Source organism: Sceloporus occidentalis, unplaced genomic scaffold (genome assembly GCF_023333645.1).
Source record: "Sceloporus occidentalis isolate IW3139 unplaced genomic scaffold, rSceOcc1.0.p SCAF_2, whole genome shotgun sequence".
Taxonomy (NCBI): Eukaryota; Metazoa; Chordata; class Lepidosauria; order Squamata; family Phrynosomatidae; genus Sceloporus; species Sceloporus occidentalis.
In genome coordinates, this window is record NW_028316982.1 from 108,023,632 (window position 1) to 108,311,989 (window position 288,358).

The window sequence follows — 288,358 nt, forward strand, 5'->3', positions numbered from 1 at the left end:
TTTGAGTGTTGGACTACCACTGTGGAGACCAGGGTCCCAGCTTGTCCATGAAACCCACTGGCTGACCTTGGTCAAGTCACACTCTCTCAGCCTCAGAGAAAGGCAGTGGCAAACCTCCTTTGAACAAAACTAACAAGAAAACCCTATGATAGGGTCACCGTAAGTCAGAAATGACTTGAAGGCATACAACACACACTATATGCACAACCTAAATGTCTTTACAGGTACATCGTTTCATGGGGTTAAAAGTGAACATTTGGTAAGATGTGGTATTATTTAAGATAATTATTATTATTTTAAAAATAAAATAAAAAAATAATTAAAAACAAACCAAAGCAAAACCCGGAACCTCTCCTTTCTCTTCCCACCAAGATACAAGTGGCACACTAGTTATTATTATTATTACTTTTATTTTTATTCCGCCTTTCTCCCAAAATGGGACCCAAGGCGGCTAACATACATAAAACATAACAATTAAAATTGTACAATTAAAATCATAAAAATATTAAAAAATGTGCAATTAGCTGTGCAAATGCTCAGGCGCAACTGGCGCATCCCACTTCTACCATCTCTTCAGCACTGGAAAGGGACTTATTTGAATTGTTTTTTAAAGTGTTGTTTTAATGTGTTTTATATACACTCGTCCCTCCACATTTGTGGCTATGACTTTTATGGATTTGATCATTCACGGATTGATTAATATGTTCTCTCTAGGAATTTCTAGGTCCTCCAGCACAACTCTGTGGCCAACTTTAACCAAACGTTGCACCGAAGAACCTAAAGATTCCTAGAGAGAATACTCCACTAGGCATTTGTAGCCCCTCCAGCGCAATTCTATGGTCAATGTCTGGCAGAAGTTGACCACAGAGTTGCACTGGAGGACCAAGACATTCCTAGAGAGGACACTCCACTAGCAATTTGTAGCTCATCCAGTGCAATTCTATGATCAGTGTCTGTTGGATGTTCACCACAGAGTTGCACTGGAGGACCTAGAGGTTTCTAGAGAGGTGTCCTCTCAGGTAAAAAACATGCTCTTTTTGTTATTTGTGGTTTTTCCATATTCACAGGGATCTTGGGACCCTAACCCTAGCGAATATGGAGGGACAAGTGTATTTTGTTTTTTAAAGTGTTGTTTTAATGTGTATATATATGTGTGTGTGTGTGTGTGTGTGTGTGCTCGCCTTGGGTCCCAACTTGGGAGAAAGGTGGGATTAAAAATAAATAAATAAATACAAATACTCCAAATAAACAAACAAATAAATAGAAATGAAATAAAGGCAGAGGTGTGGACAGCAGTGGTGTTCCCCCAGAGCAGTGGTTCTCAACCTTTGGACCTCCAGATGTTTTGGACTTCAATTCCCAGAAGTCCCAGTCAGTATGCTTATTATATGCCCAGAGGGACCTTGAAACAGTAGTACACGCTCTGGTAACCTCTCGCTTGGACTTCTGCAACGCGCTCTACATGGGGCAACCCTTGTACCATACCCGGAAGCTGCAACTAGTGCAGAATATGGCAGCTCGACTGGTCACTGGCACGTCCAGGGCCAGTCATATAACACCAGTGCTTAAAGACCTGCACTGGCTGCCCATGTGCTTCCGGTCGCAATACAAGGTGTTGGTTATTACCTATAAAGCCCTAAATGGCTTGGGTCCAGGGTACCTAGAGGACCGCCTCTCTCCATACAATCCGCCCCGCACACTCAGAACATCTGGGCAACAATTGCTAAGGGTTCCAGTGGTCAGATTAGCTTCCACCTCTAGGAGGGCCTTTACCACCTCGGCCCCCAACCTCTGGAACTCTCTGCCCGCTGAGCTCCGCTCGGCTACCTCCCTGGCCCAGTTTAAAATAGGGGTGAAGACCTTTTTGTTCAAGCAGGCATACCCCTAATGTGCGCCCCGAATACCAACCCCCCTCCTCTTCCCGTCAGCAAAGGCAAGCTGGCTGGAATTGTTTTATTGATGTTTTTAATTGAATGTATTTTTATTTTTATTGTATTATTGTATTGTATTGTTTAATATGTTGTACACCGCCCTGATTTTTTAGAAGGGCGGTATATAAATAAAGCTTTTATTATTTTTATTATTTATTTATTGTTCAGGAATTCTGGGAGTTGAAGTCTCCAAAAATCTAGAGGCCCAAAGGTTGAGAGCCACAGCCCTAGAGAGTCACCCAGCTGTGGTCCCCACTCCCTGCACCCTCCTCCTCTTGGCACTACTGCAGACTTCTCTCCTTCCCTCAGTCCATGTGTCTCTGCCTCCCTTCCCCTCCACATTGGCTACCCCTGTCCACTCAGCAGCAGCAGCAGCAGCAGCAGCAATGCCTGATGGGGGTTGTAGTTGGGAGGGAGGCTCTACGCCACGCAGTCCAGGGTTGGGGAGGGGGCTGCTTGGATGGGGAGAAGCTTGTGCAGCAGCAGCAGCAGCAGCCTCCAGGGCGCCTTGGTGGCGGAGGAGCCCTGCCTTGCCTTGCCTTGCCTTGCCTCCGCCTGCCCTTGCCATGCCTGGGGATGCCTCCTCCTCCTCCTCCTCCTCGCCTGTGCAGCCTTTGCTGAGAGGAGGGAGGCCAGGACCAGGCGCTGGCCAGCCTCGCTCCCCCTGAGCTGCCTCCCATGTTTTCTTGCTTCTGCTTCAGCCTCCAGAACCAGTCCTTCAGCAGCCCTCCTGCTTTGCCCGAGTAAGTGCCTCTCCATCACTGCATGGCCCTTGGCTGGCAGCCATTGGCTTGGCATGGCTTGGCCTGGGAGCGGAAGGGGGGGCAGGAGCAGGGGGAAAGGAGCAAGGCTGGATCCCCTCCTTCCTTCCCTTCTTTTCCTCCCCTCCCCTCCCCTCCCCTCCCCTTCCTTCCTTCCTTCCTTCCTTCCTTCCTTCCTTCCTTCCTTCCCTTGCCCTTCTGTCCTTCCATCCATCCATCCTTCCTTTTCTTTCCCTTCTCTCCTTCCTTCCTTCCTTCTTCCTCTCCCTCCCTCCCTTCTTTCTCCTCCCCTCCCCTCCCCTCTCCTTCCTTCTTTCCTTCCCTTGCCCTTCTGTCCTTCCATCCATCCATCCTTCCTTCCTTTTCCTTCCCTTCTCTCCTTCCTTCCTTCTTCCTCTCCCTCCCTCCCTTCTTTCTCTTCCCCTCCATTCCTTCCTTCCTCCCTCCCTCCCTCCCTCCTTTCCATTCCCTTTCCTTCCCTTCTTTCTCTTCCCCTCCCTCCCTCCCTCCTTTCCATTCCCTTTCCTTCCCTTCTTTCTCTTCCCCTCCCTCCCTCCCTCCTTTCCATTCCCTTTCCTTCCCTTCTTTCTCTTCCCCTCCCTCCCTCCCTCCCTCCCTCCCTGCCTAAGGGAGCCCATCATTGCATCCTCTTTTCCCTTTGAAAAAGAAAATGCCTCAGAAAGCATGCTTCCAGCCCCAACCTGCCTGGATGGTCGCCCCAGGAATGCCAGCAGCCCTCTGTTTCCAGTCCGATGCCTCCTCCTCATAGTTACTAACTAGTTTTTCTGGGTTTCTTTTCGTTTGCAGCCTTTTGCATCGGGGGCTTGAAGGAGAGAGGGAGGAAACCGGGGCCACCCCTTGGGAGAATTTGCTTAGGAGGGGGGGAAACAACACCAACTCACCAGACCTCCAGAGCATGCTTTAAAAACAAATCAAATCCAGCCTGGCTGGGCAATGCCTGCAGCCCATGTGCAATGAGGCTTTCAGATATCTTGGCCATTGTACTAGTAAATGGTGTACTCTGTCCTCTGCAAGGTGGTGCAGCTGCTTTTTCTCTCCAGGTGTTGTTTTTTCTCCTGAGGCTCTCAGTGGCCTCTGTGGCTCTTCACTGCATCTACCAGATAGGAAACCTCCATGCTCTATTTGGGCATCTTTTGCTTTTCCTTTTCTTTTCAGCCTCAGTTCTGTTTCCGGAGGTAGAAGATAACAAGGGTGGCCTTTTTTTTTTGTGGGTTTTTTGGGCTATGTGACTGTGTTATAGAAGAGTTGATTCCTGACGTTTCGCCAGCATCTGTGGCTGGTGTCTTCGGAGATCTCTGAAGATGCCAGCCACAGATGCTGGCGAAATGTCAGGAATCAACTCTTCTAGAACATGGCCACATAGCCTGAGAAACCCACAAAAAACGAGCTATTCCGGCCATGAAAGCCTTCGACTTTGGTTTGGCCAAGGTTGGCAGAAGGGAAAACCATGTATGGGGTTCATGTGGGAAGTCCATTTTCCATGGCCAGAATGGTGGGAGCCATCCTTCTCCTCCCAGAGGTTGTTCTGAGTGTGATATGTTTGTTAAAGGGCTGGGGGAGATGTAGTTTTAACTACCCATAGTAATACCGGGCATGGATTGCAGGCCACTCTTAGGAACTGGGGGAGCCACAAGTGCCACCATCGAGTGTGCCTTCTTGTGGCCCCGCCTGCCCACCTGTTCCAACCAATACATACTTATCCGCTCAATGGAGCCTCTACATCAGTGGTCCCCAAACTGTGCTGTTTAAGGGATTTTGGACTTCAGCTCCCAGAAGCCTCAGCCATGTTGGCCAATAGTTTGGGATTCTGGGATTTGAAGTCCAAAATTCCCTTAAAGAGCACAGTTTGGGAACCGCTGCTTGACGTCAAGGATGGAGAATTTATTTTATTTGTATCCCGCATTTCTCCCCAAAAGGGAACCAAGGCAATGCACAATATAAAACACATTAAAACAACACCTTCAGCTTTCCAGATGTGGATGAACTCTTGCATCCATCATCCCTCACCATTGGCTAGGCTGATAGGAACTGCATCCATTTGAATCCAGAACAGCGCTGTTCAGGGTGTCTTAAATCTCGTGTCTCTTTCCCTTGTAGATCCTTCCACTGACTACCAGTTTGGGCCAAGGCTCATGACAAGCTTTTAGTCTTGGCATTGAAGGTCCTGTGCTTTACCCACCCCCCAATATCTGGTAGTTCAGCTAGCATGGTATCTGTCGTCTAGGAATTTAAGATCGACAGGCAAAGGATTATTGGCAGTTTCATCAACATGTCCAGCTCTATCAAGACTGCAAGCCTTTTAGGATCTGGCTTTGCATTTGTGGAACAGTCTTCCTTTGTACATCTGGCTGGAGGAGGATCTTACCTGCTTTCATAAAAGCCCTGCTTTGAATTCAGAGGCATTTCACTGCTGACTGCCAGAAGTCTGGAAACAAAACTAGAGGAGAAAATGGTTGCCCTCTTATCTTACCTGCAGACTTTCTGGAGGCCTTTGGCTCAAAGCCAATTGATACACAATAGGGCAACCAGGCTCCCTTCTGTTTCTTATGGATGACTGAGTGAAGCCCAAGTTACAGTATATTGGGACCGCAGCATTAGGGCAAGGGGTAGTCCTTTCACTTGGTGCTATTTCACCAATTTGTTTATAATTGTGCCTCCAACCTCCACTCTTATAGCAGTTTGATCCCACTTTAACTGCCATGGCTCCATCCTATTGAATCTTGCCATTTGTAGTTTGGTGACGTCCTTTGAATTGACTGTGAAAGACCTCTGGTTCACTGTCCTGAACTACAGTTCCTAAGATACAGCATGAAGATTAAATCAGAGTTTTCTGGGGACTACAGTGCAAGGGGGGACTAGAACACTTTAGCAGAAGAGTATAAGCATCTCAGTAAACTGCAGATCCCTGCAGTCAAGGATGGCATCATGATAGTTAAAGTACTACAAAACTGCTGAAAATACATAGACTAGATCAGTGATGGTGAACGTTTTAGAGGCCGAGTGCCCAAACTACAACTCAAAACCCACTTATTTATCGCAAAGTGCCATGTCCCCCTGGCTTTCTAGTAACAAACTCTGGCGAACTCTGTGCTGGTGTGATGGTGTGTATGCCCAGAGAGAGGGCTCTGAATGCTACCTCTGGCACTTGTGCCATAGGTTCGCCACCACTGGACTAGATACATCACTGTATGTGCTTTCCCAAGAAGCTTGCTTGCTTTGGAGTATGTGTATATGTGGGGAATCACATTAGGAAAATGGTTTGTGAGGAAAGAGACTAACTTCCATTTTCCAGCACTGTGGTCCCAATATTTGCCCTCCTTCCTCCTGATGTGGTTGCTTTTAAATTTTTTCCACCCTCTGCTGCCATAGATGTTTGCTCCCTAAACCCACTTTCTCAGAGATCAAAATAATTGCATGCCCTGGTGCCTTCAGAAACAGGGCTGTCGCAATATATTTTAATGTCTGAGCCAAAGGACAAGATATCACCCCCACAAGATCTCTTAGAGAAGTTACTTGGTCTGGAGTTTGTGTCTGACTTCAACAGTGGCAACACGATGGTATCCTCCACCACATTTAGGACAACAGGACAATCCAGCATGGTCTATAAATTTCTGGGAGTTTCAGGATGTCCAGATTACAGGGTTTGCTTTTGCTGGCCTCTAGTCTCTGCCACTTGTTTCTGGTCTAATCTGCACTGTAGAAGTAAGGCAGTTTGACACTGCTTTATCTGCCATGGCTCCATGCTATGGAATCCTGGGATTGGTAGTTTGCTGTGGCACCTGTCAATCTGTGACAGGAAAGGCTAAATATGGCACTTAAAGTGGTATCGAATTGTATTAGTTTTGCAATGCAGATTAGACCTCTGCTTCATTTAGCCTAATGGTAGGACTGGCTCTGTGTAAGAAGCAATGCTGTGCTACATTAGATGGCATTTGAAAAGATGAGACAACTTCATGGAGGAGGTCAGTAGCCAGTTGCATTGAAGATCACAGGTTCACCCAAGCAGCAAGCTCCTTAACTTTGCTGCCATTCTGTGTCCCCCCCCCCCCGCCGCCGCCCCCCAGTAGTTGCTGGCACCTCCCATACTTGTGGGCAGTGAATCCACACTGAGTTTAGGCCAAACTTGAGAGTATCTATCCAAGGTGATGAGGTGCATTTGGGGATAGCGTTCCGCGCTTTGGCTAGCACTCTTTAAAGGTTGGACTGAAATCTAGAATGGATACACTGTCCCCTGACATGGGAGCTGGTACTGGAGGTATCAGTTGTCTCTTACCCTCAATCTTTTGAGGTTCATAAAAGACAAACAGTTTCAGGCATCATCAGTAAGCAAGTTTACGATACACGATGTCTACCAAAATTCTCTTAAAATCAGCTCAATATCCTCCTGCATTGAACCAGAGCCATCTCCCATACATTTGTGATGGCCTCAAAATATTTTATATTATAGTTCTGATCAGCCCTGGCCACTATGCTCAATGCTAAGGATGATGGGAGATGTACTCCAAAACATTTTTGCATGAACCAGGGTGGGGAAGGCAATAGTGTTGGTGGCAGTGAAGAATTTAACCTCCCTGTTCTACACTATTTTCCATGAGCCAGTATGGCATAGTGGTTTGAGTGCTGAACAATGACTGGAGACCAGGGTTTGATTCCCAGCTCAGCTATGAAAGCCACTGGGAGACCTTGGGCAAGTAACATGCTCTCAGCTTTGGGGGAAGGCAATGGCAAACCTCTTCTGAACAAACTTGCCAAGAAAACCCCATGATAGGTCTGCCTTAGGTTCTCCATAAATCAGAAACAACTTGAAGGCACACAAAAACAACACTATTTTCCTAGTCTCCTGAAGTTGCTTCACTATGGAAAATATTGACAAACACTACTTCTAAGTGGAAGAAATTTGAGTCAGGAAAACAATACATGAAAAAGAGGTAAAGCCCCCTCACAGTTACTGTTGCTTCAGCCAAAATGTTTTTAAGGCAAATCTCCATCATCTCATGTGATGTGGCCTTAAATAACAGGCACAAGTATTGAGCTTGAACAGGAGCATTCACCCAGTGATTTTTGCAGACTCTCTTATTTGTGCACTGCTTTGTGCTGTTTCACCCATAGTAGACATCTATGACTTTTTTATGTTTTGACATTTATGTCTGCTTTTTAAAATCAAAACAACAGATGCAAGGAAGGAGAAATCAGGAACATGTATAATAGGTTTAATCTTTTCTGTGACTGCTGCCATCCTAACATATGTCAGCATCTTCCCCAAACTGTTATTTGTACTAAGAAGAAAGTTCTCATTTGCAAGAATAGGAGATTTACTCACAGTACAGTGGAAGCCAAAATAACTAAATGAAGGCTCTTGTAGTTTGGACACTATGAGATGACAGGACTCAATGGAAAAGACAGTAGTGCTTGGAAAAGTGAAAATCAGTAGCGAGGAAGACCACATTATAGTTGGATAGACTTGGTCAAGAAATGGGTTATATGCCACATGGTGTGCTGTTTTGGAATTATGTTGAATGCAAAAATGAATATAGTTTAGTGTGCGGTTTGGCCTTCAGAGTAGTGGCACCTCAAAAATCAAGGAAATATAGTGGGCCAGCCATATTTATTGGGATTTCATTCTAGGATCCTGCACAGATATGAAGAAAACATGGGTGTTCAATTCCGATATTATTAAATGGCAGTGACATGAATATGGATGCTTCACGTTACTGTCATTTAATAATATGGGACAGTCAATCTGCAGCTGATGGAATTCATGGATCTGGAGCCCACTGATCTAGAAGTGCTCACTGTTAATCCAAAACATGTTGCACATGTGGCAATGAACATCTCTATATAGTTAATTTGTTTTCCCACAGAAGTACTGACTAACGTTTTAAGGTTGCAATTGACAGAATTTCTCTCCATGTCTAAGTATCATAGTACTGTGATCATTATGCTGTGTATTCTGTAGATCTCTGTGTGCACAGAGCCTATAATTGCTCTGTTTAAAGTGTTCAAAGCACTTCCTGATCCTTATCTCAGCCAGTATTGCAGTGCCCTTGTAAACTATGCCTATGCAAAAGATGGGGGAAGGGTTTGTGGTGAGGTGGTGGCTTGTCTTCTTTGTTCACAGCTTTGCTGATTTTTGTAATTCATATTCTCTGTGTGACCTCTTACTGTAGAAAAGAGATGAGCCCTTTTTCAGAAAAAGATATCTGTGTCTTTCTCTTGTTTGTCATCTTTACACTGTTTTCCTACTACTCAGAAGTCTCACTGACTTCAATGGATCTTACTCTTATGTAAGAATGCACTGGATTGCAGCCTACATGTATTACAAAATTTAGCAACCCACCCCCCCACCTGCGTATTACACTAGCCAAGTATGGGATGTTTTAACACTGAGTGTAAAGTTTTAAAGGCTGCAATCACATGCATCCTTATTAGGGCATAAAACAGGGCATGGGGGATGCAGTGGTCCCTTGGATACTGGGGGACTGCAGCACTCATGATCTCTCAACATGGGCTATGCTGATGAGGGCTGGTGGGATGTGTAGATCAACAATACTTGGGAGTTTCCTTATGTCTTAGACAATCTATCATTGCAGGAGGGCAAAAATGGAGCCATTTCCCTTCACTCTTCCCAGTTGCCTGTGGCTTGTGTACACAACATGTGCTGATCACTACACAGACTTCCAATGTTGTCTAGAGGTTTGGGGGGACCTTCAGGAAGATGATTCTAGGGATCCCCTCCTCCTCCTCCTTCCTCATTCAAGTCCTACTTACCATTAATGAAATTTTGGAAATGTTCAACCATGACTGGATCATACATACAATGTTGGTGAATATTTCATCAGCTTGCTTGTGTCAGACTGGTTCCATCATCATCATCATCATCATCATCATCATCATCATCATCATCATCATCATCCCTCCATTCTGCTCATTCTTATATGGCATAGAAAACATAATAACTTTTGAGAGAGGAGTTTTACAGTTATTTGTACCTTTGTGTTGTCTTTGGCAGTGTAGGGACACATCCTATTTAATTACTTATTCAGATAATTTCTGTTATGCCTGACTATCTCAGCTCAGTAACAGGTTCACATGCTTTCTCTTCTCTTCCCTCCAGTGTGGGTCCAAGGGGACAGTTCAGAAGTTATTTCCTTCATATTTTAATAAACTAAAGTTGTCTGCCCCTTAAAGTGGCTAGAGTTGTGTTTTTTTTTTAAACAAGTTAGTTTTGTAATTCACACAGAGCATCATTAAAAATAACAGTTTGGTAAACTCAGGTAACAGAAGAAACTGATTAATTTAAACTATAGTATATGCTTCTGAATTCATATAACCACAAGAAGAAAAGGAAGAAAGCGAAAACAGGTGGTTTGTTCCCCTCTTCCAGCCACAGAGAAATTATTTAAAAGACGTACGGCCTGTTACAGACTGCCAAAATAAAGCTGCTTCGGGTCTCTTTGGAGGTATGCTATTTAAATGATGCATGGGTCCTAAGAGTCCGGAGGTCGCACCAAAGCCACACTCCATTCCTAAGCACTGAAGTGCAGCTTTGGTGCAGTTTCTGGATTCTTAGGATGCATGCATCATTTAAATAGCATACCTCCAAAGAGACCCAAAGCAGCTTTATTTTGGCAGTCTGTAACAGGCCTTAGCAACCATCATGTGGTATGAAAAGAGCAGGGACAGGGATGGAGAAGGTCTGGCCCTCCAGATGTTGCTGCACTGCAGTTCCCTTCTGCCCTAGCTACCATAGCAAATGGTGAACGATTATAGGATCTACCGCGCAACAATATTTGGAGGGCCACAAGTTCCTAACCCTTCTGTAGAAAATGGTAGTGCCATGGTGATTTCCTCCTCCTCCTAGCTGTAATACAGTATATAGACTGTCTGATGACATACATGGCTGTGACCTTGCTGAGAGTTCTTTTGTGAGTCATCACCATATTCTTTGTGATGATATAATTCCATCTAGTAAGACTTTCAATATTTTAGGGTCAGGAAGGAGAATTTACCAGGTGTGATGCTGTTCACAGTGACATTATTAAGGACAAAACAATATGAGCACTGGGTCTTAATGAGGTTACAGGCTGACCCATTTTGCTTCCTTTAGTCCTGTTGCTAGAGCAAGTGGTCTCTGATTTGATGCAGACTCAAAACAGGTCCAAGAGATTTCATTGCCTGAAGTGAAGAAAAAGATGACAGCCTTCTTATTACATAGATGAAAGCCAGTGGGCCTACTCTAACTCCTCAGTCAGACTCTTGCCTTGGTGCTCTTTGGGTTCTTTAAGCCATCCAGGTGATCTGTCATTCCTCCCCTCAGTGCTCTTTTTCTTTCCCTTGGCTTTTTCTTTTCTCTTTCCAGGGCTCATCCAATCATTCTCTCTTCTTCTCTCTTTCTTAGGCCTTGTCTGCATGGGCCAGGATACCTGGAGTAACCTGATCCTGCAGTTGTCCTTACCTGCCCATTACTTCTGGCATCCTGCTGAGCCTCCTGGTGCATCAGCATAGGTCTCTCACTTCTGAGGTCACCCAGCAATGGATACATGCTGGGTGCCTTATTCAGACCTCAGAAGGAGTGACATGATGAGTGGTTCAGCAGGACATCTGTGCAGATAGCCTGTGTGGTGCAGAAATAGAGGGCTCTAAATCTTTCTGGAAGATCCGGAACAACTGGTAGGTTTTTAAAAACTATGTTTTAAGTGTGTTAGGATATGGTTCTAGTGCAGAATGTGCCAGATATCACTTGGACTGCCTGCACCAGAACTGAAGTTTGGGCTGTGCATCTTTTCAACAGGACAACTCCAGAACATAGGGGGAAACAGGTCTTTTGGCCCATTGCAGACAATGGTCTTTCTATCTAACCACTCGTTGCTCATTCAGTACTTCTCTCTACTCAGTTCCCCCCTTCCTTTATCAACTAGGAGAACATTTCCCCTTCTCTGTTTTTAAATAGTTTGGGGGTTCTATACATGAAATTAGAAGTTATTCTTGCCATATTTTTTCTATTGTATTTCTGATCTACATGGAGCTGCTGTGAAGCCCTCTGGAGAAAAGAATGTGCCAGAATTGACTCTTGCTTCTTCTTTGTTGGTAAAGGATGCCAGACACCTAATGACTCAACATGATTCTGCAGGATACAGATTTAAATTAACTCTAATTAATTAATTTGTTTAAAGGAATTAAATATCCCTTAAGTGTCCTTAGCATATAATACCACTTGCATCTCCCTAGAATATATACCATGTTTTAGGTGTCTGTGTTTCGTGGGCATGGATGTGTGGTGATACACACTCTTCGTTATTATTATAGATGATTTTTTTCTAATTCCCCAAGCTAGCAGTTGGAGACACATCTTGTGGCAGTGGATTCCATAAATTAAATCTGTGTTGTGTAAAGAAATACTTTCTTTTATCTATCCTGAATCTCCCACTGATTAATTTTCATGAGGCAACTGTGTGTTCTAGCATTATCAGGGGGCAAAAAACTTTTCCACACTATAATCCTTTGAACCTCTAAAACAACCCTCCCCTAGCGTCTGTTCCACCCTAAACTAGAAAGCTGCAGACACAGTAGCCTTTCTTTATAAGTCTGGGGAACTTTTAAAGATGGAATGTACTGTAGTTTGGAAATATAGTTTGGATAAATGGATGCTTGAGTAACAAATAAGTAACAAAGATTTTGAGACTGTCATTCTCTAAATGGTTAACTATGCAGGCCTTTTGAGAGAGGGAGACAAAAAGCATGGGAGATGCTGAGATATTTGCAACAAAAATAGCTATATAGCTTATAAAGGTTTATGATTTTCCTAAATAGGACAAAAGGGGGGGGGGGGGGAAGGATTGTAGCCAATAGCAAGTGGTGCAGGTAGGTTATTTTACACTTTGAACCTAATGATGTATTTGAGGATGCCTTTAGATCACAGATGGTCAACTTGTTGCCTGCCAAATGCTTTAAATGCTTGTTGTCTAGATCACCATTCTTATTGACCATCACTGTTGACTAGGGCTGAAGGGATTTGCACTTCCAAAACATCTGGGGAGATCAGAAGTTGCCCACCTTACTTCATATGGTGATACATATTTAAGGCAGGCAATCTGGTGCTCTCCATATATACCTGACAATTGGCCATGCTGTTTGGAGACAACAAGGCTGTAGTCCAAAATATCTAGAAACGATATTAGTGCCTATTACCTGACTTAAGTCAAAAGACCTTATTTGGAAGTGGGGAAGAGAGGCTCTTTTAATGGAAATATGTATTGCCTGACATGTAAACCAGCCCTGCTATCTTCTCCTGAGCAGGGTCCCAACCCTCTGCCCCAAAGTCTTGGCCTGATGGCACCATTCATGGCAAGAAGCAAGGAGTACTTTGAAATGTAAATGCAAGGGACAAGGTAAAGGTACAGGATTCTGTACAGTGTTGTCATAACAGTTAAAGTGGAATCGCAGTGCTACAGCTGTATGGTGTGAAAGCTCCTTAAATTACCAAGCATCTGAAAATGTGCAGAGTCTCATCAGCACTGAATAAGAAAACCAAATAAACCTTATATATTTGGGGTTGGAAAGGTGGATGGCCATTGCTTATCAGTTAGAGCTTGAAAAGCTTGTGTTATGGACTACAGCTTCAGCTAGGGCTCTTCATTAAAAAACTGATTCTGTAGTACTGTACCCTGTTGGGATTACCAGTAGAATTTAGACCAGAGTGTCTACCGGTCAGGCTTCAGATGTGATTCCTTTTAGAAATGTGTGGCTCACTCTATATGTTTCTACTAAGAAGGAAGCACTGTTGAGTTCAGTGGAACTCACTCCCATAACTGGAGCCTAAAAGTTTAAAATTAATTAAATACTTTTTTGATCTTGTGCTGGCTCTGTTCTATCCCTGTGGGTTTTGCAGTGCTTTGTGCTAGGTACCACTTTAAAATATTCAGCATCTAAAGGATGGCTTCACATGTTTACAGAAAACAAGTGGGGAAGGGAAGAGGGGAGTAAGTGTGAATGACTCATGCATTCTGTTTCTGTACTCTTTTCCTCTGTAAAGTTGAAAAGAGAAATACCACCAGGATGCCATTTGCAGAGGGCAAGTACTTTACTTCCATTCCTTGAGGCTGTGTGTGACAATTCCGGACGAACATATAAGTTTCTGGGCAATTCACCACATCTGAATTCTTGGTGGATATAGAGATGAACAGATAAATGAGTTTGTGTATATGATCCTCACATCAAAGATATACCTCCTTTTGCTTTAGAATACAAAGTATGGAGGTGAACAACTTGGTTGGCTAACTTTGCCTCAGTTGATACAGCCCAGGGTCAGGTGGACCATCAGTCCTCCAGATGTTAATAAACAGCTGCTGCCATCATCTCTCACTTCTGGCCAGGCTGGATAGTATGCCTGACTGTGTGGCCCTTTAGTCTGATTCAGTCCGGCTCTTCTTACAAAGATGGGGAATCTGTGGCCTCTAACTGTTGATGAGCTAGTCCTGTTGCTTCTTTGCACTGGCCAGGCTGGATACAGTGGATGTGATTTAGATTTCAACAACATCTGGAGAGCTGCAGATTCCCTAGCCCTGATACAATTTCTCATTGCTTCTTTTGTGACTGTAATGCCAAATATACTGGACAGCAAGCCATAGAAAGTTGCATTCTATCTCCCTTCCATCTTGGTTCTCAGTAGAAATTGGAATAGTATTCCTGAGTTATGCAGGGTGAAATAACATTACCTTCATGTGCATCTGGAAGTCCAGGTGAAGGAGTCATATACAACGTTTAACTCTGGGCCCATAACAGAGAGGAAGCATAAGTCACCCATGTTTCTTTTGCACTTGTCCAAATTTCCTCCCTCCCTTGTGGATTTCAGAAAGTCTTGTCTAAGTATGACTAAATTGAGATCCAATTAAATATGTCTTGAGTCTGTTTTTTACAGTGAAGATTACTAACTGTGAAGTCAGGTAGCAGCATACTCCCAGTATATGAAGCCAGTTTTTCAGTGACCATGAGAATGTTGCTCCTGGTTTCAGTGGGATTGAAATTCTAGTTATTTCCGAATGAAAAGAAATGCTTTAAAACTGGACCACTCTCATTTTCTAAAGAACTACAAAGTCCTAGAACTCCATCACGACATCTATGGGATATTTTTTTCAATGAGGATCTCTCACCCTATCAGGGCTCAGCACAGTTACCATACCAACTTTGTTGTTGTTGTTGTGTGCCTTCAAGTCATTTCCAACTTATGGTGAACCTAAGGCAAACCTATCATGGGGTTTTCTTGGCAAGTTTCTTCAGAGGCTGAGAGAGCATGACTTGCCCAAGGTCACCCAGTGGATTGCATGATTGAGCGAGGATTTGAACCCTGGTCTCCAGAGTCATAGTCTAATGCTCAAACCACTACACTATGCTGGCTCTTTTGCACTAACCACTAGGGTGATATTAGGCGATATCTACTCTTCCCATTGTAGTTTAGTTTTGTCTATGTGCATCTTAGGAAGGGGAAAGGAGCTGGTATGATCCCTTGTGTCTGTCCCTTGTCTCCTTAGGAAAAGAGAGTTTACTAGGGCACAACTTATTTCACAATACATGTGGGTTAATATTTCACAACGCTGAAGGAACCAGCCCCCCAGACATACCTTCAGAGAAACACAACATTGGGTGCTTTTCTTATAACATTTCTTTGGATAAAGTGTGCCAAGCCTTGGGAGGGATACCTCTGCTCCACCTTGGATTACATGAGGGAGAAATATTTATTTGAGACCTTATTCATTTACACAAGCTTTTAGAATATGTGAAAAGGAATATCTGTATTTATCAGATCATATTTTGGACAGTCCCCTCCGTATTTTGACTGAAAGGTATAGTAGCCCAGGCATCAGGAAATGAATAATTATTTCATATCCATTTTCAAGGTGTGCCGAAGATACAGAGTCAGTACATGAAGACCAAACAGCCAATTCCATTCAAAGGTATCTTGCTATTGTATTTTTATAAAATAATGTATTTAAAATGAAGCAAGCAGATGTTTTTTTTTCTTTTTTAGTGACCTTCATTTTTTAAAAAAAAATATAAAGAGATAAATGTTATGAAACTGGATTCGGATAATGTATTATGTTTCCTCCTTATAGTCCATCACTGCAACCTGAGTGTTGCAAAAAGTGAAACATGCTGTGCCTAGGAAAAAAATGTGAGGAATTTCAAGGAAGACTAAAACTTCCAGTACTTCTTGTGAATTTTCTCAAGCGAGTTGTGCATATCCCATGTAAAAAGAATAGTGGTGGTGGGGAACATCTGCAAATGAAGTGTCATCACCCTGAGAACAGTGGTGGCTGGTGACTATCATATCAGTGGCGTAGTAAATCCACGAGCTTCTTATTTGCACTTTACAGTTGCTTTTTAAGGTGCTGAATCATACCTCCAAAACATGTTAACCTCCATGGACAGCTCCTTTAAAGTCCATATCAAAACCCAGAGTGGACCTATTGCCCCTCTGACCCAGGAGTCACCACTGCCTGGGAGCAAATTAATACTGTGGGTCCTTGGTATCTGCTGGGATTTGGTTCCAGGACCCCATGGATAACCTAATCCACGGATGCTCAAGCCCCATTATGTACAATAGCATAGCAAAATGGTGCCCTTATATAAAATGGCAAAATCAAGGCTTGCTTTTAGAAATTTATGTATTTTAAAAATATTTTCAAGCTGTGGATGCTTCACTCCTCAGATAAAGAATCTGTGGATGCAATGAGATGACTGTCATATTGGGGTGAAGGATTTAAAATGCCCATTTTAAAGATTAAAAAAAATGAAGGACATCAGGTGCCATTATGTCAGCAGCATCTGGATAACATACTGAGTAGCCATATTGCTCATCATCTTCCCCTACTAAGGAAAAATGCACTGCTTTTCTATTTCAATTATAATAATTATTTCAAAATATGTACCTATCCAAATGGACCTATGCATATTTTGTATAAAATCATGTCCTCTTTTGTATCTCTTGTAGTGATGATTTTCTGCCTTTGTGTGTGTTTAATGTGTATATGAGTACCATATATATATATATATATATATATATATGTGTGTGTGTGCGTTGTTACTTTGGAAAGGGTGAGGCTATTTGTGACTGTGAAGGCAATTTATGTTTGCCAGGCTTACAAACAGTCGCAGGATCTTTCCCTGAAAGTATTCTCTAATTCCTTAGAAACAGGGATGTAAGTTTTTTTCTGGAAGGAAGCAGTGAGTAATTTTAGCAGTTTTCTTCTTGCTCTGAGCATGTATGAAAACCATGCATTTTTTGAAGCCTATTCACAATTCAAGACTTATTCTGTACAAAATTTGCACATAATTGCACATAATTAGAAAAATATATGGCAGGCCTACACAATTTGTGAACTGTATTTGTTATTTGCAAAAAACTGTTTTGGCCTGCTCTTGTGGTCATGGTTGGGTGACAAGACCAGAAGGATTATCAGGTACCTGGTGGGACTCCATCAATGAGCTGTGGGCATTGTTTGGCTTCCAGAGTCATAGGTTAGAGTGACCATAGCTCAGTGACGGAGTCCACATTTGGAATGCAGAAAGTCATACATCCAGACATCTCCAGCTGAAAGAATCAGGTGGCAATGATGGGAAAGGCCAATTGCTTCAGCCACTGAAGATTTGCTCCCAGGGCTAGAAAAGTTGTGTCTGGTGTGGGAAGACAAGACCTCCATGCTATCTCTGATCAGTTTGGTTGGATCCCCGCAGTAGTAGAGACAGTCTTTTTATATCATTGAAAGTGGAAACACTGGTCTTACCACCAAAAAACAGTGTTCAGCAATAACAATAGAATCTCCACTCCTACTGCTTTAGAAAGTCTGCCTCTAGCATTGGAGAACTTTCCTGTAATGCTGGGAAAGGAATTCCTGTGGTTATCCCTATCAGTGATAGAAGGCAAAAGTAGGGATTTCCAGTACTAATACTAGACAAAACTAGGCTAGTTGAACTAGTGGTATGATGTGGAATAAGGCAATTTCTGTGTTGTGTCAATATGATATATGTTCTGATTAAGAAACCACATTCTCAGCTTTGAGGTGATATTTTAGCAGCTTTAAAACTTTGCACTTGTTCATACTTTTATCCTAGAATGTTAATTTAACAGGAGGAAAGAATGAGCCTACTGTAAGTTTTGTATATTTCTTTTAAAAATCTAAAAATAAAGCATGAGCATGATGTTTTGAGCACCGCATTTTTGCTCACTCTTTTGGTGACTGAATTTCTTCCTAGTGCCTGTAAAATTTACTTTTATTTCTTCTAGAGATGAAAACAAGGAAAACTACCCAGACAGAGCTATAGTCTTAGAGGAAAACCAGGCAGTGTTCCAAGATACACAGACACCCTGTGATGGCACATTAAGGGTTGGAATGGGGAACTTAAAATCTCGAAAGCCCACATCTATTTCAAAAACAGAAAATGGGAAAAACCATGAAGAAAGTCAGGTAATAATAGTTCTTATCTTTGCACTGCAATTTTATAATGCAATTCAATAAGGGGAAAACCAAACATGATCATTGTTATGCATCATCAACTACATTCCATTGTAAACAAACCTTGGAAAAATTACGTTTTTGGACTGCAGTTTCCAAAATCCCACAGACAGCATTGCCCCTGGATATTGTGGCTGGAGGATTCTGGGAGTTGTAGTCCAAAATAGATAACTTTTGCACGCTTGAAAATCATGGGTCTTTAAGGAACTAGGTTGGAATTCCGTACCTTGTGCTACTATATATATGTGGAGTACAAAACAAAATGGCCCCCAGAAAACAAAAGAGTATCAGCAACACTTTGCCTTGCTTTACCCTTCCTTGCGGTCTCTTCCAACTCTACGATTCTATGATTCTGTGATAAGTCATTACCCTTTCCTGTCGCTCTATAGCATAATTTGTCTTATTAACAGGCTTTATCTGTGCAGTGAAGCACTAGATAAAATCTTAGATCTGCCCCAATTGTTTTGGCATTGCACACTGACACTGACCAGCTTCTGTTTTGGCATCCAGTCAGGAGCATCCTACTCCCTGAGATTTAATGATCAAAACTTGAGATTGGGGGACAATGCCAGGTGATGTGATAGAGGGTGGGACCTGGGGATGTCATTACATATGACACATTAAGCATCAACTTAATCAACTTTGTTTCTGATTGAAAGGGCCTTATAATAAACATTATAGCTAGTTGCTCAGAGCCTGCCATTCATGTAAAAAACCTCAAATCAAACAAATGAGACAAAGGAGGGATGAGAGAAGATGAGATCTCTGGAGATTCAATGGAAGCTATTCCAAAGCAGGTTGCAATGACATGGCCAGTGGCACACAGTTCCATGGTTTTCTTTGCCTCTTTAATTAAAGTCCTTGTCCAAACTAACTAATTGTGTGTGTGTGTGGGGGGGGGGGGGATGGCCTGGTCCCTCAGAAATACAGATTCACTAAGAGGTTTGATATCTCCATCCTTGTGTGTCGTACTATGCAGTCCTAGACACAGTTTTTAGGGAATAAAGTTATGACGCGGATTGAGTGGGGCATGCAACTACTTTCCTTGCCATTTAAAATCAGTGTCATGGAAGGTGATCTCAGTCTTTTCTACCCATCATCACCTTGCTACATGGCTTGAGGATCTGTCTGGAATGATGTTGTCTTTGGTCATATGGGGAAACCCTGATAGAAAGAAATGGATGTTCCTTCAAGGAAAACCCATAGTTAGTCATTGATAATTGTTTTGCTTTTAAATACTAAACAGAGCTCTTTGGAGACCTTAGGTGTCTTAAAGGCAGAGCTTGGGAAATTTACTTCTTTGAGTCAGCTCTCAGAATCCTTTGGCCACTATGGCCACTTCCCGTTCTGTCTAGGAGATTATGGGAGTTGTAGTCCAAAAGGTAACTGATAGGCTCTGGATGTTTATGATCATATTGCTTGGCTTTTTAGTACAGCATGCTTAACTAAATTGCAGTGCCTTAAAATTTTAACACTGAAGAATTGAAAAATACATTACTATGTATGTGTATTGACACGGAAATCCACTGTGTACAATGGAGTTTACTGCTAAGTAAACAGGCATAAGATTACTGTTACAGAGGTGTAACATACTGTTAGCGAGGTGTGTTCTTTGAGTTACATAGTATTTAAAATATTTCTCTACACTGAGCATTCTTTTAAAATCCTTATTTGGGTTCTTTTGTGCTTTCTGTGATCTTGATAGCATTCTTTTTCCTGCTTTCAAGATATGTATCTATTTTGTAATTAGAGGAATGTATGTTGAATTGACATTCATCTTGCATGACTAAAAAAGCTTCATGCTTCACAAAACCTCTTGTCGCAAATATTCCATAGTCTAATTTTTTTTAAAGATAAAGATATGGGATTTTCAGCATTTGCACAAGGAACGAAAGAAAGAACAAACATGCGGAGTTGACTAATGTAAGGAGAGTTGTATGTACCATTGGATAGTGGTTTTTTACAGCTGGGCTGTGATGGAGTGGAAAGTGGGATGAATATAATACAAACTATATGCTGGCTTTATGTGGAAGCTGGCATCTTGGAATCAGCACCAAAGATCATGATACAGGAAGAGTAGACACTGATTAAGGAAATTACATGTCTGATAGATAGCTGCAGCTACATGGCTAAGATGAGGGTTGAAGGAAATGAGGAACAAGAAGTGAAGTAAATCCTGAGAATATCAGTCTATAGGCCAAGAAGTGAAAGATTAAGGAAGACAATGAAGGAACACCACAGTGCACACTTAACTACCTGTCATTACCTCTGTTGCCCACTGTAAGCACATATTTTGTTCTACAAGTGTTGTTAAAAATCTCTTCTAAGACAATCTGGTCATTTATAATGTATTATGTTGTCTAGCCACTCTGTTTTAACATATTGTTTACTCTGTTAAAAAACAATACAAAACACAAAAAGCCATCCCATCAGGGACAACACCAGGCTTGGTAACATTGCCTTTCAGTGAGCTTCCTTGGTGGCAAAGAGTTTCCAAATAGGAAGACTTTCATGAACTGGTACAGTCTCACAAGAGATGTACACAATATGATATTTCTGCAAATGCAATTTAGCTTCAAGGATGGGGAATGTGTAGCCCTCCTGATGTTGAAATGTAACTCACATAATTCCTCACCATTAAGTATGTTGGCTAGGGCTGATGGGAATTGGAGTCCAACAACAATTGCAGTTCAACATAAAGGCTACACGCTTTCTGCCTTTGCTCTGTATCAAACTATACGAGACAAAGGGGCTGTACACACAGCCACGAAGGGGCAACCTCCTGCCGCCTCTTTGACAGCTGGATTGGGGCTGAGGCAACCACACACCACGGCCCCAATCTGGTCTTTCCAGGACACAAAAAGGAGCTGCAAAAAGCGGCTCCTTTTTGCACCCTGGAAAGGGTGCAATAGCTACGGTGCTGCGGCTTTACAGTGCTCCTTCAGCGCTACATCATCTGGACGCAGCACTGGAGGAGCACCATACGCTGCGCGTCATGCAGTGCAGCATGCGGCATCACACAACCCTGGGGCGGAGCCGGGGCATGTGCCGTGTAGACGTTACGCCCCGATTCTGACCCCAACCCAGCCTTTTAAGGCCAGTGTGCACAGGGCCATAGTTTACATCCACATTATGAAAGTATTAACTTAAAGGCATATTGGGAGATGAGTTTTTGGAAAGTAGTCTGAAATGTGTGGGATGCCAGGCACCATCTGTCTCATTCACAGCACACACTTATACATGTTCATTTGTTATCTTTGTGGAAATATACAAAGAAGGATATTTAAGTGTGCTTGTACATATGTTTTTAGAATTTAGGAGTCCAAAGGAAGATCACATTCCTTTGGAGTAAACTGTTGGAAATTGGTGGGAAATGGGAAGCATTAGAAAGAGTGATTTGTTCTCAGCTATTGAGATCCTCACATTTTTACATTGATGAAATAAATGTTGCAAATACAAATAGAAGTCAGAGAGAAAGCAAAGTTTGAGAAAGTTACCTTTTTACACTACAGTACTTACAAAAATCTCACCCTAAAGTTGGCTGGGGGATTCTGGGATTTGTATTTCAAAACATCACTTTGTTAAGTTCTTGGATGAATTTGTTTATAAAGTGCATGCACTGAAGAACAGAACAAATTACATGGATATCCTATATTTACAATGGTACAAGGGCACCTGATTTGTTGTTCAACTTCTTTGTGGAGCAGGAGCAGAACTGAAAACTCTGGAGTTCTCTATTATTTCAAGTCCCATAAATGTATTTTTGTAAAAGCAGTTCTGGCTATGTGTTTACTATGCATCTGTATAGTTCCACCCTGTGACTGTTGGTTCTTTCTGATCAAAATCAGTTTTGCTGCTCAAGGGCTTAGACTCTTTCCTTAAAAAACAATAATAACAACAAAAAACCAGGAGGTAGCAGACGAACAGTGTTTGGAAAGCTTATGTTTTCTAGAACACCTGAACTCTCAGCTGGAGTACTTGATAGTGAGAAAACAGGCTGATGTTCAGCTGGCTGCTTAAATGCACAATACTTGAAATATGAGAACATGGTGCCAAATTGTAAGATTTAAGCTATTTTGGCACAAATGAGATTTCCAGAAGGAAGGAAGGAAATGAGCCTTCCTGACCAATGTTGAGGACCTTTTGATGCCCTTCTACTCTTGGAGGAAATAATTGGAGAGCAAAATAGCAATTAACCACCTAGAATTGCTGGCGAAATGAGTAAAGTCAGCTTGGAGGAGCTTATGTGTGTATGTGATTTCAAGTTGCTTGTTGACATATGGTGACCCATCAGTTTCATAGTTTCTTAGGCAAGGAATACTCAGAGATGGTTTTGCCAATTAATTCCTTCAAAATATAGCTTACAGCACTTGGTATTTGTTGATGGTTTCCCAACCAAGTACTCACTAGGGTCAACCCTATTTAGCCACCAGGATCAGACAGGATCTGGTGCCTTTAGGGCATTTAGGCTCTTGGATGTGCCTATATCTTGTAGTAAATACTTGTCAAGTGTACTGTTGTAGATAAAAATGTTCACTGTCCTTTTGAAAATGAGGGATTTTCCCATTGCATTTGCCTCATGTGTTCAGCATTGAGCACAAATGTGCTGGAAACTAGTGTTCAGTCTCCTGTGGCTGACCATAGCCAACTTGAAAGTTCAGGTGACATAATTGCATCCATGGGCAACTACAGCAGTCTTGACCTTTAAAGAAAGTTTAAATATCTATGATATTTGTAACAATGACAATAACTTACCCATGTGAAGTTGCTGTCCACACCGTCCAGTAACACAGCTTTCAATTAATGGTAAGTTAGCTTCAGTGATGTGAAAGTGAAGAACATTTGACAAGTTATTTTTAAAAAATTGCAATGCTAACAGAAACTACAGTGGTGACTAGTGGCTTCCATGGCAATGGGATTGTGAATGCCCTCTGGCATTTATTCTAAACATGAAAGGCCATACCCAAAGGGCTGAACTCTAATCTCAAGATATATATGGCACCTTGGACAACTCTTTTAACGTGCTTTTTGTTGCTGTTGTTGTGGTGTGCCTTTGAGTAATTTCTGACTTATGGTGAGCCTAAGGAGATCCTATTATGGGCTTTTCTTGGCAAGTTTCTTTAAGAGGGGCCTTGCTAGTGCCATTCTTCGAGACTGGGAGAGGGTGACTTGCCCAAGGTCTTCCAGCCAGTTTCCATTGCCAACCGAGATTTATGTCCTGATCTCCAGAATCATAGTCCAACACTGAAACCACTACATCATGAAGACTCTCTTACTAAACCCAAAGTAGCTTTATAACCCTAGTGATGTGGGAGCTACCAGCTGCCACTAGGCAGCAAACTAGTCATGTGTAGGGGTGATAGTGGTGGCTTGGAGCTATATCTCTCATGAATTACTTATTTAAAGTAACTTTCCAAATGCAAAGTGTGTTTTCTTCCTTCACTCATGTTTCATATGCATAGCCATGAATATGGATTATGACATGATTCACTCTTGGAGCCTTAATTGGCACAGAGGTATACTTCTAAAAAGACATGAAGCTCCCTGGGTTAAAAACTAGAGCAGACAGAATATATTAATTTGGAGCTAATTGGCAGAATGGAGCACCAAGGATATAAGTGGGTGATGATGATACAGATACAAATCGGTGGAGGCAGAGATGCTGGGAATCTCCATTTAAAATTCTATAGTTTAGTTCATACTAAATGAGGACAACAATGAATTCCAAACCTTCAGTGACTCAGCATGAAGGATGCTTTAGCAAGGAAGAACATAAAGCTCATAGCAGAAAGGATACTAGCAATCTCACTATAACAAACATTTGAAAGTCTTAAAGACTTCTGTAGTAGTGTAGTAATATAAATATATTATTATTATTATTATCATCCTCTATTCTGGGTCATCCTCTAGTCATGATTGAGGCTCCATCTGCACTGCAGAAATAATGTACTTTGACACCACTTTAATTACTATGTCTCAATGCTATAGAAGTCTGGGATTTGTAGTTTTGTGAGGTATGTAGCCTTCTCTATTAAAGAGCTCTGATACCACAAGAAACTACAGATCCCATGATTCCATAGGACTGAGCCATGGCAGTTAAAGCAATGTCAAACTACATTATTTCTGCATTACAGGTGAGTCCTGAATGATCTTTTTTGGTATGGTAATATGAAATATTTCCCCCCATTTCCAATGGAAAAAGTCAACCGTGAGGGGAAATGCCTTTATAAGATCATCTAGAGACCAGGTTTATCAAATATACTAAATTTTATTCTTAGTCACATCCCAAGTGACCATATGATTATTTCTTTTTTTAACTGGATGAATACGGTGCTCCTTAAAGAGACTGAGGAAATCTTTGGTTTTGGGTGAATTGGTGCATTTGTACTTCCTTCAGCTAAGGAAACGATTGCCTGAATTTGCTTGCACTGGAAGAATTATGAGATGCACAAAGTCTATTAAAAAGAGATACTAGTTGTCTTCTACACACTGCTGGGGCTCATCATTGCTCTGCAGTTTCCACATTAACTAAATTATCGTATTGATTAATCCTATTGATTTACACTTCTGTCCAACAAATAAAAGATCAGTTATGAATGGAAGGGTGAAACCAATGCTGACCTCTTTGTTTCAAGGGCAAACTGTTTGGTTTCACATGTAGTATAGAGCCAAAAACCTTTAGTGGTCACCTTACCATGAATGAGAGCTAGAAATTAGCTCTGTTGCTTCTTTTGCACAATCATCCATTTTAAAAACCTATCTATGTAGAAAACTAGTTTTTCAGGAGAAGGTGCAGCTAAGATTTGTTTTAAATGATGGAGTATTCAGTTAGATGAGTTACAGTCCAGGCTTTCCACATGAATGAGAATTAGTGCTTAGGATCAAGCTAGAAATAATTGCCAGTGAATACTTGATTTGAACTGAAAGCAGGTATTTATACACAAGTTAATACAGTGAACATAAAGTATGCAACTCCTAAGATTTGAGATTTGGAGTTCAAACCAGGGGCCTGCAGCCTTGCCAGCCAAAGAGTTGTGATAGTTGTATTTTTCCAAACTCTGGTTGAAAGTTATGTGTGAATGCCTGTAATGTCTGTTAAGGATCTGTCCCATTGCTCTTTCACATTGTAACATCTGAGAAAATTACTGACACACATTTCTTACCATAAAATTGGTTTTCAAATGGGCAGAATATTTGGAAAAAAAATGAAGTCCAGATGTATCAGTGGGGTGAGGTCAAGGGCTACACAAGACACACACACCTTGACCATATGAAGTTTGCAGGCATCATGACTCCCACCCCTGCTCTAACACATTTGCAGTATGCTCAGATTTTGTAGCAGATGAATAATTGCAAAAAAATCTCCTTGAAGGTAGGAATTGGTTGGAAAACAATGCACCATTGCAAGACGGGGAAGTTCAGTATGTTGAAGGGAAGTAATTCCCTTGTTCTCCAAGACTTGTTTCAGGCCACATCCTCACTGCCATGGCATCTACTTTAGTAGAAAATTAGACATGCTGTTTTAAACCAAACCAAAATACACTTGTCCCTCCACATTTGCAGCTTTGAATTTTGTGGCTTTGATCATTCACAGATTTTATTAATATGTTCTCTCTAGGAATATCTAGGTCCTCCAGCACAACTCTGTGGTCAACTTTAACCAAAAGTCACACTGAAGGACCTAGAGATTCTTAGAGAGAACACTAGGCATTTATAGCTCCTCCAGCACAATTCTGTGGTCAGTGTTTGGCAGATGTTGACCACAGAGTTGCACTGGAGGACCTAGAGATTTCTAAAGAAATGTTCTCTCAGATAAAAAACACAGTGTTTTTGTTATTTGCAGTTTTTCCACATTCAGAGGGGTCCTGTGCCCCTATCCCCAGCAAATGTGGAGGGACAAGTGCATATGCTCTAAATGGGCTTTTGTGGCTTGCTCCCCAATTTCAGCTGCATCACAAGAGACAACCTCCTCAAGGAAAATAAAACAACAACACCTTAGCATCTGCTTCTTTCAAAAGGGAAATTCCCTTTTTGTTGCTGAAGTTCAGCAGTTTTAGGATGTCTGGGGAGGAATTGTGGGTTGCCCATCCCTTGTACTGTGATATCGATGGCCTGCATCAGAAATAGCAATAGCACTGAATTATATTGCAGAAATTAAATTGTTGGTTTTAAGGTGTGATGTGTTTAACAAAACTGGCATCAAAGAACAGCAGGAGCATAGATATTACACACAGATATTCATTGTGCCGTGTGTGCCCCCCCCCCCCCACTACAATTTTTACACCAAGTTGCTACCCTTGTGTTGAGGCAAAAATACAGTACAGAAGCTGTGCTTTCCCCTCTGGCACTCCTCCTCTTCCCTACTTTCTCTAGATCAGCTTTGATTACACACATACTCTTTTTTTTTTTCCAGTCCCTCCAAAAATAGACACTTGACATCCGTCTGGCCACTGTTTACTTGAGTATGTTGTATTTCTCTCTGTGTGTTTCTCCCTCTCTCTCTTCCTCAGGACATGGGAAATGCATTGCCTTGGCTCTCCGACTGTCAGAGGAAATCAGGCACGCCAGCTAATGATTACCCAGAGAATGTGGCATTCAGATACCAGGAAACAGTCATCAAGTTTCAACCCAGGTATTCTCTCCTTAGTAAAGAAATCTTGTCATTTCTGCTAAGATGCAGATCAAGGCTGACACTGGTGCTTCTTGACTTACAGCCTTTCATAAATTGATCCAGCCAGCCAAGTGCATATTTTGTACCTCTTTGGGTTCTTTGCCCTGATCTTTCTTATCTTTTCTTTATTTCTTCTAGCTGAACAAATTTTACAAAAACATTAGCTTTTGTAACACAGAGAGAGTTCCTGACAGGGGACCTTAGGTGACTGGTTGGTCATATGCTGTTCAGACTTCTTATGTCTCTTAGAGATAGCTGTGTAGATACTCCATGGGATCAAAAGAAAAAACAGGGGGGTGGCAGTGGGGAGAAGAAGGTAACCTGAGCTCTGAATGAAGAGAAGCTAAATTTTGTGACCTTCTCCAACCAGTGATTTTTATTTTAGTCTCATCAGAGAAGCCAGTGGAAATTGTTTACTTCTATGGCAAAAGCAGGCACAGACTGTGCGACTGATGGGCACTGGGCACGTTGCTAGGAAAAACATTATGAACCACTGACCTTTTTGTTTCTCTCTGTGACTATTAATAACAGCTGTTTTTGACCAAGTAGGAAAAGATCCCATGCTTATTTTCCTGACTACCCTCTGCTTCTACCACACTGTGTAAATTATTTTAAGTGTTTTCAGTGTGGCTCAGATTTCAGAATTTCAAGACTTACTGAGAGTGAAACCAGAAATGACACTATTTATACAATTAGCAATTACTTGGATTCTTTTTTTAAATGGGGAAAAAGCAGGGCTGGGATCTTGATGGAGGTTAGGAGGCTTTTAGCCCATTACGGTCTTGATCCAGATCAGCCCCTACCTGTTGCCTTATCTTCATTAGGAAGAAAATTCCTATTGGTGTCAACCAAAGCTTTTCTCTCAGTGTAAACAATAGGCACTGGAACCTTGTGATGTCAGCAGCTTATGCATACTGTTAGGAAAAAAAACATCAGTACAGTCGCCCATTTTCATGGGGCATGCGTTCTGCCCACCTCCCCCCCATGAAAATGGAAATCCGCAGATATTCAAGCCTTATTGGCTTGAATAGTGGTGCACCCCCATGGGCACTTGAGGGTGTGCTCTGTGGGCGCATGCCCCATTTTAAGTCCTTCCGTTTGTCCCTGCGAAGGACACAGATTCAAACTCTGTGAAAATGGAGGGACAACTGTATATTCAAGTCTTCTGTCAACACCAGTTTTTACTAGTATGATCCATACACAGCAAAACTCAACACATACTTTGAAATTATTGGAACCCAGGAGAGACCAAATCTTAATTTTACATTATTCCAGCAAGCATTTCCTACAATTCTTTTAGTGGAAGAATACCTTAGAAACTATAATTTGGACCAAGACCATAGTATCCTATGAAATGTGTTTAGAAACCCCAGTTTGACTGAACCCTGTATCTGCTATTTAATCCTAAAGAGTTATTCACCTAGTTGCTAAATGCATGATGGTACTTCTGGTTTGGCCCTTAGATATGTGCTGTGAAAAAAGGGAAAAGTAGAGGTGAATTCAGATGTAACATTTTTTACAGTGGATTCTTCAGTTGCAGTGTAGGTTCAGCTTTGTAATTTTCCCAATGTGTGTGCCAGTGTGTCCCAAACTCTCTCACACACATATATCAAAAGAATCCTTCTTCTCCATTTTAAATACAGCGGTCCCTCCATATTTGCTGGGGTTAGGGGCACAAGATCCCTGTGAATGTGGAAAAATGGCACATTAAAAAAAATTATTCTTTTTTTAGCTGAGAACACTTTTCTACGAATCTACAGGTCCTCCAGTTCAACTCTGGTCAACACATGCCAGATGTTGATCACAGTCTCATGCTGGAGGATCTACAAACGCCTAGAGAAGTGTTTTCTCTAGGAACCTCTTGGTTCTCTAGCACAACTCTATGGTCAATTTCTGGCAGAGTTGTGCTGGAGGACCTAGAGATTCTTAGAGAGAACATATTAATCAAAACTACAGATAAACAAATTTACAAAAATCAAAGCCGCAAATGTGGAGGGCCAATTGTACTTTTAACATAAGATGTGTATGTGTGTCTGTGCACATAAACATACACACACAAAGCCTTCCACAAACATTATAAAAATACTTGCAGAATTATATTGTTGCTAACATCAAGGTTTCTTCCATGTGCTGACAGAAATGTCTGGCTGTGTTTATTGTGTAGCCACTTTTCAGGTTCTACAGACACACTTAATCTGAGGATGCAGACCACGGTTTATAGCTGTTGTCTGCTGAATCAATGCCCATTTTCTTCAATAACAAATGCATTAAGGCACACATTTCCAACGGAATTTGCTTCCAATGAAGCAAATAGATATACCCTTATAGATCAAGACAGGGTATGTACTTCACTGATTTAATTCTCAAAGGAAGAAATAAATCATTTTATCGGTTTTGTTCTCGATATGAGAAAGTCTTTGAAAACTGCACAGTTTTTGAAGATAGTTTGCATTTTGGGACTTATTCCATGCAAAAATTGTACATGTGCATGTTTTTGTGCAGAAAACAGCATTTCCTGTTGAGAAAAGCACATTTGCTTTCTGTGCAGAAAATGCTTTAGTTGAGGATTTATTCTGTACACCCTCCGACTGATGCAGTGACTGAGGATGGCGTCTCTCCTCTCGTGGCCTGTCTGGAGTCAGTAATGGGCTGGATGAGGGAAAACCGACTCAAGCTGAATCCAGAGAAAACGGAGGTACTCGTGATAGGTTCCCCTGGTCCAGGAATGGCGGTGGTTCCACCTGTCCTGAACGGGGTCACGCTCTCTGTGAAGGACTCCGTGCGCAGTCTGGGGGTGCTTCTTGCCTCGTCCCTTCGCCTGACTACTCAGGTGAATGCGACGGTCAAGAGCACCTGTCATCAGCTTCGGCTTATTCGCCAGCTGCGCCCATACCTGGCCCAGAGGGACCTTGAAACTGTGGTACATGCTCTGGTAACCTCGAGACTGGACTTCTGCAACGCACTCTACATGGGGCAACCCTTATACCAAACCCGGAAGCTACAAATGGTGCAGAACATGGCAGCCAGGCTGGTCACTGGTACTTCCAGGGCCAGCCATATAACTCCGGTGCTAAAAGATCTCCATTGGCTGCCCATTCGCTTCCGGGCGCAATATAAGGTGTTGGTGATGACCTATAAAGCCCTAAATGGCTTGGGCCCAGGATACCTGAAGGACCGCCTCTCCCCATACATTCCGCCCCGCACCCTCAGAACATCTGGGCAGCAATTACTTAGGGTTCCCGGGGCGAGGTTTGTCTCCACTACTAGGAGGACATTTTCCATCGCCGCCCCGGCCCTTTGGAACACGCTGCCCATAGAGCTCCGCTCAGCCACCTCCCTGGCCCAATTTAGACGGGATTTAAAGACCTTCCTGTTTGGGATCGCATTCCCTGATTAAAGTCCTCTAGGCCTCCTTCCTCCGCACTGGCAAAGGGATCGGCTAATCCGGGGCTTTTCTGTCTTTGTTTTTATGGAATTATTGTATGGATTTATTGTTTTATTGTATTGTTTTTAATCTGTTGTAAACCGCCCTGATCTGTTGGAAGGGCGGTATATAAATAAAATTTTTATTTTATTTTATTTTATTTACACCGATTACATATAGTTTTCTTGAGTACAGGAAACAGCATTTTTGACACTGAAAATACTGTTTCAATGGTAGAATTTGATATTTTTTGCATTAAAGCAACCATGTCTGAATTTGAACTCTCCCTAGAAGCCAAGATGACTAAACTGAAGCTGATGTATTTTGGTCACATCATGAGAAGGAATGACTCATTAGAATAGACAATTATGCTTTGAAGTTAGAGAACAGTAGGAAGAGAAGAAGACCACATACCAGATAGATAGACTTAGGCGCAATCCAGACCACCCCAAAGGGCCAGGCTGGAGGTGCCCAGTTTCCCTCCGGAGGGACACTGCAGCAGCCAAACTGCGCGATGTCCCTCTGGACGAAAAAGAACCCAGAAAAACTGGATTCTTTTTGGTGTGCTGGGACAACGTCACCAGTGCACCATTGGCTCAATGTGACACATCCAAGATGCAAGTGTGGCACTCAGCAGTGCGGATGCGCCGTCCCACTTGTGTTACGCAGTGCACCACATATGGACGGCGCCACATAAAGATGGTGCTGTCCATATGTATTAGGGTTCCAGAGCATGCAGTTGCTGCGCGCTCTGGAACCCTAACTTTGGCACTGGCACAGCACTTTCAGCCCGTCTGTTTCAGGCCTTAATGAAGGAAGACACAGCTCTGCGTCTGCAGGACTGAACAGAGCTATTGAGGTGTTTTAGAGTTAAAGTCAGCTTGTAGGCAGTTAGCAACAAAAGTCTCAAACTGCAAAGATTGTTATCAATCCAGGATTATCTTGGTTAGGGTTTTCCAACACTTGAGAAACACAGTTTTTGAATGTTTTTGAATATTCTTTGTAATTCTAATCAGGAAGTCTCAATTAATGCTTCTTCTTTACAGTTCTGTGTAGTACCTTTAGACATTCACTAATTAGAATTCAAAAATATAGCTGTGTTAGTCTGTAGAATCAGTATGTGGAGAGATCTTGTTGTACCTTTGAGACTAAATGAAGGAATATATTAGTATAATTATTATAATAACTAACTAATATGTTAGTATAACTATTAATTAGTTGGTTTGGTTTAAGTGTTTATGATTTGTGGCATTTGGACTTGAGCAAATGCATTATCAGAATTTAAAGAGTAACGCGCGGGACAGACCCCGCAGACCAAAAAGAACCAGCGAAAAGCGGGTTCTTCTTGCGACGCCATTATGACCGCAGTGTGCCAATGGTGCACTCACAATGTCATAATGGCACTGCGACATGCAGACGCTATGCGTCTGGCACGTAATGATGGCGGCGCCCATCTGTACAGGGCGCTGCCACTTTGACGCCCTTGTTACATATGAGGGCGAGGGGCATCTAGAAGTGCCGCCCCTCGCACGTGACAAGGGTGTCCTTTCGTGTCCGTCTGGACCCGGCCTAAGATTACTTTTCTTCTAAATAACATTCTTACCCCATCCTGGCCTGAGTGAGTTTCATTCTCTCTGATCTATATTTTAAGGAGTTAAGTAGAATTCTGAAAAGGCTTCTTTTTCATAAATCCAGTGGGATGGGATTTTGTCACAGTTGCATCTGTGTGCTTGCTGAATTTGATACAATTTGGAAAGAGGTGTGATCTGCCCCCTGTCCATGTTTATTTTGTAGGACAGACCAGAGTGCATTCATTTCACCAAAAGATGCTACTGATCATATGCAGAACTTCTGTGAGGTAAGTGTATCAAAGAAATCTTTAAAATCTTTATCATTTTTGTTTAAGTAAGTTAGAAGAACAAAGGACTAGTTTATAGTTGCATATTTTTCAAGCATCAGACAATGGCCTACATGTTTGAATGTTCTGTCATAGAGAGCTGTTGGGAAAGACCATCTGCCTAAAGCCTTGGAGAATAACTGCCAGTTAGAGAAGGTAAAACTAGATGACCAATAGTGTGACTAATACACTGATTGTGGGCCACATGTGGCCTCTGCCAGGTTTTGAAGCCCCTGTTGACTTCATCACCTCAAAATTTCATTACTGCATGTTGGTAACTCTCATTCACCTCAAAGCAAGGATGTGTGGGTGTCTGTGTTTGTTTTCAAAATGGCTGTGCTTCATGGAGGCTGCAGCTCCTGTCTTAAAGTGGAAGGGATTTATTTTTAGAAGCTAGCGGAAATCAGGTGTGGTACCCAATGGGTTGTGCAAGATAGTGCCACTTCCACTGCAGAGGATGCCCACCCTCATTGCAGGTAGAACTTTTATAGCAGTTTAGGTTTGTTTCTCCCCAATGAAGTTCCTTCACACATTCACTGTAAGTTATTGAATGCTGAATAATAAGCAATTATAATTCAAAAGATATTTGCCTCAAATCACTAGCTCTGGTTTACCTGCAGGGGTTCTGCTTGAAGTTGAGCAGCCAGTGCTACATTATGGTTCAGTGCTCTATGTGCAGTTGTATTCAACAGTATTCTTGACACAAAGAAAATGGAGACAGCCATTAATAACCTTCATTTTCTTTATACATTCTGGGACATCCCAGGACTTTACATCAGGGTTTTATTTTAGGTTAGTGATAGGAATATTCAACAATTCTTTTGTTTGGGTTGTTTCAAAGTATGTTTCTAGAGACAAAAAAAACCTTATTGGTGGAGACATCAGGAAGGTGACACTTTGTCTTCCAACAGGAACAGTGACTGTTGGAAACCTCTACTTTTAGTAGTAAGTGCTACATCTAGTGGTGAGGACCCACTGTTGTTGCATTTTACATGCATGGTAGTTTAATCATTTCCATTAGAATGACTTCATTAGATGCTACAGAAGGCAAATCTTCTAACTCAATGGTCCCCAAACTGTGCCTTTTAAGAAGTTTTGAACTTCAGCTCCCAGAAGCCTCAAAATCTAACTTATTCTGTGCATATTGTGTTACGTGTTCATGGAGATTCATAGAAATGTATTGTGGAAATCGGTTTGGGTGTGAGTGTGTTTGAAAATGTGGTTGTCCATGTGGATGATCGCTTCTGTTGTTGACTCCTAGAAACACTAAAAATTCACAGGTTGTAGAATAATCAACAGCTTAGACGGCAAATCATTTGTAGGCTATTAATGTTTTGATAATAAAATGACAAAGATAGAGCAATACAGCAATATATTTCGACATATTTGTATACAGAAAACTGTTTTATCTGGTGCTTATTAAATTGCTCTAGAGAAAATGCGGTGTGACACTTACTGCTTTATCACACTAGAGGACAAACAGGATTTAAACAAGAGTTAAACTAGAGAAAACCAGGAAATACCTGATGTTTATCACACAACATTTCCTGGTTTTCTCTAGTTTGACTCTCGTTTAAATCCTGTTTGGCCCCTAGTGTGATAAAGCGGTTGGAGACTTTGCCCCTGCCCCAACTTAATATAGGGAACCTTTACATGTCTGAAGAATTTGACAGACTGCCAGATACTCATACCTGATGCAATAAAATGTATGTTCAGAAGGTCAAAGGCAGTTTCCAACTAGAGTAGACTAGAGAATGACTTCCTAGGCTGAGGAAGCACAATGAGTAAACAGAAAGATGGTTGCACTGTGGTTACTGGTTAGCATCCTGTTGAGGAGTTAGTTTCTTGTTAAAATATGTTGTTATTCCCTTACTTCACCATCCCTATGCTACTAGCTTTGAATGTAAATTGTGGTCCTGTCATTACTGGCCAGGATGCTCTTGGGGCAGCCTAAAGTATACTGATCCTGGAACTACCCTGATCCTTCCCTGTTATAAATGCTCTCCATTCTGAGGCTGGTCAGCTGTTTGCACACATGCCCTGCTTAGCCACCTGGCACGTCCATTGCTTTGGGTTGCTTTCCTCTGAGATCACAACAAGATACCCAGTGATGATCACATAGCTGGGTCTCTTGTTCTGACCCCAGAATGAGTGATTGGTGACAGTGGCAGCACCAGGCAGCTTAGTGGGATGCATTTTAAGAAGCCACCCAGCATTGGAATGGAGGGCTCTGAATCTTCCAGGGAGATCTGGAACAAACAGGGAGATATTTTAATATGTTTTTCTGATGCTGAACAAACTGGATGTCATCCAGTCTGTTCACACCAGAATTGGGGGTGGAACTGTGTGTCATCCTGTCTCCCTGCCAAGAAGACAAGGGAAGGCTGGTTTATTGGGCCTGTGCAGACAGGGCCAGTGTCACATAGTGCTGGGATGGCCTCATCTTAGTTTTTTGTTTTTTAATGATACATGATACATCACTACTTGTGTTTCCATTTTGTTTACTTTGTAAGCAAATTGCAAATCAGTGAACTATATTTTGTTCTATGCTTATAAAGAAAACAGTTTTGATGAAAAGTATTTTTAAGTGTAGAAGTGTCAGGAAAAGGTTTTTTTTGAACTTGAGAAAAGAATGTAAAGATGTTGTGTACAGGTAGAAGTAAAGTGCCAAAAAAATCCCTAAAGAGGTGAGATAGAAAAAAGAGCAGAGCAGCAGTAGCAAATAGCAAAACAATTGGTAGGATCAAAATCTGTGGTTGAAGAGTAAAACAGAAAAAACAACAACCCATGTTTATGATGGTTCTCTTTCTACTTGTAGTAGTTGTTCTTTGTTATTGTTATTGCTGTTGATAATGCCACAATGATTGTTATTATTGATAATAATACCACAAATCGTAATAGCAATAACAATCTGCCTCCTCCTCTTTATTTATATCTGCCTTTTTGCTAACCCCAACTTTTTCTAACTACAGTGTAATGTAATTAAAATGTACAAAAACCTGAACAACATTAGAATGGAATTAGATAGGAGAATTTACCTATTTGATCAGAGAGTGTGCAACTTTAGACCAAGTGCAAACAAATGCATGAATATTAAACACAAAAAATACCAAAGATCTTAACGAAAAATATGTTTGATTTGGTATAACGTTTAGTAGACTGCAATCCATTTCAACAAATGCATGGAGTGTTGTCTCACTAGTATCCCCATTTCCAAATCCTCTGCTTTAAAAGAACAGGGCCTGTGTGGCACTACAAATGATTTTCTTAAACTATGTGCTTGAGAAGAAAATTCAGGATGATGCACCATGATAACCTTCATTCCGTGCCAAGAAAAAACTAAGTAGTTCTGTATCTTGTATAAATAATGTAGATGGCACACATTTCTTGTTTTGTTGACCTCATGGGATGCGGATGGAGCTATTTGAGGGCACAGAAAGCTGGTTGATCATTGCTAGGTGCCTCAGTTCTTCCTTTTCTGTTTGAGATTTCTCTACCTCTAGGCCCTTGACTACAGTCTTAAAGGCTGAAAACTTAAATGAAAGATTAGATTCTGATACTGCTTATTTCTGCTATGAATATATTTTTTTATTTTGTTCTCACATGAAAGAATGAGTAATTTCACAAGTTTTCTCACCACTGGCCATGGTTATGAGAATTTTGTGCATTTTTTTTTTTTTTTTTACATTTGGTTAGGAGTTTTTTTGTGAAAAATTCATTTACACAGAATAATTGGTTTTGTACTCTCCCATATTTTCCACAAAAACTGGTGTATTTTGTGCAAAATGCATAGCCTCTTGTGTATAAGTTTGTTATTATTACATAAATGCATCCTTGCTTTTAGACAAAGTTCTCAAAAAAAAAATACAGCAGTTGACTATTTTCACAGTTAAGTGTCTTGATTTCTCAAATAACCATTCTCATTGTTGACATGGAAATTTGTACATATTCTTTACATTTCTAACTTCTGTTCCCAGTGTCTTCAGTTTTTGTACTTATGATGGGGAATACACCCAGCCCTGACAATGTCTGTTCTTACATAGCATTGCTGGGTAAGCATTTAATCAAAATGAGGAATCATGTATGAAATACTGTTCATGATTATGTCTTTGCAAACAATGAGATTCCTGCTGTAGGACTGCAATGCTAGTTCTGCTTATGTACAGTGGGCCCACATTATATATGGGCACGGCTTACATGGCTTCCAGCATATGCTGGAAGCCTGCGCCGAAAGAAGTCTTGGCGCAGCAAGAAGAATTAATGGGGCGCATGCCTGCTGTGTGCACCTCACGGTGTGCCGCGTGCATGAGCCCCATTACGTCTAATGGGGCTTGAGCATACACGGTTTTCCCTAATGCTGGGGGGGGGGGGGAGTCTGGAACAGATCGCCTGCGTAAAGGAAGGGTGCACTGTATAATATTCTGACATGCATTATGAGAATCTCATATTCCTTACTTTCAAGAACCTTACATTGCAATGAAGTCTTCCTTCAGGCTTTGCAGCTCTCTATAAACCTATTTCTAATCCTCACATTTGGTGGTAAGGCAGGATGAAGATTTCCCAAGAAACTATATATAACATATGATTACAAACTGTTGATTGTAATGGGAAGTATTTTAGGTTGCCTTGATTCAGAATGGGCAATCAAGACCATATCTTGGAAAATTTACATTTTTAGACAATAGCCAATGGCTATATTGGCTGGAGAATTCTAAGATCTGTCTTCCCCAAAGTACAGTATGTTTTCCATGCTCTGATTAACACCCCTTCATTTTACGGAAAAGATGTGCTTCTGGTGGAGATAAAAGCTGCTAGAACTGAATTGCTGATAGGGATTAACACAACTGTCTTCATTTTGGACTCTAGTTTGAGGTGTAGCTATGGTGATTATTATGATGAGGACCTGTATTTCAGAATATATTATACCAGCAGTTGTGATCATTTTCAAATTTGCCATATCCAATTTTGAGGAAGCCCTCTCCTCCCAAGTCTCTGTTTGGGCAAGACCTAAAATACGGCACCGTCATATTAACAAAAGAATCTAGTTTAAATCGAATTTCTTTCAGAGCTGAAATGAAATTTCTCAGTGGTAAGGAGGAAGTGTCTGTTGCTCCCAGATGTCTGGAAATTCCTAGTTCCTCTTGTATAGACTCTTCCTTCACCCATCATCACCCATCATCACCCTAACAGTTTTTTCTCTGATCGCCAATCAAAGGGATGTGACCTCTCCTGGGTGTGTGCCAGGATTTCTAGGAAAGGATGTGTGGTTTGAGAACGCATATTCCATGTTACACTTTTTAATTTGAAAAACTGATTTTTTTAAAGTCACATTATTTTAAATGCCAAAAATTTATTGGAGAGGCAGGTTTAAAGGAAGTTCTGTGTGTGTGCCCATGTTTATCATTTATCAAAAGAGGATATGGCTTTTTAAAAGTTTGAGAAACAATATCCTGTGAAAAAGATGTTCAGAAATATTTTCTGGACAGAAAATGCTGTTCCCTGTTCAGAAAATGTTGTCATTGTTGCTTTTGTTGTGTGTCTTCAAGTCATTATTGACTTATGGCAACCCTAAGGCAGATTTTTCTGGGCACAGTTTCTTCGGAGGGGGTTTGCCGATGCCATCCTCTGAGGCTGAGAAAGTGTGACTTGCCCAAGATCACCCTATTGGGTTTTCATGGCAGAGCAGGGATTCAAATCCTGCCCTCCAGTCATAGTCCAACACTCAAACTACTACACTATGCTTGCTCTCAAAACATGCTATATATGCAGACTTAGGGCCTTTACAGACCGGCCTGAAATGCTGGACTGGGGCAGAGTCGGGTCGTAGTGTCCTCACAATGCACCCCCTTCCAGGGCGCCCTGATGCTGTTCACCGCTCCACATCACATGCGGCATCATGGCATGCCTCCGGCGTTGCATCCATATGACATAGCACCAAAGGAGTGCCATATAGCCATGCTGCCGTGGCTATGACACCCTTCAAGGGCGCAAAAAGGAGCCTTTTTTGCAGCTCCTTTTTGCACCCTCAAAAGGCTGGATCAGGGCCTCAGCATGAGTTTGCTGCAGCCCCGATCCAGCTCATCCCACTGCCCCTTCGGGGTTGTCTGTCAAGACCCTAATTCTATGCCCCAAATGTGCATTTTTGTTGCCATACCCAGTATTTGTTGTGAAGGAATTGGCATATGCCATACCGAAAATAATATTTCTGCACAGAAGTATGATTTTTTGCACAAGAAGTGCTGTTTCCTGCAGAGAAAATATTGTTTTCTGGACTAAAAATACCCCTATATGAATTTTATGCAGAATAGCACCGAAGTATGGAGATTATAATCATTCCAGGATTTTCCTCGTCAGGGTTTTCTGACACATGAGAAGTACCTTTTCAAACCATTTAAATATGTTTTTGAATATTCTTTCCAATCTTATGAATAAGAAAAAAGTACTAATGCCCATCCTGTCATATTTTAAATAAAGAAATTGTTTACAACTGTTTCAGTAGTGGTTTGTAGCAAACAAAATGTGGAGTTGCTGGCGCTATGTCACTGTTGTGTTGTTCTACATGTGAATGAGATGGTTAACTGAAAATAAGTCAATTTTCCTTTTTTTAACTCCCTCCCATCTCAGCAGATGTTGAGAGTTTCCTTGTTTATCACATCCAGAAACCATAGCAATTTCTTTTCAAGATAAATAGAAGTAGGCGAGCATGTGTCCTCTTTGATCCTTTTCCTCCAGCAGCACTTAAATAGACTCTCAGTCCTTACCCCTTCTTTTGAATTGTTGCTTTCTTTGAAAGGATGGAGAAAATTTTAATGAAGCTTGTGTGACTAGTGCTAGAGACAGCTTTTTGGGTGAGACTTATTTCACTGTATCCTAGCTTTCCCAAAAACCATTTGATTAATACTTAATGTTGTAGGGTTCCTCAGGACCTTCAAAAGACTTCTGGACTGAATATCATTAGAGATATAAAAGTAACTAATATGTAAAATGGTATTATAGGTGAAGCTTGAACTGGAAGGTGGAACAGATCTTATAAATCAGCACACAGAATTGTGTGGTTTTGTTGTTTCATAAGTATTAACTGTTATCTCCACCACAACCATTGCCATGGTGTGCAAACAACATCAGAGTTTGGTGGGGTTCCACATGATCAGAAAAAACAGTAGTGGTGTGAAAGAAAACCCCACTAGTTAGCATGGCCAATAATAAAGAAAAATATTTTTTTCACACTTTAAGTTGAGCCACATCAGAAAACAGGCTCTCTCTTCCCCACCCCAGTTGGGACGAACATTTATGTCTTACAGTGTGCACAGTAGGGCCCGCTATTACATGAGTTTGTATTACATGGTTTCAGTTATACACAAAAATCTGCAGGTCCCGTCTGTCATTCTTTTTACAGTCCCGGTCAACTTCTGGCAGAAACATATCATAGAATTGTACTGGAGGACTTAGAAAATGCCTAGAAAGAACACTTCTCTAGGCACTTCTGGGATTTCCAGTGTGACTCAGTGATCAACTTCCAGTGGAAGTACATGATAAAATCATGCTGGGGGGCCTAGGAAATGCCTAGACATATTGTTCATTTCAAGTAAGAGAAATAGCGGTCCATATTATATGTGAAATTTGTTATATGTGAAGGTTCCCAGGACAGATCCCTCACATAATATGAGGTCCTACTGTAGTTTCAAATTGTATATTACAGTGCGCCTATGCCATATGCGAGTGTGCCATATGTTGCTTTCAGCTTATGCTGAAGCCACATCGCAGAAGAAACAATGGTGTGTGCCTGTGGTGCACTGTGCTGCATGCACATGCTCCATTGTTTTCAATGGGGCTTGAGCATACACATTTTTCCCTTACACGGTGTGTGTGTGTGTGTGTTCTGGAACTGATCCCCTGCATAAGGGAAGGGCACACTGTATTATACTGAATTCACTCATACTGTTTGATACCATCCTTGCTATAACGAAATGTACAAAAGAATTTTAGAAGAGAATCAGCCTGTGTTTCATAGATTACTGCAAAGCTTTTGATCATGTAGAATGATTATAAAAAATTATGAGGGTGTGCCACAACATTTTATTGTTGTGATGCATATTATGTACTCTGTGGACAACAGGCTATTGTTAGGATTCAATACAGAGAAACAGAATTGTTTCCTATTGACCAGGTGGTCAGCAAAGGCTGTATTTTGCCATCCTATCTGGTTAATTTATATGCAGAACATATCATACAGAAAGCAGCATTAGAAAAACAGACCATATGAAAACTGGGGGGCGAAAATCAAAATTTTAAGATAGGCAGATGACACCATAGTACTCGCAGAAGATAACAAAGATTAGGAATGGCTATTGATGAAAGTTAAAGAAGAAGGATCAAAAGCAGTGTTACATTTGAATTTTAAGAGGACAAAAACAATTACTACAGATTATTTACATAACTTTAAAGTTGGTAATGAAGACACAGAAATTGTTAAAGAGTCATAAATGAAAATGGAAACTGTAATAAAGAAATCAAAAGAAGAAGATTTGGAAGGGCAGCTATGACAGAAGTAGGTAAGTGTAACTGAAGAAGTATTATTAAACACCAAAGTCAGAATTATCTAGGCCATAGCATTTCCAGTGTCTATATATGGTTGTAAAAGCTGGACAGTGAAGAAAGCTGGCGGGAAGAAAATCAAGCCATCTGAAGTATGGAGGAGAGTTCTCTGGATACCATGGACTGCCAAAATCCTAATCAATCCTGAACTGTCCCTAGAGGCCAAGATGATTACATTAAGGCTATTGCACCTTAGACATGATGCAATGGCATGATTCATGGGGGTGGGGATGCTTGCTTGGTAAAGAGTAAGGCAGTGTATGGAGGAGAGGAAGACCACAACAAGTGGGTTGATTTAATGAGAGATACTACAACACTCAGTTTGCAGGACCTTAGCAGGAGTGTTTATGACTGGTCTCTTGGATATCTGTCATTCATAGAGTGACCATAAATATAAGCAAAAATCAATAACAAATTATCCATGCTACCTAGTGGCAGTAATGGGGAGTGTTGCCTGGAAAAGCAGGTGGTCCCTATATTTAAATATTTGTATAAAACTAATCCTGAAATAATGCTTAATGTAAAGAGCTGATTTGATGACAACTTTATTTTGACAGCTCCAATATAGTACCATCAAAACAGGTCATTATTACACATCTTCGTTTACTTACATTAGGATTATGGAGCATGGGGCCATCCTCATGATGTTGGATTGTACCGTTAGTCCCAGTCGTTTTTGAGAAACAGAGATGAAGTAACTGTTTACAAATAACTAGTTAATTGCAATGATTTTTTTCCATATGACTGCATTACATTATGACTGTAACTTAATGAAGGCTTATGGTTATGGCACCCTCTTGCACTTTAATTATAACTCCAGTGGAGAAGATATATCACAAACTTCAAGTACTAGCTCATGCTGCTGTCTTATTTGTTCTTTTATGGATATTAAGGCAATGACAAAATGAATGGGAGGAGAGGGTGGTTTTTACCATAGGCCAAGCGATGTGTAACATTCAGACATTAAAGAGGAGGAACTAACACATCTTCTTTGGTTATTTTTGTGAAAGAGGAAAAAAAGTAGTTTTAAAATTGTAACTATAATTGGAATTGGAAACTACATTCGGGGCCTTGGAACAATAATTCCCTTAACATAACTTTACAAGCTCTGAGGCATTATGAGAATTGTAGTCTTACAATAGTTGGAAGGTCACACATTCCCTGTCCCTGAATTATAGAGTCAGCTAAATGGAGGGGCCTGCAATACAGGTGAGCTCATTGGGCTTACTGGGAATTAGGCCAGCCTTTTTAATAATGTTGCAGATGTCTCTGAGCATTTCAGAAGCATCAGTGGGAGAGGTATCTGAAAGCTGAGGGGAAAGGAAGATTTGAAGATTTAACAGGGGATGTTAAGACATTAAAAGGTAACTGCCAGGCCAGGGGTTGTGATTTACTGGATTGAGTTATATATTTCACCCTACAAAAATTAATAATTTTGTTTGGGGGGAGCTTGGCATATCAAAATGGTTGAGGGACTGCAGAAAAGGGGAGTTGGGGTCACATGAGGACATGCATATTCTCCATTTTTGGCCTAAATCATAGATCAAGCCACTGGATGCAAGAAAAGGGAGATTTTTGGGTTGTATAATCTTCACATTCTAGCCACCCGTGGCCTTAACTCAGAGCTAATGCCATCATAAGATTCTCCATCCACTCGAGAATATTCCATCCTCTGTATTTTATCACTGTAAACTGTGATACAGCTTACATTTTTTTCAGAACAGATGAAGGTGGAAACTAAAACATCTTTCCATAATATTCAAATATTTTTGTTTTGTTACTCACTCATGTGTGTGTGTGCATGCATGTGCATGCACATGGTTTCTAAACTTTTCCATTTCTATAAATCAGCCATCCTCCTACCTGCAGCAGATGGGAGAAATATATTTAAAGCATATGGGTTTTTCAAAGGCATACATCTTACAGCATCAACATTGTTAGAAACAACAAAAATAACCACCCAGTATTCAGCACTTTCATCTGCTTGCGTGGTTCGGTACCACAGTTTGCAATCAGTGCTAGTAGTTAATTATGAAACCAACATATGGCTAGAATGGTTCTAAATTAAGAAGTTTATTTCCTCTTTCTAGAGGAGTTAATTGCATCTGTCTGGGCAGCAAGGAGGGAGACATTTCATCTGCATTCTTGCTTAGTCTCCTAATATTAACATACCACTAGTTTACCAATGGAGAGATTTGAACTTTCTCAGATGCTTTCTGGGGACTTCCAGTGAGAAGATCAGTAACAGGGGAGAAACAGTTATCAAAGTTTTTACAATCCAGGTCTACCATGACTGATTTTCCCTTGCCATCCTACAGCTGTAGGAATGTAGTCAGTGTAGTCTACAGTCTACTAGGAGGCTTAGTAAGCTTGGATCAAAACCTTGTGACACAGACACTTGGTTCACACAGGGGGTTCACATGATGTTTTTATAGATGGTCCACATTCCTCTACAATACTTAGAGATTATCAGCAGTTTAAGTAATAAACAAAAGGTTCCATCACTTCAGAAATTCTGAAAGCCACTGAGATGCAGAAATAAAGAATGCACTGTTAAATTTTTATCTTCATGGATATGAACTAGAGTTTCTCTGTGTTTTTTGTGGGTTTTTAGGGCTATGTGGCCATGTTCTAGAAGAGTTTATTTCTGACGTTTCGCCAGCATTTGTGGCTGGCATCTTCAGAGAATGCCAGAGAATGAATTCTCTGAAGATGTCAGCCACAGATGTTGGTGAAATGTCCGAAAAACCCACAAAAAACTATGGATGCTGGCCATGAAAGCCTTCAATTTCTCAGAAAGAGTACTTTCTGGCTTTCCACTGACTGCAGCCTGGGGATGGTACTACATCAGCCTTGTTTTTAACCATACAATAGGACAACTTGAAGTAATCAGTTTGTCATACCATTGTGTGAGGTAGAATAGGAGACAGAAAAATATGACTCTTTTTACAAAACCATAATACTGATGGCAAACATTAGCTTATATTTTTCTTTCACCAACATGGTAAACTGCCCTAAGGTGTAGAATGCTTTCCAGGTCTAGAACAACATATAATGCTATAATAAATATTTTATTTATTATTTTCAGTACAGAAATATAACTGAAAGACTAGCTATTGTATTTGAAATCTTCACCAGAGGCCCTCTTGTGAGTCCCACCACATCACAAGGGAAGGTGGGGAAATAAGATGAGGCAAGACTTTCTCTAAAGTGATACTTCGGTTATAGAATTCTTTCCTAAGAGAAGTTAGGCTGGCTGCATGCTTATTGTACATTTAGCTGATAGTCAAAACTGTCTTATTCCATATGGTGTTTGTTTTTGTTTCAATTGTAATCCTTATGCTACGGATTAGGGACGTGAAGAATATGTGAAAATATATCTCCCCCCCTCCCCCCCCCCCCCCAGATATATTTAAAAACTTGTTTCTCAAATGTTAGGAAGCCCTAATGGGGAGAATGGTGGAGAATCTTCACAATTCAGGCCTCATTCTGCATAAAATTCACAGAAAGTATAATTTTCTGCACAGGAAAACAGCCTTTTTCTTCAGAACAAAGCAAAAAGGTGCTGATTTCTGTACATTAAAAAAACCCCAAACATCTGAATTTTGGGCCAAACTATGGCCTGTTACAGACTGCCAAAATAAAGCTGCTTCGGGTCTCTTTGGAGGTATGCTATTTAAATGATGCGTGGGTCCTAAGAGTCCGGAGGTCGCGCCAAAGCCACACTCCATTCCTAAGCACTGGAGTGCAGCTTTGGTGCAGCTTCCGGATTCTTAGGATGCATGTATCATTTAAATAGCATACCTCCAAAGAGACCCGAAGCAGCTTTATTTTGGCAGTCTTTAACAGGCCATGAATAGTATTTGAAAACTGTGCAGTTTCTCAAAACGGGAAGAAATAGCTAAAATTACTTGGTTGCTTTCAGAGAGGATGCCTGCCACAGATACTAGCGAAACGTCAGAAACAAAGTCTTCTAGAACATGGCCACATAGCCTGAAAAACCCACCAAAAACTATGGATGCCAGACACGAAAGCCTTTGAAATCTATTGCATTTTGTCATTAGGGTACCTTTTTTTTTTGGTCTCATGCACTGTAATAGGACAAAAAAGCCCCATGACATTTTATGGATGAAACACAATGCAGTAAATCAAGTGAGAGTGTTCAGATAAGAAACAACCCATTCCTCCCTGCATAAAGGGGGGCAGCAACTGCTTTTTCACCCAATCTGTCCAAGAAAGACCAAGAGGGCATTTGGATGTGCAAAGAGGCAAGGATGGAGGACCCTGGTTCAAACATCCACAGCCAGACGTATCATTGCTGAACTCCCAAAGAAGAGTGAAAACAACAAAAAACTTGTAGAAACTTTTGAACTGCTTCTCATAGATGGCATTCTTTACCATATAATTTGTAATACAAATAGACATGGTATATATTCAGGGGATTGAATGAAGAGAACAGTACCAAAGTCAAAGCAAAAAAGACCATTGATGCTACTGCACTGGACATACATTGTCTTACTGGCAGGGTTGTATCACGGACAGTAAGATGCCTTGAAGGAACTGTGGCATCCCATGTCAGGGCACTTCAAATCAACAGTCAGCCTTAAAAGGTACTTGTGTAGTCAAAAGACACTTTTAGCAACAGGAAAAGAAGAATGATGTGTAGTGACACTGCTATTCTGATTGACCTTCAAGGCATATGGATTATTTTTTCTTGAGAAGCTTCAAATGTGATACACACCAGGGAAAGATGTAACCCTTAAAGAACAGCTGGTTGAGTTCAAAAGTAAATGCCCATTCTGGCAGTATATGCCAAGTAAAACAGGAACATATGGTATAAAAGTGTTGTGGTGCTGTGATGCTAACATTATTTCTATCCAAGGGCATCTGGGCAAGCAGCCTGATGCAGCTGGAAGCCTGGTACACTATGAGAAGCCCAGCCTGGTTACAGAATGATGACAATAGTTGAACCATGTTTCCATAATGAATGAACTGTGGTAAGAAACAGCTTTTCCCTGCCTCCATAGAACTGACAGAAGGTCAATGAAGAAGCTACAGGTTCATTTTTTCATACATGGTGGAGGTGTCACCAAGCAAAAAATGTATGGAAAAGAATACACAACCAAATGGAATCAATACAAGAGAGAATACCAGTCAGCCAAAAATTGCATTTGTTAAATATGACCAATGCAATAGACTGTTACTCTATATGATTACAGTTGCCAGAAATTCGACATGCAGAACTAGAAAAAAGAAGAAATCAACACTAGAAGAATGGCTAATTAAATTAAAAGAAATAGAAGAGTAAAAACCAATAAAAGATCTTTGGAATAAGAAACAGGCAAGCCTAGTGACTATTGATAGTTAAAAATCACAAAGAAAGAAGTGATAAAGTGAATTAATTTTTAAGAATGATGTAGCAAAGACAAGAGAATAGAGCTATAGAATATACAAAAAGGTAACAAACTAAATCCCATAAAGAGTATGATCAGAATAGAAGTTACAATAATATTGCATGAAGGGGAAATGTCAGATATGCAACAAATCAACACAGTCTAGAAGGAAATTGATTAAAATACAATTACAGTACGTATACATTTTTGGTAACACTAAGAGATTTATTTAATTGATAAGTAATGCAGAACAACTATATGATTATGACTATAATTACTGAATCACTGTTACGTTATTAAAAATGACAAATGGAACGGACATTATAATTTAATTAAAAAAGTAAAAAAAAAACTTGCAGAATGTCTATAACCAAACACCTAATGCACACTGGCACTAATTGACAGAATATGTCACAACTTGCTTCTGTCACGTCTGCAGTAGGACAGTGAATAAGAAAACGAGCAAAAGGCGCATTATGTGTGGGAAAATATGCTTGCAAGGAGGACTGTAGCATCTGAAGGGCACACTTTAGGGCACAAACAAACTCAGTAGTCACACAGTGCAGGTTTTTTAAAAAATCCATGATGATGAAGGATAAAGCTATTCTTTAAAATTGGTTTTTAGAATTGTTTTCATTGGTGTGTTTTTTTATAGAAGACTCCCCTATCTTTTCCAGAGAGGGCAATTACTGAACCTCAAGAGCCATTCTCCATTAACCTTCCTCTTGGACTATGTAGGGCTGCTTCTAAAGTAAGCTTGGGAAGTTCATTTAGTGCAGAACAAAGGCAGCTAGAATTTTAACTAAGGCTGAATTTTCAAAATATATCTCAAAAATTTTAAAACAGTTGCACTATCCACTTTCAGGGCTCAGATCAAAATCATGGTACATGCTTTGTAGTCCTAAACAACTGGAACCTAGTACCCTAAGGAACCCCTTGTCATGTTCATTGAAATTTTCTGCCAGTGCTCTTCTCTGCATGTCACTTGAAGTAAGGCAGGTGGTAGCCAGGGACAAGACGGGACATTTTTGAATGTGTCACTCAAGGTATAGAACTCTCTTTTCCCATATCCGACTCGTATATTCTTATCATTTAGGTGGTAGGCAAAACATTATGTTTGCTCAAGCATTTTAAGTCCTGATGTTTGTTATCTATCTGTACTTGATTGTTGCAGAAGTTATAATATTATAATATATGAAGTGTGCCAGGAAGCCATTACTTTGAGCAAACAGGCCCATCTCTACAGTAGATGTAAGTCAGATATTAGGAATGGGAATACACAAAAGCCTGTTGCAGAATACTTCAGTCCTCAAGGGCATCCCATCGCTGACCTCAGGACATCGGTCATTGAACAAAAAACTACATAGAAAGATTGGAAAGAGAAACAGCTAAATTACAATATATTTACAAACCCCAATCCACTAAGAGTGGGTTGAAGAAAGACAGCGGCTTCCTGGATGCTCTTAGCCAGTTTTACACATCTCCTTTCTGATTCTCAGCCTTCCCATACCATATACCAAAATATACATTTCTTCCTTCTTTCCCCCTCAACAACCATCAGTAAAGCTGAACTTGTCGCCTTATCACCATATCCGCATGTTTTGCATTTCCATAGGTATTCATACAATTTAATTATAAAAGTCTGTCCTGGGCATTATTTCACTCCATGCATCTGAGGAAGTAGACCAAGTCTATGAAAGGTTATGCTATGACCTTTTATATAGTCTCAAAGGTGCTACAAAATCCTCTTGCATAGAGGATGGGAGAATTGGATCATCTAAGGTCCAAAACACACTGCATAAATAATCCAGTTTGAGACTGCTTTAACTGCCCTGGCTCAGTGGTAGGGAATTCTGGGAACTGTAGTTTTGTGGGACATTTAGCTTTCTCTGTCAGAGAGCTCTGGGGCCACAACAAGCTACAATTTCCAGTATTCCCTAGCACTAAGCCAGGGCAGTTAAAGAGGTCTCAAACTGGATTATTTCTGCAGTGTGTTTTGGACCTAAGACTCTCAGGAGCCCTATCACAAATGAAGCTGCTTCTCTGCCAGAGTTATGACCTTATTCCAACAGGCTGCATGATTTTGGAAAAATTTAATTTCTACAAAGTTATCCATTCACTCATGATATAAATACCAAAGAATTATTTTCCTCACACATTCTCAGAACCGTGACTCACAAGGAAACATGGGGAGGTTCAAATCCTGAAAGGGCAAGTAGAGGGAAAACTGCAGAGGCTTCTCTACCTTTAACGGTTTTGTAGAAGAAGAAATCTGAGTAGGTGTTACTTGCTACCTTCTTGCATGACAAGCTACATCTGTTAAAATTCCTTCTGTTACATAACTATTACCGGTCCGTGAGCCTTCTCCAGTTTTCAATTGCAATCTTATTTGTACTCATGGATACTCTGAAAAGGGAGTGGGAAGCCAACAGAGCAGAAGCAGCATGCCAACCTTTCTTTGTGCTCCACTCCCCAGCCCTATTTGGACCTCACTGCTTTGCAGCTCATCAGCTGAGTAAGTAGAAGGGGAGAGATCATGAGAATCTTTCCCTAGGATCTTCTTCCTACTTGCTGCACAGCTGGTGAGCTTGGGTGCTGGGCTGCACCCAGTACAGATGGAATAGATGGCTTCACCTCTGTGCAGAGGAAGAGAAGTGCCTTTATCCACACACAAGTGGTAAAGGCTGTTAATGCAAGTAGAGAATGTTATCTTCCTGCATCACCAGCATACTCCACTTTCTCTGAAACATGCCTCTTCCTATATACATTTGCCCTTCCTTATCCACAGATTCTTTGTTCACAGGTTCAAGCATCCACGGCTTGAAAATATTCAAAAAATGTATAAATTCCAAATAGCAAACCTTGATTTTACATTTTATATAAGGGTCACCATTTTGCTATGCCATTGTATTCAATGTGACTTGAGCATCCATGGATTTTGTTATCCACAGGGGTCCTGGAACCAAACCCCAGTGGATAACAAGGACCCACTGTAATGAGATTTGAGCAGAGCTGGGAAAACTTACTTTTGGTGTATATAGTTCCCAGAATTCCCTATCCAGATTACCCTGTGAGCCTGATAGTCCTCAAAATAAGATTTCTGTGCTCTAGACTTGACCTATATAGTGAAATGATTGTATCTTTTTGGAAGAATGCTGCACACACAGACTGCAGCTTTTTTGCATCCTATCCTCCTTTTTAATTTGCTTATGTTATTTATTTAAGGTATTTATTTATTGCCTCCTCTATGAGTAGGGCCCATAGATGACGTGCAGCTGATAAAAACACTTTAAAAACACTGGCTGGAATTCACAATCTTAGTTACAAATGCATATCCTAGAGTTATACATTCATAACTCATTTGTATTCACATACACTACATATTCAATAGTATAGTGTAGGGAGTACATAGGGATTGTAAAATCGCCCCCAATCCTGCTTTACAAGGCCGCAATCAGTGCAGGCAAGTGGGTCTGTTTTTCTGTCACTTAGGATGATGAAGACTGATGTTTCCACCTCCTCCCATGAGCAACTTGGTGTGAGTACGAATTGTGGTAGGGATCCTGCTTATGACTGCCACACCAGAGATTGCTGTTGAGATGAGGAGGAAAAAGCAGTCTGCTGCATCCGAGCTGAGAGGAGAACAGGCCCGTTACTCACAGTGGCTGCTGCCTGGTAATTCCTGGTAGGGAGCCATGGTGGCACAGTTGTTAAATGCCGGCATTGCACAAGGTTGTGCGTTCGATCCTAGGACTCCAAGGTTGACTCAGCCTTCAATCCTTTCATAGGTCGGTAAAATGAGTGCCTAGCTTGTTGGGGGCAATTGGCTTACAGATTGTAAACCACTTAGAAAGTGCTGAGTTCACTGATAAGCAGTATAGAAATGTAAATACTGTTGCTATTGCTAATTCAGGACTGGGGATGGGGGTTCAGGCTTGGAGGCATAACTGTGTTATGCAACTAATTCGAGAGTCAAGCAGACTGGCAGCTTGCTCCGCCACCAGTCGCTCCCCATTCAGTGTGGGACCATGGTGAGCAGATGCTGTGGTCCTGAAGTCAGCCACTGCTGCGGTCCACAAGGTACAGTTGGCAAGGAGTGCTTTTTTTGTGCTCTTTTTGTGGCTGGGTTTGGGCTACCTTAGGTGGATGTGGCAGAGTTTCAGCCTGATCAGGGGGCATGCAGCATCTGAATGCCACACCCCTGGATTGGCCCAAAGGCAGCACTTTTGGCCTGTCTTTTTCAGGCTGTAATTACGTAACTAAGTAGTGTATGTTGAGTTCTGGCCATTGAATATATAAAAACCATTTCAAATTCTTTGTTAAACATAATGCTAAAACAAGGTAACCATTTTTAAAATAAAGAGAAAGAAGACTTCACTAATTTTTATAGCCAAAAGGTATGTAAAGCTGCACAGTCTTGTGTGTATGTGTGTGTGTGTATTCTACCTTCCCCCTACGAAAAAAAGGGGATCAAGGCAGCTGATATGTTAAAAACAATACAGATTAAATGCTATGCAAAAACATTAACAAAAAGTATGAATATAAAAGTTATTTAAAAGACAAGTCAACTATTTATGAAGTTAAAACCATTAAAATTAATTAAAAAGACTATATACAAACTTGCCTGCTAAAAGCTCAGAAGGGATGGAGTCAGGCTGACCTTTGCTGGAAGGGAGTTCCATAATCAAAGGACTGCCATAGAGAAAGCCCTGTCATTTGTACCCACTGGTCTAGCCTCATGGGGTGGTAGGCTATGTAACAGGACTCCACTGATGATCTTAAATTTGGTGCAGACTCATATATAATCTTAACGTTGGAAGAGACCACAAAGGTCATCCAGTCTAACCCCCTGCCATGCAGGAATACACAATCAAAGCACTCTCAACAGATGGACATCCATTTTCTAATGGAGGAGGTGGTCTTTCTTTTTGTGGGGAGAGGAAAATTGAAAATACATGGATATGTTCGTCCTCCCTAATTCTGCTATCCCTCCCAGTTGGTTCAGCAGTGAATCATTAAGGTAGTTAGGAACACTTGCATCATGGACAGATGCTTGTGTCAGATTGTGGAGCTACAATATTGCATTTGGTATTCAGGACTGAAATGAGAAATGGATCAAGCATGAAACAGTAGCTGGAAGAGCAGCTAAGAAATAAACAGCCTTATCCTCATTGATTTTTTTTTCCCCCACATGGGGTGACAAAGATCTTTTAATATTGCTCTGGTATTTGGAGGGAAATGAAAAGAGGGCACTGCCTGGCAGAACTGGCAGCAGCCTTGCAAAATGTTATGTCTCTTTATCCAAAGTCAAACCAAAAAGAAAGAAAGAAAGAAGCCTTTAAAAAAAGAAAAATGAGTCAGCCTAAATATATAACACCTTGTTTCCAGCAATTTTTTTTTTTTTTTGCAACATGCTACATCTCCTCTGCCTTTTTATGAATGGTGGATTGGGAGTGCCATTGTGCCATAAGGTCCATCCGTCAGCACAAGGAACCAATGAAACCCTCCCGTCAGATTTTGCTCTGAGACTGAGAGTGAAACAGCTGCCTTCTCAGATTGGCTTTCTTGAACAAATCTTTTGCTGATGAAATTAGTCTTCCCATGTGTCATAAGTAATCCTGATCAGTTAAAATAAATGGAGGATGTGAAGAGGCATAATGAGAGTATGGTGTGTCTGGACAGTTAAGGCACTTGTCCTGGGCTGAGTGAGCAAAAACAATACTTTCCTGCAGACAAGGCTTGAGCAAGTGACAATTGGATCGCTGCCGTTTTCTTACTCGCTGCCTAGCCTAATGTTCTGTTTTTGCCTGCAGAATTCTTTGCTGAAGCTGCAAGCTCTTGAAACTGATCTTTGCTCTGCATTTTTGCCAAACCAGGAAGAAAGTCCTCAGCTGCCAGCTTTGAAGGATCCCATCCCTTCCTCAGTCCCAACCAGCGTGCAAGCCGATGGGGACAGTTGTGGAGGTAAGAGGGGTTCTTCATTAATGGCGTGTCCTTGTTTTCTCCTTGAAAAGGCAGCTTGGTAGCTTTCGGCTTCTTGACTGAATTCACCGGCAGCTGTCTTTGAAAGGCTGCAAAGGAAATGGGGCTAAGGCATAATTGGGAGCCAAAAGGACAGTGAAAACGTGAGGTATAAGAGAGATTTTATTTTGGGGGAGGTTTCATATCACTATTGATTACTTTGGGGTTGGGTTAGCAGTTTATTTGAAATTTTTCCTTAATTTCCCCGCACATACAGTCAATTTTGTAGGGTTTCAACCATTTTGCTTAAATTACTCTTTTTATTTAAAAAAACTATTAGAATTATGCTCATGTGGAACATGTTTTTTCAGTTTCTGGCTATCTGTTTCTCTCCCTCCTCACTACAGACTTCTGCCTGGCCAGAATTGTTTCCTCTGTCCTGTTATTGGTTGTCAATTGACTGCCTTTGCAGAGAAAGTTAAACTCTGAAAAGGCACATGTTATTTTTCATTACTAATGACTGTATTCTTCATCAAGCATATTATTTGCTCCCCCCTTCCCCCCGCCATCTCCACACTCACTAGAAATCAATTGTTGCAAATAAATGGACTGAGGGCTTGGGATTTATTTCTGATGTTCCAGTGCTCATAACCACACAGATGGCATGAGCTGAATTCCTGGGTTCAGGCATAAGGCAAAATCACTGTGTATGAAAAATAGGTCATAGTTAACAAGACTAATATAGCAAGCGGATGAGCTGTAGGCAAGCTTAAAATTTGTAGACTGTGTGTGGTTTCCATTAAGGCAAATGGGTCAGTATTCCATGGCCTAATCCTTCAGTAATGTTTGTAGATAAAATGACTGTTACAGACTAGCTTATTACAAAAGCTTTGTGTGTGTGTGTGTGGTCATTTTGCAAAGGCTAATCTGTCTCTCTTTCTAAGAATCTCTCAGATTAATTTGGCAGTCCTGCCATTTCACATCTTGAAAGCAAATGCTGCAAAAACTCCATTGTGTTTCTGTGCATCCATTAGAGAGGTCAGCATTAGATTGCCCCACTTAAGGCAAAGAAAGCAGAAGCATTCAGTTTTTTTCAGTTAGTATATTCCGTTTTATCTCAAAGGTTCAGGATTGGTATGTTTTAATTTAAAACTAGTATAAAATGCTCTGCTTTTGAAATTTCTGAATCCCTAATGTGGGATCACATGAAGAGGAAACAGAAAAGATGAGCCTAATATACTTGGACCTCTGAATTTTGGCCATTACACATAAAATATAGCAGCTGTTAAACAGACGCTAGAAGATATTCAGCCTTCTTCATATATTATTAGAGCAGAATAATAATTGAAAAAATGATTAAAATGGCTGTTTCCTACGTCAGTTGTTTGAGGTCCCCAATGTTTTAGGAGACCTTTTTGTGTTGGTACAGAGGTATAACTGTTACAAGGGACATTGCCTGCCCTATAAGTATTCTGCCCCCTATTAAATTTTCCTTCAATCTTTGAATTTCTACTGTTGCAGTACTTAAAACATCAAACTAAGCTGTTAGAAATCTAGTTTAGGCATCCAAAGAAAAAAAGCAAACAATTTACCAAGGAAATGAAAAGACACTAAAGATTAGAGTTCTAGGTGTTAATAATTTTCAGTGTCTCACTCTCTGCATTGCTAGAACTTTGGAGACTGTGAAGGAAAATCTGCATAGCTATACTGCTGTGGTGGGGATATCATTTGAACTAGTCATGGAATTGCCTCCTCATCTTGGCCTGTCATTGGATTAACAAATTCCCCACACAGTTTAATTCAGCCTACCAGCCAGGTGCAGGGGCTTCCCATCTTTCCCCCTTTTTGCAGGTCCAGGCAGGTAGAATAACCACGAGACTCACTTAGCCTCTGGTGAACCACCATACATGGTTGGTAGCTGAATGAACAGGAAGAATTAAAAGCTGCATAGCTCTTTGTTAAAGCAACATTATAAAGGATGGCTATGGTTAGTTTTTACATTGTAGTCTGACACCCCCCCCCCTCTCCATATCTGCGGGATTGGTTTGATTTCACTTGCATCTGAGGGGAAAAGATCTCTCTAGACATTTGGAGGTCTTCCAGTGTGACTCTGTGTTCATCTTCTGCTGGAAAATAACATTTGCTGTTAACTGCAGTTTCTGCTTATCTGTGGGGACCATGGGAATAGATCTTCCATGGATGCTGAGGTCAGACTGTAACTATTATGCTTACATCTTCCCATTTTCTTATGCTGTGGGGAATTGCTTCATGCCCCTACAAGCATTAAAAGTAAGGGACAAGTATGTGTGCCCAAATATCAGAAATATTCCAGGGGCCATTTGATTAGAGCCCTAAAATATACATTGTGGGCCTCATTTGGGAATCTTGGTTTAAGCAGGATTGTTTCCAATACCTTCTAGTCCACTTAATGAAACACAGTCTACTAATCCACTTATGACAGTCAATTGAAAGCTTTCATAACACTCTCCTCAATGCTATCTTGAGATCTCTAGGAATTCTTACAATTGTAATCCAAAAGAGTAACTTCCCAAACTCTAAAGTTTTAACTGCCTAATTTGGATAATTGACATGGCTTGTGACTAGGTGCAAATCACACTCTCATCAGGACGTAAAAAACATGTAAGTAGAGCTTGACCATAAAATCCACAATATAGTCCAGCAAGGACAAGAAACATACTTCCGTATGCAAACCCCTGTTTTGGATAGAGATTTGCATAATGACAAGGTTATGCTAGGAAAAAAAATTATGCACCCACTTGCGCTCAGAGCAGTCAGTCTGGCTCCTTGCTGAACTTGGTCTACATAACCACACTCTGAAATGATGGTCAATAGAACAAGTTGGTAATAATTAGTTAAAAATTAATTTGTTACACCTAATTCATTAACAGTTTCAATAACAATTTTGCAATTGCTTATTTTGCAGGAACAATTTCTCATTATTTTAATGTGACAGACTTAAGGTTTCATAACTTTGGGGATTCATCCAAAATCCACAAAACTGTGAGACCTTTATTGGCCAACCAAAATGCACAAAATATATGTTGGAAGCTTTCAAAGCTCCACTGGCTTCTTTATCAAGTAAAGATATTAAAGATCATACAGGAGGGGGTAAAAATGATGATGTTAGTCCCAAGCCTGCATTATGTCAAGGTGTTGCTGTTCTCAGTTCAGGTGCTGTTGGAGGCACATTCATGCTGTTGGAGGCAGAAGGAGCTCATCTCCTTCTGGCCATATAGGTACTCCAGGAAGATTTTTTAAATTCCATTAGCAGGAAAAGAAGAGATGCTTCTCTTGTGATCCAAGTTGCCTCAGTCCTTTGTGAAGCTGCAAGCTCCTTTTTTTAGTCATCGTGAACCCCCAAATCTACCTCTTAAGCCAGACAGTCCTCCCACTGAAAGGTTTCAAAGGCACTACAGCTCTGGGTGCTAGGAAATGATGACTGCAGCACTGTCCTGGTTATATGGCTTGTTGAGATGAGAAGTTGCAGCAGGTCCTGGGGAGGAGGGCGATTCTTTCCAACTACCTGCATCAATATGCCCCACAACCAGGAGAGTGTTGCAGTCATCATTTCCCAGCACCCCAATCTGAAGCACCTTGGAAATTTTTTGGTTGAGGCACTGCATAAGAGGTAGGTTTTGGGGGAGTAGCATTGTAAGAAGTAGCTACAGTGATGGGAGCTCCGATGTCATAGCTACATCAGCCCGTGCAGGATCTTGGCTTCTTGTCTTTAAAAACTTACAAATATTTTTAAATGTTATAACACTAATGAATTAACTTTCATTTATGATTTAATGATAACGTATTAGCATTAACACTAACATTGTAAAAGTCTGGCACAGCAATGTCAGGGCAGAGTGTCTCCTTTTGATGTATGGTGACCCCATTAATTTCATTGGCTTTTCCTAGACAAGGAACATCATCATCATCGTTATTAATTTTCATTTTTATCCCACCTTTCTCCCAATATCGGGGTTCAAGGCAGCTGACAACATATTTAAACAGTATAAATTAAAACTGTACAAAAGTATTAATACAAGTAAAAATATAAGATTAAAAAAACAGTTAAACCATATGCAAAATTAAAAACATAAAACATTAAAAACATTTAAAATGCATTCAAAGACTGTATAACAACTTTAAAACAGAACTGCACAGCATTAAAAATCCTACCCTAATTTATAAAAGCCTGACGGCACAGGAACATTTTTTCCTGGCATCAGAAAGAGAGCAAAGATGGGACCATCCTGGCCTCTCTAAAGGGGAGTTCTAAATTCCAGGAGCAGCTCCGAGAAGGGACTCTCCCTTTGTCCCCACCAAAGGAGCCTGAGAGGATGATGGGACAGAGAGAAGGGCCTTTCCAGATTATCTTAGAGCTCTACTGGGCTCATAAAGGAATATGTTGCTGCTGTTGTGTGCCTTGAAGTTGTTTCTGACTTATGGCGACCCTAAGGCAACACTATCATGTGGTTTTCTTGGCAAGTTTCTTCAGAGGGGGTTTGCCATTGCCATTCTCTGAGGATGAGAGAGTGTGACTTGCTCAAGGTCACCTGGTGGGTTTACATGGCCAAGCTGGGATTCGAACCCTGGTCTCTAGTGTCCTAGTTCAGCATTCAAACCACTACACCACAATGGTGCCAAAGGGAGATAGTCCTTCAAATAAACTGGATCCCAGGTGTTTAAGGTTTTTAGGTCAAAACCTGCACTTTGAATCGTGCCCAAAATTGGACCAGCAGCCAGTGGAATGCAGAGGTGGTTTTGGTAATAGAAGCTGATCCTCAATATCCTCTTTTCTTTAAAGTAGGGGTGGGCTATCCAGATATTCTTGGGCTTCAAGCCAGCATAACCATTGGTGAGGGATGTTGTGAGTTGTAATCCAAACAAGAATGTCACAGTTTTAGGACCCTATCCCAGCCATAAAGAAAGATTAAAGCTGACAGTGTATAACATCTGTTGGGGGAAGACAGGCTCTCATGTACAAATAATCTCTTGATTATTTGGTCTTTTTTAAATGTATATTTGCTATCATCTATAACAGCAGAATAATTGCCCTGTTTATGTTTTTACAGGGCACGGTGTGCTCTTGTAATAGTTAACTGATGTATACAGTTGTGGCTTCCCAAGAAAATGCTTATACATCCAAAATGGGATGTTTTTCTCTTGGCATTTAAAGACCAGCTGGAATGCTGGAATAATAATTGAAAATGATTATTTGAAATAGAGCTATTTGATCCTCCACTTAATCTGAAATAACTGATCAGGAATTAATTGTGTCAGGGATTATTGATTCAGGATCATAAATGATAGAAGCAGTCAATCAGTACCATTTAAAAACCAGCAGAGGAATATTAGGTCAGAAGCTTGTCACGTTGACTGCCAGAATGTAGCATGATCAGTTTTGTTTTCCCTTCAGAGAGATTTATTAGTAGTCCTTTTTCTTAAATAATGTTTATTGAACGTACTACTTATTTAGCTTAATATAATAATAATAATAAGTTTTATTTGTTTTCCCGCCTCTCCCAATGGATCAAAGCGGGATTACAGTCAGATTATACAGTTTGACAACAATAATTCTAATAACAGTATTAAAATCACGATGTAAAAGCCATGCATTATCTAAAAACAGTTAATACAATATAAAATCTCAAATAACATCCCAAAGTATACTCCTATTTGAGTAGAAGTCCTGCTCCAGAAGGCTGATGGATTTTCTCGAGAAGATTTGTGGGACATGTTGGAAGATGCAGTGACAAGGAGAGCAAAAGAAATTCCTATTGTGTGAGAGGAGGTTGGCTTACATAATATATAGATTTGTTTTTTAAAAATCCACCAAAATACTCACTCTTAAAAAAGATTAATTCATTTCTGAGTTAATTCTGCAAAATTTGTGACTATCTACTTTGTCTCAGCCCCAGAACTTTGCATGTGATCCAGTATGCACAATATGGTCTGGCAGCCCTTTGACACTACAAAGTTATAGCACTGTGTTTCTACTATAACTGCTCATAACATCCTATGGAATCCTGGGTTTTGCATTTTAGGGAGAGGATTTTAGAAGGCTCAGCCAGAGACCTCCTCTAGCACCTCATCAAACTACAAATCTCAGGATTCTGTATGATGCATTTGTGGCAGTTAAAGTGGAATCATTGCAGTGTGAAAGAGACTTTAATCAACTGGCAAAATAGTTGTCTAGTGTATGTATCAGACAGCTTGATTTTAGCATAGGTATTCCAATGTATGTCTTTGTTCCATGTTAGGATGCTTAATGTGGCAACCTTAATAAAACTGTTTCTTAAGCAACTCCTAATCCACCTACTTTCTTTTGCTGACCAAAGTCTCTTTTATAATATGTGCTGCTTAATGAGATTGCCCAACTAAATGCTTGTTGAATTCATCTTGTCATTGCAGAGCCTGGACAGGTCAACAGAGAGGGCCAGGCAGCTGCAGACAATGGACATGAAGATCATCAGTCCTTAGGGACTAGCAGACTGCTATATCACATTACTGATGGAGATAATCCGCTGCTGTCTCCTCGCTGCTCTATCTTTAGCCAGAGTCAGAGATTTAATTTGGACCCTGAATCAGCTCCTTCCCCACCAAGTGCTCAACTGTTCATGATGTAAGATTACTCATGTTGTATTTTTCACAACCTCTGTAATTATTAATGGTTCCTTCATATAATTTATACTACTCTCCTACTTCTTTCTATATAGTAAGTATCCTATAAAATCCTATATATTGCCATGGGATGGCTATCATAGTGGTGGTTGTGCCCGAATAGCACTTAATTCTTCTTTAAAGAAACAACAACAACAACAACAACAACAATAATACCAGTGACACCACACACACACACTTTCTCTGAGCTAATCTAAGAATAGCATTGCAGTATACCCAAATATTTCATTTAAAATGTTTTCATAGAAATATGAATCTGGGAAGTACTGCATTACATGTAGTGAGTCTACCTGTAACATATTACCTTCTAATGCAATAAGGGCATAAGAAAAGCCGTTTTTCCAAATGAGATCATGATTGCTAACATTATTGTGCCTTCCTGTGCAACATGTAACATATACCTGTTTTTTACTTGTCTGCATGGGCCAAAAATCCTGTTCTTGTTCTGGCATCATCCTGTTTAGAGAACATACACCCCAAACATTGGTTCTGGTGTGAGCAGTTTGGATGATGTCCAGCATGTTCCATACCAGAATCTGGGTATAACACCCATAAAATGGTTTCTAAAAACTTACCTGTTACTCTGGATCTTTTGAGAAGATCTAGAGATCTTCTTTGTTCTTGCACTATTGCAACTGTTTTCATGGGCGTTCCACTGGGTCACCCAGTGCTTCTACCAGCACTGTGGGTCACTCAGCCAGGGGTCAAAATCGGGCACCAGCCAAGAGTATTTAGCTGCAACAGCACAGGAATGGAGGACCAGGTAACAGGGGAGGCTGGGACAGCTCTGGGGCCAGGATAATACAGGTCTGCCCCAGAGTATCCTGGCCCTTGCAGACAGGGCCTAAGTACTTTTTTTTTTTTTGGGGGGGGGGGCACACTTAAAAATAGGCCATTTGCTTACCTTTTCAGATTTTTCTTCCCAAATAAAGAAAACAAGATAATAAATTATCAAGGGATTCTTGCAACATCCTTGTTAATTATGTTTGGGGATGCTGCAATGAATTATATACCAAATTTAGTTAAAAAATAAATTAATTAATAAGCTTTTTGGAAATCCTAGGATGCTAAAGTAGGGGTGGGCTGTCCAGAAGTTCTTGGGCTACAACTCTCATCAAGCCAGAATAACCATAGGTGAGGGATGTTGTAAATTGTAATCCAAACAAGAGTGTCACAGTTTTAGGACCCTATCCTTGCCATAAGAAAGATTAAAGTTGGGTGAGTCATGTTCTTAAACTATGCTACCATTGTTTTACAAACAAAACTTTCACCCACTTGGGGCAGACCTATTACTATAACCCCATGAAACGCCAGTGCTAGAAGTTGATTTTGAGGCTATATCCCATGGATCCCATTTGTCTTTCAGCAAAAGCAGGCAGATTATTAGTTCTGCTAATAATCACATTCTTGAATAGCATGTTAATGAGATGGGGGTTATTTGGCAGAACGTCCAGAAGATAATGCAGAACTCTCCAAGTTGTACCTGTGGCTGCCATCATCTCCACTGGCTACTGTAGCTGTATCTTATAACCAGCTGCTTGATGTGTAGCTATATAATAATATTTATAAACCCATGCTAGAGTTTGGGAGAGCTGTATGTTTGGAGTGGGTGGAATCCCTTGGCCATAGCCAGAGTCACTTAGCCCCTAATCCATGCTGTAAAAAGTTTCATTTGCTGCTCTCTTGCATTGCTTTCATAGGAACAAGATCAGAACAGGTTGTTACCTTTTTGCTGTCCTGTTGCCTCTTTTTCCCCCCTTGTCACTCTTTTTAATTTTTCATTCCTCTCCTTTCTGCTTTTTCATGGCTTCTAACTTTGCAGGCCAAGAAGTTCTTCTAGAGGTAGCTGTGATGACTGCAAAGAGCCGCAGACAGTAGCACAACTCACAAAGCACCTTCAAAGTCTTAAGAGGAAGATCAGGAAATATGAAGAAAAGTTTGAGCAAGAAAAGAATTATCGGGTAAGGAACCAAAGTGCAAAGGAAAATGTACTGAAAGAAAATGCCACGTGTTTCTACCATATGTGAGGAGAGGAGATGAAGGCTGCGAGAGGCTATGTTGAGTGGATCCCAGGTTGCGTAGGCCTGTCTTAAAGGATCTTTCTTGATGTTTTCAAGGACCAAAGCAGGTGAAAATCTGCATTCCTGGAATATATTTTGGGCAAGAAATACTCAGTACTGCTGTTGGGCAAAACAAAACAAAAACCTCACTAGTGACCTCATATTATATGTGAACTCATAGAGCCCTAGACTAGCTAAGCAATGATGTCACAGATCCCCAAATCTTGGTTGTCAGCTCCACTTGTCACACTAAGAAATGCAGTGAGTAGGCACAAGGTTAGGAAGCAGCAATATGCCATCTTATTATGAAGACTGGTGAAAAGTGAGGTGATTAGTTTTCAGCCTTTATAGAGGGAGAGGGAAAGAAAAAGAGATTACAGTTGACCTTCCTAATTCATGAGGTATGCATTACAGATCCCCCCATCAGGAAAAAAGGTGATATTCAAGTCGCCATTGATTTCAATGGCGTGCTCCTGTGTGTGCTGTTGTGCATGTACCTTGGGCACATGCACCATTTTGTCCTTCCCCACTTGTTGTCCACAAATGGGTGCGACCGCAGACTCCAAGTCTGCGAATCAGGAGGGGCGACTGTGTGTTATATTGACATCAACGGCAGATGAAATGGAAAGTTTCCACTGCTGCTTGAGAACAAGTGAAAAAGTGGGAACTTCAAAAAAGCATGGTGGGTAGAGTGTTCTTAGCTCTTATTTCTTTCAATACATTATATGCATAACCTCATTCATTCTTGTGAACAGGATCATGTATATAGTATTTATTTTCTTTCATTGACAGTCACCGTTGGATAAAATTTATATGCAAGAAATAACATTCTGTCTTTGGCTCTTATAAAGAGGTGCAATGTTATGAATATCGGCCCTGGTTGATTTTGCCTAATCTTGTGTGCTCACAGCTCCCCTATAGATAATATCTTAAAGCTCTGGAGCCCATCCTTTCTACATTTGACTTTTTTTTTTTTTTTTAAATGCCATTGGCCCCATACAGACAGGCCAAAATAAAGCTGCTTCGGGTCACTTTGGAGGTATGCTGTTTAAATGATGTATGCATCCTAAGAGTCTGGAAGCTGCGCAAAAGCTGTGCTCCAGTCCTTATGACTGGAGTGTGGCTTTGGCGTGGCTTCCGACCTCTTAGGACACATGCATCATTTAAACAGCATACCTCCAAAGTGACCCGAAGCAGCTTTATTTTGGCCTGTCTGTATGGGGCCATAGTTTCAGTCAAAAGGGTTGGATCCCTCATCTCTGTTTTTTTCTTCTCTCTCCTGCCCCATCTTTCTTTTTCACATACCCACACCCCAATCCGCACGCGCACACACACACACACACACACACACACTTTCTTCCTTACTGAGAGTGGGTGAGATATGCAGTGGGAAAACAAAATAGTTGAGCTGCTGCGAATGTTCAGTTGCTTGTGTATGAGTTTGAACTGCAGATTTTATTTGACACTGGAAGATAATTTCCTTCTGCAAATGATCAGTTCAGGGTTCTGCCAAGTGTGATCTGTTTGTTTTACAGCAGCCTGTTACATGGCAAGGTGGACAGAGGGAGGAGGGAGAGATTTTGGTGGCAGAAAGAGAAAGAGAAAAACATTGTTGTGTACTTTTGGATCTCACTACCACATCCACCTCTGCCAGATTATCTCTGAGAGAATGTGTTATACAACAGCAAAAGAAAAGGTTCCCCACAGCTTTCTCTAGACCATTAACCTGTGGGGTTTCACAAGGCTCAATACTGTCCCTTATGCTTTTTAAAATCTACATGAAAAGGTTGGGGGAAAGTATTTGGAGTATTTGGGTTGGGTATCATCAGTATGCTGATGATACTCAGCTCTCCCTCTCTTTTGCAACTGATACCAAGGAAGTTGTCGAAATCTTGAATTGCTGCCTGGATGCAGTGAAGGTCTAGATGCAGATAAATAAACTGAAGATAGAAGTGCTGTTGCGCAGCAGGAAAGCTTATCTGGGGTTAGGATAAAAGCTTGTTCTGGTCAGAGTTGTTTTCTCTCCAAAAGATCAGGTTCATAGCTTGGGTGGTGCTCTTGGACCCAGGGCTTCCTTTGGAAGGATAAGTTACTACAATGTATAGGAGGGTTTTCGCCCTCCTTCACTTGGTCTGCCTGCGTGCCCTTTCCTGGGTAGTGCAGATCTAGCCACAGTGGTTCATAGTTACCTCCTGATTATACTACTGTAATGCACTCTATTTGGGGCTGCCCTTGAAAAGTGTTTGAAAGCTGCAGCTAGTGCAAAATGCATAGCCAGACTGGAGTCGAGTGTGCCTTTCAGATATCACATAACATTGGTCCTACAAGAACTAGTGTGAGTTCCAGTTTGCTTCTGAGTTCAATTATAGTTTTGACCTATAAAGATTTAAATGACTTGGGTGACTTGGGGTCAGGATATCTGAAAACCGCTTCCTCTCATATGACCCTGCCTGAAATATGAGACCTTCAGTAGAGGCCCTGTTGCATGGCTCAACACCTCAAGGGTTTCACTCAGCAGCCACATGTGACAACTTTATCTGTAGCACAACCTTGGTTGTGGAACTCCCTGCCAAGGGAAGGTTAGGCTGGCTCCATCTATGCTGAGCTTCTGGAGGGCAGCTAAACAGCTAAAATTGTGATGTTCCATATGGCCTTTGGATTTTAGATTTTTTGTTTGTTTTACATTTATTTTTAAAAACTATTTTTAGATTGTTTTAAAAAGTCCTCAAAGAGTATTTCAATTTGTTTTTAAAAGTTTCGTCTCTGTGTGGTTTTAAATGCTTTCATCTGTTGTATATAGCTCCAGGGGCCCAGGTGAACTGGGAGGTGATACATGAAGACAGTACTTTAAATAATAGGCCAGAGAAAGAGAATTTTGCCCCTGCAGAGGATGTCAGACTGCAGCTCCTACAATCTCTTGCTATTGACTATGGTGATTGGCATTGCAGTTCAACAGCATCTGGAGGACCAGGGGTATCCATTCCTGTCCTAGACCCAGGGATGGTGTCAATGATTTTGTTAGGGTGCAAGCAGTTCTAGCAAACAATTCAACTTCTGAGCCATAATCTTTAGATCAAAACTGAGAGGTCACCTGGCAAATTCATCAAAATATTCTGAGTTAAAACCCACCTTTTGCAGAGCTTTATGGGCAACAATTAAAGCCACAGTCTAACCATCTTTATTTTTTCCTATTCTTTCCACTCCAGCCTTCCCATGCTGACAAAATAGCAAATCCAGAAGTAATGAAATGGATGAATGACTTGGCCAAAAGTCGTAAACAACTTAAAGGTACACTCAGCCATCAAATGCAACCTTTAAACAAAATAGAACAGAACAAATAATAAAAAACCATAGGATTTTTCTTTTTCATGAATGTGTGGCACTAGATTTAAGGAGAAAGGAATGTTGCTTGCGGCACTATAGGGTGGCACTCCCCACTAACATGGAAAGTTAAGCCAAGTTCCAACCTATCAGGAAATCTTGCAAAAGCAGGTTAAGCCTTTAATACACATGTGCCCTTAAGCAGGGAGGCAGAAACTTTGGCCTTTTGACAGTGTATGATTTTTGCTGACCAGTCAGAAATACATGATCAATTACATCCTGCCTCACTTTCTTTCTGAATGCTGAGGACAAATGAGGTGGGGAGGAAATAGTTTTTTAAATAATAATAAATAAAATAAAACTTTTATTTCTATCCTGCTTTTTGTCGAGACAATCAAAGCAGCATACAAATATTAAAATACCTCAATATATCCATAATCCCCCCTTAAAAGGATTAAACAGTATAAGAATAAAATTCAACAATTAAAAACCAACACTATAACCAATACCAATAACTGATAACCATGGGCCGAGTCATCACAAGTGTGGGGGAGTCTTGTGTGGATGAGTATTTTATTTCGGGAAGGCCTGCCGGAAGAGATCCAAAAAATAAAACTTTTGTTGTCATTGTTGTTTTAAACCTTTTCTATGCAAAGAGTGGCCCAGAACTACATTCCTTTTTCTGCCTGGAGAAACTGGAAGTGGCTTTTGGAGAAGAGATGGGTGGTGTAAGAGGAGGAAGATGGGGTATGGAAAGGCAAACCTCTGTCTTCTGATGTCATTTAGAGCACCACACAGGTACTCCAGAGAGAGGAGCAATTTAAGAATGCAAGCTATCAAGAACTGTTCCCGAGAAAGTGAATATTGTGTGCAAGCCTTACTGAAATGAATGAGGCCTGCATGGGAAAGGATCTTGCTGGGTTCTGCCCCTTTCCCCTATAATTTTTAACAGCAGCATCAGCAATCATCTTCCGTACAGTACAGTGTTCAATGAAAGGAGTTAATGTAGAGTTAATAGCATCATTACACCGGTACCTTTCAGAGGCTAAGAGTAAAATGATATGTTTGATCCCATGTCACCAAGCTGATGTTAAAGGCTTATTATTTTCCCATTCTATATATTACGGGTATCAAATTTTCACCTGAGTGTGCGTTTCATAGGTTTCAGTTATAATCTGCACCACACCCAAAAGGATATATTTTATCTCTTTTTCTTGAAGGAACAATGCAGGCTGTGTCAGAAGATCAAGATGGGCGAGGGTTTACAAAACCTTCAAGGAAATAAAAAATGGGCAATAATGTCATTACTACTCGCACTTTTCAACAAAGATATTTGTAAGAGTGATAGCATTAAATAGTGGAGAAAGTAAAATGCTGTGCAACGTCATGCATGAAGTCAGAGTGTTTTAAATCAGTTTTAGACTATTTATACTGATGTGTTCTTGGAAGAAAATATGCTTGATATGCTGCCTCTAGAAGATTTTTATGTTTGGAAAGGGATTGGGACCAAAGACCCAATGGGTGTAGAGCTTCGACAGCTTACTTTTCTGTATAAGTCCAACAATCCCACAGCCAGCAGGACCACTGACTGGTGCCATACTGGATGAGGAATTCTGGGTGTTGTAGTTCAAAAAAGTCATTTTTCCTAGCACTGTTATTGGGAATATATGTGAGGTAGGGGGAGAGATACTAGTATGATCAGAACTGGAGAGAATAGACTTGCTCCTTCTCTCTGTGCAGTTTTTCTGATCTGAATTTCATGTCCAGAGCTGCTATTTAGTTATTGGAGGAAAACAAGCAGTATGTTTCCCCTTGTAGCTTTTTTACATTTGGAAAGGGTGGGGACAGAAGATCCAATTGGAGAAATTCTAACACTATAACATTCTAACAAAGATATTTGACTATATCTAGGGGCTTGTCTACACTGGGAGAAAATGCCAAACTCACCCCAAAACCAGTGCTGGCAATCCTCATGATTCCCTGGCTGATTCCAGGGAAATACTATGGGTTTTGGCCCTTAACCCAACTTTGCTCTGAACTAAGCAAGGTTGGGAAAATGTGTGTGTCTCCCAGAAACCCCAGAGTGGCCTTGGGTTCTTTTAGCATACGGACAGCTGGATCAGATCTGATTTGGTCTGAACCCAGGGGCTGCATGTTGTCCACATCTGCTGTATATGATACAGTAGCAGAATAAGCTTGCTCTTGTTTTTGTTGGCCGGCATTCTGTATTGTAGTCACAGATTCCTAACACAGAGTTCCAGATCCATAACTACTCCCTATTGACAAATCCTACATAGTCACAGCCTCCCTTAACAGCCAGCAGCCCCCAGGCCACTTTGAGAGCCAGCCACCAGATTGGGCGAAGGAGGTCTATTGTATGGCAATCAGGCACAAAGGAGGAAGGGAATGTTCCCCACTCCCACCACTGAACAAGGCTGTGACAGTTAGGACCTCTGTCACATCTCTTTGTTGCAGATTACTGACTGGTGGGGTGTGTGGAGCATAATCCTCCATGTGCCTGATCATCATTCGATGCTGCCTGGTAAAGCAAGTTTGGGGGTGGATTGATCCATTAGAGTTTATTTGCTGATACATGCATAACTAAGTAGATGATGTAGAATATGGGCCTTTATTTAACACCAGCATCGTGTATGGTGCTGTACAAAAATAGTACGACAAAACCCAACACTACTGCCAAAGGCATGCAGTCTTATAAATATTAAGATTATGTCTAACATTAAACTGAAAACATGCACACCTACATACACTATGCATTCACTGTTTAATTTTCCCCCCTTATAGTTGGGTGGGTATTTTCCTGGGTCTTTTATTGGGAAGTGGAGAGAGATCAGTTTGATATATTATCAGTGAGTAGTATGGGGCATTTTACTTTTTTCTTTCTTTCTTTTAAGCAACAACAGAAGTTTGACACAAGGGTGGAGGTAATGCTTCAGCCCTACTCTGAGTTACTTCTGAACAGATAAGGTCTGAGCAATTTCAAAAACATGAGAAAATAAGTTCCTTAGCAAAGCTTCTGGTTTTCTTTTCCACATTGGTCCTGCTTTTTTATGGAAATTGGCTCAAAGAAGTTAATCTGAGGGCTGACTTCACATATGTCTATCTATTCCTTGATGAGTACAGTGTCAGGTGATGATGTGTTCATGTGAATGCACTAATTTAGATAGAAGTGCCATATTTCCTCGCATCTCCTTAAAATGTCTTACCTTGCCATGAATTCAATTTAGATTTTCAACTGTCAGTTATCAAGAGTTGAGAAGGCTGAGCAATATTCATGCATGCCTGCACCAGACTTGTCTGTCAATTATATTCTTAGTGACAGCTCCCTGCTACTGTCTTTTCCAAATTACTGTTTGGGTAAATGCAGAGGGACAATGTTAATGCCTACTTTTATTTAGGTCAGCATTTTACGTGTGCAGATCTGCACAACTTGTAGCTGACCAAGCTGTATATACTAGCTACGTATTTTGGCCTGTCAAGTAGCTGAACCCTAGATGCCATCCCCTACACCCCCATCTTCCTTCCATGAAAGCAGCAAAGATTTGTGGAGCATTTGGTAGGCTTGCCATATATAGCTGGAAGATTGCATTTGACATTGTGGGTCAGAAATTGTGTTTATGGGCAGTCCAGCTCAATACATCGGTAATGGGAATGGTGGGTGAGCATTTTGTTTCAATTCAATTCATATTTGGTAGGTATTTTGAAAACTTTGAGAATTCCTTCATCCTTGGAATGGGATGGAATATATATATATATACAGTTGTCCCTCCATATTCGCTAGGGTTAGGGAAACAAGACCCCTGTGAATATGGAAAAACCGCAAATAACAAAAACACTGTTTTTATCTGAGAGGACACCTCTCTAGGAATCTCTAGGTCCTCCAGTGCAACTCTGTGGCCAATGTCCAACATACACTGACCATAGAATGGCACTGGAGTAGCTACAAATGGTCTTTCAGTGCAACTTTTAGTTAAAGTTGACCGCAGAGTTGCACTGGAGGACCTAGACAGCCCTAGAGAGAACAAATTAATGAAATCCGTGAATAATCAAATCCGCAAATATGGAGGAATGACTGTGTGTGTGTGTGTGTGTGTGTGAGAGAGAGAATGACTATGAAAGGTAATGAAACTGCCAGATTTCATTTGTTCAGGCTTGGCACTTCTTATGCTTGTAAGTCCCTTGGAAGTCTGGCTTTGAATAGCTGTTTCAGCCACTAGGGTTGCTGAACTAGTATTGCCATCTCTTGTATTCTGAGAGGATTCTCAGCTTTCACATATATGGGGCATTTATATCATGATCCTGTTCTTGTACCGAGTTTGGCTGATGCAGATGGGGACAATTTTGTTTCAGTTTGTTTTTTTAAGATTTTACCCAAATTTGCACAGTTCTTCATGTTTGCAATGAAAAGGCCATTCGGATTTAAAAAGAAATGGCTAAAATTCTGTTGGAGTGTTAGGAATGTGTTACTACAGATATATGTCTATGCAGTAACTCCTGGCCCAACCATCTCAATCCCCACTTACTTGGCAGCTCCCACTGTGATTGCTGGCAGTCCACTGCTATTGCTTAGGAAGCTGTTGACTGATGCGCCCAGACACTTCTAAGAGTGATTTCCATTGCAACAGGCAGAAGCAGGGCCCATCACAATTCCCCCTCACACCAGATTGCTTGTGCAAGATGGGGTGGGAGCATCAGTCAGCTGTTTCCTGAGCAATAGAGGAATGGACTCTTCTTGGTTGCAGTGGTTCCTGCCCAGTAATTGGGATTGGGGGACTTTCATATTTCATAAATGTCCCCTAAACTAGGGAATATGTAGGGATCGTGAAAGCCAAACAGCTACCCATTTGTAGCTCTTCAGTAGGACTCTAGCCTTTGTGTAATGTGTGAAACAAAACTCTACAGATTTCCCAACTATAGGTATTGTTGTTGTTTTGTATACGTGTGAAAGAGGGAATTTTTTCTTAGTGGCTTCTCATTTATATCCTGTGCATTTTCTTTACAGAGCTGAAGCTCAAGATGTCAGAAGAACAAAGCTGCTCCCTCAAACCACCTCACAGAAGTCTTCCTCAGGAGACTTCCAAAGAGACTGTGAAGCAGGACTCAGCAGGAGCTCCCCCGAGTCCATCAGTAGAAGAAACCAGGGATGCTGTGATGAAACGACTGACAGAGACACGACAGCAGCTCAGTATCCCTGAGAACATTAAGGTACATGTTTCTCCTATAGTATTTGTGTTTCCTCAGCCAGCCAAGATCAGATCTTAAACTGCCGAGTCTGTTTGTCATATGGGGAATCATCAAAATTAGTGTCTACTTCCATGTTTTGCTACCATGTCTCATCAGTGCGTTATACACTCTGTTTCCATGTTGCAGCAGGAAGGAGCTCCTGAAAAGAAAAGATTTTTTTTTAAGTAAAGCTTGCATAGGCAAGGAAGGGATATCTGTTTTCTAAAAGATTTGTAATTGTTGGTGGGTTTTTTAAACCATTCGTACAGAATCAAGAACTTACAATTGGCTCGCCCCTTCTGCCTGCTCGCCTTCCACAGACTTGAGCTCACATGGAAGGCAAGCCCCAATAGAAACAATGGGGCAGGCACCCATGGCATGCGCACTACAGTACACTGTGTGAGCGCACCCCATTGTCCTTAATCAGATTTGAGCATATGCTCAATTGCCCTTATGCTGGGGGTTCTGTTATACTGACCAATAAGTAGTGCAGTGTAGACAGCATCAGATAGGCTTGTGTACTGAGTTCTGTAGGTAAAGTAAAAGCAAAGGATTCCCCTCCCTGCATATAGCATTTAAAAGGTAAAAGCAGCACCCACCTAAGTAAAACTATTTCAGCTTACAACAGAACATGTGATGGCTTCGGTGGTCATTAAGTTACTTCAGAACAGAAAGGTCAATGCGTTATGCTACTTCCAAGATCTCATCAAGTGAGATTTCATTCAGGTGCAAAATGTTCAAATATGTATTTGAAAAAGTGCACAATAATGCAATTTTGAAAATTTGGACAAATGTATGCAAAATATACACTAGTCTTGTGCAGATTGAATTAAAGATAGAAATCTGATATGGAAATGGAATGGAACAAGTTTGGTAAGATGGTAAGAAAGTTCATGGTGTTCCTTTTCTTAAGAAATAAAGTTACTTTATTACAGTAATTACAGATGGTGGTATAACAGATAACAGCTTTAGTTTTTACTTAACTCATTTTGGGGGGCGGGGAGGGAGTGTTGTCATTGACATTACGAGATGGAGATTTCCCCCTTTACCTCCTACTTAAAACCAAAGGTTCTAAGATACTCAGAGAAACACAGGGCCTGTTACTATTTGCATTACACTTCCTCTGCAAATGCAGTATTTCAGAGTAGACTAGAATGATGTGACAGTTTAGCCCCTCTAGGGAATGTGGCCTGTGTTTACGGAATAGCTGCTGTCATAATTAAGGGAAGAAGGAGTGCGATGGAGCTGATCTTATTTGTATATCAAAAGCTTCATTACAAAGCAGCCAAACTGGTCTAGTGTTAAGTAATATGCATCTTGGGAGGGGGGCATAAAAACACACATGCATACATACAAAAACAGGTCTTCAGTGCAGAGACAGTTTGATATGTTTAAGTGCTATTGAAATTAACAGGGAAAGAATACTTCTATTTTTGCTGAATTGTCCTCAGTGCCTTCAATTGAGGTCTTATCTAAAAGAGACAGTAGCCATAAGACGATTCCCATAAAACTTTCCTGTTTAGACAATCAACCAAAAGTAGAATCTAGATCATTTGGAACAAGCATAGCATCTGGCACAAGAATGAAGAACCACATAATGCAAGCTGTGTGAACACCTATGCAGGAATGTGTCTTTCAGCAGTCTTCTCATCATTGTTGGCATCTTAAAATCATATTCAGACAGACATTTTGTTTCCTGCTTTATGTACAATGCCAAATCTATGAATCAAGAGGAAAAGGTGCATGGCAATCAGTTTAGGGAAGTGGTGGGAAACCTTCATCCCTCCAAATACTTTGGCATACAATTCTCATCTGCCCAACTCAGAATGGCCCATGGCAAGCAATTATGATGCTTGATTCCAACACATTTGGAGGGTCAAAATGTTTTCCCACCTCTGATTTGGGCTATGAGGCTTGCAGTCTAGAGGGCAATCTAAGATAGGTGATATGAAAGAGAGGAGAGCATTGGAGCACCAAGGGTGATCAGAATTACTTTTTAACACAATGTCATGTTTAAATACACAATCAACCCATAACACGTCTTCCTCTGGCTGTTAATTATTATTTTTTTGCCAACTTAATTTTCCATTTACTCAGTGCTATATCAAGATTCATGTGTGCTATGAGAAGCATCTACATGAACCTGTTTTATCCTTTCTTAATGCCTAGAATATATTACAAACTGCAATGTTTCAGCCAGTCACAATGGTTAGACATGTGGCATACATGAATCAAGAAGGTGGCTAGGAAGTGGGTGCTTTTACTTTTCACTCAAGCTGTCCTGCCACCTGAGGTAGGCTGAATCATAGAGTTGGAAGAGATCACAAGGGCTGTTTAGTCTGCTGCTGTCAACACCTGCCTTGACACCCCTCTCTCTGCCACCCACCATCTGTCATGCTCTGAAAATGAGGCAGAAGGTAAGCAGGTTCCATGTAGAACAGTGCCAGGCAAATACAGAAGGGCCACTTTCCATAGAGTTATCCATGCTGAAATGCCTAGCTCCAGGATGTTGTCCAGAAAAGTGGCAGCAGGGACACTCATGTGTGATTTACTGCTCATGGAGCTCCAAGGTGAGTGCTTCACTTTGCCTACTGGAAGGCTTGGCTCTTGAGTTCTGTGAACCATTACCTGCAGAGAGGCAACATCACGGGCAGGATCCTGTTATGATGTGCATGCATGTGTGGCTTGCACATGTCAGGGATTTGAAGGGTTAAAACACAGCACACAGGGAAATGCTTGATGTGTGTGTGTTTGGCCATGAGCATTCAGCAGAGTGGCAAGGCTGATCAGCACAGCTGAAGCTCATTGTGTCAAGGACTCTTCAGTGTCCAAGTGCACATAGCCATGGATGATGAAACATGTGTCTGGATTGCACAGGAGACACATGACATGGTTACACACCTGAACTCACTGGGTTTGGGAGACCACATGGTCTGGAGACTATATAAACCCAGGGGTTGCAAGGGATTGTTTGTGGGTTTGTAGAAGCAGTTGGATTGGTATGGTTTGGAGTTTTAGAGATCTAGTTTTGTATAATAGCACTGTGAATAAAGAGCACTTTGGGAGACTTAGTTTCTCTGGTGGTTCATCAGAAGAAGCTATAGCATCGGTTTGCTGTGTGTTCCCGGAGGTTCCTGCATTGCTGCAGTTCCTGGAAGACATCCAGTTGCTGTCATCCCAACTTGGACTTTGGAGCCACGCTTTGGCTTCTGGAAAATTGCCAGCTCTGCTCCAAGGGTCTAATTTAACCCCAGGACTCGTTTGAGTCGCTGACAGTGGTTGTTGGACCCCAGCAGTTGCGCTGACAGCACATGTGTATGTGTATGTCGATTCAGATGATGAAACTGTGGCTGGTCTGGGCTGCCAAAGGAAGGAAAAGGAAGGTTAATTCCATCTGTGAGTGCCTCCCCACTTCTCCTTCCCTCTGAGCTAAAGCCAGTTGCTTTTTTAACATCTGAATTGCTTCTCCCCTCCTGATAAGCAGCAGTAGCAACATTGGTATCTTCTGGCGCATGTCACCTTCTACAGCAAGAGTAAGATGTGGAACTGTAAAGGCATAAGATTAAGATCTGCCTGCTTCATGGAGGATGTTGGCACATGTCTCCAGAACTGGTGTGAGGGAAGGCATTGGGCTCAAATCCATAACTGAGCAGTCTGTGATGCACATACTCTATGGACCATTTTAGCAGGTATGGGAAAACTTACTGACTGATCATAACTACTTATAATGACCAAACATCCAGCTTTTCAAAATAAAACAAAATTCTTAGGGAAAAACTGCATTCTGTGACTTGTCAAATTATGTAATTCAACCAGTGTGCTTAAACTGAACCACTTATTCTATTGTCATTTGAAGAAATAGGTATATGGGCCATGGAAACCCTCTCTCTCGATTAATGGAAACCCTACTCTATGATTCACTCTAACTTTGACTATTTCACTCAGTGCTTTGAAGCCTTTCTTTCCTTCCATGAGGAATTAAAAGCTTAGACCACAGTCTCCTCATATAGTATTGCAATATAAAATACACTCATTCCTCCATATTTATGGCTTTGATATTTGCAGATTTGATTATTGACAGATTTGATTAATATGTTCTCTTTAGGAATATCTGGGTCCTCCAGTACAACTCTATGGTCAACTTTAACTTTAACTAAAAGTTGCACTGAAGACCTAGAGATTCCTAGAGAGAATACTCTACTAGGCATTTGTAGCGCATCCGGCGCTGTTCTGTGGTCAGTGTATGTCGGACATTGACCACAGAGTTGCACTGGAGGACCTAGAGATTCCTAGAGAGATGGCCTCTCAGGTAAAAACTTGGTGTTTTTGTTATTTGCAGTTTTTCCATATTGACGGTGGTCTTGTGCCCCTAACCCTAGGAAATATGGAGGGGCAAGTGTAAATTGTTTGTACACCGCTTTGATCTGCGGAAAAGCGGTATATAAATAATAATAATAATAATAATAATAATAATAATAATAATTATTATTATTATCTCAAATGGTACCCTTTGTTTGATAGCCAGCATCATGTAGTGGTTTGAATATTGGCACTGGGCACTGGGAAACCAGGATTCAAATCCCTGCTCAGCCGTGGAAACCTATTGGATGACACTGGGCAAGTCATACTCTCTCAGTCTCAGAAGAAGGCAAAGACAAACCCCATGATAAATTCACCTTAAGGCCACCGTAGGTCTGAAATTATCTGAAGGCACACAACAACAAAACAAATTTCTCTTTCTGGAGGATAATATCTTCCAATGAATAACATTTTTTTTTTGCTTTTCTTATACCATGTTAAACATATAGTACAAGTACAGTCTCATAAAATGACCAATTTAAAAAAGGAGGAGGAAATCTAAGACTTTTTGGGATATGGTATTCTGCAGAATATAAGACTCCTGCTGGGTCAGATCTGGCATATCTGGTGTTGCCTATGAGAACCCCACAAGCAGATGAACAGAATGGCACCCTTCTGTTCCTGTCACTTGCAACTGATACATAGAGGCATGCTGCCTCTACTAATGGATGGAGTAGCCACTTTCATAGCCACATGACTAATAGTCACTGATAGCCCCATCCTCTGTGAATTTGTCCCATCTTTCTTTGAAAATGGCCATATTGGGGGCTATTATTAGAATACTGTGGTGGTGAATTCCACAGTGTAACTGTATGTTGGGTGAATTTTTCTCTCAGTACTACATTTTTTGCTGGTACAGTCGGCCCTTCTTATACACGGATTTTTATACATGGATTCAAGCATACACGGTTTGAAAATGTTCCAAGAAAGTATAAATTTCAAATATCAAACCTTGATTTTCCATTTTTTATAAGGGACACCATTTTGCTATGTCATTATATTTAATGGGACTTGAGCATCCACGGATTTTGTTATCCATGGGGGATCTTGGAACCAAACCCCAGCGTATAACAAGGGTCCACTGTACAGAAAACAATGCTGGATATAACTAATAGGAAGGGATGGGGAATTTCCTTGGTCTGCACTCCTTGGTGGGTCTTTTAACTGGAGAAATCACTACGTATGCTATGGCAGGCTAAGCTCATAATGAAACTGTTAATAGCCTCCTTTTGCCATCTCAGTTATACACCTGAATCTGGATCCCTCCCTATTAGTTTACTTACCTTCCTTATCTACCCACTTTCTCAATGCAAGTAACATACGGTATATCTAATTTAAAACAAGAATCCAATGTAACCAACCCCAGCATAAAATGAAAAGTGCTATTAAAACAACAACTCATAATAGTTTTAAATGTATTTTTTTTAAAAAAGGGCATGGTTTCTCCCTGAACACGTCTTCAAACTGAACTGAATTCTTACTATTGCTGTGAAACCACCATAAGGCCCTATTTCTCACAGGCTTGCTGGGTCGATCTCAGAGTGAAGAGATACATGCACTAAAGCCTTCCTTCCTGATGGTGCAAAGGGGATTATTCTCTTTAATTAAGAAGGAGCAAAATCTCTTAGGGCTTTCAAATTTCAAACAAGATCCATGAATTAGGATTCAAAGCAGAGGGTAACCAGGGTCCAAAATACACTGCAGAAACAATCCAGTTTGAGGCCACTTTAACTGCCCTGCCTCAATGCTAGGGAATTCTGGGATCTGTAGTTCTGTGAGACATTTAGCCTTCTTTGTCAGAATAAACTACAATTCCCAGGATTCCTTAGCAATGAGCCAGGGCAGTTAAATCAGTTTCAAACTGGATTATTTCTGCAGTGTGTTTTGGACCCAAGACCTTCTAGAATGAAATAAGTGATACTTATTTTTTCTTATTTCATTCTCATATGGAAGATAAAATATTTTCCACACTTTTCTCCCCCTTGTGTGAGATTATGAGAGTTTTTAAACTTATCTTTCAATTACTTTTTGAACTTCAGAACTTTTGGGGAAAATTTGCTTTGTAACATTTTTGCCCGGGCTGGAGAGAGATTTTATTTATTTATTATATTCATTTATATCCCACCCTTCTCCCAGGCTGGGACTCAGGGCGGCTAGATGTATTTGTGACTGGTTCACAGTCACGATCCTTCCATATTCACTGGTTTAGGGAATGCACAGAGACCATGAAAGCCCTCTAATTCTGATCTATGGGTAGCAGCTAGTTTGTTGCCCTGTTGGTCAGGAAGCAGCTGACTAATGTTCCTGCCACAGTTCCACAAGTGATTTTTTAAGAGAGAGGAAATTGCAACGGGAACCCTGCACCTCACTGTTATACTGGAGGTTGTTCATGGAAAGGGGCGAGAATGTCAGTCAGTTGCTTCCTGATTGCCAAAGGAGCAGACCCCTGAAACTCACAGTGGCTCCTGTCCAGTAAATGGGGATGTGGGGAGATCGAGCTGAGAGACACTACTTAGCTGTGTAACTAAGGTGGTTATGTAGTAGAATCATGGCCAATGTCTTGTGCAAAATAAAACTTCTTGGTGCAATTTTTCTTTTACAAATAACATTTTTTCAACCCCCCCCCCCCCCCGGGCCCAAATGCCAAAAAATGTTGCCGTGATTGACTATTTTCAATGTAGTGAGATACCATTTCTCATAAAGAATGAGAAATTCTGTGAGTTTTCTTTACATCTTTGTAGGAGATTATTGTGTTGCTGCAGATAATCTCTTTTTATAATCATCTTGGCATATTCCATACAACTCGCATTTCCAAACCACGTACAGAATGTGAATGTCAGAAATGTGTGGTTTTCATTAATGCTATTTTCAGGACTTATCTCATTTGGAGAATCAGCTGAAAAATGGTCAAGATGCTTTCCTGACCATGCTCTCACTTGGGTATCAAGGAATAGTGGCCAATTGAGAAGAATCTCCAGGTTGTGAATTTACATGTTAGATAGAAGTTTGTTCCATCCAGACAGATAGAACTCTACTTCCTTCTCTTCAAGTTAAGATAATCCGCCATCATATCTGGATTAAGTTTCTGCAGTAGCCAGAGTCTCTGAAGGACATCTGCTAAACTGGTTTGATTGCCATGTCCATAATGAAGCATGTAGATTAGTAGTCCCAAGGGGATCAAACTGGGAGACAGGCATCTGGCCTTTAATGCCTTAACAACCTCTATTTATATAATAAGTAATCAGTAATTCAAATGCTAATTATAAAATTAATTGGCAGTCCAGCTGCCTTCTAGTCAAGGCATATCATCATATCAAGGCAAAGTAATATTGCTCAGTGATTAGAAGGATCAAGAAAAACATTCAGTAAGAACAAGTGGTGTTTGAGAAAACTCATGAACAAACCCTTCCATTTGTAGCAAACTCTGCTCTTTAAGTAATGTTTTGTTTTCTGGAGATTCCTGTTTCACATCTACATTAGAAATGTGTTGCCATTTCACCATCATCACCAGTTCCATTGTCCCTTCTTTGTGGCATCTGAAAATGTGGAAGATGCCTATACAAGTATTTACAAAGAAGCAAGTACACAGGTAATGTGTGTTCAATAGTAATACCAACTCACAGTTTCCAGTTCTGCTTCGAATCACTGCTGATGTTGAACAGAGAAAATACTAATTTATTTTTATCTTTCTGATTTTTTTTAAAAAAGGAGTTTCATCCCAAGCACATGATAAGTAACTTGTGTTCGAAAGATTTCTTGAGGCAAAACCAATAGTTCCACAGTAAAGTAATTTTACTTATACTTACATACTCACACACTTTAAAGCAGATGTGGGAAATTGATGGTCCTCCAAAGTTGTTGCTGGATTGTGACTTACATCCACTCTAGCCAATATAGTTGGTAAGGACGGAGTATGGAAACTACAAATTCTGAAAGATCATCCCTGATCTGAGAAGAAATTTACACATCTATTTTTGAAGTCGAAGAGGCATCACATGGATTCTTTCCTTTCAATATTTAAATGACAAAAAGATCTTGTGAAAATGCCCCAACATGTTAGGATCATACATAATTGTATAATAGAAAATACTTCTCAATTAAACATGTATTGAATTCTCTTTCCTTAAAAGCGTTTTTAAGTGGGTTCTTTGCTCCCTGTTCTGACTATAGTGAATGAAGCACCCTGTGGAAAGCCATTTCTATGAAATTGATTTGGGGGCAGGGAAGAATACTGATTGCATTTTTTTCAGATAGTACATACATCTTCATCTATGAGATGACAACCTGATTCTTAATTACTTTTATAAATAATTTTTTTTAACTAGGCTATGACAAAAAGGCAAATGGCTTTGGAAAAACTCAGTCTCCAGAAAAGCCTACTCTATTTTGAAAGTGTTCATGGAAGACCTGTAAGTATGCCTTGAAAAGATAGGTACATCTCAAGTTACTCATTACATGTAGCTTTCTTCAGCAAACAGTTCCTCAGATTACCCATCAAACCCATGAAAGTCAGTTAACTGTTGTATCAAAACCTCTTCAACCTGATGCCCCTCCGGTGTACAGAACTGTGGTGTCCAACATTCCTTGCCTCTTATGGTTATGTAGTCCAGCACATCTGGATGGTACCATGTTAAGCAAGTCTGTAATGAGTATTTCAAGCAGTCTTCTGCAATTCATAAGGACTGAGCATTCCAGAGAAAAAGGACAAATACAGTAACACTAGGGTTCTTTTGAGAAGTTCCTGACCCATCCAAACTATGCAGTTAAAGCACTATTATTCCAGTTTACCTGTCATGGCAACATCCCATGGAATCTTGGGATTTTCAGTGTAGGAAGGGACATTTAGAGCTGAAGCACTCTAGACACTATAGTGTGAATGGGCCACAAGTATTAGTTGCTCAGCTGACAGAGCTACGGATAGAAACAAAAACACTTCCTTCACCTTCATGTCACCTGTAGATTTACAGCAACCCCATGAATTTCATAGAATTTTCTTAGGCGATACTTTTCCCTGAAATATAGCTTACAGCACTGATATTCGCTGACGGTCTCCCATCCAAGTACTAACCAGGGCTGCTGAGCGTCTAAGAACAGATGGGTTCCGGTGCCTTTAAATCACTAAAAACTCCTAAATTTGTACCCAGATAGCCCAAGTGAAAGATCTGCCCTACAAGAAAGTAAACATTTGAATTAATTTATTATCTATATGCATTCAAGTAAAAATGTTAGGCTGTCACACTCAAATGTGACCAAACCCATAATCCAGAGCATGGTCTGGAGGCACAAGGTACAGCAATGCTGCTCAAAGCTAAGCAGTTCTTGGTCTGATCAGTGCCTTGATGATAGATATTGGTCTAAATGAAATTGCTAATTCCAACTAAAATAAAGCCATTGAATCTGCGGGATTTATTGTTGTGTGCACACACACGCCGACATTTTTGAAGCCTCTAAGGCTGAAGTTGACATCAGAGGAACGAACACAAGTAATTGAAATAAGACATAGTAGATCCCTCTCTTTTTTTCTTTCATTACCTCCTCCCCTATCAGTGTATTTTCTTCAAGACAGGGAGAGGTGGGATACACATAAATATTATTATTATTATTATTATTATTATTATTATTATTACTACTACTACTACTACTACTACAACTCAGTGGGAGAACACACACTTTGTAGAACCTCCCTGGTTCAACAATAACAACAAAGCAAGCAGATTTTTTCTAGTTTGATTTGACTTTCTAGCTGTGTGGATTCCAAACATCAGCCCCAGCTGGATGACAGTGATAGGTACAATCCATTACATCTGGAGGACAACAGATTTGGCCTAGATAAACCAATGGTGTGATTCAGTATAAGAGAATACTATGTTTATGTGTTCTTCTCTAAAAGATCTGCTTAGCTCTTCTGATTTTCTCTTTCTAATCTCTTCCTGTTGGTTGTTTTTCTGTTCCCCAAGAGAAAGCCTTTGATATTTCCTTTATCCCACAGCACAATTCTGACCCTTAGCCTTTGACCAAGCTTGGCCTCTCCATTGCATTGTCTCTACAATTTCTGCCTTGTATGTACTGTATAGATTTTAAATACTGTAAGGAGCATGGATAATAATAGTTGAGGCTTACCATTTGGGGTGGGGGGCAAACTAGTCTATTTCTAATCTGTGTCATTTCTGTACCTGTTCACTCATAAATTCATTTCATCCAGTTTTCACACTGAATTGTGATGATTTATTTTTTTAAAAAAATGTGAATGGATTTGAATCTCATGAACAACAACATTTATATATCTATATAAACACTTAGTTTCCATTGTATTTTCTCTCAAAATACACTTTAAATATAATTTTTAAAATGATTTAAATATGATATAAACAGATACATTTTGCATGTATTTTGATGAGCTTCTCCCTCTTTTTCGAGCTTAGAATTCTATTTGAACATTCAGCAAAGAATGAGATCTCTATAAACATGTTTCTTTTTTAAATCAGTGATCATTAATGTTGGAACTCACTCCAAACTATTTTAATAAAGTAACCTATTTTTTATTATTATTTCATTAATTGGTTGTATTATATTTGCTGTTTGCTGTTTTTTACTACTGTAAACTGCTTTAGTGTGTTCTTTTTAATATGAAATTTTAAAATATTTTCCCTCCTTTAATAATTTTGGATATGCATATTTGCCTGGAGGAGATGAATTCATCCAGCATCTAAACTTAGCATTTATAATTGAATCGACCTCAGCTGGATGACAGTGATAGGTATGATCCATCACATCTGAAGGACAAGAGATTGAGGAGAAGTGACTGGCCTAAATAGATACTTTGCTGTTTTTCTACATTTTCCAGATGTGGTGGCTATCAAAAGGGCCTTAGACCCTTAACCTATCCTTCCTGTTAGAATGCTCTTTCTAGGACTTCACAGCTGGTGCTTGAAGTCTAAGCATTATCCCTAGCCCTTCTGTGAAAATTATCTGGCAGCCTTGAGGAGACAACATTAGCTCAGTCTATTTAGCTATCAGGAACTGGAATCAATCTGTGACTCATCTCAGCCGCCAGTTCCACTCATGTGGTTTTAGTGCTGGCATAAGTCTCTTTTTCTTAATATGCTCAAGTAGTAATAAATCATGGTGTCAGATTCAAGTGTGTCCTAGGAGAGGAGAATGTGTCCCTGAAATATCTAAATTTTGATAATCTGGATAGCGGTTCATAGAATCACAGAGTTGGAAGAGACCACAAGGGCCATTCAGTCTAACCCCCTGCCATGCAGGAAATCTCAATCAAAGCATCCCCGACAGATGTCCATCCAGCCTCTGTTTAAAGACCTCCAAGGAAGGAGACTCCATTACACTCTGAGGGAGTGTGTTCCACTGTTGAACAGACCTTACTGTCAGGAAGTTCTTCCTAATGTTGAGGTGGAATCATTTTTCCTGAAGCTTGTATCCATTGTTCCGGGTCCTAGTCTCTGGAGCAGCAGAAAACAAGTTAGCTCCCTCCTCAATATGACATCCCTTCAATTATATCACCTCTTAACCTTCTTTTCTCCAGGCTAAACATCCCTAAGTTGTTCCTCATAGGGCATGGTTTCCAGACCCTTCACCATTTTAGTCATCCTCCTTTGGACATTCATAGTCATCACTGGGTAACTAACCCAAATGTTCACTGCTGCAGTTGAATCACTGGAGATGATAAGTCTTGCAGTGATTGTAGAGAAAGTGCTTAATGACAATAGGGCTCCATGCACATTGGCAGGAGCCCTGTCCCCATCTTCTCCAACTGCTAAGGAAGAGTAGGGTTCCTGTAAATCTGACTAATTGCAGGCCAACTTAATTGCTTTAAATCCAGATAGAAAAGCAACAGCATAAAGTGTAAAAGAAAATGTGAGTTACGTTTTGTACTTTCCACATGACTAATTCTTCTATGGAAAATTAAAGAAAAACACAGATTGGGACAAATTGCTCATCTTCATGGCATAGTATCATGCTCTGTAACAAAGGAGATTTGTCCTAATTTGTACATTCTTTCGAATTTCTTCATTAGAAGTGGTAGCCTGGAGAATATAAAATGTCACTTCCATTTTTTGTTTGGTGCTACATGTAGTTGTTTTTTTCCTACAGGAGTTTAAATGCCATCAACTACATTTCCTTGTTGTTGTCAGCTAATTTTAATGATGTGCCACTTTTGAATGCAGACTTGTATTACCGGTAGATGTCTAATTTCTCCAGAGTCAATGTTGTCTTACTGCTTCTTTTCAGATAAACAAGGAAGACAAGAGTTTGATGAGGCCTCTTTATGAAAGATATCGAATTATCAAGCAGCTTCTGTCCACACCGTCTTTGATTACAACCATTGTAAGTCTAAAAGTAGAACATGTAAATGAAGATGCCTGAACTTTTGCCACTCTGGCCTAGTCTAAGGCCCTTTCTCACAAAGAGCATGTCTACTGGGGATTTGTCCTATAAATGTATTGAAAGAATAGCATAATGAAGGAATCGTACTCCACTGTTCCTAAGAATGGAATAAAAGGAAATTTAGAAAGCTGTTTGCACAGTTGATTCAAGATTCACCTTGGCTTCTGGTACTGACACATTTTTTAAATCATGTTTTATGGTCTGAATTAACAGTGTAGATTGATAATACAAGTGGCACCATATTTGTATCCTGTTATCAGTACAGATGAAAGTAATAGTACATGTTAAGACTGTAGAAGAAGCACCATCAACTGTGGAATGTGTATAAGTTTATGTTTAAGCACCAGTAAATATCCCTGAGAAATTAATTTAGTATATGCACACATTTGTATGCTTGTACATTTAACCCATAACACCAGTTTTAACAATCCTGATTGGCAGTTTTGAACATGTCACCTAGAGTTATACACTTGGGGCTGGTTTGTATTCATGATCCCTACAAAGCCCCTAGTTTAGGGAGTACATTGTTGTTGTTTTTAACTGCCCTTGAGTTGGTCCTGACACATGGCGACCCTGTGAAAGAGACATTTCCCTATCCTCCACTGCTCAAGTCCTGTAAATTTGGGCCCATGACCTCCCTAATTCAGTCTAGCCATCTGGTATGCCATCTTCCTCTCTTTCTATTGCTCTCCACCTTTCCAAACATTCATAGCTTTTCAAGGGAGTCATGCCTTCTCATGATGTGGCCAATTACAATAGCTTCAGTTCATCATCTTGGCTTCTAATGAGAATTCAGGCTTGATCTGTTCATGGACCCATTTGTTGGCTTTTTTGGTTGTCCACTGTATCCTCAGCACTCTTCTCCAGCACCACCTCTCAAATGAGTTGACTTTTTTCCTATCCACTTTTCACTGTCCAGCTCTCACATCCATACATGGCGATAGAGAATACTATGGTTTGGACAATTCTGATTTTAGTACTTAATTGTATATCTTTACTCTTTAGGACCTTATCCTTTTATAGCTCTCTTATTATCCCTCGTGTAGGGGTACATGCATCCCTATGTACCTAGGGATACATGGGGACCTATGGGTGTATAGAGACTTTGGAAGTCCCCCAAATCTCACTCACCAGGCAGCAGCTGTCGCAATAGATGGCGGTCTGTTCCCCGTTGATTGGGAAGCAATTAGCTGACAGTCGCACCCCTCCTTTCATGAGCAATCTCCAGCATGACAGGAAATTGTAACAAGGCTCTTGCTTTGTCCTTCATCCCAGAGATCACTCACAGGAGTCTTTAGTTGCTTCTCAATTTCATAGAACAGACCTCTATTGATTGCAGCAGCTGCTACCTGGCAAGTAGATATGGAGTATATGCTTTATATCCTGTTATCAGTAAATATGTTTTGTGTTATAACTCCCATAGTTCCTTGACTATTTGTCATGCTGCTTGGACTGATGGGAATTTGAATATTGAAGGCCACAGGTTTCCCAGGTCATATGTACGGGCCAGCATTCTTTGGAAGAAAATTGCATTGGTCAATAGGACTCGTGTCAAAGGGCCGGTACAGACGGCCCTTTAAGATGCCCTCATCACGTGCTAGGGTTGCCTCAGGGCAGTGCTTCCAGATGCCCCTCAACCCTAGCACGTGGAGTGCGTCAAAATGGCGGTGCCCTGTACACATGGGTGCCGCCATTGTTACACAAGCACCATGTGGTATTTGCACGGTGCCGCACAGCACTTGCATAATGAGTGCGCCAGTGGTGATTTGTTATGCCGCAGTCGTGGCGTAAAAAGAACCCACATTTTGCGGGTTCTTTTTATTCCGTAGGGAAGCCGCATGGTTAGGTGGCTGTGGCTTCCCTGCGGTGAGAAAACAGGCACCAGCAAGGTGCCATTTTTAGGCGCTCTGTACCTTGCCAAAGTTAGCTCATTACAGTTGCTGCTGTGGCCAAAAGCATGCATTACATATAGCTTGCACTCAGATAAGTTACACTGATAATGGACTAATACACAGAAAGGAAACACTGGCCCGTTCCGCACGGGCAAAAAGGACGTGCCGCGCACATACTAGGGTTAGAAAGGGGCGTCCTTTCTGGACACCCCTCACCCTAGCACGCACTTGGTGCGTACAAAATGGCGGTGCCCGTTCTACACGGGTACCGCCATCTTGACGTCACAGACACCTAGCATCTGCACATCGCGTGGCGGAAATGACACCACCAGTGCGCATTGGCGCGCCATTTCCGTGGCGCAAAAAGAAGCCGCTAGGTTTGGAGGCTGAGGCTCTTCCGCGCAGCAAATGAGGGTGTAAAGCGCCATTGATTCAGAGCAGGACTTTCTGAAAGAAGGGGGAAGGCAATAATTGTGGCCACTTGTAGGTAAGAAGAGAAAGAAAATTCAGTTATTTGCAATGAAGTAAATATATGGATGTCAGTGTGTCTCTGCTGGTTTAGTTAATTGGCTGCTTTAATACGAAACATGAGAGATAGGCATTTGAACCTACTTCTCTGTGGTAGAGGTAAGCATTTCAACCTACCTCTTTATGTCTCTTGATCACGTTTGGATGCTGTTAATGACAGAAAGAGAACAGAATACGTTATCAGGAAGATACATGTTAGGAGTTATTTGCTACAATACTTACTGTACTGAATTCTAGTTTAAATCCTTAAGTGTGGACCTGCAGCTTAGGCCCTGAGAGTCCTATAACATGCATTCAAAAAAACAAAACCCAACAACAACAGACAGATACCTTAAGCTTCAGTTTTCTCATGTACTTCCTAGCCTCTGGAACTTTCTCAGTGCAGATCTAATTTGTTCTGTTCTCTTCTCCAATAATGTTCAAAGACATGCATGAAGGGAGCTAATCAAATCACCCTCGTTCCATGTTCCAAGCAGGAGGAGGAAGATTCTGATGATGATCACTCCCAGAGCAGCTACAAATTATCTTCTGCTATGTCCCTCAATCTGCCCACTGATGAACACCTATGCCATTCAGATGAGGAACACGAACCCTCCTTCGTTTCACCCTTGGATGAAAAGAAACAAGTCAAGCAGCCTGTTATCTCAATGTCCAACTTGCATGAGGCCACAATGTGAGTGCTAAACTTTGGTTTGTTGAAAATTTTTTTAAAATAGCATGTGCGTGGCTCCAGAGAGATTTAAAAGACTGATGTCAGACAAGGTGCAGCGTTGTGCAGAACAAGCAATAGAAATCAATTAATTTTTCTGTTGCATCAAGAGCTTGGAAAAATTCCTGGCTAGAAAATGCTGGCTGGGCAATTTGCGGAACTGTAGTAACTTTCCCAAGCTCTATATGTATTTGCATATCATTGCAATTTGAAGTGATCCTGACCTACCTGTAACCAGTACAAGTCTGTATATCAATTGTACTTACCATGCAACAATGAAGCTAAGCACTGCTATATGAGTGTATGAGTGTAAACGCCTATGTGCTGTGTTTTCTTCTGAGTTGGAGTGGAATTCGCAAAATATAATCATATGCATGTGAGAAAGCATCCTGACCAACCCTTACTTCAGCATGAGCCCCAGGAAATAATACTTGGTGACCTCCAGATTTTCCACCTGACTATCATTTTCATTAAGTATTTTTCAGACCAACAGTCTCTAGATACCTGTTCTAACTTTGCAGGCCTGTGTTGCTGGAACATCTCCGAGAAACAAGAGCTGACAAGAAAAGGCTAAGGAAAGTGTTACGGGAATTTGAAGAACAATTCTTTAAACAAACAGGAAGGTAAGACAATTGTATGCATGTATGCATGTATCTCGGTGCTTCTTTTATGTTGCTGCTGACTGGTGTCATCACAGGCTCCCTCCCTCCAAAATAGGTATCTTATTGCAGGATATTTATTTGGTGAGGCATGGCTTCTCAGTCCAGAAGTGCATCTACACTGTAGAAATAATGCAGTCTGACATCACTTTAACTGCCATGGCACCATCCTAAGAAGCCTCAGATTTGTAGTTTTGTGGCACACTAGTAGTCTTTGGCAGAGAAGGCTAAATACCTTGTAAAGTTACAAATCCCAGAATTCCATAGGATGGAGTTACAGCACTTGAAGTGGTGTTAACCCACATTATTTCTACAGTATATATACATCCTAAGTAGTTGTCAGCCTTATGATAACAGAGGTCTCCCCTCCCCACCCACACTGTTACAGTTATAGGCATAATTCACAGTTACATCCTAAAGAGATGTACTGCTGAAGCCTGTAAAGACTCGGGGGATCTGCCCACAGAGGAACCACTTACCCAAGAAGTAGACAAAATCTAGCCTCTGTGTTGCATGTAACTATCTTCCTCAGGGGTCACAGTGCTTGCTCCTATTTTTGGATATTAAAAAAAATTAAACACCTTGAACTTACCCTTCCCAGACCCTCTAGGAGCCATGGTGTGCAGTTTTGCCACATACAGGAAGCCTTCAGTCTGTCTTATGCTGAGTGAAGACCTGTGTCCCCAGGTGAAAATGATTTGGATTCACTTCCTGGTTGGCAAAAACGTCTGTCTTTGGCTCAGACCAGAAAGCTCTCAAAAGGAGGCAGAATTTTTCCTCCCTGCACAATTCTTAGGGGATGCTGACTGTATATGGAAGGAACTGTGACCCTCCCAGATTCAACTGATGGACATGCTTGGCCCCTGAATCTTTGGTAGTTGCCTACCGGCTATGTATCTGTGAATCCAGAGCAGTAAATAATGGTATGTGCCTGTGATGGACATCCTCCATGCCATGAGTGGGGTGGGGTGAGGAAGCTTTGGACTGCCAGACATCTCTAAGTCTTTCAGTTTTTCTCACATTACATTTGGATTTTACATCATGGGACTTAAAGTGTGCCATGATGACACATACTTTTGAGGTTCTAATTATTTTGTGTGCACATTTGAGTACCATTTGTACGTGAGGGTTGCTTTTATGATCTGTTCAAAAGCCTACAAACAGGAGCACACTGTTTATATAGGTATTCTGACCACAGAACAGATCAATACGGCTGTTAATGGGCAAGGTCACCAGTACCATATTTCATTTTTTCTTTTAAAGAAAAAACAAAAACAGAGAACTGACATGCATAGCCACAGCATGAGCTGCCACATCGTTTCTGCTCACTCGTGCCCTTACAGCCACCCACCCTTTTTCATCCCTCCAGAAGAAGAAATCAGCCTGGGAAAACAAAAAGCACTGCCAGATGGCAGAGGGCCACTCAGGCCTCCCCACCAGAAGTGAGGCCCTGGGTTGGGGGTGTGTAAAGTGAGAACACTGCGTACCCAAATAAATATGCCCCCACAGACAATTTTCCTTCAGTTCATCAATTTCTAGCAGTGCAGAGAATGAGACATTGAAAATCTTTCACACAAAAAACTCTTATATTTGCTTTCTTCACATTCCCTTGGTCATTTCTATGATTCTGCCTATCCCTTTTCTTTGGACACCTAAACATTGGGTGAAGTCTATACACTACCTTGCTACATAACCATGTTAGTTATGTAGCTACAGAATGAATCCTCGTCCTACCCCCTAGCAATTCCCACTTAATGGTCAGCAGCTGCTGTGATGGATATGGAGGTGTTCCCCTGTTGCTCAAGAAGTCATTGACTAGAATAATAGACTTATAGAGTTGCATGAGACCAAAAGGGATATCCAGTCCAACCTCCTGCTACGCAAGAATACACAGTTAATGACCTCCTAACAGATGGCCATCCAGCCTCTGTTTAAAAACCCCCAAAGAGGATTCCACCATTTTCCAAGACAGTATATTCCATTATTGAACAGCTTTTACTGTCAGGACGTTTCTCCTAATGTTCAGGTGAAGTCTCTTTATAGTTTGAACCCATTGCTCAGAGGCATAATCTCTGGAGCAGCAGAAAATAAGCTTGCTCCATCTTCAACATGACATCACTTCAAGTATTTAAACATGGCTATCATGTCATCCCTGAACCTTCTTTTCTCTAGGCTAAACATACCCAGCTCCCTGAGCCACTCCTTTATAAGGCATGCTTTTCAGACCCATCACCATTTTGGTTGCCCTCCTCTGGACACGCTCCAGCTTGCCCTCATCCTTCTTGAGAGGTCGCTTTGTCTAGCCCACATTTTTACAAGCTTTTTTTTGCAAGGATTAATATGGCATGATGTGTTTTTGAGAAATCCATGACTTTTAATAACCACAGCATTCATTTCTAATTGCTTACAAATTGTCTGTTTAATGATCTGCTCTAGAATTTTTCCTGGTATTGATGCCAGACTGACTGGGCAGTAATTGTTTGAGTCCTCTTTTCCCCCCACTTTTTAGCAGAGGGGGACAATATTTGCTCTCCTCCAGTTTGCTGGGACCTCTCCTGTTCCCCATAAATTCTCAAAGATTATTGATGGTGGTTCTGAGATTACTTTTACTAGTTCTTTTTAATACTCTTGGATGTAGTTCATCTGGCCCTGGAGACTTGAATTCATTTACAGCAGCTAGATATTCCTGTACTAGTTCATCTATTCTGTGCTGAATTTCCCCTACTGCATCATCTGCTCCATCTTCCCCAGAGAAGACCAAGGCAAAGAAGTTGTTGAGTAGTTCTGCCTTTTCTCTGTTTCATGTTAGCATTTTGCCATCTTCTCCATTCAGTAGCCCTACCATTTCCTTGTTTTTCCTTTTGTTACAGACATATCCAAAAAAGCCCTTTTTATTGTTTTTAATCTCTCTACCAAGTCTGAGCTCATTTTGTGATTTAGCTTTTCTGACTGGCTATTTACTTGAATTCCTCTTTGGTGAGCCCCCCTCCTTTCTTTCTTTCTTTTTGTACATGTCCCTTTGGAGTCTTAGCTCAGTTGAAAATTATTTAAACATCCATCCTGGTTTCTTTAGGCACCTCCCATTTTTCTTCCTCATTGGAACTATTTGAAATTGTGCCTTCAATATCTCAATTGTTGAGACATTGCATGAGTAATTCTCATTGTAACAGACTGAAATAGGGCCCCTGTTGCAATCCCCACTCACAGCAGAGATTGCTTGCATGAGGTGTGTGTGAGAGACAATATCAGTAAGCTGTTTCCTGAGCAATTGAAGAACATACTTCCATCAATTGTACCAGCTGCTGACCTGTAGGTGGGAATTACCAGACTTTCATAGCACCTATGTATCCCTGAGGTCTAGCTCCACTGCCATATTGTATTTTTGTTATCTCTGGGAATCTACAACTGTAGGAAGAAACAAAGAACGAACACAACAAAAATGGCATTTGTCCCAAAACAATTTTTTTTTTTTTTTGCAAATCCTTCCTATTTTGTCATTTAAGCACCAGTGTTCATTTTGCAGGAGTCCTCAAAAGGAAGATCGTATCCCTATGTCAGAAGAGTATTTGGAATACAAGCACATCAAAGCCAAGCTCCGGCTGCTGGAGGTTCTTATTAGCAAGCATGATGTCTCAAAAACCATCTAAAATGCCTGCGGCCTGCAATAGTCAAACTCCCTGGTGTGGAAGAAGATGAGAATTACACAGGGATGGTTCTTTCTGCACAATGGTTTGTCACCTTGAAATTATGATGCACTTTATTAATGTTGCGCTACTGCAGATGAGCGCATGCAACATGGGGTGGTGAGCAGGTGTAAAAATTCAGGAGGAAGGAGTGACTTAATAGGAAACTGGTTCTTCCTTGTGAATCATGTCCTATTTCTGGACCTGGCATTCATTTTGACAGGTTTCCCCAATTAGCCAAAAGAAGGTAGCTCCAGGCACATACAGCAAGTTGGGTTGGTGGAGGAAAGGTCATGTATTTCCCTGCAAAGCTCTGCTGGAATTTATTTTTAGGCAGATGATGTTACTTTGGCAACCATACTTAAAATATAGGGTGGACTGTATATTCCTCCTCCATTTCTATGACCAATGCTACCCAAGGGGAAACTAAAGGTGCGCACTAGTAGGAGATTTTGAAGGCCTAAATACTATTGTTAGTCATAACTAAAGTAGAGCCATTGAATCAGTTATATTTACCTATCTGTTGACTCACCATTTAACAATTGTTTCAGTGGGTATACTTTAGCTGATGCTAACGAACAGGATTCTGGCCAAAGTGTCTAAGATATCTTTAAGTCCTGAAGGTCAGTTTCCCAGATTAATAAGGAATCTTCTGGGTGATTGCCCTAAACTTACTCAGTTGACATTATGAAATGTCTTGCACTATCTTGTTTATGTATTTTTCTTTTTCTGAAGAAAAAAAACTTGTGATATTCCAGTGCTGTAGTCTGGAAGGTTTTCATGCCTCATAGAGAACACATTGGATTCCCCGGCAGCTCTAGAATGCAACTCAGTGGTGGGGATGATACACAGTCAGTGTTTCCTTTTGTCCATTTGGCCTGCTGGGCTGAGCACCACTCTGTGAAAGGTTATACCAGCAGTTCCCAACCTGTGCTCCGAGGAGCCTAGGGCTCCATGTGCATTTCCCAGGTGCTCTGCAGCCACTCCAGGAAAATGAAAGAAAAATTGAATGAAATTTAAAGAATAGGAAACAAAAAGTAACACTACTCCTAAACACCATTAACTTGTAAGACATAGGGTAGGCCTCTTAGGGGCTCCACGATAGAAATAGATTCTTAAAAAGGGCTCCATGAGTCAAAAAGGTTGGGAACCCCTGGGTTATACCAAAGCTGTATTGCTGTATTCTGGTTGGAAACAGGAACAACAAAAAACTCCTGCAGGGAAAAAAAAACTTGATCAGCAACCCTAAGGAACCTGAATAGCTGTCATGGGTAATTTATTAAGCACTGGAGGACTCTGTACGCAAACACAGCCCTCATTAATGTCAATGAGTTGATCTGATGATGCTCACTCACCTTTCTCCAAAGATGAAATGCATCTGTACCTGTGCGAGAGGCACACTGTCTTGAGAGCTTATAGTGCATCCAGGATGCACATGATTAATTCATCTTACACAGGGGAGGCCTTGATTCTCTGTTCATTAAGAAACAGAGAAACAATCTAAATTTTCTAGTCTGGTGAAGATTCATTCTCTCACTTGAGACATATGGCACACCTGCTAGGATATCAGAACCTGGGCAGAAGTTAGGAAATGAATATATTTATTTATTTATATACTCACCCCAGGACACATCAATTGGGAACCTTTAGACTGCCATACATTTTAGACTATAGCCTCCATACTCATACTTCACTGCCCTTGCTGGCTGGGGCTTCTGGGAAGTGAAGTCCAAAACATCTGAGGGAGAAAGTTCTCCCACCCACACCTTTCTTGCAATATAGATTCTTCCAGCAGCTCACATTTAACAATACAAAACAAATGACACAGTTAAACAATAATTAAAACATGTATTTTAAGCTGAAAGTCCTAGACACTAAGACATACATTATTGAAATGGTTGGAGTGAATTAAAAGATTTTCACCTGGTATTGAAAAGGATGCTGCTGCATGAAGCTCTCCTGCAAGGCTATCCCATGAGTGCATGCCACTACTGAAAAGGCCCTTCTCTTACCATACTTAGTTTAATTTATTTGGGTTGGATACTTGAAGCAGTATCAGTTGTCGGTATAGGAAGGCATTTTTTTCAAATTTGCCCTCTGGCTGGCTGGAGCAAAATAATTTTGAATCGATTCATTCATGAATGTGAACCACAAGTGGGTTATTTTGATGCCAGAAAATGCGATCAGGGCAAATGTAGTGGGAACCACACTCCAATGTTGAATCGATCCATTGATTCGGATCACACACCGATTAATCTGTAAGTGGGAATGAGGCCGAACTCCCCCCAACTCCCGGCAGTCCCCAAGTACATAGCAAGAATCCAAATGGGAGGTTACCACAACATGGGCATGAACAGCCAAGTTAGCTTCTTGAGAGTCAAGATTTCATCTTGGGGTAAGAAAGGATGGTTATAATTGAAGCAGCACCCTGGCCTGTGAGAAGTTACACAGGCTAGACAGTCTACAAGATATAGCCAGTTGCAACATGTTTCAGCTGTAGTTATGGTGGTCAGGAATACTGTTTTTCATTATGCAGGAAATGTGTTACTGGCAATAATATTTCAAAGGAAAACATGTCTAAGAACCTTAAATCCCCAAGTATACCTTCCACTTTGGTGGTCATGTGTTTCTCCCTTTCTGTCTCCCAAAGGTAGCTTAGGGAGCTATTCATATAGGAATGGCGATTTTATGGGTTTGAGGCAGATGGCTGTTTAATCTGAGTGATGGGCATCTGTAAACAGGTCCCATGCGTATGGCTGTGTGGAAAATTTCAAGAACCTAACAAGAGCTCTGTTGGAGCAAACCAAAGACTTGTCTAGTCCACCAGCTTGTTTTTTTTACAGTGAACAACCAGATAACCATGAGAAACTCACAAGGCGGCCACATGCCAGAAGATATTACTCATTGTCTGCCTGTAATCAGAGCTTTCTCTCTGTGTTTATTTGTGTGTGTGTGTGTGTGTGTGTGTGTGTGTGTGTGTGTTGTAAATCCATGTAAGAAACAACAGAAACCCCTGGCCCAACAACATGATGATGTTCAATACACAATTCAATTGCCTGAGAATTTCATCTCTTTCCCTCCCTCTTTTTTTTTTAAGGTGTGAGTCTGTTAGAAACTAAGGAAGCTCTTACAGATATGTTTGTGAAAGCATGTGGTCAATGCTCAGAAAATATCAGAAGGTAAATTTGTTGCTGAATAAGAATCACACTAATTGCTGAGTTGTGCTCAAGTATGTGAAATTCTGAATACATATTTAATTTTCATCATGTATCTAAATTGTAGAAATCAGGTTTTGTATAAATTGTAGAAATCCATAAATTGTAGAAATCCTGTTGCAGAATTATGGTTACCACGCTCCAAAACCTTTTTGATATAGAGGTCTACATTGTGCGGCCTGCTTCTCCTGTCCAACAGAGGCTATCAAACGTTAATAGCAATCAGTCCCTCTGTAGACCCAGAGCAGTGAGAGTTCAAAAGGCAGGCTTCTCCCTGCAGTGCAGGGACTGTATGATATTCAGATGCCTCTGGAGAGCCTTTCCTGCTGGAATTACTCTCCAAAGAAGAGGGAATTCTAAGTAAATCTGTATTTTTATTAGCAGGATGCCATCCAGATTTGTAAGAAAACTGTACAGATGAGAGCAACTGTTTTAGGATACTAATGTGCCATTTTGGAGTACAAACTGAAACACAGTGGGACTTGCTTTTGTTTATCAACTTGGATCTTTAGACCCGTGCCTTACGATCTGTTCCACAACTGGTGCATACAACTGCTGTGGTTTTTTAAAAAGAACTATATTAAGAACTATTTATAATAAATGACTGCAAAACAATTTAAAGTAATGGCATAAATTATAAAGTAATAGACCAAAAAGCCAAAATAACCCATTAGGCTATTTTAAAATAGTTTCAACTGTGCTTAGTAATTTTATATCTTCCAGAACCAAATGGCTGGTTAACAATGATCAGATTAGGTCTGATGGATAATTGTATTTTTGATGTAAAGACTGAAAAGATACCTGGATTTTAGGAAGTACAGAGAGAGGTACATTGTCCCATTGACAACCAACTGCTTTTTCTCCTTCTGCTTATAATACCTCATAGCAAAGGCACTGGCCAAACTATTATTCCAAACTCGTGTTCTGAGTGTTAAAAAGTGCCGTAGCAGGGAGTTCCCACATGAAGAATTTAAATCGCCATCCAAAGCAGGGCTGATTTCTGTGTTGCCCCTCCATCTAATTTTCTGAATTGTCATGAAAGCTCAGTCAAAACTACATTCCTCCATTCATAATTTGTGTTTAGCACTCACGAACATATGTTTTACGCTACTATTCTTTTCACTCCCATTGTCCTTCCCTTCTCGCTTTTGCTTCATTTGCCCACACTGCTATTTAATCCTATTGGCTGTCACCACCCACATGCTTTCCTTGGCGATGTCATAATGCTGCATCTGCTGTGATGGCATAATAGAATCACTTGAGCCACCACAGCCAACAAAATCAAATGGCAAGGGAGCAGTGGAGGAAAAAAGCACAGAGCCTGCCAGAAACAATAGACTACTTTCACAATAGAGGAACAAGAAGGTGAAGGTATAAGTTATTTGCTCAGCTTTCAAAGCAAATATTTTAATTATCTCTAATAGTATTTGGCATAGCCTTCTTTTTACGTTGATATTTCCTCCCCATACAAGTTTGTCTTACAAATAAAAACTGACCTTAAATGGATAGGCACTTCATATGCTCATAAGTGATGCCAGAATGGATTTAGGACACAGGTATGATGATCCATGTATTTTGTAAATAATCTTGTAAGTCCATTTTTCTTTTGTGGTTTTTTTTATAAAGTTGTACACCATTTTAGCAAAGTCACATTGTCTGGCAAATAGTATTTTGGTTCACAGTACTGCTGTGTGTGAATACCCCGCATAAGGGGTGGGCCTGCTGTATATATATGGAGAATATTATTGGGGACATCGGGATCACTCCGTGAAGCATTCCTAAAAGAGTTTCTGCCACAATTGCTCCAGCAGACATAACTGCAAGTTACATATATACTACTCTTGTAATTCATGCTTGACCAGCATACACAAGCTTGCTGTTTCCCTTCAGATGTGCCCCAAAATGCTCTTCTCAGACGCTGACACAAAAGAAGGTTTTTTTTAAAACAGGAGTGGGCAAAGTGCACTGCACAGTCTCCATGCTGCCTCCCGGGGTCCTTTTGGAGCCCCTAGGGCCCACACAAGGTAAAAAGAGAGAGAGAGAGAGAGGATTTTGTTTGCTTGCTTGTTTTTCCCTCAGATGCTCTCTGGGGGAACTTAGGAGCTATTTTAGGCCCAGGGGAGGTCTTTTTAAAAACTGGGAGTAAACTGTCACTTTATGTCCCCCCCCCCCAAAAAAAAAGGCGTACCCTGTCATTAAAGTGGTCCAGGGAGCTGAAAAGCACAGCAAAATCTCCCCACATCATCTAGAGAGCATTTGGGGACTTTAAAGATTTTTGCAGGGGTATATGGTGGGAGGAAGGCCCACCAAGGTCTCATCGGGGCCAATGCAGTCCTAATCTCCCACTGGTCTCCATCTCTGTTCTAAAAGAGAGTTTAAAACCCACAGATCTGCAGGGGGAGAGGAACTACATTTTCATGCCAGGATCTTGGGTGGGTTAGGTGTGCTAAACCTTCACATCTTTAGTACAGATGGCAATTGTGCCTCTCCTGTTTGGGTTATTTTTGGTCCAACTGGGCCAACACAACAAATAGGAGTGGTATGTCAGTGGTGACACCAACCACTGGCATGCTGACATCTCTTCCTAGTTAACTGTGAAATCTGATACTTGGATTCCCAGATTTCCTTGGATGGCACTGCCCAGAATCTCTAACTGATGGTCATGCTGGCTGAAATTCTCTGACAGTTCCCCGAGTTCAGGTCCAGTAAGTCTAGGAGTTGTCGTCGAAGAACATATTAGGGACTCAAGGACTGGAATTACTGTCTTAGTTATAATTCTCATTGCAATTCTGTGTTGACAGTCTGGAAACCTTCTGGCACAGATGGGTAAAAATTCTGTAGGATGTTTTAGAAGCCAGGAAAAGGGTATGCATGATTTGAGTCCTTAATTTCAAGAGCTAAGAAATCAGCTTAAGGGCAATATTGCAGCAAAAGCAAACTGGTTGAAAACATTATTCTGAAAAGGTGCATGTTTTCATGAAAAGAAGGAAAACATGGAACATGATATATAGGGATGGGGGAGGAAGTTAAGAAGGACAGAGTAGCTAATATGCCATGAGACAAGGGGAAGCTACACCATTCTCCTAAGCAGGAATTGCCTGGACTTAGTTAAAAGTAACCACAATAAAAGCAAAGCAAAGGGAATGGTGGCATATGTCAGGTTTCTTTTTAATTTATGTCACACTATTTGTTAGTCTAATGCTATAACATTTTGCTTTGTCTGACTACCAAAGCTCATTTGAAAGCATGCACTTTGTAGGGCCTTCATATTTCCTGAGTGATAGTTTATTAAAATAATGATGATAGTTTATTGTATTTATGATATTTTGGATAGCGTCATGTATGCAGAATATTTAACTTAAGTGTTATGATTGTGAACCGAGAAAGGCTAGGTTTTATAAACATGGGTGTTCCCCCCCCCCCCCCACCTATATGTTAAAGAGAACATACAGTACTTTCTGATGGAGAAAGCTTGTTCTTGAAATTTGCAATAGTTCACTTCAGTACAGAGCATGGTTTAGTGGGAGACTGTCAGTCACCAAGCTCACATTGCTGACTAGCAAATAGGGCCAGTGGCAGATAAATTCAAGGAGGAACTCCAGAAAGATATATATGATCTTTGGTGTTTTTGTTTTGTCATTTTGTATTAATGATCTGAAAACCAGGGGCATAATCTTTAGTCTTCCTGCTCTGGTGCATGTCTAAAGAGGGATATCCACAGGCAAAGAAGTGTGTGCCTGGGCCACAAGGCAATGGTATGGGAGGCCCTCATAGTATGTACTATATAATCACATAGTACATACCTGTACTATGAGGGTGAGGAGGAGGAGGAGGCTTCATTAGAAGTCTATATGAACCCCGCTGCTCCCCCCCTTAGCCCAGAGCTGGATTCAAAAAGAAAGGGATTGTACCTCAGCTCTTTTAGCGATAGTAATAAGAAGCAATTCATTTCCCAAAGTCTGTTACCCACCAACCCTGTTTGCATTTCTGCTGTATGTAAAGCTGAAGCATGATTTTTTAAAATGGAAGAAAGCCTTTCAAAGAGTTTGGGAGGGCATCACTACTAGCATACGGTTTTCCCCCTATGAAGTTTGATGTTTCAGTGTGAGTGGCTTGATCATTTATAACTGAATCAAAATGGTCTCCTTCATAAATCTGTTTTAATTAAAAGTCATGTTAAGAGCAACAGGAACAGATACACAAGTATTTGAAGTTTACAAACTACATCTTTGATAAGGGAAAATGGTTTCATGACATATGTATACAGTTGCTATTAAAATGTAATCTATATATTCTATATGATTGTATAATATTTTATACAACAGTACAAATAAAATATTTTTCTATTTATTAAGTTGAAACACAGGGTTTGTTTGTTTGTTAGCTAATATAAATAACATAACACTGTCAAACAACACATTGGAAGTGCTGACATTTTTCTAGGCTGTGAGAGTTAAATCATGCTGCAATTACACCCCTTCATGCTGTTTGGAGATATCCCAGTTAAGTTGTTCAGTAGATTAAAATGAATGCATATTTAAACACCATTTAGAAGCCAGTAGTTTTTATTTTGCTAAAGCTTGTTTATATAGATTTGTTACATTTGGCAATATGAAGATAGAGGGAGGAGGGAAAAATAAAATGTAACACCAATTGCAGCATCTAGATATATAAATGGTCGCTATAAAGAAAAACCCAAGATTTCTAACATTTGAAAGCACTGGTGGACCAGACCGGGAGAATGGGGAAGAAATACAAGGGGCAGAGCTACATGTTACACTGGATACAGAGCTGCCGCTTGTAACATCATGTGCTTACTAAGTTGTTCCTCTTCTGCTGCTTCTCCCACCCAGTAACATTTGGCATGCTTACCTGTTATGTAATGTTGTCAATTCATGTGTTCCCCACCAAAACCCATCAAGTGTGTTGGATAGGAACAGGGAACACATAAACATGAGAACATCACAACACCATGGATAAGTTGCCAACCCAAAGCATTATCAGGGAGAAGGCTAAAATGCCATGTTGGCAGGTATCAGCTCTGACATGTAGCTCTGCTCAAAGAATACTATTGAAGAATTTGATCACTGCTGTCTGCTTTTGGTAAGAAGAGCATTATGCATGCGTCTGATGAGAACAGCTGACAATGGGAATAGGCAACAGAGAAGGCTCCTAAGGAAAAAGAGAGGGATTGACATTAACGTCCAACACTGATGTTACATGTCTTGCAGCTGGGATCTTTCTTAGCATTGGCAGTCGACAAGCTCATTAGCTGATGACCAGTAATTTCTGCAACTGTGCCAAGGGAGAGATCCACAGGGTCAGTGTAAATCACTTCCAAGATTACATCCTGTGCATGGTGATAAACCATGACCCCATCTTCTTCAGTGCAGGTTAGAAATTTGTTATCCTGCAAGTTCAGCTGAGGGAGGCGCTGCTTACAGAATTCGTCTCCCGGCGATCCAATGGGTGCAAGGACGAGGATGACATAGTGATAGGCCGTGTACATGCAGTAGAAGTCCCCAAAGTACAAGTTGGTATTTGGGTTGAAAAGTTTTTCTGCTGCAATCTCAAACCTGTATCTTCCATATGGTGAATCTTGCGGTGGCTTTCCTGTGTTGAATTCAGTGTTGCAGCTAAAGAAGATGCCCTCCAGCTTTCCGCTGATTGGAGAGCCATGGCTCCCACTGTTATCCTTGACTGAAGGCTGCAGAACACTTCCATGCTGCTCTCTAGAAATGAAGGATGGGCAATGGTTTATTTCACAGTGACATCAGGAGAGCAAAACATTTGAAACGGAGGAACCACTATCCCAAATGGTGAGCTACAATGGATGAAAATATTTCATTTCGAAAGTGGAAGAAAAATATGAACAGCACAGTGGAAACAAACAGCCATGACGAACTCAACAATATGTACATCTTTTCCAAACAGGGTGACAAACAGGTAAATATTGTAGGCTGAGATACAAAATTAATGATTTTTTAAAATGGCATCAATGAAGTTTATGTTTTCACAGTGTACACAAATCCTTAATTTCAAGGAATGGCACTGGTGAAGAGGTAGCATTTGACATAGAGCAGGATTTCTTTGTCTCCAATTAGGATTGTTCTTTGCATCTTATGTTTTTCAGGTGTACTCTCAAAAGGTTTTTAAACTTAACACTGAAATTTAATGTGTAACAAAGACAAATACATCCACTACATGGGCACATTCAATTGAGTGAAAACATACAATCAGTGACAAACCCAAGCTTGCTGCTGTATGTGGAGCAGCCTCAGAATATCAAAAGATATAGCTGAAGAATTATGAAGGAAGATGTGGACACCAGTCAGAGCCCTAAAAACACAATTCAACAGCCTATTGGGAGAGATACGTTTCTGTGCTATTTACTACTAGGAGACAAAAGATGCTCTTGGACAGAGGAATCTTATTACTTCACAATTATTAAAAGGAAATTATAGCTAGTCCCATTTTTCCCCATAATGGACTATCTCTGATAAGAAAAAAGATGGAAGGAACAAAAGGAAAACATAAGAGGCTTTCAAATTGAAGATGATAAAAATCTAGATCTACAACAAACTTCAGTGAATGGGTGAGGATTCTGAAGTCACAGTTTAAAAGCAACTGAAGCACCTTTGCACTTAGCTATGAAACATTCAACTTACTCCCCAAATGAGAAAATGAGATTTTCTCTCCCTAGCCAAGTATGTTTATTTTTGTCCAGCATGAAACCACTGCTTACCTTTCCCCATCATTTCATGCCTCTTCTGGTTTTCTGCTATGGTACATTACAACCTGTCCCATTTAATGTAAGTATTCCTGCTTCCAAAAACACTCCTGTTACACACATTGCCACTGATACACGTTGCATGCAGACAAACAAATAGAACCAAACAGAGTACAGCCAAAATGAAGAGGCACATAGCGTCCAATCAGACAAAAGCTCAACATAGATTTAGAGAGGTAACATTTGCTGTTCATTTCCAGTGCACAATAAAAGGAACTGCCCAGCATACTGATGATGGAAGCAGCTTCATTACTAGCACTTTCAAGGTTTCCTGTAGCTGTTTATACACTGTACATTTTTCTTTTCTCGAAGTGATTTTTGCCACTGTACAGTGCAAGCTAAGCACACCAGTCCTGCTGCAGTACCTGAAGCTTAAGCACATCTGGCTTTACAAAATGGATGCCATTTACAGCACACAAGAATAACAACTCCCTCCCCTCCCTCCATTGCCATGGTGCAGATAGCTTTCAATTCAAAACCAGTTCATTAAATTTTTCAGAAGAAGCCCTATTAATTTACAGCTTGGCTTTCCCTTCCCCAATGCCTGGCATGCCCAGCCATAACATATAGGTCACTGGATTATGTTCATCTTGAGTAGGAACCAACTTTTTTTCTTGCACCAAGCCTCAACAATACAATGTGATGGTAAATGGAAGTTAAGTTAGCCAGATTTTACTGTTGATATTATACTGGTAGCTTTCAATCGTGTTTTATTCCTCTAGTGCTTAGTGTCAACATTTAGACTGAACAAGTAAAAGAAAAATAAATCCCTTCCTCTTCTTCCAGCATGATAATTATGCACTATCCTTCCTTCCTTCCTTTCTTTCTCCTCCTCTTCTTCTTCCTGTTATGAGCCTTCAGGTCGACTCTGACTTATGGTGACCCTATCCTAGAGTTTTCTGGGCATGATTTGTTCAGGGGAGATTTTCCATTGCTTTTCTCTAAGGGGATTATCACATGGGGAAAAGGTTGTCCTTTTCCTGTCCTCATCCCATCCTTATTGCGCGAAGATTTTCGGACAGCGTCACATCCCATTATTTCATCTGGCAAGTGGAATTGTTAACAGAAGTTTCCATTGTTGAAAAGTGACAGGACAATTCCATTTCACTGACAGGATAATGATAAGTGCGATGTGTGTGAGGTTGTGTAATAAGGACAGGAGCAATCTGTTTTGCTCCTGTCCTCACCTCCCCCCCTCCATCTGATAATTTCCTAAATCTGAGAGAGCATGACCTGCCCTTAGTGGCTTTCCATGGCTGGACAGAGATACAAAACCTAGTTTTTCAAAGTTCTAGTCCAACACTCAAGCAAGTTGCACCTCACTGACATTCTACTGTACTAATACTACTATTAATTGTATTAATACTATTAGTATTGGAAAGAAAGAACCATTCATTGTCTGGATAAGTCATATTGTTTCATATTGAAGAGCTATGTTAAAACATTCCTAGGGATGAGAGAGAAAGAGAGAGCAAAAGACAGAGTGTGTGCTGCCCATAGACATCAATTAAGAAATCAAAGATTTTCATGTACTTGATGGTTTACAAATGTATCCATCCTCACTTGATGTACTCAAGTGAAGCAAGAAAGAGGAGCAAAGGACAGGGAATAGAAGAGAGAAAGAGAATCTTGCCAGGCTAATGAGGACTGGGCATGGTCAGTGAGAAGAAAGTGCTGACAAGCTGCTGTCTGGTGGAGAAATGAGAATCTGGAAGAAGAAATGAGGTGCAGCAGCTAGTATCCAGAGCAGAAGCACATCTAGGATTTGCTGCACCTGCACAGAAGCGTATAGAGTGTATCACATCAATAGCCAGTACTTGTAAATGAAGCTATTTATTTGCATAAGGGCAAAGAGAGAGAGGACTTTATCTCCAGTGAGATTCCGTGACATTTCTAATTCTGTGCCTGCTTTCTACACTAGTGTTAAAAAGCACAAGGCAAAGTTAAGATGTTACTTATCCCTTCAAGATTTCCACCTGTTCTTATTTTTCAGAAACAAGACTGTGGAGAAATGGGCTTCAAACAGATTTAAGTGATTGCTTAGATTAGCTAAATATCAAACAGATAAACATCTGTAAAAAACAAAACAAACAAACAAACAAACAAAAAACGCCCAACCAACTTCACCATTCTCAAACATGAAAACAGTCAGGTAATGATTTTTAAATGGCAGCACAGTGACATCCAGTGGCCAGTTAAGCTAATTGTATATCAGTATTTCCCAGCAACGGCATTACCTTTCCATGGTAGTGGGACTGTGTGCTCCTCTAAGGCAAAAGGCTACACTGACTCCACCAGTGCTGATGGTAGGCTCTCCCATGTCAGAGAGGTTTTTGCTGAGGAGCCAGACTAAATGTGCCAGACAGATACTGGGCAGCAGCAGTACTGTGTGTGGGATGACACTGGCAGACAACCCTTCAGAGACAACGGCAGTGGCACCGTAGCTAACATGTGTTAGTATTGCACGGAAGGAGGTATGGTAAACCCCTTTTCAATGTCTTTTATCACAAAAATCCTAGGATGACACAATCCAAAATGTGCCAGAAGATGAAACTCCCAGGTTGGATGGCACTCAACAAGCTACTGGGTACAGCAGAATACAACTATGAGCAGCGCTGTGGTCCATGATGCAACTGGACTCAAGCTGAAAGGACATTCAGCTGTTGACATGTTCATAGGTGGAAGGAAAATCAGAAGATGAACAACACACATTTTAGGGACATGGAATGTGAGAAGCCTGAAATAAGAGAAGCTGGATATAAGAAAACAAGAAATGGAACATACAGTTGGGCTTCTGCATCAGCAGGCTAATCATCTATAGATTGGAGCATCTGCAGATTGCCCCACCCCATTACTGTCAATGGTGGTGCATGCACACAGCTGGGCTAATGTGGTTGTGCGCATGTTGTGCATCCATTGACAATAATGGGACTTGAAGTCCCATCCTTTTTTCCCATCGGTTAGGGGCTGGATGGAACCCAGTGGATATGGAGGGCCGACTGCATTATTATTGCAATACTTGGGGTGAGCAGGCTAATGTGGACAGGAATGGGACATTCTGAATTACACAGTTCCTGAATTATTTACTCAGGAAATAAAATGGGGTGGAATTAATTGTGAGGAGAGATGTAGCAAAAGAAGTCAAAGGATATAATGCAAAATTAGACGAAATAATATCAATAAAACTTAAGGGGAAGGCCATCAATATAACCGTAATCCAAGTTTATGCTCCAACTACAGAGGGAGAAGAAGGAGAAATTGAAAAATTCTGTGCTAAAGTAAATGGATCACATAGGAAAACTGGATTTCTTGTTAATAATAGGTGACTGAAATATAAAATTAGGAAATGTAGCAGAAGAGTGATGGAAATTTTTGCCTAAGATCAAGAAATGAAGTAAGAGCAAGTGATTGAATTTTCTGAGACCAACAATTTGTTCACCACAAACACATTCTTCTAGCTACTCAAGAGGTGGGTGTATCCATGGACATCATCTGATGGCCAATGTAGGGCATGTCTACATGGGCCATTTACACCAGCCGCCCTCATGTTGTCCTATCCACGCAGCGCAGGGCTAAAGCCCTGATTCAGGTGCAGACTGTCTTCATAAGGCCAGTTCCACATTGCATCCAGGCGATCCCTAATCACTCACCTCCATGCCAGCATTCTCTGAAGATGCCAGCCACAGATGCTGGCAAAACACCAGCAATAAACTCTTCCATAGCCCAAAAAACCCAGAAAAATAACAACCCCGAATCAGTTTTTTAAAAATGTACCTTTTCCTGGCAAACCCGGCACACTCTGCAGTTATGTCGGGCAACTTTTGCTTTACTCTAAATTTTGATATTAGAAATTCATGGTGTGCATCACTCCCTCTGAAGTCACAACGAGGAACCCAGCCATGTGACTGACACTGGATGCTTCGGTTTTTGCATGTGCAAGTAGAAATTGGCATGTGTGTGTAGACAGCTGCCTGGTATCACAAAGCAGTGCAGGGGCAACGAGGTAAATCTGGGGCACAGCCCCGAGTATTCTGGCCAGTGTAGACCTGTCCACAGAAATCAAATACTGTAAACTACATCATGGGAAGCAGAAGATAGAAAAGCTCCACTCTTATGTAAAAACAAAACAAAGAGCAGATTGTGGCACAGGCCATGAACTGTTAATATCACAATTTAGAATAAAGCTAAAGAACACAAAACTGTAATCATGCCAAAATACAACCTGAAGAACATCCCCACAGAATTAAAAACATAAAAATAGATTAGTTTGCAATAAACAGTTTGCAAGACTTGAGCAGGGCTACTGATGTCAGGGTGACTTGGAGAGCTCTTGTTCTAAAGGTCCCCATAAACTGAAAGTGACTTGACAGCAGTTAACAACAACATTTCTCACAGAGCAAGTGGCAACATCACACCTCCAATGGACTGATTTGAACACAACAGCACATGCTTAATATACACCAAAGCTCAGTAACCAGCAGTCCCTCTAATTCCTCCTAACAAGATCATGTTCGTAAACAGACACTTTCAATCCACTTGCTGGATTAAGGGCCACAAAAATAAATCAGATGGGCATCATGTGCTACATATTATTTTGAATGGGATGCACATTCTGTTGTCCTTTGTCACCCATTTCGTTATGCAACTAGTCCCATGTTAATATCTTACTTAAGTGCCATGAGAGCTGAATTACAATGGAGACACATGTATCGGCTTCTGATATGTTACAAAGTGCAGGTGTCTACCTTTTAATGAGTCATTTTTTTATGAGTTTGGTTCCAGTCTAGAAGGTGGAGAGTAGTGGAGAGGTCTGAGAGTTAATACCTGACCTACTGGACCCTACATGGGTTACACTAGACCCAGATTTTTTTGAGGGGGGAATAGGTATATCAAATAAAAACAGGAAGGACTTTCCAGTCACCTGGTTCATTTATAAGAACACAACTTTGCGGCTACAGACACACAACTGTTGCTTATGAAAGCCTCCAGGATATTTAGTTAAAATATTTTTGTTGGGGGAAGTGGCACTCTGAGGGGCCACTTCTTTCCATTCCCCAAACAGATTTTCAATGGCAGAGAGGGGGGAGAGGGGGGGGAGCAGAAGAAAGAAATGAAGAAATGTGGAATCAAGTCAGTCAAGCCACATACAACATCAGCTACAGTTAGGTTGCTACAGACACACAACTTTGTTGGCTTTGGGATAGCAGCTCATAGGGGAGCCAGAAATAAGGAATAGGCAGAAGTGGAAAATGGGGTAGAGCTTGGAAATAATTTGTTAAACATTTGATACCCCTGCAGTCCATTAAAATTTTCAACTTATAATTTTAAATTCATTATTTGCATCACTAATTGTGAACAACATTAGTTTTGTGGGTAATGATTAGCATAGCATTTTTTTAAAAAAAACACCAATATTATGGCTAATTCAGAGAGTGGCCATTTTTAGTATCAGTAAATGATTTCTAAATTTAAGTATTCAACAACTGTTAGCTAATAATGTTAACAGTTCTCTTAATGGCTTAATATTCATGAATAATTTCCTCTGACAATTCAGTGATAATTCATTAATATTAGAATTGCCAATCTCTGGAAGGAAGGAGGCAGGAAGGAGGATGGGAAGAGACATGGAAGACAAAAAAGCAAAGGAATGAAGGGGGGGAAAAGTCAACAGAGCAAGAGAGGAACCTGCTGGAAGACACACCACCACACATTGTGCTTCACATCCTTGTCTTAACTGAATCATGATTATGACAAATTGTAATTGTATGAGCCTTTTTAAAAAATATCCTTTCTAGCGTTTTATGGTCCTTGTTTTATAGATTATGTTACATGAAGCTGTTATGCACTCTCAAATTATCTTTGACAATACAAATCATAAATCTACACAAAACATGCCTTTTTATTTTAGTTTCACCAAACACAACAGCAATTGATAGTCAACAATAATTAAATGAAACACTGGAACATTTCAATGTGCATAGTTTTCCTGTCACCTGGAGAATGGAGAGACCCATGTTCTGATTTCCTCTAAGAGGAGATATTTGCCTTTGAATGGTACCAGTTCTCTTACCTGATGTAGTCAAAATATTCTTTATGTTGGTTCCGATAAAAGACTGAAAATTTAAGCATGCGTCCTGCAATCACTTCTGCTTTCTCCAAAAGCTGTGTTAGGTGAACCTTTGAATAATCTATGAAACAGAAAACATTCAGCTAGTGAGAAGCAAAACACTTATCACTTCGCCAGTTTACATGGTGAAGCTTTTCTTTGGGGTAAGATAAGAGTCACATTTTGGAAATCTTACAAAATAGAATGACACCCTTCTCTTTAGTACACAGACAGTAAGGGTTAGTTAGACCTAGTTAGAACAAGGCTGGGCAAAGTAGGGTCCTCCAGATGTTGGAGTGCAACTCCCATCATTTTCATCACTGGCTGTGTTGGACAGGGTGACAGAAAGTGCAACCTCTGGGGGCTTACTCTTTGTCCAGGCCTGAGTTATAAGAAACATATCCAGACACTTGATCTCCTACTTTATTATAACATTTGTGCAATAGCCATCAGAAATAGCTTCTCACATTATATAGCAACAAACCCTTGTTTTGCTTCTCAGTATATACTAAATAGGAAGTCAGAGTTCTTTTTACTCCCTGACAAATGCAGCTATATGACCCAAATATCTCATTTCTCATTCACATATTTGTATATGTACCCTAAGAGGAAAATATTTTCCCCAAACTGTATAACCTGAGTTACATCATCTAGTGGATCCAGAGTTGCCTTAGGGCCCAACAGAAATCACTGGGTTGGATTCAGATTTTGATGCATGCACATACTTCTAGTCTGCTACACAGAATGGTACCACCTGGGAGGTATATGTGTTCCAATTAAAATCAGGCAAAGTCACTTTTTATGATTGGAGGCCTTCTGGCTATTGAAGGCAGATTCTGGATCCAACCTGAAGTATGAAAAGTCATGATCTAAAAACCTGGTGGATCTAAATGAGAATGAAGTGTCAACTATCTTCATCTATATCTAATTCAATGTATTATGAGATCCTATTTAAAGCTCTCTACCATAACTACTTATACCCCATGAATACAATGAACATTAATTTCTTGATAGTCACTCAAACTGTTTTTGTATTTGGTGAACTGACCTAATGCACAGTGAACTGCATTGGTAAATTATTTCTATCAGCAGTAGCAATTAATTTCAGTAACATTACTGAACATTAATTTCAGTAACATTATAGTCAGCCCTCCACATTTGTGGCTTTGACTTTTGTGGATCTGATTATTCATGGATTTGATTAATATGTTCTCTCTAGGAATCTCTAGGTCCTCTAGCATGACGCTATGGTCAACATCCACAGAAGTCATGCTGGAAGACCTAGAGATTCCTAAAGAGAACACTTCTCTGGGCATTTGTAGAGATTCTGAGATAGAACACTTCTCTAGGCATTCTCTATCAGATGTTGATCACAGGCTTGCATTGGAGGATCTAGCAATTACTAGAGAGGTATTCTCTCGGGCAAAAAAAGGATATTTTGTGTGTGTGTGTGTTTTGTAGTTTTTCCACTCTCATAGGGATCCTGCTTTCCTAATCCCAGAGAATGTGGTGAGGCCACTGTACAGTGATTTTGCTATAATTCTGCCCAAAAATGGTCATGATGTTTAGGAAGGGAAAAGTTTAGGAAGTTGTGTACCTCTTTACTTTGAGTTTGGCTAAATCTATGATCATACACAGAACTGATGACAGAATCTAATGATGTCTCCTTCATGCATGATTAACAATAAATAAATATATTTTAAACTGAAGTGTTGTAAGACAGAAACTGTTTCAATATGTGTCTTTTTGTTTGTGAACTGAGAATCTTCATAGTGGAGAGCTCACCTGCTGTACAGAATTCTATGATTTCACTCCACTCCGAAACCATGTAATCGCCATCGACCTGCTTTGATGCAGTCTGTACCGCAACTGTGTACTCAGTTCTTGGGCTCAGGAACCAGTGTCCACGGACAGTCATAGGCAGGGGAACAGCTTTTGCCACTAGCTTCGTGGGCACATCCTAATTGGACAGGGGGAAAAATAGGGGGGGGGGGGGAACAGATCAGAAATATATATTGCTTCTACTGTTAATAAAACAGCCCCCACCTGCAACACCTGCATCACCACTACTACTAGAATCATGGAGTGGGGCGTTGCTCCATAGCCCACTGTGTCCAACCTCCTGCTCAAGAGAGGAACTCCAGGTTTTTTTTAATGTAATGAAGTGGGTTGCAGTCCACAAACATTTATGCCAAATAACACTTACTAGGCTTTAAGATGACCACCCCCATCAAACTTACAGTAAAAAAAATATTAAAAAATTACATGCCTGTATTATTATTAGTAGTAGTAGTAGATGTAGTAGTAGTAGAGTTGGCCCTCCATTTTCGCAGGGGATCTGTTCCGGATGCACACACCCCACGAAAATGGAGACTCACATGTATTCAAACCATGTAGGCTTGAATGGGGCATGCCCCCACGAGCGCACGCAGGGCACACCCCATGGAGGCACATTTCATTGAGGGTAATGGAGGTTGTCCCTCCGTGAATAATCAAGAATGCGGATCTCAAGTCCACGAGAAAGGAGGGGCAACTGTAGTAGTAGTAGTAGTAGTAGTAGTAGTAGTAGTATTTATATCCTGCCTTTCTCCCAGCATAGGGACTCAAGGCAGCTACCAACCGATTTAAAACAGTGTGTGTGTGTGTGTGTGTGTGTGTGTGTGTGTGTGTATAAATGTTTTACAATTAGGCACTATAAAATAATTTTAAAATTAACAAGGTCCTGCTTACCATCTTGCAATTAGGGAGGAATAAACTAATTTATTTAACTATAACATATTCTCCCTAAAAACACACATTTCCTAATGCATTTTATCACATATATACATTTTAATATGTTTCTGAGCTGTCAGCTGTATTGCAATACTGGGAGGGGCAAATGCTGACAGGTAACTACATTACATGCATACATGGGGAGGCATGGATTCAAACTAGTCATGAAGATCAAACTCCTCCAATATCTCTACTAATAATCATTCTAAACAAATGGATTTTTAAAATTTACTAATAATTCTTAGGGCGCCACGCAAAATTTATCTGTGTGTGTGTGTGTCTGTCTGTCTGTCTGTCTGTCTGTCTGTCTGTCTGCATATACTGGTATTTTGTTGTAACTGTGTGCCTGAATTATATGGTTTAAATTATATGGAACATTTAATTCTGAATTATATGGATTTTTTGGCAAGATTTATTCAGAGGGGGCGTGCCATAGTCTTCTTCTGAGGCTGAGAAAGTGTGACTTGCCTGATGTCATCCAGTGGGTTTCCATGACTGAGTGGGGATTCAAACCATGTTCTTTCCGTGTCCTAGCCCAACATGCAAAGCACTTTACCACCTGGGTACACACACACACACACACACACACACACACACACACTTTAAATGTTTATTTTCTCTGGTTTAAATCCTGCTTTTCTCACTTGTATTAATGAACATTAATAAAACAAAACATAATTAATAGAACAATCGATTTCAAACAAGGCAAAATGTTATTCTGAGATTCTCTTTAGTACTGTGAATCCTTTCTGTTAAAATCAGCATTGCATTAATGCAGAACAGCATCATTTTTATTATGCAAAAGCCCAGGGCATGGATCACAGAAAATATTTTGCATTTTAGAATGTATGCAGTTCTAAAGAAGAAAAACACCACAACCCACAGTACAAAATACAAAACACAAATCTGTGTAATAAGGCTCCACTCCTATTCCAAATCCTGCCATTAGGTTTTTGGCATCACTTCCCTGTAAGCATTTAAGAGCTTTAATTGTGAAATTAAAAATGTGGCCAATGGATACAGATCCATTATTTATGCAAGTGGGAAGGCATAATGAGTTTGTTGTGAAAGATAAAATATACCATTGCAAAAAACTAAAGAGATAAAAACAAATGGATAAAAAATTCCTGGAACAAACATATTTCCTCTGAAGGCAATAGGAACAATGTAAGATGCAGAACTGGGGCATCTTGGGACCACAGTCCATGACAAATAATTACCTTCCACATGACAAAAATCAAGGCCTAGCCTAAATGAACAGTATAATCTTTCCTGAAAGGTATATACTACAAAATCAAGAAGAAATGAAAAGATGCTGGATGCAATACACAGAAGAGCTATATATAAGAGATGAAAAAATGAATGACACATGGAGTGAAGAACCATACGAAGATGAACCCCAGATTCTAGAAAGCGAGGTGGAAGCCGCAATAAGAGAAACTGGGAAGGATAAATCACCAGGAACAGATGATATTCCAATTGAACTGATACAATGCACACAGGTAGAATCAACTCCAGTGCTAACAAAAATATGCCAACAAATATGGAAAACAAAATGGTGTCCAACAGACTGAAGATCAATCGATCTTGGATGATACAGATTGTCTGGACCCATTTCAAACCGGGTTCCGGGCAGGCTGCAGCGTTGAGACTGCCATGGTCGCCCTGGTCGATGATCTCCGTCTGGGCATGGACAGGGGTAGCGTGTCCCTGTTAGTGCTCTTGGACATCTCAGTGGCTTTCGATACCATTGACCACGGTATCCTTCTGGAACGACTGAGGGAGTTGAGAATAGGGGGCACTGCGCTCCAGTGGTTCCATTCCTACCTCTTGGGCAGATTCCAGATGGTGCAGCTGGGGGACGTGTGCTCCGACAAGAGGGCACTTACATCTGGTGTCCCTCAGGGAGCCATTCTGTCCCCCATGCTATTTAACATTTACATGAAACCGCTGGGAGAGATTATCCGGAGACATGGGGCGCGGTGTTATCAGTACGCTGATGACAACCAAATATATTTCTCTGTGTCTCCGACTGATGCAGTGACCAGGGATGGCATCTCTCCTCTTGATGCCTGCCTAGACTCGGTAATGGGCTGGATGAGGAAAAACAGACTCAGTTTGAATCCAGAGAAAATGGAAGTGCTTGTGATAGGTTCCCCCGGTCCGGGATTGGAGGTTTGTCCACCTGTCCTGAACGGGGTCACGCTTCCCTTGAAGGACTCTGTTCACAGCTTGGGGGTGCTCCTGGACTCGTCGCTCCACCTTACATCTCAGGTGGATGCGACGGTCCGGAGCACCTGTTATCAGCTTCGGCTGATACGCCAGCCGCGACCCTTCCTGGACCGGAGGGACCTTGAAACGGTGGTACATGCTCTGGTAACCTCTCGTTTGGATTTCTATAACGCGCTCTACATGGGGCAACCCTTGTACCGTACTCGGAAGCTACAGTTGGTTCAAAACATGGCAGCTAGGTTGGTCACTGGATCTTCCAGGGCCACCCACATAACACCAGTATTAAAAGATCTACATTGGCTGCCTATTCGCTTCCGAGTGCAATACAAGGTGTTGGTTATTACCTATAAAGCCCTAAATGGCTTGGGTCCAGGGTACTTGGAGAACCGCCTCTCCCCATATCATCCGCCCCGCACACTCAGATCAGCCGGGAAGCATCTGCTAAGAGTTCCAGACTCGAAATATGCCACAACATCGCGTAGGGCCTTTACCATCTCGGCCCCCCAGCTCTGGAACTCGCTTCCCGGTGAGCTCCGCTCGGCCACCTCCCTTGATCAGTTCAGGAAGGAATTAAAAACCTTCCTGTTCCAACAAGCCTTCCCCTAACTGTTCCCTGTTAGTCTCCCTCTTCCCCCTCACTGTTACTGTTGTTGTACATCCTAAGCTAGCTGGATATTGTTATGTTGTTGTTTGCATTGATTGTATTGGTGATTGCTATTTTAATGTATATTTACTGTGTTTTTATTGTACTTTTATCTTGTAATGGCACTTCTTGTAACCCGCCTTGATCTGAGGAATGGTGGGCTATAAATAAATAATTTATTATTTATTAATATGCATCCTCATCCACAAGGAAAGGAGACACAAAAGACTGCATCAACTATTGGACCACAACATTAATTTCCCATGCAAGCAAAATTATGCTCAATGTTCTGCAACATTGTTCTCCAATCATATATGTAGAAAAAAATCCCAGAAATGCAAGCTGGGTTCAGGAAAGGATGGGGCACCAGGGACCACACTGCAAATATACAATGGTTAATGAAGCAATCCAGGGCATTCAAAAAGAAAACCCGCATGTGTTTTATAGATTACAGCAAAGCCTTTGGCAGCATAAATTACAAAAGCTATGGATTGCTCTCAAAAATATGGGAGTGCCACTACATTTGACAGTCCTGATGAGAAATCTGTATTTAGAACAAGACACTACTGTAAGAACAAAATATGGAGAAAGAGAATGGTTCCCATTTGGCAAGGCTACATTTTATCACCCTATTGTTTAACTTGTACCTAGAAAATATCAAACAAAGAGCAGGTTTAGACTTAGAAGAAGGAGGAGTAAAGATAGAAGGAAGGAACATCAACCATCTAAAATATGCTGTTAACACTATACTACCAGTGGAAAGCATCATAGACTTAGAACTATTACAAAGGAAGGTCAAAGAACAAAGTGCAAAGGCAGGCTTGCTGATGAAAAAGAAAAGCAAACAAAAATAATGACCATGGAGAAACTTCATAAATTCAATCTAGACAATGAGGAAATTAAAATAGTTAAAAGATTCCCCAAACCTTGGCTCAAACACTGATTGGAACAGAGACTGCAGTCAAGAAATCAGAAGACTAGGAATGGGAAGGTCAGCGATGAAAGTACTAGACAAGATCCTAAAGAGTAAAGATATACAACTGAACACTAAAGTTAGAATCATCCAATCCACTGTATTCCCCATCACCATGAACTGATGTAAGAGCTGGGCAGTGAAGAAAACAGGTAAGATGAAAATCAACTCATTTGAGATGTGGTCCTGGAGAAGAGTGCTGAGGATACCACAGACAGCCAAAACGACAAACAAAAGGGTCTTTGAACACATCAAGACTGAACTCTCCCTGGAAGCCAAGATGATTAAATCTTGTACTGTTGCACTTTGGCCACATCATGAGAAGGCATGTGTCATTAGAAAAGGCAGTAATGCTGGGAAAGGTAGCAAAAAGAGAGAAAGGCCACACAGCAAATAGATAAACTCAGTCAGGGAGGTCACTGGCCTGAATCTACAAGACCTAAACAGAGCAATGGAGGATAGGGGCTCCTGCAGATGTCTCATACACAGGGCTGCCATGAGTTGAGATTGATTCGAGGGAATATAACAACAACAACAACAACAACAACAACAACAACATTATTTCAGACTGGATCAAGACTGAATTTGTTGTTGCTATGAGCCTTCAAGTTGACTCATAAGGTTTTCTTGGCAAGATTTATTCAGAGGGGATTTGCCATTGCCTTCTTCTAAGGCTGAGAGCATATGACTTGCCCTCCATAATCCAATGGGTTTCAATGGCTGAGAGTGATTTGAATGCTGGCCTCCTAGGGTCCTTGTCCAACGCTCAACACCACACTGGCTTTCATTCAACTCTCAATACTTCTCCACAAAAAACAATTCCTGTTCTCAGTAGGCAAGCAAAGACATTAATGGAAATACGTTTCCATATCACCATGCAGGCAAGCTTCAGTGATTCTCCAGCAATATAGCTCTTGCTTTTATGAAGATTTTGGGGATCCCACAAAATATATGTGGCAGATATTCTTTGTGTAAAACCTGCTCTGAATGAAAAACACCTGCACTGTGACTGTTGAAGAGCATAGGTACATCAATAATGTTACATTGGTCAGACAGAGGAATCTTCCAAGGAAACAATGCAGCAAATGGCATCGACCTTATTCTCACATGGAATCTGCCCAACTGAGGGCTTGAAAGGGGTGTGCATTGAAAAGGCAAACACCGACATTGCCCCAGTCTCCTTGGTCACCCAACTATGGCCCGTTATAAACGGGCACCCTTGGACGGGCTCAGTCCGTGCTAGGGTTAGAAAGGGGCATCTCTTCCAGACGCCCCTGACCCTACCACGGACTGAGTTTGTAACAAATGGCGGCGACCGTTCCACATGGCCGCCGCCATCTTGACGTAATGGATGCTCTGCGTCCACACGTCGCGCCCCAGAAGTGACGCCGTGAGTGCGCGACTAGCGCCTCGCGGCGTCTCTTCCGGGGCCCAGAAAGGAGCGCGATTTTCGTGCTCCTTCTGTGCAGCGTCCGGGAACTGTGTGGTTACATCTGATCCTCTGTACTAGAACTATTGGGAATTTTACAAATACAAATATTCCTGGTGCTCTGTACAGCATGTGGTTGATCAAATTCATTGCAAGCTGTGGCCACTAGCTAAGAAATGGCATTAACTATAACAAGATTAAACAAATGCAAGTGGATAAATCAAACAGCAGCTATGAACTCCGAAAGGAGTCTTCATGAACAAAAGTAAAACACCTCTGTATAAACTCTGGAGTGGTGGGGCCAGAGGATAGGCTATAACTTTTATGCCTGTTGATAGCTTCCTAAGAAGCTCTCGATAGCTAAGTGGGAAAAAGAATACTGGGGTGGACTAGGGATTCAAAAGTAATTCACTAAGGCGCATTACAGACTGCTGAGAAGCGGCAGTCTGCCGCCGCTGCCGGTTGCAGCGTCCGGGAACCGCAGCAGCCAAACCGCGTGGTTCCCAGATGCTGCACAGAAGGAGTGCAAAAATTCGCACTCCTTCCTGGGCCCCAGAAAAGACGCCGTGAGGCGCTAGTCGCGCACTCGCGGCATCACTTCCGGGGCGCGACGTGCTGATGCAGAGCATCTGTTCGTATGTGGAATGGCCGCCGCCATTTGTTACGGACTCAGTCCATGGTAGGGTCAGGGGCATCTGGAAGAGACGCCCCTTTCTAACCCTAGCACGGACCGAGTCCGTCCTAGGGTGCCCGTTTATAATGGGCCTAAGTTCAGACTTCTCAGTGAAAACATCAGTTTCACATCTCCAAGGCTCATTGTGAGATAAAGTGTAGCTTTGTGTTGGAAATCTGCACATTTGCAAGGATTGTGCTGCATTTTGGAGAAAGGTTAAAAATGCTTATACAGTGGACCCTTGTTATACGCTGGGGTTTGGTTCCAAGATCCCCTGTGTATAACAAAATCCGTGTATGCTCAAGTCCCATTACATATAATGACATAGCAAAATGGTGTCCCTTATAAAAAATGGATAATCAAGGTAAATTTATACTTTTTTGGAACATTTTCAAACCGTGTATGCTTAAATCCGTGTATAAAAAATCCGTGTATAAGAAGGGCTGACTGTATTTTAAAAATGCACATGCATTTTAGTCAATAGGAAAAACATTTCCATAGATGTTTATGTTTAAAATGTGTACTTTTAGTATGATAAAATTTGTCACAAATTACTTTGTGTTAATTAAAAAAGATGTTTCTTAACTTGATATTAACCAAGAAGGAGACAGAAATACCGGTGGGATTCAGAGAAACAAAGGGGCTGTAGTACCTGCCCCTAAACGGCTGGCATGGAAAGGGTGCCATAAGCACAGCTTTTTGGCGCTCCTTTGGCATTGTGTCTAGACACAGCACTAGAGGAGCATTGTGACGCTGCCTGCAGCGTGGGGTGTGGGGTCATGATGGTCTAGGGGCGGAGTCGGGGTGTGTGTCGTGTGGATGCCATGCCCCCACTCAGCCCCAGGCCGGCTTTAATGGCTAGTCTGTACATCCTCAAAGTAAGGCTGGGACATTTGCATATCTGTAGGCCAAACAAGCCTCAAGGTAATTCTTTCCCCCATTCTACTTTCTCCATAGAATATTTTTTTTAAGGAGAGTTTAAGAAAGCAGGCAACAGAAGAGAATAGAAAAAATTAGACAACAAGATCACTGAAGAAATAAACATACCAGTTATAGTCCTTTGTACATAATGGAAATGCCTGTAGAACAACTAGAGAAAAATAGCCTACAGAAAAGCTCGGAAGCTTCCTGGGCTATTTTGATAGTATTGAATATTTCTTCATAATAATGCCACAGTCTTCTTTGGATCAAGGTGCCCTCTATATATTTAAAAAAATAAATAGAACATCTATTGAAAAAAATATTTAAGTTACGTGGCATTTCCCGAGATGACTGTCAAACAGACGGAATTATATCAAGCACCAATTTGAGATCATGGCCCTGTTTGCAGTCAGGACAGCCCAGACTGTCTTGGTTCTGGACTTCCCCCAACCTCCCCTTGTTACCTGGCCCTGCATTCCTATGCTAGGGTGGCTGGTTACACAGGTGTACCACTGAGCCACCCCATGTGTCCATTGCCACTGCAGGTCATTCACTTCTGAGGTCAGAACAAGGTGCCCAACAATGATCAGATGGCTGGATGCCTTATTCTGACCTCAGCATGACTGCCTTGCAGAGATGGCAGATGTGCCAGGTGGCTTAATGGGATGCCCATGCAGACAGAGGGCTCTGGATATTCCTGGAAAATCTGGAGTAAGAGGTAGAATTTTTAAATCAGTGTAAAGCTGAACAGCCCAGACATCGTCCGGACTCTTCAGACCAAAGTGGGTTTTGAGCTTGCAGTTGGCAATGGTGAAATGGTGAGACTGTGTCTCAGATAATGGATCAGAAATACACCTGTGCAGACAAGGCCCAAGACACAAAAATGTAATTGTGTATGAATCTGTTGGATTTTTTAATACCGTATTTCAGAGTAAACATAAAAAGAGAATATAAAACATCTCTAGAACTAGTTTGTCCACTTGGAAGGTGAACTGGTATGTTTGACAAAGCTTGTGTTTAAAATTACAGGGAAGAAGCTAGGGAGGGCCTGTTCCATTTAAAAAACAACAACAGCTTGCAAGCAGCTTGTATAAAAACAAGTACCATTATCCTGACAAATCAACCTAGCACAAATCAACCCATCTCTCAGCTCCCATTTTACACATACTGATTTCTATCCAGAGGGAGGTATACAAACTATCACTTCAGAATGTGGTATTTTGACATTTGTTCCTTTGAAGGGAAAGCCTAAAGTCCCCAAAGCTAAGGCAAAACTGTGATATTTAGGCCAAACCAACAAATCACAGCTGGAGTAAGTGGGTGGGTTGGTGAGAAGGAGCTCGGAAATATTTTCTCTTGAAGGAAACCTTTAAACAACTGGACTGTGGGTTCAATGGGAGGGAAATTAGATGAAAGGAAAACTGATAAGACTTCACCACCACTATTTGGGATTCCACCTGAATTTGGTGTTGCCACATTTCGTCCCAGGAAGGCAAAAGAGAAAGCTGTACTTGCTGTCTGAAATTATTTTTTGAAAGGATGGCATCCTTCTTTGTGAAGGTCTGCTCTTTCCAGTACTTGGTCGTGACATCAGGGAATGCTAACAGCTGTTCTAGCTTTGGACAGCTCTTCATTTAGCTGATAGAGATCAGGGCTTTCTTGTCTAGCCTCCCATCCTGATCAGCTATAATAATCTCTATGAATTTACTTAATCCAAACCAGATTTTACATGGGCTCAATTACATGAAGCTGACTTGACTGCAAATAAAAATAGCTACAAATGTAACAGGGCCAGAAATCTAGGAGATTTGCTGGTGTTCTATGACATCAGTCCTGTTTTTTGCTATGATTATGCAAATGGGGGATGGGGGGAATCTTCAGCCAAAACAGAGCATCAGCTTGCATAGCAATTGCAATTCTTAATTATGCTTAATTTTCATAAAGAGGTTCAATCCCCTTGCACCATCACAAAAGATGTTTTATGTTGTTGTTGCTGTTGTGTGCCTTCAAGTCATTTCCAACGTATGGCGACTCTATCATAGGGTTTTCTTGGCAAGGTTTGTTCAGAGGATGTTTGACATTGCCTTTCCCTCCCTGAGGCTGAGAGAGTGTGACTTGCCCAAGGTCACCCAGTGGCTTTCATGAGTGAGCTGGGAATTGAACCTTGGCCTCCAGAGTCGTAGTCCAGCACTCAAACCACTATGCCATGCCGGCTCTCACAAGAGATGTACTGTATGGTATTGTACTGCATTGTATTATAGTATGTCAAAAATGAATTAGAAAGCCAGTGATTTGGATACTCTAGATCAGGGTTTGGATCCTTGCAGAGCCATGGAAACCCACTGTTGTGCCTCTCTTTTGGGATACAGCAGTACAAGATTTGTTTGGGGAGGGACTCAGCACATTTGTAACTCAGGTAGTGTTGCCCCATCCATCCTTATCAAACCATTAGCCTGTCGGATGCTGGAAGCAACATCCATTTCCTATTCTGTGGAAAAGTCTCCTTCTCTCTGGACCCTGGGAACTAGACCCTGACCACTGCTTTTCTATGCCCATCGTGGTTTTCCTGGTTACTGACTGATTCCTCAGCATCTTCACCCCATGATTACAAATTACCTGTGCAGCTTCTCCTCTCTCATGACACTCTCATTAATTATGACACCCACTCCATGATCTTGAGCAAGTGACACTCTCTCAACTTTAGAAGAAGACAATGGTAAACCTCCTTTGAATGAATCTTACTAAGGAAAGCTTGGGGTCAGGTCAGCATAGGTAAGTTGGGGTCAATGTGAAGGCACACAAAAACACCACCAACATCAACAAAAGTGAATTATATTATAGCCCACCATCATAATATTTCTATTCTGCAAAATCCAAATATGACTAGGTGTTAAACTGAAGGCAGGTATGCCCAGACAGAAACTAAGTGAGATTCAAGTTGGGAAGCCCCTTTCTTCACACCCATGCAATGGGCAGTTGTGTCAAGGCCAGAGTTCACTCACAGTTCTGCCAGCCCTCAACAAGCTTACCCAGTTATTCATGCTAGCTAGTAACTTTTGCAGCTATATTTACAGTGGCTAAATTTTTATAAAGTTTTCTTTAATGCCTTCCCCATTCATTGGTTTTTAAAATGGTGTGAAACAACCATTATAGCAATTCACGCAACCATGCACTAAACTGGGCAAAGACTTGGGTACTCTTGAAAATGAATAAAACGTGGGTTGAAATTCTTTCTCTCTCTCTTTCTGTCTCTGTGCTGTTATCCATCCTTCTTTCCTAAATGAGTGGCAGTATTTGTGGAGAGCAGCTCTTATTTTACAGCTGAGTAAGAGACATGTCCCCCTCTGAATGTGTGAATGTGTTTTTCAAGACCATAGCTCTGGATCTGAAAGACTTTACACACATTTGCTCTTCAGTTTCATCTGGTGTAAGCATGGAATAGCTATTTATTGGTCCACAGGTTTCAGGATGATTTCATCAGTAGCCATTACAGAACGGTCAAGGTCATGCTAGCAAAAGCTGATATCACACAGGAATTAGGAGTGCATGATGCAAGAGAAGTTGAAAGAATCTGGAACATTACACTGGGGGAGAAAAGGATGAGAGAGGGAAAATGATAACAGTGCACAGATAAGTCAAAGGGTGTGTGTGTGTATGACACAGTAGGAAAGGGATGGACAAACTATGACCCTTGGCTTACTCTGATGCTGTCCACAGCCTTAGGTTTTAAAACCCACCTGAAAACAACAAGATCAAACTTCTGGCATAAGCAGTCTGCCCCTCTTTAGAGAAGAAAAGGGAAAGAGAAAAAAGGGTGCCTGAAAGGGAGAATAGGAGACAGAGTCCATGTAGCTGTAGTCCAATCTACCACTGGATTTGGCTGCATTTATAGCCAGCCTGGAGCTCCTGAGAAATTCTCGCCAAGGGATTGCAGTCCTTGATAGAGAAAAGGTTCTCCACTTCCAAATGTTGGAAATGGGCAGATTTTTGGTGTAATATGGAGCTACAGAATATTGGCTCCTAATTTAGGTGCATAGCACTCCTAGGATGGGGGATAGGGGAGATGGGGGAAAATAAGTTTCAATGTCTAATTCAGCTGAAATAGTCAAAATTATGATTAAAATGCAGGCATATGTTTAGTTTTGTTCATCTGGAAATTTTAAATGCTCTAAAATAACAGGAATATTTTTATATGCATATGTCAGCCTAGTTTACTTGTAGCAGATACATCAATAAAAAGATTATGAGTTAGTTGATTGATCAAGTCAAAGAACCAATAAATGGAAAAAAATGGGAATATAACTCAAAGCAAAACAAAGGGGACTTGTCCAAAGGTTTGGGGCCGACTGTTGTAGAGGCATGAATCAATTACTACAGGCTGACTATAGACAAATTATATGGACAACTGGGAAAACGTTTTGAACCATCAGTTTATTTACCCACTACAACTTTATTGTGTCTTTCTTCTCACAAGTTCAGGTCAGTGCAAACAGCCCACACCCATAGTAACTTCACGTCCAAATTCTGTGGTCTATTTGGCTGGGAGACAGTGACAGCTCCAAGCCATTTAGGCTGCATCTGCACTGTAAAAACAATCCAGTTTGACCCCACTTTAACTGTCATGGCTCAATACTATGGAATTTTGGAAACTGTAGTTTGTTGTACCACCAGAGCTCTCTGACATTGAAGGTTAAATGTCTCACAAAAGTACAGTCCCCAGGATTCCATAACATGGAACAATGGCAGTTAAAGTGTCAAACTGGATTATTTCTGCAGTGTGGATGCAGCCCTAGTGAGGCTAATGGTTGAAGAAGGAGATGACTCTAGCTCTTCCTTGCCTAAATCCACAGTGGCTCAAAAGGGTTCTTAGGGCAAGAGATTCATTTATAAAGGGCATCTCCGTAAGAGTTAGTTCTGATGCTTCAGTTGTTGCCAGCTGGGATCAGGAAGCTTCCTCCAAATACTATGATGTTTTAATTTTCTTCTCTGCCCTCAGGGGTATTAGGAAGTGCCAGACTGGGTGCTGGGAGGTTATTCATTATATTACATCCAGCCTATAATAGAGGATTTGAAATCAGGAATGCAGAAGGGGATGCCGAGTATTAACTCCCCTGGCGAAGCATTTTATGGCATTGCCACTAGCAAGCCATTACTTGCTTTTGCTTCCAGGGCCCTAGTAAAGCTGGTTATTCCTCATGACAGAATTTAATTGAAAAGAAAGCTGCCTCCTGGATCTTGAGACTACAGATTAAGGCTCCCCAAAGGTTAAATGTTTCTAATTACATAATTGATGACTCATTGCTAGCTAGGCTCCAGTCAAAACAACTTTTGGATAATGGGAAAAGAAAAAGTATATATAAATGAGGCAACTTTAGAAGGATAATTTAAAAGCCTCCTGATCTAGGGCGAAGAAGCTTACTTGGAGTCACATCTTGGAAATGGCCTCATTTGCCCCCTGACCTGATTTTTCAGCACACCCAGGTTGGCCATCAAAGAATAACTAAGGCCACCACCTAGAAACATACACTCTCTCTGCTTTGAACTGCTGCCCTTCACTGCTGATGTTTAAATCTCACTTCCAGAGGAGTATACCTTCAATGGAAAGCTCCAGCTCAGAGATGGAGAATGCATAGACACATGTTGCTGGGACTGCAGTTGCCATGATCCCACAGGATGGGCCATTCTGGATGAGACTGATGGGAGTGCAGCCCAAGAACATCAGGAGGGCCACATGTTCCCTGTGCTTTAGGTTGTCCTATGCACCTTTCCCACTTGTTTGTGGTTATGTATCTTCAAGCCATCTATGATTTATGACGACCCTAACCAAGCCTATCACGGGGTTTTCATGGCAAGATTTCTTCACAGGGGCTTGTTCTTGTCTTCCTCTGAGGCTGAGAGAATGTGACATGCCCAAGGTCATTCTGTGGTTTTTCATAGCTGAGTGGGGATTCAAACCCAGTTCATCAGAATTGTAGTCCAACACTCAAACCAGTATACCATGCAGGCTCTCTTTCTTTTTTCTTGAATGTCCTTTAGTCTCCTTTTTCTTACATGCCCAGAATTCTGCTCAGATTCTTGCTGGTTTTCTAATCAGATCTCAAGGCATGACAGTTAACTTTTCCCCCCTTTCCCATTCCTTTTTTATTTTGATTAATATTCCCTGCAGGCAATACACTTCAAGAAGAGTGCATATCCTATTTTAACATTTATTAAAATCCTTCTGATGCATGGAAATGAAGGCTGATCTGTCCCCACATAATGGAAAGCTGATATGTGCCTGCAGGATCTGCAGTTTCCAGTTACTGAGAGCTGCACTTTCTGGATGACTGTGCAAGGTTTGCTTAATTGACCTCAGTTAGCCTGACCTCAAGACCAGTACAGTTGGCCCTCCATGTTTGTGGCTTTCACTTTTGCAGATTTGATTATTTCCAGTTTTGATCAACATGTTATCTCTAGGAATCTCTAGTGCGTCTGGTGCAATTCTGCCAGAGGCTGCCCATAGCTGTGCTGGATAATCTAGATGTTCCTAGAGAATACATTTCTCTAGGCATTTGTAAATCCTCCAGCATGATTCTATGATCAACTTCCGGCAGATGTTGACCACAGAGTTGCACTGAAGGACCTGGAGATTCCTAGAGAGGGGTTCTCTCAGGTAAAAAGAACGGTGATTTTTTATTTGCAGTTTTTCCACATTCACAGGGGTCTTTCACCCCTAACCCCAGCGAACGTGGAGGGGCCACTGTAGTTACCTGCAAGGAGGGCCATCTCTGTTAAGTCTTCAAAGGGGAAGCATTTTAGCTATATAGTATCTTTCATTCACATTTTGTTCTAGATGCTAAATAAATATTCTTATTAGAGTAAACTGTTATTTGACATCATTTTCCAGTTTAACCCTTGCTGTTGTCTAAGTTTGAACCATGCTGACTGGAAATAAGCACAAAGCTGGAAATGCATTGCCCATCATATGAATTCTGCCCCCCCCCCATGAATTTTTCCTTCAGCCCCCAAATTTCCAATATTGTCACTTAAAACCTCAACATTTAGAAATAGTTTAAGGACTCAAAAGGGGGAAAAAAGGAGACAATGTGATCAATGGAATGAGCACACAGCAAATGCAATAGTCCTAGAGGAGAACAATTATCAATATCTCATTCTCTGCAATGCTGGAAATTTGAGGGATAATGGATATATCCAGGAGGGCGATATGTATTGAGGGGCAATGCCTTCATTTTGCCCCTCTGTAGCTACACCCCTGATTGTGGCTTTCCAGACGACCATTTTCTATAACAAGATTCCAATGTGAAACAGCTGAATAAGAAGTCATCACGTGGAGCAACACTTACTGTATCTCCTGTGGCCTGAATAGGAACAAACACATTTTATTACACTACATAATGTTAAGCAGCTCAACAGTGTAAGAATGTATGTCTTATCGCCAGGTCCAGGTTAAGGCCTACTGATGCTCTAAACTATGTCAGATTTAATAGGCCTCTTAGCAAAAATGTATCATTGTGACTATTGTTAGAAACTGGAAATTTCCTAAAATAAATGAAATAAAAATACATATAAAAAATGGTGTTTTGAGGTCTCTCATAAACTGTGTCTTTGAAAAGTAGATTGCATAGCTTGGGTGTAAATACTGGACTGGTTGCAAACCAACTACTTTGTATTAATGGCCACTCTTAAAGTTATGATCTGTTTGCATTTTTGCATTTCATTTCCTTTTGATTTTCCTAATTATAGCATGGGACAGACTGCCCCGAAAGGGCAGCCTGCCGGCGGCCTTTTTCCCTGCAGAGGGACACTGTAGCCACCAGACCGCATGGCGTCCATCCAAAGTAAAAAAAAACCTGGAAAAAATGGGTTATTTTTGTGCCACCCAGTGGACATAACAAGTACGCCATTGGCGCACTCGTTACATAAATGATGCGCAGCAACATGTGGACACTGCACGTCACTTATGTCAAAATGGTGGTGCCCATGTAAATGGGGCACCACCATTAGTATGGCACCACACCATGCTAGAGTTAGGGACTGTGTGGTTGGTGTGTGGTCCCTAATCCTAAAATCCGTGCCTGCACAGAACATTTGGCTCGTCTGTTCCGGGCCAAAAATACCTTTTCACAGATTCTCCTAACCATATGCACAATGATCTGTCAACAGACATAGCACTCCATGTCTCTGATGAAGTGGACTGTGGGTCACAAAAACTTATGCCAAATAAAATTTGTTCATCTTGAATGTCCTTTTTTCAATAGCAGGTTGTTGCATGCTGCCCAGCTATTCAGAATGCAACAACCTGCTACACAGCTATTCAGACTTTCCTGGCCATAATATAATCTTTCTTATTTATTTATTTATTTATTTATTTATTTATTTATTTATTTATCATGATCTAAAACCTCCCTTGTTCATAGCTATACTCATGTAGGGACTAATAGTATCCAAAGTATATTATAATCTTTGTGGGGGTATTGTAGCTACAGATTATAAGGTCAAGGAAATAATGACTTGGTCAAAAAGCACCAACTGCTCCAATATAAACTAATACCAATTACTGATTTAAATAAGAGAATTAGCAGGTGGTTGTAGCATCTATGGATTTATAAAGTGTTTTACAGAGGGTCTGGTAGTAGTATTAGGCAAAATTAATCTGCATTCTAATCCTATTTGCTAGTGAACTGAGGGGCTGGAGTAATGAAAAGGCTGAAGTGTCTTTGTTAGACTCCCAGTTCCATTACACTTCATTAACTTAATGTGACTGTCCACCTCATAATGGAAATGAGGAAGTGAGAGTATTTTCAGCCATGTTAAAAACAAATGCACGAGCTGCCAGTTTGCATCTGGGTACAATTCATGACAATGCTTATCCATAAGCACTGGAACCTGTAGATCCCCAAGACCAACCCATAAGTGTCATTAAGGGTTTTCCTTTATGTCACTCTGCTCCCAATACCTACGTCTAACAAAATACGTACAACTGTAATTCCAATGCTATAGACATAAAAACACAGTGCCATGTGAGTTTGTTTCCATCTTTACACTTCAAAAATAATACACAAATTATGTCTGATTTTGAAGGACTCTGGATGATTATTTTATTATTATTTATTTGGATGATTATTTCTTTGTTATATTTACATTTGGTCTTTCCTCTAATGAGACCACAGATGCATATGTGACTTTCTCTCTCTCCACTTTATCCTTGCTACAACCTCAAACAACTAGGGAGAGAGTAAGGGAAAGTTTGACCCTAACTCACCTAGTGAGTTTCATTGCTCAGTAAGGCAAGAATACAAATCTCCCAAGACACTGTCCAACCACTGCAGCAGGCTGTCTCTCTAGGCTTTCTGCACCATGAATTTTAAATTATTTTGGGATTCACTGTTGCATTATGGACACTTTATTATATCTAGTATACACATTTATACTCTTCAGTATAATTTTTTCATGCTGTATGGATAGATTCCTCTTGGGATTTTTAGATGCTGCAGAAATCTTTGAGCTATGGACAACACTTGACTGGAAAAAATAATCTCAACCTAGAGCTTTGTAGGATCCCAATTTGCACATGGCATCCCATGTGAGCCTGGATTATCCAGATACACATCCGTGTTCAGGTCAAATCCTGCACTGTTGGAGCAGGACTAATTATTGGTAGAGCACATGCCTGCAATGCCGGACTAAATGAACAAGACTGTTTTAGAATAGCTATTGATTTGATCCACAAATGTTTATAGTTCCATACATAGATTTTTTTAAATTATTTTTTTAATTTTGTGTTTTGGTTTATTCAGATGTTGTTTTGTCCCTCTCTTCAAAATGCTTATTTTGCAGCAAGACTGAGTTGCAGGTTTCATCTCTTTGAAGTGCCTTGTAAGGTGAATTCTCCACACCTTCATTCTAACAGTTTTTCTTTTTAATTCATACCATTTTGAAGCCCAACACTTCAAAGGAAAAACCCATGTATAAAAGGTGCAAAATATGTACTCTTCAGCCAGAATCAATAAGCAAATTGATGTACTTGTCAATTTATATACATATAACTAGTCTGCGTTATTGTTTAGGTGCCTCTTTTGTGACAATGGGGGCATTTTGTATTGCCCTTTGTATTGTTTTTCTCAACAATGTATTGCAAAGTTGTTTAGCCAAAGGACATAGATACTAGTATGTTAAGAAGCACCAAGGATATTAGGTCTACCTATGGCTGTGCCACACTGCAAAATTCATACAGTTTGACACTGCTTTAACTTTCATGGTTCCATCCTATAAAATCTGGGATCTTAGGTTTCTTGTGGATATTGATTCTTGCTGAAGAGTACACCTGAGTTCTCTGACAGTGAAGACTAAATATCTGATGAAATTACAAATCCCAGAATTCCATATAGAGCCATGGCAGTTAAAGCTGTTTCAAACTGCATTAATTCCGCACTGCAGATGCAGCCTACGGTGGTTCATACATGTGTGTGCTGTATTTTCTCCCTTTCTTTATATAATCTCTCATCACATCTACAAAATGGTGCAGAGACAGATCAATGTGAAGTAGGTTTCTGTTTGAGAAGTGTACTGGGACATTCCGTTTTCCTTATAAAACTATGGATATTCACTAGAATTTAACAACTTTCAATTGACTACAGGAAGCTGACATTCTCAAGTGAATTATAGATATGCTGCCACCAATCCTCAAAGCAACATTATTTTCCTTTCCACTTGCAAGTGGCATAAAATTATTTACAAGCAGGCATCAGGCCAGGCATGAACATGAAATGAACTACAAAGACGAATACTGTAAACCAAGCACATACCATCTCCTAGAAAGGTACACCTCAGCTTACAGATTTACTCTCTTGCCTCTTGTCTACACCTACTCAAACACACTCATTCACCTTTTGGGATCCTGGGCAGGCAACCCAACTAAACCAAACCAAACCAAACGGTTTATGAAGACCCAGGTACATCATGTGCAGGGCCAGCTCGAGAGATGTTGCTTGTGAGGTGAAGGAAAATGCAGTGGCTCCTTTCCATTCCTTATAAAAGCCAAATGGGTTGACAGGAGAATCTTACATTAGTGCCAATCTAGCCTTCTACTAGCAAGAACACATCATAGACTTGGAACCATTACTAAGGAAGGCCAAGGAAGAAAGTGCAAAAGCAGGCTTGCTGCTGAACATAAAGAAAATAAAAACAATGACCATAGAGGATCTACATAAATTCACATTAGACAGTCAAGAAATTCAAATAAAGTGTTCCCATACGCTGGATCAAACATTGATCAGAACAGAGACTGCATTCCAGAAATCAGAAGACTAGGAATAGGAGGGGCAGCTATGAAAAAACTAGACAAGATCATAAACAGCAAAGATATGCAACTGAGCACTGAAGTCAGAATTGTCCAATCTGCTGTATTTCCCTTCAACATGTACAGATGTGAGAACTGGACAGTGTGTAAGATGAAAATCAATTCATTTGAGATGTGGTGCTTGAGAAGAATGCTAAGGATACCGTGGATGGCCAAATCCTCCCCAAACAAATGGGTCCTTGAACAGATCAATCCTGAACTATCGCTAGAAGCCAAAATGATGAAACTGAGGTTGTAGTACTTTGGCCACATCATGAGAAGACACAACCCATTTAGAAAAGACAATAATGTTATGAAAGATAGAGGGTAGTAGAAAGTGAAAGAGACTGCACACCAGATGGATAGACACAACCATGGACCGCAGGCCTGAACCTACAGTAGCTAACTAAAGTAGTGGAGAAAAAGGGGTTTGGAGATATCTCATCCACAGGTTGACTTGAAGGCAGTTAACAGCAACATGTGGGGTAATTTAAGTTTTCTAAGGCTTTAGCCTTTCAAAGAAAACAAAAATAAGCAAAAATCTTACAGTGACTGAGCAGCAAACAGAATTCAATGCTTTATCAAAGCTCATGCTGACTGAAACAGATACATACCTTGTGCTTAAATTTGTTGGAATTCTTGTTCTCTTTCTTATTTAGGTCAATGAAGTAGTGAGTGATACGCTCCTTGGATTTGGAATCCATGTCCCATGAAATCTTGAAAGAATCGCAGGTGATGTTGCTGATCTTGATGTTGTGTGGAACTGGAAGCTCCTCCATTTCTGCAATCCCACTGTCTTGCGATTTATTTCCTATCCAGAGAAAGGATTAAAAATAAATTAATAATGGTGTTCCTATTATCAAGAGGACTAATTAAGTGTGCTACCAAACATACATTCTCTGAAAAATGAAAAGGAATAGTTTTCAATAAACCATAAGATTAAGGTTGGCAATTTTAAGATTTTCAAGATTTGGATGAGTGCACAAAATAGAGAAAAGTAAGGCAGACAGGCTGAACTTGGAACTGTTGCTTTTTTGCTTTTTGGAACTACAGCTTCCAGAATCCCACAGCCAACATGGTTAATGGATATGGTGACAGGGGTGTTCTGAAAGCAGGAGTTGAATCAAGATTCTCCCAGATTCTGACTCACCATAAATCGGAGTTTTTATTTTACTGTCTGTTGCTTTTAATTACAGCCACTTACATAGTACAGTCGGCCCTTCTTATGCACAGATTTTTTGTACATGGATTCAAGCATCCACGGTTTGAAAATGTTAAAAAAAAGTATAAATTTCAAATATCAAACCTTGATTTTCCATTTTTATAAGGGACAGCATTTTGCTATGTCATTATATTTAATGGGACTTGAGCATCCATGGATTTTGTTATCCACGGGGGATCTTGGAACCAAACCCCAGTGTATAACAAGGGTCCACTGTATATCACGTCATCAAGAGCTCCTCCCCCCCCCCCCTTTCCCAGTGCATTTGGTGGTGGTAGAGGGAAAACACTTCATTCAGGTCCATTTTCAAAACCAGGAGCTTCCCAATCCAAATTTAGGCATTCTTGTTCTTTGATAAGTCAGGAAACCTGTTTGGTTGTTTTTCTGTTTGTTGCACTTATATCCTGCCTTTCTCCCAAAATGGGATCAATGGTGGCTAAACAAGTATGTGTTTATGTGTTATTTTTTAATCCCTCCTTTTAAAATCCCAGACCCACACTTCTTGCAAGTAAAAATAAAAATAACGTTTTAAGCTCAGCCTGCTCCTTGAATTGCCAGCTTACTACCTGAACACGTTTTTAACTTAAAAAACCCATACTAAACCAGGCAGTATCCACAAAACTCATTTCTGACTTGTAATCTGAAGTGGTACAGCCCTATTTATCAATTTGTTCTTTTGTATGAATAGCAAAATTCAAATGGCAACTGAAGAGAACACCATTTTGCTGCTTGAACCTGTAGTGTTTCATACAAGGGCCTAGAAAATGTACATCTTTATCTACAATACACGACTATTTGCATTCTCATAAGCAGTGCCTGCCAAAACCAATGGGATTATCCACATGACTAAATTTGTTCAGTCTTAGTTAAGACTTCACAGTCTGGTTCACAGTAAATCATAGAAAAAGTGGGGCTGAGCCAGTGTGCCTCTTTTTTGAAACAAAAATATCCTGAGAGACATAGGAAGTAATTAATGTCAGAGAGAACTGTTAGCGATGCAGAAATAATTGCTTTGCTAATTTAATAGCTAACCCCAGCCGCTATTAGTTAACTTGAAAAATATATGAATATGAAAGTTAATCTTAGAGGTGTATTTTGAGCATAGCATTATGAAAGCTTCAAATGTTTACAACAGGAATGTAAATGTTTGATAACAAACCTAGCAGCAATAATAGTAAAATGATAGTAACATCATTTTATTGTGCAACCCTACCAGAACTTTCGACCCTGCTCTCAGACCAATGGTTCAAGATAATTCAGGTATTTAGTTATTAAAGGACAGAATCCAGCCAAAGTGATCCATCTTTAGATCCAATTAGTTTTAATAGGTGAGGTTAAAAGTTTCTTATATCTTTCCCACTGAAATCAACAGAGTTTAAAATCTGCAGAGCTCAGAAAAGTAACTTTGGTCTACAGTCTTCTGAATATCCTATCCAGCATAGCCAGTGGCCAAGCTGACTGGAGGAGACCGGTAGTTTAGTTTGAGGCCATACATCAGGAAGCATGCCTCTCAATGTAACCCCACACCAAACCAACCTTTGCATCCCTCTCGGCTGAAGGGATTGAGGGCATTGCATGGTCGAAACAGACTTCCGACTTCCATAGTGATCAAAAACGTGTGTTGTTGTTGTTGTGTGCTTTCAAGTTGTTTCCAACTTATGGCCCTAAGACAAACCTATCATGGGTTTTTTTTGGGCAAGGTTTGTTGGAGGAGGCTTGACATTGCTGTCCCCTGAGGCTGAGAGCATGTGACTTGCCCAAGATCACCCATTGGGTTTCATGGCTGAGCCAAGAATCGAACCCTGGTTTCCAGAGTCACAGTCAGACTATGGTGGTGTAAGTTGGACTATCATAACACTAACAAGATGTCAGCTGTAGTTGAAAACTGACTTTCCTGAATTCTGAGAATGTTTCAACTTCTTAGAACATGGCTTAATTTTTTTTATGTTACCTTATTTTATTTTTATCTATTTTATTTATTTAGCAAAACATCTACTAGATGTGCTTCAGTTTTGGCCCTGAGTGCAATGTGCAGAATATGCAATAAATAGCATAAAAGAAATGGAAACAATTAAAATCCTACCATTAAATAAATAAATAAATAAATAATATTCCAACTTCAAAAGACTTTTCACCTTTTGACTGCAAAGAGTGACAAAGATGGCACTAGCCATGCCTATGTCAAAAGGGAATTTGGTACCAAGAGAAGTTCCCACCTCTTCTCGCCCCATTAAGTTTATTTATGTCTATCTTTCTGCAAGCATACTCAAGTCAGCTAACAGACCAAAAACATACAATGCAATTACAGGACAACAAAACCTATTCCGACAAGGATCAGAGGTCATACATCAGGTCCTTTCTTTCTTTATTTTTTGCTAATGTATTTTTAATTGACCTGCTTTTATGTTTTCAGTTAAAATTTTGTATTTCATTTATGTCTGCTGCTTTGCGAGCACTACTTCCAGTAAAGATGCAACCTATAAATAGAATAAATGAACGAATCTCCATGTCTGGCTCTTTTCTCACTTTTCATAATTTTTTTAAACTAGCAGCTATGGTGGCTATCAGATGGAAGAAGCTGTTAAGCAACAATAAGCATGCCATGTAACTTTTTTGTGTGATTTGGAAATTGCTATCTAACAATAATTCCCCTGGAAATAACTGTCAAGCTGCCACAATAGAAGTGGCGATTATTATTATTTATTTTTGATCTAGGATTTGCATGCAATCTGGGAAGGTCTTTCAGAGCCTCACTGGTGAGCAGGGCCAAAGCAAAAGGGTTGGAGCCAGGTGTAATTCATACCAATTTCTACATCAAGCACAGGTCAGGTTAAGAAGCATGTCTATCAAAAATAAGGAAGGTGTAACAGCTTTCAGATTCTAACCTAGGGATACAAACTGTGTGGCCCTCCAGAAGTTGTTGGTGGCAACTCCTCCCACTTCTCACTGTCCGCTGTGCAGGCTAGGCTGCTGGGAGTTGCAGTCCAACAGCATCTGGAAGGAGCATAATCCATACTAAAACTCATGCAGAAAGGAAAAATGAGGAAAAAAGGCAAGCAAGTTTTCCCTGAGAAGAAATGCGTCATTTGCTTTTGTGTTTTCCTACCATTGTTTTTGTAAAAATGTATACAGTCTGGTTGCCTGTACTAAGAAATAAGTCATACTTCTTCCGAATTTTGCCTCCACTATAACTACAGCCATCTGCCACACACCAAGAAAGCACATGTAGGTATAATTTTTATGTTGGCATCAACCCCTTCCCAAAATACAACATGCACAACCTATCCCACATTGAGCAAAACAAGAATGCACTAACAATGAATGGGATTTTCAACAGACTCTAGGGAACTGATTGCTTTACAAGGTAAAGGCTTTAATTGTGTGTTCTACCATTTTTATTTCTCGCCTTTCCAAAGGATGTGTTTTAAATTGCTTTTAATTCCACAGATCGGATATTTTTAACTACGTATAATATTTGATTTGCTTTTACCTACCTGTGTTTTCTTTCTGTTTTAATTGCCAAAAACTACCTTGAAACCCAATACTGGAGTTGAAGAAGGATAGAAAATAAATAAATAAATGTAAATGTTCGATTGTTCATAATCTTAGATCTCCTAAAGTTCTTCACCGATTGTTTTGAAATTTTGACACAACGTTCCATTCAAATACACACGTTTTTATATACATATAACTACTTTATATAGATGTCACACCTGTGACAGGTAAAAATATTACAGTATTTACAAAAACAGTGTCATCTGTTCGACGTAACAGCAACACATGCTATACTAAATATTCGATTGCTGTTTGCAATCACCATCAACAAAGGTCAGGGCCAATCTTTAGAATTGTGCGGTTTAGATCTAGACACGAATTGCTTCTCACATGGACAATTATATGTTGCGTGTTCCAGACAATCTCTATATCTACATAGACAACGGAACAACAAAAAATATTGTATACCCACAAGCATTGTGAAATTAAATATTTCAGAAACGTGCACTTTCTCTTTTCTTTCTTTTCCATTTAACCCGACTGAGCCACAGCAACACGTGGCCGGCTACAGCTAGTAAAGAAATAAATAAGATGATGCACTTACTCAATAGATTATTGTTGGTCAGGACCTCATGAAAATGAGTGTGTCTGGGACCCCACTATCTGCTAACTGAGATCCTTTTAAGGAGCCATGCCAAAGACTGGAAGTGGGAGCTTCTGTATGCAAAATGCATGCCCTAAACATGGAACTGAAATTTTTTAATAGGAGTTACTGTGACTCCTATTTGGATATAAATGACTATATCTGCCTTCAGCGAGTGGGTTCCCACCATGTGTTGGACTACAACTCTGATTATGCTCAACCATATGGCCACTGGCCCATACTGGCTAGGGTTGAAGGAGTGAACTGTAGTTAGAGATGGCTATATCACCGGATTACAAGGGACCTGAGAAAGGGCTCCAGTAGAGAAAGGTTGGCTTTTATAAGTGAAAGGACTGATTTGAAGCATCCTGTGAATATATCTGCACTAAAGAGTTATCACAGAATGACATCATTATACATAGTGGCCTTGGATATATCCTATGAAATGTTGGGATTTGTAGTTTACTGACAGACATCAGATTCTGTGCTAGAGAACTAACGTGCTCATCATCGTCATCCTTATCCTCCTCATCTTTATATCTTGCTTTCCCCCCAGAAAGGGGACTCAAAGTGGCCCACCATTTTTTAAAAAACTCAAAGACAAGTAAAAACATAAAAAAGAGAGCATTAAACTATTACCTACAGGAGAGAATCCTTAAATATCTCATCAAAGGAGAATGGAGGCAGGCATTTAAAGTGGTATCAAACGTCTATAACTGTACCATGTAGATATACCTTGACAATCTGATAGTTGATGAGGAAGGTAGATAATGACAGTTGGATGGAAGGGTTCTGAGACTGACTCTCTTCCTTTTAGAATCTCTAGTCCAGAACTGACCATCACTTGCCAAACATGGAATCATGTTCGATTTGATCTCTTTGGGGGGATTTTTTTTTTTTTACATACTGTGCCTTAGCACATATAATTTCAGCTTTGGATTTGCTTCTTGGCATTTATTTTGGCTCTGCTCCCTAGGACAGTTAAAACTATTGGATCAGCCAATTAGCATGCAAAGCACTATACTGTACAATCCATCTCTTGCTATTAAAGATCTTTGGGTTTTTTTCCCCTTGCTTGAGCTTGAGCCAAACTACATAAATGCCAGCACATACAACATGTCCCTTTATAATTGTATCAGATTTTATGAAGGTGGGTCTCAGAATTATTTCTTGTGCGGTAACTTTCAGTGACCAGTCCAGACATATCCAAGTTATACTGCAGTTTCTGAAAAGTGCTCCATCAAATTTCTGCAGCTTGCACAGAGAAGATGCACCAGTCAATCGTCCATTGACCCCTACAAGGAGCACTGCCAGTACTAAAATTAGACATTCTCCTGCATAGCAGCTTTTCCCTGCAGTACTGCCACCAGCCAGTGCTAACGTGGCAAGGATTATGTGATGTTTATCAGCTTCGTACTGCAAAAGAAGATAGGGAGATGCAAACAGACAACGCAGAGGAAAAAGAGGAAGAGACAGGAGGATGGGTCAAAAGGACAGAGCAGCATCAGGAATGCAGAAAGAGAAATGGAAAACCAAACAGGCTAAAGAGAAAGCCAAGCTAAAGCATTTTGTATTAACTGGGGAAATCATAATGACAGTGGCTCTCTGACAGTGTTTGGATTTATTATTATTATTTTTTTACTACACTTTCCACAACTTTACCACTGGCCATTTTGGCTGAGAGAATCTAGGACATGTAGTCCAAAACAGAATATTTTAAAACTGCTCTTAGGTTTCAGCCAAATAACAGTGCCACTCATCTCCCAAGATAAAAAGTATGTCTCCTAGAGGTTTCCCATGAAAAGCATTATGGGCAAGAATTCAGCAAATGAAGCTCTCACAAACATAGTGAGGTGTAGCTGCATATCTTAAATATCAGCATAAACAGCAAAAACAGCATCAAGCCGTTAAGAAGGGATATAAATGACCTCAAAGGCACCAAACGTCCAAACTATGCAACATTATGATGTTCTAACGAAAGTGTATTGATTGATCAAAATACTGACATTAATTTAATTTATTTGTAAACTGACTTTTTACCTTTATTTTGTAAATCAAGAAGTTGTCTAACTGCTACTCATTTCATTGTGACACAAAATTCCAGCAGAAAACACCTGTGGTTAAACATGTCAATTTTTTGTACTTAATGACCACAATGTTGAGTGGTTGAGTGCATTGGCCATTTGTCATCCAGGACTATGATGAGGGATTCTGGGCATTATAGTCCAAAATATGAACTTTTTCCAACTCTGGAAGAAAGTTGCCTGGAAGTCCCATAACAAATAGTTTCTATATTTGCAAGGTTTTTTTTTTTAATTTTCTCTACACTCCATTGCCAAGGATTAGGCCACATAAAGATTCAAATGATAAGGAGAGATGAAATGCAAAATATAATGCAGAAATAGACAGCATTGAACATCTCCGGATGTTCTCAAATTGCAGAGTTATCCTTTGAAGAAAGCAGGCAGTTGGAGGTCGTTTCATTGATACAGAAAAATCATGAGGGCTAGCAAACATTTTAAACAAGGAAAAAAGACTTTATGCTTAGAAATCTCATCGAGCGCTATGGTGCAGGTACCATAGCACCCTCTTGCACTATGGGAAGCTGTTGTTGTTGCGTGCCTTTAAGTGGTTTCCGACTTATGGCAACCCTAAGTTGAACCTTTTGGCAAGAATTACTTTGAGGGAGCTTGCTTTTGCCTTCTTTTGCCTTCCTCTATCTCTGCTGTATTCAAAGGAAGCCTAGTATTTGCCTTTTATTTTCAAGAGACATCTTATTTAGATTTCTTCTGAAATCTTCTAGCTTCTGTTTCAGACACTGAGCATCCTTCATTGCATTCTTTTTCATCTTCCTATTAACACCACCTTCCACACTCTCCTTTTATCTGCTTTTCCCTTCCTGGTCTATCTATCCACACTGCAGAAATAAAGCAATTTGACATCACTTAAACTGCCATGACTCTATCCTACAAAATCCTGGGATCTGTAGTTTTGTGAGGTACCTGACCTCTGACAGACCAGGCTGAATACCTTACCAAACTACAAATCCCAGGAATCGGGATTCTACAGGATGGTGCCGCGACTGTTAAAGTGGTGTCAAACTATTATTATTATTAACCTTTATTTATAAAGCGCTGTAAATTTACACAGCACTGTACATACAATCTTTTTAACTGGACGGTTATTTTTGCAGCGTGGATACAAACTCACATAATGTTTACCAGAGAGAAAACATGACCTTGGTGTATCACGTCACAAACACCATAGCCTTTTAGAAATGATGCTATATAAACAGATGAACTGGCTGACAAATGTATGTCCTGCACACTATGGCAGGTTTTGGCAAAGAACCATGCAACACCCAGCAATTTTTTTTTTTAGCTTTCTGATTAGAAAGAAGTCTTTCACAGCATAAAATGGTGGTGGTGGGGATTTGGTGAGACTGCTCCCTCCATACTCCAATGAGATGTGGGTATATTTCTACACATAATTAATTAATTAAAAGGGGGATAAGGGGGCAGTTTTGCAAAGTCTTGTGGGGTGCAGTGTGTTCCCCAGACTTCAGCAATGGCTCAACCTTCCTACAACAAAACTGTCAAACTCTTGTAGGTCGTTCATCAGTCTTCAATATTTTGTTAATAAGCCCCGTATCAGTGGCATCACTAGAGTTGGTGTCACCCAGTGCAGTAATTCCTGACTGACCTCCTCCCATACCACACCCTGCAGAATCCTTAGTAATCCCCCCTCACACCTCCTCCTCCACTGAGCTCCAGCATTTATTTTTTTAAAAAAACATTGGGCCCAAACAGACAGGCCAAAATAAAGCTGCTTCAGATCACTTTGAAGGTACTGTATGTACTCATGTATAAGTCTAGAAATTTTGGTCAAAAAATTGACCCAAAAAACCTGAGTCGACTTATCTATGGGTCAATGTAAGTAACTGTATCTTAACTTTTATTTTAAAAAAGGAACCATCCCCTAGTGAAAAAGTAAAATTTGACTTGGAAGCAATGGCCCCCTCTACTCTCTCATCCATCCAGCCTTAAGAGGCCGGGAGCTGTGCCAAAGCCACACTCCAGTCCTAAGGACTGGAGCACAGCTTTGGCAAAGCTTCTGGCCTCTTAAGTCGCATGTGTCATTTAAACAGCATACCTCCAAAGTGACCTGAAGAAGCTTTATTTTGGCCTGTCTGTTCGGGCTCTTTATTTGATTAAAAAAAACATATATACAAACATACACACACTGCTTGAAAATATACATTTTTAAATACTGTATTCCAAAAATAAAATCTTGATTTTGCCATTTTATACATAGGACACCATTTAACTATGCCATTGTATTTGATGGGACTTGAGTATCCACAGATTTTGGTATTCATGGGGATCCTGGAACTAAACCCCAGCAGATACCAAGGGCCAACTCTTCTAATTGTTTTTTCTGATAGGCTGCCAAACATGATCCACTGATAATATTACCATATTTTGATTCTCTTTCCATAATCAATTAATTTGTCGTTCCCCACTGACCTAATATTCAGAATTTAGGCTTAAGTTTAAGACTAAATTCTGAATCCATGTCAATATGCAGCCAAAAGTTGAAGGGCAGTGTGGTCAAATGTTCAGAAAAATGCTTTTGCCCATGTACGTTTTCTGTGTATTGAAAGCATCTCAAATTTCATGGTCTAGCACCTTTTTGATGTGTGTTCTCTTTTTCCTTGTGTAATGAACTATTAGTTTGCTCTGTTGACATAAAAATTCTGAATTAACTCATGCAAATGAGCATCACGGACAAATAAGAGAAAGCAAAATGCTTACTGTGGAACATAACCCTGTGAAGTAGTTATTTATAGCTTTTACGCTAGGATAGCTTGTATGCTATGCTAACTGAACATAACACAAATCACTTCACATTTAATACAGTATATATGATTTTCAAAGTGTATCTACTATTGATAATCTCAATACTTTAAAGAATAAAAATGAACAAGATAAAAATGTAAAAATTCTGTTTGTTGTCAATATAGTCAGCCCTTCCCCATATCCATAGATTCTGTAACCACAGATTCAACCATCCACAGTTTAAACACATACACACAAATCCAAACAGCAGATTTTGCCATTTTATATAAGGGACACCATTTTACTACACCATTGTATATAATGGGTTTTGGGCATCCAAGGATTTTGGTATCCTCAGGGGATCCTGGAACCAAGCCCCAGCAGATATTAAGGGTGCACCGTACTTGGCAAAATGCTTTTCAGTTCAAAGCTTAATTGGAAGTATGCTTTTCAAGCAACATAGCTACAGGAATTTGAAAGTTGGTTTAAAAACTGTGGGAAAGTGACCATACACTGACAAAGAGTTTGTTTATAGACCTTTTAGTTCCAACTTGAGTAAACCTGCCAAATCAATGGAAATTGCATATGTATTGACTTACAAAGTTCCTACTGTCTGAGTTGGTCCATTCTAGCTGGAACTGAATTGGATTTAGATTATGGTGTCAAGAAACAAGTCAAACCCATTTAATACAATCCTAGTTTTAATGGTTAATATGTCAAGTCCAGCTTGACATATGGACATACTCGTTATATGGGCTGAAATTACAAAATAAAATTCTTTATGAAAGTGCCTCGGTGACAGAGCACACCAGCTTCTTAGGCCAGTGTAGAAGCCTAAACAGCAAGTTTTACAGTATATGCATTGATGGCGACTCTAAGGCAACCCTATCATGGGGTTTTCTTGGCAAGTTTCTACAGAGGGGGCTTGCCATTGCCATCTTCCGAGGTTGTGAGTGTGTGACTTGCCCAAGGTCACCCAGTAGGTTACTGAGCACCCCTTAAACTAGCCTGCTCTGTGGTAGATTTGCTCACATTGCCAGAGATGAAGAAAAATACTATAACCAGTCCCAGTGGCTTTTGCACATGGATTGGAGGTGTGTGTGTCTCTGTGCCTGTGCTTTCATGTACTTTGCCTCAGCCAGCAAAATGGCTTGGCATTCAGGAATGCTGCAACCCAATTCTGTGAAGTTTGATATATGGGTGGTATGTCTAAATTCAGAAATGTAAATTTCTAGTAAAGTGTTTTAAGTTAAAAACAACAACACTCAGACACAGACACGGAAAAAGCTTTGAAGTGCTGTGCTAATTTTAAGCATATTATCAGAAACAACCACTTCAGTCACACATGTGTGTATGCTTGATGGAGAAAATGCTGCAAACCCCCCCAAAACCCACTGATCTGAATCTGGCAAATGAATGCCTGAGCCAACCTTAGTGATGAAAGCTGTGAACAATTGTTTCTCTATTCCTACAACCACAATTCTATCACATGTCTGATTCACAAATGGCTAATTGTGTAATTAAGTTATTATCCATATGAACAGACTAAAAGAATGTCACAGTTGTTGAGCACAGTGTTAGTTCATGTTGTACTAATGGACTCCCACTCTTCATCACTGCCTTCCTTCCAGAATAAACATCACAAGGTTTGCAAAATTATTCAGTTGTAAAAAGAACAATAATTTAAAGGGCACAAATTATACAGGCAATTTTCTGTTCATTTTCCTACTTTAAAAACAAATAATTTTTCATTTGTTCTCAGGCACCTAATGGAGTCTTTCACAATGGCACCTTCTTTGACCTCTCTTCATTTTTTATAGATTTATTAGCTCCTGGATAAAATTAAGAATATACAAAAAATATGGCACATCCATATGGAGGTTCTGAAATGGAGACAGATAATAAACAGCAGGGAATGAGAATACAGCCAGTAAGAACAAATCTTGCTAAAAATATTCATAATATTTGCTATCTAGTTCATCCACTTCCAGCAGTTACCAAACAAGTATTCTGAATTCTATGATGTTAATAAGAACTCCCTATTATGTTCCCCCAGCAAAGTGACAAGAAGATTGTTTTCCTGGGGCATAGGTATTCCATTTAGTTATCATGGGAAACATCTTTTAATAATTCTGTCCTTCACAAATCTGCCATCTAGTTTTAGTATTGTCTAAGCAGGCTTCAGTTAGATTCTGGTTATGTATCAGTATGAATTCAGGATCTAGTAGCAATGGGTACTGCATCAAAAACCATTTTTCTAGGCAGATTTCAAGAAGTTTGGGGATCACTGTCTGGAATCCTGTACAAGTGACATATGCTGATATAACCATTACATCAGTGTATTTACTTTTCTGGTCATAGTAAAAATCTCAGCTTGAGGTGCTTGAGGCATTCACTACGATCAAATCACTGGCAGGAGACCAAGAGAATGTGATGGCTCTTTCAGTCTTCCTGTCTTCAAAAGTGTAGCCAAATAGTGGCTAGGAATACCCCACTCCCTGGACATGGATTCACCTTGGGCATATGGCCTAGTCATAGTGCCGCTCAGGTTGGAAATGAAAGGGTAAGATTCATGCTCCATTCGAATGGAACAGGATGTTTGGCAACTATGTTTTTCAGAACTCTTTAGAGAGTCTTCTCCAGCTTTCTGCAAGTGACTATCAGTTTATAGAGATGAGTCACCAACACAATTACTTCAGGCCATTCTCTCTTCCTAGGAATTCATCCTGGCCGGGCATCCTTCTGTTTCATAGGGTAAGCTATGGGCTGTGTAACAGCTGGCATGTAATTGGAGTTGGGCCAAAATGTGAACACTTCAAAGTGATCATGGCAATCATAGCAGAAAATAAATCCTTTTCTCCATTACGATCACACTCACAAAGTGCAGTTCACATGGGCAACTTTGAGTGTAAGCAATTGTATTTTGATTGTCGTTCAAATCTTTTCACGCCCACTAATGGATCAGATACTAAACTGAAACAGACCCTAATTGAAGGGCAAGGAGCCTATGGCTTTTCATATGTACAAGCCCTATCATTTCTTACCCTGGTGACACTGTTTGGGCTAACCTACAGGAATACTTCTGTTATCAAAGCCTCTTAGAAAGAAGCCCCTGTTTACAAAAAAAATTTTTGAGGGGGGCTATCCAATTCATCTTTACTATTCGGAGAATGGTGAAAGAGAGCTAGAGAAACAGACTTTCAGTTGCTGAATTGCAATAGTATACCCACAGCAAACAGTTCAATAAGGCTTGAGCTGAGAAAGAATGGGATTCTTTTCAGTTGACCCTACTCTGGCTGTGTGTGCCTACAACAGGCAAGGTAAATAGCAATTGTCTTTGGAACCGCTTACTGATCATGCAGGAAAAGCAAAAGAGTGAAAGGGGGAAAGCAAATTCCCTTGGCTCACCAGTTACCCCACCAAGTTTAAAAATCATAGATCTGAACATATGGCCATCAAAATGAAAATCATAAGAAAAGCGGAAATTTGTGAAAGAAAAGAAAATATCCCTGGAAACATTTTGGAAGAAGCCCCCATGGGGTGTCTAGAAGGTTCAACATGTTTTTGCTTAGGTATGCAAGGCTCCCCTGACCATGTTGTTTCATTTCACTTGTGCATATTGTTATTTTGAAATTTGCCGACACATGTTGAATAGTTCTCCTTTTTTTGAGGTGTAGGATCACATTCCCATTATTTCCTGTTATTTCTGCCTCTGGTACCAAATTTTCTGTTGAAGAAATGATGTCCAGGAACACATCTGTTTTGTTAACTGAGGTATACCTGTACATCTGGTAGTGAGTTGCCCATCCCTCTCTTAATCCAAATGTTTCAGTATATATATATTTAATCACAACTATCTTGACCATTTATATAACAACCAGGGAAATTTTAATCCTCCAGAAATTTTTGCCCCACAACAGCCATCATCCCCAACCTGCATAGTTAATGTCAAGCGACTGTGGGAGTTGTAGTCAAAAACACATAAAGGCCAAGGTTTCCCTGGCCCTGTGTTAGGCAGTTCTTATTATTTGTACACTTACTCCTTACCATTCTGGGTTCTTACACCTAGGGTTGCCTTAAATTCATCTCTAATTGTAACAGTAATTTTGAGAACACATATGACCCAGCTGCTAAAAGTCTGCCAGAAGAAATACCCACTGTATCTTTACATTATTTGGTGAGTTTCTTGTTCTCTTGACAGCTGCTCTTCCTCAATGCCATTTTCCTTCTTCAACATCACAGTCCTCTTACACTGTGGGTAAGGCACTTATGATATCGTATCAGCTGTTGCATCATAATGCAATTGGAATCAACACTTTGGTTGCCAGAACATACAGAATTCAGTATTCTGTATTATAACTTACCACCTGATCTTTATTAGTAGAGATGTCAGAGATCAAATGTGGGCAGTCCACAGGCAAAGAAGGAGAACAGACCTTTCCTTGCATACCAACATAGTTAAAATGTACCAGGAAAGCAGGAGCCACTTTTTGATGTTTCTGGGTTTGGCTGAACCCTGATCAGAACAAGCCAAGGGTGAGTTGAGTTTCCCTTCTCTACAGTACAGTATAGTAAAAGAAGCATGAGCTGTAGTGGCTTCATGTAGTTTATTTCTCTTCTAGTTCACACAGCTAGCTGCTACTGGAATAAGAAAAATGACATTGATTGATTGATTATCTTGCCTTTCTCCTAGTACAAGACCCAAGGCAACATGATACTATGATGCCACATATTTCCATTACACTTTTCAACAGGACTCTGAAATTCTTGGCTCGGGTAATCCTTGTATTGTGTGATTCTTTTTCTAATTCAGATGTGAAATGAATGGCCCTCTAGACTGTTAGACTCCACCTCCTTTCAGTCTCAGTCAGCAGACAAGTGCAGGGGGATTCTTGGAACTGCAGTCCAACATCTGGAGGGCTACATTTTCCCATCCCCATTCTATCCATATCACATATTTTCTAACTTTTTAAATGATTTTTGTCTGGCAGGAAATATGTTAAAAAACAAAACAAAATCTCACCCTTTTGACATTTCTTACTTTGTGCACATTACACCAGTCCTTTAAACACAATTGATTATCTATCAACATATTTATTAAAGATGCATTTCCTCTGATGCTTCACTTAATGACAAAAAGATCCTGTCATGGGTGCTTACATAATCCCGTCAGTGCATGCGTCATGTAATTTGTTCTCTCTCAAGCAATCATTATTCCTCCCAGGTCTTTAGCAAGCTTTTTGCATACTGGAACATCAAATGGATTTGTGAGCTATATTCTGTAAGGTTCTTAAAAACGCATCCAATTTATTATTATTTTCACCATTCATAATGACCCATAAATACTTTGTTCCCTTGCACCCAAAATACTTGTCTGGAACTCTCTCCCAATTTTCAGTACTTGTGCTATTACATGAGTTATTTTGGTCCCCTGTTGTTGTTCTGCTTGACACTTGGATACATACAAATGTATCTGTACCACTGTAACTCCTATAAAGCAGAGATGGGAATCATCTTTAGCCTACAACTCCCATAAACCTTTGTCATCACAGCCATGGATTATGGAATTATTGGATTATGGGATTATGGAAAGTGCAGCCTGAAAACATCTGGACTCCTAAGGCTGCTTGCCTCTGCTGGAGGAAGTAGGAAACAGAGCCAAATTGGAAAGTTGAGAATCAAGTCCTTCTGGCAGGCCAACCTAAATGTAACTAGATCTCTTCAAGTGACAGTGGGGCAGAATCACAGAATATGGTTAACTTTGGAATATTGGGTCCAGGTTACAGAACTATGAATGGTCAGCAGACAAGTAAACACTCCTCACCCTTTCCTAGTAGCCAGATAACAAAAGAACAGTGCTGGAGGAAAAGATTTGCAGGTTTGGAGGGCCTATTCTGATCAGCAGGACAGGCCCTCCTAAGAATAAAATAGAAATAACCAAACAATGCAAATATCTCTGAGCATACCAGATGCTAGAGACAAGCAAGAGGAAAAGCAAATGCATGTCCATTCAACCTCTTGTCTAGTACTTGGAAATGAGAATTTCCTGCTCACATTCTCTATGATAACCACATAGAATACTGGTGATCTTTGGCAAACATTAAATGTTGCCCCAAAAATGCATCATGTTTCAAAAACACATTTAGGAATCCACTCTAAAGATGCATCTACACTGCAGAAATAATACAGTTCGTCAACACTTTAATGACCATGGCTCCATCCTACAGAATCCTGTGATATGTAATTTTGCAAGGTTTTTAGCTTCTTCTGCCAAAAATCTACCAAACATATCCTAGGATTCTGTAGGATGGCGCCATAGTTGTTAAAGTAGTGATAAAATGTACTGTTTCTACAGTGTGGATGCACCCTAAGTTAACATTGATCCCAGTATCTTGAGGTCATCAACTCCCTTGATGTAATACTTACTTTTTGGACTACAACTCGTAGAATCCCCCAGCCAGCATATCCATTAGCTATTGCCTAAGGGGATTCTGGGTAGTGTAAAAAAAAGTAACCTAAATTCTAGGCAGTGGATATGTTACATTTCTGGAGGCATGTTTATTTCCAGAAGACCTTGCTTGTTCAAGTAAAGACCCAAATAAATCATTTTTTATCTTTTCTATCAAAACTCAAATAATGTACACCATTTGCACATTTGAGTGTGAAGTCTTATCCTTAAAAATTCAGAACAAACACAACCTGCCAGGTCTGCTAAGATCAACATGACCACCAAAAGATTAATGTTTTATGCTCCTGTTCACAGGCTTATCTCTCTCTGCCACAGTCAGAGTTAAATTTCAAATTAAATTGTCTAATCAATTTTAAGGGAGCCATGATTGTCACAACTGCAGCTGAACCAAAATCTCAGCAAACAAAAGTGTGCTCCATGCATTTTATTATTCTCTTTATGGTTTGATTACCACCGATCCACAGTGAACAGGCAAGAGAATACAGTATATTTCTGACAAGTGTTCAAAGCTTTGCCCTGTCATTGTCAGAAACAAACAACATTACGTAGAAGAAAATAAAATCAAGCTAGAATGCAAATATCCCTGAAAGGACATTGCTTGTGCTTCGTTTCTTTCCTCTTTTGAAAAGAGAGGATGACTAGGAGAGTATCAAAACATTTTAGAGGAACTGGAAGATTTTATATTATAGTGCACAATTTGTTCAACATGAATCAGCACTATGAGATGACAGAAGTAACCGCCATTTTAACTTGCATTAACAGAAGCATTATATTAAAAAATCAGGAAGTAAAAGCTGAGACACAGGATCAGTGATTGAAACATTATGTTTGTGTGTTGCACCACTTTAGATAGTAAGTGGGGTATCCTGTAAAGCAGGGATGTGGTGCATACGGCCCTCTATATGTTGCTGGACTTCATCTTGCATAATCCCTCACTGCTGGGTATAATGTCTTATGTTGATGGGAGCTCCAGACCAATAACATCTGGAAGCCACATATTGTCCAACTTGTTGTAAATACACACTCTTCCTTGCATGTAGTAAGTTTAGTATTCTAGGCATTTCTCAAGCTACCTGGTATACCAGATTAGCAGCGGTTAAATGCTGGTACTGCAGTCTTTGCAAGTTCAATCCTAGAGGAGAACTCCAAGGCCCACTCAGCCTTCCAGCCTTTTGTAGGTTGATAAAATGAATACCCAGCTTATTGGGGGCAATTGGCTTACACATTGTTAGGGAGTGCTAGTTCACTGATAAGCAGTATAGAAATGTACTTGCTATTGCTGTTTGTGCCACATTGCTATTTGTGCCCTATTGTGCATGGGGTGGTGTGCGCAACATTGTTGTTCTCCCTGCGCCGCTTCCACGTAAGCTGGAAGCCACCTAAAATGTGCCCACGCATGGTGCGGGCACACTGTATTATAATATTTGCACAGGTTTTTTGGAAATGTGCCATGGACCAGCAGCCAATGGTACTGGTATTCAGACTACTACTATGAATAGTATTGATCTGTATTCCGTTCCTTAAATTACAGGTTTTAATATATAGAGAGAGCCTTGAGCTTAGGAGCAAAACAAGACTAGAAGAAATTTATACCTTATAAATATAAACCTTTTAAAACTTGTCTACTTATCACAATTTCCTCCAATTACTGGCGACTTCCAGTTCTGTAAGGCTGCTAGGATATGCTTTTTGCCAAACTACAGTGCTAATTCCTAACAGGCAGTTATGATAATTAAAACAAGCCTGAAACTGGTTTTAAAGCTGTAGTGTAAACATATCAATCAAGATAAATGTCTATGATTTTGAATGAAGGACAGGACGATGTCATACTGTCTTCTGCTCCACCGACCCAATTTCATAAAATATAAGACATGTCCTGTGGAAAACGTCAACAAGCATTGAGAGGTTCTGAATCAATAATGTGACCTTCACATTTCTGTTCCGATGTGACCATTCATCAGCCCAGAGAGCCTATACCCGAAAGGGATGATACGAATCACTTAACTCTGCCTAAGGGGTGGAAATTATTTTACCAGTCAATGTAGCTATTATTTCAACTCCTTGCAAAGAGCAGAATCTCTCAAGTGGTGTGTCGTTCTCTTTACACACACACACACACACACACACACACACACACACACACACCTCTAAAATAAAAACCACTGTCAATACAAAATGTTAACTGCCAAAATGTTCTCCTCTTCCAAAGAGTTTATATCCCAAGCAACAAACCCTTGCAAGGAAATATATAGCATTGCTTAGATAAAAAATACATCATAGCTAAAAAGGAAAGGAATTAATGTCATTCAAGATTAATATAGCAGTGGTAACAGTATGAAGCTTGAGATTAATGGTTCCAAACTTGGATTCTCAGAAACTGGTTGAGTCCAACTCCCAACATCCATGATCATTGGCCATGGTGGCTGAGGGACTCAGTTTAGAGATGGCTATGAATTATATCTCATTGCTCTTTTAAAAAGAAATAACATCACTGCCATGTTATGAATTCTCCCTTATGTTTGTATGATTTGCTCAAGCAAATGGTAGCTTTGTGAAGTCAAAGCTTTCATGGCTGGCATCCATAGTTTTTTGTTGGGTCTTCAGGCTATGTGACCATGTTCTAGAAGAGAATAAACTCTTCTAGAACATGGCCACATAGCCCAACCCCCCCCCCCCATGTTAGCTGAGTTTATAATCTATACACACCTTGAATTTTATAGTTTAATAGAAAACTGTTAACCATTTGCACAGGAAATAGGGCAGGGGTAGGGAATTTCTTGTCCTCCAGATGTTGATGAAAGGCCATTACTGCCATCCCTCATCACTGTCAAAACTGGTTGATGGAAACTGGAGTCCAACAACATTTGAAGGGCCACTGGTTCCCCTGCTCTGTAAAAGGGACTTCACATCCATGGTTTACTATGGCTTGAAGGAGTAGCTGGCCAGTGTGGGGTAGTGGTTTGAGTGATTGACTATGACTCTGGAGACCAAGATTCAATTCCTAGCTCAGCAATGAAATCTACTGGTACTGTACTTTGGGCAAGTCACATGCTGCCAGCTTCAGGGGAAGGCAATGGCAAACCTCCATCAAGCAAATCTTGCAGAAAACCCTGTGATAGTTTCACCTTAGGGTCACCATGAGTTAGAAACATCTTCAAGGCACACAACAACAAGAAGGGGTGGATCAAATGATAGAAATGCTAAACTTTTCCACATAAATGAAACAGGGAAGTGGAAGGGATCTGTGTCTGGTCTGCAATATTCCAAACTACATGGAAGCAATGAATATCCAAAAAGTGTCCACATATGAAGTACTCCTTACTACATGGACCTCCCAACTACATAGACTACTCTTAACGTGTGTGTGTGTGTGTGTGTGTGTGTGCCTGCCTTCAAGTCACCTGTTGACTTAGGAGACCTCATGAATTTCATAGGGTTTTCCTAGCAAGGAATGGAGAGATGGTTTTGCCAGTTCCTTCCTCTGAAATTTAGCCTATGGCACCAGAACATACTAGACAGAAAATTCAGGACTAGTGCATATTCACCCACACCAACATGTTTTTCTTTGCTCAATGAATTGGGGGGCAAGGATAGGTGATGAAGAAGAAAATTTTATCCAACACCTGACGTCTAAAATGGTAAAGCCCAAAAACTCATATGAGATTTCTGATCATGTCTTTTAAGTTTAAGTAGAAACCAGTGTTTGGATTGATTTTGCTGCTGCTTAAAGTTCCACCCAGATCAAAACTTCACACAGGGACACATTTTTAACAGATGATGACCTAGAATACAAACAACCACTAAAATATCTACCCGTAAGCAAGCACAGATCATTCTTCTTGCATAATAGTGGTATCTCACGGTTGGACAAGGTCATTCTCTAGATGGATTTCTGCTTGAAAGGGCATGAGTGACTAATGGACCTGCAGAGTTTTTAAATGCCAATACTGATCGTCTCTAGCTTCCCATTAGTTTCCCCAGCCATGAAATTCATAGCGCTTGGAAAGAATCACTAGGTGGGATCAGGCACGTGAACTGCAGGCAAAATTGATCAGGAGAAAGTTAATCTTTTCAGGGAGAATGCTAATAACTTTTTACCATTATCCAGAAAATTAACAATCAGCTACAACCAAAGCTGGCACTCAAATAGAAGAATGGTTTTCAAATGGTGTACCTTTGAGAACATTTCCCAAGTCTATTTGTTAAAAGTGACCCTCCTCTATTTGGCAAAGAATGTCTGCACATTCACAGATTCCCAATCCTAAATCTCCAGATGTTCTTGGACTAGAACTTACAGAAGGCCTGACTGCTGACCATATTTGCCTGGGACTTTTAGGAATTCAGTCAACATCTGGGGAATCTGGTTTGGGAGCCACTGTTGCAGCGGATGCTGGGTATGGTTTTCTGGAGTCCATTTGAGATTATGTGAACTGAGATCAATATACATATAATTAGCCTAAGGCTAAATTGTGTTTCATGTTTAGACAAAATGGTTAATATGGCAGAGGTCATATTGCAACATGAGGGAGAGGTGCTTTAAGTCCCTAATCACCCTGTTATGGTCCCTACTCTAATATAGCCATGTGCACAACCTACATGTAATAGGAAGGTTTTTTTAAAAAGATGTAAAGATGTGTTAGATATATAGAATCATAGAACTGGAAGAAATCAAAAGAGCCATCCAGTCCAACCCCCTGCCATGAAGAAATATACAGTCATACCTCCATATTTGCGGCTTTGATATTTGCGGATTTGATTATTCACGGATTTCATTAATATGTTCTCTTTAGGACTGTCTTGGTCCTCCAGTGCAACTCTGTGGTCAACTTTAACTAAAACTTGCACTGAAAGACCATTTGTAGCTACTCCAGTGCCATTCTATGGTCAGTGTATGTTGGATATTGACCACAGAGTTGCACTGGAGGACCTAGAGATTCCTAGAGAGGTGTCCTCTCAGGTAAAAACAGTGTTTTTGTTATTTGCGGTTTTTCCATATTCACGGGGGTTTTGTTCCCCTAACCCTAGCAAATATGGAGGGACAACTGTATAATCAAAGCACTCTGAATCCTGACAGATGTTCATCCAAACTCTCTTTAAAAACCACTGAAGAAGGAGACTTCACCACTCACTCCAAGGCACTGTCCATTTTTCCAGGTTCTATTCTCTGGAGCAGCAGAAAAAAAGCTTGCTCCGTCCTCAATATGAAATCCCTTCAAATATTTTAACAGGGCTATCATATCACCTCTTAACCTTCACTTCTTCAGGCTAAATATTCCCATCTCCCTAAGATCCTCTTGGGGCATGGTTTCCAGATCTTTCACAATTTTGGTCACCCTCTGGACACACAGCTTGTCACATGGACTGCATTACAGCCCCTTGGAAAACTCACAAGGAAGTGCAGGTTTCCTATATGAATTGTTCAAAAAAAATCAATGTGCTAGAAAAAGGAAAGAAAACTGTGGTGAGGCATTGAAGGCATATTCATTCCTTACAGTTAAAACCAGCTCGTTTTTCCCATCCTAAGGAAAATGTGGGAACTGCTGTTCTGTGAGAATGTTGTTGTCGTTGTCATCATCATCATCATCATCATCATCATCATCATCATCATCAATTTCTAAAGCGCTGTAAATGTACAGAGCGCTGTACATACAAATGATCAAATCAATAAAAATAAAACCTGCCAATGGCGTACAATCTAAAAAAAAATTCTGGAAGCAGGTGGTGGCAGTCTTGAAAAAAGCATTTTCCAAAACTAAATTATAGTTCCCACATTATTTTGGAGCCTACAGCCTATATGCCCTTGAGAAGCAACTTCCAAGTTTTACACAAGCCATCTGGCATTCCTTTTCCACAGGGCAGGAGAAAAATCTGTCTTACAATCTGACCAACATGGACAAATAAAAAATAATTTGAACATGTAAGCTGTAGAATCTAGAAAGCAATACAAATGGCTAATCACAATGAGAGGAAGCAACACAAAGAGTCAAAGTCTCTCTCTCTCTCGGTGTGTGTGTGTATTTGCCTTTAAGTCAGCCGTCGACTTATGGTAACTCTATGAATTTCATAGGGTTTCTTAGGCAAGGAATACTCTGAGGTGGCTCTGCCAGTTCCTTCCTCTGAAATATAGCCTATAGCACATGTTATCTGTTGGTGGTCTCCCATCCAAGTTCTAACCAGGGCTGACACTGCTTAGATTTGAAGATCAGAGGGGATTTGTTGCCTTTACGGTATTTAGGGTCAAAAGCTAGTGACATACTAATTACTGGCCTGTTACAGACTGCCAAAATAAAGCTGCTTCGGGTCTCTTTGGAGGCATGCTATTTAAATGTTGCATGGGTCCTAAGAGTCTGGAGGTCGCGCCAAAGCCACACTCCATTCCTAAGCACTGGAGTGCAGCTTTGGTGCAGCTTCCGGATTCTTAGGATGCATGCATCATTTAAACGGCATACTTCCAAAGAGACCCGAAGCAGCTTTATTTTGGCAGTCTGTAACAGGCCACAGTGTTGGACTGGGACATGGGAGATCCAGGTTTCAGTCCACACTTAACCTGAAATTCACTTTGTGAGTTTGAGGCAGTCTCTCATTTTCTCTCTCTACTTGACCTAACTTATAGTGATGATGTAAGAATAAAATAGGAAGGAAAAGGACCCTGTACACAATCTTATATTCACTGAAAGAAAATGGAATAGAAATGTAACTGATACATTAAAAATGTTAATAATCAAGGAGCCTTGGGCCTCCTTCTTGTACCATATTAGCAATGCTTTAGCTGTAAGCATATGTCTTTTGTCAGAAGGCAAACACATACACCTTACTATACAGTATTACCACACCTGCTTGCAAAATGTTCTGCAGAATAGATCTATGGAATATCTTAAGAGCGTAGGGTTGGAGAGGTTTTAAAATTCATAGGTATGAATGTTTAGTTTTCAAATGCCCAAGTGACTAGGCTATTTGGGATGTGTGGACACAGAGGGGGGAAAGGGAATATTGGAAACAGGAATAAAGAAAAAGAAGCTAAGAAATAAAAACAGCTAAGGGCAGGACACCTGCAATGTAAGTCACACAATATGAAGACTACCCCCCAAATCTGCAGTGCAGATATTCTCTACAACGCACACAGCATATTGTTGTCAGATGGCTCCAAGTTCTTCGTGCTGGAAAAGTCTTGCCACATAAATCATGTTTCTCAGCTCTTTTCAAAAGCAGCAAGTGTGCTCCATAAATAACGGATTGCTGCTCAGTTTACCGCAGGGACTCCCATCCCCAAAGATTTACAGGTCTGAGTCTGAGTTCTTCCCCTTGAAAGAACATTTTCTTTGCTTCACAAAAACACAAACTGGAATTGCCTTGAAGTACCCCAGCTATCTTCTCTCTCTCTCTTTTGTGGGATATAAAGACCCACTAGTGAAAACTTGATTGAAGAATAGCAGTACTAACCATATGCAGTCACAGTCACTCAAAGCAAATCCTATTGACTTCAAAATGACCTCACCTATAAATAAGGGCATACTTATACTGTATGCATAAACTGGGTTTCAACTGATTTAACTGTCATGACTTCCTTGACAGAATTCTGGAAACTTTTGTTTTGCGGCAAACATTTGCAAATGGGAGACCCTGTCCAGTTGGAGAGCTCCCCATCGCATGGTTCTTTGTGGAGAAGTCATGGGCATTAAACCAGTATGCCTGCACCATATGCATTCTTCAAGCGTGCTTATTGTTAGCAGCCTCAGTTGAGCTCTACACAGCACACATATAATGCAGACAAATGGAACCAAACAGGTAATACTTCTGATCATTGTATTGTACGTGGCCATTAAAAAAAAAGCTTCCCTGTATTTACAAGTAGGTAGTAACTCCTGTAAGAACTGGGACTATAGAGAACATCCTTCCAGCTATAAAAATGAGAGTCAACTTTTCCTTCACAGCAGGAATCAGGGAAGAAATAGATCACTGCTGCACAAGGCAGGAAATAATTATTCCCTCTGCAGAAACATGGTTAGATTTTGTGCTTTGAGAATGCGGGAAAGTGAAAAGCAAATAAGAGAATGAGAAAGGGGCTTTGGAGACTGAAGGTGGTGGTAGGATGTAATGGGAGGTTTAAGTAGGTGACAGACAATCATGATTTGGACACGCTTCTGCAGCAACCCTGATTTCCACCGGTAGGAGTTTCTGGGACACTCCTTGGAGTCACATTGACAACTGTTCATGGAAACCAGTTTGGAGTGGGGTTTGAAATGGGGTGAGGGCACTTCCATGGCATAATTCAGTCATATAAGCATCTTTTTCTTTAAATCTCCAGGAGCTGAAGCTTGTATCAGTCTTGAAACAGCAGGGTTCATTCAGAGAAAGTACAGTGGCCCATGGAATTAGCTGGGGTTTGGTTCCAGAACGACCCATGGATACAAAAATCAGTGGATGGTCAAGTCCCATTAAATATAATGTCATAGTGAAATGGTGTCCCTTATAAAAAATGGAAAATCAAGGTTTGATATTTGAAATATATACTTTTTTTTTAACATTTTCAAACTGTGGATACTTGAATCCGTGTATAAAAAAATCCGTATATAAGAAGGGGCGACTGTATAACACTTTTCTTTCATATATATATATATATATATATATATATATATATATAAGATTAGGAGGAAAAAGTGTAAGAGCTATCTGCTGACATTTATATGATGAAAAATGACTTCAATTTTAGAAAAATGAAGACTGGGGAAAGATAAGTGAAGTGAAACTGATATTAAAGGATGAATACTAGGTGACCTTATATCAAGTAACACCTCCCCCCACACTCTCTCTCTCTCTCTCTATATATATATATATATATATCCATACTATACCTAGTCTCCTTGTCATGACTGAATCAGGAATGCATACTGGCAGTCCTTGGCAGTACAGGTTGAGTCTCCTTTATCCAAAATGTTTGGGACCAGAAGTGTTTTGGATTTCAGAATTTTTTTGGATTCTGAAATATTTGCATATAGATAATGAGATATCTTGGAGATGGGACCCAAGTTAAAACATGGAATTCATATTCGCTTCATAAATACCTTATATAAACATATCCTGAAAGTATTTTATTATATAATATTTTAAAATATTTTGTCTACACTGAAACATCACAAAGCAAACTACAGACCCAAATAGACAGGCCAAAATAAAGCTGCTTCAGGTCACTTTGGAGGTACACTGTTTAAATGACACAGGCAACCTAAGAAGGCAGAAGCTGCGCCAAAGCTGCACTCCAGTCCTTGGGACTGAAGCATGCCTTTGGTGCAGTTTCCGGCCTCTTAGGATGCATGCATCATTTAAACAGCATACCTCCAAAGTGACCCGAAGCAGCTTTATTTTGGCCTGTCTGTTCAGGCCCTACCCCACCCATCCATGTGGACAATCTTGGAGTACGTATTTCAATTTTCAGAATTCTTGATAAGGGATACTCAACCTGTAGTATGAAATTTAAAAGCAGGCTGACTGTGCACTTCTACATGTGTAAGAAAATGAAGATAAATGGGTTTATCTTCTCTTCCATTCTGCCTTTAACCTGGAGCTTGGGATAAATAGAGACAGAAAGAGGCCATCTTGGTCAGGCAAATTCTACAAACATGAATCTGATAGGTTTCCATTATGCTGTATATCCATTCTATTCATAAGCAGAACTAGCCTACTCTTCCATAGCTTGGCACTGACTAGCTCACAAGAACTGATAACAGCAGCTAGATACTATGAATGATATATTCACAACATCTAGATGCAATGAAACAAGGAATTCTTAGGTGTAATCTCTAAATCAGAAGCAACAAGAACCAATTCTTGCAATTTCTGGAGACAAAAATTTTCCATGACACTGAAGAGATCCCCACAATGAACACAAGCCTTCTCTAAGAAATCATGTCAGCTCTACTGCTGAAAACATATGATTTTGTCTACAAAACTACTAATTAGCAAATATTCTACTCAATATTTGAAGGTAGTAATGGTTACTAAAGTGAGTATTCATAGATTGTAGCTGTGCTGGACTGTCACTGAGGCCAATGCCATGGAATTTCCTTACCAAATTACCCATTAAATTGGCTCTGCCAATTTAATGTGGACACCCAATGTAGACAATGAGTAATGCAATTTTAACTCCCTATTTGAAAGAAGAAATGTTTTATTAACAAATAGGACATATTTCCTGTGTCCACCATTTCCTTTGGCCAGGCTGAGTGGGGATGATATTACACATGTGGGAGGACACCAGACTTAAGAAGGCTAGGCTAGTTTATAAAAGGTTTCCTCCATCCCAAATACTTTATTGTGGCACATAAACATTTAATATAAGAAATAATGTCCTGGTAGATCAAATGAGTGACACATCTGATACAGCATCCTATTCCAAGCAATGACCAAGCAGGTGTTTATTGGCATTCCTAAAATGCTTCACCTTGTTAGGCATTGTTCCTTTATGCTATTGTACATGCAGACACAGAGGTATAATTCTAATTTATATATATAAAACACACCTTGAAAGAGAGCTAGGAGAGCTGTAGTCCAAAAAAGTACTTTTTCTAAGCACTCCCACAGAATATACTCACAGGGGCACCAGGGCTTGAGGCAGGGTAACCTTTGCTTATCTGGAGAAGAATGAGTGTTCCACCAACCGTTTTTTTCAGTTATTATTCTGCCACAGAATGGTAGGCAGACATGCAAGTAAGGATTTTTTTGCAGGTCAGTAGCTTTTGTGGGCTTGCTTATAAGATTACCTTAAAGGATGATGTATGTGCAAAAGCCTTCCCTGAGTATTTGTAGCAAAAGAAAAGACCAATAGGTTCAAGGTGAAAACCAGACTATTGCAAAGCCACATACTTAACACTCTTTGAAAGGAACAGCTACAGTGAAAGACAATGACATCTATAAAAAGCTTAGTGCGATGTTATTTTGGGTTCTGTATTCTCATCCATGGCTCAGTATGTTTGTGCAATCTTGGAGGAATGCTACAGCAGGACTACATTCTCTCTCTGCAGCACGGGTTGCAGTGACTAGATCGATGTTTGGGGTTTAAAGCTATTTTTTATTTAAATGGAATGTGTCTTCTTGAAAAATGACACTGCAAAGTTTAAAAGGTGGATGTGCTAATCAGGCTTTTGGAAATCTACCCTGATTTCATTGTCACTGCTGTATAGAAATAAACTAAATTCACTCTTACATAAAAAGAGAAATAGGATTGCAGCCAGTGACCAACAATATTCAGATGTTTAGGCTGTTTTAAGAGAATAGGAAAGTTCACTAATCTGAGGAATGTGCATATACTGCAATCCTAAGTGTATACACGGAAATAAAGGTGCAGGTGGTGATATTTGGTACAGAATTCAGCTTTTGAAGGACTTAAGAACCAAACTTGACATGACAGTAGAGAGCAGGGAGCCCATCTCCATCTCAGCATCATGAATTATTTCCTCACCCAAAGTGGCACATATAGCTACCTGGCACCCATTTTGTAACTACAGAATAAAAGGAGAAGGAATAAGGGGAGCTGAAATGAAATGATGGATTTACACTTGCATCAGAATGAAGTGAAAATGTAGACTTCTCACTTCTAAAATTAGCTGTACTAATTCAAACTGTAGATGGGAGATTATGTTTGAGTGGTTTTGGTTGAATATGTGTCTGAAAGGAGAGGCTGAGCTAGAACTGAGTCCCCTAGCCTTGTCATGCTTTACACATGATTGAAAGCACATTAGTATTTGATTTTTATTTAATTTTTTAAAAAAACAATCATAACTCATCATTCAATACAACAAATGCCTCCAGGCTAGCTTACAAAATAGGCAATTAAATCTAACACCCAATAACCAAATAAAACAGCTGCATATAACAGGTACTGGACATCATAACCCCTCCAATCAAAGTAGCTTTCTGATGAATCTCCCCAGGGGACAAACCATAAATAGATTGTCACAGCTGAGAAAGCCCTCCCTGCAGTTTCATCCACGTGACTGAAGGTTGATGCATCCAGTCTTGTGGAATAATGCAGAACCTTCAGCTTCCCTTATTTTGATGAACAACTACTCTCCTCATACCTCACCACTGGCCAGAGTGGCTATGGCTGATGGGGACTCAAGTTCAACAATAGCTAGAGAGCTGGCCAACTGTTCAGATGTCCTTGGCTATGCCTTGTATCTGCTTGTGGATTCTGCTGTCCTTTTCCTTTCTCCATAGTATCTTCTTGATGTCCTTGTGGATTATTATACAAAAAACTTCTGTCATAGCAGAAGATTATGAGAACGAAAGAAAGTAAGAACCTACAACTCACAGAATTACTGTGCTCCCTTTGGTGGTAATTCCCTTTAGTTGAATTCATTTGTTCTAGAACCTGGCACCTCAAACAAATCCCATTGAACTCCTTTGCCTGTTCCCTTTTACTTTGTCTCAACCTTTATTCATCCTACCCTTTGGCCCCTGATCTAGCTATAGATTGGCTTGCCATCTGTCTGTCTTATGGCCTAACAATAGAGCAGCTCTCTATAGTTTTAAAAATCATACTGTAAATAGTCCTTCCTCCTGTATAAATTTTAGAAGAGGAACAGTCTAGTAATCTATCAATCAACAGCAAAAGGTTAGAAGATAGTCTTCAGATTAGACAAACCCTTTGAATAAATGACAGAATCATCAAGTAGTTAAAAACAAGTCATTCCAGAGTATTCTAGCAAATGACATTCCTCCCAAGCCTAGCTAAATTTAGGGTACGATTGCCAAGGTTTATTGAAGCCTTCAATTCATTCCCCCCTGCCCCCAAAAAGTCCAATTATTGTTTTTCAAAACCATCTATGCAAAATGGTGCCTGCATCTGAGCGTGAACAAAGACAAGAACATTTTGTGATAATAATAAAACTAAAATTGATTAATGATTCAGCTACAAATACCACAGTCGAAATTGATTCAGCTACCAACACTACCAGGCAGTGTAACATGTCAGGCAGAAAAAAATCAAGGTCAGACAAGGGATCGGATAAAGCACTCTGCATCAAATCTTTTGAGGCAAACTTTGGAGTGAGGCGCTCTCTTTTCTTTTTCCCAGCTGAAAACATTACACATAGTTTTATATGGATTACATTTGCCCATTCTAAAAACATACAATGGAAAGAATGTCTCTGCCAAGGACTCGGTGCTTGCATACTTAATGAAATACAGTAATGTTTTAATAGTTTTGACTGTTCAATGATGTTTCATTCTTTGTATTATATACTGTTTTAGCTATTTTGTTTTAACTTACTTTGTAAACTGCTGTGAGCCCATGTTGAGAGAAAAGATATATAAATAAAATAAATAAAATAATATATGATGATGGTGGTGGAATGTGTTTTGGAGAAAATATAAATCTAGCTCTATGAATCATAATTTGAGCAGGTGTAATACAGCAACAAAGTGCTGAAAGGTTCAGAGATCAAACCTTACATCTGGCATGAATTTGTGAGATAGTCACTGGGAACTTAATATTGCTCACTTTCAACCTCACCCCATCCATCTTTCCCTCAATATGAGCAGTAGTTTGATGTTAATAATGGGCTAGATGTAGGCTAACAGACTTAATTCAGACAAGACAAAATGGCTAGGTGAAGAATAAAGCCTTCTTGGGATGGGGTTGTATCTTGTGTGAAGAATCTAGTTTGCTGCTTAGGAGTGCTCCTGCATCCAGCTCTTTTGGATGTTGAAGTGGCAAGTTTGGACAGGCGTGCTTTAGCCTATATTGGGCTGGTGTTCCAGATGAACCAAAACATTTGCCATAGTTACATTAAGATGGAATTACTCTAACATACTCTAAGCGAAAATGAAAACAACACTTGGGAGGAGCTGACTAAAGCATGGTCTCCTCCCACATTCTCCATGCCTATGCTCCACGTTCCACCACCATCATAAGTGTGGCGTCAGAAATAGAGTCTTCTCTGTCATGACCCCAAGGCTACTGAACTCCTTGTCCTGAGAACACCATCTGGGCAAGTGATGATCCAAAGGCATTTTGGCCCCATACAGACAGGCCAAAATACAGCTGCTTCAGGTCACTTTGGAGGTATGCTGTTTAAATTATCCATGCGTCCTAAGAGGACAGAAGCCACACCAAAGCCACGCTACAGTCCTAAGGATATCAGTTTATCAGTGACTAGCCCAAGGAACCTGCAGGATTCTTCAGACACCCAGGACTCCTTGACCCCAAAGCAACACACATTGTTCTGGTTGACATTTAACAACAGTATCTTCTAATTTAACCAGAAATTTGTTATGGCTATTTGGGCCAGGATCCGAAGCAGCAAATTCTCAGTGTGGGCAGAAACTGCATGTGGAACTGGATCTCTTCTTACTGAGCAACTTCTCTCGTTGGCAGCTGTGCGTGGGATTCAGATTTTGGCTCCACTCATTTTAAACCACCACCTCCAGCCACTGCTGTTTCTACTTCTCCTTAAATAGATGCCCTGGTTCATCTCCCAAATGAAGATAGGGACAGACAAGTGGGTATGACACATCCCCTCTAAAACATGTTTCTAAGGAAGCTGCACACGGGCATTAATGGCAAGAGAGGAAGCAGAAAAATTAAAATGAACAGGCAAAGGGGAAGAGAAATTACTTTGGATATGAAAAGTGAAGGAGAATTAATGAGGTGGGGGGGGGGAGACCATGAGCTGTGAGATTGTTTAAAGCAACAGAGGATACACAGCAAGGAGAGCCAGAAACCAAATAGGATTGGGGACAGGTAAAAGTGTCAAGGTCAGAGAGGTAGGCTACTATGTTTGACCAATGGAAAAGTTAAAACCAAAGGTGAGTGTTTCACACTGAATCTCTCTTAGGAATAGCATTACTTCAAAGTAGCTCCCCTTTGGCAGACCTTTGTTTATCTCTGTGTGATATATACTTAGAAGCAGCAGGGCTAACCCAAGATATTTTCTTGCCAGAGGAAAAAGGAAAGACGAGCTACCTATCCATTCTCATTCTCTGTACAGAAGCTAATCAGATTAGTACCTGCATCTCACTATCTTTTCTAAGACTACCTGCCATAGAGGAGGAGCAGTGCTTGAGTGCATGCATTGCCTACTAGAGTACATGTCTTGCTGTAATTGCCTTTCTTTACCTGCTTGCTTTCCCACTGGGAGTGTGAACTGGTAGGTGAAGACTGGTGCAAGGCAACCAGGCATACCAGGCCAGGAATAAGAAAGCATTGCAGCTCCCACCATGGTAACAGCTACAGAGAGTTCAGGAGGACAATGTCACCTTTCAGCAAATAGTGTCTCAGCCAGCCACCTCTTTCTGCCTAATAGTACAGCCAGCCTTGCTGATGCAGCAGTACAATGCTCAGGCTGGAGCCAAGAGATTTAAGGTGCCAAAAGGATAAAGATGGAAGAGCTATAAAGATGACAAAATAAATGCATGACACAAATTCAATCAGGACTAGAAACAAGGAAAAGATGACATACCAATCAGTCAAGATACTGGCTATCAGAAACTATTGGTTGCGTACAATGAGAACTGAACTTCTCATTAATTGGATTTGCCAAAGGTTTAATGACAAGACAAGAAAAACATAGTACAATCCTCCCACTGATAAAAGTGTTGAAAATTTTCCAAACTTTTTTTTCCTTCAAAGATTCATATTTTTAAAGATCTGGATGCCTACCATTCATTTAAACCTCTGACTGACCCAATAAAGAGACTATCATTTCAGCTGACCATCAATGCAATAATGTATGACCATTGTGATCATTGGGTTATTAGAAAGAGAACGGAGCCACCACATCAAGTTAAAAGAATGGTCCATCTCACATAGTTCTGTGTTTCCAACAATGATTAAACAGAGGTCAGAAAGAGAATGTGCTAAAGTTATCCATCCGATTTTTAATTCCAAATTCTGATAATCAGCGCCTCTGTACTTAGTAAATTTATTCCTAGTTTCCATTTGTAATGGCTATAGAAGGATTCACTATCTATTAAACTTTTTTTAAAGTCACTCATGACTGAAGCAGAAATACTATGATTTCTGGGATGGAAACAATATTTGCAATTACTGTATTTATTTCTAGTTTGAAAAATGGGTTTCCTGGCATTTGGGAAACCCTGCTGAGAATAATAATAGAGCATTCAGACTTTTGCATGGTTTTCTTCTGGTATTCACATGTCCTGAAATGCTGAAGAGGAATTTTGCAGGGAAAAACACATTTGGGTGTTTGTGTGTGTGCAAAACCATGATTTCTGTGAAGAAAATACTGTCTTACGTGCAGAACACATTTTCTGCAGCAAAAATAATCCAACACTGCCTCCCTCCAAAACCTCACATGTTTTCCTCCACACAATAATTCCTCTGAAACAAAATTCAGGATATTCAAGTACAGGGAGAACAGCATGGTGAAACAGTTGTTATTTCTCACATTGGGGATAAAGCTATAGCAATTATTCATCCTTGCATATAAGTCAAATATTTACATCAGTATCATCCTCCTGCAAAGAAATCCATAGTTCAATCATATCCCGTGTTCATTCTGTTATCCTGATCAGTTTCAATAGCTATCCATGACTTTAAATTTTCAGCTAATGAGACAATCACATGAGAGTCCTTGTTATATTTATATACTATAGGGATTTGCTGAAAGACATGCATTGTGCAAGCATGCAAACCATCTAATAAATGACCCATTCACTGTGTATTGTATAGTTTCTCTAGCACCTGATAACCCCCTCATTTTTGGTGGATACAGAAATATATCAAAAAGAGGTTTGTTAGCCCCACTTTGAGTGATTTATCATATTTGGATGGTGGACTTTATCTGTTTGATAGATCACATATTGTTTAGGCCAGAGTTGGACATACATGTGAAGATTTTGAAGTCGAAAGACACAACCTCAACAAATATTGGTCTCCCAGAAAAAATGCCAGATTATGAACTGACATTGAAATCTATCAGGGAGTAGAGGGCTGGAAAAAACCATGAACAGACATTCTCTTTTATGCCACAAAGCCTCACTTGATGGAAACAATGACACATGAAACTGAACATAATCTCTGAGAGGACTGAACAAAGTACTGTGGCAAATGGCAGAGATTCAAATGAAGTCAGGTGTTCAGCGAGGTACCACAGATGTTGACCACAGCTCAAAAAACAATTAAAAGCCTGATTAATGATTCAAAAGAAAGAAAACACACAAAGATGAATTTACCAAGGATATTAAATTTGAACAGGCAGCAGCAATGTGCAAGTATGTCAACTGAACAATAACCTAGACAAAAAGCATACGGAATTAAGGAAAATCACATAAAAGGACATGATAAGATATAGACTGAAAGAATTCACTGTACATTCAAAAGCAAACCTGGAAGATGAGGATCACAATGGCACACCCTTTCATAACAACATGCTGCTGAAATGAATGGTACTAGGCTGAGGAATTACTTGGGAGAACTACATAAAAATATTTGTATTTGCAATGCTTCTTGAGAGAATTGAAATGATTTTGAAGTCCAGATAGGAGATCATCATGATGACATATTTCCAGCCTGCTTGCCAGTCAGCCAAGGCCTATGAAACATATTATAGCATAGCATATATGACAAAGAAGAAAAAAAGCTTTGCCCATAAAAAGAAATGAGATAAACAGAAACACAAAGACCCATAAAACTATCAATGTGAATAATAAAAGACAGAGCAAAGATCCTTTTAAACACATATGTAGAAAAATGAAAGAAAGGAAACATATGGTCTGGGAAAACATATGGTCAATACTGTGCATCAAAAGATATGATGTGTAACTTAAGATGATGGAGCTACATTGTTGGCATGATACACAACCACGATAGTGATTAGTGATGATGCACAATGGGGCACTGCACAATATGTCCCATTGTGCAATGGGATACATTGTGACACACTGTGCATTGAGACATGATACTCAGTGAGACCATTAGGCAACCACCATGCTGCTGGCTCCACTTGCGCAATGGTCCTAATGGCATAGCTACATGTCTGCTCCCCTCCTGAGAACAGGAATGTTGCACAATAGTGCAGTTCAACTTTACATGACTGTAAGATGGCTTATGATGATGCAACTTCCCAAGAGGATGTATGATGTGATGATGGCCACCAGTTTAAGTAGAATCAAAATGAAACTGCTTGAATTTGTCTATCACCTGATTACATCACATTGCTAAATAGGATCTGCAGGTTGAGTAGTATTACAGCTCCGAATACCAGCTGGGGAGGATAATGAGAAAGTACTATTGTCATAGTCCCATTTTACTCATGGGTCTTCTGGGAAGTAATTGTCCAGGGACTTTGCAAAACAAGATGCTAGATCAGATGGAATTTTAGTCACACCTAGAAGAATTCTGCTAAGAAATCATTTTCAGAACATGCAAGATTGGAAAAGTATTCACACACAAAACACATTCCGAGTGGCAACCTTCAAAGAGTTCTTTCCAACCGTATTTTCTATATTCACTCATAAATGATGACACTGCACCAGTGAGGGCAAAGATCACATTTGGGAATTCATCTATACTGAATTTAAAGAAAAGAGCACAAGGGATATTTATGACTTGAGGATGAAAAAAGAGATTTAAAAGCTTCTATAGATTTGTGCCTTCAGGATATTGCAGAATTGCAATCTGGATCTTCTCCAGCTGAGTTGTAAGACTTAGTTTATCCTGTACTATTTAGTATTTTATTATTACTTGCAGGAGGAAAAATTTCCTTGCAATGTATAGTTTATAAATTAAAAGATTAATTATTCCCTCCATTTCTGTATTTTCTGAAAGATCCAGACACTGGAAGACAGAAACATGAGAGAGAGAGAGAGAGAGAGAGAGAGAGAAGGAATGTACATGATCCAGTGAATAAAAAGGACAATCAGGCAGAAAAATAAATGAACAAAACTCGGATATATTGGAATTTATTGCATAATTATAGTTTGCAAACATCTAGAAATTGTAGTGTAATTTTCAAACTCAAGGGCGTAAATCCAATTTAACACCAGCAATCTAAGAATTTCCATTAGCACAGTTCTACTGAATTTGTGCAAAGCACCAGTGGCACGTGCAACCAGTTGTGCAATGGGATGCACAACTGCTTATGCAATAAACCTGTACTGGATAGCACCCTTGTGCTAATCATGAAAATACAAAACTGTTGGGGCCTTGGGCTAGTGCAATGACATAAAGGAATATGGGTCAAGAGTTGCTCCACTTGCTAAACTGGACTCTACAGCTACTGAAAATTGAGAAAGTGGGAGATAAAATGGACTTGAAATATTTTAGATCATACTCAATAATATATCCAGGAATGTTACAAATAGTGCAACAGACTGCTGTTGTTTGCCTTAAAATAATTTCTAACTAAACACGACCCAATCACAGGGTTTTCTTGGCATGATTTATTCAGAAGGGTTTTGCCTCTGTCTTCCTCTGAGGCTGAGAGAGTGTAACTTGCCCAAGATCATCCAGAGGTTTACCATGGTCGATAAGGGATTGAAACCCTGTTATCCAGAGTCGTAGTTTGAGATTGCTTTAACTGCCTGGGCTCAATGCTAGGGAATAAACTACAATTCTCAGGATTCCCTAGCACTGAGCCCGGGCAGTTAAAGTGATCTCAAACTGGATTATTTCTGCAGTGTGTTTTGGACCCTTGGTGACAACTTGATTGAGGGTCTCTCTCCCTCTCCTCTTTTAATTTTTGACCTTTTGAGTGGGCATCTTGACCATAGAGGTCAGTTTGAGCCCATGCATATTCAGGCCTCACTGTAAAACTTTTCTTTTTTGTTTAGAAGATTTAAAGAGACTTTATAATTGCTGTAGGATCTTTGTTGTTGTTTGCTGCATTCAATTTTTAACACGGTTTTATCAATTTTAGGCAACTCACTACTATTAATTTTTATTTGATTGTACAGTATTAATATTGACTGTGAACCATTTTTGATGTTTTTGTTGAAAATCTGGAATAATCTTTAAGTTTATCTTTGGAAAAGCTCCGTTTCCTTTTGCTTGGAATGCGTTAATGTTCTGGCTTCTCCAGCAGCATTCAAGGAAGCAACAGTGCAGCAAAAGGAAATGGATGGAAAACAAATGCAATATAGATTATACCACTGAAATATTCTTATTCAGTGACAAATACCTAATTGATATGTTATTATTATTATTAACCTTTATTTATGAAGCGCTGTAAATTTACACAGCGCTGTACATACAATCTTTTTAATTAGACGGTTCCCTGCCTCGGGCTTACAATCTAAAAAGACATGACACAGAAGGAGAAGGGAGTGGTGGAGGGAAAGGGTAAGAGGTCCAGCAGTTCCTCTCAACCTCCGAGGCCTGGACCAAGGCAGATGGACTGGAGGGAGGGCTTGGCTTCATAATGGATGGTTAATCTTCTTCCTGGGAAAATACATACTCTCAAGTAGGATAATACATATACAGTACATAGCAATACAGGAAATGGTTCGATAAACAGGCACCAAAAGAACATCAGATAGTAAGCGACAATTATGCAATGCCAGTGGGAAGGCTTCTCTGAACAGGATGGTTTTCAACTCCGTTTTGAAGCTGGTTAAAGAAGTGATGGCTCTTGCTTGTGGGGGAAGAAGGTTCCAGGAGTGAGGGGCAGCAAGTGAAAAGGGGCGAATCCAAGATGGGGCAGAGGAAATCCTGGGCTGGGACAGCAGACCTTGACTACCAGAACGGAGGGCCCTGGTGGGAAGGTGAGGAGAAAGAAGGTCTGATAAGTAAGGAGGGGCCAGTCCATGGAGGGCTTTGAATGTCGACAGCAGGAGCTTATACTGAATGCGGAAAGGGAGAGGGAGCCAGTGAAGGGATGCCAACACAGGAGAGATGTGGTCAGAGCGGTGGGTGGAAGTGATAATGCGTGCAGCTGAATGCTGGACAGAGATTAAAGGACGGAGGTGAGAAAGAGGAAGCCCAGCCAGGAGGATGTTACAGTAATCCAGTCGTGAGATCACTAGGGCATGGACCAGGATCTTGGCAGTAGAGGCGGAGAGATATGGTTGGATTTTGGCAATATTATACAAAAAGACAGCAGGCCTTGACTACCAGAACGGAGGGCCCTGGTGGGAAGGTGAGGAGAAAGAAGGTCTGATAAGTAAGGAGGAGCCAGTCCATGGAGGGCTTTAAATGTCGACAGCAGGAGCTTATACTGAAAAAGAGGAAGCCCAGCCAGGAGGACGTTACAGTAATCAAGTCGTGAGATCAAATTTACTGATCTCAAATTTGTTATAAACAAAAGTGAATTGTTACAAATAAAGTGACTTCAAATCAAGGTTCTGCAAGTGATGTTGGAGAAATATTGCTGTAGTGTTGAACAGAATAAAAGAACTACAACTACCACAACACAGCAATAGATTAAAATATATGGGTTTTGTACACTGATTATAAGTGTGCACTGTTTGATGTATTGCTAAATTCTTCTCACATGTTTGCAACACTATCACCTGGCAATGTTAGTGGCTGCCTAAAAAGATTTACCTGAAGCAAGCTAAAAAAGAATCAAAATAATGAATTCGTATTCTAGGTTCTGAAAAAGCAAAACAAAATAGGACACTGTTCACTGCCTATCTGTGAGGCTACCAAATGTTAATGGGATGAATGACCATGAAATGAAATCATTTGTCAGTATGAAAGGTAAGGAGTAGAGGAGTTCAGTGATTTTAAAGAAATGAGAATTGAACAGCTTGGACGTCAGTCGCTCTTAGAAATAGCCATTCATTCCAGTGGCATTTCCCCAGAAACATGGACCACTGAAATGTTAATTGTACTGTCATACTACTTGACAGAGTATGGGTCACTATGATTTAAAAGAAACAACAGCCTCATATACAGAGTCACATCCGAATGGAGCTAATTTTATGGTGTCCTGCTACAAGGTTGGGCCCATTTCTGCCTTGTGTTTTTCCACACAAACATCTTAAGTGCCACCTGTTGGAAAGAAATTATGTTTCAAGCACTTTCGACGCCCAGTTCTGCACATTACTAGTAAATCTGTAACACACACAGCATCCACACATTTTCTTTCCTTGCATTTTTAGCTCTAACAGATGAAACAGTCACTCTATGTGAGTGTCCCCTATTAAAAAAAATACTGGAGTTAATGAACATTGTACTGGCGCTACTCTTTGAGGATTGGAGCCATAACAACTTAATCCTCAGCTATATTTGCTGGGGAATAAAATCAGGAGAGAAGGTTGGCATTTTGCTCCCATCCCCTTATGTTAGTCCTACCTAGAACACTTACATTGAAAACAGTAAAATGAGCTAGCTGTGGTTAACAAGTTTCATTAATTTCAATAGCTCAGTTCTAGGTAGGAATACCACTAGATGTAGCCCCATCTATTTGAACTAGCTTCTTGAAAACACCTGGGAAGGGGAGGGATTATTCCAAGAAGTGAATTTCTTTTGGATTTTGCATAATTGTGCTTCATTATACAGAACAATTAACCAGACTGGATTAATTAGCAGCCTGTCACAATTAACTTCACAAGCTTCACTATCCTTTTGCTTTAAATAAGGAGAGAGAGAGAGAGAGAGAGAGAGAGGGACTAAGTGAGAACTGCATAATATATTTTCCATATATCTCACCCCTTGTTTTTTGTATCAATGAACACAACATTGCATACAGTACATGCAGCTTCAATCTTTGACATGTTGAAGCCTTACAAATGAAACAAATTGAGGAAAAGATGCTACATTATGTTGCTGTCAGCATGTTTTTTTCCATAGGAAACAAGTGTTACTGTTTTCCTGATGCTCATCCCAATACAGTTAGGCCTCTCAGCAGAAACTATAATGCCGTTGTACTTGTAGCCCAAAATAAACAGCTTTGTTTTCCCCAATGAATATACACAAGAGCTAACATACATACATACATACATACATACATACACACACAAGTGTAAATTGAAATGCTTGGTTAAACTCACACTCCTGAACAGTATGACCAGCGAAACATGAAAACTCTACTTCTGAATGGCAAAGTCTGGTACTTAAATGCCCCCCATTCATAACAAGCTCACTGTGAAAAGCATTCATGGTTCCTACTGCACTACTTGGCCTGCAATCCTCATGTGACTATCACAGCCGGCTCCAGAAGGACTTGCTCGTGGATTGCTGGTGTGCTTTCCAAAATAATATGCATTTACAGAAACAGTAATGTAACACTAACCCACCAAATGCTATGAAAACCATGTGGTGGAGTCAAACAAGCCATATATTTAGCCTCGCACTTGAACTATGAGCTATGAATTAAAACTACCAAGTTATTTCAGTTAATAGATGTCGGACGAGACCAACGTAGGGGAGATACATTCACAGCAAATTAAACCATGTTCTCTATGAAAATGCTCAAAAGCCTGAGGACAAGTTCTTCTATGTTTTTTGCATAGTACTTCCCTGAAATGAGGCATAATTGTTGAGAATAAAGACGTATAATTGCTACCTTTCAGTCTCAGCGCATCACTATGTTGTGTCATGATTCTCCTTGCACCCTAATAAACGTCTGTCTTTCTGCAGCTGAGACAACTCTTGTTGGGGTTTTAAAATCATAATCTGCTCCGGGTTTTAAAACTGTGTGCTTTAGTATAATCAACATTAGCAAGCGGATACCATCCCTTTGCTCTTCAGGAATCTCTGCATCCACTCCCATTTTTTCCCCTTAGGTATCTGTATTTGTACAGAACAAAGGACTTAACAGCAGCGTAGAAAATCGACTGCCTCAAGTCCAATATTGGAGGGAAAAATATCAGACTTGAACAAAGCGAATTTCCAGCTCAGTGGAAGAAGCCAAGCGATGAAGAGAAGCCTAGAAGAGAAGCCACTGCTGTCCATGGTGCTGAAACAGACAACCCAGACTTCCCTTTTTCCCTTCCCAACAACCTGACCTCTCTTTTCCCTGCATCTATTTACCAACTCCCATCAGTCCATTGAATAGCTAGGTTCCCAGTAAGCAGAACTGGCAACAAGTCCTTGCATGAGCAACACAAAACCCCAGATACTCTCTGCAGCCATGCTTCTTTCTCTTCCCATGCTAGTAGGCAGAAATCTCCAACAACGACAATATTTAATAATATACCGTAATACTTATTTATTTCTATCCCGCTCTTCAGCCAAAAGGCTATCAGAGCGGCTTGCAAATTGTTAATCAGACATTTTAATAGACAAGTAGGCCAACTCTATCCTATCATCCACTATGCAAAGGGATCTTGTAGCACCTCTGAGAGTAAGTGAAAGAAAGAAGCTGGGAGTGTGGGGTTTTGTGGACCTTGTAGTATCTTTGAAACTGAATGGAAAAAGCTGGGAGCATGAGCTTTCCTAGATCTTGTAGCATCTTTGAGACTAAGCAAAAGGAAGAAGCTGGGAGCATGAGCTTTAGTAGACTTGAGCCTGCTTCCTCAGATGCATGTTTGGAGGGGAGAGTCCAGAGACACATACACAAAGGATTTGTAATTTGAATGGACATCCTCACGTAACAATCACACACACACACACACACACACACACACATATATATATCTTGGCCTGGCTTCCACTCCACCAAATGCATCTGAGGAAGTAGACCTGAAGTCTAGGAAAGCTCATGCTGCTAATTTCTTCCTTTCAGTTAGTCTCAAAGGGGATACAAGATCTTAGGCCTGTCTCTGGTCTCTCCCCGCCAAACATGCATCTGAGGAAGTAGGCTCAAGTCTACCAAAGCTCATGCTCCCAGCTTTTTCCCCCTTTCAGGTGCTACCAGACCACTAGGTCTTTGAATCCCATTCTCCTTCAGGATACTACCAAGGGGTTCCTCATCATGGCATCCCTGCCAGATGGCAGAGGGAGTGTGTCTGTCTCTGTGTCTGTGTACAGGGAAACCTGGACTTGCCCTCCTTGCACAAGGGACACCTATGTCTACTAGACTCAGGGATGTGGGAAGGCAGGCAGACGCCCCTCTTTCTTCCCGGAAAATAGGCAGACAAGGTTTTGTTCTTGGGAAGCTGGGTGCCCCTTCCTAAGGCGTGTGATCCCTTTCCCCTTTTCTCAACCCCCCCCCCCCGGCTTTTTCTTTTGTTCTCCAAGGAAGGATCAGGGTGGGTTTGGGGTGGAGGCATTCACGCCAAGTCACACGCTCTCAGCCTCAGGGGAAGGCAATGGCAAAGCTCCTCTGAAGCCATCTTGCCAAAATAATAATACAATAATAATAAAAATGATAGAACCTATCATATATATATATATGGAAGAATCTGGAAACATGAGCTTTGGTAGACTTGAGCCTACTTTCTCATACACACACACACACACACACACATATATATATATGAAAGGAAGAATCTGGGAGCATGGTGGACTTGAGCTGACTTCCTCAGATGCATGTGTGTGTGTGTGTGTATTATGTATATTATATATACTATACTACACTATATTATGCAGTACAATGTGTATAATATGAAAGGAAGAATCTAGGAGAATGATAGACTTGAGCCGGCTTCCTCAGATGCATATATATATATGTGTGTGTGTGTGTGTGTGTGTGTGGTGTATTATATAATATATAAACTATATCTATATCTATATATTTGAATGGAAGAATCAGGGAGTATGAGCTTTGGTAGAATTGAGCCTACTTCTTCAGATGTATATATATTTGTGTGTGTACTTCCAACTCTATGATTCTACGTACACTATATATCTGTCATTCATATATACATACATATACATATTATATGTACACATATATGTACATATACATATAATATGTATATGTATGTATGTATATATAATATGTATATGTATGTGTATATATCTATATACCTGTCATCATATTTACATACGTGTGTGTGTGTGTGTATATATACATATGAATGATAGAACCCCTTATGGCCATAAGTATTGAAACCCCAGCACACACACAACACACACACATTCCCACTGGAGGCTTGGCAACAAAGGGGGGGGGGATTAATTCCGCCTTTGCAACCTGGGTGAGGAGGAGAGGCAGAGTCAGCAGCAAGAGCCATATTCCACATCCAATCCCCCCTCCAGCCAGAGACACACAGTGAGATCCCCCTTTGCAATGCCCCCAATGCCATCCCTTTGGACTCACCCTCCCGGTCGCAGAGCTGGATGGCCTCCAAGCTGAGGTTCTTGATGACATCCTCGCAGGGGCTGCTAGGGCTGTTCATCGGGTGGTCCAAGCGAGGCACCTCCATTGTTGCAAATTATTATTATTATTATTACTATTTTGCAATTATTTTTTTAATGGTTGATCCCTTCCTGCTGCAAAAGCCTTGCTGGGGAGGGGGAAAGGGGGTGCGATAGCGGCTCCAGCTCTTTCTCTCAATGCTCCCTGGCGCGCGCAGGATGGCTGGCTGGCTGCAGCAGTAGCAGGCAGGCTGGCGCGCGCTCTCTCTGTCTGTTCCCGGGGAATGACAAGACCAGAGTGGCGCGCGCTGTGGGTGGAAGGCGGCGGGCGCGAGGCAGGCGAGGCGTCTCCCTCTCTTTCCCTCCCTGCAATGGAACGGCGCCTGCAAAAAGGGCGGGAAAAGAGGAGGAGCAGGAGGCAGTCATCATCAGAGAGACGATGCTGCTGCTGCTGCTGCTCTTGCAAGGAGAGGAGTAGGGGGAATTCTCTCTTTTGCTGCTAGAGCTGCCCTAATCTCAGAGGAGGAGCACCAGGCATCACAGAATGGAGGACGTTGCCATTTTTAATTCCAGTTTTTGGAGGGATTTTTTAAATTTTTATTTAATTATTTATTTTTAATTTAATTTAATTCCAATTTTAGTTTACTTTCCCGCCCTATGTTGAATTAATTTTAAAATTTTAAAATTTAATTTAATTCCAATTTTAGTGTACTTTCCCCCATGTTAAATTTATTTATTTTTAAATTTAATTTATTTCCCATTTTTAGTGCACTTCCCCATGTTAAATTTATTATTTTTATTTTTTAATTTAATTTAATTCCAATTTTAGTGTACTTTCCCCCAATGTTAAATCTGTTTATTCATTCATTTATTTATTTATTTCCAATTTTAGTGTACTTTCCCCCATGTTAAATTTATTTATTTTTAAATTTATTTCCCATTTTAGTGCACTTCCCCATGTTAAATTTATTATTTTTATTTTTTAATTTAATTTAATTCCAATTTTAGTGTACTTTCCCCCATGTTAAATTTATTTATTTTTAAATTTATTTCCCATTTTAGTGCACTTCCCCATGTTAAATTTATTATTTTTATTTTTTAATTTAATTTAATTCCAATTTTAATGTACTTTCCCCCATGTTAAATTTATTTATTTTTAAATTTATTTCCCATTTTAGTGCACTTCCCCATGTTAAATTTATTATTTTTATTTTTTTAATTTAATTTAATTCCAATTTTAGTGTACTTTCCCCCAATGTTAAATCTGTTTATTCATTTATTTATTTATTTATTTCCAATTTTAGTGTACTTTCCCCCATGTTAAATTTATTTATTTTTAAATTTATTTCCCATTTTAGTGCACTTCCCCATGTTAAATTTATTATTTTTATTTTTTAATTTAATTTAATTCCAATTTTAGTGTACTTTCCCCCATGTTAAATTTATTTATTTTTAAATTTATTTCCCATTTTAGTGCACTTCCCCATGTTAAATTTATTATTTTTATTTTTTAATTTAATTTAATTCCAATTTTAATGTACTTTCCCCCATGTTAAATTTATTTATTTTTAAATTTATTTCCCATTTTAGTGCACTTCCCCATGTTAAATTTATTATTTTTATTTTTTTAATTTAATTTAATTCCAATTTTAGTGTACTTTCCCCCAATGTTAAATCTGTTTATTCATTTATTTATTTATTTATTTCCAATTTTAGTGTACTTTCTCCCATGTTAAATTTATTTATTTTTTAATTTTTTAATTTAATTTATTTCCCATTTTTAGTGCACTTCCCCATGTTAATTTTATTATTTTTATTTTTTAATTTAATTTAATTCCAATTTTAGTGTACTTTCCCCCAATGTTAAATTTATTTATTTATTTATTTATTTATTTATTTATTTATTTATTTCCAATTTTAGTGTACTTTCCCCCATGTTAAATTTATTTATTTATTTATTTATTTAATTTATTTCCAAATTTTAGTGCACTTCCCCCCATGTTAAATTTATTATTTTTATTTTTAATTTAATTTAATTCCAATTTTAGTGTACTTCCCCCCATGTTAAATTCATTTATATTAATTTTTTAATTTTTTATTTAATTTAATTCCAATTTTTAGTGCACTCCCCCCCCCCCCCCCGCTTTTAATTGTACTGTTTTTTTTAATGTTGTTAACTCGAGTCCCAGTTCTGGGAAAAGAGCAGGATACAAATAAATATAATAATAATAATATTATTAAAAACAATAATACGCTCGTCCCTCTGTATTTGCGCCTTTGATACTTGTCTTCTTTAATTCCATTTTTTAAGCTGTTTTTTTAATTTATTTTTTATTTTATTTCATTCCAATTTTTAATGTACTTTTCCCCCGGCATGTTTTTAATTGTACTATTATTTTTTTTTAATGTTGTTACGAAGCTGCTCTCGAGTCCCAGTTCTGGGAAAAGAGCAGGATACAAATAGATATAATACACTTGTCCCTCCATATTTGCGGCTTTGATATTTGAGGCTTTGGTTATTCACGGATTCGATTAATGTGTTCTCTCTAGTAATATCTAGGTCCTCCAGTGTGCAACTCTGTGGTCAACTTTAACTAAAAGTTGTGCCGAAAGACGTAAGGATTCCTAGAGAGAATACTCTGCTAGGCCTTTGTAGCTCCTCCATCGCAGTTCTATGGTCAGTGTCTGTCGGACATTGACTGTGGAGTTGCACTGGAAGACTTAGAGGTTCCTAGAGAGCTCTCCTCTCAGATAAAAACATGGTGTACTTTTTTTATTTGGGGTTTTTTCATATTCATGGGGGTCTTGTGCCCCTAGCCCTAGCAAATATGGAGAGACAAGTGAATAATAATAATAATAATAATAATAATAATAGCTTCAAAAAACAAACAAACCCCAAAACACTCATATTTGGAGTAGGTTAAGTGTTGGACTACAGCTCAGGAGACCAGGATTCAATTCCCAGCTCAATGAAACCCACTTGGCAAGTCACACTCTCTCAGCCTCAGGGGAAGGCAATGGCAAACCTCCTCTGAACAAACCCGCCCTGTGATTAAGGTTGCCTTTATTAGTCGTTAAATGCCTGTACTGCAGCCACTCATAAGGTTATGGGTCCGATCCCAGCCAGGGGCTCAAGGCGGACTCAGCCTGGCATCCTTTCATAGGTGGGTAAAATGAGTACCCAGCTAATTTCGATGTTAAAGAGAGATTAAAGCACATTTAAAGCATCCCGCAAATAAAGAGAAAACGGCAAGTCACTGCGCGGATGATTATCACACACAACTGGAAAAATAAAGGGATATTGGAAATGCATTGTCACTGAAATCCTGAAAGTGAAAAGATGCGTGTTAATGCTTCTTTGTGATGTCGTGTGAAATCGTTTCGTGTAATTATGCAATTTTTCTAGGATACTCACAGGATAAACTCCCGGTGTCCTTCGTGTGATAAATCCCATTGTAAACCGCTTAGGAAGTGCTTAGGTGCACTTATAAGCGGGAAGGAAATGTACTTGCTCTTGTTAAACAGTGGCCCTATCTTGGTTCTTAGTCCCAGCAGATCCTTTATTTCCCCCCGAATCTCCTGGTCTCAGTTCAGACTCCCTCCGAAGTTAAATGAGACTCTTGGAGAACTTCGAATCATACTGCCACCTCCCAGTGAATTTATAGTAACCTTTCCTTAACCCACATCAAGGGAGATACTCCCACTCCAGACTCTCCACTGCAGAAGCTCCTCCAACTGAACTCAGAGGCCTTTTATATCCCTCTGTTGGAAGCTTCCAGAAGAAACCCTTGCTCCTGCTCACTACTGCCAAGTGGGCCTTCCGTCATCTGTGATGTCATTACTCATTTGCATGTACCTCCATCCCAGTTTAATGCTTTATTGCCAGACAGAAGTCTTCAAATGACTAGAGGCCCAGTCATTACAGATGGGAACGTGCAAACTGAGCGCTGCACCCTCCTCAGTTGTTTGTTGTAACAGAAAGAGCAGCCCATTATTTCACCATTTTTATCTCTTTCAACTCTCCTGGCAGAGACATGGAAATCTCAGCTCCATGTTTTGAATCATGGTCCCCGCAGTGCACTAAAACATATAAGAATAATTTATAAGAATCACTGAAATCTTATTACCTTGGTTCTTGAAATGAATTAAAAAGCAAATCAACTCAATGCTCACAATTCCTTATGGGATACTGTACTGAGATATTGGGGTAAATTTCACTGCATATGAATTGGTGTGGCTACTGAAGCCTTTCTTCCCAAGTTTTATATTTTGTTCAGAAACGTGCTAGATAATTACACAAACTAAAATCATACAGATTTTAAAAAATAAAACAGCTCTTGACATACAAATACTGGTCAGGCCCCACCTGGAATATTGTGTCCAGTTCTGGGCACCACAATTCAAAAAGGACATTGGACACTAGAGCGTGTCCAAAGGAGGGCGACCAAAATGGTGAAGGGTCTGGAAACCATGCCCTATGAGGAACGACTCAGGGAGTTGGGGATGTTTAGCCTGGAGAAAAGAAGGTTAATAGGTGATACAATAGCCCAGTTTAAATATTTGAAGGGATGTCATATTGAGGAGGGAGCAAGCTTGTTTTCTGCTGCTCCAGAGACCCGGAGCAATGGATGCAAGCTCCAGGAAAAGAGATTCCACCTCAACATTAGGAGGAACTTTCTAACAGTAACAGCTGTTCAACTGTGGAACACACTCCCCTGAAGAGTGGTGAAGTCTCCTTCCATGGAGGTCTTTAAACAGAGGCTGGATGGCCATCTGTCGGGGATGCTTTGATTGAGATTTCTTGCATGGCAGAATGGGATTGGACTGGATGGCCCATGACATCTCTTCCAACTTTATGATTCTATGATACGGGCATCTAGCACTTTCATTATTTTTCTGTTGATTCTTACTATCTGCCAATGGTATTTTTTAAATCCATGTTCATTTAAAAAAAGAATAATTTAGGCACAAATGGTTTCAAAATCCTTTAAAACAATACAACATAAACATATTTCTAGAGGACTAGTGCTCTTGCATATTTTAGACTTCCATTTATATTGATGAGTATGTCAAAGCAAATTGGGTAGGATGGTGTAAGCGTCTGTAAACTTGGATGTGGACTGTGCACATTTTTAGGTGATGTATGTTTTAATTTTAATTTTTTTTTTTAAAAAATGATCATCTTGAGAGGACTAAATTTTATGTTTGGAGGAGACATGATTCTACAGAAAGCTGGGCAGAGGTGAGAGAATAAGGCAGACTGACTATAGCAGGTCTTCGGGATGCTTAAAAACTGCTTGGACCATAACCTCTTTGCTAGTTAGAGCTGGTGGAAACTGGAGTTTAACACCATATCATAAATTTCCCAAATGTGGACTATGTGGTTCAATATTGGGTATGACAGTATTTGGGAGGCAAGAGAAAAGAGATGTTTATGGAGAGCAGAAGTTTAGGTTATGCAAGATTGCATAAGGGCAGGTAAGAAAAGTAAGTATAATTGAAATGCTGTTAAGGTTCCAGTTGGACTAGTCAGTATTTTGTTATTATGCAACATTATTTTATCCTGACATTCCCTATAAAATAGAAGCACTGAAGAGAATGCTGAAAACAATTTAAGCATTAAACGCTGTTAAAGCCATCACAACAATAAAATCAGTTTAAAAGATGAGATTGAGAAAGATCTCTCGTCTTCATCCCCTTCCTAAAAGCAGCAAGAGTGGGAAATGATCAGAATACTGAAGGAAATGCATTCTAGGACTAAGAGAAAAGAAAGCCCTTTCCTATTAAAAAATCAGTATACAATATCTCTAAAGAACAAAGGTGCACCATTCTTTTACTATCATTTGGTGACTAATATTAAGCAGTTATTTCCAAATATAAAATGGTCTTCAAATATCAAACAAATGACAGCGCTTTCTGATCACGTCAAGTCAAAATACAGTATTTCGTAATGGAAAACCCAGCTACCGGTCACCAGGAGCGAGTCTGATTATCTTATTCCCATCACAAGCAGGGAAGATTCATTTGCTCCCAGGAATGCAGCCAGATGATGAGAGTAATGCCTGCCAATGTATTCCAGGTAGCGAGCATACTCTCACAAACTGCTCTTGGGAAGGAGCAGCTGTGTTCAGAGCTGTTCCAGGTCAGATGTTACCAGCTTCATAAGGCTACAGTTCCAAGGTTGCTTGGAAAATGTGGAAGAAAGCATCAAACCTGCAAATTAGACTCAAGAAGGGTGTCAAGTGCATAGTAGGCATGTAATATGATTCTGTTCTGATATAATTTGAAAGAGGAAAAAAAGAAAAGAAAGAGCCAAGATATAATAAATCTAAGCCCATGAATGCAACTTTTGGGAGGACATATCCAAAAATGATAAATGGACACTATATATTAATATGCAAAGCGTATGAGCACGATTGTAATTTGCATATCCTAATACAGTGTACGGCTGAAATATACTATGTGAATGGAAGGCCAGGAAACACATTGTGAAGAGAGGCAGAAACAAATTTTGTGTTCTTTTATTGAAAATTCATGGTCATTTATTTATTTATTTTAAAAATCATGTATTATTCCTGCCACTGCTGCTGCCATTTGCTTTTGGAAGAAAACTGCATTAGAATTCTAGGAATAACAATCAAGATGGAAGAACAGAGATAGAGAGCTCCGGCTGAGACATCTGACAGACACACACAGGAGAGAGCTCCTGACAATATTTCTGCTCTCCCCGATTAAAAGCCAATAAATACAGATTAAAGATGACCAGTGCTATAGTGCTACATGGCTTAGTACGGTAACAAGAAGATATTTAGATTTTCATCTCTCGGTTGCTGGTTTAAATGCTGGTCAGGGCTCTACACTTACTCATGGAAGTGGCTACCAGCTGTCCAGTGGGTGCCTCTGAAATGAGTTGGTCTCGGTCCATTTCCCAGCAAATAGCAAATCACTTTCCAATAAACACATTTGGCACCTTTTGCCAGCAGCTTTTCCCTTAGGACCGCAACCAGACTGTGGTGAGTGCTTGCTGCTGCTACTGTTTTTAATGACGATTTCATTTTGCCTTTTTGTTGAAAACGACCACGTAGCTTTCAGATGAAAATATTGTTTCCCCATTCATGTCCCCTAGGGGTGCAAAGTTTCTGGAGCAGCCTTTCGGTGTCACTTTCCTTTTGAAGACACAATATGAGAGATTTACAGTAGTTTTGCTATATGTTTATTTTAAAATATTTGACGTGAAGCGGATAAAACCTCCAGAGATATTGCTTGACCTTAAAGGAATGTCATTTTCTAGAAAGCAAGAGTGCTTCTTGACAGATGATCTGCAAAACTCAGGTATGTTTCATTTCTTCCCTCAGTAGCTACATTACAATAACCAGAAAATTGTTTCCTTCCTTCCTAAGCAGGTAGGGAGTGCTCAACAATGAGTAGCCATCAGCCATTGAATGTCACCAAGGAAGGAATCAAGCTATTGAAAAGCATACAGACACAACCATTTCTAACCTTGGTAAAGCATAATTGTACTGCCATTACAATAGCAATATGTACTACAGTCGGCCCTCCACATCCACAGATTCTGTACCCACTGATTCAACCATCCATGACTTCACAATATGGTGTAGTACAATAGTGCCCCTTATATTAAATGGCAAAATCAAGGTTTGCTTTTGGGATACCAAAATCTGTGGATGCTCAAGACCCATTGTATACAGTGATGTAGTACAATGGTGTCCCTTATATAAAATGGCAAAATCAAGGTTTGCTTTTGGGATATATATAGCCCCAGCAGATACCAAGGGCCCACTGTATTAAACTGTACTGGCGTTTGGGGTTTTATTCGATGCCAGCAACTCAGCCCTTTGCTAAAGGTAACCTCCAAAAATATTTATATAGTGTTACCCAGCACTGCTACCACCACCACCTCCCAGTTAGTAAAGGAGTTGCAACACACCTAAACCAATGCGTAACTCTTGGTTCTGCAATACTTTTGTTAGGATCATTAAAATATCACATACATGGTTTGCTTTGGGCTTCTCCTGAATGCTTTTTGAGGTTGAATGGTTTTAAAAAATAAGGGGATGGGGGGGAAATTCAGTCAGATTTTGTGGTGATTGTTTTTGAAATCAGATATGCAAAGAGACACTTTAAAATGTCTTTGTTTCACTGAGACTCAGCATTTCCCATCTTGGAAGTCAAGCCAGTCTATAGTGACAATGACCACAACATCTGGCCAAATATCTGGACTCGTAAAGCCAAAGTAGTAAGTAGTAGGGTCAACTCTGCACACCACATTTCCATTTTCATGGTTGCTTCCAACCTCGGGATGGTAGAGAAGGGACTCCAACACCTTCCCTTTTATCTCTTGTCCTTTCTTTCTCTCCCATGATTTTGAATAATAAACCAAATTGGGGGAGAAAGGAAGAATAATAGTAATTGGAGGAAAAATTAAAAGAGGCAGTGAGGAAATGCAAGATGAGTCATGGACAAGATGCAGGTACGAGCTATGGCCTGAGAACACAGACAGTGACTCAATGGAGAATGTAGGGAAAGGTAATAAATGAGTGAAGCAATAGAAATAGAATATGTGTAGGCAAAAGTAGAAAGCAAAGGGACTGGGAGAGAATTTAATTTAAGCAGTGGCAGTGATTCATTATATTAGAAAGAGGAAAGGGGAAGGAAATTGGAAAGAACAAGTCAATATCCCACATTTAAACTGTCCTTACAGAGCAAGGATGGGGAACATGTGACCCTCTAGTCAGCATGTTCAAGTATAATGGGAGATGTAGTTTAATAACACCGGGAGACTACACTTCCTGCACTACTATTTCAGTGCAATTTCTCTGGATACTCAAGTTATGCTTTACTTTTTGAAGCATGTTACCTTTCCTTTCTCCCTTGCAAATATATTCGTGTTACATTTTACAAGACAACATCAGTTTTTTCCAACCATTATTATTATTATTGTTTATATAGTGCTGTAGATTTGCACAGCGCTGTACATACAAATAATAAAATCGATAAAAATGAAACCTGTCAACGGCGTACATGCTACAAAATACATATAAAACAATAGATAATAATACAGGATAGAACGAGATAAAATAAGCAGGTAACAATTAAAAACATCAAATCAAATATCAGATAGATAATCACATAGTGCCTGGGAACGCTTCCCTGAACAGGATAGTCTTCAACTCAGATTTAAAACTGGTCAAAGACGTGATGAGCCGTGTTCATGGGGGAGGAAGGTTCCAGGAGTGAGGGGCAGCAATTGAGAAGGGACGAATCCGGGACACGGCAGTGGAGATCCTAGGCTGGGACAGCAGACCTTGACTATCAGAACGGAGGGTACGAGTGGGAAGGTGAGGAGAAAGACGGTCTGATAAATAAGGAGGGGCCACCCCATGCAGGGCTTTAAAAGTAAACAACAGAAGCTTATACTGAATACGAAAGGGGAGCCAGTGAAGGGATGATAACAGAGGAGAAACATGGTCAAAGTGGCGAGTGGATGTAATAATTCGTGCAGCTAAATGCTGGACAGAAATTAAAGGACAGAGGTGAGAGAGAGGAAGCCTTGCCAGAAAGAGGTTACAATAATCTCATTGGGAGACCACCAGAGCGTTTTTGCAAACTTAGTATATAACTTTTTAAAAGTCCTGATAGTTATTTTTCGTAGTCAACAAAGGAAGTTTTGGGGAACCTTCTGCCCTGTAGATGCTTTAAACTACATTTCCCATAGCCCCTTATCATTAGCCATGATGGCTGGAGCTTCTGGGAGTTGCAGTTCAAGATAATCTGAAGTGCCAGTAGTTTGTTGTCCCTTATGGCATGGGGAGAGAACTGGCACTGTCTTAACATTACTTGATATGTCTATTTTGCAGGCAAAACAGTTTGATAACGTCACTCTGCTATCCCCAGGATTCTTTCATTGCAGCACTTAAGAGTGCTGATGACTGAGCTATTACAAATCTCAAATACATTTGAAAACTATACCAGATCTCATCAGATATGCCTCATGGTTCTCTGATTTTATGAACATTTTCTTTTGCTGCTTTCTCTTCATTACTTTAAATCATCTCTGACTCCAAGAGCTGTAGTAGCGAACGCTGAAGGATTCTAGTAGGAACATTAAAGCTATTAGCATTACACATTTATTTATAGATCTTAAGGCCATTATTCCAGTCAGCAGCTGTTCAGAGTAGCTTAACATACCAACCCAAATTCAAAGAGAAATCGTTGTACAACACAAAAATGAACAATGGAAATTACTCAGAAATGTCTAAACACTCCAGATGGGAAAATCTGTCAGTGTTTCTTTCAACCACATTCCATTTCTTTTTAAACTTCATATTAGCTGGCCTGGAATTCACGTGGATACTTACATCTTCATAAGTGGACTTATATCTGCAAGAAATAGAATTTAGCAGTTTTGCAACATCTGTATTCAGCAAGGGACTAATACGTTAGTAACTGCTATGTTATTACATAGGGAAGCCAAAAAAGTGAGCACTGTGCATTAGGACCAATGCACAACAGGACTAATGCACAAAAAAATGGGAAATGATGTACAATAGAGACTAATGTGTATTGCAACCAGTACACATTGACCTCTACCAGTGAACATAGGGACACTGACTAGGGAGTGCTGATGCATGTCAGGACACGCTTGATGGCGTCCCATTACACTTCTTTGCAATTCACTAACAGGGTTCCTTTGTGCCTCTGTTACATAGTATGCATAAAATTAAGCAACATAGGGCCCGTGCAGACAGGCCAAAATAAAGCTGCTTCAGGTCACTTTTGAGGTATGCTGTTTAAATGACACACACATCTTAAGAGGCCAGAAGCTGTGCCGAAGCTGCGCTCCAGTCCTTATGTCTGGAGTGTGGCTCTGGCGCACCTTCTGGCCTCTTAGGACACATGCATAATTTAAACAGCATACCTCCAAAGTGACCTGAACCAGCTTTATTTTGGCCTGTCTGTTCAGGTCCATAGACTGCAATAGAGAATTCTGGCCATTCTTCTATTTTTAGGAGGAACACATTTTCAAATTTTGGCAAGTTAATAAAAAAATGAAATAAAATTATTTTTTACCCACCCGCACTGGCCATATCCAATAGGCACAGCCATTCCCAACACCAAGAGAACAATTTGTCTCTGCCTGCCAAATAAAGATGAGGATCATCTCTCATGAAACAGTGGTGCCAACCTCAGATCAGTACCAACGTGGCTGAATATACAGAATTCAAAGGCAAACTTTTAAGAATTAAGTACTCAAAGCTCCGGGTCTACATGGACAAATCCATTTGATTTTTTTAAAGTCAAGTTCTTTCTGTGCCAAATATGAAGAAATTTGAAGACTCTTATGAAATTCTTATGAAAGACAAACTGAAACAAAATACTCACCCAGCCAAACAAACCACCAAGTAGTATTTTTAACTTAATTTACTTTGTTCCCCTTATTCCCTTATATTATTAACATGTTACATCCAAGCAGTAACCAGCAGTTTCAGTAATGCTCATATTTATGGTATCTGAATAATATTCATATGATACACCTTGACATCCAATTCAGTTTTGCACAGGTATTTGGGAAGCTAAGCAGGGTTGTGTGTGGTCAGTATCTGAATGGGAGAGCACCAATGAGTATCAACAATCTCATCATAGGACTAGGAAAGAATTTTGCCTGGAACTCTGAGGAGCTATTACTGTCAGTCAGAGTTGACAATACTGAGGCAGCAGAACCAATGGTCTGGCTCTGTATGAGATAGTTTCTTGTGCTCCTACATGAATAGTGCATCAACCTATACCAATTTAAAGTGAACCAACATATACAAGATGAGAATTTTTAATTTTTCTTATCAGAGACGTTTTCCCTTGTGGTCAACAGTCACACTGGAGAAATCTATTTGCTACTATGCTCTGCAGATTTACATTCCAGAAGTTAATAGCCTGCTTTAATTAAATGTTCAGGTCCTTAATTGACATTCAGGATTACCATCCTGCAGACAGTTTTTCACAGGTAAATCCCATGGATTTTAATGAGATTTACCTATGTGCAACAACTTGGGGACAAGAGTGTTTTTCCAGGTGCAGCAGCTTTCCTAGGGAGATCTGTCTCCCATTCCACCTCTCAGTACTGATTCCTAGTATTTATTTATCTTGTTGTATTTCGTGTCTCAAAAATAGGGGTGTTGTTGTTGTTTCTTTGTTTTTTACCCCAACAAAGAGTATAATATCTGCTTGCTGTGCGCACCAAAGCCATGCTAGTGCAAATGTGCATACCCTGTAGGTACCAAATTGATCTTATCAACTATGGTTTTAGCTCCCTGAAGGAGTTTTAAAGATCTCATCTCACTGCTTTAGTAATCCCAGAAAGGCAGAAAACCAGGACAGTGAATCCAGCCCCTGGCACATTATTATATGTCTGGCAGGCTGTCTTAGTGTTGGTCTCAAGCGGTGGAAGCCTACACTAGTTCTGGCCGACTTTAAGACAGTGCCTGGTGTAGATCCTCCCTGAAACATTTTGTACTCTCATACTCACCTTTTAAATAACCTTCATCTGCCATTTTTGGAAGAAACCCTTCCATAGGGATTATCCCTTGTGCAAGGTAGCACTTCTCCTTGCCTGCTCAAAAAAGAAATAATGCTACCGTTGGCTAGGTTTAATAACACACTAGCTGATGAAAACAATCCTCCTCGAGTAAGGCCTCCAGTTGCATAACTGACAAAGGAAATGCAGGCAACACTATCTCAAACCGATTGCAGTGTTTGCTGTGTCACGGCTGAATTTTTATATACTTGAAAATACAATTGTCTCTTTTTAGCAGGGAATAGCACACTGAGACATTTCTACAATACTGAATTGTAATCAGATATTTGAGATGTGGAGCTGGAGAAAAGTGCTGAGGATACTGTGGCCATCCAATAAGACAAACAAATGGATCCTTGGACAGATTGAGCCTGAACTCTCCCTGGAAGCCAAGATGACCAAACTGAAGCTGTCATACTGTGGCCCCATCATGAGAAGGCAAGATTCATTAGAAAAGGCAATAATGCCAGAAAAGGTGGAGGGCAATAGAAAGAGAGGAAGACCAGACGCCAGATGAATAGACTCAATCTGGGAGGTCAGGAGCCAATTTTGCACAGCTCTCTTTCTGTCACTCTCACACACTTTTGACAAGGCTAATTAACAACTGTGCAGCCTTAGCAACCATTGAGATCCAATATAACTATGGGATCCGATATAACTAGGCTGGCATATATTCACACTATGCTAAAAATGTACAGGATCTTGGTCATAATACTATATAAATGAGGAAAATGCCAATGGCAGTACTCTTCTAAAGTTAGTACAAGATAACTAAGTCTAAGTATACAAAGATTAGCATTAACAGCAATACATAACAGTTTTCTCTGTTTTTCTCATCAGGTACAGTACATGGATATTTATATTTTTCTGGAGAGTCTGTGTCAGTCTGTTGCAGAAGAAGCAACAAAAAGCCCTGTGGCATTTTAAAAATCAATATAAGGGGAATTAAAAAAGAATGGTGCAAAACCAAAGGCCCATAGCTTTACTTTTGCACCATACTTTTTGAATCACCCTGTATTTTATTTTGCTTGAGCTTTCATAGATTGTCACACATTTTTCAATATTTACATTCAGTATATCAATATAGTCCAAATAAGGGCCACTTCACACATTTAATTTATAAATGTGTGTGTGTTTATGTTTGTAAACATCTGCTTGGAACTCCAATGTATGTCCCAGTGCATTTACGTATCTTGAGAAACATAATCTAGGGGGCAGTGGTGTAAGAAGGAGACCTTGGTCTGGGGAATTAATCATTAGCTCAAAGAGAGGAGCAGTCACTAACCCTGTGTTTATGAAGGTTGCCAAGGTAATAATAGGTCAACAGAGACATGTTTTATGAAAACTGAATACTGTTTATTACTCATACACACTTAAGACAAGCATACACTCACACAATAACCCAAGAACTCAAGAATATAGTAAGAAAACGTTGGATAGATATCAAGAGGCATCACTAATGGTGATATTCACCTGTAAACGGATCCCATTCTTTCCGAAATGCATCCAATGTATATCCTCACAATAATTTGGTTAATTTATACATTTCCATACATTCATACATTTTAAGGAGCCATTCTTTTATTTCTGGGCAATTCTCACTCTTCCACTTTGCTGCAATTAACATTCTAGCAGCCGTAACCATATATAATAATATCGTTTCATATTTCCTTCTTATGTCTTTATTTGGACTAGAGTGAACTTTTGGTTTTTGTTGATTATGAGATTTTATAGGATGAGGAAGATATAGGTTTCCGGGCTCAGTACAAGATGTTGGTTATTACCTATAAAGCTCTAAATGGCTTGGATCGGACCTATCTTCGGGACCATCTCCTTCCATATAATCCTCCCCGTGCTTTCAAGTCCTCTGGGAGGAATCTGTTACAGCCTCTAAAAATGAGATTCTCTATGACCGCCCAGAGGACCTTTTCAGCTATCGCTCCCAGATTATGGAATGGCCTGCCAGATGAGCTCCTTCATATTACTACCTAAACAGCTTCAAGAAAGCTGTTATGACAGATCTCTTCCGGCAGGCCTTTCCTGAATAAACCCGTGGCCACCAAATGAAAGGAAATCCAGCTTCTGACCCGACCCGCCATAGCCACTATTTATTGTTATTTGTGAATTTTAAGTATGTTTTAATTTTAATCTGTTTAATTGTTTTTTAAGGGGGGTGGGAATGACTGTTTGGGAATGTATATTTTAATGTTTGCATTTTGTAGAGGGGCAAGATATATATATATATATATATATACACACACACACACACACACACACACACACACAATATAATACTATATATATATATATATATATATATATATATATAGTATTAGGTGGTATCGTGTAGCAGCTATTTAGAAAGTGTTTCTTTTATATTCTTTTATATAATCTGGAAGGAAGTCCAACACAAGGAAGTCAATTTTTTAGTTTTGTGTGTTACTGTTGTCTGTTTTTTTCTATTGTGTTATTGTTTATTGTTGTATATTTATGATGTCATTGTCTTATAGCACTGTGTTTGTCTGTTGTTATGTAGTAATGTTTTTTACTGTATTAATAAAATAAAGATTATTTTAAAAAAGAAAAAAAGAAACTGTAGATAGCAACCATGTAGACAGAACACCAAGATTGTGTTTATACCCTTGGTGTGGGTAAAAATCCAATAAATCCACCATGGACAACATTACAATATCTTGGACAGCATGCTAACAACATAACATGCATCTGCACAAATAACTTGCTGTGCTTCTTTCTATGAATCCTCTCTCTTACAATAAGTTCAGGGCTGAATACTAGCCACAAGTTAAATTTCCAGTCAATTTTTAATAACCGTGTTTTTGTATTTTGCCATTTCCAAGAACAAAGCCTTTTTTTAGAGCTTCCTGCATCTGCATCCAAATGATGGTCACTGCTGGGGAGGTTTATTACTGAAAGAACTATAGAAAAAACATTACCTTAATTCCCCTGCCTTTGATTTGCTGCAGAGATGCTTATTCATTACCCTTGCACAGGAGATACACTTCTCTGGGAATACATTAAAGGTTTTCAAATTCACACCCAGTCTTCTACTCCTAAATTGAAGGTAAATGAGCAATCCATTTTAAACAAAAGTAATTAAGCATTTCTGCTGTGGGGTTCATCTTTATTAGAAACAATATATAATTTTTCTTTCAGATAAGAATTAGATATCCAGGTGTTTCAGACTTCAACTCCAGAGTTCCTGACCAATTGTAATGTAATCACTGTCCTACTAGACATTATTTCCTATAGAAATGTCCCCTTGTTACACTGCAGCCAAGTAGTAAACTAAGAGCCAGAGTCCACAAACACCATCACTAGGTAGCTAGTGGCATCAAGAAGTACAGTGGGCCTTCCACATTTGCTGGGTTAGTGGCTCAGGACTCCTGTGAAAGTGGGAAAACTGCAAATTAAAAACAACAACACTGTTTTAAGCTGAAAGAACACCTCTCTAGGAATCCCTAGGTTCCTTCTGCTGGAAGTTGACAATAGAATTGCTCTGGAGGATCTACTAATGCCTTGAGAACTGTACTCTCTAGGAATCTCTAGATCATCAGGGATGTAGCCAAGGGAGGGTCCATTGGGTCCAGACCCCCCCTTCCATTAGATACAATGAATGGCGTGCGCCGATGCGCCACCGTGCCCAAGCCCTATTATAATGGTAGCACTTAGTCTGGACCCCCTTCCCAAAATCCTGGCTACGTCTCTTTGGTCTCCCAGCATGACTCTGTCATCAACTTTGAAACTGACCACAGAGTTACATCAGAGAATCTACAGATCAGATCCCCAGAGAGAGTATATTAATCAAATCAGTCAATAATCTGCAAAAGCCAAAGCCATAAATGTGAAGGGTCAACTATATTATTTTGGTCCAACGTCTTTCACAAACAGAACTTTTTTTAAAAAAGGCACCAACACTTCAGAATACAATTCCTCTTTCAAAATCTTGCCTGGGCCCTAGTATCTGGTGAAGAAGGGTTTCTCAATATGCCCTCCCACAATCTCCTTCCTTCTCCACTGTAAAGTCCTCTTTTGCATCATGGAGGCCCAGTGGCAGCATTGCCAATTTCCAGGGAATTCCCTGGAATCTGGGGAATTTAATTAATTTCTTTCTGGGGATTTTGGATTTTGGTAAAACATTCCGGGGAATATCTTCGAGGCTTGTTGGCAACGCTACCCAGCGAGCATGATAGGAACTTCATTTTGCTCCTGTGAGGCACCAAGTGAGAAAGCCAATCATCACTGGTTAATAGAAATAACGACTGCCTATGAAGGCCCATCTCTTGAATTCTGGGAGAATGCACCTTACGGGGCATCCAGTGTCACTCTTGACTGTGGACTACAAGAGGAACTTTGAAATATAGTACACAAGCTTTTAGTAAACCTTTCTGGAATTTGCAATTTTGGGAGGGGCATTTAGACTTCTCAGCCAGAGAGATCTTAGCCCTCACTGAACTACAAAACCCAGAATGGAACAGGAGGCAGCCAGAGCAGGAAAAGTGGAATAGCAGCACTATAAGAGTGTAGTGCCATTCCCTTCTCCTTTTCTGTCATGTCTTTTTAGACTGTAAGCCTAAGGGCAGGGAACCGTCTAATTCACCATTTTGTAAGGCACTCTGAGAGCCTTTGTGGCTGAAGAGCAGGGTATAAATATTCTAAATAATAATAAATAATGTGTCTGTGTGCATGCATACACATACATGTGCGTGCGCACACACGTGTGTGTGTGTGTGTGTGTGTACTAATGCATCTAATAAAATAAAAAGAATTGTAGCATGCATAAGAGCAGAAGAAAAATCCAATAATGTCATCAAGATGTCAAAATCCTCCTAAAAAAGATTTTACACCCTGACTAGGAGACTGTAAGAAAGGAAATTCTCCAGACCTCTTCAGGGATATTGTTCCGTAGACCCAGGAGAGTTGCTGTTGCTGTACACACCTCTTCAGGAAGACTGTTTCATAACATGACAGTAGAGATGTAATTCTTTGCTAATTTTGTCTTTGAGGGAAGCAACATGTCATTTTAGCATTTTCCCCCTCCCTGCTGTGCAAATGCTTTCAAAAGCTGCACAGTTCCTGAACACTATTCACAGTTCAGGACTTATTCTGCACAAATGTCGTACAAAGTTTTCTTGCACAGAAATAAGAATTTTATTCACAGGGAACAGAATTTTCTGCTTACTGTGCAGAAAATGCTGTAGTTTGGGACTCACTCTGATGTGCACATGTGTGTGTGTGTGTGCGTGTGTGCGTGCGTGCGTGCAGAAAACACAAGAAAAAGCACTTTATGGGAAAATGCATTCTGGGGAAGTTCTGTTTCATGTGCAAAAAACCCCTCAGTAAAACCCATGTGTGAATTTTGCACATAAAAAGTTCTGAACTGCAAAGATTTTTCACAGTTCAGTATTCTTCTCATCAGGGTTTCCTGACACTCAAAAAATACACTTTTTTAAAAACCATTTTTTGGAATATTTTCCCCACCCTTGCATCAGATTTATTGCAAAGGTCTTGTTTGTTACAGTTCATTTTCACCATCACCAGGCCTGTGATGTGCATTACATCTATCCACTCTATTATTATTGTTATTAATTTCCTTTTATTCATTTATATCCTACCTTTTCCTCAAGGTGGGGGACTCAAGACAGCTTGCAAATTATTAAAACCAGTAGAGAATAAAAATATACAAAAACATTAATAAACACACATTTTATATATATATATAATCTATAGTATTGTGTTGTATGAAAAGGGAGAAGGTTGGTACTCCCCTTGACAAGGATGGAAGAGGTCTTAGTGGCCTTTACAAAAAATCTATAGTATTTAAATCTTGTAGAGTTAATTAAAAACTGAATATAAGAAGTTAACAAAACATCATATCATTAAAAAACCCTCATAGTCAATTCATAAAAACTTGGCAGCATAGAAAGTTCTTCACCTGGAGGGGAAAGAGCAAGGAGGAAGCCATCCCCCAGAGATGAGGTTTCACAGGTCTGGGAGCAGCCACCAAGAAGGCCCTTTCCCTTCTTCCCACCAAATGAGCCTAGTAGGTGTCTTGCACTAGTGAGCTTTTCCTTGAGGAGCTACTGATATGCTTTTGAGGAAACTCTAAATCTTACTTAAGCTATAATTACTAAGATTTTTAATTGGTGCTGTCCCTGTAGACCGGTATGCAGTGCTGAGAGCACAGCTGTAAATAATCTACGTGTGCCTCCCTGGATACACTAAATGGGTTTACTGTTATTTTTCCCCAATGTAAAGGATTTACAGTTATTTAATCACGGAAAACTTTTATCTCCATTAAACAGTCTCAAAACATCACCTCGATCAATATAATTTCCTGTTAAATTAAATAATCTGTTAAAGCGAGGCTACTAATTGACTTAAAACAAAACCTTCCATCCATTAGCAGCACTAATTGGCTATGGAAGCATTTTTTTTAAACTAAAGAATCATGCACAGACTCATGCAGGAGAAAGTAAAGGAAACCCACACGTTCTACTATGTGGTGAATACATTATGGCACAGTAACATGTGGACAGTGCTAGAACACTGTACCATACAGGGCCCTTCTGCCCCAGGTACTTTATTTCCCTTATTAGTGCAAATCTGGAGGTCAATTTCCAAGTGAAAGCACTCAGAACTGAACAGAAGTAAAATTCAAACAAGTTTCTTCAAACAGCCAGGGAAAAAAAAGTTAATTGACCTGTTAGCTCTTTAGTGTGATGGCGAAACCATGTATGCTGCAACATGCAAAAGAACACATAATTTGCCACTGTAAAGGGTTTTGAGCCACAGTTCGATAAATTACAGGTGCCTAGCCATTAATATGTGAAAGGTATCAATTAGACCGAATTATGTAACGGTGAGCTTTGTTCACTGAATGTGTGAAACCAACATTATCTACTTCTTTTCAAGAGCTTGAAATTGATTTCTAAAGATAGGTACTGGAGGTAACTTCTCTATGTAGTAAAATACCACTTAATTCTATTATGTTACCAAAAAAACTACATATTACTACTGGATAAAAGAAAAACTGAATTATAACCAACCTGGGCATGATCAAGCCAGATGTTAAGTGCTGTTAGATCCCATTAATTTCAGTGACCTGACCATGCCTAAATTTCCCATTGAAACAAAACTCAAGCCAAAATGAAAGATCATGAGAAATAGCATAATATGGGGCAGAAAGAAGAAAGGCTAGCAACAGATGTGTGTGTTAACTGCCTTCAAATCATCCGTGACTTATAGAGACCTTATGGATGAGACATCTTCAAGACATTCTGTTTTAGTAACTGTTTTATTGCTTTCCTCCTTGATTTTCCTCAGTAAGCAATTGTTCCAGGTCTTTGATATTGTCTGCTAGTTGTATGGTGTCAGCTTCCTATCTTAAACTGTTGATGTCCCTCCATTTTTCACGTCTCTTTCCTCCAAATCTAATCTTGCTTTTAATAGAATCTATTGCTCCCAAATCTAATGTTGCTTTCCGCCAAGTCTAATCTTGCTTTGTATAGAAAACTGCAAATGGGTCCCTTCTGGGAAAAAGGTGGCATACAAATGAAATAAATAAATAAATAAAAATGAATAAAATATATTTGGCATACAATAAATACCAAAAAAAACCCATGCAATTCCAGAGGAAAATCGGCATGTGCTTTATAGACTACAGCAAAGCCTTTGACTACATAGATCACAAAAACAACTATGGCATGTTCTTAAACAAATGAGTATACCAATACCATAACAATTAACTATCCTGATGCAGCACTTGCATTCAGGACAGGAGACTACTGTTAAAACAGAATATTGAGAAACAGAATAGTTCCCAGTCCGAAAGGGGGCTCAGATAAGTCTGCATTCTGTTTCCTTATCTGTTCAATTTGTATGCGGAAAACATCACACACAAAGCAGGTTAAGACTTGGAAGAAGGAAGAGTGAAGATTGGAGGGAGTAATATCAACAATCTAAAATATGGAAAAAAAACCCACAATACTACTAGCATAAAACAACAAAGACTTGGAATAATTGCTGAAGAAAGTCAAAGAGGAAGGCTTAATGTTGAACTTTAAGAAAATAAAAATAATGCCCATAGAGGATTTACATAAATTCAAGCTAGATGACAAGGAAATCGAAATAAGAATTTCTCGTATCTTGGATCAAATATTGATCAGAACAGAGGTCACAATCAAAAATCCAAAGAAGACCTAGTACCGGGAAGGGAAGCTATGAAAGAACTAGACAAGATCCTAAAGTTCAAAGATATAAAAATAAGCACTAAAATTAGGGTCATCCAAGCCATGTATTGATCTGAAAGATCGACAGTGAAGAAAGCTGGAAGAAAATCAACTCATTTGAGATGTGATGCTGGAGAAGATTGTTGAGGATACTGTAGACAGTGAAGAGGAAAATACATAGGTCCTACAACAGATCAGCCCTGAACTCTCCCTAGAAGCCAAGGGGGCTAAACTGAGACTGTCATAGTTCGGACACATCATGAGAAGGCATGATTCATTAGAAAAGACAATAATGCTAGGGAAGGTGGAGTGTGGGAGAAACAGAGAAAGACCGCATACCAGATGAATAGATCATCAGGGGAGCCATGGCAGACTGCATGACCTGAGCAGAGCAGTTGAGGACAGGGGGCTTGGAGGTGTCTCCTTCACAGGGACACTATTAGATGAAGTCAACTCAAAGGCAGTTAATAACAACAAATGAACATACTGACACATTTTTTTTCCTTATTCTGTAAGCAAGGGTGGGAATTTTGTGCCCTCCAGATGTTATTTCACAGCACTTCCCTCACCATTGACTCTGCCACTATGGGTGATGGGTATTACAGTCCAACAGCATCTTTCCTGCTGTAAAATAACATAGGTCTATCTTACCACAAGAAAGAATCATACAAATTGTTGTACCTGAGCCATGTGCACTAAATTTTCAACAATAGCCTTTCCCAATTTATTATTATTATTATTATTATTATTATTATTATTATTATTATTATTAATGGTATTTATACCCCACCCTTCATCCCTAAAGGCTATTATAATTCAAAGATGAGAACTTTATAGTCCACCAGATGTTGTTGGATTACAGCTCCCAGCTGTCCTAGACCACCTATCCAATAATGAGGGAACTTGGGAGTTATATTTTAACAACATCTGGAGGGCTAGACCTTTCTCAACACTGCTTCCATTGGTTTCCTCTCAGCCTTCTTCTTTTGTGCTACCGCATGTCTTGAGGAAGAGTTCTGAAGAACACAAAAGAGTACACAACATTTGTGTGATGTTGGTCCAATAAAGGTATTATCACATTTTATATATATATATATATATATATATATATATATATATATATATATAGTAGCATTTTTCTTTGGGGATTTTTCTTTTGCCCATCATGGCTACTGTCATTTATTATTTAGATAGCTTGCATTCTAATGATCACTTTTAAAAAAAGAATACCTCAGTTCTATTTCTGGAAATGAATAAGTGACCTTAGACCAAGTTCTGCATTTCTCATCAATATTAATAACGAATCATAAGCCAACAATCGGTTTCTACCAGTCACAGAAAATTTCTAGCCCTGGGCATTTGACAAAGATCTGCCAACTGTAAGCACCACATAACAGGGCTGATGATTATATAAATTAAACTTGTCTCACTTATATAATCTAACATTATGTAACAACCAAGCGTCTGGGGAAACGGAATGAGTTCAACTCTAAAATAACAAAGGATTAGGATATCCAGGTACAGATTTGTGCCATCACTTGGCAAATCCTACCCACTGTTTACTGTTCACATCACAAGCTAGCAAAGTCCATAAATATAATGATGATCTTTCACATTAAAAAATGGAAACTAACACATTAAAGACCAGAAAACGAGTTGTCTGCAAAATGAACTTCAGATAATTATTTCTCTTTGCCCAGAAAATCATTAATATTGATAAGCTCATTTGCAGCGTGGATGTTTACAAAATGCAATGTGTACAGATATTTGCAAAGTGCATTGTAAATGCCATATATGGGAAGTTATACACAGCTTCTAGCAAGGGAAGGATTCCAGTGGGAAATGGGTTGCTGAGAAAGATTTCACTGCTGTTTAGTCTACTTGGTTTTTTGCTGTTTACAACTACTGACAGTTTTGAGGATACTGGCTGAGACAGCAAGAGTTCTTCACAGCTTGTACAACTTGCTGCTTAAGTGTCCAAAAATTTCATACTTTTTGGTGAAAAGTTGCTTATATACTTATTTACGGTTGTTATTTATTTATGCTTACCCATGAGTAAGTTCCATGATGTTCATAAATGGCTATATGGAAAAACAAAAACACCTGTGCCTCTACAGTTTTAGAGACTCGGGAAGCAAGAGGCAAAGAGCCCCTTCACAACTAGTGAACTTGATCTACTCTAGAGGGTCACAAATAATGAGGTTCTGTGCTAGACTTCAGCATCTTTAGAGCTTGGACAAGTTTGTTTTTCTTTTTTGGACTACAACTCTCAGAATCCTCCAGCCAGCATCTTCTACCCAGCGTAGCTACCAGCGGGAAGATTTGGGGAATTATGATCCAACAAAATATGTAACTTTTCCAAACTCTGCTACACTTTTTTCTCCAGTTACCTTCCAAGGTCTAATGTATGAACCAGCTTCCAAATAGTGGCTGGGAGAATGTCATACTCTTGCAGTATAGGTCTATAAGATATTTATTTCAAAATTAGTTCCTAGCAAATATATTGGGATAAGACATGCAGAGAATTTAAAATAAGGAGCAAAGGTGCCTCATCGCACTTTGTTCCAGTAACAAAACTATGCATATTTACCCCATACACAGAAATCCACTTCCGATTCCCCACCAAGTTTTCTTTGTTTCTGCAATTTAAGGAGGGGTGAGATAAACTTTTAGCACTTATTATTGTAAAAACAGTTGGGATTAGATAGTTTTATCAATCTACAGGAAATAACCTAAAGATCTATCAAGACATCAAGAACAATCTTATGTGCCTCCCCCCCCGACAGCTCAAGTGAAACTAATTCAGACTAACTTGAGGGAGACATCCCCACCTTGAATTCTCATTGTAGAAACCACTGGAGACTCTCTCTCTCTCCAACTGTCACTTGGTCTCAAAGGCTTTTTCTCTTAGAAGCTTCTAGAACAAACTCTCGCTCCTGCTCACTGATTGGTCAAGTGAGCCTTCCGTCAGCTGTGAAGTCATTACTTATTTGCATGTGCCTCCCTTCCAACCTGCTCTTATTACCTGGCAGGAGTCTTCCAATGACTGGAGGACCAGTCATTACAGGGTCTCTTCTGGTCCTCCAGATATTGTTGCTTGAATTTTCCGTGTTCATTTGTTATGCTGAGGAAGGCTAAAGGGGGTTCAGCTTAACAACATCTCATGGCCCACATGTTTCCCACTCCTGCTGTAGACCATAATACAGAAACCTTTCCATGCTGCGGGACCGTACCAGTCTGTAGAAAAAGAGGCTGAGCAGAAGCTAAGAACTGAAGGAACTCTCTAGGTTTTGATGCACAAACACGACCACAATAGATGAAAGCAAGTTTCTTGGAGCAATGTTTTTTAATGAACTCCACATCCCCACCAATTTACATTATTTGCTTTTCCTAAGTACAGCACAGATCAGGTCTATTTGCAGGAGTGTTTATATGAAAAACTCTTACATAAATATTGCATAAATCATTTTGAATAGTAATGAGTCAGAAACAAAGGAAGTAATACCTTTCTTGGTTCTGTCTTTTGTCAGTACTTCCCTTTCTTTATTGAGATGTCTATTCTTTGCTATGATTCCTTGACAATCTTCCCCAACCTGTGACCCTCCACATGTGCTGGATTACAAGTTCTATCATGCCAGCCAGCATGATGCTGTGCTCAAGTGTGTAGTTCCAACACACTGGGAGGTACCAGCTTTATTTATTCGTTAATTATATCCCACTCTTCCTCCAGGAAGTTCAAGGCAACATATCTTTCTCTTCCACATTTCATCTTTATCACAACCTTGTAAGGTAGATCAGAATAGGGATTTTATCACACCTCTTCTGTTCTCACCACAATCACGTTAATGAAGGAAAGTGCATACTGTATTGGTTTGAGAGCATTCCCTACTGCACATCCCTCCATTAGCACAACCAGGCTTTTATTGGCCCCTCACACTCTCTTCCACCCTCGTCCTAAACTCCATTTCCTTTACCCTATGCCCTACCCAGTGTACCTTGTATTTTATAAGGAGGGTTTTTTTAAATGCAGTTGTGGATCTATGCAAATACAGTTTAAAAACCAATAAAGGGGGGAAAGAAAGTTTTAAAAACATTTATTCTGGAAAGGCAAGGGGGAGAGGAGACAACACTGGCACAATGTGGCCACACAAATCCTGAGTAACTTACTGCACCTGAGGACTAGCGCTATACCAGTGCTATTGGGATCTTATTGACAGGTTTTTCCATCAATGGCTAATCACATGTCCAAGGCAAGGCAGCAACAAAAGGAAAATGACATAGTGCAATAGGTATAGCAAAGGGACTGTTATCCAACATGTATGGTGTTTTAAAAGCTGCATGTGTTACCCTAAGTGAAGGTAACAGCCCTACGTTCATCCAGGAAGTTTCATGGCTTAAATATGGATTTCTCATGTCCCAGTCCAACAGTGTAACCACAACACCATGCTTGTTCTCACCACCCCTTAGGTTCACGGTGTGTAATACTCCCTATCTGTCATCACTGTAATACTTTAAATGGCCACAAAACAGCCCCTGATGTTTGACTCATAAGAAAATCCAAGCGTCATTGATCCATTCAGCCCTTTAGTGAAAATCTTTGGGGAAGAGTGTTGCAAAGCTAGGCAAGGAAAAAAAACAGCTACAAACACCTCTTCCTATCTGAAGCATGGAAGGCATGATGAAGATGGAACCTAAATGCATTCAGCCCAATTCTGACCATGTTGTATATTCCAGGGGTCTGGAAATGGCTTGGCAGACTGCTTGCGGTGCCCAGCCATATGTTGTGCAGGACTGCTTTATGACATCCCCAAAAAGTGAGAAGTGACTTATGTGGTAACTTCTACAAGAGAAAATTCCCTTTAAAAATAGATAGCAGCCCCCCTCCCTGGTACTTTTTAACATAAAAAAACCTGTGTTTTTCTGGAATCAGAAGTACAGTGCGCCTGTGTCATACACGGGCACGCCTTACGTGGCTTCCAGCATATGCTGGAAGCCGCTCCGGAAGAAGTGGTGCTGCACCCTGTAAAGAGTAATAGGGCTGCCGCGCCGCCACAAACACAAGCCCCATTGACTTTAATGGGGCTTGAGCATACGTGGGATTTCCCTTATGCGGGGTGTGTGTGTCCGGAACGGATCCCCCACGTAACGAAAGGGACCACTGTACAATTCTGCACACTTTGAGTATTTTTTTTATGGGGGGCATTTTGAGCAGTCCATGCAGCTCCCAAAGAGTCTCAGATGCAGAAAATTGCCCTCTGGATCCATCAGAGTTGCTCACCCTTGCTGTAAGGCATCACAAATTGCATTGTGGCAAACAGGAAATATAGCAGTCTATATGATAATAAGCACTTCAACCTGCTTCAGCCTTGATGCCATGATGTCATAATACTAAATGCTTTAAATTGTGCCAGGGTGGCAACAGGGAGCCAAGGGATATTTAATGTACAGAATGAAGAGCATGTAATGTATATGTGTCTCTGTGTGTGTACATTCTCTTGTGGCTTCAAGTCTCCTGTTGACATATAGCATTCCCATGACTTTTCTAGACTTTTCCTAGCAAGGAATACTCAGAGGTGGTTTTGCCAGTTCCTTCAACTGAAAAATAGCCTACAGCACTTAGTATTTGTTGTCAGTATCCCGTCCAAGAACTGACCAGGACTGAGCTGACTCTGCTTAGCTTCCAGGATCAGACAGAATCTGGGGCCTTTAGGGTAGTTAGGCCCTAGAGCAAGAAATCTAGACGTTGGTATTTCTACTTTGCTTTTATCAGTGTTTCTAACACTGTTGCTGCTTTCTAGGTCAGTTGCTTTTGATTTTACTCTAGATTTCCTGAAAAGAAGACATTAAAATGGGTGAAATATCATTTCCACCAAAAAACAGTTGATTTAAGCTTATTGAGACATACAAGCTCCAGCCACTGCCCTGACAAGTAGCACTCTTTCTGTTTTTACTTGCTGTGTTATTTTCCATCACGAGCAATAAGTTGGCTATCGGGATCTCTTTATTCATTGTGACATTCAGGTACTTAAGCCTAAGGCTGTAACATCTTTAGAAAGGTTGAACAGGGTGATTTTTTCCTTGAAGACTGAAGGCCTTCCAAACTGTTAATTCCTTTATTTATATGCCAGCAATCTGGAGGTTTTTAAACAACAACACTATCGTTTCTTGTTCCATCTGACAATGACATATACAATTTTCTTTCCTACCTGTACAAAAATACCACCAACTAACAAAAGAATTGAAGCTGGAAAAATATGGTTGAGATTTGATGACAATAAAGAAATACAAAACAAAATGGCAGAAATGCTTCCAAGAAATGAAGCTTCACTATTATATTAGCCTAAAATGGTAAAAGCAAAGGTTGTACTGATAGCTTCAGCTAAATGCATAGAAATAAAACAACTCTATAGAGAGCTAACAATTCAATTCTGTGCTGCCCCACTCCTATGTTGCTAGCCCTGTAATAAGCAGAAAGCCACAAATGCCTAGTGGCATAAGAACACATTGTTTGTTTGTTTTTACTCAGTAAACAAGAAAACACCTACAAAAAGAATCCTCCTTGCCAAGGGATGCCGGTGGTTGGTCTTAAGAGAGTTTTTGCATATTTTTCAAGCCTAGAATTTGTGCATTTCTGCAAAATATGTAAACTGGAAAAATGCAGTAACAATTGCTTTGCTGCATGAACTAGCAAGATAAGTAGCCCTGGACCATTCCCCCCAACCTTTCTCACCAACTAGGCAGTCCTTTTGTGCTTGTTTTGAGCAAAGTATATTTTGTACATATTGCCCAGTACCTTTCTTGATGTAAGAAATCTAGAGCTACAGCATAGTCACATAATCACAGTCCTGAAAAGGATAGCATGCATGAAAACACTACTAAAACCACTCCTGTGACATGCTCATCTGTTTAAAGACCTCCAAAGAAGATGAGTTCATCACCCCCCATGGCAGTCTATCCTACTGCCAAACAGCTCTTACTGTCAAGAAGTTCTTCATAATGTTTAGATGAAATCTGATTTTTATTGTTTGAATCCAGTGGCTTAAATTATAGCTTCTGAAGCAGCAGAAAACAAGCTTTCTCCATCTCCCCACATGACATAGAACCATAAAATCACAGAGTTGGAAGAGACTACAAGACACAAGGGCCATCCAGGCCAACCCCCCTGCCATGCAGGAACTCACAATCAAACCCTTTAATCTTCTCTTCTCCAAGCTGAAAATACCTAGCTCTGTAAGCTGCTCCTCACAGAGCTTGGTTTCCAGACCTATTACCACCTTGGTTGCATTCTTCTGGACATGTTCCAGCTTGTCAATACTCTTCTTGAAGTGTGGTGCTCAGAGCTGATTATGGCATTCCATGTGGCATTTGATTAAAGTGTAATAGAGCAGCATATTACTTTTAAGCTACATTCAGAAAAAGAAGAAACTCTAGGGATCATATTGCAAACATGTTAGAAAATAGAATGAACCAAAGAATTTCAGAAGAAAATAAACCTGAGAGTTATAGATTATAACAAAGCCACAGTCTGTGTGGGCCATGGAAAACTGTGGATCCCTCTTAAAGAAACTGATGTGCTACAACATTTGATTTTCCTGCTGCGTACTCAGGACAAGAGGGTACCATAATGACAGAATTCAGAGAAACAGAACGGTTTCTAATTGGCAAGGGGGTCAGCAAAGCTGCATTTTATTGCCCTATCTAGCGCGTACACTAAACATATCATATGCACAGCAAGATAAGACTTGGGGGAAAGAGCTGTGAAAGTTGGAAGGAACATAAACAGTTTAAGATATGGAGATGATACCTTACTACTAGCAGAAAATAGCAAGGGATTATGGAAGGAAGTAAAGAAAGAAAGTGTAAAGAAAGGTTTACAGTTGAACATTAAGAAATCAAAAACAGATGTTTTACCTAACTTTAAAGTAGATGGTGAAGAAATTTAAATAGTTCAAGATATTCTAAACCTTGGTTTAGTCATTAGCAAAGTAGAGACTGCAGTCACGGAATCAGAAAAAGACTAGGTCTTGGAAGAGCAGCTATGAAGGAGCAAGAAAATATCCTGAAGTGTAAAGATGTATTATTGAATACTACAGTGATGATTGTCCATGCCATCATATTTCCAATTTCTACGTATAGTTGTGAAAACAGGACAGTGAAAAAACTGACAGGAAGAACATCAACTCATTTGAAGTGCTAGAGAAGAGTTCCACGGATACCGTGAACTGCTAAACAGACAAATAAATGGGTCCGAGACCTTGAACTCTCCATAGAAACAATGATAACTACTGTAAACTGACACCATCATGCTTTGGACATACTGAAAATATACTCCCTAGAAAAGACAACAATGCTTGGTAAGGTAGAAAACAGTAAGAAAAGAGGAAGGTTGCAGATGGATAGACTCAATCAAGGCTCTGAGTCTGCAAGATCTCAGCAGGGCTACTGATGATAGGATGACTTATAGTTCGGGTTGCCTAACTCAAAATCAACTTTATGGCAGTTAACAGCAATAAAAAGCTGACCTGATCTTCATTTTTTTACACATTCAATGGCTCAACAATTCCTTACTACTCATCCTCCCCTTCACTTTTGACAGATATTGTGCCAAGTGTCTACTTCATGATTTTGGACCGCTGCGTTAGTTCCAGTTATTGGGGAGAAACAGAGAACTGCAGTAACGATTTACAAATAACTCATTGGGGTGTGCTGTTCTTTAATATGTAAGAAGTGCTTTATGTGTTCTTGGTGAGCATCCTCTTGGGGATTTAATCATCCGATCCCCTGATCCACACTTAAGGGGTAGAGGCCATTCTTCATGGAAAGAGGCCATATTCATTATCTATCTGGCAAGTATTCTGAATGGCACAGTCTTTACTGACATCCACCCCATCAAATGGTATGTTAGTGTCTTCACAGATGTACTGTGACAAATTTGCTATAAGAAATCTGTTTCACTTTCTTTTATACATTAACATTCTTTAAACTTTACATTCTTTCCATTTAGGATTTTTTAAAAATGGTAAATTCTGATAAATGCTTTAAAAACAAACTAAATAGAAAGTCTTAATCCCATTTCCACTAGAAAAAAATCAATAGGTACAACCGCTTCCAGCATGGAGAGGACCACTCCTATAAGTCAAGTGTTAAACATGAGGACTGCTCAGAAGGAAGGGGTGGCAACTATAATTCAGCACCGATATTGTAAAATACATGGGACTGAAAATTAGACTTTTAAGGGTTAAGTGCTCAAAGGCTTCCACCTAAATTGAAGAATCTGTGAGTTTCAGCATTGTGCACATTCAAGTTTTATTACTGTATACAGTATACTCAACTATAGCTTGACCTCATATATAAGTCAAGTGAAGGTTTTGGGGCTAAAATTATGGACTTTTGATATGACCGATGGATAAACTGTGGATAAAACTTAGGGGCATGTAACAAAGGATCTAAAGGATGAAGCAAAGGAAAACTATGCCAAAGAACTTACAAAATTCCAACAGGCCCAAATTGTACTTATACTAAAGAATGGACAGATTAGAGAATAGAGGGGAGGTAAATGCTTCCAGGACAGTTTATACTCTTGACTTTCACCAGGGGATGGTTCCATATGTGTGTGTGTGTGTGTGTGTGTCAAAGTACAGTACAGTTGGCCCTTCTTATACGCAGATTTTTTTAATACACGGATTCAAGCATCCATTGTTTGAAAATGTTTAAAAAAAAGTATAAATTTCAAATATCAAACCTTGATTTTCCATTTTTCATAAGGGACACCATTTTGCTATGTCATTATATTTAATGGGACTTGAGCACCCACGGATTTTGTTATCCTCGGGGGATCTTGGAGCCAAACCCCAGCGTCTATCATGACTCAGGTTTTTATGGTCATTTTTTGGACATAAATTGCTAACTTTATACATGAATGTATACAGTACATTGCTCTGCAGGATCAGTTTCAGATTTTGCATTTTGGCGCTAAAGCAAGATGCTGTTCTATCCACCATGTGCCTTTTAAACTTTTGCCCATCGTAGCTGATTCTGTTCTCACCCAGTTTTAAGAACCATCAGAGATTTCAGAGGTGTCCCCCTGACTCAGCCCTACCTGGAGATGTCAGACACTGAATCTGAGATCTTCTGCATGCAAAGAACAAGAACATAAGAACAGCTGCACTAGATCAGAACAAAGGATAATCTGTTCCTGCATTCTGTTCCTACAGGAGCCACACAAAATATCACCATGAATCCCATAGTCAGGACCTGAGCGTATTAGCACTCTCCTGTTCATGTTCCCTAGCAACTGGCTTGCAGAGGTATAGGACCACCTTGTCAGTCAGAGTGAGGACAAGAGCTGAGTGGTAACAAAATACACTTGGGATTCAGGAACCTGATGGGACCAATCATGGTTGGAAGCATGGCAAAGGAAGCTGATCTCACTGCTGGCAGTAAAATACTATGGTCTTCCAAGCGCTTAAAGTACTCACTCTTCTTGCACTTTCTCAAACAGACAGAAAATCATGAAGTTTAATTGTAAGCCACTATATACAAAAGCTGATGAGCTGCATTTGGCTTGATGGGTTAAAGCTTCTGCAGGCCTGTGTTTGTATTTAATGCAGGACTGACCTAACTGTTAGTCAGAATGAACCCTAAAATCCAGATTATTGCTTTTCTGACTCATGTGAAAAAGTAATTTGTTTAGCTCTGAGTACAACACAGCAATATCATTAAGAAACTGGAACCAACTTGCTTCTTCTCTGTGGATTATATTGTGTGGAGCCCTTTCCATTAACAAAAAGAAAAACGTAGCAACAAGCACTGAAATGCAGGGTTTTTTTAAAAAAATTATTTGCCTCTTTTAAAATTAAAAAATGGGGAAAGTTAATCTAGGCATAAAATATCAACAGCAAAACTGTGTTATAGTCATGATAGCAATTTTTTTCTCAGTTAACTCAAGCCCTAAGAAAAAACACAATGGGCTGTTGTGTCACTGTAAAAATTGTTTGACACCATTTGGTTAGAGTTTAAGAGGCAGCATTAATGTATTATTTGTCCTTAAAAAACACTTAGTAAATTTTTCTCCAAAGTAGTTTTTCTTTTTCTTTTGAAAAAGGTCACAAATATATTTATATACACTCTATATAATGTCCCAATTTGGCAGGGGCTGTCCCAATTAACCCTCTGTTGCCCCACTTTTTCGGATGCTATTAAAATGCCCCTGTTTCTCTTGCCTTCTTCCACTCCTTTCCTTCCTCCCCTGTCCTCAGTGTACTTCATTTGCTGGAAACTGTGTTCAAAGTGCAAAAGTAGTTTGCACTCAGTTAATTCAGAAACGGGAGAGAGAGGCAAGGAGAGGTGAGATTTCGCCTTTCCCAATAGGCTCAGGCAAAAGTAAATTATTGCAACCTCTCCTAACTTCTCTGTTCTTCCACAAGAATAACTTTTTCCATCTCGACCACTCTCTGATATTGCTTGGCCACACATGAAATATTGGGAGGGTATGTATTTTAGGCCCAGTACATACCGCCAAGATGCGGCATCCAGGCAGTGATTCTAGGGTTAGGGATTGCACACCAACCACATGGTCCCTAACCCTAGGATGTCATGGCGGCGGCATAATGGTGGCCTCCCCTCCATACGGGGGCCACCATCATGATGTAATGGCGCACTTGTGACATCTGCGCAACATCCCAAGAAGAACCTGGTTTTTTGGGGTTCCTTTTGAGGCGGAGGGATACCGTGTAGTTTGGCTGCTGCAGTGTCCCTCTGCAGGAAAACCGGACTCCTCCAGCCTGCCCTTTAGGGGCAGTATGTACTGGGCCTTAGTTAAGAAACAAAACTGTGGTTGGACATGGAAGTTTTGCCATTATGAAAACCAGCAAAGGTTTTAGGAGCACCCAAAGCCAAGCTATATGTCTAAACCATGTGAGTTTAGGGTGCATCTTGTTAATTTCAGCTGCAAAAATAATGCCGTTTTGACACCACTTTAACTGCCATGGTTCCATCCTACAAAATCCTGGGGTTTGTAGTTCTCTTTGGCAGAGAAGGCTTCCAAAACTACAAATCCCAAGATTCCACAAGATGGAGCTATAACACTTAAAGTGGTGTCAAACTGCATTATTCCTACAGTGTAGATGCACCCTTAGTCCCACATGGAATACACACAATGAATTCACTGCAGATTGGTTAGTACACATAGGTAAAGCCCAATGATTCAGTGGGTCAACTCTGACACTAACAATAGGTTTCAAGCTACAATGTTAGTGAAGCTAAAGGAAGATGCACGCCTTATATTTAACATGAGACTATTGTCACATTACATTCAGTATGGGATAGCGGAGAAAACCCCTGGTTATGTTTTTCCTGCCCCTGTAACATTTACGAATGCTTGTCTCACTAGTGCTGTGACATAAATACATACATATCCCTAACATGACAGGGAAGAGGTAGAAGCTGCTGTGGAAATATACCCTTCCACTTTAAAAGGATGCAGACTTTATCCGTGTCTTATCACTTGGGAGGCCCCCTGTCCTGCCCTAGGGCTCTTTCACACTGCACAGTTATAGTGATATGATTCCACTTTAACTATAGCTCCATGCTGTAAAATCCTGGGGTTTGCAGTTTAGGGTGGGGCATTTGGACTTCTCAGCCAGATTGCCCTGGGGCTTTGCCTGCCATTGCAAATCCCAGGACTCTGCAGGATGCAGCCATGGAAGTTAGTGGCATCATAGTGCTATAATTGTGTACTGCAAGCTGTCCCCTGAGTTTTCCAAAGAAGGCGGCAATAGAAGCATAAAAATATTTATGCATACTACATTAGTGTAGTAAATTTGCACTTGCAAGTATTTAACCATTCCTCCGCTTCCCAAACCACCTTCCAGCGCTCAATCAAGCTATAATATATTCACCGACTGACAAATTAGCTGCTGAAGTACATTGAGGTAATTCCCAGTCCTACCATCGGTATTTCTAATGGCACAAAGTGATGAAATGATTAGAACCATCACAATTAGAGAGACAGAAAATTAGAGAGAGAGAGAGAGAGAGAGAGAGAGAGAGAGAGAGAGAGAGAGAGCTTGTCTCCCTGTATGTTCACTACACAGATGCACACAAAACAAGTGAAGCAGGAGTACACTGAGGCTATAGTACTTTGGAAATATCAACGTGACTCATTGGAAAAAATGATAATGCTTGGTTTAGTAGTAAAAGTGGGAGATTGCACTACAGGATGAATTGAGTCAATCAAGGAAGACATGGCCCTGAGACATTCCTCACCTTCAGCACAAAGCTCTGGAATCACCAGAATCAATTTCAGAAAGAAATAATTAGATGCTGTGTGTGTTTATATGTTTGCACACATGCATACACACAAAATGATTAAAGCCAGGCACACAACCTGATGTTGGATTGCAGTTCCCATCATTCCTCACCTTCAGCACTACTGGCTAAGGGCTGATGATTGCAGCTGCATCCTGGCAAAACCTGCAGACCATCAGGTTTTCCACTTCTGAATTAAACTGAGGTGCTATAAAACTTCTGGCTATTTTGAAATGAACCCAGATTTATTTTTTTAAAAGGCCACTGATCTTCAGACATTAGCAAAAGAAAAGGGAGAGTTGGGGACAATTTATCCAATACTTCTGCACAAGTCTAAATGAAAAGAACAGGAGATTTACAACTATATTCTTGTGCACATTCTATTTATACTAATGTGGCTTACAGAAGTGACATACCCAGAAAACTGTCCTCTTATTAGAGAAGGAACATCTTGACTTTGTTTGCTAAGTCTGTAATTAATTTTACAACTTAATCTCAACATACTCTCTAGCAAACAAAACCAATAAAATAAAATAAATCCTGCCCCCTCATATAAAGCCAACGGATAAAGCCAAAACTGCTGAATAAAAGTTTTAATGATTACTTAGACATATTCTATGGAGACAGATCAGCCAAAGCTGTGAACAAAAGACTTTTAGGCTCTAAGAAGAGTCCTAAGCAATCAGGTTAAGCTTCCATCCAAAATACATAGCGTTGCATTTGGCTAGAGAAGTGGCCATTTTGTTTTCATAGTTAGAAACTGTTCATCCATTTTCAAAATATTCTCTAAAATAATAAAGAGCTGAAACTAATAAGATGTAATCAAAAGAAGCCTCTGAGTTCCTAAATTCTGCATCACATAATGAATCTGTGAATACTTAAATCAGACAACCCAGACTATGAAAATATCTACATCATGATAGCAAACAACCCCCCTGCATATTTTCCTCATTTCAGAATTCTCTCTCCCCAGCATGATCTTTAAAGCGCTTTCTTCTTAACCTTTAGATGTTCCTTCTTTCGTGATTCTGTCACTGTGACTAGACATTTTACTCCTACAAACAGAAATCCAATCGTTTCATGATTTATGCATTCTTACTGAAAATTTAATGACTATGGGGTTGCACATTACCCCAGCGGTGTATATTCAAGAAATATAATTAATGCAAGTATTTACATTCAGAAAATTATTGTTCCAAACACTTAGAGATATTAATTATTTATAGAATTTCAAACAAAACAAAAGCAAAAACACTCTAATGAGGTTTGGGACAACAAACAACTGCACAACAGGCTGGATACCTTCCCTGAAAAAAGACATTGGAGTTCACATATTAAAGTGAAAGATACACTCCTTAATAAGGGCAATGTTCTCAGATATGCTTAATGGACTAGGAGGTAGGGAAGGTTTGTTACTCTGTTATTTCTAATTTTTGTATTTTTAAATAATTGTCTCCTGCCGTTAACATGTTTTAAGTAACTTTATTCTATTGTAGGTTATTTCATTTTTTATTTTCAAGTGCATTATTGCATTTTTAAACATTTCACTTTGTTATGTGCCTTGTGAAGATCGTATTCCCAAAGCCAACATACATATGAGTTCCAAATAAAATAAATGTATTGTTGTGAGTATCAGATATTTTGCAGTATTAGGACTTGATTGTGCAATGAGACTGGAAACAATGCATCAATATTAACCATTTTATGGCTCTTTTTAATAGAATAAATTTAACTGTAAATTCTTTTTTCTTCAGTATTGTTCAATGTAATTTTATGGCATTTCTTGACAAACAATACAGGGAATAAGGTTTTCTTTGTAACCTTCCTCCCCGACTCTTTGTCATCCACCCTGGACATTTTTGGTTTATGGTAGGTGATGGATGGCTGCAACAAGAGCTGCAAAGGAGCTGGAAGCAAGAAAAATTAAAGGGAAGGAGGTGAAGGAAGAGTAAGTTCATGGCACTGTGTGCTGCCTTGAAGAGACATGCAGAAGAAAGAACTGGCCTGCCAGAAGGAGGAGACGGGTAGAGGGGAAAGTGTGGAGAAGAGATGGAAAAGTGGAGGAGGACACATTGGGAAAAGAGAAAAGAGAAAGGGGAAAATGGAGAGGTGAGTTGAGAGACAGAAGACTGGAGAGGATGACTGTATCTGTACTATAAAAATAATCTGGCTTGACACCACTCTGGTCTGGTACCACAGCAAACTACGAATCCCAGAATTCCACAGCATTGTACCATGGTAATCAAAGTGCTATCAAACTGGATTATTTCTGCAGCACGGATGCAGCCGTTATGACAAAAGACTGGATGGATGCATGGACACAAGAAGAAACAAAAAAGAATCTAAAGACTCTTCCAGACAAGCCCTGTTCTTACAGCAGTCATACTACTTTTTATTCCCCCCCCCCCCAAACACACACTTTTATTGTGCAATTCCAGAGCTCTGCTACCAAGTGAAAAGAAATAAAAGAAAAGAAATAGGAATTTTTAAAAAATGCACTAAAGGTAATCTGAAATAGCAAGGGGGAAGGGGGAAGGAGCAAAGGAGGGAACACAGACACCACGTAATCTGCAATCTCGCAACTGCCCTGTGAACAATTTTTCACATCTTGCACACTTGCTAGGTCATTTATGGGTCTCCTCCCCGGGTAAATGAAAAGGGTTGCCTTTGGGTTGGAGGAGGCGTCATGCAATGAGCATGGCCAATGCCTTTCCTTTTCTGATGCAATCACGGTTTAAGTAATATAGTCATGTCCTATGAGGAGCAAACAAATGAGGCAAAAGGTGAAGAAGAGGACACAAGACACTACATAAAGATAGAGAAGACACCGATGGAAAAATTATAATTAGTAAAGATTATGGCATAATGTGAAACAAGTAAAAGGGTCCAGAAGAGAGAGAATGAGAAAGCAAGAGACTACTGGGAAGGAAGGTGTGTGTATGTCATTAATTTTCAACATTGTATTATGTATGATTCTGGCCTGAAACAGAGAAAAATATACAATGCAAACATGTCATTCAGTGCAGCATCTGGGTACCTCTTCCATACTGGTAGCAATGTCATAATTGATAAAAGACACCAATTATCTGATAACTTGCCTGAGAGCCTGGTTCATTTGAGGCAGAACTGGACTTTAGTGGAATTTAAAAATTAGTTTTTAGGAGAGAAGTCTAACTTTTGAGCTGGTCCTTTGCAAAATTTCAGAAAATAGTTCCTGTTTGATGCTGGATTTTCGTTAGTTGGGGCAGGGGTTTTCTCTCTGGTGAAAACGATTTTGGAGTTAATATAGATAAAAGTTTTATTTCCCGAATCATTATGATGTATGTGTTGAAAAATAATTTATTTATAACCCAATTCATTGCCTTTCAGAGGAAGAGGGTGGGGGTGACAAACTGAGTTTCATACAGCTGTTCCTTCTATATCAAACTCAAAACAGTGACAAGACAGAGTTAGAAAATCATGGATAGAATTTTTCATCTTCATTTTGGTAATGTTTTTGTTGTTGTTGTAGTTGTAGTGTGCTGTATAATTAAACAGTAACACAAAATTCAAGAAAATGTCATAAATATTCCCTTTTCAACATAGATATGGTTAAATAAATATGATTAAAGGTTTCTTAATTATATGAAAATAACTTTTTCACTCTTTCTAATCCTCCATTATTTCTTGAACAGAGGGTATTGAGCCACATTTATCAGCCTTTGGCTGAAGAAGGCAACAGTGACATAGTCATTCAAAGGAACTTAAAAAATGCACTGCTGGATCAACCAAATGGATCAGGGCCACCAGATGTTTCTCAGGAACCCTGAAACAGGACAAGGAAGCACTGCATCTCTCCTGATGCTGCTCCTATCAGCTGCTATGCAGTAGTGTGCTGCCTCTGAACTCTGAGGTTAAATAAAGCCATTGTGCAGAGTCAATCAAGCCAACAAAGGAATCCCCTGAAAAGCAACAGGGCAGAGCAACTCATGCGGTAAGGTCAGAGCCTCTATGAAAAGCTTCAAGACCAAAAAGCTTTTCCCCCTGCTCTGATTAATAAGGGGACTCCACTTTCTGCTCACCACTATCCCAATGGCAAATGAATCTCATTCTCATCACCATGCCCACCTTAGTTGGCAAGAATGGTGTCTGGCATGGAGTCTGGCATGTATAAGAGCCATGTACCAACTGCTGGGGCACCAGTATGGAAACTGATTAGAGTGTTCAACTGGGAGTCCCAGTTTTCACTAAGCCATGAAATTCACGATGGCCTGTTACAGACTGCCAAAATAAAACTGCTTGGGGTCTCTTTGGAGGTATGCTGTTTAAATGATGCATGCATCCTAAGAATCCGGAAGCTGCACCAAAGCTGCACTCCAGTCCTTAGGAATGGAGTGTGGCTTTGGCGCGACCTCCGGACTCTTAGGACCCATGCATCATTTAAATAGCATACCTCCAAAGAGACCCGAAGCAGCTTTATTTTGGCAGTCTGTAACAGGCCTTAGTGAACTTTAGCCAGTCACTCTCTCAGCCAGATTAACTTCAATGGGTTGTTGTGACAACATATTGATCTCCTTGATCTCAGCCATTAGAGGAAAGATGTGATATGAAAATGTAACCTATAACTAGCTAGCTAGTGAATAAATATGCACCCGTAGCATTTCATGCCTGAATTATAGTCATCAATCCATTTTACTGTGCTCCATAGACCTGTTAAAGAGGAAGACTTCAGTGAAACTTGACTGTATACTAATTTAGAGCCAGATTAGTGTAGTGGTTTCAGTGATGGACTAGGAGTCTGGGGATCAGGGGACCTTGAAGATCAGGGTTCAAATCCCTGCTTGGCTATGGAAACTCACTGGGTAACCTTGGGCAGGTCATACTCTCTTAGCCTTACAGGAAGGGGCAAAACCCTTCTGAACAAACCCTGCCAAGAATAGATTTATCTTGGGGTTGCCATAAATCAGAAATTAACCAAAGCACACAACGACAAACACCAATGACCTAACATATTTCTATGGATCTGGCTTTATATTCAGCACTAACTACTCACTGAAGATCAAGCTGCCAATAGACTGTCCTATAATGCTGCTTATATCATCATCAACATCTCTCTCCAACTTGAAATCAAGCCTCTAAATGCTATCAATTGCAAGGGGAAGGAAGAGGAGGAGACTACAGTAATATAGCAAAAGCCCTGTGGGGAACTAAATTAAAAGGCATTTAAACATGCATATGATGACCCACATTAATGCTGAAGTCAACACTTGCTATATATGGATTTCACGTGCAGAAAATAGAAGGTTCTAGAGTTAATAAAATAACTATATATTATAAAAATGTTTCACATTGCAATAATTTCAGAAGCACTAGTCATTTTCATGTCATAACATATCAGTGGCCACCCAGGATTTGTCTGCAAGAAATAAAAGCTCCTTGAAATGTTTCAGTTGAAGAGTATAATTTTTTAAGTGCTGGTGTGGTGCGCCGGCTAACAGTGTGAGTAAGGAACACATGGAAATCCTTAATCTCACCTCAGTCACAAATATAAAGTTGTCTTAAACAAACCACTGTTCTCTCAGCCTATATTCCATCCTAGCTGTAATGCAGTGAAGGCAACTCTGGCCTACCTATTCAGTTCAGTTCAAGGTTCAAGGTCCTTAAAGAAAACACTTTGTTCCACAGAGGTGTAAAGGCACACTCCATGAAACAAATGCAGAGCCAGAACATTCCCCATAGATAGTGGTCCCTTCTTCACTGTGAAGACCTCCATCTAAGAAGAGTCAGAGGTGGTGGAAGATATTTTGCTGTCTGAAGCAAAGAACAAAATGGTATGCCATTCAATTCCATGAAGAAAAGCCAGCCAGACAGGCAGGCAGGGGTAATGGGATGGCATACTCTACCATTGCTGAGGGTGGCAAACCATTTGGAAAAGAATGGGAGCAGACTGTCTGGCATTCAGCTTTCTCTTCTAGCACCTTATTGTTACCTCATAGCATCACTCTCCCTAATAGTAAGGCCACTGCTCACATCTGTGTAAAGTAATATAAGGTAACTGGTTCCACTGTCAATTGCTCAAAGAATTTTCTACTTATAGCAGAGATTTCTCCTCCTGTAATTTTACAGAATCATGCAATCTGAGAGCTGGAAGTGATCACAAAGGCCATATACGCCAATCCCTTGCCATGCAGCAAAAGCATTCTTGAAAAACGCCCATCCAAAAAAAGGAGTTTGCCACCCTTCAGGCCAGTCTATTCCACTGTCTTGCAATAAAGACGTACAAAGAGCCCTTTACATTGGGCTTTGCTTTTTCTGAGGCAGGAGTAAACAAGTTGACATCCATTTCCATATCACATCCCATCAGGTATTAGAAAAGTGTTCCCATGTGTCCTTTACCTTTGTTTACTCTTCTCCAGACTAAACATGCCTAGCTTCTTTCTTCTTAGGACTTGTTTCAGGTATCATTGACACTGTTCATTGCCTACCCTGCTTCTTCTTCTGTACCATGCCGTTTCAATATCTGGTCCTATCTTTCTATTTGAGATAACAGTGTTTAAGAGTTTACCTACAGGAGACAGGTATAGCAGTTTGATACCAATTTAACTTCCACAGCGCCATCCTAAGGAATCCTAGGGTTTGTAATCTCAACTAATTAGAATTCACTGCAAGAGTTTTTGAGGAGTATCTCACCAGGCTAAAAATTCAACCTTAATTCTCAGACGTGCTTCATGGCTTTCTAGACTCTGCCACTTAAGTTTCCAAAGTAACTCCATGCAAAAATAAAAATGTCAGCACTTATATATTTGTTGGAATTATATCATGCATTTCTCCTAAAGTACAGTATTCAGGGCAGATAAGAGTAATATAATAATAATAATAATAATAATAATAATAATAATAATAATATGTTTTATTTATAGACCGCTATTCCGCAATATAAACCAAGTCTGACAAATACAATTAAAACGTAAATTATATTAAATACACAATTAAAAATATATCAGTAGAAAAAAGAACCGCACCTACCTGGTTAAACCTTGTTCAGTAGCAACCCAGTTCAACTGCCACAGGCCCACCTGAATAAAAGTCTTTGCCTGTTGGCAGAAAAACAAGGAAGGAACTAGCACCCAGCTTCTTGTAGCAGTGAGTTCCACATGATGGAAAGAGCCGCCAAAATAGTCTTCAGTTGCATCCTCACCATCAGTACACTTAATAAAGAAATAAAGCAACAAAGACTACAATAAGCCCTAAGAATAACCTGGAAGGTGCAAGAATATTTTTCTTACTAAAAATAAGCAGATTTTAAAATAAATAAACCAACTTACTCATTCCATGGGGAATGCCCCCTCTCTCTTTTCTTCTTCTCTCTGAGAGCAGCTGGAGAAGTTGATGAACAGAGATTCAGAGAAAATCCCTCCTGTTGATTTCAATGGGAAGGGAGAAACAACATGTCACTGTGAATTGCTCTTTTAAAAGCCCATGTTGAAAAGCTGGTTGTTTGACAGTACTGAGGGAGGTCCTGATCTGAAGTAAAAGTCAAAATGAGCGTAACATTAATTTTGGCATTGTTTCTTGAATATTTTCAATAACCTTGTCATTATAAGCATGTAAGATAGTCAGGGGTGAGGAGGGAAGAATGTTTAGAAATCTACATGGATGTGACTTAAAATAACATGCAAGTTTATAAAACAGAGCCAGCATGGCATAGTGGTTTGAGTGTTGGACTGCAACTCTAGAGACCAGGTTTGATTCCCACCTTGGCCATGAAAACCTACTGGGTGACCTTGGGCAAGTCATTCACTCTCTCATCCTCAGGAGAAGGCAATGGCAAACCTCCTCTGAACAAACCTTGCTAAGAAAATCCAATGAATAGGGTCACCATAAGTCAAAAATGACTTGAAGGCATACAGCAACCACAAATTACCAAACATGTCTAGTACATGCATTACTTTCTGGCATGCACCTTGTTGATCTAGTGCTGCCATTTTGACTTCTCAAAGTCTGTCCTTTCCCCTAACAGCCCTTGGGTCTCATTTTTTTCCTTTTCAAAGGCTTCTTCAATTTCCTTTCCACCCTCCCCACCCCATGCTCTGCTCCAGTAACTTACAAATTCGTTTAGTCTGTGTTGTCTGGCCTTGCCAAGCAATTGCTCTTCTCCCTCTTGACCTGATAGAGGATTCTTCTTCCTTCTTCCCCAGTGCACAGTGCCTTCCTAAATGCTAAATTCTCAATATTCCAGTTGTCTCCCTCTGAGCAGCAAAAAGGAGGGGTGGAGCTGAGACAAGGCAAGGGCCTGGTTGGCTCCGGGGACAGCAAGCCATGGCAGTGCCAAGCCAGTCAGAAGGTGAATTGCCTGCCAGAGACACTGCAGGACAACTGGAGGAATCACCACAATGCTCCTTTAGTCCAGCACTCTCTGCTTTTATTTATAGGCTGCTGCCACATTGCAGAATTAATGCAGTTTGCTTTAACTGTCATGGCTCCATCCTACAGAGTCCTGGGATCCATAGTTTGTCGCGGCACAAGAGCTCTCTTACCAGAGAAGGCTCAATATCACAGAAAACTATCCTAGCATGGCTGTTAAAGCAGTATCAAACTGCATTAATTGTGTAGTGTAGATGCAGCATCTATGAGATTCCAAGCTTCCTTTTTGATATAAAGCCCTCTGAAGTGTCTTCATAGTCAGTTTAAATGCACAAGTATAATAAAAAGGCATATAAATTATCAAAACAAAACAAACAAAAAGCCCATCATTGTAAGGTTGGCTGGAGAATGTGTGCGGTCCTCTAGATGTTCTAGGATTACAATACCCTTCTGGTCCCACCAACATAGTCAAATGTGGTGGATGATGGATGCTGAAGTCCAGCAAAAACAGGAGGTGGAATGTGTACAGAGTTTTCATGGTGCAAAAATTCCTGGGGTACACAGACACATCCCCCCCTTTTTCTTTCTTTTTTTTTTTTTTTTTTTTGCAAAGGACACCAAGAATTTCTCAATTGTAGTGGTTTATTTTGCTTTCTAGGAAAGAATAGCAACTGCTCACATATGGAAGAACTTAAGAATGAACCCAAAGAAGGTGGTGGGCAGGAAATTCATCTGGCCCAGCTCCTATGAATCAAACCTGTTCTGGTTTCCACAATCCTCCCGAGACTTTGTGTTTTGGTCAAGTCTTGTGTGACAGAAAATTGGCAAGGTGTAACACAATACAACGAGCCCCTGGTATCCGCTGGGGTTTGGTTCCAGGATCCCTAGTGGATATCAATATCCGTGGATGCTGAAGTCCCATTAAACACAATGGCATAGCAAAATGGTGTCCCTGATATAATGTGGAAAAATCAAGGTTTGCTTATTGGAATTTTTATATATTTTTTCAAATATTTTCAAGCTGAGGATGGTTGAACCTGTGTATAAAAAATCCGTGGATTTTATGGAGGGCTGACTGTACTGGGTACTAGCTTTTAAAAAAGATAGCGGGGAACCTGCAACACATTGTTGCAGTGTGGACTGCTCCTGTTCAGTTAGTATGAACAGCCCTACCATGCCCTTTCCTCAAATACTCCATCCCACCATCACAACTACCAAGCATTCCTGAATTAATAAATCAACTCTCACTGGGTTATTTTGGATTCCCACTCCCCATGTGTTTGTCCCCTAAACTTTTTAGTACTTTTGCAAACTTAGGGATTTCTTCCAGTTCTGCATGGACAGATAGTGCTGTTTTGGCTGCATTCAGACCTACATCAGGAGAATAACCTTCCGATTCATACCTAGAATGAATAATATAAATACCTCCTACCTAACACTTGCTCTTCACATTCATCTCTTCAGGGCACAGTTTCTGGTGATGGTGCTGAACATCTCTCTAGGCTGCAACTTCTTCCAGCTCTAGTGCTTTCTTCATTAATATTATAAAGATTAAAGGGCCTTTGTTATGTTCTTTGGCACAAACATCCAGCTGATTCTCTGTGCCACTGCACACATTGAACTGCATGTGAATAAACACTGGCTTGTCCAAGAGACTCTCTTTCTGTAAGAAATTCTTGGACTTTCCCTCTCCAGTGGGGAGAGGGTTGTGTGTCTGACCTACTTGTTTCATTTTACACTTTGATTTTGCCATGGAAATTCACTAGAATAAACATACTAATAAGATTTACTTGGTTGCATATAGGATCTGACTCATATTCATGTGGCCCAGTATGCCAATCCATATTTACTAGATGAGAGATGGAGGTCTTTTGCAGTCCTGCTACCTAAAATCTCTTAGGTTGTACATGTTTTGGAAGTTTTTCACACAGCTAAAAAATCCGATTTACCTTTCCTGCTTTGAATCCTCTTCCAGGATGCAGCCGGATATTACCGCTTGCATTTTCCTGCTGATGCTGCCTCCTGCCTAAAACTCGCCTAAGACCTGGTTAGAATCCGACCTCACGGACGATTTGTAAAGCTGGGAAACTTCTAGCCAGGTTCTAGCTGGGTTTTAGGCAGGAGGCGGCATCGACAACAAAATGCAAGCAATAATATCCAGCTGCATCCCGGAAGAGGATTCAAACCGGGCAAGGTAAGTCTTTTTTTAGCTGTGCAAAAAACTCCTTGTTACATCTCATTTGGATTGCTGTAATGAGCTCTAAGTGGTGCTGCCTTTGAAAAGTGCTCAGGGTGTTAACTGGGGCTGGACACAATTCAAGATGCTGGTTTTGACCTATAAAGCCCTATATGTTTTGGTTCCAGGCTACTTGAAGGCCTGTATCTCCCTTATGAGCCCATTAGGGTTTTAAGATCATCTGGAGAGGCACATGCTTTTTTTGGTGGGAACAAGGGAGAGGGCTTTCTTGGTGACAGCTCCCAAACTTTGGAACTCCTTCCCCAGAGAGGCCAGGATGGCCCCACCCTTGCTATCCTTCCAGCAACAGGCTAAAATATTTTTGTGCTGCCAGGCCTTTACATACAATTGAGGTTGGGCTCTTAATGTTGTTTGATAGTGGATATGAAGGTTTTAATGGTCCATATATAGTTTTAATATTTTTGTTTGTTTGTTTTAATGATGTGCTGGCCATAATAAAAATTCCATTCCATTCCATTCTATTGTTTTACTGTGTTTTAGTATTCTTAACTGTTTTAATATGTATTGGTTTTTAATCACTGTTATCTTTTAAATTGCATTTATTTATGAGGGATGTGTTTTAATACTGTACTAGTTTAATTCTATTTTAATGCTAGCTTTTGTATGTTTATAATTGGATTGTTCTTTTAATTTGTACACCACCTTGTGTCCTAAATTTGGAGGAAAAGTGGGATCATCATCATCATCATCATCATCATCATCATCATCATCATCATCATCATCATATCAGGGATGGGAAATGGATGGCCCTCTGGATCATGATGGGAAACTTTTTAGGGGCCAAGTGCCCAAAGGAAAAGGCCTTCTGGCACTGGGTGTTACCCGGTGTCGGGGGTGGGACGTCTGTCCTCTGAGGGTGAGACTTCCAGGACGTCCAGAGAGGCAGCTGAAGGCCAGTGAGGTTCTGGAAGGGGCAGGAATAGGCATGCACCTCTTCCTCCCCCCCCTCCGGTGCCATTCCCAGCCTTCAACTGCCTCCAGAGAGGCAGCTGAAGGCCTGGGACGGCTGGGAAGGAGGAGGAACACACACACACCTCTTCCTCCTCCTCCCCACCCTCCACGTGCCAAGGAAAATGTCTTCACATGCCATCTCTGGCACACGTGCCATAGGCTTGCCATCATGGCTCTAGATGTTAGACTGTACTACCATCAGTCCTCACTATTGGCTATGCCAACAAGGACTGATGGGAGTTGTAATTCAGCAGCATTTAGGCCACACACATAGGAGATTATCACATTACTTTTAAAGTTTAATTTTAAAACTGGGTGTTTCTGTACTCACTGGTAGCCAGGCAAATGCAACCCGTATGCAGCCCAGATCCCCGTGGCTTTTCAAAAACAAGATTTTGCCATTTTTGAAAAGCCACTGGATAAGCGCACCTGGGACCCGGGCTTCATAGGGGGTTGCATTCGCCTGGTCACCAATGAGTGTGGTAACACCTGGTTTTAAAATTAAATCTGCCACTATCCCGTCAGGGATGAGGCACTTTAAAAGCAATGCAATAATCTCCTAAGAATGGGAAGGGAAGTGATGAAAAAACTAGAAAAGATTCCAAAGAGTAAAGATATACAACTGAGAACGAACATTAAAATTGTATAAGGCATTATATTCCCCATTATCATGTATGGATGTGATAGCTGGACAGTGAAGGTGGATAGGAAGAAAATCAATTGATTTGAGATGTGGTACTGGAGAAGTGTGCTGAGGATGCCATGGAAGGCTAAAAAGACAAACAAATGGATCCTTGAACAGATAAAGCCTGAACTCTCCTTGGAAGCCAAGCTGATCGAGTTGAGGCTATTGCACTTTGGCGACATCATGAGAAGGCATGACTCATTGGAAAAGACAATAATGCTAAGGAAGGTGGAGGGATGTAGAAAGAGAGAAAGGCAGTAGGGTAGATAGATGGACTCTATTAAGGAGGTCAGAGATATGAATTTGCAGGACCTAAGCAAAGCAGTGAAGGATAGGGAGTTTTGGAGATGTCTCATCCATAGGGTTGCCATGAGTCAGAATTGCCTCAAAGGCAATTAACAACCATACATGCTGATTCTGTGATTCCAGCAAATATGTTATTGCTAAAATCAGAAGACTCAAAGCTTTCCCCATCCATCTCAGGTTCAGTCAGAAGAGCGATAAGGTGAAGTCACTCTGCATATGAGCAGAGGCCCTCTAACGGGTTGTTCCCACTTAAGATTTGAAACGATTTAAAATACAACGTTTTTAATAAAATCGATTCAAAATAACACTGTTCTTATCCCGCTATCCGAATTGCTTTGTTCATCGTTCCCATCTATTTGTTTAAATCGAAGTTTTTACCTGCAAGCGTTCCTACTTGGCATGAAATCGGTGTTTAAATAAAGCGATTCTTCTCCTCCATACCTTATTTGGAGCTGTCAATCAATAGTACGTCAGAATGACGTAACGTTAATCCGGAATATTTGGAAGCGATTTATCTTTTGGCATCGTTTCCATTTCATTGACAGCCAGGGAGAATCCCTTCAGAGAGCACAGAGATCAATGAAGGAGGCTGCTGGCAAAAAGCGAAGCTCTTTCCAGAGGAACTATGGGATAGGTTTTGGAGGGCAGCATCCTGTCTCCCAAGACAGCCAGGGAGAATCCCTTCAGAGAGCACAGAGATCAATGAAGGAGGCTGCTGGAAAAGCAGGGAGGGAGCACTCTTCCCAAAGATTCTCTTTCCAGGGTTGGAGGAGAAGGCAGATTCTGTTTGAGAAATGGAGGGAGAAAGGCTCTATTCCCCCCCCCCCATTGATCAGAGCCCTTCCTTGCCTGGGCGAGATCAGATGCCTCCTCGCGAGGAGCTTTCCCTTCCCTGTCTGGGCGAGATCAGTGCCCAAGCGGGCAGGGAATGCCTCTTTGAGAGGAGCCTTCCCTTCCTGCCTCTCCTCCGTTAGAAATGGGCTCTCCCCACACAGAGGGGAGGTTGCAATCCACCGGGGGAAGCCTTGAGCAGCCGGGACTTCAGGCGCTTAAAGCGCTGAAGAGATTAAGCGCCTGTAAACCATTAAAATAAAAAATAAAAATAATCCTTATCTCTTATTGAAAGACCACAGCGGACAAAGGGGTGAGGGAAGCAAAAATGGCGACAGCCAGACGGATGGGGACAGAAAGGGCAACTCCCCCAAGGACAGCCCCATTGCACTCCGCTCCTCCCATTCATCTAATGCAATTTCAAAGGCTGTCGTTCCTATTTAAATGCTCCGGTTCCTAAATCGAATCAATGGAAAAACGTAGGTCAGACCCTAGTGTTTTTTTAACACGCGTTAAATGAGGAAAACTCGAATCAAAATTTTATTCCGCTCTACAATTCGATTTGTAGTGGAGACGATTGCGGGTTGCTCTAGAACCGTTCTAGGTTTAAATCGGATCCTAATAGGAACGCCACTCCTTGGATTCGATTCAGAACGCGGGGTTTCACCTAGTGAGAACAACCCCTAAATGATTGCATATATCCCACCAGGAATGTCATTCCAGTTTCTGGCCTGAAGAATAAATCATGGCTTAATTTAATTTTTGCATTTCTTGTACATAACAAATTAATATGAAAACTAAAACACCACCCTACACATTTGGATACAAAGGAAGTATCTTTGATTTGTGAAAGGATTCCCTCTAGTTAATTTAATTTTAGCAGTCCCTTGTCAAGAATTGAAAGACTAGGGGGTGTTCTTGGTTTTTTAATTGACACGATTAAACAGGATTTTGCTGTTCTTTAGGCGAAAAACATATGTACTATTCAACTCAAATGACAAATGCCTATTCTGTGGACTCCTAATCCTGCTTTTAGCTTCAAACGCAATGGATGGCTAGAACAGCAAAGTGTACAGTAGTGGCAGTAAATAAGCAATCCTCCCGGCAGGCCACATGTTCTAACAGCAAAGACAAGTTGCTCTTAATGACATATTTCAAGCATCTGTGTTATTCACAGATCTCCAGCATGGCACAAATGAGTCACTTAACCTTCAACTCCTTTGTATACTACAATATATCTGATGGCATCCTTGCTGATATTTCTAAGCATTTCCTTCCTCTTGTATTTAAAAACATATTGCGATTGAGAAGGATATACATTGTGTGTGGTGCTTTAACATGTAATATGTGTTTGATGCATTTTAAATGCTTTTTAAAATTAATGTTTTAAAAGTAATGTTTTAATTGGACTGTTTGTTTAATGCTGTTTTAACTTTTGTACTGAGTCGTCGTTTTCACTATTTTGGTTTAACCTATATGGGAAGCTGCTTTGTGTCCCACTTGGGGTGAAAGGCAGAATATACATACATACATACATACATATCTTCAGCCTGCTTCACCGCTCTCACCCCGGTGGGTGGCAGGGATCCACCTTCTCTTCTTCCTTCTCCTCCTCCTCTTTCTCTATCTCCTCTTCCTCCCTCCACTGCATTTTTGGCCGCCTTTTCTCCTTCACCATCTTTCCTCCTCCACCTCTTCCTCCTCTGCCCTCCCATGGGCTTGCCATCTGCAAATGCTGGAATCCACAAATGGCAAGTCCATGTATATAGGGGGGCTATGTAAAACTTTTGTGAACCACTGCATTGGAGCATTTCATAACAGGAAAGGAGTGACAGAAAACATTGTCATCCCTGCTAATTGGAACACTGTTGGTTGCATTAAGAAACAGATGGTTTATTTGCCAAACAGAAGCAGAGGGTAGGTGGATTAGTAGAAATAATCTTATGCTTAAAATAGGAAGGACAGTATTGTTAGTTGTAAAGTTGTATGAATGCTGAAGAAGACAGATTTTGTGTTTGATGTTTTAAATTGATGTCTGTGTTTAAATTTATGGATTATAGTTAGCGAATGTAGACAATAGTGTGGATTTTGGATAAAGTTTAGGAATAGAAGGAAGAAGGATTTAGAAAGTAGAAGGAGGTAAGAGTAAGTAGTAAAGGCAAGGAAAATGGAGTGAAAAAGGGAGTGGAGAGTGAAAGGGAAGAGAAGGATTAAGGTAGGTGGAGCAATATGTAATACTAGGACCTGAGAGAGAAAAAAGGGGGAGTTTTAAAATGGGGGAAACTTGATCCAAAAACTGCTTTGCCCAAAGATAATATAAGTGGGGTGGGCTATAGGAGGGTTGGGGGTGGGAAAGGATATAGATGGGAGAGAAAGTTCAAATGGGATAATTTTAGTATGTTTTTTTGATATTGAGTAATGGGTTGCAACTGGTATTGTGTATTGTGGTATAGTGAGTTATACTGTGTTATCATTTGTATTTTGTTCTATATAAATTTGTCGTTTTGTCTGTTTTGTCAGTTTTGAATGTTATAAAATTATTTTAAATTTTAAAAAAAGAAGAAGAAGCAGATGGTAGGTGGATGCTTTGGTCCTCAGCACAAGGCCACTACCAGATAGTAGAATACATACTCTGCATGCAAAAAGTAACAGATACAGACTGCTGCCACACTGCAGAATTAATGCAGTTTGACACTGCTTTAACAACCATGGCTCCATCCTATGGAATTCTGGGATTTGTACTGTGGCACCAGAGCTCTCTGATAGAGAAGGTTAAATATTTCACAAAACTACAAATCCCAGAATACCACAGCATTGATCCAAAGCAGTTAAAGTGGTGTCAAACTGCTTTAATTCTGCAGTGTAGATGTAGCCTTAGTCACTCACATCTCCAGGTAGGGCTGGAAAAGATTGTTGCTTGATATTTTGAAGAGTTGCTACCAGTCACTATAGATGATACTGAGGTAGATGGCGTAATAGTATGCAGTGGTATAAGCGGATCTTGGGAAAGTTACTTTTTTGAATTACTTCCCAAATTCCTGAGTCATTTTTGGGGATTCTGGTTGGCAGATTCTGGAAGGTGCAGTCCAAAAAGATAAATAAAATAAAATATAAAAATTGACTTTTCCAAGCTGTGTATAAAGTTGGTTCCTATGTTCCTAAAATAATAAAGATGCAGAATGGGATGGATGTTTATGGCCCACCTTTCTTTACAGGACTTCAGGGAGATGAAATGTTCCCATCTAACCTTCACAACCATCCTGTTAAGTAAACCATGCTGACCAGAAGTAGACCAAATAAGGAATCTATCTACTTCCTCATTCTGTTTCTGTTAACTTGCAAAGGCACAGCACAAAAACAAACATCATACCATTATTTGTTATAGGCATATCACACAAAAAGATAAATGGCTCCAGATTTCCATGCAAGTTCCACTAACCAGCTGTGGCTAATAGCCATTTATAGGTCTATTCTCCATGAAACAGTCTAATCCTTTCATAAAACCTCCCAAACTGTCACCTTATCCCTGAAGCTCAGCTCAACCAGCCATATTTTTTCTAAAGCTCATACAGGCAGGCTTGTGTTGTAAGGTGCCCACATGATCTCCATGCAGGATGGTTAAGTTCTTAATTTCCTCTAGGCATAGATGACCTTGCCCTGCTAGAAAAACCTACAGGTTTTAACCTTGAGCCAAGCTGAAACTGCTCATGCTGAAATTTGGCTTCAGACCCTGCAGCCAGAATAACACTGATGTTAATTATACTGACAAGCCTATTAGCATGCTTTCCCTGAGTTAACAGGAACAACTCTTAGAAAAACCGGGTTCTACATAAAGAAACAACCTTCTAACTGATTGCTACAGGAGGAGAAGCAAACGTTCAGTCAGGTTCCACACACATCTAGTTTGCACAAGGGAATGAATATTTGTTCACACATACTCAGACAGTTAATATCTTCTGACCTTATGCGTTTGTGTGTGTGTATTTATAGACGTAAAAGAACAGATTTGATTTTCTATCACTTCCTGACCTAAAGGCTTCTTAAAAAGTATACAAAAGTCAAAATACACAAAAATACACAGTAAAACATAAAACAAGACACGTTAGCCCCATCCTCTAAATGGCTCATTACTATAGGTACTGAAACAGTTTTATATTGTCCACTGGCCAGAAGGTACTGTATTGTGAAAAATAACCAGGGGATCATCCAAGGCATGGGGCCTTTTCACACTGTACAGTTACAGTGCTATAAGTAACTGCACTTTCAACTGACTTGGAAAAAGCTCATGGAGCCCTAAAATTTGCAGTTTAAGGAAGGGTGTTTGGAATTTTCAGCCAGAGAATAATAGTTCCCCCCAAACTACAAACCCCAGGATTCCTTAGGATGTTGACATGGCAGTTCAAGTGGCATCATAGTGTTATAACTATGTAGTGTGAAGGGGTCCATGGTCAGCCAGTTTTGTTACCAGGTTGAGACAATGGACAAGACAGCATGATCTCCTCTGCATTCCACATACAGAAGCTGGCTTTGACTGCCAACTGAATCTAGCATACCTGATAAAACAGGCTAATTTTTGGCTAGCCAAGAAGACTGTGCGGCAGGGACAATGCTGTCCTCTGTCAGTTGAAGAGTTTGTCCAGAACAGCTTGCAAGTTATCCTTGCTGCTCCTCTCCCTACACTCACATATTTGCTATAGGAGGCAGTTCTAATGATAGAGCCGACCCCGCTACAAAGCAAATGTTCACTGTGTTTTGTTCCTCTTGATTTCCTTTACATAGAATTCAACCAGAACTTTGAAATCCAACTTTCCTAGACTACTGCTGCCAGACTTGCCACTAGCTGGGAAGTGATGGGAGTTGTAATCCCAAAGGATAATTTTTCCAGACTCAGGATTCAAGTGCCATTCAAATTTAATTTGGCAGTAGCTCTGATACCTACTATTCCCTATCACCAGGAGGATACCACCAGGTATTATGAAACATCTGTTTCTAAAGAGGCAGTGACATTTGCTGCTGCATTTTTAACGTAACAATGCCACAGCATTTTTCAAAGAGCATCTCCTTTGGTGTGTCAGAATGAACAAACCTTTCAAAAAAGATGCTGTATTGCTGGCTTTCAGTTTCCTCTCCCTTTCAGAAGGAGGTTTGTCTCAAAGCAAGTTTTCTCTAGGGAACAGGGGCTGATGTTGCTCCACCATGACCTGGTCGCTGCTTGTTACTTAAGATGGACTCCTGGAGAACCATACATAGTCTTTCATCCCAAAGAAGTCCAAGGGCCAAGTGTTCTTTCAGCTAGGCCTACTGTATGATGCTACAGTAACGTTTGCAGCTCCTGTAGGTATAGCTAAAGTGCTTCCAGGGGATCTATCTATTATCAGGAGAAGAACAGACTCATGCATCAAAGCCTAGTGCCTTCAAAAATAATCTTTTGTTAGCTTTGAACAATTACTCATGCACACAGTTGTATACTGCAGAACTTCCTCTAGTAGTTCCTTTTAAATTCCACACATGACTTTCAGCTGGATTTCTGTGTGCAGAATGGTGATCTACAGACCTCTTCAGAAAATGGTCCACGATTATGAGTCTGTGTGTCTTCCCACTGCTCCTTAACTGCAGTCCTTTGCTCATTAAAACTAGTGCATCTATTCTGGCTAGTTTTTAAAACTATTCTTAAAGAAATTGTATTAGTCTGTTTTAAAATAATGTTTCTGTCTGTTTATCTTTAATGGTTGAAATTCACAGTCACAGTTATGAATGCATAACCTGGAGTTATGCATTTGTAACTGATTCGTATTCACAATCCCTTGGTATTCAATAATGTCTTGAGTTACTGGGCAGCTGCTGTCGCAAGCAACAGAAATCTGTTCTCTTGATGATTGGGGTGCAGCAGACTGACTTTTCCACTCTCCTCCCATAAGCAATCTCCAAATGTGAGGAGGAATTGTGCCAGAGATCCTGTTTCTGACCATCACACTAGTGATTGTTTATTGTGGTGGTGGGGTGAGAATGTCAATCTGTTGTGTCCTGACTGACAAGAGAACAGACCCCTTGCCCTAAGAAGAGTATTCTCAATATTAATGGAAAGGAAATTTCCAAAGAACTTGAGAGGATTGTTAGATCAGGAGTTAAGGGAGAAGAAAATTGACAGAATAGAGAACTGGATGGGTGTAAGGGTAGAGAAAGAGAGTATAAAGGAAAAATTTATGGGGATAAAAATCTCATGGTTCCATTGTATGCAAATAGAACAATGGATTTAAAACTGGAGGAAAAGGAACATATAAAGGAAAAAGTATACACAATTTGAACAATTAATTGAGAAAGAAAGAGAAATGGAGGAAAATGAGAATGTAAAAGGAATGATGAGCAAAATTTACAAAATGTTGATGGAAAATAAAGGGGGGGCAACAAAGGAAAATATTTTGAGAGGAATATGGGAAGAAGAATTAGGATGTAAAATATGTGATAAGGAATGGGGTAAACTTTGGGAACGAAGACATTTGAAGAATTTATCGATACGGATTAAGGAAAATTATTATAAATTGAGTTGTCAAGACTCAAGAAGTAGGGTCATATATGCATATGTGGTGGCAATGTAAATGTGTACAAATTTTTTTGGGAAAAGTGATAAAAGAAATAGAAAGTATTATAAATATAAAAATAGATAAAAGTTCAAATATAGTATTGTTATCATTATATAATAAAGAGAAATGGAAAAATGAGGGAAAAGATTTGGTAACAAATTTGATTACAGCAGCAAGATAAATTATAGCAAAATGTTGGAAAACGAAAATAACTGGACAGTTGGAGGAGTGGCATAAAGAGATATAGAAATTAGCAATTAATGATAAATTGACATGCAGATTGAAAGTAAAAAAGGGATTATGGAAAAGAAGTGACTTTGATGGAATTTGGAAAGAATTTATTGAGAAAGTATTGAGAAAAGAAGATGAAAGATTACCTCCATGAGAAGAATTGAGATTTTGGATGAAACATAAGGGTGAAAATGGCTCCAGGGAAGGGGAGCACTGAGGTGGGATATAAAAGATATTTAGATATATTGTAATAGAACATAGGAAATACAGATTTATGTATTATATAAAAATACATATTCAATGTATGTATTTTAATAAAAATTATTTAAAAATTAAAAAGAAGAAGAAGAGTATTCTGCCCATTAAATTAGGATTGGGAAGGTCATTCCAGGGGATTACTTAGTTAACCATACTAAATAGCTGATCTAAAATTTCAGGCACTGTTTAAGATCATGCTTTATCTATTGTGCATGTCAACTGCTAGGCAATAAATAAAATGCAAATGTACATAAATAAATGATAGACTACATCAATGACCAGAGCAGCAGAGGCACCATCATGAATGAGAGAAGGAGGGGAAAGGAACATGGTGAATTCAAAGGACAAGTTGAGGTCAAGAGTTGTAATGACTGGGGATCATCACAAGAGTCTTTTGCGCTAGGAAGATAACATTTTCACAGGTTTCCATTCAGGCTAGGAAATGAATCATAGAATCATTAACTCTAAGAAGAGTATTCAAGTTCACAGAATGTTAGCAGTTTGAAAATCAATTCTCTCCCCACACCTACCTGCAAAGTTACAACAACAAGCAGAACTGATGGGATCATAATTTTGTGAGAAAGAAGAGATCGGAGCCCTTACAAAGTCCTCCCAATAGTTCAAGCTCTTCTGCTTGAAAGGGGTCTCTCCTAGAGGCCAGAACTCTAAGTACAGCTATTCTGAGTTGCCATCAAGACAAGGCTTCTATTTCCTTGGAAACCCTGGCAATGACCCTAACATTCTTTGGAGTATATAAGAAGAACTTTTCAGACAATACAGAATAGAAGTCCCTTCCATATGCAAAGCTCATCAGCTCATCTTAGTCTCCCACTTCTTTATCCTCATTTATGAATCAAAGAAGACATTTCTTACAAATACAGTACAGAACTTGTAAATGGGAAAGAGACGGTTGCACAATGAAAACAAAGAAATGGGAACTTTTATACTCAATTGGACTATTAGACTACTCAGGCAATTAATGAAAATCTCTGCCATTCAGAGGAGGGCAGAACTTCCAGTTACAAGGCTCTTTTGTTTTGTTTTTTAAAAGATCAGTATAGTCCAGCTAGCCTTATCTCTGCTGTATTAAATGCCCCAAATCAACATACTGATTTCCCTTTTTTCCTTATTTACCAATAAGACTGACTCTTGCATACACAGAATAAGGCAGCTGCTTCAAGAGGCAGACTTTGGCTATCCCAAAAGTAAGGTTTCTATATTCTGGGCTTTCCTGAAATCTGCCTTTCCAACTTGTGCAAGCCCCTCTGTGATGAGCCTTCCCATTTTCAAAGAAAACAACAAATACAAATACAAACATAGCAATAAGGGAGGTTTATAGGGCTGATAACACTCATGACATCATGAGAAGCACAATGTGTGTTAGAAGCTTAGATTGGCAATTAATCCTTTAATAATAGATAAATGAAGAGGATGTCAACTAGTTGGCTTAAATCAGTGTTTGGTTTAAGGATTAATGTTTGATGTCTAGCAGAAGACCCATTAATAAATCCATTTTAAAGGATTAGTTGTGGCTTGAATGTGGAATAGGAGGTGAGAGTCAACTACCATTAGTCTACATTTTCCATGTGTGTCCAACCTCAATAATTAATCACTAGTCAGTTTGAAAATGATATAGCTTAAAGTTAAAGAAGTGGAGACATTTTGGCATCTCTTGTGGATACTATTTTGGCTTCTCTCAAAAAAATCCACTTAAAATTTGTAATTTAAAATTTCTTTAGATAAAATTCAGTGGCACTACTAAACATCAAAGCTAGGTGAAGAACAAGACCATACCCTTCAACTGACAGGGACAGTCCCAATTAATCCTCTGTCTTCCCCCATGTCTCCAGCTGTTCTTAAAATTTCCCAGTTTCTCTCTCCTTTTCTCCTCCTTTGTCTTCATCTTGCTTCAGTTGGCATGATCTGAGTTCAAAGTACAAAGTAGCTTGCACTCAGTTAAGCCAGCAGAAGGGAGAGAAGAAGAGGGGGCAGAATGTTTTCCTTTCCCAGTAGGGTTAGGCAAAAAGCAAACTGCTGCAGCCTCTCCTAGCTTGTGTGTCCTACCTCTTCAATAATTTTGCTGTCTTGACTATACTTAGTCAGATATGTCCTAATATTCAACTGTAAAATACTGGAAGGTATGCAAGACAGCAATTCCTTCCACCCACATTCCATATATAGAATGGCAGATGAATCTTGCTTTGACACTGATGAGAAGTCTGTATCCTCCACTGCTCATGAGAGTAGCAAACTAGTTTAGAGAATGCAAGGCAAGTTACCAGGAACACATAGTTCTATACTTCAATGGAGGGAAATGACCAAGGGACCTGCCATCTGAGGCAGCTTTCCTAATCTACCAATCTGCTCAATGTTAGAGCCAACCTTGATTCAAATTAATGAATACCTGGAAAAGAGCATGGGCTGTATTACCACTCCAGTTCTGGCACTGGTCACAATCACAGGGTTTTTAGAGCTTTTGTTTATGTATTAATATTCTTTTCCTTGGCTTTCCTAGTATAGTGGTGAAAAAGGAGAATGTTACTATTGGCAAGTTACTAATGGCAAAAAAGAGGAGAATGCTTTGCACACACATCCAAAAGAGGGAGAGTGTGTAAAGATAAGATTTGCACATAATTGTACCTGCTAATTATAGACTGTATACATACAAATTCAGAAATCGTTGTTTAATTTAAATGGAAGTACAGAAGACTTATGTACCTGCTCTCCAGATGCTAAGTGTTGATAGCAACCATCTTTATGGGATAGACATGGAATAGACAAAGGACAGCTTTAAACAGAACAAAGACCTCTATAAAATAAGATAATGGCAATTCAGTTTCTTGGGTGCTGATAAGCCTCCTTTTAACCCAAAACAAGAGCTATACAACCCTGATTACTGTTAAGTGCCATCAAGCCAACTTCGACTTGTGAGGACCGTATGAATGAGAGGCCTACAAGTCTCCTTATCATCAACAGCCCTGCTCAGGTCTTGCAGACTGTCCAACTGTAACACAGAATAAACACAACACTTGCTTCCCGCCCTCCTATGCTAGCAGCAGAATGACTCAGAAGAATAGCTTCAAGGGTGCCCTGACCTTTTCTCACTATAAATGACCTCCATGTCTCTTCTCTTCATATTAAAGAACAAAAGGGCTTGCCAGGGGGCTTAACCTTTGCAGCACACACATTTGGCAATAGCACCCTCTATTATATCAATGGCCCTGGGCCATAGTATTCAGTGTGTTCATTTTTGAGACAAACTGTCACACCAGAGCCCAGTAAGCTACTTCTTTATCATCATGACGTGGATGGCTTAACTGAGCAGGTTTTCCATTTGTGCAGTGATGTGTGGGCTATATATACTAACAGTAGCGAATCCATCCTTCAAGTGCTGATTCTTCTGCTCCAATATTTCTTATTTTTAGCTACATGCTGGAGACTTACCTGTTTTTACAAATTTTCCCAGCACAGTTCAGCTCACCATGTATTCTCATGGACAATGCAGATATGACTTTATTTTGTATGTTCTATTATTGTTTAAGCTAAGGTTAGGAATCATGTAGCCCACCGATGCTGCTGGACTGCAACTTCCAGAAATCCTAGCCAGCACAGCCAATGGTGAGGAATTCTGGGAGTTGTAGTCCAACGACATTTGGAAGCATGAGTGATTCCCATCTCTCATTTAAACAAATATGAGTTATACACTATGCCAGCATGGGACTATAACCCTGGAGATCAGAGTTTGTATTCCCCACTCAGCCAGGGAAACCCACTGGGTGACTTACACACTCTCTCTCCCAGAAAACCCCATGGTAAGTTCCCCCGAGGGTTGCTATAAGTTGGAAACAACAATCAAGTTATAGATATAGTTCATGGCCTCCATGTAGCTAGTTACCACCATTTAAAAAGCAATTCTCTACTTTCTCATTTCTCAAAAGAAACTGCTTTTGTTGCTTTAGTTAATTAATTTTTAAAAAATATAAATGCACTGGCTCAAAACATGAACCAAAAACTTGAAACACGTGATATTCCTCTGACACAATTCGACAAGGCCACATTTCCTTAACCATAAAAACAGCTCACAAATTATGAAAAATGAGAAAAGTCATAAATAATTACATTATAATTGTAACTTAGCTATGCCAGTTATCAAGAAAGAAATTAATTGCAAGTAGCTAGTTAATGTCAAGCTCTGATTGTTCAACTAAAAAAAATCATCTATGCAGAAATGGGAAATATCAGCAGGCTTGCACAGCACAAACAGGCCAGCAAGGACCGAGTATACTTAATAATCCCAAAATGCTATGCTTCTGTTGGAAGAGTAGGGTAGGAAAAACCGAAGGGAATGGAGTATGCTGAAAAGGGTCATGTATGGTTCTAGAACCTTGAAGAGAACACCTCACAATGCAATATTTTGTTTATTCTCCATGCAGTCGTACTTTACATAGTTGAGGCCTTTGGAGACAAGGTAAATACATTTGTCAATGCTACATTTTTCAGAAAAAGTCATCCCCTACTTAAACCATGAATCCATTAGTATTCTCCAACCATATGCTAGTTAAATGGGAGAAAAACATACTTGCCCATCTGCATCCAAAGCATGATGCAAAAAGAAGCTTTGTGATGAAGACTAGCCCCCACCCCATTGTGGTAACATTTTATTCAGTTCTGGAATATTGCCCTCAAAAAAAGGACTAGTGAATGTTAACAGGAATGTCCTAATCTGCAAGCCTTTCACAAGGAAATAAAACTACATGACAAATTTCTTCCTAGGTTCATCAGCCAAACTTAACTGCTACAGTTGTAGGCCTGCCTTTTGTCTTTCAACTCTATGATCATTTAGCAGGAAGAACGAATGTACAGATATTGTAATTATGTAGTTTAGCCACTAGACGGCATTGGGTTTAGTTATATCTGGATGGAGATAGCAATTTCCTGTTGTCCTTATGTGCTTGTTAGAGAAATAATTCATTCTTTCCCTAGCATCTTAACCAATGATATCTTATTCTTTCAACAGAAGTGACATTTTTCCTGGCCACATCTCATAAGGACCTGTCTTGCAGTAGCTCTTATGCAGTGGGCCCTTGGTATCTGCTGGGGTTTGGTTCAAGCCCAGGCACAGAATAGTAGCAGTGAGGGAGAATGGAGGAACTGGACCCAAAATGCTGGTCAAAGGCCTAAAGCAAATTACTTCAAGAAATGGAATGATATGGTTATATAGAAGCCTACATCTACCTAGGAGTGCATTGGTAATAATGTTTCTCTGCTATTATTTTTGTTGTTATTTAATTGAATCTTACAATGTTACTTTTGGTGAATTATATAAATTGTTATGATGGTGAGTGGAAGATGGGGCATACATTTATGCACAACTAAATAATTTATTTACTCTCCTATCTGAGAGAGAACAAAACACTCCTGTTTGGGAGAGAACAAATGCTAAATGGTGCTGTAAAACTGTCCTGCATCCAAATTCTTCCAAATAAACTTGAAAATTCTGTCTTCTCAGGAAAGCATAAATCTCTATGTGAGTAGCTTTCAGATAAAGAGTTATTTCTCTCTCTTGTGTGAAGAAGAACGTTTGGGACATTCTTATCCCTAAATTAAGTCTGATAAAGAACTTTAAAGCACTCTGATTTAAGGGTGTGGGAGACTACATTCCATTTAAATTAGCTAAGTGCATACATATTAAAACCTTGCTTCTGTCGAAAAGATACGAACAAGTCTGTCTACAGAAATCTTTTGGACAATGGCAGCCTTCATCAAGTCTTACTTGTTTTGGAATACCAATTGAGCTCCAGCATTCTAAAGTCAACTAGGATTTCCAACCAGCCTTTATACTTTGCCGTTAAATAAGTCTGTCCAAGAAAGGCAGACAAAGATACAAACAAAAAAGTTCTCTAAATGGGTTACATAAGACATTCAGAATATCCCGATTCAGTCCTTTCCAGGAGCGCAGCTGAGTTAAAAAGAATGTCCACAGCAAGTTGGAACTCTGTGAGAAACACAATATATTGGATGAAGACAGTTCTTATATAACTTGTGCGATGAGCAATGCAAAACACTCCTCATCTTACTCCTTATCTTTGAGGCAGCCTATGGTCATTTTTTGCAACCCTAAAATTGCCACTTATCATTTGTTTTAAATAAAAGAGTATGATACAACCAACACTTAATATTTTTAAGGCCCTTTCTGCACAGAACAAATAAAAAATCCTCCCCAGTCATTTTGGCGAGGAGTTCAGATGATATGGGTTTCAGAGAAACAAGTCATGCCAGACAAACCTAATCTCTTTTTTTGATAAAATTACCAGCTTGGTAGATGAAAGGAATGCTGTGGATATAGTATATCTTGATTTCAGTAAGGCTTTTGGCAAGGTTCCCCATGATATTCTTGCAAACAAACTAGTGAAATATGGGCTAGACAACATAACTGTTATATGGATTTGTAATTGGTTGACCTGCCGAAGCCAAAGGGTGTTCAACAATGGCTCCTTTTCATCCTGGAGAGAAGTGACCAGTGGGGTCCCACAGGGCTCTGTCCTGGGCCCATTGCTATTCAACATCTTTATCAATGACTTGGATGACAGAATTGGGGGCTTACTAATCAAATTTTCAGATGACACCAAATTAGGAGGAATAGCTAATACCCCTGAGGACAGGATCAAATTTAAGAATGACCTTAATAGATTAGAAAGCTGGGCCAAAGCTAACAAAATGAATTTCAACACAGAGAAATGTAAGGTACTGCACTTAGGGCGGAAAAATGAAGTGAACAGATATAGGATGGGTGACACCTGGCTGAATGAAACTACGTGTGAAAGGGATCTGGGACTCCAAGTAAACCACAAATTGAACATGAGTCAACAGTGTGATGCGGCAGCTAACAAGGCCAAAGCGATTTTAGGCTGCATCAATAAAAGTATAGTGTCTAGATCAAGGGAAGTAATAGTGCCACTCTATTCTACTCTGATCAGGTCCCACCTGGAATACTGTGTCTAGTTCTGGGCACCACAATTCAAAAAGGACATTGAGAAACTGGATTGTGTCCAAAGGAGGGTGACTAAAATGGTGGAGGGTCTGGAAACCATGTCCTATGAGGAACGACTTAGGGAGCTGGGGATGTTTAGCCTGGAGAAGAGAAAGTTAAAAGGTGATATGATAGCCCTGTTTAAATACTTGAAGGGATGTCATATTGAGGAGGGAGCAAGCTTGTTTTCTGCTGCTCCAGAGACTAGGACCTGGAGCAATGGATGCAAGCTCCAGGAAAAGAGATTCCACCTCAACATTAGGAGGAACTTCCTGGCAGTAAGGGCTGTTCAACAGTGGAACAAACTCCCTCGGAGTGTAGTGGAGTCTCCCTCCTTGGAGGTCTTCAAACGGAGGCTGGATGGCCATCTGTCGGGGATGCTTTGATTGAGATTTCCTACATGGCAGGGGGTTGGACTGGATGGCCCTTGCGGTCTCTTCCAACGCTATGATTCTATGGCACAAACCCTGGTTCTGGTGTGAACAGTCTGAATAGTCTGAACAATGTTTAGCCTGCTTAACATCAAACCTGGGGTATACCCCCTTTATATAACTCACCTCAAAATAACTCAGCTTTCACTCCAGATCTTCCTGGAAGGTCCAGAGTTCTCTGTTGTAATGTGGGGAGGCTGTTTACAATCTGTCCTTCTGTGCCGCCTGGCATGGCTACCACCACCCCAAGTTGCTCTGAGGTCAGAACATGGGGCCCAGACTAGGCACCTTGTTCTGACTTCAGAGCAAGTGATTTGACTGGGGCAGCAGCTACACCAGGTGGCACAGTGGGATGAGCATGCAAACAGCCACCCAGCACTGCAATGGGAATGACAGCCTAGTGAAAGCATAAAACAAGCCAGAAATGTACCGAATTTGGGAGGTGGATCATGAAAACCCCTTCAAAACAATAATTTCATTGTGTGTTCTCAGCAGCTTGGTGGCGTGCATCATGCATACACCATGCCCCAAGCTGCCAGGAAGCTGGCTCTTTTTGCTAGTCTATACTGGCAGTCAATTTCGAACCAGTCACATTCTACAGGTGAACTGGAGAGGTCTGTCACCTTGTCCCTTGTTTCAGGAAGCAAAATATCTTGGCAGGCCCAGACTCCCTATTAAAATGAGGAAGAGAAAAGGAGGAATGTCTAGGTACAAATCACAACTCTCTTCTATCCCCCACTTGGTATTAATTGGCTTTGCAAATGCTTCATAAGGAGTGGCTTAAATAGCAGGCAACCATTTTCTGCTGGAAATTTGGGTGGACATTTTGAGATTCTTCTGGGGGTGAAAAACAAACAACCCCAGGGTTTTTAAGTGCTGTTGTTAAGCTCAAGTTGATGTTGAATTCCACTGCAGCCACAGCTGTCTAATCACCAGCTCAAGAGAGCTTCTGACTGCAGCTGGCAAGCCAGATATTCTCAGAGCGACAGAAGCCCTCTGTCTGTTCCACAGTCATAATTTAAAAATCATTTCTCAAACCATCCTCTTACAAAAGTCACGGGAAGATAAACAAGCAGAGGTCTGCCCTCAGAAGCGTGTGTTTGGAGAGTGGGGAATTAAATTCTATGCCATCATTGTTGTTGATCAAGTTTCACTTGGGTGTTTATGTTCCAGACCCAGACCTTTTTGTTTTTTTCAATACACCAACAGCTACAGGGAAAACATTATCCATTCTTGATAAATAGCTTGTTGTGTGCTATCTTGATGTTCGGGGGGGGGGGGGGGGGTTAAAATATGCATTTTCAAAAACAGTGTTCTATAGAAGTTTGGATTTAGAAAGATGCAAAATAAAACTGTGATTTGAATTCTTGACACAACGGGCATTCTCTTTAGCATCCAGTCTCACCGTAGAAACATGTAATATACTGTATGACTCCTTTGCAGATATTAGTTACATATTATTAGTGTAACAAGGGTTACGTCTGATCCAGTATAGCACAGTATGACCCCATATCCATGGGACTGGTAACTACAGTTTCACTTTCCTGCATCTGGGAAAGAAAAGGCAAATGGACGTCCTCCAGTGCAACTCTATGGTCACCTTCCACTGTAAATATACACCATTATCTTCAATTTTTTGCTACCTGCAGTAACTTTGGCAACATATCCTGCATGGATATAGGGGTCATACTGTACATCTTCAGACTATGCAAAGCTATGGATGTGGGCATTTTTTTTGCTTAGAGTATTGCATCTTTTTTATGGCAACGATAACACAGTGATGCAGACAAATGATATAGAACCCTATTGCATGGGTTTAAAACCCTGGCTTACCTTTCCCGAATTCATTCCTAATTTGGGAGGCAGCTGGGTATTATCCCAAAGAAATTGCCGCTGAATCACCACCTGGGTCTATCCCAGATGCAACCCAGGTCCTCTAAGCCGCTTCGGTGGCCATTTTTAGAATTTGGAAGCTTCTGACTTCTAAAAACGACCACCGAAGCAGCTTAGAAAACCTGGGAAGCATCTGGGATGGACCAGGGCAGCGATTCAGGGGTGATTGCTTTGTGATAACACCCAGCTGCCTCCCGAATTAGTAATCTGGGAAAGGTAAGCCAGGGTTTTAACCACATGTGATAGGGTCCATAGTCTCCTCACTTATTCAGATAAACAGAGGCACCAAACAGGTGTTTCCTCTGTCTCCCATTTTATTTACCTTTGCCATTGAACCATTAACAAATATGATCAGGCAAGATGGGGAGCTCTCTGGAGTCCAGGTTAAGAAAGGTAAGTCTTTATTTAATCTGTTTGCAGATGACATAATGGGTTGTACAACTAATCAATTTGGTTTTAGTCCAAAACGTTTGTGCTACCATTGTAAATTCTCCCTACTAATTTAATCTATCAAACAGAGTAATCAAATTAGCAAAGCAGAAGCTAAGAAACAACTACTCCCACATCCATCCATAGGAGAATAGAGAAAAGAGAAAACAGCCTTAGTGTTCGTGGTAAAACATAAAAGAAGTAGTTTTATGTGCAAATATTTGTTTATTGTCAAACACATAGTCTAAAGGAGAGAGAAGAAGAATGGCTGCAGGGTAGAGTAATACAGGAAAAGAGTGGGTGTGGTAAAACAAGCAAACAGGAAACTGTGGTTGTTGTTGTTTGCCTTTAAGTCATTTTTGACTTATGGTAATCCTAAAGTGAACCTATCACAGGGTTTTCTTGGCAGGTTTCTTCAGAGGAATTTTCCTGGCCAAGTGGAGTTTCAAACCCTGGTCTCCAAGAGTCATAGGAGTTTATCGCATTATCCCTGTCAGGATACAGTCGCTTATGGGATGCAATTGGGAATGATCGCATGAAAAATGCCACTTATGCTGCCTGATAATTGCATCTCAGCTGCATCCAGGCTCCCAGCCACACTCAGACGGCTGATTTGCAAACACAGAAAGCTCCCGTTTTTGCAAAGCGGTGGGCTAAGAGTGGCTGGGAGCCGGAATGTAGTCACCTGGCAGCATCAGTGGCATTTTTCATGTGATAATTCCTGATTGCATCCTGTAAGCGACGGTATCCTGGCAGGGGTAAGCTGCTTTATTTTTGCATACAATAAACTTCATAGTCCAATGCTCAAACCACTACACCACACTGGCTCTCAAACAGGAACTAATAATTAGAGAGTCTAGGCATGCAGAAGCTGCTAACAGTTGGACAATTGGCTTTGTGCTCCAGAAGCCAAACAGTAATCAAAATAATAGGTTTGCCCTTCAAAGGCATTTGAAGCTACATATTGAGGGTCTGCATACAAACTTGGGGGCAGCAGGAGCCCTGGCAAGCTGGATACTTATACCTGCTCTTAGTCAGCACTTACACTTTCAACATGGCCCCATAGTGGCCCTAAGGTAGTGTTGCTCCAAGGCATTGTGGTAAATTAGAATGACCACACTGTGACCACAGGACTCTGTTTGCCCCCAGCAAGGTCTATAAGAATCCCCATTGACATAGGAAGAGGCTACAAGGTCAAAGGTCCCCTCATACATTTCGGGCCATCCCTGGTTCAGATAAGCTTTGCTTCCTCTTAGATGGCCTCAGCCAACATTGCTGTGTAGAGTAAAAAGATTTGGGGAAACATAGATTGCAGCTTAGTTACACAAAGGCCTTGTGGGAAAGGTTTTTGTTTCTGTTTTTCCTAGGGATGGAAAGGCAACACCACACAAATGCTTGGAGATGAAGTTCTCTAGATTGGGGTGCTAGTGAGGAGGACATACTCATCAAGATATTCATCAGCACTGCAGAAATAATCCAGGTTGACACCACTTTAACTGCCATGGCTCAGTGCATTGGAGTTTTGGGAACTGTAATGTGAGGCATTTATCCTTCTCTGTCAGAGAGCTCTGGTGCCACAACAAGCTATTGTACAGAATTCCATAACATTGAGCCATGGCAGTTAAAGTGATGTCAACCTGGATTGTTTCTGTAGTGCAGATGTAGCCAAGGTAATCTTGGTGACTAAGAGAGTCTATTAGGTTTAGTATAGGTAGTAATTTCACAAGTTCTGAGTGGAGATTTTAGAAGAACTTCCCAAGCATTTGTTTATTTAATGCAGGGGTCGGCAACCTCCGGCCCACGGGCCGGATGCGGCCCGCGGAGGCCTGGCGACCAGCCCCTGGCTGCTGTTGCCGCCACTGCCGCCGCTGCTCGTCACAGCTTTTTGCCGCTCTGGGCACCGCCATTTTGGGCGAAAAAATGGCGGTGCCCATAGCGGCCTCTGGGGCTATGGGCGCCGCCATTTTTTCGCCCAAAATGGCGGCGCCCAGACCGGCGAAAAGCTGTGATGGGCGGCGGCGGCGGCGGCGGGCCTCTAGGAGGCCCGCTGCCGTCTCTGGGGCCCTCCAGGAGGGCTCCGAGGGTGGCAGGGGGCCTCTGGGGGGCCCGCTGCCGTCTCTGGGGCCCTCCAGGAGGGCTCCGAGGGCGGCAGGGGGCCTCTGGGGGGCCCGGTGCCATCGCTGGGGCCCTCCAGGAAGGCTCCGACGGCGGCAGGGGGCCTCTGGGAGGCCCGGTGCTGTCGCTGGGGCCCTCCAGGGGGCCCTCCAGCGCTGGCGGCCCCCCAGCTTTTTTGCCAGTCTCTGACGGGGCCTGGGGCCCCGTCAGGGGCCAGCAAAGATGGGGAGGCCTGGCCCCCGGAGGGTGGAAGCTCCGCCCCCGGCATGCGGCCCCGCCCCGGAGGGTGGAAGCTCCACCTCCGGCACGCGGCCCCGCCCCGGAGGGTTGAAGCTCCACCCCCGGCACATGGCCCTGCCCTGGAGGGTTGAAGCTCCACCCCCGGCTTCGGCCCCCCAGTCGCCTGAGGGACAGCAACCCGGCCCCCGGCTCAAAAAGGTTGCCTACCCCTGATTTAATGTATATCTTGTCGGTTTCCTGACATGGGATCCGAGGGTGATTTTATACTTTTTTTAAAAAAGTATAAAATCATTAGAAAAGATAACAATGAGGACAGACTTACAGTATAGTACAAGTACAGCACTCACACACATTACATAAAAAGACCCATCAGTGCAACCACTTCATCATAAAATCCTGGTTAAATAAAAAGGCTTTTACAAGCCAGCAAAAGGAGAGTCCTTGGGGTGTGGTTCTTAAAGAATGAACTGAAGCTGGGCCACTGCTCCCATTAGAATGTCTGGAGAAATCACCTCAGATGGCAGGGCACTGGTAGTAGCAACCTAGGAACTCTCTTTGCCCTCTCAGAGCTGTTGCTCATGCTCCATCTTCCTATTGCCCCCCACAAAGAAGAGGAGAATGCAGTAGAATCGCAATACTGTACTGTAATATTTTCTTCCCTGAAAAGAAAGGAACAGAATCCCAATAAGGAGGTACACATGATTGCAGTATCTATATATCTTTGACACATGAGAAGACAATTCTGCACCAAGTGGGGGTGGACACCACAGTGTATGGCCTCCAACATTTACAAATGAAAACTGGGACTTCTACCTGATAAAGAGGAACTCTGGTGCTGCTTTTAAGTCTAGGGACTTTCCCAGGAATTTAGTGTTCCTTTTTATTCACCTGATAATGATGGGATTATGGAGATGTCACGCAACATTGTTTGATAATCTTAGCACACTAGTGTGATAGTGAGAGGAGCATCTCGCTATGCTCTCATCATTTTTCGCCATATGATAAAGGCTGATGAGAGGGTGGGTGACTTTTTTTTTTTTGCCTAAATCTACTGGGAAGGGCAACTCCACCCACACTGTGAGAAACTGGATTATTTCTAGTACAGTGGTACCCCGGGTTACGAAATTAATTCGTTCCGCCGCCGCTTTCGTAACCCGGAAACTTTCGCTAGCCGAATAGCCCATAGGCGCTAAAAGCGAAAGCCGCGATTCCGTGTGAAATCGTGCCGAAAAGCACCAAATTTTTTTCCGTAAGCCGGAAAAAAAAACATAACCCGGAACAGTTTTTTTCTTTGGGATTTTTTCGTATCCCGGGAATTTCGTAAGGCGGTGCTTTCGTATCCCGGGGTACCACTGTACTTACTATCAGCTTCAGCTGTTATGCCAGCTGCACCCGTACCTAGAGGTGGGGGATCTAAAGGTGGTAGTGCATGCACTGGTAACCTCAAGTTTGAATTTTTGCAATGTGCTATACATTGAGCTACCTCTGTAGCAAGTTCAAAAACCTCAGTTCGTTCAAAACACAACAGCCAGACTGATTACTGGGACATCCAGGAGTGATCATATTACATCAATATTAAAATAACTTCACTGGCTGCCAATTAATTTCTCAGCAAGGTACAAAGTGTTGGTTATTACCCTTGAAATCCTGCATGGTTTGGGTCCAGGTTATCTTCAGGATCGCCTCCTCTGATATAATTCACCCCATACACTCAGGTCCTCTGGAGGACATTTACTCCAATTAGCCAGGACTAGGCTGGCAATTGTCAACCAGAGGACTTTTTCTTCAGTTGCCCCTAGAATGTGGGATGGCCTGCCAGAAGAGATTTGATAGCTAAATACTCTGTCTGAATTTAAAATAGCATTAAAGACCTGTCTCTTCTGGTGGGCCTATCCAGATGATTTTTAAACTGTGAATTTTAAATGATGAATTTTAAATGTAGATTTTCAAAAATATGTTGTGTGTCTTATTTGTTCTTTTAAATTGATGTGTGCTTTTAACTGATGTTGTGTATTCCTTGATTATTGTTGTTTCCCACTTTGATCCATGGGGGGAGATAGATAAGCAGTTGTTGTTGTTATATTTTTAAAGCACCTGAAAAAGTGGGATGGCAGGGGATTAAGCAGGCCTGTCCCTGCCAAATTCAGACACTTGGAGGATATGTACTGTGTCCTCCTCCTTTTCTTTGGGCATGGCAGGGGGGCAGTTGATGCCACCATGCCATGTTCTTTGGAGGGACAGTGGATGGAGAAGCATTGCCACTGCCAGCCTTTCTCCTCCCTCGTGTGATATGGGGAAGATGCATACCATTTTGCTTCCCATCTTGGGCAACAGGAGAACTTGCCAGGTACCCTCCCCCCCAACTCCCACAGCCACCAAACTGAAGTTATGCTTCTTGGTTCTATGATGCACAACTCCTGGCAAATGGTGACAATGAGACATAGAATTCTGTGGCAGCCAAAAATCCACAGTATGTGGCACCTTCATTAGCTTTGTTACACCTGCTTTGTGAGTTGTACCTACAAGAGTGACAAGATGAAGCTTCTCAGCAAGAGCTCTTTTGTTGGACTTTAAAACGGACATATATATTACTGCAACTCACTAAGTGCCAACCTAAGCAGAGCAAACCTCTCATTTCCTTATATTTGAATGACACATTTTCATTGATTTGAATGTAGACTTTGGGCATATTTGCTCGCACTCATTGTTGGCACAGCCATGAGTCACTGAGACTAATGCTTAGAAAGTGGAAAGGCCTGAGTAATAAGAGGAAATAAATCAGGCAACATTGAAAATGACACCTAGAGGACAATTTTTTCAGGTTTGCTTTCGAATTTAAGTATGAAAATCTCTATTTAACCTCAAGGCAGAAAGGAAAGCTAATGTTGCAGTGAAAAGACAAAAACCCACTGAAGTATCTCAGCTGAAGCAACGGAGGAACTGGAGAGACATGGGGTGACTGGACTGGGTAGAGCTTGATGGACCATAAATTGTTTAGACTGAGGATAAATTCTCAAGTGGGGAAAAAACTGACAAAAGTATATTCAGTATTGCAAAACTGTCCCAACTCACGGTATGTATTATTTTTAACATCCCCCAACAAAAGAGGTGAAGCAAGTCCTCCATGTTTCTCCTGCTCTGCTCTGGGCCCCACAACAAATTCCAACTCCCAGAATTCCATAGCCTTGAGCCAGGACAGTTAAAGCGGTGCCAAACCAGGTTATTTCTCCAGTGTGGATGCAGCCTTAGTGCAGTGCAGAGGCAGGCAGATGGGGAGATTCTTTTCCTTTCTTGACTGCTTCCATGTTGCTGAGCAGAACCACCACTGCCACTGCTGCCACTGAAGAGCTAGAAGAGGAGGAGGAGGAACTGCTGGCTAGGTGAGAGAGGGAGAAAATGCCCTTTCCCGCCCTGCCAGCAAAGCCATGAGACCTGGAGACCCAGAACTTTGGCACTTGTTCCTGCCACCCTCCACAGCCTTCTCAGCTCTAACAGAGCTGCTAGCTGGGTGGGAAAGGAAAGAGATTGCCTTTCCTGCTTGGCTGGCAAAGCCACCAGACCCAAAACATCAGCATCCCTTCCCACCAGTGCACTGAGTGACACTCCTTTCTGAGGTATCACCTGGCACACACCCCACATCCCACAAGTAATGCCCCAGAGAGAATGAGAGAGACAGAGACAAAGAGAGAGAGACCCCGCATAGTTTCAGTGGTCATCTCATCTGTGTGTATGAGAGAGATAGGTATGTAGGGATGACTGGATGCATAATGGTGCAGGCTGTCTATGTATGACTTCTGGTTCTACCAGGGGCATCAATAAGGCGTACAAGGTGTGTGGGCTGTAGCGGTGATACCTTAAGGCGGGTGACTCCACTGCTTCTGAAACATCTGCCTTTTGGCAGAAACGGGCTGTGGAGTTCACTTGTGTCAATTTAAAATGGTGAAGAGATGGTTTGAGTGGGGTGCAGCTCAGTGGGAGGAGAAAGGGGGCAGATTTTTAAAATTTAAAATTAATTTTAAAATAATTTTAATTTTTTTCTTTTAAACATCACCTCTTAAAAGATTTTCACATTAACCACATGAAGCTATGTATATGTAACTACATCTAGGCTGTGCATATAATATTATAATGTAAAGGTATATTTTTAATTCTCTAATTGCTTATGTCATTACCATTACATTGCCACTGCATTATGATTTATGAGTAACATTAGTACAAAAGGATTCTGCAGGAAAAGGATTAATACTAAGGATGCTGAATGGTGTGGTATGGGATGAGGTCAATGAGGATGTGTGACATCATGGGTTGCCACACTGGATGACACCAACCCTGGCGACAGCACTGGTTCCACCAACTAACATCATGCGCTCCCTTCAACTGAGTTCTTCTGTGAGAGTGCCAAGGATTAAAAGTTTGTCCACTTCTGTTGTACAATTGTTTCTGGTAGACTGCATTCCTTGTGAACTCCCCAGGTTGAATGCTGTGGATAATGTGAAATCCTCACTTTCACCCCCAAGAGCTTCTATTTAAGCACAAGCTTCCTTTGTTTTTCTAAATTTATGATTCACGCTCCAGACAGTTGGGATTAAGCTCCAATTCCTTAACATCTATGATACTGCCAAAGATTTAGTCATAGTTACACCCACCCATAAAGGGCAGTCCTGTGAGAGTCAATGAAATGGTGCTAGGGAAATATATTTCTGTGGTGGGAGTGAGGCGAGCAAAGATAACTGCTATACAGAAAACTTGGACAGATGCCCACAATATCCACAAATTTAAATACTGGGACTCAGGAGGGATCCGGACACTGCAGCCAAAGCCTTCTTTATTTTCTGCTGTTTCTTTAATCAACAAAGGTAGTGTTGCTGTGTTAGTTTTGCCTCCCCAACCAACCGGAGTGAACTTGTATTGCTCCTTTTATGTGGCACAAATGCTGATTTTGTTTCTGTGAAACTCCCAGGCTTCCATTTGCGACAGTAGTTCAAAAGTTCAACAATTAAGAGTTCCAGCAGGGAAACGAGAGCAATGGAATGAATCGGGAACTCCAAATGGGACACGACGCATGGAGGGAATTGACAATCTGGCCATCTCATTCTGTTTCTGTTTCTCAGAATCCAGCCAAATCCCATCTTGTTTACTTCTATATTGGGTTATGAGATTTTTACACCTCTTCTTCCTTCGTGGATATTTGTTCACATCCACGCATACACACACCACTCATTGAAGTATATTTGGAAACATTTTTTTTCAAAAAGTATGTACTTTTGGTCATGCATTTTTAAATATATGCATAGTTTTCTGCACCTTTACCCCGACAGACACACGCTGCCCCTACAGCATACACAAATACCAATGTTTTCCACTGTGCACCCTCTCAAAATAGTGATTGCATCATGTTCCATAACCATTTTGCGAGGATCTGTGCTGAAAATGGAGATGTTTGATGTGAGGGGTGGGGTTCTGGGTGCGCCTGGATGCGGGTGGGTGCTTTTATATATTTTCTACATATTTAGAAGGTCTATGTGTGGTTTATGGGCACACATTGCCTGAAAACTGCTGATTTTTTTAAAAAATGGGACAAATGGTTGGTGGGCATTGAGAGACTGTCACAGTACTTCAAGGGCCGCAAAAGTGGGTATCCGTGGCCCAATGCAGGCCACAGACTGCAATTTCCCCACCCTGATTTAAAATGTTTATAATCCACCCAATGGCACATGGCTTTAGGGTGGTTTACAAATATATAAACAATAAACAATTTTACCATGGTTTTTACAACAGAAAGTACATTAGCTAAAATGGTGTCAAATCCTTTAAACATTATCATGTTAAGAGGCAGCAATAAAATATAAATAGGAAAAACCAGGATTGAAATGGCTCATCACACAACCAGTCCATCTATATTAAAGCTTAGAAAAGGTTTTTTAAAATAATAATGATAATGATAATGACGACAACAACAACAACAACAACAATTGATTTACATAACCCCTCAGCCTTGTCAACTTTCTCCACACTGGGCATAATTCTATACACCATTATCATATCCTTCTTTATTCTCTCTCTTTTACTAAGCTAAGAAGTGACAAATATTGTACTCTTTCCACATAGTGCAGTTACTACAGTCCCTTGATTATTTTCTCCATCTTCTCCAGTATTATTGTTGTTGTGTGCCTTAAATTCATTTCCAACTTGTAGTGACCCTAAATCAACCTTATCATGGGATTTTCTTAGGAACATTTGTTCAGAGAGAGCTTGCCACTGCCTTCCTCTGAGGCTAAAGTCACCTAGTGAGTTTCCATGGTCAAACTCTGGTCACCCAGAGTCCTAGGTTGCATTCTACACTGCAGAATTAATGCAGTTTGACACATTCTTAACTGCAAGGTCTCAATGGTATGTAATTCTGGGATCTCTAGTTTTGTGAGATGTTTAGCCTTCTCTGTCAGAGAACTCTGGTGTCACAACAAACTGAAAATCCCAGGATTCCATAGCATTGAGCAATGACAGTTAAAGTGGAGTAAAAGTGCAATCATTCTGCAGTTCGGCAGAGTCCTAGTTCAGCACTCAAACCTCTACAGCATGTTAACTCTCCAGTTTTACAATATTCTTTTTTTAGGTGTAGTGACTAGAAGTGGTCACAATACAGCAAGTATGATTACACTATATATTTATATAAGGACAATATATTATTGCCAGGAGTCTGTTTCTTTTGTAATTATGCTAAAAATGCAAGGGTGATTGCAGATTTATTAATTTACAACAAAAATATGTTGCACAGTCTTCCCACTGCTTTTTAAAAACAGAGAACAAAAGTCAGTTGCAGAAATAAAACTAAGGTGGACCATTTAGAAAGTCAACTTTTGTGAACAGTAATTAAAGCAATGATTCATTGTTGTAGTAACACAACTGTTACCATTCCCTACATCCCTCACACTGGATATGGGATTTCATAATATCTAGTGTTGAGTATGTTTAGGGGTCACAATGATGTGTGGAAACTAAGAAGTTACATAGTTTTCTGTGGGGTTTTCAAGCTATGTGGCCATGTTCTGGAAGAGTTTATTCCTGACATTTTACCAGCATCTATGTCTGGCATCTTTAGAGAATTCTGTGAAGATGCCAGCCACAGGTGCTGGTGAAACATCAGGAATAAACTCTTCAAGAACATGGCCACATAGTCTGAAAACTCCACAGAAAACTATGGATTATGACTGTGAAAGTCTTCAACTTCACATAAGAAGTTATTCATTGTAAGGAGTCATGCTGACCTGAGGATATGAGTGAGACCTAGGTACAAGAAAAAGGGTTTGCTGAGCACCTTGTAACCTCTCAGGCTCTTTGCATTTCCTTGTGTAGTGTAGACAAAGAGAGTCTCATCACAAAGCACTCAGAGACCATACTCTTCACCTCACTCCATGATGCGTTCCTATTCACCCTTCCTGCCTGACCATCCAGGGATTGCCTTAGATCTAATCATTGTTTTGTCACTCTAGAAATAAAGCCATCAGTTGTTCCGGACCCCTTCTGTGAATTCTTAAAGTCATGAAGACCTTTACCACACCAAATGTTGCACCAGTCATTCCTTGAGGGTATGAAATGGGCTATAAATATCTGCCCCAGCCCTAGTCTCCTTGCTCACAGACCAGGGCTCCATTCTACCCCTCTAGGGTAACCCTCATATGCTGTTCTGAACCACTCTCCAGTTTCAAGACTGGTAATTATTGCCCCCTTTAACTCCCGATTTCTCTCTATCAAACCTGCCACATCTTTCTTTCTGATAGCCTTCTTCTTGTTCTGATAGATAGTTCTTAAGGTTGCATTGGTTTCTGTACATTTGCATGCACCTTTCTGAATAAAGCCCTTCTATTCATTGAAACTGGAGTGCTATCTGCAGTTAGTACTGGTGTACATAGATGAAAAGATCCCCAAAGTTACCTTCCTCTTGCAGGCTTACTTTTGAACTATAATTTCCCAAAAATGTCAAGGAGAAGTTGACATTGCTGGCGGGAACCCCCCAATGCCCCCCACCATTTAGGATAATACAACATATTAGCAGTAGCAGCCAAGGAAAACCAACATAAAGGAAGACAGTGTGAAACCTTTCAGAATTAAAAATCACAACTGAAGGAAAGCTGTTGAGGGTGAATGTAAAAGGAAGCACACCCAGTTGAGTTCTATGTTATGCTATTAAGTTTAGGGCAGACAAGTACCCCACAAGGAAGGTTATTAACTCACTGCAGTTTCAAAAGGCAAATGTCAAGGAAAGATTATTTTAAGTAAAATAAAAAGATTCTTCACATGAAAGAAAGGTCATAGCAATATTTTGGTAAAAGGTTACATGGACTTGCTTCATGAGTAACTTAGACGTCACTGTCAGCCTTTTGAGTGACCTTAAAATAAAGTGAAGGGGGCCTGATATTTAGGAGATTTTCTTGGCTAGGCCCTCTGCATTATTTTCATTCCATAGTATTCATTTGCTGAATAGGCTGCAGTACAGTTTGATAGATGAATTAAAAACAGAGGCAAATACCTGTGGCCCACCTCAAATGGTAGATCTGCAGGTACAGTACTACAAATGTTCAAGACATCCTGTTTAAAAACGAAACAAACCCAGATTTTAAAGATATCAGTTAAGTCTTTGTTTTGATTTTCTGATCCTGGCACCAATATATTGTCTTCACTGAGGGGAGAAACTGCTCGACTTGCACAGAAATAGTTCTCTCTTCAATTTTTCACACTCTACATCTGACTGAATCTCATGTCAAGGGAGAAATCATTATAATTAGTGCAGTGATCACCACCCTTTTAGGATCATTGATTCAGAGGTACAGCCTATCCAAAGGGATGCTTTTTTCTGTTGTGGCTCCACACTTTTGCACCAGGTCTCTGGAGAAGTCAATGAGCCATTCCATTTTCCTTTCAGATGCTATGGGAAAGGGTGTGTGACAAAAACAGAAAATTTGACATAAAGGGGGAGAGAGAGAGTCATCTTCTACTTTCTTCTGAGACTAGAACTGGAAATTCAAATTACTTGCAAAAGTGCTAATATGTACTCCCCTAGCTGGATTAACTTACAACTTCCCGAATCATGTGTATCATTAGATGAATTTTTGAAAAGTATTTAGTTTATAAGTTTAAAGTGACTATTCTATTGAAATTACAAAATGAGTTGAATTACATTGTCAGATTTTAATTTCAAAGGAAAAATGGGAGAACATTCTTGGTTTCTAAAAGTCCATGGTGATACCTGAGAGGTTGCCGTATTTTAACTGAGTATGAAATGTTGTTTCATCTCTCTTCTCAAAACCACCCTACAACACTGCGAGAAAGCTAGAGCTCACATGGTCAAAGGGCCAGAACCATTTTATTAGTAAGGACACTGATGCCATTTGCCACCCATTTATGTTTTTCTGTTCCTTCCAAACCTAGCCAAAAATCTTCATAGTATATAGAGGGGAAATGGACTTTTCTCAGAAACAATATGTTATTATAAGCTATCCTGCTGTAATACAAAATATTCTGGGGTTTTTATTCTTGAATAGGCAATTGGGGGATCTTAATAGGCAATTAGGGTTCTTGGAGTTAGGAACAGGTTCAGTAAGCAGACAGTTTCATCCATGGAGATGAAAACCACGGGAACTGGTTTGTTGATACGGTTCAACAAAGCTGCCTGTATTTTTGAAAGTAGTGAATATTGGGACTATCATGATGAGTGTCTCCACTTCAGAATTTAACACTTTGTGACTGCTCTTCTATAGCTCCTCAGTACAAGCCTGGACATGTTTCTGATAAAAAAAAAAGTGCTTCCAAAATGTGTGGCTGAGCATTAGAATCAAGTGGAGGGAAAACAATTTCCTGTGTCCTCATATATATGCTGCCTTGGATAAGGAAGGTCATGCCATGCTTTCAGATATTCACAGCATCATGTAAAAATGAACTGATCAACACCAATAATGGAACTAACCCCTTTCCAAGGATAACATTATGTCATGACTAACCTAAAGGGGCTGGTCATTAATGTCTCAATAGATTTCCCAGTGCAAAAGGCAGCAAACTAAAAATGGTCTGAAATCGAGTGCCTAGAGGGATTTTTTTCAGTTCCCATGACTACCCATGATTATAGAAAGCACAGAGACCTGGCGTATCCAATTCATTCTACATGAGTTGCTGAACAGCGATTAGATGCTAAATGTTGCCGACTCTACCAACACAGGAGGATGGACTTACACAGATGATGTCTATCCGCCACATTTCATTTATTTGAAAAAGTGGACATCCCACCACTCTCAAGCTTAAGGCAGCTTGCAACAAAGGTGAAAACCTCCAGCAATAAAAAGCCATTCAAATATACACATGAAGCCCTCAGCAAAACCAGAAACAAAACCCTTAAGATTCGGAACAGCAGACACAAAACCTAATTAAAGCCGCACAGCTTTTTAGTAGCTCTAGTGCCTTTGAGATTGTTTTCTTTTTAGTCCCTTTGTGTTTTTAAATGTTTAAAAACATATATCATTATCCCTGTAATGATCATATTGTCGTACCATGGACCATTCTATGAGAGTCTGGATCATATTTATCTTCCACAAGCATGCCCTTTATCTTCCCTACCAACTGTTATCATAGTTGAGAATTATGTCGATATAGGGTTGCCATAAGGCAGGACCTCCAAACTGGGACAAATGTAGGACAAATGTAGGGCCACATTTTCAAATGTAGGACACGTTTTTTTAAAAAATGGAGGACACATGAAAAAATTGATAATTTTTTTTAAAATGTTAATATAAATGCATGTTTCTTAGGCATGCTCAAAATGGAGGACATTTTGGCATTATTCCTAGACAGAAGGCTGAAATGTACTTCTCTTTCTGGCCAAACACCCCCCCCCCCAATTCTACAAGAACATTTCCCACTCCCAAGCAGGCATAGCATTTGCAAGATCACAGGCAGTCCCTTGTGCCACTGCAAACTACATTTCCCACTCCCAAGCAGGCATAGCATTTGCAAGATCACAGGCAGTCCCTTGTGCCACTGCAAACTACATTTCCCACTTCCAAGCAGCCATAACATTTGCAAGATCACAGGCAGTCCCTTGTGCCACTGCAAACTACATTTCCCACTCCCAAGCCTTCTTAGCAATTCCCCCCTTCCTCCTTTTCCTTGCCCCCTCCAACCCCCCCAAACCCCTCGCCCCCTCTTTTTCCCAGGTATGTCTCAACTTAGGAGGGATTTATGGGACAGATCCAAAGCCTTTTTTCTTTTCTAATGGGGGCAAAGCCTTGAGAAGCCCTGGACCCCTGAGAAGAAGAGGAGGGGGGCTTAGAGAGAGGAAGAAAGAGAAAAAGAAGATGAGGAGGGGGAAGAAAGGAAGAAAAAGGAGAGGAGGAAGAGGAGGGGAAGAGGAGGAGAAGAAAAAAAACGGAGTAACAAGAAGAAGAGAAGGAGGGGAAAGAGAAAGAGAAAGGGGGAAGCAGCTTGCCTGAGTGTAAATTCCTCCCTGCTTGGATGTTGCCCAAATAAGGAAGCAGAGGGCTGGCCAATAGAGGCAGGGCAGTGCAGCAGACCCCGCCCCTGCTGGTTTCAGTCCTCCTGCTGCTGCTCCAGGCATGCTTCACAGGCAGCACGCTATAGAAGGCAGGCAGCAGCCCTGGGAGCTCAGAGTTGGGCAGCCACCCGGGAATGGGGGCGGGGGCGGGATGGGACCGGGCACGCCCCCAGGGGGCGGGAAAGTCCCGCCCACCACCGTGAAATGGCAAGCCTATGTCGATACCACTGGAAGCCATGATTAGTATTAACCAGGGATTGTTGTCAAGCAAGATTTGAAACAAGAATACAGGAAGAAGCCCTATCTGGAATCAACTCATTGGCGCATCTAATTTACTACTTCCTGTTGACTGGCAGGAACTCTGAAGGGTTTCAGAAGGCAATACCAGTTTCAGATTTATACAGTTTAGGGCAGGGATGACCAAAGCACAGCTGTTGAGCCACTTGTGTTCCCCAGTGTTCCCACTCCAAAACTGCCACACTCCTCCACATCCTCTCTCTCACACACAACTTGAAATGGCCAATAGTGCCTTCTAGGGAGCACCATTGGCTATTTCACTTAATTCTGCCCTCTGGGCCTGTGTTCAGCTTAAGAGGATCCCTTTTCAAGACAATAAGTAGCCATCTAAGGCCTAAATGTCCAACTGGTTTTTGGCCATGCCTGACACTGGGAACAATATGTATAAAACTGGGAATGAAGGTTGGCAGTGTTAGTCCAAAGGTTTGTAATATCCACACCCAGTACAAAATTTTGCATTTGGTTAGCATTTTTACAAAACTGCCAGGCATATAACAGACACAGCTCTGTTTGTTTCTTATTTATTGGTTGCTCATAATATATACTATACAGTCAGTACAGCACAATGCACAATACAATTAAGAACATTTTACCTCCCCAGATAAGCTGCCATTTGCATTTTTGTTATCAGCTTCATTTCAGGCCAAAATGCCACAGAAATAAGTGGGAAATGCTTCAGGGATTAGAGAGCGAAAAAGAAAAAGAAACCAGCAGAGATTCTGTTAATTGCTTACACTATAATCAAAGAACTCTTACAATGTTCTACATTTTTAAGGGGAGGGAAAGAACCACTCAATCAGAAGAGTAATGTAAATGCCAGAAATGTTCTTAAAACTCTTTTGTCCTGGGTAACTGCCAACATGAAGTCGTAAGTTTTTATAACCTGAGCCTTTGCTTCCAGGGAACTAAAGATATATCTGCTGGTCTTCTCAAAACACTTAAATATGCTTATTTGCTCATTCCTTGACAATTACAAGAAGGAAATAGCTTCTATGTATATTTTGCCTCAAAATACTTAGTGTTTCTTCTGCACAGAGACAGGGACACAGAGAAGTAGGGAGAGAAAAAGAGACAGGATTGCAAAGAGGGAGAGCTCACTCCACTTTTGTGAACAAAAGAAAACTATAGCAAATGCCTCTCCTTGAAAGGGGCCTGTCATACCTGTTTGCTTACAAATATGCAGCAGAGAAAAAGAAATGCAACAAATATCCAAAAACAAAACAAAACAGGGATACCCTTCATTGGGATAACTAAAAAGCACAAAATTCTCCATTCAACAAAAAGCAAGCAGACCACTAAACTGCTAATGCTATGTCAGATTTTAACAATGTAGCTCCTAACTCACATGTCCACACACTCATGCTTTGGTCCTTACCAGGAATGAGTGCTTACTTATATGTTAATATTAACTATGTCGATTACATTGTTCATATTTAGAGAGAAAAAATCAGAATACAAAGGACTTTTCTTTTTCAAATGAAACATGGGCCCAGTAGAGACCGCTGGTTTGCAGTGGCCTGGGGCCAATTCTAGGGTTCCCGAGTGTGCAGCATCCGCATGCTCCAGAACTCTAGGACGTATGGATGGCACCATCTTTACACAGCACCATCCATATGGGGCGTGTGTGCATGACGCAAGTGCGGTGCCGCATCTGCACCTCCAGGCGCCATGCTTCTGTCATGGATGCGTCACACTGCACCAGTGGTGCACTGATGACGGCATCCTCACACGTCAAATAGAACCCAGTTTTTCCGGGTTCTTTTTGGTCTGGAGGAACATCGTGTGGTTTGGCTGGTGCGGCGTCCTTTCGAAGGAAAACTGAGTGCCTTTTCGGGGTGGCATGTACAGCACCTTAATGCCTTTTCTGGGGAATGATATGCATTGTTCTCCCCACTTCACTACCACCCGCATCATCCTTACCACAATTTTTCATTCCATGATGGGTGGCTGCAAACAGTAACAGGATGGAGAAAACAACAGGAAAAGGATCCACAATGGCCAGGATAATCCAGAGACAGCCCAAAGTATCCTGGCCCCGGAACTGCTCCAACCTTCCCCCATTACCTCAGACCTTCCATTCTGATACCAGGCAGCTATTTGCACATGCATCGTATTGTGCCATCTGGTATGGCAGCAAGTCACTCTCTCCTGAGATCAAAATGAGGTGCCCAACATCGGTCACATGTCTGGGCGCCTTGTTCTGACTTCAGAGTAAGCAATGTGTGGCAGTGGCAGTTGCACAATGTAGCACAGTGGGGTATGCACGTGAACAGCTGCCCAGTGTCAGAATCTGGATCTTCCAGGAAGATACAGAGCAAATAAAGAGCTATTTAATATGTGTTAAGAGGGGTATACCCCGGGTTTGGCACTGAATGGGCCAGATGTTGTCCAGTCTGTTGATGCCAGACTTGGGGTTTGGACTGTGCATCGTCTGGACTCCCCACTGAGAAGATGGAGAGAGGAAGCCAGGTTATTTGGCTCATGAAAGCAGGGCCATGGAAATCCATGGCATACTGCCTCGGGATACAGCAGATACATGTGGAAAGGACAGAAACTGTAGAGAGTGTATGTCTGACAGAGGGAGTGGATGCAGAGAAAGGGGCAAGAGGAGAGGCAAGAGAGGTGGTGGTGGGCATGGATGATGAAAGGGAGATAAACGGGGGGATTAAGAAAAGAGAAAGAGAGAGACAAACAGAAAAAAAGAGACAGAAAGACAAAAGTTCCACAGGAAGGACACATATCCATGAGAAAGATACACAGTTATTTAAAAAGTGAGGTCAGAGGAGGTGGATGGAAAAAATAGTTGCTCAGATACAAACAGCGATGCGATTACACAGGTATTGCTAAAAATAAGGAAGAGAGAGAAGACTTTGAAAGAAATGAACAGCTAGGGAGAAAGAGAAGTGAAAAAAGAAGGGGGTTTAGTAAGTATATTTTGAGCCAGAAAGAGACTTGCATATTAGAATTTGTTTATAGTTGAAACTGGCTGCCCAACTTGGAAATTTTAAATTTATTTATTTATTCTAAGACTAGAAGTGCTTTCAATATTGTTAAAGTAAGTTATTGCTTTTATCCAGTTAAACAGGATTTCAAGGTGGGTGGAATCAATTATTTAAACACAGCCCACTCGCTATTTTCAACTAGAAAAAAAACTAAAGCCACAGTTAAAAACTCATATATGCATATGACTGGGTTGAAATTATTAATGTCAACTTCAGGTGTTTTAATAAGTGCAGAGGGATAGAGCAAGCTTTACTTTCTTACATGACAAGATCGCTATGAATGTTTATGACTGTTTAAAAGCAATGGATTTAAACTGGAAAATAGGAATAATGAAAAAAGTTAACTAACATATTTCTTATTAAAGAAATTGCCACTGTTGCTGCTGTTGTGGATGCTAAGCAAGAGGTGGGGGGCAGCACCATAAACTCTTGACTCAATGTGGGGGAATGAAATAGCAGTAAACCTTTTAGTCAGGAAGGGAAAGATCTGTCAGTGAAGTGCATGTCCGGCCACCACCCAACAGGTTTGGCCATTGGTGCAGATAGAAGCTCTTCACTCAATACAGAGCACAAATTTTGAGATTTTGTTTTAAATGAAACTGGATTTTAGTATCCAGCAGTAAAAACAAAATTATTAATTATATGTATGTTGTTAATTGCCCTGGATAGGCTATGTAAGAACAGTGGGAGAGTTTAACAGCAAGAATGATGTTGAAAGAGCAATCAGAGGCGTCTAAAATTTGTGGGACAAATTTTGTGGGACAAAGAAAGTGACACTCAGGGCACATCTACATGAAACGAATGAATCAGTCCCCCCCCCCACACACACACACACCATGAACTGTCTTCAAGACACAGGGCCCAAGCCCTGATTTGACTGCAGCCTGTCTTCAGAAAGTAAGGTTAGCTCTCCATAGAATTTGAGTCATCCCTGTCTTAAACCACATTAACATGACTTAGGAGCAAAAGAGATGGCCCCTCTGCATCGGCTTGTGCACAGCTTCAGAGCATGGCATTTAAACACTGCACACTCTGATGCCATCCCCAAGTTGGTGTCTCACTGCCCACCTGTCCACATGGTGCACAGCTTTGCGGCACTCCAGCACTGCAGCATTTATACGCTGCACACTGCACGAATGCTTCAAAGCTGCAGTGGTGGCTGAAAAGCCGACTTTTTGCCAGCTCAAAAAGAAGTGGCATTTTGCTGCTTCTTTTTGTGCCGGCAAAAAGCCAGGTTGCCATAGTCCCAACCTGGTGTTCCAAGGGGTGGTGTCAAGCCATACCTTCAAGGCTGTCTGTTTCGGCCCATACTCCGGGTTTTCCTGTAATATCCAGAGCACTCCAGAGTGATGACAGGCAGCTATTTACAGTATCTCATTGTACCATCACCACTGATGTGAGCCATGCCCACTAAGGTCACAACAAAGTGGCCAGACATATGATCATTGCTGGGCACCCCATTTATTTTTTTTAACCTCAGAGGGAGTGATTCGTGCCAGGGGTAGTGGCAGTGGGACACTGTGTAAACAGCTCCCAGTGTCACTCTGGAATGTGGAGGTAATGGGGGGGGGGGGATTTAGAGCAGTTCCAGGGTCTGAATAAACTGGGAGCAACTCAGAGTTTTCTTGTCAGTGTAGACCTGCCCTCACACTTAAATCTTGTCCGATTGAATTTGAGCACACTTTTGACTGTCAACATTATGCCTGGTGAATAAAATCATGTTTTGCCAAATAATCAGTATAATGGACTAAGATTCAGGTAATCTATAGTTTGATAGGCTCTGGCCCAAACCATCCCAGAATTATCAAATTCTACCTAAACTCCTCTTCCTGAAGCCTGTGAACTACAATATATCTAGAATCTCTTAACCATCATGATGACTTTCTGAGAAGCATCATCTAGAATGGTATCTGCTCCAAGATCTGGTCTGAATTGTCTGATACCTTCTGTTTTCATGCTTATATGCCAGATTCCAGCCTGGAATTACTTTGCCTTTTTCCAGGCTCTGGGGGAAGAAATGCAGCTTAGTGGCTTTTGCACAGAAGATCCCAGTCCAAGCATCTCCTGTTGGAAAAACTACATAGTGGTATGAAGATTTGTCTGAGACCCCGGATTAGTGCTGCCAGTCAGAGTAGGCCATGCTGGCCTTTATTGGGTAAGGGCTGTGTGCTGGTACAAAACAAGCTCCTTATGGGATAAAATTTTTGAATTCAAAAGTTGGCAGTCAAAGGCACATTCCATACTTACAGACATACAGAGGATTTTGGGGAATCTCCTGTTGACCACTGAGCTCTTCCCCTTCTCCATATGGACCTGCAGGAAACATATGGTACTGTTACTAATGAAAGCAGGGATTATTAGAATTTTAAGATGCTTAAAACAGTTGTTGGGGGATGTGTTGGAAACCTTTTGAGTGAGCTAGAGCTTTCTTTTGTTTAGGTTTGATTACATAAAGATTAGTAATATGAATGATGAATTTAAGAGGAATTTATCATGCACATTAATTATTGTAACAGAACAAATAGAGTGAGAGTAATAATGAAAATTGTTCTTTATTAGAAAATTGACGTACATGTTAGAAGGAACCATATGGCTGTGAAATAAATAAATGCAAGGCTGGTAAAAATATCCCAACAAATATAATGAATAAATAATTTACATAAAAGTCATCATCAATAAAGTACAGAGCTAACAACACTGCATTCAGCATTGTATATCTATTTTTATACAGCAACTGTAGGTTGCTTTATATAATGTCAATGAACACTATGAGAGTGATTCCAGTTAAAGACTCTATATGCTATCAGGGCAACTATTTATATAATAGCTGAATCATTGAATCAAACATTTTATAGCACTTGGGCTAAAAGAATAAAAATCCAAACTGTAATGACATTAGGTGGCCTGATCCTATAATCCTGCTGGTCCAATAGCAGCAAACCCAACTACAGTTGCTTCACGTTTTACATATTAAACTCTGGCTCAAATAGTAGTAGAGGAAATAGGTGTTAATCTATATTTTATGCAAGCAGAATTGGAGGATATAAAAGATCTACAATAGTATGCTTGTCCAACATGTTTACTTAGAAGTAACAGGGCTTACTCACAGGCAAATGTGCATAAGGCTGCTACCTAATTCACTTAAACTGGGCTTTTGGAAGGGACCTTACTGGTGGATTTGTAACTATTATTGTTCTTTTGATGGACAATCTTTCCTAATCTTCTGTAAATAGTCTTTGATTGCATTCTAAAGGGAGGACTAAAGACAAAAAACCCTACAAGAGGTTGAGTAATTTAACAGATAAGCAGCAAAATTCATTGTATAGTGAAGTGACAAAATCAGTGCTAAAAACCTATAAATATTGTTGCAAATGTGGGTGTCTTCTTTTTGGCCAGTGGATTTTGATTATGATTTTACATAATCTAGCAGCTAACCTACATCGTAAGAATACAATAGTCATTAATGGCTAGAAATCTGGTCTGTACAGGCACAAGTTTTGAGATTCGTTTTGCCTTAAACTGTTAGGTCAGCATCATCCCATTCTCTGGCAACATGTTTCCAGTAGGTGCAGTAGTTGCTGTTATTCCTGCTAAAGCTTGCATCCTATGTGCCCTAACATAAAGCACACATAACACACTTGGAGATCATCTGCTGGGGCTAATAGAAAACTCACTGCCAGTCCTCATGGATTTGTGTTTTCCACTTCCTAGCCGCTGCTGCCAGAGGTTTTTCCAACAAGAAGGCTCACCAGTTATGATGCTGATGCTCCACTCCTTGCCTTGTTCCAAATGGTTTGATGATTCCAACTGCATGTACCCACACTGGTTTTCTTTTTGTTTTTGTTAGGTGCTTTCAAGTGGATTCCAGTTTATAGCAATGATATTTTAGGATTTTCTAGACAAGATTTCTTTGAAGGAGGTTTGCTATTGCATTCCTCCTTCAGAAAGACCCTGGGGACAGGCTGACAATGGCTGAGCAAGGGAAATTATCGCATGCCTTTTTTTGCCCAATCTGGGCACAGGCTGGGCACGGGCTTAAATTAGTGAAAATGGATCTTTTCGCATGCCTCCTTGCCCAACTCAGCCACATTGCATACCCAATCCAGACTCCTGGCATACTTTTCGAATGAACAATACTTCCCTGCTATTTGAAAAGTATGCCAGGATTCTAGATTGGGTACACAATGCAGCTGAGTTGGGCAAGGAGGCGTGCAATGAGAACCGTTTTCATCTATTTAAGGCTGTGCCCAGCCCGTGCCCTGAACTGAGTGAAAAAAAGGTGTGCGATAATCTCCAGGGAATCAGAGCCTGTTTTCCTGGAGTCCTATTCTAACAAACAACTGCACTATGTTCATTCCCCTCACTCCAAGTCTCTCCCCTTAATTCCTGCTTTTTGGTTCTACTGACATTGGACAACACACATATCAATACCTTTGCACTGAACCAGACAGAACTCTCCCACTAGATGGGTGTGAAAAGTGAGACTTGGGCATCTAGCCTTTAAAGCCATCTCACACAATAAAAATCAAATGTTAGTCTCCTTTGTTACAGCCTGGGATTTGTCTCCCTGCTGAAGACCTGGAGACCAAGGAACCCTACTTCCCACAGAACAGTGGTGGACCAAATGCAGCCATCCAGATGTTGCTGAATGGTAGCTTCCAACATTACCATTGCCTATGCTAGGTACAGCTGACGGAAGTTGCAGTTCAGCAACTTCCAAAGGGTTGTATTTTGTTTACCCTTGTCCTAAGAAGTCACCTGAAACTGGAAACGTAGCTCCTTTTTAAAGACAAACTTCTGTCCCTTTGATACAATTCCTATTGATTTTGCAGGGACTGAGAGAATAGTTCAATGGCAGCATTTGGCACCATGTTTCAGATTGGATGAATGGTTGGCAAATCAATCTTAATCTGTCTTTGTGTGAAAAAGAGCTCATATTTATTTTTCTCCCTGAAAGAAAACAAACCCCTTTTTTCATGGAGCAGAATGGAAGAGGTGACTGCCAGCACTACCCAATACCAAACTAAATATTTGTTTCACTGAGTGGGTGCTCCACAGGGAACAAGATGGCTATGTGTGGATAATGATGGGCTTTTGAACTGTACATTGTTGAATCTCATCCAGCCAGTGTTGGAGTCATTAGAAGTTTTCACCATCTGCTTTCTATTTTGCTGCCTTTCTTGAAATTTCCAGGCAGCTTCTCAGTAAAAGGAGTCAACAATCAGAGTAATGACTATGCCAGCTAGGGGATTTGGAGAATTATAGTTCCAAAAGTAACTTCTTCAAGCTCTGAAATGGAAATAAATATCTCTGGCATACTTTAAAGTCTCTCTAGGGCAGCTGCTACACTGCAGAATTAATGTAGTTTGACATAATTTAACTGCCATGGCACCATCTTATAGAATCCTGGGATTCTATAGTTTGTTGTGGCACCAGAGCATTCTGACAAAGAAGATATCTCGCAAAACTACAAATCCCAGAATTCCATAGTATCGAGCAATGGCAGTTAAAGCAGTGTCAAGTAAAACCATTAATTAGGTAGTGCAGATGCAGCATAGCAATGACAAAGTACAGTGTGCCCACATTATACACTGAAAGCCGTGCTGGAAAAAGCCCTCTTGTGCCCCAGAAGAAGTAATGGAGCGCATGCCTGTTGCTCTCACAAATTCTCCTCACATATCTTCCTAATATTTTCTGAACCCAATAAAAATACTAACATGCGAGATGGGATTTAAAAACTGGGGGTTTACCCTAAAAGGTGGAGGTGATCTTGGGGGTTTCCATCAGTAATGCAAGCACCTCTTTCAAATTGTGGGGAAATTATACCTCAAAAGGAGGCCTGTGAGAGTGGAGCAACTTTGGGGATCTTTTCACCTATTTATGCCAGTACTAAGAACTCAAGTTTCAGTGAATAGAAGGCTTATATTTAGAAATGTGCAAAGGTGCACACAGACATACAAACCAAGGCAACTATAAAAACTATACATGGCTATCACAAAGAAAAGTGTGGGAGGTTGGATAGAGAGGAATCAGAAGTTAAAGAGGGCAATAATTACTAGTCTTGAAGAGAGGTCCACGGAAAACAGAGGGTGGCTCAGACAGCATCTGAGGGTTACACAGAGAGAGTGGAATAACATGGCTAGGGGATATTTATATCCCATTTCATATGCTTGAGGGATGTTTGGGGTGATGTTTAGTGTGACAAAGACCTTGATGACTTTCCCAGGGAATTGACAAAAGGGGTTCAGAACGGCTGATGGCTTTAGCTCCAGACTGACAAAAAATTGATTAGATTTGAGACAATCTCTCAATGGTTGGGCAGGAAGCCTGAACAGGAACATGCCATGAAGTGAGGTGATGGGCATGGTCTTTGATTGTTTTGCGATGGGACTCCCTTTGTCTCCATTGGAAAGGAAATGCAAAACCTTTTGTGTGTGTGTGTGTGTACATGTGAGGTGCTCAGCAAACTTTATATCTAGATCTCACACATGTTCTCAGGTCAGTGTGACTCCTTACATGTGTAACTTTCTAGTTTCCCCAGGTCATAATGGCTTTAGAACATGCCAAAGCTAGATATTAATTATGAAACCCCATATCCAATGAGAGCGGTGTAGGGTATGCTAATGGGGAGGAAGCAAGAAGCATGCCTATCATAGGAGTCTGTGGAATCAGAGTTGTGTATTTAATGCAACTAAGGTCAAGTTTGCACTGCTTTTGACTCAGCTTCCTGTTCTTTTTAAAAAAATCTCTATGGTCTAGCAATCTGTCTCATTTACAAAGCAAGGGCCCATACTTGCAACCTAGTATTATTGATTATATAGCACTATCGATGTTGGGTAGTGCTTTATAATAAAAGATGGCACATCCCTGCCCCCAGAGGGCTCACAATCTAAAAATGTATCAAAAGGAAAACAACACAAAGAGCAGCATCCTTTCCACTTGTGTTCCCCAGCAACTGAAATATTGCCAAAGGTGCTAGGATGCATATATATATATATCATATGTGGGAGGGAGGATAGATAACCATTATGTGCTTTGATTGATCGATTCATTTCTTTCTAAAGTTAAAAATTAAGACCAATACAGAGAAATGCTTCTATGTCCAAGTCTAAGGTTCCCAAGGAAAAGCATGCATCCTGGTACCAGTGAGTAATGGAAAGCAATGCTATGGTGGTGGTGGTGGTGGTGGTGGTGGTGGGGACCCAATATAAACTATCAGGACTCAGTGGTCCAAAAGGGGGGCTGGGGTACAACTATGTTGCAAATGTTTTTGCTTTTCTTGGCAGTATCATTATATGTCAATTGTTTTTGACATCAGTCTCAAAACAGGTGCATTTCAGACAAAGTAATAATGATACGCCAAATTTGAAATCCGATGTAAAGATTTTTAACTGGTGTTTCAGAGACTCAGGGCAGGCCATGGAGCAGGCCAGAAAAGAAAGATGGGCTCCTCGGGAGTTGCTCCCACAGCTGCCAAGCAAAGTGGCCTGACCCTGGGAGAAAAGGAGGAAAGTCTTCCCTGCTCCAGTGTAGCCAAGATCTTGACTACTCCAGGCACTGTTCATTCTCCCCCAACTCCTCATTCCCCTGCCTGCCACACCAAATGGCTCTTTTACTTTCCACCTGCCCTGTCTGCCCATTGGCCTGCTTGCCTTGCCACCAGGAACACTGTGGATGTGCCCACCAGTTTCTTCTCAGTTCACATGAAGTCAGAAAGAGAGGGGTGTAGGAGATACCTCTACATCACACACAACCAGGGATGTCTTTCCCAGTCTTCCCAAAGTCACCATCTCAGCTCAGAGGTACTTACTACTACTTACTACTAACTACTACTTCCCCTCCCCACCTGTTGTGTAGGATTGCTCTCTCCCAGAAATCCACCAAGGCCCACTCAGAGCAGCTAGTAGGAAAGTTGGGCACATGCTTGAAGACAACACCATATAATAAAACTTTCCTTTTATCCTGCACTGCTCACCCTGAGGCTTATCTGCCCACTGGAGGTGTAGCAATTCTCTAAAACTTCAGCCAGCCATCTGAGACCTGGCAACTCTAATGCAAAATTATATAACTCACTGGATTTGGCTTTGGGCACCAGCCATTTCCTAAAAGTATTTTGATATCTGCCTCTCAGCAAGAGAAAAATGCATTTTGTGTTCTCAAGCTAGACTCCATGGGAATTCAATCTACTATGTGATCTGCAGACAAGGAGTTGATTTTAGAGAGGATGGGAATAGGGGAAACAATCTGTTAGATGCTCATAGAAGCAAGTCCCTTGCCTATTCAGAGAATTCAAGGCTTGACAGACTGGATCCTCACTCTCGTGCTCTCAGGAATGCAGTGGATGTAACAGAGAGAGTTATATTCTAAAACTTTGAAGCAGCTTTCCTTCTAGAGGCTGCAAAAGTTTTACTTTTCTATTTATTTATCAAAATACTTGCATCCCGCCCTATATCTGAAGATCTCAAGGCTGCATACAATACATACAATTTAAGACAATAAGTAATAAAAACAAGACATTAAAAAGCTAAAAATATATGAAATCATTTATCAGTTAAAACCAAACAATTTAAAAACCAGTCAGCACAATTTAAAACCAATGCCAATCACAGCACATATGTAAATTGGATAAAATCAGTTAGGCCTCAAAGGCTTTAACAAAAAGCTAGGTTCTGACTTGTATGCCAGAATGGCACCACTGTTAGCATTAACCAGAAGTCTGATGGAATGGTTTTTCAGAACCAGGGTGCCACTGTACAAAGGATGGACATACTGGCTAGTGGATTCTGGAGGCTATACTAAAATAAATAAACAAACAAACAAACAAACAAACAAACAAATAAATAAATAAATAAAAACAAATGTTTTTCAGGCTCTGTAAAATTTCCATAACTATTGGGCCATGTTGAAAGCTTTGCTCCATTTGATGCATTTCACAATTTATTTTACAACAGCCTTTATTGTACTGATTTAAACTGACCAAGACAGTTAACCAAGAGAACAAAGATATCACGAGCAAACCACAAATTATTTTCAGGACTTCAAAAGAGACTGTAGCCCAGTGTGCAGAAAACACGCTTTGAATGCAAAAGGTCCTGGCATGTCAAGTTAAAGGAAGCAGGTAGCAGGTGACTAGGGCCCCATTCCCACTGGGCATATAAAGTGACGTATATCGCTGTGAGTCTGGATCAGATCAAGTTTCCGAGTCGTATTCGAATCAGGTCCATCATTCCCATTACAAAAGAGAGCAAACGGACTTGGTTTTTCTGGACCTGTGTTCTCGTTCCCATTGATATTTCTCTGTTGTATTTTGATGCTGTTTTTTTTGTTCCCCATTCCCATTGCCTTTCTGGAACCATTTTTTGAAGCTGTCAATCAAGCACTTAGGCGATTAGACGTCACAGTGATGTCTAATCCCCCTTTCTTCTTCTTATCCCCCCTTCTTCTTCAAACCACCCCATATGCAGCAGCCAGCCACCCCTTTTCTGTCTCAAAAAAGGAAACAAGGCTGGATGCAGGAGCCACGTTCATAGTTTGGGTTTTCTCTCTCTCTCTCTCTCTCTTTTTCCTTTCCACTCACAAAAAGTTTTCGCCCGCCTCCCTTTCTCCATATCCCTTCTTCTCTTTCCTTTCTTTTACCCCGCCTCTCCAAAAAACCCAGTTTAACTTTCTTTTTAAAAAAAGTTTTACACACCATTGGGGAAAGGCTACGTGAACAAGGGGAAAAGGTGCCGGGAATGCCAGGAAAGAGAACAAAGCTGGTGACCCCCCCCCGGACCGCCCCTTGAACATTGCTCCTCCCCCGATTCGGACACCCTTGTCGTTTCCATTAATTTGCCACGGATCCGACACGGCAGCTGCAAAAAAAAAAAAAAAAAAAAAAAAAAAAAAAAAAAAAACAAACCCTCTGGATAAGTGGTGCCCAGATAACCTGGATTATCCACCACTGATTCGGGTTTTAGCCAAAGAAATTGATCAAAGTTGGATCAAACACGGATTGAAATGGGAATGAGGTTCCTATAATCCGATTCTTGATTCGATTTATAGCCCAGTGGGAATGGGGCCAAGAACTTGCTTCAGCCTCAGGCCTTGGAGAGGTACTACCATTAGACAAAATTAAGCTAGGGAGACAAATCTCATGGTCTACTAATAAGAAGCACAAATATTCTACACTGGCTACTTAGTTATGTATGCATAACTAAATAACCTCTTCTGGTCTACACCCCTCCCACCTACCTTTAGAACTAGCCGTTGGATTGGGCAAAATAGGTTAATTCCGCTAACAATTTGGGCGCAAGGAAGATAATGTTACCACCTTCCTCCCACAGCAAGTAAGGCTGTGATAAGGACTTATGACAAGGTTCCTGCTTTTGATTGTTGCAGCCTTACTTGCTGGTGGGAAGAAGGTAGAAACATGCTCCTTGTGCCCCAGTCTGAAACTGAACAGGCCTGGCTCCTGGCCCTTAAGGTGGGCTGGAGTGGCATTAACATAGTTTTACAGTAAGGATTTCATCACACCAAGCTCATAAGGTGCCACAGTTGTATAATTCTATGAAATGTGAACATAACAGGTTGAGGACACTCATATAATGTTAGCTCTCCCAGATTGCTATGGTGATGCTTCGGTCCCGACCTCTACCTTCTTCACGCAGGCCTCCATAGCCTTGCCTCCCAGCCCTAACATCTTCCCAGCATGTCTTTTGATCTGTATTTATTTTTATTTTCAGCACAATTGCATGATCATGGCAATCTATTCAGTTAAAAAGAAGAAAGAAAAGAAATCGGGGAAAAAAAATAAACAGCCTGCTTGGGAATAGTGAAGGGGACAGGGGAGAAGAGCAGAATCACACTCAAATGACTGCCTGCATATTGGAACTGCTTCAAAAGGAAATTATCACACGTGAATCAACAGTGAAAATGCAACACGATTAGGAGGCAGTGATGAGATTTGCCTGTCAATGAGAAGGAGTGCTCCAGCAACAAATGGATTACAGGCTATCTATTGGACAGATACAGCATCACATGATAATGTACAGTCACAGACACTACTATCCTGCTCCAATTCCACTTATCAGGCCTCATGCGATAAAGTCTTAAGACTATGTATTCTTACTGAATGCAGAATCGTTATCGACCCATATCTCTAGTTTACACATTCACAACTGCAGTACTGAATGCCAGCCTTTTTTTTTTTTGCTTGCTTGCTTGTTTACAGTTTGTCACTATTTCTCTATCCCAAGGAAAAAAAAAAAATTCTGTGCAGCAGAATGCTATACCAAGAAAAGGATGACACAACTTCAAAGAACAGCCATAAAATAGGTGAAAAGGAAAGCCTCAAAACCCTCTTCCAACCACTTGTGGAGTCAAGCAATTTTACTGCCTAAGACATAGCAGTAAAAGGCCCCACCTCACCTATTCAAGCCAAGGTGCATATCCCCCAAGCCAGCTATGCTAGTTTGAGTATGTGAGACACAAAATTCCACAAGCAATTTTCTCCAAGTGAATATCTTTAATTTTTCAACTCAATCCTCTTTCTGAGGCAGTTGACTGACTGGTGGTTGGGATACTTCTACTTATTCTATTGTGTACAGCCTTTCAAAAAAGCAACTGACTCATCTGCTGGAATAGATTCCACAAAACAAAACTGGAGATTCGAGGTGGGGAGAAGTTTTATTAGTATCCAATAGAACGATCTTTTAGACCATAGAACTTCCATGGATTATGAAATTTCAGAGGCAGAATGAATCTCAGCCTGTAAACCACTCTTAATAGCTCAGCTATGAAAGACATTTTAGTGCAAACGGCAATGAATTTTCTGAGGCAGAAAATTTGGCATGATAAAATAAATTGACTTGCTGTGTGATGGCGCGCCTTGCTGAACTCATTAAAAATACCAATAAGGAAGATATTGACACCTTATGCAACATTTATAAGGATGCATACAAGAAAGAGTTTAAAGCAAAGCACCAGATGCAATTTGCATTGTTTGTTAAAAAATAAAAAGCACACATATGTAAATGTGATTATTCAAGCCACACGTGAACCAAATACAAGCTATCATGAATTTTGTATATACAAAAATAAACAAGTCATGTATATGAATTGGATTCAGTTGGAAAACACGTCTCAGACTTTTAACTTTGTAAGGAAGATGAGTAGGCATTCAAGCATGCATTCCTTGTGACATCAATTAAGCTTTGTGCGCATAGGTTTCAAAGTAATGCCTTACTCTACACTTAGCCAGAGTATGAATGTGTAATAATGGAAAGTATAAAAAGCACAAGAGACTGTTCTTTCTTTCAGGCTGCATCTGCACTGCAGAAATAATCAAGGCTGACACCACTTTAACTGCCCTGGCTCAATGCTATGGAATTCTAGGAATTGTAATTTTGCACAAGCGTCACTTGGGGAGGGGGTGCAGACCACACAGGGTGACACCCCAGAAGAGGGGGTGACAAACAGTCAGTCCCCTGCCCTAGCAAGGCCTTCCTGGGGCCTTGGACCACTCTCCAGGCTGGTGTGAGGCCTGCAGAGCCATGTTTGGGCTGCTGTGGGGCCTCCAACCCCCCCGGGCTGTCGTGGGGTCTCCAAAACCACTTTGGGGCTGCTGCGGGGCCTCCAGGGCCCCATCTGGCTGTCGTGGGCCATGGCACACAATTCATTAGCATGTGTGCGCTCTCTTGTGTGACTTTGCTGGAAGCCCTGCCCCCCAGAACCCCACACACACATACACACACCAGGTGTCACGAAGTCAGGGTACACCACTGAGCTTTTGTGAGAGATTTGGCCTCTCTGTCAGAAAGCTCTGGTGCTACAACAAACTACAATTCCCAGGATACCCTAGCACTGAGCCAGGGCAGTTAAAGCGGTCTCAAACTGGATTATTTCTGTAGTGTGTTTTTTACCAAAGACACATAGGGGTTTATCACATGGTGGGAAATTGGAAGTTTAAAATGGTAAGAACCCATTATTAACTCACAATTGTGCATATGGTTTTCACACACAAAGTGCTGTTCTCTCATGCAGAATCTGAGATCAATCTGCACTTGGGTGCAAATGTGTGAATGGTTTTCACATGACAGGACCAAATGTGCATCTATCCTGATAAAAGTGCATGCAATGAACTGTGCAATTGATTTTCACACGTAGACCATGACAAATCTCTCTGTGTGTCCCTACCTTCCCTCAGTAGCTGTTTCTTTAAGAGCTCTGGATCAGCAGGAAGGCTGAAGTAATCCCCAAACTGTCCCCTTTAAAGAATTTTGGACTTCAGTTCCCAGAAGCCTCAGCCATGTTTGCCAATAGCCTGCAATTCTGGGAGCTGAAGTTCAAAATCCCTTAAAGGGAACAGTTTGGGGATTGCTGCGGCTGAAGCACACAAACACAAAGGAGTGCACCGGGACTCAGACAAATATTCTGAGCCAAGCATTCATTCACAATCCTCTCTCTCTTTCTCTCTCTGCCCTTGCACCAGCTGTTTGTTTTAAGAACTCTGGCTACAAAGAAGGGTGGGTACTTATTTTAATTATTTTACTTATTCCGTGGCATTGGAAGCAAACTTGCCCCAAAGAACCATGGGGAATCTGGCAACAAACACAAAAACAGGGAGAATCCCGTGAATACAGCGCAAATAGCTTGTAGTTTTCACACTACAGCAATTGCACAAAACAAAGCAAATTCATAAATGAAATGGAAATGAATTTCCCATATTTCCCCGAAAATGCTTATTTCCTGGTTCATGTCACTTTCTTGTTGGATTCTAAGTGGTTTGCGTGCAACATTGTGTGAAAACCATTTGTGTAATTGTGCCTAATACGCTGTATAACTGAGGATTCTGACCCTTTTAAACTTCCAGTTTCCCATGTGATAAACTCCTTACAGTGAAATAAAATAACCTGGCTGATGTCCTCCTACTGTTCCAATTTGGCAGAAACAATCCTGATTAATCCTCTGTGTTCTCACCTTTGCAGCGGCTTTCAAATTGTCCCAACCTCTCTTTCCTCCTCCAACATTCCCTCTTTGTTCTCAGCTTATCTCAGTTGCTGCAAAACAGTTCTAAGAGCAAAAGTGATTTGCACTCAGCTCAATGGGAGGAGTATGGTATCATGGATTTATCATGGCAAATGTTTTATGAATTAGATATTATGGTATAGGTTGATTACCCCTTATCCAAAATGCTTGGTACCAGATGTGTTTTGTGTTGGAGATAGATTTTGTTTTTGTTTTTTATTATAGAATACCTGTATTTGCATAATACACAATGCACAACACAAGTAGTATAGTATATATACTGTATTTGCAAGGCTGGAAAGAGACCCAAATGGGATGTGGCTGGAGAGAGATGCAGCTGGAGAGAGACTAAGGTTCTGTGAACTGGTGGTAATTCAAGCATAGTGCTTGGCATGAATCTGTGCCTCCTGCCATTTCACAGATCCTTGCCTCTCTCCAACCTTGCATAGACTGGAGAAAGTCCTCACATTGGTGGCTGAGATAGCGATAAGAGAAAGCCCTTGTTCTTGGTGATTGTCATGAGGTTTGTAGTACTTCTTGCATTTGGTGGCAAGAGGTTTAGGCAGAACCTCACACCTGGTCAAAAAGAAGTGGGATAACGGGGCAGAAGTCTCACAGAGAGCAGAGAGAAGGGGGGCATCATGCCCTTCCCAATAGACCCAGACAAAAGCATATTTCTGCAGCTTCTCTTGGCTTATTTGTTATTCCTTATTAATAATTTTTTACATCTTGACTACACTGTGATGTTGCTGGGACATACCTGTCTCAGTTTTCATCTGTACAGTGTAGAAGGCTATGCTGGCTTGTCTGGGAGTCTCAGACTAGCTACTTTCTATACTGGGACAGGAAAAACGAGGGCTTAGTAAGACAACACCAACCACAGAGAGATGCAGTGAAGCCTATCAAAGCAGTACCAGAGGAAAGCAAGGCAGTGGTGAAGTAGGGCATGACTAGGAAAAGTAGAGATGCAGGAGAAGCAAGGACAGATCCATGGTGAGAATCAGGAGACACAATAACACCAGGCTTGACTATATGACCTGTTCTATCTTCTTGCTGCACAAGAGGTCACTGCCACATCCTTTCCTCCACAGCCATATTTACTCCCAGCAAGTTGTGCTGTGGACTTGTGCCATCATTTCAGTTCAGTTTTCCCTTTCTTTTGCCTCTGTGCTTCAGCTGAGGAGAATTGGCTGTTTAATCACTATGAAAGCAGTATGACTTATCTCAAGCTGTCATGAGTGAAAATAAATAATGAACGTCAGATGCCATATCAAGTACTGACTTGGAGCAGCTTTGATGCATGACAGACTTGATTGACAGCAAGAATGAATAAATCACCAGAAGTGGTCTGGTGAAAAACAAGTTTTAAAAAACCCCAAGACCATTGGTGGTCAGAAAAGGAGATCATTCTTCATATCTTCTCATCTAATAGAGTAGATGAAAGGAGAGAATAACAGGGATACTGGAAGCAGAGAAATGCATAACCATTCTTGGACACATATGTAAGGAGCAACACATGGAGGGAGAGACATGGAGTTAAGATTACTGGCGTTTTCCTCTTTGCCTTCTCTGCTTTGCTGCTTTCTCACATTTAGACCAAAACTCTCAGGCTTGATTTAATTTTTCACATGCACCTCTTCTCTTGTCCTCAAGTGGCAATTTCATCACATCTCACCACCCTAGGCAAAACCAAATGCCTCTAGGCTTTGCATTTTGGATTATATGGCCATCAGGTTTCTATATTACCATTAAGTAACCCTTTAGTTTCCTTGCTTTAGTAAATGGATTTACAGTAGACATGGCTATAATACATAGCAAACATTGCATTACTCAAGCCATGATGTTCAACAGATATATTTGCCTCCTCAGCACCCTCATCACTTGGTTATACTTACCTGTATCACATGTCAGCCATACTGAACTAGAGAGCTAATTAAAAAACTATGAAATATCCTTTCCTTCACTGATGCAGTTTCAGCTCTTTACCCCTCATTCTCCTTCAAGCAACAGTTGCACGTTATATTATATCACACCATTTCAGATAGCATCTCCCTCTCTTATTCTCTCAGTCAGTCTCCAACAATATGCAAAGTCTCCCACACACTACACTCCTGTCAATCACAATGCACCCATTCATCCTTGGAACTATTCACCACACAAATATAATGTACAAAGATACACACAATTCATACTATACTGTTCTGTACTATACTATACTATACTATACTATACTATTGCTTACTTGATATCGTATGTTCCTCATTTTTCTCTTTGTCATGTAGTTAATGGTAATAGCACCCTTCTTTTCACCCTCTAAAACAGTTCTCTAATAAAACAACATTTTCACTGAGGACTGTCTTTTGTTCCAAACACCAGCTTCCACACAGGCTCACATGGGAGGAAAACAAGAGTTTGGAGCTCAGGGAATGAAGGCCCAAAGGGACACTTGGCAGGGCTGAAATATTGCCTTCTTAGGGCAGGATTCAAAGGACTAGAACAGGGATAGAGAATTTAGCAATAGCAAAAGCAAGAACATTTCTATACCGCTTACCAATGTGCTAAGCAGTTTAGGAAGTGTAAGCTAATTGCCTCCAACAAGCTGGGTACTCATTTTACGACCTACAGAAGGATGCCAGGCTGAGTCAACCCAGAGACCCTGGCTGGTATTGAACTCAGAACCTTGTGGTTTGTGAGTGAGTGGCTGCAGCACAGGTATTAACCACTGCATCACCTGTCCATATGTGTTACTGGGTGCATCTACACTGTAGAAATAATGCAGGTTGACATCATTTTAACTGCCATGGCTCCATCCTACAGAATACTGGGATGTGTAGTTTTGTGAGACATCAGAATGCTTTGCTAGAGAAGGCTTAAGGATTGCATAGGATGGAGCTACAGTACTTAAACTGGTGTCAAACAGCATTATTTCTACAGTATAGATGTATTCTATGTCATTCTTGCAAGCAAAGATGAGTAACTTCAAAATGTAGATGAAATTAAAAGAGTTTAGTGCATTTTCAATGGTTTTCCAAATTTCTTTTGTGTAAAACATTCATTTTTGCAGAAAATATGGGTTTTACCTAACAAACATGATTTTTTTGCATTTTGCAAAAAAAGCAGTATATTTTGCACTGCAGTCTCATGCACATACAGGTTGGATTTTTGTTCACAAAACCTGATTTTGACACAGAAAACTTGCTTTGTGCAAATTATCAGCAAAATATTGAGTAGCAGTTGACCATCTCCTCAATAAAGCATTTTGATGGCAAAGATACATGTTCTCATCAAGGACAAGAACATCTGTGAGTATTTTTTCACATCTCTATTCCCATCATTCTTCATCCTTGTTAGGACTGATTTCATCCTGTAGTTAGGACTGACAGGAGTGTAGGGTCAAAACTGCCCCATTCCTGGCATACAGCCTTTCAGTTTTTACAGCAGTCTGAAACATTGGGATAAACTGGTTTCCACATCCAAGCTTCAGAAGATGATTTCTACCCCACTTATCTAGTATGAAACTCTGGGCTTAGAAACTCAGGTCTTGCTTCAATAATAATTTTATTTACATGTGGTAGGGTTGACAAGCCCTAAAATGCCAAAGCCAAACCTAGGAATGTCCTCTTATGATGCCATGGGGTATGCCCTGGATACCATTAAACATGATACATTAAGCATCAACCACTCAATTTCAGAGAGTGTCATTTGAAATGAAAAACACCAAGTGTAACAAATGAGAACACACACACACACACACACACACACACACACACACCTATCAAGATGGTGTTATCAACCTGAGATTCATCCACCTTCCTTTGAGGACCAGAAAATAAAAGCCTGACTCAGGATCAAACCTTGAATTACAGTGCTGCCCCAATACTGTGCTGTCTATGCTGATGTCCTCTGGTGGGTACAGCATCAAAGAGATGGTTGATGGTCTCTTAACATGGTTGATCATATACCAAGGAATTTGGGACTGAATCCAGCCCTCCTCCTCCTTTAAAAATCATATCTTAGTATGCAGTGGGAACTGGGATGCAGGATTTCTTACTTTTCCAGCCCAGCAGATAAAGGCAGCACCAGCCATCAAAACTGAAAGTCCCAGCTAGCTCTTGATGATAGACTACAGTTGTCATCTCCCAATCGGCATGGGGTTAGAGATAATGTGGTTTGTTGTCTGAAACAGCTGGATTGTGCTGTTCTGGGGAAGGACAACTGAGCTAGATGTCTGGATGCCCCACACTTGCACAAAGCAGCCTGCTGTGCCGTGCACATATACTGTATCTGAGCTATCTGAACCTAAGTGGTTTTTGTTTTGTTTTTTGAAAACAGATGGACTGCTGCACCTGTACTCATAAGGGGTTAACCCCATTCGGGAAGCTTATCTCTCACTATGGATGAATCATCTGTGAAAGCATTTCCCCTGGGATGCAGAAAATCAGAATGAAACAATGTGAAAATGAAATTAGTCCAAAAGTGGTGGAGGAATGGCAATCTATCAGCAGCAGCGCTTTGAATAATGAGGCCCTGGAAGCAGTTCGTTGCCTTTGGATAAAGACAAAAAGCAAGGAAAGAGAGTCCCTCTTTCTCCAGACAGAGTAGAAAAGGGGAAAAGGAAATGCTGCCCATGAAAATGAAGGTGGACTGGATCTAGAGGGATGTGTTAAGCATTAATTTAAAAGATAGGATTAAGGCAAGAACTGGAGGGTTCATTTGTCATGCAAAAGTGTACTCCTTCTCAATTACTTACACAAAAAATCAACACTACTAGCATTACTCTTCCATAAAAATAATGTTTAAAATATATGTATCTGCACATGCAAAGTTAAGAAGAGAAAGAGGTGGACGGTCATGTAGAGGGACACATGCTTTGCATACAGACAGCCCCAGCTTCAGTCGCCAGCATTTCCACTTGGGAGGATCATGCAGCAAGGATTGCATGGGATGGCATGTGATGGGATGGGATGGATTGGAATCTGGAGTTGTTATGGAGATAGGGGTTTATAACTCCCAGAACTGCCCAGCCAATGTTGGCCAGCTAGTAGTCTCTGTGCTGGTTGGAGGCTTCTCAAAACTGTAGTCTGAACTTTTCAAGTAGTTCTAGCTACACACACATACACACACACTCCTACCCTTACCACATTACAAGAAAGTGAATTTTAAAAAGTTAGAAGAGTCAGACTCTCCATCAGTCCTATAGCAGGGCTGAAAGTTCTTAGGTCCTGCAGCCAAATCTGGATCTCTGGCCTTTCACAGTCATCCAGGCACCCAACCTATGATACAATCATTTGGTAGTTTCCCAGCTTTTGCACTAGTTTTACCCATTCTATTGGTAATGTTCTCCTTGCACTAACACTTCCTAACACTAAAACACATGCTCCTAACATTTAGTTACAAATAGTAAAGGTTTTAAGAGAAATATGCAGATATTTTTGGTCCCTCCCTTCTGTCTTTGGTCTCACTGGAATGACCCCCCCCCCCCCCCTCAACACACACATACTACAAACTTCTCTGAAATTGAATTTGGGCTTCAGGTTGAAAGAGATCTTGGCCAACCCCAATGTTCTCCCACTCTGGACATTTTTTCAACAAAAATATGCCTTTTCCCACTCTTAGAAAAGAGCCCTGAAAATCAAAATTAAAATCAAAACCAGGAGAAGAGGTGTGGCCACTCAGGTTTTATTCTAATTTTTATTTAGCTTTCCTTGGATTGGTGGGGTTCATGAACTATTTCAGGGTCTAAAAGAATTGGCCCTCCAATTTTTGGAAGTCTCACTACAACCTCAGCCTTTTCCATGCTGCTCATATGCTCTATAAAGATACAGCTTTCCTTTGGCCCATCCTTTACCTTCTTCATTTCAGTTGTTTAGATGTAAATTGGAGACTCAGCAGAATTTGGGAGGAGGGTCAGATCTACCAGCAGAACACTGGATGATTAATAGTAGATCAGAAAGAGTTTCTCTCTTCCGATTATTTAACAATAATGACAAACAACTCTACAGAGTGAAGAGTAAGAGAATGCATTTTGAGGCTGAAGGAATGAAAAGAAGGGGAAAAGGATGTAGCCCATGATTTCTAGCTAAAGATCGTTAAGTCTGGCAAAGTTACACCTGCACTTGATAGTAATGAACCTACATCATATCATTGCCTCAGAACAGCACTAAATAAAACAACATGGATTATAGGCAAAATCACTTTCCATTGCAGAGCCTTCAGCTGTAGGAACTTGCTGTGTATCACATGAATATTAAATAATTTATCACACACTTTGCACAGAGGACACAAAAAGGAGATGGCACTACCCTGTAGCATATGCATGTTACGTGTCAAACAGAAATCTAACCATGTTCCTGTATCACACAAGAATGAATAAATCATTTCCTGACCATGAGAGAAGATTGCCACAACTGCATTATTAATCCAGGTGACATCCAGGGCATGCATTAGCCATTCTTGAAAAGCATATATATGCCATTGGCTTCAAGGGCTGAGTTAAGAGATGTTTTCCAATATGTTTCCTCTTACTAGTGAGCAATGAATAGCACAACATGCAGTCTAAAATTCAATAGTGTGCTACAAAGCATACATCACCACCAACATACTTATGACAGTCATCAGAGGATAAGCTTACTCCCCAGATGAGTACCTGAAGCTGGGGGGCTCCCCTTGGCATAGCTCTGTCTTTTAGCTGTGGGGGCATGTTTCAGTCTGGGCTGGGGTGACCAAATGTCCTCCTTTTGCAGGACATGTCCTTCATTTCAACCTTCTGTCCTGGAAGAATTTCAAAAAGTCTTCCATTTTGAGCATGGCTAAGAAGCCCATTGAATGACACCACATTTGCTATTCCTTTTCGAGAAATGCATCTACTTGGCAGCCTGTACTCACTGCAAATAGGGGGCCAGGATAGATACTTTTAGAGTTTTTTTTCCTTGTAGCAGCAGCAGACATGACTTGCCTCCAGAGCTCAGGGAACATTTCTTTTTTGGATGGAAAAAGAACAGCAAATGCATTAGGCAATGGACTGCTTGCGGACTCAATGCAAATGCCGAAAGGCTTTCCCCTCTAATTTCATCACAATGGAAAAGTGAAAGGAATAATTTACATGTAGATTCATTCAAGGGTTTGTGGCTAGAGAAGTACCATTTTAAGCATTTGTCTTGCTCAGAGTTCTATAAGTAACTTGCAAGCTAATAAGGCATTAAGATGAGTTCAACAGAAAAATACGACTGAATACATAATAAAATACAGCATATGTAATACAGCTGTAAATAAACCATATATGGAATGAATTTATATTTATATGAGTGTCTTAGCTTTTGACAATGCCCTACATTTTCCTTGAAAGCCCTACATTTTGTGGCACCTTGTCCTCCTTTGTGGTTATGACATTGTGTCTTCCGTGGGGAAGGAGGGAGCCCGGGAAGGAAAGAGGGAAGGAAGGAAGGAAGGAAGGAAGGAAGGGGAGGGAGGGGAGGGAATGGGAAGTGGAGGGAAGGGAAGGAAGAGAGAAAGGTTGGAAGGGGTTCCCAGGGGCGGGGGGCAGGAGGCAACCAGCTGAAGGGCTGCTGCCTTTCCCGGCTCCAACTAATGGGAATGACAAGCATTCCCAGCTAAAAAAGCAATTCCTCAAAAGTTCCCTTTTCATAGTGAGAACGAGTGACCTTTTGAAATCGCTTCTCACAGAGGAGCAGAACTGGATCAGAACGCAGGTTATACCGCAAGTGGGAATGACCCCCCTGGTCACCCTGGCCTGGGCATGTTTCAGGTGTGTTTGCATGCCCAGATGAAGATAAGCCTCTATGCAGAACACAAAGTAGCTCCTTCTTCTATGGGTGTGCAGAATGTGCCCCACAAGTGATCTACAACTAAGGGGGCAGATTTTCTTCCGAGAGGATCCCCAGCTGTTGTTGTACACTTCAGACAAGGGCTGCAAGGAGGTATTGTATGCCTCCTTCTACGATGTCTCTGAAAGTCCACACCTGAAAGGACATACTTCTAATTGAGGCTAAGTCGCTTACAGGATTCTAACCATTAACACCCTAACCTGAATGTTAACTTCTTTAATTTAAAAAAATAAATAAAATGGCTTTATTTTAGCAATGATGAGTTAACGTTACTTGTTAGGCAAAAAACAACAGCTCAAGCCTTAGCATTAAGATGGCTGTCTTTATAATGCTTAAAAGCAATGATGCTGACCTTTTTAACTAAAAAAAATGGGGGGGGGGGTAAGGGGTAGTGAATAATGACATTACTTTTACCTCAGAGCTCTAGCAAAGTTTTTGACTTCAATGCTGTACCCATTTTCTTCAGAGTAAGCCTGACTGATTGAACTGAGTGGAACTTAGTTTTTAGGAGACATGTATTGCTTGTGCTGCTATAAGCACCTGCTCTCACAGAAAATAACTGGACCTTATAAGTGCTTGACAATCACATTATCCACATCGCAAACAAACAAGAGAAGTTAATGAAACAGAACCTTCTCCTTTCAGGATGGAATTCAAGCTGCAATCGTCAGCAAACCAACTGAGCCTGTACAGTATATAGCAGTTGTTCTCAGCCTTTCATGTGTTACATTCCATCAATCATTCTGTCCAAAAAATAAAATAAAAATGGGTTTCACCATGACTGAAACAATCCCTCTTTTTCTTAACCAAGATACCTATAAGTTTACAGGCATTTTCTTATGATATGGATCATTTATGGTACCTTTTAAGGACACTAAACGTTTTTATGTTTTCAAAAATAGATTTAATGGACATTTAAGGACATTATAATTGCAATATGGTTAGGAGGAATCATAAAAAATAAAAATCCCCAGTAGCTGCAATTGTTACGTAGGAATGTGAGTTTTCACTTATTTTGTTCTACCAGACAACTTCAACAGAGTCTCGCCACCGTGATACACGTATCTTGCACAGGTTTTTACTATTAGGCTCACATCAAGTGTGTTTTGTGCATAAAATAGGCTTGGGGCAGAATACTTGTTTCCCATTCAAAAATTGTTTTTCATGCCTTAGGTAGAGCCACCAATGGTGTCCCTTTACCATGCCAAAATACAGTATGAGTAGCCTTGGCAACCATGTTATTTTGATCCACAAGGGAGAAAGCTCACAACCACCTCACCTCCATCCCCAGGCAGTAAAATCACCACCATGTTAAATTATATAACATTGTGCAACAAATAATGTTTTGCCCTTTGATTGCATACTTCAGTTCTACTGCCTGTATCAGCAGGAAGGCAAGCCCTGATTGTTAACTTAAAGCAGGATATTTAGCAAAATATATAATCCCTTATTCCCCTTCCTCCACTGCAAACATTTTTTCTCCTTTCTGACTCATTTCTGGCTTCTCCCACACACTCCAACTTCTCTCCATCTTGCACTGGACCTCCATTGTCATCTCTTGCCAAACTTTGTTCCCCTACACCTGCATAATTCCCAGTAGGTTCACAGCAACACCTCCCATAAATATCTTTTTAAAATTCAGGACACCTTGAGACTCCTAACTTCACCAAACAGACACAAATTCCAGTGTTCTCCCCTCCTCCTCCCTTACATCTCACTCTAGTGAACCCCATCCCCATTTTGCGAAATGGGCAGTGTAATATATTTAGTGCTTTCTACACTTCCCAAATTGATTCCAGATTTCTGCATTAAGAAACTGCTTTATTTGGCTCGTTTCATTGCTGCAAGGCACTTTTAATGTAAGCTCATTACTTTTAGAGATTTGGATAATTTTACCTGATTTCTGAGAGAATTTGCAAAGTTAATGTTCCATAACTCAGGGGGGAAATGGTGCAATTAGACCCTGCCAACAAATGCCACTGAAAAAGTAGCACAGCTTTGCAGGCACAAAATACAGAAACTCCCTGGGTTATTTGCTTAGCTTAACAGCCTGGTCTTTAAATTATCCTGACAGGCCCTGAAGACTTTAGCAGGAGAAGCAAAAAGTCTGGGCTTGAACATTACTTCCCTAGGTGCTAGTTTTCACTTGAACATGAGATATCCACAAATGACACCCCCCCGCCCAACACACACATATGCATACATGCAGTCTCAAGTGATATAATCCAACTCACAGCTATAAAAGTCGACCACCAAATGTTTAGTCTCCCTGGTGTTGACTACAACTCCTTTAAACCCAAGCTACCACAATCAGTGATGAAGGAATGATGGGAGTTGCAACTGAACAACCTTTGGAGACCTGTATGCTCCCTATTCATTCGAAATCTGTGCTGGACAAGAGATCTATAGATATCATGGGATGCCAAAAAGACAAGTAAGAACAAATCAAGCCTGAACACACCCTAGAAGGCAAAATGAATAAACTGAGAGTGTTGTAGTTTGCACATATCATGACATGACACATTAGAAAAGACAGTAGGCAGTAGAAAAATAGGTGGAATTCTCAGGAAGTCACAGCTCTGAGTTTGTAGGACTTCAGCGGGGCTGTTGATAACAGGATAATTTGGGAGGCCTCACATACAGTCGGCTCTTCTTATACACAGATTTTTTTATACATGGATTCAAGCATCCACGGTTTGAAAATGTTAAAAAAAAGTACAAATTTCAAATAGCAAACCTTGATTTTTTTTAATAAGGGACACCATTTTGCTATGTCATTATATTAAATGGGACTTGAGCAACCATGGATTTTGTTATCCACAGGGGATCTTGGAACTAAACCCCAGTGGATAGCAAGGGTCCACTGTACATACAGTTGCCTTAAGTCAAAGTCAGTTTGATAGCAATAAATGATTACAAATGGACCTCAACTCTAAATACATTCAATCTATATAAATTAACTCATCAGTCTTCACTCACTGTAAGGGCAGAAATACCAAACAGCTGTAAAAGGGATCTGAACAGTAACTTTTATTCTGCATGTCATGCACAAATACTAAAAAGAAAGCATACTTTGCATTGCCAATAATAATAATTCCAGCCATGATGAATGCCATGGGTAAAGAAACCATCATCTCAATCTAACTATAAAATGAAGGATCACATGATATATTGTTATACCCAGATTCTGAACACATGAATGCTGAACATATAAGCTGAAGTGAAATGGCCCTTGGAGGCAAGCCCTCTCCATTCAAAGGATTTTAGAGCTTTTAGAAGGGCCCTTCAATTTGTTTGCTTACTGCATGATCTAAGATAGCTGGAAGCAAAGCCTCATTTTTCAACTTCAAAGCAAAGCTGCTGCTCTAAAGCACTCACTTTGGAAGAGTTTGACCTTACCTGGAAAGACATTTTGGGAATATGGAACTATACTTGTGAATGTCTGTACTGAGTTGATTCAGGCTTCATCTGAAGTGGCATGCAAAAGAAGTAGATATACTTCAGACTGACAAGATATTCTTGTTATTTCTGGTAGAGCAACAAGGTCTTCCAGATGGAATCCACCAAAACAACAACAACATGCACACACAACACCCCAAAAACAGTGGCTGAAAGGCTCAATATACACTCAATATACATCCACACTGAAGAAATAATCCAGTTTGACACCACTTGAACTGTCATGGCTCAATGTTATGGAATTCTGGAAATTGTAGTTTTGTGAGAAATTTAGTCTTCTCTGCAGAAAACTCTGGTGTCACAACAAACTACAATTCCCAGAATTCCACAGCATTGAGCCATGGCAGTTCAACTGGTGTCAAACTGGATTCTTTCTGCAGTGCGGATGCAGCCCTTAACTGAAGGAACAAGGGTTCCTCCCAACACATGAGTGCATTATTATTTCAGCCAGAATTCTACTCATGGTTTTCCCCAACAGCCACTCTTCATTTTAGCAGCCTAATTTGCAGTGACAGGAACTTTTCTGTTTGTTATTATTAAATAACTCACAGTTGAGATATCTTCCAGATCTACTCCAATCACCTGGAATTCTACCAGTATATCCCAATTCACCTTCTCTCCTGCTCTGGTGTGCACAGCTCCAACACACACACACACACACACACACACACAGAGAGAGAGAGAGAGAGAGAGAGAGAGAGACTGAGGGGAGTGGGAGAGTACTTATTTCATGCATACCTGTTCAAATGCATTTGTATTGAAATTCAGAGAACTATTCAAACTCCTGCACTCATATATCTAATAAAACCAGTTCCTGCATGCCACTGCACTTTAGGGACAAGAAACAAATACTATTGCAAGGGTAACTTCTTACACAACCAAATTATGAGAGTGAACAACACCAAAAAGGGCACATCAATTGCCTACCAATTCCTTATGCTAATTTAAATGTATACATAGAAATTAAGAGACAATAATTACTATAATTTACAAACAACAAAAATTTGGTGGGCACCTTAGACACTTCCTATTATGGCATGACATACAAAGAGGCATCTTAACAAAATGGAGGAGGATGTGACCAGGTGAGCTCTATGCGTGTCCAGTCTGCTGCCTCTTAATCTGCTGTCTTTTAACAAGCATATTCAACGTCCTTGCTTTCCCTTCTTTGGCTCTTTTTTCTTTAACCAGATACAGCCAGGATAGCCCTTCAAAGAGAGGACCAAACAGAGATCTCTCAAACAGAGAACCATAAAGCAGGCCAGTGGGGCACCCTTATAAAGACGTAGGGCCCGAACAGACAGGCCAAAATAAAGCTGCTTTGTGTCACTTTGGAGGTATGGTGTTTAAATAACACATGCATCATAAGAAGCCAGAAGCTGCGCCAAAGCTGCACACCAGTCCTTAGGACTGGAGCATGGCTTTGGTGCAGCTTCCGGCCTCTTTGGACACATGCATCATTTAAACAGCATACCTCCAAACTGACCTGAAGCGGCTTTTTATGGCTTGTCCATTCAGGCCCTTAGTTAGCTCATCATCTCAGTTATGATAAAATGAAACCAGTGCTTAAACATGTTATAAATTGTTTGAATAAAAACATTCTGGAAGTGTTCCTCATTTAGACTTGTTTGAACAAAATCCATCTGTGCAAGGATCATTTATAAGCAGCAAAGAAGACAGAAAAAGATACTCTTTGAAAATGGTTCAGCCCAGACTCAAGCCACACTCTAAGTAACCTCTGCTCGCTCCATGGCTCTGACACAGGCAATGTCACTCTCGGGAGCTCAGGAAGTCATGCATTTATATTGCCTGTCACTCTTCATAAGAAGATTGGAGAACCAAATGCTGTTTACAATGGAGCTTGGAAGACTCTAGTTCACAGCTCTAAAGTGTCATGGATAGCGAAAGATTGCAGACGATAAGGCACCTCCATTCAATCTCTTATTTGTGCAAGATATTTTAAATATGATACTGCTTTTTTCAATAATAGTTTTAAATTGCTCCCATACCAATTCTCACTCTGACCATTTTGCTTTCTGCAAATCTTCCACCACAAGCAATGCTGAAATTAGTGGAACTTTCCTCCTGAACAAAATAATGCCACATTTGTTTTTCATGTTTTCAGCTAGCCTAAAGTGGCTAGAAATATTTATAATCAAACTGTATTCTGCTCAGTGCTTAGAAAAGCTACTTTTAAAGTGCAACATCCTGTCCTTAGCAAGAGCCAGATACACTCCAGAGCCTTGTTTGTTTGTTTGTTTGTTTGTTCATTCCATTTCATTTCTGTGTCACCATTCTCCCAGAAAGCAACCCAAGGTCACTCACAGATAAAATCATTTAAAATTTTACAATAACAAAATTAAAACCATTAAAATCATCTAGCTAAAAACAGTGTATGATAATATAAAAGATGCTAAAGTTAAAAACCATACCTAGAGCACACCCCCCATATAAAAGGCTCTTTGACACAATATCTTATTGATTACACAATGCCTTATTTATTCCACTCTTTCCTGTCTTTTCTGCCATCTTCATTTTTCCCAGAATGTCTCTGAACTGTTGGAAGTGACAGGTTATATAACACAATTTGCATTGAAGTCCCACCAGATGCACAGGGAAGAAGTGTCAAAGGAGACCTCCTCAGATTTTCTACTGTCCTTTACTTGCTGTGGCCTCTGCTGACCTTCCTTCTAATCCTAGATTTAAAGGGGGCTGGTCTCACCTCTCTCTTTTCCTTGAGATCAGTGGCTGCTGGAGACTTTCATGTCAGTGGGGTGGTGAATCCACCCTAGGTTTTCATCAAGTTTTAAATATCTGCTTCAGGGTACCTAGGGTTCTGAACTCTATCCCAAAAACAGTTTTAGCACTTGGGTAGAACCTATAAAGTTATGTAAAATCCGGGATTGACTCACTGACATGTGAGTTACTACTGCTCAAGAATCAATTCTCTTCTTGGAGAGAAGCCATCGCTGCTTCCTTCCACAGAAACTGCCAGCAAGCATGGCCCTCTGCATCTCCACCTTAGTCAAGAAAAACGATTGATTCCTTATTTTAGCTTTCTTGTTTTGCTAAGGAAAGTCTCTAAGTGGTACTGCTTCCCAAGATAAAGTGTGCTCCTCAAGGCATCCTCATGTTTTAGAGGGCCAAGGTCACTTCTCCAACTGCTGAGTGTTCACACTCTGCTAACATGAGCAACTAAAGCTACTAAGAGGAGTAAGATCTGTTATGGTGACAGTTCAGAACAATGACACAGATCTTTAATTTGCTCCCAGGGTTAAAGAGTCCCCTGAAGAATTTTCTATGCAGAAGATGTTCCCATTAGCAAAAGAGGTAGGAGGTTTTCAGCAACTTTCCTTTTCCCTACAGGACCTTGCAGCATCACCCCATCTGTTTCAAAGGGCCGGAAGACCTATTAAAATGGGGTGAGAAGATGGAGAGGCTGAGGGAGAAGTGAACACTGTATGGAGATAGAGTAAGAAATGAAAATTTCCACTGGCATGATCCTTCATGAAATCTCAGTCTTGTCTGGAAACATCCCTTCCTTTAGTGGATACCCTGCTAAAATCCAAATCAGGGATTCGGACATGTTGCAACCAGATATTTTGATTCAATATATCATTGTTTTATCACTGTTGCTCCTGCTGCTATGTTTATTTATGCATATATTGGGGGGGGGGGACTATATCCCATTTGATACCTTTGTTTTTATGTATTCTCCAGTGTCATATAATGGGTAAAATATATTCTCTCTTTTCTAACAACAACAGAAAATCTAATAATTCTTATGCTACAAGCATAAGAATAAAATGTAAAAGTAATCCTAAAAATAACATAAAATAAATGAGCATTGGCAGAATCAATAAACATAGCATAAAAATGTGGGAGCCAGACTTATTTTATTTTTATTCACCGCGGTTTGTAGTATGGTCCTAATATTGGTAATTATCCAAGCCTTTACAAAGATAACAGAGATAATGTGCTCTAAAAATGCTGTTATGTGCCATAAAATGGGGGTCATTTTGAGAAAACATTTAATTTCCCCCTGAAATAGGAAGTACACTTTTTATAATGTTTCTATTTTGAAAGCCACTCAGATTCATACCATTAATCCCTGCATCAAAGACAGCTGCTTTTTAATAATTTTATTCTTTCCCTTTCTTCTATTATCTTTTTAGATTCTCCTGTGACATTTTTTCTAAGGTAAGAAATTTCCATTACATCCCAGTCCTAAGTGTACAGCGTTGCTAATTTCCGGGAAATTTAATTAATTTCTTTCCAGGGATTTTGACTGACTATTCCGGTAAATATTGAGGAATTCCGGGGATTTTGGTAAAACATTCTGGAGAATGTCTTCAAGGCTTGTTGGCAACACTGTAAGCGTATTTACTCTCTGTGTCCCTGGTGATTCAGCATCCAGAGAAGATCAGCTGTAGTGGCCCTATCCAGGGTCCCAATATCTCCAAATCCAGTTTTGACACTACTTAGGGCGGGTAGATTGAACATGTGGCCCTACAGACATTGGGACTCCAACTACCATCAACTCTTACCATTGGCTCTGTGGGCTGATATGAAAGAGCTTCAGATCAGCAACATCTGGATACCCATAGCTTCACCAGCCCAGACTTAAACAGTCAAACATCTCAGGTGTATGATGTCTCAGATGTATTACTCATTCCAGTACTTCTCACCCAGTGCCACTAATTCTGCTCAAAATTCCTCATATTTCATCACAAATAGTTTTTGAGATCTCTGAATAATAGTTCATTTCCTTCATAACGGTTATGCTATGACATTGGAGGCTGCCGCTGTGAAACGTGTGCTTTTTTGGAATTCATAAAAGGACATGGATATGTTTCAATGGGCTCTCACAGAAGGAATAACAAGTTCATTTTCAAAAACATATTTTAAATATGTTAAACTACCTTTGCACTTGTATACACTGCAAGTAGAATGTAGTATTAAATTTAGCTTTTAAAACACCAACATATTTTTAAATGAGTAATCCGCAGTATGTATTCTTGATCTGCAGTTATACTGGGGAGCAGGCCTTTTTAGGGGATTTTTTTTAAAGAAGGTGCTAAAAATGGAGCAAAGAGTTCCCCATTAATTTTAAACCAAGAGGTAAAAAATATGGAAAAAAACATAACCATTAATTTCTAATACCTATAAAATAATTTTATATGTTCTATACATTTGTTTAGAAGAAGTTAAAGAATTGAATAACTAGACCCATCATTTAGTACACTGGAAGTCACTCTCCATTTGTTTAGCTGTACCCACCGGACTTTGATCTCAATCTATTTTTATTAACCATTCTATTTAGTATTCTTTTTTAATGGTATTTTAGGGTGGGAAGGAGATAGGGGAACAAGGGTCTAATATGTCCTGCTATGTTTTTATCTACTGATATTCATGTTTGATTTTATTGTTCTTGTTTGCTGTTACCCACCTTGATCCAATATAGGGAGAGGCGGAATACAAATTATTATTATTATTATTATTATTATTATTATCTTGGAACCAAAACGCAGCGTATAACAAGGATCCACTGTAGTTTCTCCCATATATGTTGTTTTATAGTAGCAACATTTGTATTATTTAAAAAATCTTTAAAATTTCTAATATGTTACCACTCTTATAATTTGGCACTTAAAGAATAATTTGGAGAGATGTAGTGGGGCTTTTGATTTCACTGGAAATTATGGCAGAATTGTTTTTATTTTTTTATTTTGTGGACACAAAGATGAAATGGAGAGATTCAATGCAGAACAGAAATGAGTAAGACCTGGTCTGAAGTGCCCACATATGATTAAAAGTGGAAGAGGAATGCTGTGTTGTGTGTCATGCCAACATAGTCTTCACTCATCCTCTCAGGTACAGTTTCTACATAATGCTCCCTGTTTACCCACAGAGAAATCACTTCCCAAGTGTTGATTCTTACGTTATGAATATGTCTTTGTCCTAGAGGGAAGAACACTGGCAGAATTAGCAGGTTTGGGAGGTTCCCACATTTGCAATATATACAGATACTTTCAGAGATTGGGAAAGACAAAGAGGATGATTCAAAATCAGTGAAAGGAGAAGCACTCATAATACCTGGACACAGAATGCTGGATACCTTTCTTACTATTTATTATCAAGTCAGCTTTGAGTTATGGTGAACCTACAAAGGAGAGACTTCAATGAGTCCTGGTCATCAACAGCCATGTTCAAGTCTTGCAAACTCCTTGAGTTGGACTATCCACTGCTAATATGGTCTTCCTTGTCTCCTAATGCCTTCCACTTAAGCAAGCATTATTGTCTTTTCCAGGCTGAATGGCTCTTGTTGGTGCTCTTGGACATCTCAGCAGCCTTCGATACCATCGACCATGGTATCCTTCTGGAATGCCTGAGGGAGTTAGGTATTGGCGACACTGCACTCCAGTGGATCTATTCCTACTTCTCGGGCAGATTCCAGAAGATGATGCTGGGGGGTAGTTCATCTTCTAAAAGAGAGCTGATATCTGGCATCCCTCAGGGTGCCATTTTATCCCCCATGCTGTTTAACATTTACATGAAGCTGCCGGGTGAGATCATCCGGAGACATGAGGCATGGTGTTATCAGTACTCTGATGACACCCAAATATGTTTCTCTATGCCTCTGACTTACAGTGACTAAGGATGGCATCTCTCCTCTGAATGCTTGCCTTGGGTTGATAATGGGCTGCATGAGGGAAAACAAACTCAAGCTGAATCCAGAGAAAATGGAGGTACTTGCAATAGGTACTCTAAGTCCGGGGAAGGAGATTTATCCACCAGTCCTGGACACAGTCACACTTCCCCTAAAGGACTAAGTTCGCAGTTTGGGAGTACTCCTGGACTTGTCCCTACAGTTGTCATCTCAAGTGGATGCAACAGCCAGGAGTGCTTGGTATTAACTTTGTTTGATACGCCAACGGCATCCCTACCTGGACCAAAAGGACCTTGAAGCTGTGGTACACGCACTGCTAATTTCTCGTCTTGATTTCTGCAATGCACTCTACATGGGGCTACCTTTGTATCAAGTTCAGAAGCTTCAGTTAGTCCAAAACGTGGTCAAGGACCGACCATATTACACAAGTTTTAAAAGATCTTCACTGGCTACCGATTAGCTTTTGGGCGCAACACAAGGTATTGGTTATTACCTTTAAACCCCTACATGGCTTGGGCCTGAGTTATTTGTGGGAACACCTCTCCCTACATAATCCACCCTGCACTCTCAGAATATTTGGGAAGAATTTGTTAGAAGTACAAACAATTAGATTAGTTTCTACTTCCCAGCGAACTTTCACCGCAGCAGCTCCAAAATTGTGGAACAATCTCCCGGAAGAGATCCATCTTATTAGCTCCTTGGATGCTTTTAAGAAGGCAGTTAAGACGGATCTCTTCTGACAAGCTTACCCACCTGACCTTGTATAAGAAATATTATCCTCTCTTCTTGATTATGATCTATATCTCTATATTTCTTTTCCACCATCACTTGTTGATAGAATCTGTTTTAATGGATTATTGTTAAATTTTATTGTATTTTATTACTGTTTTGTATATGTATTATGTTGTAATCCTGCTTCGATCCACCTGGGAGAGGTTGGAAGATTAATAATAATAATAATAATAATTTTAAAAACTCAGTAGGAAATGAGGAGAAATGGAACTGCATATTCTAGAGGAGGGCACAGTTGGTTGAAACCCAAACACTTGAAGATTTTGTTGTGGGTCCCTCTTGCTTTCTTTATACTTAGGAGCTGGAAATATAGTTCCAGCCACTTTTCTTCTAATAAGAGCACAGCTAAAGATAAGAACTGGAGATGCTAGCTAAAGCCAGCCCTCCACCTCACTTTGGGGGATCTGTGGGTGTAAATTAGACCTGACTACTATATTTTGATGTGATTTTTTTTCATCCATCATTTTTAAAATATGGGAATCAGCAATTATCTGTTTGGCTTGGGGGACACAAAAGGGGATTTGGAGGCACATTTTGGCCACCCCTGGTCTAATATAAGGGTTTAGTTACTATAAGCCAGATCAGTGTTCATTTTTCCCATATGAATGCAATAGAATTTGTAAATGCACTTTTTCAGCCCACATCACAATTGACCCTATTGGATAATCAGCCATCTGCTGTACATTTTTAGCTATGTATTTCAGCACTGGAGCTCTTCTACTTTCTTCCTTGCTCCTTGGTGTTTTGTAATAGCCCTGGAGGCACGCAAATAGGGGTGTTAAATTCAACTCGACAGTATCAGTAATTTTCAGTATTCCTGCAGTAGCTTCCCATAATATATCAACAGATTCTTTTCAGTTACTACTTCCACACTGAATGGCTTTTTGTATAGAAGCAGAATAACTAGTGGTTCTATTTTTCCTCCCTTTTTGATCCTTCAGTGTAGGAAGACTGAAAATGGAAAAGGTGGGGAGAAGTGAACAATAATTGCTGCTCCAGACATTCACAGTGAAGAACATATCTTTGAGGGCTCTGCACAAGCTTTGCTTTTTCTAAAGCCACTATGACAAGCACAGGACAAAGTCAAAGAAGCAGAAAATGATCAAGCAACATCTTGACCTGAATGCATATTCATATTACACTATGAATTAATAGAAGCATGCTCTTCCTGGCTCCAGCACTGTGGCTGGCTGGGAATGAAACATCACTTTGAAAATAAGATTTTCAATCAAGGTTTTGAGGTGTGGGGGGAGGGAGAGATGCATTAAAAGTCATGAGAGGGGAAGAGGAGTTTCCTTGGCTCTTCTTTCCTGGCTCCCTTTTGTTGTAATTACTTAAGTAGCAAGCTCCTGTGTCGTTTGCAAGACATGCCATATGACAAAAGGCAATGAAGGAGTCGTTCACACTACATTATAACCCAGGTTTGCAAACAGGTTTGCAAACCAGTTTAAACATGGGTCATTCACACCTGATTAGGGGAGGGCCCATGTCAAATCCCCCTTAGCACGGGTTTTCCAATACTGGGTTTTTCCCCATCCCTTTTTTTTTAAAAAAAACTGGGGTTTTGTGCCTTGATCTTTTTATACTTTTTTGTATTTACTGATTGGATCTGTTTTATATTGTGATGGCTTTTAGCTTTTAACAATAAACTTTACTACTACAAAAAACTGGGGTTTATTAGGGTGCTGCCAATGGGAACTTGCTCCCAATTCCCATTCAAGGCATCCTGAAGGGAGAGAATTAATGGTCATAGGGTGATCAGAGGGGCGGAACATGCCATTCCCATCTCAAGGCATGGGGTGAGTGGCACCATTTTTTGTGCCTGCACTAGTTGCTGGCAGAAATATTTCAAATTTCCCATGACTGAAGCCTTTAAACTACTGCTTGGTTTTTTTGGGGGGAGGGGGGTTGGACATAATTTGCGAATCTTTGCATTTGTATGGCTGAGTATTTTGTTAAATACTCTTCATAAACCCCCCACACACACACACACACCACACACATTGCTCAGCTGTTTCCCTTTCCTGATTGTGTTCCATAACCAGTGTGATGCTAGATGTAGCAAAGCAGGGAACAAGTGGTCTTTTGGGGGCATTATACACACACACACAGCAGACATCTTTAAAGTATGTCCAGATGGCATGGAAAAGGACCTGAAATAAAGGATCCATGATGGGGCTGGAAGACCACATTGAGTAGGCATCAGAAATCATGACAGAGGATCCAAAGCAACATCAGCAGCAATGACAATGGAAGTGGAATGACGTAGAAGTGCATCATTTCACTGACAGAAGAAAAAAATGCAATAAATATGGAGGATCCATTTTGAATCGTTACTTTGGTCAGTGAGAGTTAAATTGCACCGGAGATTTGATTGTGTTAAACCTAGTAGGAACTTCAATTCAGGTCAGATTTGGTAAGATGCAGTATTGCATTTATCCAAACCTCCCCTGATCTACCCGGCACAAAATGCTAGTGTGAATGAGCCCCAAGTTTCCTTCTATTTATTTGAAGGATGATATTGTGTGAGAATACTAAAGCCAGATATCCTCAGGGCATGAACTTGTGTTGAGATCCTGGACCCTCTCTCTATCAGAACGAGGCCTTCAGATTTGAAGTAAGTCAAATAATATGCATTATCAAGTAAAACTGTGTGTGGTAAGCTTGCCAAGTGAAATAAGGGACAAATATTGCTTGTCAACTCTTCTTAACTGCCACCATGCTGACTTTGACTCATAAGTGAGAGACCTCCAAGTCACCCTATTATCAACTACCCTACTCAGGTCTTGCAGACTCAGGACTGTTGCTTCTTTGTTTAAATCTATCCATATGGAATGTGGTATTGCTATTTTCCTACTTCCTTCTACCTTACCAAGCATTATTGTCTTTTCTAGTGAGTCATGTCTTCTCATGATATGTCCATGGTATGACAATCTCATTCTAGTCATCTTGGTTTCTAGGGAGAGTTCTAGCTTGATTTGTGCTAGGGACCATTTTTTTCTTTTTCTCTTTGGCAGTCCATGGTATCTGCATAACTCTTCTCCAGCACCACATTTCAAATGAGTTGATTTTCTTCCAATCAGCTTTCTTCACTGACCAGCTTTCACTGCCACATATAGAAATTAAAAATATGATGGCATAGACAACCCTAACATTAGTATTCAATTATCAACCTTGAAACTTCAGGATTCCGTCGTTCCTTCATAGCATCCCTACATAGCTGCTGAAGCCTTAGGCTTCTATTGATTTCTTGACTACAGTTTCAAATATTTACTTAATATTTACTAGATACATTATGTTGAAATGATGGTTATGGTGATGAAAATATATGTACCCCACCCTATATCAAAAGTTCTCAGGGCTGTTTACAAATAGCTTTAAAACAAGTTAAAGTTTATAACAATAAAATAATCTAAATAAACAAAAACATATAAACGATCATAACAAGTTAACAGATTTAAAAGTTTTTAAAACTGTGTACAGCAATATATGGGATGAATAAATGGGTTCAAAGACTTTGATGACCAGATACATTTTAACTTGGCATCTGAATGACATGAGGGTTGGTGCCAATCAGGCCCCAAGAGGAGGGCATTCCACAGTTGAGATGCCATGACTGAGGAGAGGTGCTTGCTTAACTGTCCCAGATTGTTTAGGGCTTTAAATTCCATCACAACCACAATCACCTTGAATTTAGAATAGAAATGTATTGGTTGTTATTTTAAGACTGGCATTATAATGCTCTCTATACAGCATTGCAGTCAGCAGTCCAGCTTTTTGCATTTTGCACTAAATACAACTTCTGAGTCTTATTCAAAGGCAGCCCTAGGTAGAGGGGAGATGGACACTCGGCAATTTTATTTAAACAGCGTGTTGCACTCAAATGCAATGAATGTATTTAAAAAAATGTTAAAATACAAAGCATGCGATCTATAAAAGGTAATTCAAGCCTGTGGGCCATGCCCTACAGACATAAACATAAAATGAACAATCAGTACTGGGCCAGAAAACTGCAAATCCCATGGGAACATATACAGTACATGAAATATCAATTCATTTGTGCCTCACAGAATAAGATTAAAGGGTATACAACAGGTTAGAGAGTGCACAATGACTAACAAATTAAAACGGATAATGCAGTATGCCCATTACAAAATAATAAATGTTGACCAAACGCGTTTTGACATATGTGTCTTCCTCAGTGGTCATGTACAACTGTAAAAATAAAATGAAAATGGGTCACATACATTGCCATATAAGTAGTAGCAAAGACCATATAGCTAAAAGAGCATGAATCATAAATACATAATGAAACAATCTTGGAAAGATACTCATAAGATGTATGGGCAATGTATGTGACCCATTTTCATTTTATTTTTACAGTTGTACATGACCACTG

The 288,358-nt window shown here is 40.4% G+C and overlaps 2 protein-coding genes and 1 pseudogene across 14 annotated transcripts; 2 read left to right on the top strand and 1 right to left on the bottom strand.

The window, feature by feature from the left end:
* The first annotated feature begins 2,445 nt into the window (after nt 1-2,445).
* Nucleotides 2,446-90,355, top strand: FAM13C (family with sequence similarity 13 member C). 6 transcript variants are annotated; one of them, XM_089510553.1, is made up of 15 exons: nt 2,446-2,674; nt 15,607-15,663; nt 17,994-18,174; nt 26,733-26,854; nt 32,112-32,175; nt 52,079-52,166; nt 58,590-58,800; nt 60,682-60,820; nt 64,126-64,207; nt 69,261-69,463; nt 78,166-78,249; nt 82,091-82,186; nt 85,140-85,339; nt 85,897-85,998; nt 89,558-90,355. In XM_089510553.1, the coding sequence occupies exons 1-15, from the start codon at nt 2,610-2,612 to the stop codon at nt 89,679-89,681; spliced, it is 1,818 nt and encodes a 605-aa protein (XP_089366679.1). In that variant the 5' UTR covers nt 2,446-2,609; the 3' UTR covers nt 89,682-90,355. The 6 variants fall into 6 exon arrangements, with proteins under 6 accessions (XP_089366679.1, XP_089366680.1, XP_089366681.1 ...); XM_089510554.1 differs by having other exon boundaries at nt 85,143-85,339; XM_089510555.1 differs by lacking the exon at nt 78,166-78,249 and having other exon boundaries at nt 89,538-90,355.
* A 6,691-nt stretch (nt 90,356-97,046) lies between these two features.
* Nucleotides 97,047-224,812, bottom strand: PHYHIPL (phytanoyl-CoA 2-hydroxylase interacting protein like). 8 transcript variants are annotated; one of them, XM_089510564.1, is made up of 7 exons: nt 211,855-211,959; nt 211,073-211,164; nt 210,774-210,955; nt 127,424-127,620; nt 107,614-107,788; nt 105,793-105,910; nt 97,049-98,664 (listed from the first exon to the last, which is right to left on the bottom strand). In XM_089510564.1, exons 4-7 carry the CDS (start codon nt 127,586-127,588, stop codon nt 98,130-98,132), a joined length of 993 nt encoding a protein of 330 aa, XP_089366690.1. In that variant the 5' UTR covers nt 127,589-127,620; nt 210,774-210,955; nt 211,073-211,164; nt 211,855-211,959; the 3' UTR covers nt 97,049-98,129. The 8 variants fall into 8 exon arrangements, with proteins under 8 accessions (XP_089366686.1, XP_089366690.1, XP_089366688.1 ...); XM_089510562.1 differs by lacking the exons at nt 210,774-210,955; nt 211,855-211,959 and adding an exon at nt 224,742-224,812; XM_089510561.1 differs by lacking the exon at nt 210,774-210,955.
* LOC149318849 (U6atac minor spliceosomal RNA) lies at nt 187,964-188,083 on the top strand (annotated as a pseudogene).
* Nucleotides 224,813-288,358: the final 63,546 nt, after the last annotated feature.

Excerpts from the sequence above, each read along its gene's own strand:
- FAM13C (XM_089510553.1), top strand. The coding sequence starts at position 2,610 with ATGTTTTCTTGCTTCTGCTTCAGCCTCCAGAACCAGTCCTTCAGCAGC. Across the intron at positions 26,855-32,111 it reads GTCATCAAGTTTCAACCCAG|GACAGACCAGAGTGCATTCA; the intron begins GTATTCTCTCCT and ends TTTATTTTGTAG. Across the intron at positions 78,250-82,090 it reads AAAGTGTTCATGGAAGACCT|ATAAACAAGGAAGACAAGAG; the intron begins GTAAGTATGCCT and ends GCTTCTTTTCAG.
- PHYHIPL (XM_089510560.1), bottom strand. The coding sequence starts at position 169,690 with ATGGAGGTGCCTCGCTTGGACCACCCGATGAACAGCCCTAGCAGCCCC. Across the intron at positions 127,621-169,584 it reads CCAGCTCTGCGACCGGGAGG|GAAATAAATCGCAAGACAGT; the intron begins GTGAGTCCAAAG and ends TTCTCTGGATAG. Across the intron at positions 98,665-105,792 it reads GAATATTTTGACTACATCAG|AGAGCAGCATGGAAGTGTTC; the intron begins GTAAGAGAACTG and ends CTTCATTTCTAG.